This window comes from Lissotriton vulgaris, chromosome 1_1 (genome assembly GCF_964263255.1).
Source record: "Lissotriton vulgaris chromosome 1_1, aLisVul1.2, whole genome shotgun sequence".
In the NCBI taxonomy this organism is placed as follows: Eukaryota; Metazoa; Chordata; class Amphibia; order Caudata; family Salamandridae; genus Lissotriton; species Lissotriton vulgaris.
Genome location: NC_141685.1, coordinates 1814341108 through 1814629465, shown reverse-complemented (window position 1 = coordinate 1814629465; position 288358 = coordinate 1814341108). Strand labels below are relative to the sequence as shown.

Genomic DNA, 288358 nt, shown 5'->3' with positions numbered 1-288358 from the left:
CCAAGAAAAAAACAGTAAAACAGGTCTGATGAACCAGAAACACTTTTTAGGTTTCACCTGCACAGTGCTTGTGAAATCTATTGAATTAAATATATCTTAAAATTGACTTGCATCCTGCCCTCCCTTCTTACTGGTCCTTGTCACTTTTCTTTTCATCATTTCTATTTGTTGTAGGCATACTATTTCCTGTTCTTCCATGTGTGTTTCTCTTATCAGTTTCTCATCGGCAAAGTACTGTGTTCATCTGCTTTGGTGGAACTTCTTTTTAGTGTCTCAAGCCACGAACGAGAAAATAAAAACAAAAACTACACCCTTGCTTTAAAGTGACAGCACTGCCTGAGTGCAATGGGCTCGGCACACTGTGCTGAACTCGGTGGAGACCTAATGAATCTAGATCTGGCACGGCACTCGCCAGTCTCCCCGGGACAACGTGCCCCACCTGTCCCCCTAGGGCCAAAGCAGGCACTCACGCTAGTGCATCCTTTCGTTGCAGAGGCTGGTGCTTGTTGTTGCTTCTCCTTGCTTACGGCTTCGCTGCTTGTTCCTTCTTCGCTCGCACTCTCTCCCTCCCAGCATTGCTGCTGTCCTTCCTTTGCCGCTGCTTGTTTCCCCTATTGTTTTTAGGTTTCGCCTGGTGTCCACTGCGCAGCCGAAATCTTATGTTTACCAGTACGGGGCTTTGTCCCGCCTCTCTCTTCCATTGGCTACCTCCATAAATGGAGGCTAGCCATTGGAAGAGAGATCTGTCCGTAATTGTCGGAGCAGATTCGTGGGCATTCCGTAAATTTTTACTCATTCCGCCCCTTTTAGAACGTCATGTGGCGGTGGGTGGATGTTAATTTTTTTTTTTTATTTTTTTTTTTTTACAAGGTTTGTTTTGCTCATTTCTTTGAAGATGGCGTCCGGGCAGTAGATTACTTGAGAAGCTCCGTTGTGCCATCTTGTTTAAGTTTTTGTTGAAATTCACTGAGCTTGTTTTGTTTGTTTTCGTGACGCGCTTTTTTTCTGGGCTATCACTATTCCCGGCAGAGCTTGCACTGCTGTGTGTAGTAGGTGTCACTCGAAGGCAGCGGGAGGCGGGGGCACAGACAGACATCCACATTCATCGCCTGCTCGGGAGTTTAGCTGTGCAAGTATGGGCCAGCCCGCCTGATTAACCTTGCGCTGAATGGAAGGCATTCCTGCTCCCTGCCCCCCCGCCCCTCCCCCTTCCACACAGCTCGAGACTTACAAGACAGCAGAGTCCAGAGCCGCTGGAAGCCGTTCTGACGAGAAGTGCTGGCCTGGGAAGGGCCCAGCAGCTCAGGAGCCTCGCCCAGGACTGGGAGACGGCGAGAGCCGACCCGGGAGAGCTTAGCCGGCTCCAGGCAGGGATGAAGAGATAACTGCACCCAACAACGAGCTCACTGAAGTATGGACTCTGGGAGCTGTGCTGAGCATAGGCTGACTGTGACACCCGGGCTGGAGGAATGCCTGACGCCGGCCGTGAGGCTCCAGGGCCCAAGAAATGACTGGACTCTTCCCCGGGAGTCTCTTCCTCTGGGGACTGCGGACCGTACTCCTCCATCTGTCCTGACCGGGGAGGGTGGAAGTGATGCCCGGGCTCTGGGCTGGCACAGTCTAGGGCCCCCTGGCTCGGCTCACAAGTGGGTATTGAGGGTGCAGAGAGAGGCTTAGACCCCCGAGCAGGGGTCCTCGCTGACGCTCGTGCCGGCTGCCCCCCTCCAAGGAGAAACCATCAGGTGACAACTGGGATTACCTGGTGGCAGAGAACAGTCTGATTTGTGCAGCATGCCCCCTAGCCCTGCACCACGTCATTCTCCGACCCCCCCCCCCTTACTTAATCCTTGTCCGCCTCTCTTTGCTCAGCTGTACTTCCTCCTCCTTCCTTTACCCCTCCTGCTGCACCCTGCCTCCTCCTCCTCTGAACCCTGCATTCCTTATCTCGTGTTTGGAAGATGACTAAACAGGGGGGCGCGGGGTGGAGAATGCTATGATGTCTGCTTTGCTTAGAGTTCAGTAGGGAACACGCGTTGCTGCTGGGGTCCAGATGCGAGTGTGTGACTTTTGACGGCGAGTGACCGTGGCCTGTGTCTGCCACGCTCCGGCAGTGAGTGTAGTGCTCACCCCTGTGTGTAATGAGTAGTCCCACTCTGCTCAGTACTCAAGCACAAAGCTTGCACGTGCAACCAGCAGTAAAGGGATGATCGGGTCCCTCGGGGTTAAACCAGAGAAGATCACAAATGGTTAACTCCTTAGTTGCTGGGTTCTGGGGCAGAGTTATCAATTCCAGCAAGATATACCAGGGGGCGGGGCCTGCTCCGAGCCAAGGTGACTTCCTGGGGTGTTATGATCATGATGCTTTACACAGTGGAACCTATAGTGGAACATAATGCGTATTGAACAAATATCCCGTAGAGTTTGACGGACATGCTGTTGCTGTTCAGGTTGGTGTGCTTAAGTGTGTCTTGCACCGCTGCTGTCTGCGAGGAATGGGAGCTTGCACTGGTTGGTGCCCCCGTACACAGTAGGGTGCTTGTGCAGTGTGTATTTGCGCGTGGCATTGGGTGCACTTCTGTGCTTATGAGAAGTGAAGTTTGCTTTGGGTGGTACCTGTGCACGGCAGATGCTTACATCATTGCAGCCTTTGCCCAGCCGGTCCTGGTTTGAATGGACGTGTCTATTCTACCTGCATTGCCGGTGCCCGTTGAGTGTGTGTGTGGGAGTGAAAGAAAGAAGCTTGCACTGCTGTTCTTCTGCGTTGTACCTGTGACCTCTTGCCTGGCATTTTGTGCACTTTTCATCATCTGCGATGTGCGGAAGCTTGCAATAGGTGTCTCCGCTATGTAATAGAAGCTCGCACTGTTGCACAGTGCGCATTGATTGTGTGTCGCGCGCCCGCTAGAGTCCGCTCAGGTGCCGCGCCATGATGTACACGTGTGCGAGGCTTGCGCTGCTGCCGACTGCCTGTGCTGATGCTGAACTTCTTTTTGCGCGCAGGAAGCGGCCTCCTCTGCTGTCAGTGCCCTGTGGGTATTTTTGGAGCGAGACAAAGAGGGCGCAGCAGCAGGTGCTGTCTGCAGATTCGGTATGGGTGTGGTTGGTGAGGGGTGGCGTGGGGGTGGGGGTAGTCAGTGCATCGCCGCTCCCCATCCATATGCTGCATTGGCTGTCTCCCCACCAAGCTCCATTGTATGTGTTCATTTTGTTGCACCTCTTAGGATCACCTTCGGCTATGTAAATATGAGGCAAATAACATCGACTCTTCCTGCAACAAAATCTCTCTCTCACGCACGCACTCTCTTCTCTTCTCTCACGCACGCACTCACTACTCTCGCTCTCTCTCTCCTCTCTCTCGTGTTTTCAGATGTTGTCAACCTGCATGTGTCTTTCACGATGCTCTGATGTCCCTCGTCGTTAGTCACAGCCTGAGCCACCCCCATCATTTCTTTGACATATTTGTATCAAGATTTGTCTACTGACAGCTGTACTTGTTGTTCCCGGTGACAAGCAAGCCCAGCTAGCATCATCTGTTTGTGTTGGAAGCTTGCCCTGCCTGACCTTTGCTGCGCCTGCTCCCTAGCTGTGCTTGCTTCCCTGCCCCCTGGCTGTGCTAGCTTCCCTGCCCCCTAGCTGTGCTTGCTTCCCTGCCCCCTGGCTGTGCTTGCTTGCTTCCCTGCCCCCTCACTGTGCTTACTCTCCTAGGTGTGTGGGTGTGGCTCTCCTAGGTGTGTGGGTGTGTGGGGCTCTGGGTGTGTGGGTGTGTGTGGCTCTTGCTCTGGGTGTGGGTGTGTGGGGCTCTGGGCGTGTGGGTGTGTGTGGCTCTGGGTGTGTGTGGCTCTGGGTGTGTGTGGCTCTGGGTGTGTGTGGCTCTGGGTGTGTGTGGGTGTGTGTGGCTCTGGGTGTGTGGGTGTGTGTGTGTGTGGCTCTGGGTGTGTGGGTGTGTGTGTGTGGCTTTGGGTGTGTGTGTGTGTGTGTGTGTGGCTTTGGGTGTGTGCGTGTGTGTGGCTTTGGGTGTGTGTGTGTGTGGCTTTGGGTGTGTGTGTGTGTGTGTGGCTCTGGGTGTGTGTGGCTCTGGGTGTGTGAGTGTGTGGCTCTGGGTGTGTGTGTGGCTGGCTCTGGGTGTGTGTGTGTGTGGTAGTAATTGCGGTCTGCTGAGCTCGTCTAGTAGGGTACAATAGGTCTTACATTTGCGAGAGATTAAGCTGTTGGCAATGTAAATGACAATGCCATTTATTTATCTGTTTTCAAAACCAACACATAAATAAAAATGTTGTCATTTACAATGCCAATAGCTCTAACTTTTGCAAAGGCGAAACCGTTGCATTGTAAATGATTGATTTTAATCCCACTTAAAGCTTGGGATACAATCACCTATGGTACAGATTTATGAAACGCAAGCTCTGCCCAGTGGTATTGGAATGCTTTATGCGAGCATCACCTACTTTACACAGTCAGATATCTTTTTCATTAAGGTATGAGGAGATACCCGAAATCTCAGTAAATTGAGCTATGCCTGGACTGGAACCTGGTTCCCCCGATTCAAAGCTGGCAGCTCTGGACATAAAGCCACATCCTTTACCTATAACAGAGCTGTCTAATAAATAAACAAGTAGCACAATTGTATTGCACAAAACGTCACATTCTGCAAGTTAAACATGGCCATTCCTGTTAAAAGTAGAACCCACCAACATCGTCCTTTATAAATGAACGTAGAGCATTTCCGCTGATCACACGCTCTCGATTGCAAAAGTGCCTCCAGGTCTATAAGCGACTGGTGGTCTCTTTATGTAGACGAGCCTCACAGCTCCACTGAGGAAATAGAAATTTTATGTGGCCAATGTGTCCCCTGCGTGTACCCCACGTTTAGTGCATGTGCATGTCACCCATGTATTTTCCCCTCTCATGCCTGTAATAATAATGCCCCTGTATTTCCGTCCCACATTAGAATGTCAGTTACCAAGCCCTCCATGAAAGAAACGTTAATTATGCAATGAGGCCTATGTGGCCTATGTTGCCAATGTATTTGCATGGTGCACGTTTAATAAAAGTCGAGATGAACCCGTTTTGTGGCTCAGCCTGAGCCTCAGGTTTCTTGCCGCCAGACACTCTGAAAGCTGCAGCTCAGCTACGTATCCCTGACCTTTCGCATACTTCTGGCCCAGCCCGGCCTGCCAAGACAGTATTTTGCACACAGTTATCTACTTGCTCCACAGAATCACATTCCTGCTTAGTGAAGAAGGTAAACAGAACCCCGTCTGCAGAGATAGAGCCCAGCCTTTCTGTCTCCGTTTAAGTGATTTGCAGAGCTCGCATCCATAGAAAGCCCATGGCCCCCACTCAATGCACGAAGAAATATATGCACACACTGGCTCTTGGTGATGAGCAACCTTTGCTCGAGCGACCTTTACTTCAGATAATACATCCTCCTAACCCAAGATATCAGATAATACTAGACGTACAGGTCGTCCTGACACTGAAGGCTTCTCTACTAGATCGAAAGTCAGCTCCCCCCAGCTTCCCCCAGTTACACGTTAATTGCACGTCATGACCAAGTTACGCACACAAGTAGGGTAAAGGTTCCAACTGACCATGCAGACCCCCTCCATGAATCCACCCATCTATGACTCACCTATGACTCCTCAAGTGAACGCCCACGTGTACGCCTTCTTACACGCCTCTTGCACGCCCATATGCTCTTATCTCTCTCTTTCTCTGCCTGGAGCGGAGCGCTTCTCTATGCAATGTAATGTATGTTTAAATGTATAAATATTGTACTCTGTGAATAAAGTTTAGAAGACCCTTCCTGAGCCTTAGTGGTGATGGAACCCGATTCTCCCTTAACTCGAGTTACTGAAATAAAGCCCTTTTGAATCGGACATCACGGACTCTGCCTCTCATTATATGCATGACCCATTGTTTAAGTATAGAAATTCAGACAGGGTAATATTTTATTTACCACATAATCTGGCGCCCGAATAGGCACTAGTCCCCTTCCCCACACGCCGGTGATGTAGGTCCAGCCCTTGCCCCCTTTTTCAGCCGTGACGGACTTCAAAGTGTACACGCCAGCGGGTCTTCCTGCTTACTCCCTCAGGCCCACGAGGAGGACGGACTGCGACCAGGCATCCACACGAGGCGGTGAGGATTGCGGATCATCCCGACCAGAGCCCAAGCCGTGAGAGAGCAAGGTCCGAGGTTTCCAGAGGCCCACCTGTTCCGAGGCGCATGCGCAGCACCGCAGTATCGCAGTATCGAGTTCACGCAGTACCAAGTTTCCGAGGCCTTCAAGTTCTGCTTCCCGGTGAGTACCGTTATAGGGAACGCATAAAGTCCAAGACGGGTTCATTTATTTGAACTCGGTAAAGACTTGTCTGTTCACACAGGCACGGTAAAGACGTGTCCATCTCGGTGGGCACGGTAAAGACGTGTTTCTTTATGAGACCGGTATGACTGTACTGTATTTCAGTGCATAAAGTTAACTGTTTTCCAGTTCATGTTTTTCCCCATGCATCAGTCAAACTGTATCTGTTTTAGTGTTTTAGTGTTGTAGTGTGAATGGTTGTTTCAGTCAGTCTATTTTGGTGTATATTGTGTTTACCGTTAAGACAGTTCCAACATGCCACTGTTTTCGAAATTACGTCAGATAGGGACCAGGAAAGGGATACTCGAAGAGTCAGTTCCCGTCCCGCCTAGAGACACACCTGGACATTTCATGTACAACAAACATGGGCTAGATGCCATATTGTTTTTAGACTTATGGGTAGATTACACGAAGGATTTAGAGGAGAAGTACAGATGGCCTGCTTCAGGAACATGGGATTCTGAATGCATTATGAAAGTAGAGGAAGCGCTGTGGAAAAGGAAAGTAAGACCGTCTCAGAAAGATGCCATTGAGTTATGGTGTAAAGAGTCACATAGGAGGGCAGAGAAAGAATTCCACCAAGCAGAGAGAAGTAAACAAGCAGCGGAAAAAGCCAAGGAAAAAGAATTGCGGGAGGAGGGGGAACGGGTCAAGGCAGAACAGGCTGAAAGAGAAAGAAATGCCCTCGTTGCTGGTATTTATCCCGTCCTCTCAGAAGAACTAGCTAAAGCGACCCCCTCAGAAGTACCCAGTAAGTTGCCACCACCACCAGTACCCTTTAGAGTACGTAGAGCGAAGCCGACAGCAGCTGAGGCTTTTATTTCCTCCTATCTAGAGGAGCCCGCACCAGACTATGTGAACGCAGAGTTCCCTCCGCCCCCACCAGCGGCTCAGCTCCAACAGCTTCCGCTCCAGCAGATCGTGAAAGACGACGTAGGGCCCGGGGCTGTGGGAGGGGGGTCACCGCCAATGCCACGAACACCGATGGGGCCACCGCAAACGCCACGAACTCCGCCAGCGACACGAACACCGTTAGGGCTAGGGCCACCACGTACGCCACAACTGACATCAACACCATTTAAGTATGTAGGTGTAACGATCCCACGTTGTATATACGATCCAGTACCAGGAGAAGGTGCAATGCTCGTGTGTTCACTAAGATTAAGACACGCCACCGACTATTTGATCACATTACCAGGCATGAAGGAACACCTAGATAAAATATACCATTTCGTTAGAACGGGGGAGGGACCCGAGAGTATAGAAGAGGCCATGGAACAAAGAAAGGTGGAGGTTAAGAACTTCATTTTACGTTTTTTGATTAACTGTCTGATCAGGGAACAAGACCAACCAGACAAGGAGGTAAAGAAAGGACTGATGGAGTGGAGTGATAACATAGCTGCCGGTCGGCATGATAAACAGGGGCAGACAGAAAATATGTACAGGAAAATACGAAAGGCGATCGTAGAAATACACAAGGAAGAGTACGGGCAGTATGAGTCATCATCGGAAGATGTTGACCCAGAAAACGAGGAAAAGGACAAAATGAATTACGTAGGCAAAGCACGACAGTTTGACAGGCCCAAGTGTCTCGACTACCGTAAACAGGGACATGCTATAAAAGAAAGATTTTCCCTTGAAAATCTATTCCAAGCTACCGAAAAAGCTCTGAAACGACGGGTAGAGAGCGAGAGACCCCACACTGCACACGAACAGGAATTGGTCCTGTCAGCCGTCCAATGGGTGTCTAATTCTAACATGTATAGCAGTGATATAGTGGCCCAGACTTTTTTGAGCCTTCCGCCGAACGAACAGCGTTTGGCTGGTATTTACATGGTTCAACATTTGATCACGTTATACGAGAATCAATATTGTATAAATTACTGGACGATATATTTCTAGATAGATGGACAGGCCTAGGTACTGATTTAATTAATGTCATTCTGGATCAACGACATAAGTACTTGACCTCCCTGACCACATGTATGCTTCCTGCCCCACACCACGACAGAAAGAGCTTGTACATAGACAGACAGAATCCCCTACGAGAGGTGCATCCCATCAAAAATGAAGCGGTGAGCTTCAACGAGTGTATGTTTACACACCCTTGACGAAAATAGAAATACTGGAAATGAAAAAGATGTTGCTCTGCCATGATAAAGACCCGGGGGGGTTTCACCGAGAATTAAAAGACATTCTCCGCATCGGAGATTACACGTACGCTGATATTATAAAATTATTGAAAGTACTGTTGCCTGCTGGTATTTACGAAAAACTTAAGGAAAAAGACTGGGAGGTGGGGGAGAAAAAGATAAGTTGGGCAGCATTGGAAACAGAGGATAAAGGCCGGCACCCGGGTGTTGGTCTTGGGGAAAAAGATAAAGAACTACCTGAACTCCTGATACAGGTTTTGCCGAGACTATTGATTACTAAAAAGGAAGACTGGGATGCTATTTCAGCCTGTAAACAGAAACAAGACGAGGACACGAGTGATTTCTATTCTAGATTCGAGAAATGTTTTTCTATTAATAGTGGCCTTAAGCCCAGTAGCGAGTCATATCCTCATCTTTTCGTGAGCAAATTAGTAGAGAATTCCTTACCCCAGATCAAGAATAGAGTACAGAAGGTTGAGAGTACTTGGCAAGCAAATAGTCCTTCGCAAATGTTGCAAATGTTACAATATCACCAGAACAGAATTAGAGAGGAACAGGACCATGAAAAGAGACGCATGAAAGATACGAAAATGAAAGTGCTGGTTACCCAAACGGTACCAGCCATTGCGAACAAAAAGGGCACGACACTTGTTACTGGGAACTGTAATTATTGCAAACAGCCAGGTCACTTTGTAAAAGATTGTGCTGTCCTGAAACACAATATAGCTACAGGCAAGACAAAAGAACGACCACACGTTCCTAGGCAGAATAGCACCCCACAGAACACAAACCAGACAGTAGCGACCTTACCACCCCCACCGCCACCTGTTACTGCCCCGACACAAATGTATCAGTACACGCAGTCAGACTATCCAGAATACCAACAGTTCTCATGAAACAGCCTAGAGAGGGAAGTTGGCTTGCCCCTTATTGAGGTGCCTGTAGATCAAGAGGGTCCCTATGTACATAGTCGTGTATTGGGAAAGGACAGAAAATTTCTGATTGACACAGGGGCGAGCAGAACTACCATCAGTCATGACTAGGTTCCAGAGGCACCCCTTTCAGGCTCACAGAATGTTTCCCTGGGATTTTCAGGAAAGCCTATTGTTAATGAAGTGTCGAAACCAGTTTCCCTAGGAGTTGGTCCATTGTCACGTACCACAGACTTGCTACTTACTAAGTCATGTCCAGAAAACTTGCTTGGTATAAAGACATTGAAAGAACTAGGAGCAGTTATATGTTGTTCTCCGGAAGGAGTACGACTGTTCTTACGTGATTTTAAGGGACATTATGTGTTAAAGGATTTTGACCACAGACTCCAGAATGTACCACAGCATCTATGGGCACAAGGTCCGACTGACGTAGGTTACATGCACATTACACCACACCGTGTCACTCTCAAGACAGGAGTAGTACTACCACGTATCCGACAATACAAGTTACCACCTGATGCCGTAGTAGCCTTACGGAAAATTGTTGACGAGCTCATTGCACAAGGAGTGGTAGTGGAGACTGACTCGAATGTATGTAATTCACCTGTCATCCCTATTCTTAAACGAAAAGACCCTAATGCACCACCTCTTTACAGACTAGTTATTGACCTTCGAGAATTGAACAAATGTATAGTCCCTCAATACCCAGTGGTCCCAGACATATCTTCATTACTGACTGCTATTGAGTCTGAGGCAATGTTCTTTACTGTAATTGACTTGAAGAATGCCTTCTTTAGTGTTCCAATTCATCCAGATAGTCAGTACCTCTTCGGATTCAGTTTAAATGGACGCAGCTTTAAATTTACGAGAGCTCCTCAAGGGTTTACAGAAAGTCCTAGCATTTACAGCCAAGCATTAAAAAGACAACTAGACAGTATTCATATGCCTGTCAACACTGCACTGCTCCAGTATGTAGACGACATCCTAATCACAGCACGATCAGAACCAGACTACGAAAATGCATCACTGACAGTTTTATACTTTTTGGCAGACAAGGGGCACAAAGTGTCCCCTTCGAAGTTGCAATTCTGTGCACAGCAAGTGGTATACCTTGGACACTTGCTGTCCAAGAGGGGTAGACAGCTGACACAAGAACGCATTCAGTTAATTGCTAACCTTTCACAGCCCAAGACACAAAAGGAAGTACGGGCCTTCATTGGCCTCACTTCATACTGCAGACAATGGATTCCCCAGTATGCCTATCTAGCCAAACCACTCATTCAGTTGACAACACAGGAGGCAGCGTCTTCGACTGTCCTCCCTTGGACACAAGAACATACATTGGCATTTGAAGAATTAAAAAGAGCCTTATGTCAAGCACCAGTTCTAGCGACCCCTTGTTACAGCAAACCTTTTACGCTTTTTGTCACTGAACGAGATGGAACAGCATTATCTGTCCTTACACAAGATCAAGCAGGAAAACACAAGCCTTGCGCTTATTTTTCTAGTACACTAGACCCAGTGGCCCAGGCTCTGCCTGCGTGCCTGAAATCAGTTGCAGCAACAGCCCTAGCTATAAGACAGAGTGACTCCATAGTGTTAGGACACCCTCTGACAGTACAGGTACCACATGCAGTGGAAGTTCTCTTGAACAGGACACAGACACAGCACTTGACGGTAACGAGACTGACAGGATATGAACTGAAGTTATTTCAGCCACACATAGAGATCAGACGATGCAATATTCTCAACCCTGCTACACTCTTGCCCTCAAACACATTAGACACTGCACCACATGACTGTGTGGAAGTAATAAATACAGTGACGAAACCAAGACAAGACCTGACAGACATTGCACTGCCAGACCCTGACCTGACACTTTATGTTGATGGTTCATGCATGAGAACAAGCACAGGAGAGTTAGTGGCCGCATATGCCGTGACCACTGATACTGAAGTCATAGAGACACAGAGAATAGACACATTGTCAGCACAAGCAGCAGAGCTCATCGCTCTGACACAAGCCTGCAAAAGAGCCAAGAACTTAAAAGTGAACATTTATACAGATTCACAGTATGCATTCGGTGTTGTTCATGATTTCGGAGTGTTATGGAGGGAGAGAGGTTTCTTAACCTCTCATGGGGCTAAAATTCAGCACGGTCCACTCATTCAGGCTCTGTTAGAAGCAATACATCTGCCTACAGCCATAGCTGTCCTGAAATGCAAAGCACATACCAAAGTTACAGACACCATTTCCCAGGGTAATGACCTGGCAGACCGAACAGCTAAAATTACAGCCCAGACACCAACAGACACGACAAAGACAGAGGTGCCATTACTGACAAAACACATGACAGTCAGGGATCCTTCACAAGATGTACTCGACATACAGACACATGCCACTCCAGACGAAATAAAAAAATGGACTGAGCAAGGAGGGGTCCAGACTGACCAAATTTGGATGACTAAAACAAAGCTACATGGTTCCTCCCAGACTCTATGGTACAAGTGATCATAAACACAGCACATAGTCCAGCACACTTAGGAGAAAAGGCAATGCTAGACAGTTTACAGAATATCTGGTTTAACAAGCACCTACGTGCAGCAGCGAAACAGAAAGTACGTACCTGTATGATCTGTTGCCAGTTCAATCCAGGCAAAGGCATTCCGGTGGAACAAGGCGGATTTCATCCTCCTGACCATCCTTTTGAAGTCCTCCAGATGGACAGATGTAGAGGTTACAAGTATGTCCTGGTAGTTGTATGTGCACTATCTAGATGGACAGAAGCGTACCCAGTCCCAGATTATATTGCTGTGACCACCGCCAGGCAACTGGTGCGTGAGTTTTTTCCCCCAATATGGATTGCCTCGTGTCGTGTACTCAGATAATGGCCAGCCCTTTTCTTCTGAATTAATGAAACAAGTATCCCTTCTGTTAGGTTATCAATGGAAGTTTCATTGTGTACGACACCCTGAAGCAGCTGGACTTGTCGAGCGCCATAATCAGACACTTAAGACGAAATTAGCAAAAGTTTGTGCAGAAAAAGGCGTGGATTGGATGGTAGCCTTGCCGGTTGCCCTCTTTTGCATGCGTATGGTAGCTCATTCCAGAACAGGCCTATCTCCTTACGAAGTGGTTTTTGGTAGACCACCGAACATGTGGGGTACGCCTATGCCTAAGAAAATAACTGATGTTGACAGTAACATGCTGACAGATTACCTGGCTTCCTTGATGTCTGCACTACTCTCTTGTCGTTCACAGGTTGCCGCCGCCTTCCCTGACAACACTCAAGTCAAGGAGCACACCATCGTTCCTGGTGACCTCGTGTACGTTCGGAACTTTGATCATTCAAGCCCTCTTGAGCCGCGCTGGAAAACACCGAAATTAGTTCTGCTCACCACGAGGACTGCCGTCAAGGTCGAGGGACGCAAGGGATGGCTGCATGCCCAACACTGCAAGAAATTCTTTGGAGATTCTGGAACTTTGATAAAAAATAAAGACAGTCCCGATTTTACTGACTCTAAGCCCCCTTTGCTAGAAAAGACTCCGCAACAAGAATATAGGTCCAAGTTACGATCTAGTAAGTCAGACAGCGTTTAATTGTTTAAGTCCACTAGGTGGTGAATCGGTTAGACAGGTTCCTGACATGTATAAGATCGTAGACCCGAATAGTAAAAAGAGCAAGATGAGAGAGAAATACTGCAAGATATTACGCAGTAGATGTATAGTAACTCTGATTTTCATGTCACTTTTGTGCATCACTATTATATGTATCAGCTTGACGCTACATGTTTTCTTTCCTCCTCTTTCTTCACGTATACGCTTCCACATTAATAACACTGCAGAACATACATTCAGTGATCTGCCACCTCATGAATTGTCATATCGACTAGCCCTGCGCAACAATACTTTTATTCGAATGTTGCACCGTTCTCATCAGACCAGCAATGCGACAGATTGTTGGGTATGTGGCCAACTTCCACCTTTTCAAAAGACGAAAGGGGTACTGCCCTTCTTCCCTTTTTCCGTTCTCGCACAATGGTTCGTGCGGAGCATGGTTTGCCTTAATGACATCACTAGCAGAAAGTCCACAGTTTCAAAGGACGATTGGATATGGGGAGATTTGAATAAAGTAATGAATGAGGCATGTTTTCCAGACGAAGACTGACTTCCCCAAAGGAAGGGGACCGATTTAGAAACTGAAGAGTACGAGCAAGGAAATGCTTCCCTTAACTTTATGATTTTGAATGTTCAGCCCAAGCAAAATATAGGTCCACCGTTCATTAGAGTCCTACCAGTAAAAGGTGATTTGTGCGTCAGAAAGGAAGGATCTGTACATTTGGGACACAGTGAATGTAATACTGTAGTCGAGTTTAATGATCAAGGAAAGTCCTCCTTCAATACATCTCGCCATTCCTATTTCATTTGTGGTCAGACAGCCTATGTACATCTGCCCTTAGACTGGGGTGGCACATGCTATATATCGTTCCTTCTGCCCCCTGTCTTTCTAGCCCCATCCCATTATCATCGTGATTCACGACTAGTGCACGTTAGACACAGGAGGGAGACTAATTCCCCAGTGATTGATCAGACTGAGACAGCTTGGGAGCAATATACAGATTTCAATAGAGGATTCTTTTTCTTCATAGGTCCCGTCCAAAACAGTAAACTCATACGCAGGTTAACAAGAACTCTAGAAGCAGTAGTGAATGAGACTACAGCAGCCCTGGCGAACTTGACCCAGGAGCAGTCTGCCATGCGACTTGTTGTTCTTCAGAATCGCCTTGTTCTTGACGTCATCCTGGCAGATAGGGGCGGGGCTTGTAGAGTGATCGGCTCCAGTTGTTGCGTGTTTATTCCTAATAACGCGCCCTCTGTGTACGCAGCAATAACAAGACTCCACAAGATAGCTCACGAGATACATCAAGACCCAGGCCCATGGACTTGGTCCGGTTGGCTCTGGGGTGTAATATCAGCATGGGGATGGAAAGTGTTGTCGTTCCTAGGAATGATACTGCTTATGATATTCAGCTGCTGTCTGTCTGCAATGTGGCCCGGCGATTTGCGGCTTGTGTGCCACTGCCTGTATTCCCCATCCAAGTATACAAAAGAAAAAAGACGAACAAATGATGCTGTATGATCAGATATACGGTCTCATGAATATAGATGTGTCTTGAAGGGCACAGTAGGGGACAAGGAGGGAATGAGGAAATAGAAATTTTATGTGGCCAATGTGTCCCCTGCTTGTACCCCACGTTTAGTGCATGTGCATGTCACCCATGCATTTTCCCCTCTCATGCCTGTAATAATAATGCCCCTGTATTTCCGTCCCACATTAGAATGTCAGTTACCAAGCCCTCCATGAAAGAAACGTTAATTCTGCAATGAGGCCTATGTGGCCTATGTTGCCAATGTATTTGCATGGTGCACGTTTAATAAAAGTCGAGATGAACCCGTTTTGTGGCTCAGCCTGAGCCTCAGGTTTCTTGCCGCCAGACACTCTGAAAGCTGCAGCTCAGCTACGTATCCCTGACCTTTCGCATACTTCTGGCCCAGCCCGGCCTGCCAAGACAGTATTTTGCACACAGTTATCTACTTGCTCCACAGAATCACATTCCTGCTTAGTGAAGAAGGTAAACAGAACCCCGTCTGCAGAGATAGAGCCCAGCCTTTCTGTCTCTGTTTAAGTGATTTGCAGAGCTCGCATCCATAGAAAGCCCATGGCCCCCACGCAATGCACGAAGAAATATATGCACACACTGGCTCTTGGTGATGAGCAACCTTTGCTCGAGCGACCTTTACTTCAGATAATACATCCTCCTAACCCAAGATATCAGATAATACTAGACGTAAAGGTCGTCCTGACACTGAAGGCTTCTCTACTAGATCGAAAGTCAGCTCCCCCCAGCTTCCCCCAGTTACACGTTAATTGCACGTCATGACCAAGTTACGCACACAAGTAGGGTAAAGGTTCCAACTGACCATGCAGACCCCCTCCATGAATCCACCCACCTATGACTCACCTATGACTCCTCAAGTGAACGCCCACGTGTACGCCTTCTTACACGCCTCTTGCACGCCCATATGCTCTTATCTCTCTCTTTCTCTTGCTCTGCCTGGAGCGGAGCGCTTCTCTATGCAATGTAATGTATGTTTAAATGTATAAATATTGTACTCTGTGAATAAAGTTTAGAAGACCCTTCCTGAGCCTTAGTGGTGATGGAACCCGATTCTCCCTTAACTCGAGTTACTGAAATAAAGCCCTTTTGAATCGGACATCACGGACTCTGCCTCTCATTATATGCATGACCCATTGTTTAAGTATAGAAATTCCGACAGGGTAATATTTTATTTACCACACCACGGCAAGTGTACTTGTTCCCTGTCCTGCCTCCGAGAAATGTGCAGTCAGAGGTGCTCCCTTGACAGCTGTGGATGCATTCAGTCGACCCAACTGCCGGGATCGGCAACATTGCAAACTAGGGTGACCAACCGTCCGGAAATTTTACGGACCGTTCGTAATTTGGACCTCACATCCGTTGTCCATGAGGATCCCTTTTACGGACGCCTTTTGTCTGTAATTTTGGCCATCACAGGGAGCAGCACTGCTCCCCTGCGAGAAGTTTCAGCCCCCTGATGGAGCCGCCTCGCAGTCCTCCTCGAGCACAAGAGCAGCCCCACCTGCCCATTGTTATTCTGTATGCCAGCTAATTGCCATATACAGAATGACAATGGGCCAGTCTGTGCTGTTACAGCATGTGGCAGGGCCCCTTATGCCTCAGGGTACAGCAAGGCATTCTGTTAGATAAAAGGTAGAACGCCCATTCTGCAATGTTAGAAAACAGTTTACATAAAGAAGCCTGTAAAACAAGTTAAAAAGAACAGGTTATCATTGTTTCACTATCTGATCATTTTAGAACTGAAGTATTTTCAATATTATATTCAACAAAGCCATGGTTACTACTGCTTTTTTTATTTTAAGCAAATAACAACCATTGACAAAGCCAAGAGCCCTGGCTTTTTGTTGGTTTAATGATATGTGCTGTATTATATATCTGGATGCAATGACAGAAACAACATAATACCTCTCGTGTGCGAAACAACAGCTAAGCACAGATTTTTAGCCTAGGTGTTTTAAACCACGCCCTTAATTACATCAAACACCCCCTTTGAGAAGACCCCTCCATTTTTTCTGCCACTTAAAGCCCTGGAAACACCATGTCACAGTCACCTCACGGCATTGTGCATCATGAATGACTCATGACTTCTAGTTTTCAGATTGCCTATGTGCAGGGGCATAGTGAACTCTCCCCCACTGCTTGCTTTAGGAACTACAGCAAGGTGAAGTTCTTGATGGGCCTCTTCTGTCTGTAACTCTGCAGACAAAGGCTCAGTTCATAATGTGAAAAGGTGGGTGAGTAAATAAGTGAAGGAATGTGTGAATGGCTGGATGGATTAGTGAAAGGATGAATGGATGGGTGAATGGATAGATAAAGAAAGGATGGATGGATGGATGAGTGAATGAGTGGTAGAATGGATGAGAGAAAAGGTAAATATATCGATGAATGGGTGGAAGGGTAGATGGATGGTAAAAGGGTGGATAGGTGTGTTGAAAGGATGGATGAGTGAAAGGGAAGATGATGGGCAAGTGAATGGGTGAATGAATAAGTGAAAAGATGGATAAATTGATTAATTGATAAGTAAAAGGGTAGATGGGTGGATAGGCTAAAGGGTGGATGTAAGGCTTGAGTGAGTGAAAGGGTGTAGATGGACAAAAGGATGGATAGATGAGTGAAGAAGTGAAAGGGTGGATGGATGAGAGAACGGATGGATGAGTTATAGGGTCAATCATGAATGGATGAGTAGATGGGTGGGTGGAAAGATGGATGGATGGATAAGTGAAAGGGGGATGGAGAGAGAAAGGGAGGATGAATGACTAAAACGGTGAGTGGGTGGAAGAGTAAGTTACTGGGTGGATGGATGAGTGGATAAATGGCTAGATGGATGGGTAGAAGAGTGGATGGGTAACTGTATGGATGGATGGGGAGGCGCTAGGGGGCGCACAGCGGAATGGCTGGGTGAACCGCAGCTCCGCCGAACGACCGACATCGGACCTTATGTAACCCAGCGATAAGCGGCCGAATCTGCCAACAAATAGCGGAACCCAACGTCGGAATGTAAAGCGCAACTTCCTAGATCTCCAGCGGGGGATTGTGCTCCCAAGTCAAGAAGTAATCGCTGATTATATGTTCAGAAGCGGAGTGACGGACAAAATGGCGGCCACTGTGGGGCTTCGCGACCTTCTCTCCCACGTTTGCCAGTAAGTGTTCTTCAACAAACGCTGCGGACTCTACCGCGGACCCTGGAGGTCCTGTGGGCATTGCTGACGTCCCGAATGTCTAGGCGGCTCCAGGCGGTGCCCCTGTGTCGCCTTGGAGGCTGCCGTTTCACTGCACCATCCGCAACTCGGCTGAAGCAAGATGGCGGCGCCCAGTGTGTGGGGGATCGTCCAGCGTGCACGGAGCTCGCAGATGGAAGCTGGCTGGGACGCCAATGAACAGTGAGGATCGATAGTGGGGTCCACAGCCGAGATTCCGGGTCCTTGAGGCACGCCATAACAACGGCGAGAAGGTACACGTCAGAGAGGCTCTTTTTACGGCGATATGGTCACCTATCTGCCTGATCGGGTCTGACCAAGCGGAGGCGCGCATACTGTTGGAATCTCATGGCGCGGTCCCCGTTGGTGAGCCGGTAGGTCAGTACAGCGGGGCTCCTGGGCCGTGAGTGCTCCTGCGGACTGTGGATGGTGGCTGATGCCTCCTTCTCAATCGGTGTGACCTAGCCTGCAGGGTTTAACTCGGGCTGCGTGCTGGGGGGTGCACAACGTTTACAACGCGCGCGGTACAACGAAGTACCATTACCACACAGTTATAACAACGAAAGTTGTTACAACGAATTGCGCTGGGTGGCGCTCAAGGATAATAAATCCTTTAATTTACTATCCCAACACCTTCCCTACTATCCACGGGGACTGGTGTTGGAATAGTAAATTATATTTTTTAAATTTGCGCCCCCCCCAACGCAAGTCGTTGTAACGACTTGCGTTGTTACAACCGCGTTGTAATGGTACTTCGTTGTACCGCGCGCGTGGTAGTGACATACATCCGTGCTGGGGGCCAGACCAGGAGGGGCCACTGTGTGACTGTGCTTGCCTCACCACTACTGCGATACCCCCATCAAGAAACGGCCCAGGGCCCGGGGTTCGGGCCAACCGCGCAGTGTGTTCACAGTCTGATGCGTGGTGCTTCCGGGCCCCTGCCCGACACTGTTGCCCTGGCACCTCCGGCACCTCACAGCGCCTTGCATTGACGACAGGCAGTCGGAGTGGGGGAACAGACCACCCTTGTGAATACCACCTCAGTGATAACAGTGTGGCCTCGCGCCAATTTTAGCTGCTCACCATTCCGGCCACCACAACGGCGACGTCCACTAGGTCAACAAGGGCCACCCTGCAGACCGCGAAAACACGGCACGCTGCGCAAGGGATGATGGTGCGGCCCGACAAACAACAACCAAAAATAAACTTCGAAGCGAAGAAAACCCCTAAGAACTCGGACCAAATGGCGGAGGGTGGTGGATCACCCGAGGTGGCGCCCAACAACAACATGGAGAAAATACTCCTGGCCATTCAATCCAATCTACAGGACATCAACGGGAAGTTAGATCACCTAACGTGTATAATGCATGGCATGTCGGACAAGATTGAGAAGCATGGAGAGCGTCTAGATGCAGCAGAGACCAGAATCTCGGAAGTTGAAGACGAGTCACGAACCACCACTGCCAAGTGTGGCGGCATGGAGCGGGTTCTGGAAGTCATCCGTGCGAAGGAGGAAGAGTTGGAAGCACACTCGAGACGCAATAATTTGCGTATCACGGGCGTTCCAGAATCGACCAACACGGGACACATGGAGCCGTTTGTGGAACAACTGTGCACAGAACTGTTTGGCGCAGAGGCTCTCTCCCCCGTCTTCATAGTCGAGAGGGCGCATAGATCGCTGGCGCCACGTCCTCCACCGGGTGCTGCGCCACGACCCATCGTGGCGAGAATTTTAAATTATCGAGACAGAGACACCATCCTAGGCTTGCGCGGGAGAAGGGTCCCATCACCCATCAGGGCAACAAGCTGGAATTTTATCCGGACCACACAGTCGCTGTTCAGCAGCCCAGGAAGGAGTTTGCTTCAGCGAAAGCCAAGCACAGGGAGCTCCAACTGGAATACTCTATGCTATATCCGGCCCGACTTCGCGTGAGGTGGGAAGGTAAGACCGTTATCCTGCCTAGCCCGAAGGCTGCTCAGGAGTTTATAAAGAAGGTAACCAAACAAGCGAAGACTAAAGCACGAGAAGAGCAGCACGCAGACTCAGACTAAGAGTCGCAGGCGGATTCCAAACGCATGAGCAAAGTTGGTTGGTGGTAAGACTTACCTTTTGTATCGTTCTGTGGGGTCCATTCTTGTTTTTAGCCCCTGGCCTGACACGTGGGGGTGTGCGGCTGTTCCCTTCCCACAGTTCCGCTTTGCTGAGGGGCTTTAACGATCATCATGACACTCGGGGGTGAAGCACCACTGCTCCTATTGGGGATATGTCACCACCTCCACTGAGAGACACGAAGACTATAATGACTTGGTATGAACATGTATGGTCATAATATGACTCCATCCTCTCAAAGCGTACTGTTCTCATGACACTGTCTACAAGGGACATGGGAGTTGGGATGGATAATGTTACTGAGACGAACCCAAAATGTTATATGTCACTCACGTGTTTGGAAACAGGTGTGTTCAAGGTCCTTCAATGGTGCAGGCTGTTCACTTTTTTTTTGCTTTATGCTGGGCCCATGGGGCGCTGCCGGACACTACAGGTATACACTGCATGACCACAGGGGCTGTTACAATTACTTAATGATCTAGGTAGTGGCCTTGTTGATGGTGGAAGTGTGGATCGCGTTGCTGGTGGCGCGGCCTGGGCCAAGAGATTTTTGCAATGTGATGGGGAACCGGATGGGGTGTCCCGCCTGCCCTCATGTACCAACGGTTGCTGTGGGGGACTACGTGGGCTGGCAGGAGGGAGGAGTTGGCAGGACGACCCCCGAGGTCGCAGTTCAATTTCGTGAGAGCATGGTTCATAGGGTCGCTTCACTCTTGTACATCCATAACGGTCTTAGAGTCGTCCACATCCACCTGGATGGATGTTGAGTTGTGCCCCGAGCGGACCTCCTTCAGGGTGTTCCCCAAATCAGTTAGTTTCAATGGAAGGAGCCACGGTTCTTTCTGCGTTCATGGGGGATTGTTGCAAGGGTAAATGGCTTCGGCAGGGTTGGGTTGCTGGAGTGGGTGGGGGTGGGAAGGACGGGGGTTTTGTTACTGGTATGAGACCATCTTATTCGAAATGTACTATATGTGTGAATGCATGGCAACCATGGAGTGCTCATCTGGAAAACACTTGTATAGAACATGTCACTTCTGATTTGATGATGCGGCACACGAGAACGTGGATGCCTTTGAGCTACCGCATTGTGCTACACATAGCTGAGACACACATTAGCTCTGCGTCACATGCATTATCGCCTCTACCTTACCAATGACACAGAGAGTGCATGTTACGCGAAGTAATTCTATGAGTCTCCTCACGTGGAATGTCAGGGGCCTGGTGAACCCCAAAAAAATTAGACAGGTGTTCGCCTATCTCACAAGATGCAACATAGACATCGCCTTACTGCAGGAGACACACATCGCGCCCAACACACGTCTGTCTCTGGGTACACGCTGGGCTGAATCGGTGCACTCTGCTACATACTCCTCCTACTCTAGAGGGGTGGTGACGCTGATGCGTAAGGGTCTAAACTTTACTACACATAAGGTGATCCAGGAGGACTCCAATGGCAGATACGTTATAGTAACGGGTCTTCTACGCGGGCGTAAAATAACAATTCTTAATGTTTATGGCCCAAATGTGGACTCACCGGGGTTCTTTCAAGAACTATGGGGACATCTACAGCAGTTGACAGACACACACATCATATGCGGTGGGGACTGGAATGTGACATTGGCTGAGACATATAGATCGCTCCGACATGTCGTTAACGGATCTCTGGAGAAACAAACACCCTAATTCACCGGGTGCTACACATATATCCGCTATTCACAATAGTTGGTCACGCCTGGACTACTGGCTGGGCACGGATAACATCACACTATGGACGCAAGGCTTACAGGTCCTCCCAAGGACACTTTCGGACCATAACCCTGTGCTATGTAAACTCACTATACCAGACTACACTCCACCCCCTTTCCAATGGCGGTTCAATTCACGCGCCCTAACTGATATACTCTACGCCGACACCATCAACACGGCGATAAGGGACTACTTTCAGATAAACGAGCCAGTAGTCGAGGACCCATGTCTCCTGTGGGAAGCCTTCAAGGCGACGCTACGCGATGTATGTATGAGCATCACAGTGGGCATACTTCGGGATCTTCGGCAACAAATACGCACTTGTGAAAATCGCATGAGGGAAATGGAACAAGCTTTTGAGGTTACACACGATGTTACAATTCTGGGCAGGCTGAGGCAGGCACAAACGGAACATCAAGCACTAGTCGATGATGAGATAAAATATTTAGACAAGAAATATTCAGCTAGGGCATATGGTGAGGGGGGCCATCCGGGACGGGTGCTAGCTGCAAAAATATGCGAGGACAGGAGTCATACAGCTATTTTAAGGGTTAAGTCGGACGATGGAACGCTCCATACACAACCCACTGACATTCTGAAATGTTTTGTCGACACGTACGGGGCGCTATACAGATCCCACCCAATTGCGGCGACCGGAGAAATTGAAAGCTACTTTAGAGATGTGGCGATTGCTTGGCTTTCAGATGGTCAAAGAGAGTATTTAGCCGCACCCATAACGGTTGAGGAAGTCACGGAAGTGATTAAATCGTTACCGAATGGGAAAGCGCCGGGCCCGGATGGGTTCACGAATGAATTCTATAAGCATTACGTTGACACGCTGGCTCCATACCTGGCCGAGATGTACGGGCCGCTTTTGACCAGGCTGAACTACCTCCAACACTCAGGGAAGCTGTGGTGATCGCCCTTCTGAAGCCTTCTAAGGATCCGGATTACTGCGATTCCTACAGACCTCTGTCTGATCAATGTAGACTCCAAAATACTCACCAAGCTTTTGGCGGTGCGACTCACCCCCCTGATGGTTAATCTAGTACTACCCAACCAGGCGGGGTTTATACCTACTAGGTCCACATCCCACAACACCAGAACCTTATTTTCCTTGTCCCATTACCTTCAACCCCACACGAAAGCGATTGCGGTAATGCTGGATGCCGCCAAGGCGTTCGATTCTATCGAATGGAGCTACTTGATTGCTATCCTACACCGCATGGGATTTCCCAAAATATGTGTCCAATGGATAACTCTAATCTACACCAAACCATGTGCCAGGGTCCGGATCAATGGGTACCTGTCTGAGAGTTTTGTCATTGAGCGGGGCACTAGGCAGGGATGCCCTCTATCGCCCCTCCTGTTCGCCTTAGCCCTCGAACCTTTAGCCTGCTTGATCTGCCAAAATCACAAATCATCCGCCCTACAATTTCCTTCCAGACCACTACATATATCTCTGTACGCAGAAGATATCTTGCTCTATGTGCGCGACCCGGAGGTTCACTTAAACCAGCTTCTGAGGGAATATATCAAGTTTGGGGGTCACTCAGGCCTGGCCATCAACTGGTCCAAATCATATATTATCCCTCTCACGGACACGACATCTCCCATGCACGTCGAGTACCCATTAGAGTGGCAGTCCAAACCGATTAGGTATCTGGGGGTGATGTTCCACAGAGACCCGGAAGTGGTTATCCGTCCGAACTATGGCTGCATCATATCCAAATTAGAAGACAAAGTGAAGCGCTGGATTCAGCTACCGTTGTCCCTTGCAGATCGCATTGTGATAATAAAAATGAACATCTTACCCAAATTGCTATATCTATTTAATAATATTCCAATCACTCCCCCGGGTGAAGTGTTCCGCCGAATAAAAGCACTCCTCATACAACTCATTTGGGCGGGCAAGCAGGCGCGGATAGATCTCCAAACCTTGACATTGCCGTGCGCCCGAGGTGGATTGGGGGTACCGGACTTTAAATTATATTACTTATGCGCACAGGCTCAATATGCAGCCTACTGGTTTCACACTGTGCCATACCTCACGCACACGGCAATAGAGGAGGGGGATGCGAGCCCCGTCCCGTTGGTAGCTATTATGTCGCACAAGAGACAGCCTCTGCATGCTCAGGACATCAATACAATAGACACTACGGTGAAAGCATGGAGAGCACTTGGCCACCTAGCACACAAGACCCCTCTATGCGCTCCAGACATGCCCCTACTAGATCATCATGCGCTGTCGGTCACGGGAGAGAAGGTGGGAATGTCACTTTTGCAGCAGGTGGGATTGACACGTATGGGCGATCTGTTTAAGGATGGGAAGTTTATAGAACTCGCCGATCTGACATATATCCATAATAAATCACCACTATTCACCTTTTCACACTACAGGCTGAAACGGGCTCTGATGGAATTGTATCCTTGCTTTCCAGACGAACCGGAGAGTCTTCACACTTTACAGTTAATAATCACAACGCAGGACTTATCACACCTGGTGTCGCGACTATACACCGTTGCACAGGCAGAAACACATCACACCACAGATAAAGCCAAAGCCAGGTGGGACTCGGTACTACCGGAGCCTTAAAAAGAGCAAGAATGGCAGCAGGCCTGCGCATTGACACAAATTCTCACTCCCAATGGTAATCTCAGGCTGATTCATTACAAGTTCCTACATCAGGCATACTACACGCCCGCACGAATGCAGAAATATGGTTTACAAGACGATGACCGATGTAAACGTTGTGGGAGGGAGGGAGCGGATTTCACGCATTTAGCCTGGACCTGCTATAAAATCCATGACTACTGGATCAAGGTTACTGACACAATCTCGGCCATGATTGGAGTTGATCTGACATGTACGATTGCTGTATGTTTATTGGGAATTGTGCCGCAGCTCAAATCCACCGGACGTAAATTCTGTGCTGTGTCTTTATTGCTTGCCAAGAGACAAATTTCCCAATGCTGGCACAGAACTAAAATACCTACTATAACCAAATGGTAAGGATAAACTCCTGACATATGAGGAAGAGCTACCGATGAGATCCAGGCCGAAAGATTTCTGGATGCACTTCACTGAATATATGCGTACCCTAGAAGCGGCCACTGAAGATAAAAATGTGATGGTGTTCTGTATGGTTGCATGTGAGGTACGGTGACACGGGGTCCACTGGGTCTTTGCACGGAGGTATGCCGTGTAGCATTCGACACTCCTTTTTTAGCCTGGTAGTGCATGGTGGTCTCTTACTTTGGTTTGTTCTTTGTTAATTTATGTTCTGTTTTTGCACTTGATAAAAATTACAAAACAAGACCTAAGTTCCATGCGCAACGCCGCCGGGCCCTGTGTTGACGGCAATACGGCTGTGTACAATAATTTTTTTTTGTTTTTTCTTCTTCAATACATTGCTTGAATTTCCGCAGCCGGCCTCCTGGCTGTGTATTCATCCTATGCCATAATAAAGGTCTTACAAAAAAAAAAAAAAACTATATGGATGGATGGGGTGAAAGGGTGGGTGGATGAATAATAGATGGTTGAGTGAAAGGGTGGATTGAGGGATGGATGAGTGAAATGGTGGTTGGAAGGATACATGGTGGATAGGTTTGCAAATGGTTGAATATGTTTGGATATAGATGGGCACATAAATGGAAGGACAGAATGAATTGTGAAAGACTGAATGATATATAAAAGAATGATTACACCTTGTAGCACCCATTATCTTAAGTAACATTTCCTATACATTGACTTTCACGTTTATATGAGTCATTGTCTCAACATAATGTGTGTTTGATGTAACGCACTCTGACACCCTGCCCTACATACTTGGGATGGGTAACACTATAAAAGAAATTAAATGCACATGAGAGACGGTCTATGTGAAGATGAGGGGCACCATTGGAGGGTGGTAGAAAGGCCGGACTGGCCAATCGGGCATCAGGTGTTTCCCTAGGAGGCTGGAAAGGGGAGTGAGCAGTTTTGTTACTTGGGGCTGGCACTGCAAAGTTCCTTGTATATCCAGTAGTTTTCAATCAACAATAAAAGTGGCCACACTTATATTCAGGTGTGGTTCATTATTGTCTGGTGATTAATGTACCTGCTGGAGTGAGATGCGAGTTTTGAATTGTCTAAGGTAGTAAGCAGCGGCCATACTGAAAAACTGTGAAGTGCGTGATTGTCTCAACCTAATATAAACTTATTTTGACTTGTACTTGAGTGGTTGTCTATTTACTTACTTATATACTATTGTGCGACCTCCTCTGACCCGTATGTAAAACGTACCTTTTGTTCCTAAGGTTTGTCCTGAATTTTGACCTTTTGTCCTGAAGTTTTGTCCTGAATTTTGACCCTTTGTCCTGAATTTTTACACTCGCCGTCCTGAATTTGCACCTAGGCCAGTTGGTCAACCTAGTGCAAACCCATGAAACAAAGGTGCTTGCAAGGAGACCTGGTGTAATGCTGAGCGTGGGGACCTTGAGTGCTGCGAAACGCGACATTATTTTTTTACTTGACTTCTTTATTTGCACCTAAATAGCCCGTGTCACCAATTGCCTTTCATACTGTTTGACGTCTTTTGCTAGACCTGTGTTTTTAGCCATAAATAATTGCATTCTGGGGCGTGTAGTTTCACATTTTTGTTAAAAGTTTTGGACCTGTAGCCCAGGCATGCAATATGTTGTTGCCTGATGGAAGATGTTATCTATGCTGGCTACGGACTTTATGGCAGCTACTCCTCTATATGCCATAGATTGTGTAACGTACCTAACAAGTCGAGATAGCGGAATTAAACATTCTGTGGTGCATGGGGCACTGTAGGGAAAGTTTTGGGATGGAAAGCATTCTTAAAAAGATGAGTCCACATCTCTGTCGATTCTCTTATTTTAGGTTCTCTGATAGTAGCGGGTGGTTTCCTGGAGACAGACGTCACAGAAGGAGTGACCACCTTTTGAAATCCATGTTCTTCTGAAGTGTCACAGATTTACATGTTTATGCAATAAAAGCTTCGTTTTGTGTGACCCAGTGCCTGTCGGCGGGTAATTGGCCACTGCACGCAAGCACCCCCAGAATCCTTTAGATGCGCGCAGGTTCATTAACGTGAACAGCCCCCGATCTAGTGCGCTTTAAATCCCACTGTACAGCAGAGCTGCGGGCAGGGCATGGAGCTTTGTGGGTCCTCAAACCCACGGCCACGTGACCACGACGCACCTTTCGCCCACGTCCCTAAGGCTCAGAATGCCGTGCAGCGAGTGCGCCACCTAAGGTTAGTAAAGGCGGGGTGTGTGTTGTTGGGAGGACAGTTTTATGACTGGGGTAGAGGAGCCTCAATATAGTAGAGCGATAATTGCATTTATATAGGGCTTACTACCCCTGACTAGGCGTCAAAGCGCTTTTTCGGCGGGTAGCACGCTACTCCGGGACCCATAGAGGATTAGTGTTGAATTAGTATAGTGAAACATGCAAGTACATTTTAACCCCTTGAGTGCTTGTTACAGAACCGTTCCGTCACCAGCCTCAGGTGGGCTGTGCTGGTGACGGAACGCTGAGCGTTCTATTGGGCGGGCGGGGCCGTGACTGAACCATTCCGTCACAAGCACAGCCCACACGAGGCTCGTGACGGAGCGGTTCAGTCACAAGCACGGGAGCGCCACGCGGCCCCCCCTCCCCCTTAGCACTGCGGCGGAATAGCCGCCGCAGCTAAGGGGTTAAGTGGTGGATAGGTTAGTCAGTTATTTGGATTTGGAATGATAGCAGAAGGATAGAGGAGGACATAGGTTTGTATTTATTTATCGCTTGTTGACGCACGCTATTCAGGGAGCCTACAAAGGATTAGTGGTGAATAAATATGGTGAAATATGAGTTAATTTCAGTGGTGGATATTAGTCTATTACTTGGAGTGAGAAGGATAGCGGAGGGATAAAAGGGGAAGAAAGATTTGCATTCATATAGCACGTGTTACCCCTGATGGGTGTTGAAGCGCTTTTCTGGCGAGTAGCACGCCACTCCGGAACCCATAAAGGATTAGTGTTGAAAATTAGTATAGTATAAATATGAAGTAATTTGAGTAATAGATATGTTATTCCGTTATTTGGGCAGTATATTAGTATAGTTGAATATGTAATTTGAGAAGTGAACATGTTAGTCTGTTAATTTTGATTGAAAAGGATAGTGGAGGGGTAAACGAGTGAAGCATTGTCTTTTTGTTTGTTTAGGTCTTAGCAGTAGGAAGAGGCGTTTGGATGAGTAAAAAGGAGTTTTGGAGTGGAGGGGTCAGAGGGGAGAGTTTAGAAAGGTTTTTTTTAGGGGATCGGTGTAGTAAAAAGAGGTGTCAGATGATGCAAAGAGGGGTAGAGCAGGAGAAGTCTAGAAAGGGTTATTTTCCCAATCATAGTAGTGGTATGGGGTTTGAGATAAATGAGAGTGGATGCAAAGGATATATTGATAGATGTATAGGATGAGAGATAGGATAGTGTATTGGATAGAGTAGTAGAAAGAAGTTTGAGATCAGTCAGTAGGTTGGGATAGAAGATATATTGAGCGAAGTACAGGCTGAGAAATAAGGTAGTGCATTGGAAATGCTAAATTAGATGAAAGTGATAAATATATAGATCCATAAGTACATTGAAAGTATATAGATACATACAGGGAGTAAGTATATTTAGATTAAATATATTGATAGAGGCACAGGATGAGAAATAGGGTAGTGCATTGGATATGCTTTTTCAGGAGAAAAGTAACAGACACAGATCCAAGTACATGGAAAGATCATATATATATATATATACACACACACACACACACATATATATACACACACATATACATACATATATATATATACACACAAATACATACACATACATACACATATACGCACACACATATATATACATATACACACATACATATATAAATATACACACACATACATACACATATACATATATACACATATACATATATACACGTGTGTGTATATATATATATATATGTATATATTTTTTTTTTGTCCAAAGTGCCTGAGCTTTCGGGGAGGCACACGACATTTCTCCGCCCTGCGGGCTTCTCACTCAGCATACTCCCCCACTCCCCAATTCTGAAATCTGCCCGACGCGTTTCTGGGAACCTTTTCCCTTCATCAGGGGCTGCCATCAAGGAATGCTGTTCATGCATCAGTATTTGCCAGACATTTATTTATTAACCACACCCATGGTAGGCGTATGATTAGTGCATCGTCATACCAAGTTTTCTGGGATGTGTAGTCCGTTCGGTGCATGAGAGTCACATTAGGTATTCCTTGAAAATTAATGCATCTGTGAATGCCTGTGGTAGGCTGGGTTTGCGGTTCAGTATGCTGTAATTACACCTGGAGTCCTGTGCTCAAACCTCCAACTCGTTTGGAAGTGATTGCCTCGAGCTGCTGCACTGGATGTACGCTGCCACAGTCGATGGTGCTCTCCCCCCGACCAGGCGGCCGGTAAGAATTGTTTTTGTCCAAAGTGCCTGAGCTTTCGGGGAGGCACACGACATTTCTCCGCCCTGCGGGCTTCTCACTCAGCATACTTCCCCGCTCCCCAATTCTGAAATCTGCCCGACGCCTTTCTGGGAACCTTTTCCCTTCATCAGGGGCTGCCATCAAGGAATGCTGTTCACGCATCAGTATTCGCGAGACATTTATTTATTAACCACACCCATGGTAGGCGTATGATTAGTGCATCGTCATACCAAGTTTTCTGGGATGTGTAGTCCGTTCGGTGCATGAGAGTCACATTAGGTATTCCTTGAAAATTAATGCATCTGTGAATGCCTGTGGTAGGCTGGGTTTGCGGTTCAGTACGCTGTAATTACACCTGGAGTCCTGTGCTCAAACCTCCAGCTCATTTGGAAGTGATTGCCTCGAGCTGCTGCACTGGATGTACGCTGCCACAGTCGATGGTGCTCTCCCCCGACCAGGCGGCCGGTAAGATGAAGGGAAAAGGTTCCCAGAAACGCGTCGGGCAGATTTCAGAATTGGGGAGCGGGGAAGTATGCTGAGTGAGAAGCCCGCAGGGCGGAGAAATGTCGTGTGCCTCCCCGAAAGCTCAGAGACTTTGGACAAAAAAAAAAATATATATATATATATATATATATATATATATATATATATATATCTACATATATACACACATACACTGCCACAAGCTCCGGGCGGGGACAACCCGCCGCCCATGACTATTGAGGAGTATCACTGCAAGAGAACCAAGTATAATAAACATGAATTCACCTAGATAAGAGGCATGGCAAAAGAAGATACAACAAAATTGAAATGAGACTAGAACAGGCGATTAACTTTCTTCACCGGAGGCAGGGACAAATACAAAGCCCAGGTGCAAGGTATGAACTTTCTAGCAGTTTGAAGAAAAACATGAAACAACTTCCCCAGTACCATTGACAGAAAGTTCAGCATACAAAATAGCCCGAGACAGAGAACTAACTGCAGAGTCATCTGCAAGGTGGTGGAGAGGCGAAGTTGGGCATGGGGAAGAGAGAGAACAGGTTGGGGATGAAGGAAGAGATCAAAGTTTGGGGTCGGTGTTCTACTAATACTGAAAAAGAAAATTGATTTGGACAAAAGGTCGAAACTAGAACCCTTCTGCCTGTCTGAAAATGCCTTGGCATGGATATCACCTTGGGAACAAAAGCAAAGGCAAAGGTGTCAAATAGCCATTCTAACAGGACGAGTTCATTTCAGGAGATATTCTTGGCCCATCCATTGTAGAAACTGCTTACATTTTGTGTTCACCATAGTGTAAGGAAAAAGTAATTCACCTGTGATAATCTGTTAGTGTTTGTGTTATAAATCATGTTGCGCTCTACGGGATCTAGTGATTGTTTTAGGATATTAGAACTTATTTTCCTTCCAAGTCTTCTGTTTTGAGAATGCCCAGCAATGATGCTCCTGACACCCACAATGCATCAGTACACAAGCTGACCCATGTTATGTGATTTTCCCCCACCAGAGGAATATGTTTGCCTGTGCACCTGTATAAAGTAAAGAAGCTTAAGAAAGTAAGATAGCAACCCTAATACTTTTCAATAAGAAAGGAGGTGGGTGGCGGGATGTGAATCTAAAAGATAAGCAGTAAACTGATTGTAGATAAGTAATGTTTTGTTTGCAGAAGGTGTTTTTCAACTTGTTATGTCACCAACTCAAAAGCAGAGTCCATCCACGTAAGGCTGGTACTATTGCAAAGTATTAGTTGCTGTAGCAAATAAAGTTTTAACAATGCTTTTCTCTCCTAACGTAGAAGTCCACATAGTAGTGTTTAGCGAAAGCATGTAGAAATGACTTAGGGCCATATGTGTGTTAAATCTTTATTCAGCAAATTAATCACCATAAAAGAATACATATACATATACATTTCCAATTTACCAGTAAAAAAGATTATAAAATACAATAAAAAGCATGGGCACCTCATTCATTAGTTTGGTAACAGTGAATTCATCATCAGCCTGTAGGACCCCCCGGGTGCAGTTTCAGTAAGCGGGAGCGTGTCAACCACGCACTTCCCAAAAATTTAGCCACCCCACAAATCATAATGGCAGATGAAGAATCTGTAGAGAGGACGCGTAGTGCCTGGCTATGGCACCTCAACCCTAATTCCCTGCAGACGGGTTTCAACCAGAATTTCCGCGCCCCTTTGTAGGCTGGGCAGGCGAAAAACAAGTGAGCCACCGATTCCTTTGGTGCCGCACAGCCAGGGCATGCGCGCAAGAGGGCATCTGAATTCGACCACCTCACCCTAAAGTCATGCACCGGGAGCGTCCCATATCGCAGTTTTAGGTACAACGCTCGATCCAACGGTTTGGTTATCAAGTCGAGAAAGGGTTCCAATTTTCTCACACATTTAATTGACAAAAATTGATCAGTAAGTGAGCCCACATTCGTAACCCTCGTAGCGTTACTCTGTACCCAGTCCCAGTATAGTTTTTTAATCACATCTTTGGGTGGCGGTGATTGCGACTCCCATGCCTCTCTTAGACCCAAATTGAAAGCCAGTTCTTTCAGTTTGTTTAGCCATCCTATTTTTTTACCCGTGTCCAGTAAAAGTAGATCGTCCAACCCTTCTGCATACTTTGCGAGCTCCTCAGTTCTTCTTAAACGGGACCAGAAGAGCAACGGGCGTAGCCTCACCAAGTCCTTTAGTGTTCTTCTGCCCAGATCTAATCTTAGTGGGATCATTGGGGTGGAAGCGGGAAGAGCTACCACCTTCCTAAAGAAATTATTTTCCGCTGTCATCAGATCTGAAACCCCTTCGAACCCCCAAAGTTCGGAGCCATAAAGTGCCGCAGGAAGAATCTGTCCCTCATAGATGGCCATAGCTGGGGAGACCGGTTTACTACTTGATTCACGGAGCTCCTTCAGCGTCACCCCGGATACTCTTCGGTGACTGAGTAACATTTTGGAAAGATGGTCCTTCCAGGTCATGCGGCTGTTTATCCGGACACCAAGATAGTCAAAAGATTCGACCAGCTCGAGGGGAGCACTATTGAGCACAAAATTATTTTTAAATCTTTTTGAGGGGGCGAAAGCCATCAATTTGGTTTTCGATGTATTAATGGTTAAGCCTCGGCTAGTGCAGAAGGAGCTAAACCGATTCAAGAGTTTTTGTAAGCCCACCGGGGATTTGGAAATTAATAGGGTGTCATCAGCGAAGAGGAGTGTGGGGATTCTCTCCCCCGCCAGGGATGGGGCATCCGTCTCCACCCCCTTCAGATGGTCCACCACTCCATTTACGAATAGGGAGAAGAGGGTCGGAGCCATGACACAGCCCTGACGTACTCCTCTCCGCACTGGGATCCTATCTGTTAGTTGTCCCTGGGATCCCCATCTAACCCTCGCATAATTCCCCTCGTGCAGCTTTACGATTAGGTTCAGAAGTCCACTGGGAAAACCCATCTCTCCAAGTATTTCCCAAAGTTTTGTACGAGGGACCAGGTCGAACGCCGTCTTGAGATCTATGAAGGCCATATACAAACTGCCTTTCTTGATGTTAACCGCCTTCCAATAGATGGCAAAAAAACGAAAGACCTGGTCCATCGTGCCTACCTTCCTTCTGAAACCCGCTTGTAAGTGGGAGAGGATACTGGCCTCCTCTATCCAATCGCCTACTCTTGAGATGATGACCCTGCCGACCACTTTCTGGATTATGTCTATCAAACTGATAGGTCTGTAGTTCGCAGGGTCATCTCTTGCCCCCTTCTTAAACACAGTAACTACCTCGGCCCCTTTCCAGGAGTCTGGTACCTGGTGTCCCCTCGTGATCAGATTCATTATTATAGCAATTAGTTTGGCCCAGGCCTCTGGCTCCGCCATCAACAGATCTCCAGGAATCCCATCCTGCCCGGCTGCTTTCTTAGGGGTTAGATGTCTAATCGCCATCACTACTTCTGAGGACGAAAATAAAAGGGCATTATCCCCTAGGTGGTCCCCTTCACCCAGACTATTCACCCCAGGGCTAGTTGTTTCCTCCAAGTCTCCATATAGGGATGAAAAATGAGTAAACCATTGCTGGCTAGTTATATGAGCAGCCAATGGTTGCGATTTTCTCTGCCTTGTCCTATTAATCAAATCCCAAAAAAGGTTCGGGTTCCTACTGCTCACAGCCTTGGAGAGATCCTGCCAATGCTGTTCCTCCCACTCCCGTTTCGCCAATGATAATGTTTTCAGATAATCCTTCCTGGCCGCTCTAACCAGTAAAGGGTCCCCTGAAAGCAGAGCTTTTGTCAGATTTTTCCTTTTGCTCTTACAGTGATCTGTATACCATGGTTTACAAAGAGTAGAGGGTATAACGGGACCCCTGTTACTTTTCCCTTTCGAGATAAAAAATTGGCCAACTTGATCTATTGTGGCTTTATAGGCAGAGTCAAGGGAGGGGTGTTGGGGGCTGTTAATCCGATTTTCACCGACCCAGACCTCTAAATTAGAAGACAAACCCTCTACCAGGGATTTAATGATTCCTATATCATCCTCCTTAAGGTTAGCCTTATCCCATTTCAGTCTACGGTTATTGTTATATGGGATAACCTCTTTAGTTATTTTTAAGGTGTCATTCGCCCGCCTGTCATTAAAAACACCCCAGTTGAACTTACAACACAGGGGATTGTGGTCACTATCCTGACTTGGAAAGACCTCCATATCAATAAGATCTGCCCAGAATCCAACATCCATTAGGATGTAATCGATTCGGGACGGCCCTGAGAGTCTATTAAAGGTCAGTGCCCCTGTCTGATCGGATATAGTCCTGCCATTAAGGGCTCTTAGTTTGTGGTCCCTTGTCAGTGCATTAATTTGAATGGCCCTAGGTGACCATTTCCTAATAGGGGGCAGGGATAGAGTTGGGATAGACCATTTTGACTCCTCCTCTTCAATTCCTAAGGGGTCATCTCCGAGGAGGGGTTCAAACGTACAATTAAAATCACCCCCTACAAGGATTTTAGCTGAACGGGGGCAATTCGCTATGGCCGAGTCCAGAGCTGTTAAGGTCAAAGAGGAAGAGTCACCCGGTGTCCCTCTCGCATAGACATTAAAAAGGTCAAGCCTAACGACATCCTCCCGTCCTCTTGCCGAAAGGTGGAGTATATCATTACACTCCACATTATGGCATGTGACCACCCAGTCCAGTTCTATTTTTATCCAAACCGTGAGACCACCCGCTGGTCTACCCTTTCCCTTGCTTACAGCGGGCACAGAGTGGGTGGTGTACCCCGATTTATGTAGCGGTAATAGACTCCATGTTTCCTGAAACAGGCAAACATCAAACTGCTCAATGAGTGTATGCCACTCCAGGATTTCTAGCTTCCTCTTTAGCCCAGCTATATTCCAAGAAAGGAGGTTTATTACCCGCCGTCCTCTGGGCATAGAAGTATAACCCACCTCAGTCGCACTCTCGTTATCCACCCTGGTCATAGGGCTCCCCCCCTCCTGAACCAATGGAATGGTGGTTGCAAGGCAACCAGCCATACTAGTCAAAGGCCCAGCTAGCCTAGAATCCTCAATAATGTTGTTGGTGGTGGCCATATGGGCTGTAAGTAGACTAACTTCTCCTGTATCTATACTACCACAGAGTAGTCGAGGGTCCTCCTCCCCAGGGAGTTCATTTAACCCCCCCCCCCCCCGGCCCCAAACTTCAATCACAGTCTTCCAGCCCTCATTTAACCCCCCCCCCCCCGGGCCCCAAACTTCAATCACAGTCTTCCAGCCCTTAGGGCCATATGATCAAGGCCAAATGGGTTCGCAAATGCCGAAATTCGCAGAATTTCGGCGTTTGCAAACCCATTTTCGCAAAATGGTATGTATGAAAGAATTTGGGTGCAAAATAAGGAATCGCAAACTTTGCCATTTCTTATTTTGTGATTGCATTTAAGGAATCGCAAATTTTGCGAATCCTTAAATGCAATGTATGAAGCAAAAAAAAATCCGAAATGCCCTTACGGAATCGCAAATTACCACCAACTTGTAGTTGGTGGTAATCTGCGATTTCTTTTACAAATGCACTTTATGCAATTTGGAAATTTGCCATGTATGTGCGCCATATGCGCACACATGTCATTTTCAGGGGTGCAGCAGGGTGTTCTTGAGACACCCCTGCACCCTTGAAATTATTCTCAATTTGCGATTAGCAAATTGCGAACCGCAAATTGAGAATCATTTCATATTCATTCCTAAGGGCCTCCTGGCCCATAGAAATGAATGGGAAATTATTCCTTAATTGCGATTAGCAATTTTCTAATCGCAATTAAGGAATTTTAAGAAATCGCAAAAAAAAAGCGAATTTATACATACATACCATTTTGAGATTTCTAAATGGCGATTCCTTAAAAATTGCTATTTAGGAATCGCAAAGGGAATGTTGATACATCTGGCCCTTTGTGGCCAACTTGCAAATAATCAACTGAGGAATTCTATCAAGAAAGGCCACAGTAACCCCCTTGTTTGTGCGTCAAGAGGGCACGAGTCATGTAGGTGACTGCCAGCTTTACCCATTCATAAGAGACTGATGAATCTTACAATCCATCTAGCAATACTCTCCTTAGATATTGGCAGAGGCAAGTGTGTAAAATGGAAGAAAAACAACTTTTGCTTTCTGTATTATGTAGTATCAAGTGCAGGTTTAGCATTAAAGGGAATGCAACTGTTCTTGAAGAGTTTTAGGAAGAATGTTGGAAGCTTAACTGCCTAACTGAGATGAAAAGATGAGACCACCTTCAGAAGGAAGCATGAATTTGTGTAAAGTGAATTCTGCCCGTCCACTTGAATGTGCGGTTCTTCTATTGATACTATCAGAAGTTCTCTAATTTGGCGTAATGATGTAATGGATATAGAGAACACCACTTTTAAAGTCAACATCTGAAGTGAGAATGAATATAGTGATTCAATAGTAAAGGGTAGCCTGGTTTGGACAATTTTGAAAGTCCAGATAAGAGCATAGGGTGTTCTAAGAGGACTGGCAGCCAGGCAGACTTTTCACACGCACGGAGAAAGAAAAAGACACAATATAAACAAGCACAACTTCAACAGATACAAAATATTCCCACCCTTCCCCAAACCCCTGACCCACCCCCACCCCCCACAAAAAAATCTCTAAACTTAAAATATCGTGTGTAAAGGGGACATAATTTAACTGAAGGCTGATGGTAAATTGAATTAGGTCTCATATTATTGCTAACTTCTACATATGTACTGCAGAGAAGGGAAGTAAAAGGCCTATTGGCATTATGCACAAGAGCATGCAAATGTAAAAGCGCAATACTCCAAGGCTCGCCATTACCTGGGCAGCCTTACCGGATACTTTAGTAACAGGCTGTCACACCCTAACAATAGAAGAGCAAACGTTCTCAGTCAGATCCTATTCATGTGACCCCTGCCGAGTGAAACACTTGTACGCCTTCAAAGCAACTGTTTGTCAGAGTTCATTTCAATCTCTTTGCAAGTGTGCATTCACTGTAAAATCATTGCTCCTGAGGGGGCCATTTGTTAAAATGTGCTCTCGTTAGTAGGGCTGCTCACTGTGGCAAGTCTCTAGTCCGAGGATTCTTTGCCAATTATTACCACTCTATGCAATCTCCACCAGCTCCAAACACCAGTGACGCGCATCAATCACCATGCATTGCGGCACTTTCACCCTTAACTCAGACAGTAGTCAACCTTCACTCATGCACCCCTTACCCTGCACAGAGAGCACTCACACCATTCTCCCTGATCATACACTGCTCCCACACCTCTTATTATTAATCCAATAGCCAAAACCGAAAGCATTTACCAATGCTTGGTGTGTATGACTTCTGTGCATGGTTGATAAACCATTTACATGCTCAGACCATCAAATAAACAAACGGCTGACATGTTTCATTGCCAAAGCAGATTCTGGCAATTTCATAAGGGCAAGGGGATACAACTATTACTCAACAGTACACCGCACCTAGTGGGGAAGGGGAAAATAATTCATAAAGTGGCGAAAAAAATAAACTGCCATTAATGGGTGTACAAATTAATACTGCAATCTTTTATTTTTGATAAACTCCATATTTACCACCGCCACCAGGTGAAGGCCTAACAGTGGTTAATGCGCTGGTTCCGTTCGAACTTGAACCTCCTGAAAAAAATAAGCTGTCACATTCTATGGGAAGCTCAAAGATATAGCGAGTTTGCCTGTATCCCAAGAGCTTGCATGAAGGATCAGCCCTGGTTTAATGTTACTAACATAGACATGAAGAAGAACGAAGAGCAGAAAAGAGGCCTCGCGCATCAAGGAGCATTATATATCCTGTTTACAGGGCCTAATGTGAATAACGACTGACTTGCAAGCAGATTCCCATCACAAATAGTGACCTTCTGTCTATTGAACCCTGGTGCCAGCCTCTATTAATTCTCAATGTTCACCCAGCTGCCAGAATGGCCCAGTATGTGATGGATAAACAGAAAGGAACAAGGTCGGATGGCTGGGTGATAATTTGCGCTAGGTGGTAAAAAAGGAGTCCTTATGTGTACAATCAAGCAAGCTCTAAGGATAAGGAGATGGCCATCCACCATCAACCAAAAACCTGTATTGATGATTCAATACCGTTTATAAGACAAATTCACAACATATCCTGAGCTAAGGCACTAATATATACAATCAAGACAAAAATTTGGGAATTCTTCGTTTCTTCTTTTATTCACAAATGTGTAGTCTTCCCAAACACAGTCTAGCCGCCAACACGTGTTTCGTCTATTGTGGTTCTCGTCACAGACTTCTTCAGGGCTATAGCTAAGCTACCGTAATGTTATCTTCTTGAAGATAACAGTCCATTTCGCTATCGGTGTACAGAGCGTCAAATGAGATAGGCCTGTGCTCTGTACAGTGTTCTGCTTCCTGCAGGAGCAGAGGCCAAAGCCCAACTAAGTATGCTAGGGACCAGAAATGTACCCCCACCTCCATCTGCATAGATTTGCCATCTTTGCTATGTCCTACCCTCCCAGCATAAGGTGCTATCCTGTCTTGTCTGCAACGGATAGAGACCTGCAGACCTGATTGTGGACGTGAATATGAGAAGAGACATTCTCCCTCCAGAGACGTGCTTGAATAGGTTGCACTACAAGGAGTTCAGGTAAGTGTCTCTTTGTTACCAATGTAGAGGTACATGCATTGCCAGCACCAAGGAGTGCAGTGCACATAACCTCAGGAAAAAGCTTGTGCTCTTGAATCAGTGTTGTTTATCCCCTCCACCATGGTGTCAGGGTGTGGCTCATATGTGATATGTGCAAATTGAATGCCAGGTGGCACTATACAGGCCCCATTGTGTTTTTAACTCATGATGGGTAGCAAACCTTTTAAAATCCAATAGTTCATCAAATGACAGTGAGAGGACTGGCAGACTTGAAAATGACTGTCACTTGGCCACAGATACATAATAATCCAATTTCTGATGGATACTGCTAACCGCTAGTTCCTCATTTTGCGACTATTTACCAGGCATCAGACTGGACCCGGAAACTTTAAAGCAGTACTCCTGTATGGCGGTAGGTGGCATTGTGCTGTTCTGCACTGTTGTTCTGCTCCACAAGGGCCAAGCAGAGCTGCATATAAGTGCTGATGATGCACACTAACGTGAGTTCCTTTCCGCGCCTTCAGACATGGATCTGAAGCTACTCCAGGTCTTTTCTGAACTCTTTTTGCTAAAGTTCTCAAGTGTGCAAGGGAAAATGTCTCCCCTTTAAAGCAAACAGATGTCTGTGACAGACCTTCACATAGTATGTCTATGATGTCTGGGGTAGGAGCATGATTCCAGGGCCTCTGATGACTGTGCCCTGATCAATCCAAAGGCCGTATGGGACCACAAGGCAACATTGTATTTCGACAAATATAGTAAGACTCGCACTGTGAGCGGTCGAAGTTGAAAGAAAGGTCCTTAGTCATTCCCATGGCTAATTATCACTGCATTATTATTTGATGTGTGGATACAGAACTGGAAGGATACTTACCAAGGTATTTTGAAAGCGGGCATGATGATGCCCTGGGAATTCCTGGACCATCCAGCATACTAAGCTTGATTGAAAACATTGATTCTGTGCTGGAACACGATCTCAACGATACTTTATCTTAAGCCCTGATGAAGTTCCCACTGTTTGGGAACGAAACGCGTTGGCTGAGCTATATGTGCTATTGAAAAATAAGTATAAATAAAGGTTTTGTAACAACAAAAGTGACTGGACTTCATTAACTGGCGCACCTCCATTCCATTGTTCTGAAAAGGACCATCTCCCACCGGTTTCTAGGTCGTTCAGACGAGCACCCCAACCACGGTTGCTCGCATCTGATTCTAGGATAAAATCGGGTACATTTCCAAATATAGCTTTTCCATTCCAAGCTTGGAGGTTGTTTAACCACCAATGCAGGTCTTCTCGAGCATCTTCTGAAAGGGGAAGAAAATCTTCGTACCAGAGACCTTTCCTCAGGCCTTGAGCTTTTAATCTCTGCAAGCCCCTGTAATGAAGTGGGCCCGGAGAGATTGCTTGAATTGAAGATGAAAGGAGACCCAAAACCCTGGCTAGGTCTTGCAGACGGATAATATCTTTTGACAGGACGTAGGAGACGTGTTTCCTGATCTTGACAACCTTTTGGTGGGGAAGGATCAGGTTGGATAGAATAGTATTGACTTTGAAACCCAAGAATTCTATTTCTTGAGTTGGGGTTAAAATAGATTTTTCCAAATTTATGATAAAACCCAAGTCTCGAAGGAGGTTCATAGTGATATCTAAATGTTCCAGAATTTCTGTCTTGTCCTGAGACATGATGAGGATATCGTCTAAATAAATTATAAGACGAATCCCCCTTTCCTTTAGGTAACTGACCACCGGACGAAGAACCTTGGTGAAGCACCAAGGGGCTGAAGATAGACCGAAGGGGAGACATTGGAACTGATAGAGAGTTCCTTTCCAAGTAAATCGGAGATATCTGCGACAATCCTCGTGCATGGGAATGGTGAAATAGGCATCTTTCAGATCCAATTTCACTAGCCAGTCTTTGGTCTGAAGAATGTCCCTCAAAAGATGGATACCCTCCATCTTGAAATGTCTGTAGATTAGAAAATTGTTCAAATTTTTTAAATGTATAACAGGTCGCCAACCCTTGTCTTTCTTTTTGACTAGAAAGATAGAACTCAGAAAGCTTTTCGTTAATTCTGAAAGTGGAATTTTTATAATAGCCCTTTTCTCTAACATTTGGGAGATCTCTGTCTCTATTAATTTCGAATTTTCCTCGTCTAAAATGAGTTCTCTGGGAGCTCTGTCCTGAAAGGGTTCTACCCAAAATTCTATTTTGAATCCCACAACAGTTTCCAAAACCCATGGATCATGGGTAACTCGAAGCCAATTCTTTTCGAATTGTCTCAATCTTCCTGCCACCTTTAAGGGGATAGAAGGGGTTATCCTTACCGTAGTGTCCTTGATTGGATGATCGAGGTCTGCCACCACGGGATCTTGGGCCCCTTCCTCTTTGTGGATAGAAGTTTGAGTTTCCACGGAAACCTCTATAGGGATGATAGCCTCTGTTGTCTTGATAAAACTGGGACCGGGATGAGGTGCGGCTGACAGGTTGTCCCCTTCTGTCAGCCCTTCCAAAAAGTGATCGAGTGCCAAAGACTCTACGCATATTTGATTGTGCCCTACTAAAGGCGTTGAAGGTGGAGACATACTTCCCGAGTGTTTTAACAAAGTTGTCTCCAAATAAGAGCCCTTTGGTGTTGGACATATCTTCACTAGCTGAGAGATCAGCTAGTTTCGGGTTCATCCTCAAGAGAACAGCCTTTCTACGTTCGGTAATTAGATTTTCGTTAGCATTGCCGATAAGGCAAAGAGCGCGTTGTGACCATCCTCGAAGTACTTCGATGTCTATAGGTGAGCCATTAGCTTTAGCTTCTTCCGTCATATCCAGAATTTTAGAGAGTGGTCCCATTACATCAAGTAGCTTATCTTGAGCTTGTTTAAGACACCTTTCGATTCCTTTTCTGGGATCCCTTCCAGACTTGAACAGAAAGGTGATTAGGTCAGGATCAAGGTTAGGAGTATTACAAATCTTGTCCTCCGAAGAGGGACGAGGGCATTCGTTCCTTAAAAGATTACGGGTATTGATATCAAGGGGTTTTCTAACCCATTGTGATATATATTTACCAACATGATCCTTAGGCCACCATTCGGTGCTACGGGGGTGATGGATTGTAGTGGGATTAAACATTTCCCCACCAAATGGGTCTTTGACTGAGGTAGAAGTAGAAGGAGTTTCTAGATCTTCATCAATATCTTCAAATGAATCTTGAGGATCAAAGATAAATTTGACAAAATGATCATAGTCTGTTGGTTGACTTTCAAAATAATCATTAAAATCATTTGTCCCGTAGAGGGTACCGCCTTCTATTGTGCCGCTAGGGACACCTCTTCTCCCTGCCTCAAGTAATTGAGGTCTATCTATCGTGCTGCAAGGAGCATCAATAACGCTAGTGGCGCGAGGGCCACCAGTCTCGTATGCATTGTTGGATGTTTCAATAGAATAATTTCTCTTTTGGAGTACTTTTCCTTTTTTCTGCCCTTCAGATGTTGAAGGAGATTCCCCATCCGAGAGTGAGAAGTAATTCTCCTCCGTAGGTGAAACTCTCTTTCTCTTTGCAAGAGCAGTATCAATAGCCTCTCTAATAGAAGATCTTAATTCCTCTCTAAAGAGGTTTCTAATGTTGTCAGGCAAAGGTTCCTTAGGGGAAACATTTGCATAATTAGTGTTGTCTTCCATGACAAATAAGGTAAGTTATAATAAAAATTGTACTCCAGATAGATTTAAGTTTAAATAACTTTCTCAAGGGTTAATTATAAAGGAAGTATCCTTGGAATGATTTCAAGAAAAGACTTTCCTTGTAATAGCGAGTTCTTCACTTATCTTAAAAGAAGAAACTCCAGTGCCAATTCTGTTAGAAACCAGTAGGTGGCGATCTCCTTCCAGTATTAATTCGTGTAAATATTACTAATTTCGGTTAGTTTTCAGATTTAGGCTCTGTAAAGGTTCGTACTCCCCGTCTCCGTTACACTCTCGAGAAAGGTGTAACCATGGAGACTAGGAGAGTATTCTATCAAATCTCTGCGCATTGAAGCGCGAGGATGTTCTACGTTTCCGCGTCTCCCAGCTAGTTGCTAGGAGACGCGTGAGGCTTCAAGGGAGCATACTGCGCATGCGCAAGGCCAGTCGTCAAGCTGGCACGTACCCGCGTCTCTAGGTTGCTAAGAGACGCGGGAAATCAAATATATATGTCAGCGTTTCCGCTTTTTCTTTGATCTCCTTTTTTTTTTTTATTATTATAAACAAGAGAGGCGCTTCTAATCTCTTACGGGTCCTCACTCACTCGAGGCTTGGAAAGTTCAGAAAAAACAGACTGTACAAAAGTCAATGATTAGAAAATACTTGAATACTTACCACAAATTAATTTGCACCGATCTCATAAGGCAAGCAGAAATGAAAGGCTAATCCCGACCATAAATTGTACTGGGAAATGTTATCATCTAAAAAGACAATGTCGCTACCAGTCCAATTTATGGCCGGGATTAGCCTTTTTTATTCCAGTTAACTACGATTGTTAGAGATTAGTTCATCGTAAGTATTAGAATATTCTGTAACAATGTCGGAATATCTATAATATTTTTTCTGAACTCTGTATGCCTGAATGAGGACCCCTAAATAATTTTCAAGCATATCTTCTGTTTCAAAAAAAAAAAAGGGAGAAATCGAAAAGAAACGCAAACGCCGAAATATATTTTTAATCTCCTGTGTCTCTTAGCAACGTAGCGACATGGGTAAGTGGTAGCTTGACGTAGGGTCCTGCGCATGCCCATTATGCTTCTTTGAAAGCCTCACGCATCTCCTAGCACCTAGCTGGGAGACGCGGAGACGCAGTAACGCAGATCAGCCTCGCGCTTCTATGCGCGGCTGAGATGTGTTAAAATGCTCCTCCTGGTCTCCATGGTTACATCCTTCTAACGAGAGTGTAACAGAGACGGAGGACACAGAGCCATTACGAAGCATAAATCAAACGAAAATAATAATATTTAGACAAAAATTATTACTCAAAAAAAGATTTATTTCTGGCAAAGGATCGCCATCTACTGGCCTTTATCGGAATCGACGCAAGAGTCTCTCCCTTTAAGATAAGTGATTAACTCACGCAAAAATCACTGGGGGAAGGGATCACTTGTCCTGAGTAAACAGGGTTTTGTGTTCTATTCGTATCCGGTTCTGGGGTCTGAGAGTCAGAGACAGCACAAGTCGTGAAGAAACTGCACAGGAGCAGGCACAGCCTTCTCCGCACGCCCGAAGAGGTCTCTAACAAATACTCAAAGGTACTAAGAGGCCTTTCCAAATCGGAAAATTATTCCAAGAATCAACCTACAAATAAGGTCACCTTCAATTAGTTAACTAGAGGTACTTTGTCCCTGAGAAAGCCCACCTGACCCCCTAGGGGCAACTAAAGGCTGAAACATGTTGACTTTTTTATGGACCTTATACAGTGCAAAAGCCCCCTAAATCAAGCTTCCTACCCGCACCAAATCTTTTTAACCAGGATTTCTTTCCAGCACTAATTAAAATTTGCCCTAACTGGTCATAGAAGCCTTTTTTAATTGAACACCCCTTGTTATTATTTTTTTGATCACTAATCACTACTGCACTAACCAGTGGTCTACCTCCGGGTGGAGGAAGCATACAATCAAACCCCATGATGATGCTGTCACATTGCTAACAACAAGGCGGAGAATCAAGATACACCGCCATTTGAGCCCTGGTACGTGAATGAGGGTTTTTTTATCAGAACCGGAAACGAATAGAACACAAAACCCTGGTTACTCAGGATAAGTGATCCCTTCCTCCATTGATTTTTTTGACATTGAAGCTAAGAAAGTTGAAAGGATCACAGACTTTTCCTTCTCCCCCTTTTTGATATAAAGTAGTATCATTCAATATGGCCACACCTTAGAATTCCTTCAGAAAACTCAAAATCTACCCTGCAGGAGGTTACATCAACATCTTTGTCTGTTAAAGATGGAGATTATTTCGCTCCTCTAAAACTGTGTTATTGAATAGGTTCATTACACGTAATAAAATAAGGGATTCGATTATGATTTCTTCCTTATAAAGAAAAAATTGGTCCAATGGAGGCAAATATCAGATCTTCTGCAGTTAGACACATTTTTGAGAAAATCATTTAGAATGGTTGCACTCAGGACCACTGGAATTATGCATGTTTATGGTGACCATTGCTAGCTGGTTGGGGGCACATTTCCAAAACCTTGGAGTCCACGAAAAATGGTCCCGTCAGGAAACCAAAATGCATGTAAACATGTTGGAACTGAGGGCATTTGCCTTATTGCTTCAATCTTATTCTCCCTGGTGTACGGCGCTTCTCAGTGTTTGCTTATACAGACAATACAACTATCTACCTGAACAAGCAAGGCAGGAAAAAGTCACTACTGCTATCAACAGAAGGCCAGCCTATAAGGAAATAGATTTAGCATCACTAGGTCAATATAAAAGTAGGGCATGTACCTGTATTGAGCAACCAATGGGCAGACACTCTAAGCAGAACATCAGAGAGTGCTACGAGTGAAATTAGAACATCAACTAGAGGTAGTTTTTTCAAACCTAAGGTAGCCCATACCCGGACTTGTTTAGAACACATCTCAACCGAAAGTGTTCATTCTTTGCCTGAGATACCCTCAGAGAGAGTATTTCATATAGCCTGGACAGGAATCTTCACTTAAATATTTCCCCCTCTTCATCTAATTCCCAGATTAATCAAAGAAAAGATGAAAGGGGAACCATGTTGCATTTTTCTAATAGCCCCAGCATGACCAAGATAATTTTGGTACACAGAGCTACTTCTCCTGTCAGAACAACATCCTGTTCTGTTTAATCCAGCACCAAATCTGTTGACAATGAACAAGGGCCAACTAGTTCAACCAGTATCGGGATCTCTCAGCTTAACGGCCTGGCTCCCGAATTCAACCACTTAAACATTTCAGAGAATTGTACAGAGATTTTAACCAAAGCTGGGGCCGATATGACAAATGCAGCCTCTACATCCAAATGGACTGGTTTCTGCACATGGTGCTCTGGAAATGACATACACCCTTTTTTATCTTCACCTAAGCAGATCTTACTATAATTATTACATCTAACATGTTCAGTCCTTCGTAATTTTGTCACGGTCTACCTAATGGCAATTGAGTGCTTTAGAAGCTCTACCGGGCAATTGGCAATGTGGTTTAAAAGACTAGTTAAAGTATTCCTTAAAAGTCTCTTAGGAGCCTATTCCCCGATTTAAAAAAACATGTTTTTGGGATTTAAATAAAATCCTCTCACAGCTGCAGATGAGCCTATTTGAACCTATTCATAAAGTAGTTCTCAAACACCTATCTTAGAAGATGGCTTTATTGTGGGCATTAACTTTGGCTAGAAGCATTATTGAAATTCAAGTTTTCTCTAAAGAGGAACCATACATACAATTTAGAGATGAGCCATATTGAGGACTAACACTCTTTTCATCCCTTAAGTTCCATCAGACTTTCATGTGACCGAGCCAGTAGTCCTTTACCTTTTTTAGAATTCCTTATAATGAAGCAGAAAGAACGCTTCATACACTTGACATCAAGAGATGGCTCAAATTTCATGTGGACTGAACCAAAGCATTCAGAAAAATTGATCACTTGGTTGAAGAAATAGGTTGTACCCTTGTATAACTTCAAAAATTCCAAAACAGAAATTAGGCATTAACGTCCATCAATCATCCTGTTGGACACAATATTTTAATATAGCCTACAAAGTTGATGCACTGTATTACATATGATTTGCAGCCAACACATGTTCAGTCCCTTTTGGTGGGCACGCCCAAGGCTTTTTCAAGGCTGATATGAGATAATGCATAACATAAAAATCAGTACATATAATACACAACATTACATTCATATTCATTACTTTCAACATAGTTTGTATAAAGTCAACATTAAACTATTGACACATGGTTCGACAACATACAGAAGCAAACATACACAGACAAAAAGCGAAAAATATCAAAATAGTTCAAATTAGACATCTTTCAAGAAAAGAGAATCAGTCATATAATTCATATCAATTAGTGAACAGGTAATTGGCAAGATAAATTGTACATCCATAATAATATCCACCTTCAGTGTACGCATTCTATCAAACTTAATGCATCAAAGTCTGATGGAACAAATGACTGTAGGTGCTGTATAAAAACAGATTAAATTACAATAAGGAAGGTAATGCAGGGAATCTTTCTTCCCCTTTTTGATATCCTGTATTACTTTCCTCATTTTAATTTAATCTTCTTTTATACAGCACCTACAGAGTAATTTGTAATCCAGTCCTGATGATGACCTGAAAAACAGGTTGAAATGCCGTCGGCCACTCAGCACACTTTTTTGGCGTTTTCTGGTTCTTAACATTTTTTCTTTAATTGTATTTTCATTTCACATGCTTTGTAACCATTTTCTAGTCCTTATCTGTTGCGCTGCTTTCGCTGTTTCTTGCACCTTGTCACTTGTGCTGTTCACTTTCTGCACGAGCACCTTTGTGACTGTACACCAATGCTTGGATTACATCTATATATAGGATTACATCTATATATATTATAACGGTGCCGATGAATTATTTACAATTGATATTTGCATAATCTTAATACAGACCGCTTCTTCTTAAAATTAATTGTTGTAGTCTCCCTCTTTTCTGTTGCAATTGGTATTTGCATTTTATTTACTGGTCTACAAATATTACCTGTTGAGACTGTGTTGTTCGTTACCCATTGGGTATATTGGTGGAACCAGCAGTAAACGGGAACGGATGCCAACATTAGTCTTCTGGGCTTGTATGTCGTTATATGCATGTCTTTTATCACACATGATATGAATTTCGCTCTTGTTTACATGCATATATATAGCTATATATAATTTTTATTTTCTGGGTGGGGACCCCCTTTTTTATTTTTAAGATTCCTCCAACCTTGCACTACCCACCCCTAAACCCTGATATTACCCTTACCACCCTATACTATCCCTAAAACCTACAATTACCCTTACCATCCTTTACTACTACCCACCCCTAAACCCTGCATAATTATATTTACCTTAAATATACTTACAATGTGTGATGAACGCTCAAAAGCCTGCATGGTGAAAGCATCGTTCTAACGGCTGTTTCCCGTTTATGGCGAGGTAGCCCCTTGAGTTTCGTTTAGTTCAGGTGACCATATGTCCAGAAGGATAAAGATTGAATTGAGACAATGTTCATTTGAGATGCAAAGATGTTGTCTTAACCCGAAGAAAGATGAAGAGGAAATGTCTGGGGTTGACAAGAGAGCTTAAAATAAAATAAATGTTTAAATTAACTGTATGTAGTGTCTAAGGCTTACAGTAACTGGCAACGTTAGCCAAACTGCATTTATCTGCTGTCAATATTGAAGTATGCATGTGCCTGAGTGGTTTGCTTTGCCTCGAACATTTCTCTTTAGAATTCAAAACTATGCTGCTCATCTCGTCAGCCATGCCTTGGAGGTAAGTGAACTAACCTTCCATCAGGTCTTTGCTGAGAGCTGTTGTGGTCAGAGTCTATGTTTTAACTGTAGGCGCTATGTGGAATGCCCAGTTCCTTCATGGATTCACACGTCTCTGCAGTTGATCAGATGCTTTTAATCCACCTGATTTAAGATAGTTATTGAGTGTTTTGTTTAGTTCTTGCGTCTCTCTCTAGCCCTTAGTTTTCCATGTTGCTGCAGTCTTTCAAGTTTTCCCTGTCACAATAGGAACAACTCCCTTGTCCAGACAAGGGTCCTGTGTTTGAACTGCAGTTGGTGAGGGTACTGCCTTTGCTCTTACCACACTGTGGTATTCCATGCCCGTGACTCGTCTATGGTTCTTAGAACCTGTGGTGTCATGGTAGAATGTGGGGGTGGTGTTAGCGGTTGCTGAAGGGAGCGGATGGCTTTCTACACTGTTCCCTGCTGTGGATGTTAAGCTGTTCCTTGCCTCGAATAAAACCTACTTGAAACCTACTTCTGCGTGGACCCAATTACTACACAAATATTGGCGACGTTTGGGAGCACCTTTTATCAAGGAATTCTGGTTTCGGAGCTTTGTGGAACAGCGTTCACTTTTCCCTTCGTTTTAAACGAGTGGACTGGACTGGACTCAATGACATATTCGGAGTTTGCGCTGACCTTCATTCGTCAGTTTGGCTACGATTCAGCGTTTTGGTAACGTTTTGTTTATTTACTTTTCCTGAATTCAATATACTATTTATATTGCCGTTGGTGAGCGCGCTATTTAAACTCACCCAGTGTTCTGTCCCCGCGCCTCTCGTCTGCGTGTCTCCGTGTTCTCCGGAATGCGCTGACCATTGTGGAGCTCCGCAAGGGATTCTAGGACAGCGCGAGCGATTGTCTCATCGCAAAGCACTGTGGGAGTCACCCCTCACCTCTCATGACGCTGTGACGTCATTAACGTGCCTCCATCTTGTTTTTTTTTCTTCGTTTTTTTTCATCTTTCACCGTTTGGAGCCTTTCAACTTCAATTGCACTCCGGCACAACATTTCTTTTGGAAAAAGGTATTTACATTTTCAGTGTTTCCACTCACAACTTGAAATATTTAATAGTCTTCAGTTTTTCTATTCAAAATGTCAAACATTGCAGCTCCTCCTCATTTTCTACAATCTACTGGTGATCCTAATATTGAATGGGATTTATGGTTTCCTATGTTCATGGCATATGTTGATGTTCTTGAAAAGGATGGATGTTCAGCCAAACGCAAACTAGCTCTTTTAAGACATTGTTTAGGCGGTGCTGGCATCAAAGAATTTGACAATCTTCCTCCTATTGATGAAGCTGGAGATATTGATAGTTTTGAGAAAGCTACCAGACAGATGAAAATTCGTTTTGGTAGGAAAATAAACACAGTTATGGAGAGATTCAAGTTTTACTCTCGTGTACAGAAACAAGATGAATCCATTGAGGACTATGTTTCAGCTTTACGTTCATTGGCTTGTTCTTGTGCTTTTGAAACTATTTCTTATGAACAGGTTCTCAGAGACCAGATCATGATGCGGACTAAGAGCAAAAAGATCCAAGAAAGACTTTGGTTAGGCACTGAATCTTCTCTTAGCGCAGTAATTAATATTGCCAAGGGAATTGAGCAGTCCGAATTATTTGGACATCTACTTCAAAGCCACAGACGACTGAACCTGAAGTTTCTTTAGTTAAAAGCCAAGTACCTTCTAATCCTAAAGGGGTTTTCAAGAAAGACTATGATAAAAAATTTGTAGATAATTAGAACTTCTCTGATAACAAGATGTTTTTAAAAAGAAATATTGCATGTTATAGATGTGGTAGTCCTAACCATCTTGGTAATTACAGAGGATGTCCTGCTTGGGATAGAATTTGCGTAAAATGCAAAAGGAAGGGACATTTTGGTAATGTGTGTCGTTCTCTCCAAAAAGTTAATTACATTTCTCAGGAAGAAGAAGAGGTTATCAACAGTTTTAATTGCATACTTTCTGTTGATGAGGTTGAACGCAAATAATTCCCTTCTTGGCCCATTCTAATTGACAACATTTCTATTGATTTAATGATAGATTCATGCCCATGGTATACAATCATTGGTTTGAAGTTGTTCAATGACTTGTGGAAAGACAGGGAATTGTTAAAATCTGATATTCAACCTGGAGGTTACACTGGAACAAAAATAAGCCTAGAGGGTTTCTTCTGGGCTACTATTCAAGTCAAAGACAGAGTCACCAGAGGAAAGGTATATGTAGCTACTAAGGGTGTAGCCATCCTGGGGTGGCCACATCAACATGATTTAGGAATCAAACTTGATCCCAATTCCAAACCCCCTGTCTGTTTCACAGATTTGAATGTACTTTCTGTGTGTGAAACTGATTCTTGCAAGCCACCTGACAATGCTGTTTATGTAAACAATCTTAAGTCTAATTGTCCTGAAGTGTTTACTGATTCACCAGGAAATTTACAAATTTTATACACAAGATACTCCTCAATGATGACGCTGTCTCTGTTAGACATAGAGTTAGGAATGTTCCTTTAGCCTATAGAAGCAAACTAAGAGAAATTTTGGATGACCTCATTTCTAAAAGAATTATTGAATCTATTGAATCTTCCCCGTGGGTTTCTCCCATTGTTTTGTCACTTAAGAGTTCAGGAGATCCTCGCTTGTGTGTTGATCTCCGCAGCTTAAATCAAGAAATCTGGGTTGACAAACATCCTCTACCCAATATTCACAAATTACTTTCTTCTCTGTCTGGTGCCTCTGTGTTTTCTACTATTGATTTGGCCAGCGCATACCACCAGGTGGAATTGCATGAAGACTCTAAGAAATTGACTGCATTCGTTACCCCGGAAGGTATGTTTCAAAACTTGAGAATGCCTTTCGGGGTAGCTAGTGCAGCCTCTGTTTTCCAATGTTTAATGAAAGAGTTGCTAAAGAAGTGTAAAGGGGCAATAGCTTTTCAAGATGATATATTAATTTTCCGCCAGGATTCTCAAGAACATGATTGTAACCTGCATTCAATGTTAAGCAGTGTGCAAGAGAAGGGTCTCGCTTTAAAATTTTCAAAATGTAAATTTAGGCAATCTCATGTTGAATACTTGGGCCATGAAATTTCTTGTGATGGCATCAAGCCCAAAATCAACCATGTTAAAAGTATTACCTCAGCTCCTGTCCCCACTTCCAAGGAGCATTTATTATCCTTTCTGGGTCTCACTGAATTTTATGGAAAATTTGTACAGAATTATTCAACGATTGTTCATCCTTTACGATCCTTACTTAAAAAACAAGCTGAATTTGTTTGGGGCAACGACTAACAGGTTTCCTTTGATACTCTCAAAAGTAAAATCGTTGAAGCTCCTTTCCTAAAGCCTTTTTCTGTTGCCAAAGAATGTATTGTGTGCATGGATGCTAGTAATGTTGGCCTTGGTGCTGTTCTGATGCAAAAGGATAAATTTGGGGAGTACGTCGTCTCTTGTGCTTCTAGGACTTTACGAGGAGCTGAGTTTAATTACTCTACTATAGAGAAAGAATTACTTTCTTGCACTTGGGCAGTCCAACATTTCCGCCAATTTCTTTGGGGCACAAAGTTTTCTTTGAGGACAGATCATAAGCCTCTTGTCAGTATGTTGTCCGCAGGTGGGGGAAGGATTCTAACTGCTCGCTTAGCGAGACTTGCTGCCAAGTTGCAGGAGTATTGTTGTGAGGTTACTTATGTTCCTGGACTCTTGAATATTCATGCAGATTTCATGTCACGTTTTCCTGTCAGTGATAGTTCTAATTTTGTGCAGTCCGATGAATGCGATGTCGCTTTTTCTTTGTCTGATGTTAACATTATTTCGGGTAATGCTCATTCCAACTTGATTTCTGAAACTTTATGGGCACAAGCTATGCAACTGGATGATGTGTTGTTGAAAGTGAGAACCTTTTTAAGAGATGGTTGGCCTGAAGAGAGAAAATTGTGTGGTGATTTGGCCTCTTTCTTTTAAGTTAGGGATGAATTAATGGAGGATTTTGGTATGGTCTTTAGATCTGATAAAATTGTTCCTCCCAAGAATATCAGAGAGTCTATTTGTAATCTCGCTCACGAAGGACATATGGGGATGTCTACTACAAAAAGAAGGATTAGGGAATTTTACTGGTGGCCCAGTATGGATGCTATGATTGACCAGTGGGTCAGGAATTGTACACCTTGTTGTTTGAGTGATAAAACCATCAAGCCTGTTTCTGCTGGTGGTTTTACGCCCACTGAGTTTGTTCAGGGTCCTTGGCGTAAGTTAGGTGTTGACATTATTGGTCCTTTTAATTATCAATCCGGCAAAGATATGTTTGCTGTTGTTTTAGTCGACTACTTTTCTAAGTGGCCTGAATTGAAAATTGTAGAGAAGGTCAATTCTGATGTCATTATTGAATTTTTGAATGAAGTTTTCTGCCGAGAGGGTTTGCCTGAAGAAATTATCTCTGATAATGGCACTCAGTTTGTCAGTGCTGTCTTTACATCTTTTCTTTCCAGCTGTGGAATTACTCACAAGAGAGTTTCTAATTATTTTCCCCAAGCTAACGGTCAGGTTGAGCGTTTTAACAGGGTCATTAAGGAATCTTGTCAGTTAGCTTTACGTAGCGGTTTGAAATGGAAAGAAGCTTTGCAAGCTACTCTTTTTACTTATCGCATGTCCCCTAATTCTGTGACTGGTTTATCTCCTTTTGAGATGTTGCGTTGCAGGAAACCTGGCTCCAGGCTCATGCCCTGGTGGTTGAAGGCCAAGGACAAAGATTACTTAGAATTGGATCTTAAAGGTGTTAGAGATCGTGTTAGCAAATACCAAGCGAAAATTTCACAACATTTTCCCCAGAAAAGTAACTCTCCTAAGTTACGTGTTGGCGACCTTGTGCGTGTAAAATTTGGTGGTCTTGTTCGCAAAGGTGTTTCTAGATGGTCTAGTCCTGTTGTTGTCACTGAAGTTTTTAGTAAAGCTGTGAGAGTTGAGGGTGGGAAAATTTGGAATTTTCGATGTATTTCCTTGTGCAAGCCTAATTTTCCTCAATCTACTCTTCAACAACCCATTCTGGAGTCTTCTGAATACCCACTTGTTGTTGATAATAGTTCTTACTTTTCAGGTACTCATGAGGTTTTTGATCATCTTTCTCATCAAAATGAAGGATCCTGTCAGGTTAATTCAACCAATGTTAGCACTTTGGATAATACTGTTCAGGAGAATGTTTCCAATGACAATCTTTCAAGTTGTCCTCTTCATGACAGTGTTTCTTCTGGTGTTTCCGCTGATTATTTTCAGGATTCAAATGTCTCCCGTAGGAGCTCTCGTGTGAAGTTTATTCCTCAGAAATTCAGAGATTTTGTCCGGTTTTAGTTTTTTTTTTTCTTTCATTGTTTTTTTTGTTAAAGGGGGGAGGTGTGTGGTATTCCATGCCTGTGACTCGTCTATGGTTCTTAGAACCTGTGGTGTCATGGTAGAATGTGGGGGTGGTGTTAGCGGTTGCTGAAGGGAGCGGATGGCTTTCTACACTGTTCCCTGCTGTGGATGTTAAGCTGTTCCTTGCCTCGAATAAAACCTACTTGAAACCTACTTCTGCGAGGACCCAATTACTACACACACTTGTTGCCGCCAGCAACTTGGAATGAGAGCACATGATGCTGCAGCCGCTCCTTCCATTCTGATTGTACTGACTGCTACTGCTGTCATTGCGGTCTGGATTCGATCTCCGCCGTCAAAATACGATATACTGTGTCCTATTTACCCGTCCTTTGGGTTTGTTGTTGCCTCAATTTCAAGTGTATTTGGTGGTTGATGCATCAAAAGAGGGAGCACTCCAGAGATAATTCAAAGCAAAGTTCAGATGTTCATATCCACTGAAGTACTGTTGTTATCAATGTCCAAATGTCTGTTTCTTTTCCTCATTCAGTCCATTGGTTCCATGAGGCTGGTAAATCATATGTTGATCTTTATTCTTTTTATCGTCCAACATAGTTTCTCAGCCCAGCCAACGCGTTTCGTCCTAGACCACAGGATTTCATCACGGATGCAATAAGACATGCATATACACTATTTACAATTAAAAATAATCATATAAAAACCTTGTTTCATAAGGTATAGTCCCTATACATATATCAAGATATTGCTAGGAAACACATCTCCAGTGGACTGAACAATGTGATATATCACCCAATATTCACAAATCATTAATATCTCTTGCTCAAGTTAACATTTTCCAGATAGGTTATCAATAGCACAACCTCTATGAGTAAGGCAGACCCACAGCAAGAGTGCAATGATAGTTAAACATGTTGTGGATTTTATAATCAGAAAGAAAATGTAATGTGTAATTACAGGCCCTCTGCCACCAGATCCAGAGTATCATTGCCCCCCTGGACCCATCCAATAGGAGATCATTTAGTAGCAATACATGAGTAGTGTGTATCTCTAGGTAAGGTGATATTACTGTGTGTGGTGTTGCACGTACCTTGCGTCAAGACATTGAACTAGCCCCCCACCTTGGGTGCAGGTCAGGGGATCATGTCACAGTCCCAGGTTGATGAAGTAGGCCAATTGAATGACTCCTCATGCATCCTCCCAGTTGACCCCAACTTACATGATTTGTATGTGGCATTTGAGAGTGTCACCCAGGCAATTAGTGGAGAGGCTCTGTGGTAAAACACTGAAGCCATGCCTTCCCTTGTGTTCCGGCCTACCTCACCGGACCCTCAGTACTCGACATATAGGAAGTATTGTAGTACAGAGGCACTGGTCCTTGCTGAGTTAGCCTTCCTGAACACCTAGCCATTCCAGTACTGTTGAGAAGGTGCCCTAACAAGGGAGGAACACAGCATGAATAAGAACAGAAATCTCTATTCTCTTTTAAAAGGAGTGCAAATCCGAAAGCTATGTTAATTCATACAAGACCGACTGCGATAAGACCAGCGTTTTCATGTCCCCAAGGCATGCTTCCCCCTGTCACAGGACACACCAGATGTGGTTCTTACGAGGTGTGCTACCTGACCAGTAACACTAAGAGAGTGGAGGCGGGTCTGCAATTTCCTTGGGAACAAAGGGTACACCCTAACTGCAACTCTGACCATGTCATCTACTTCATTACCTGCCCTTGTGGGAAGCAATATGTAGGGATGACTACACAAAAGGTGAGAACACGCATAACAGAACACAGAAGCACCATTAGGTGCAAAAAAACAAACACGAAATTGACAACACACTTCTTGGAGAGTGCCCATACAGAAAATGATCTAACATGGACTGTGTTGGACAAATCTAGTCATTTCTCTTTCTCCTTCCTTCTCAACCAGTTGTTCACATTGGTAAAGCCAGTTACCTATAAAGCAATATTGTTCTTCTCAGTAAGATACTAACGTCTTGGGGCACACTCACTCTATCCATACTTTGCCTTCCTCATTTCCTCTGCCTTCTGTCCTGGGTACTTTTATCGTCTCCCTCTTTTCTCTCTCCTACTGCTTCTACTTTTTCAGATGACCCTAAGGGATGCTAAAACAGCTATACAAATATGCTTCATAACTTTCTATGGTGTACGCATGCTCTTTAATCTTCATATCAATGGCCCAAGGATGAATGTAATAACAGCACAGCAAGTATATGTAATTTTTTGGGCTAACTAGAAAATAGTGTGCAAAGGAGTTTTAAGGTCGTGTAAGTGTCCTTCAGCAGCAGCACGCTGACGCATGGATATACTTTATAAATTAACTATCCTGGAAAGATGCCTATGACTCAGCGCCCTTCACAGCTGCACTGGTACCCCCAAGAGCTGCTCACGAGTGGCGCTAATCCTGGGGAGTCTCTGCTTTCAGGTGTCTGGCGGCAGTCCTGCTCAATCACTAAAATGTTTCTCTCTGCTGAGCCGTGGTATTGATGACAGGAATGGCGCTCAAGAATATCGCCAGAGCACAGGAGGGGAAAATGGCCTGCTCTCGCAGGCAGTATTGGGCCCGGTGGTGCCCAATACTCCGACACCAAGATCTATTATAAAATTCTGGCAATTCAGCTAGGTAGGGTCATAGCCCATTTAATTTCACCTTGGCAGCATGGGTTTATACCCGGTAAAGGGACCACGGATCATATAAGGCAGGCGATAACCTTGTTTGACATTACAGCTGATACAGGGGGACAGATGACTATGGCCCTACTCGATGCCGAGAAGGCTTTTGATTGGGTGGATTGAAGGTTCTTATGGGACATTCTTGAACTAAAAGGTTTTGGCCCCCCAATGATCACCACTATTAAAGCTAAGTATTCCTCTCCGTATGCACAGCTTCAACTAATGGGGGACGACCCAGACATCATAAAAGTGTTGAGAGGGACCAGGCAGGAGTGCCCCTGCTCTCCCATATTGTTTGCTCTCTATATATATTTACTGATCGAGAAGATAATAAACGATCAGGGGATAAAGCCGATTATTAGCAAAGGGTTTGAGACTAAGGTGCTTGCATATAATAATAATAATAATAATAAAGGGATCTTATCGTGCGCAAACTTAGCCCAGTGGGCATCAAGGCGCCTAATTCCAAATCCAGCTCATAACAAAGAACTCTGCAGCTCAACCTGTATAGGCTCTAGAGAAGCACCATGTTTTTAGGGCCTTTTTAAACAGCACCAGAGAAGGTAGCGTCTTCATCTCCATCGGCAGGCTGTTCCAAAGCTGTGGGGCAACGACGGAGAAGGCCCTAGCTCCCCATCTGGTGAGCTTAAAGCGAGGGACGGCGAGTTGGAGTTGTCCCGAGGAGCGCAAACACCTTGGAGGGTGATAGCGAGTAAGCAGGGAGCTGATAGCGCCTTTAGGTCCGTCCTCGAGAGCTCTGTAGGTCAGACACAGAATTTTAAAATAAATTCTGTGCTGGATAGGCAGCCAGTGAAGGTCTCCTCGCAGCAGTGGCAGAGGAGGACCTGGGAAGATCCAGGACAAAACGTGCAGCAGCGTTCTGCACTACTTGCAGTCGATGTATGAGGCCCTTGTTGGTTTCCATGTAGAGAGAGTTGCAGTAGTCCAACCTGGAACCAACAAGGGCGACTGCAATCTGCTTGCGTGCTTGAGGGGACAGGTAGCTGCGGATTCTGTTGAGTGTCCTGATCACGCCCCAGCAGGTCGCGACAGTCCGACTCACCGGTAGAGACATCGAGAGTGATGTATCGAACACCACACCCAGATTTTTGGCGGATTGAGAGGGAGTGGGGCAAGTACCAAGAGAGGAAGGCCACCACTCACTCGACCAGATATCTTGGTCCTTCCCAAAGACCAAAACCTAAGTCTTGTCGCCATTTAGTTTCAGGGAGTTGGTAACCATCCAATCTGCAACATGTTGCATACAGGTCCTGAAGCTGGAGGCAGATGTTATGACAGAGGACTGGGTGAGTGAAATCATGATCTGGGTGTCATCGGCGTATGATACCACCTCCATCCCCAGCGATCTCACAAGTCTAGCAAGGGGGGCCACGTAGATGTTGAATAGGGTCGGACTTAATGCCGACCCCTGTGGCACCCCACATTGCAAAGACTTTGCTGGGGAGAGGTGGTTGCCGAGCATCACTCTCTGTTCCCTATCTAGGAGAAAGGAGTTGAGGAGACTCAGGGCCGGACCGGTGACACCTGCCTCCCTAAGCCGAGATGTTAAGATGGCAGGAGACAAGGTGTCGAATGCGGCCGTGAGGTCCAATAGCACCAGAACAGTTGTTTGCCCAACATCAACCTTGCGTCGGATGTTATCGACTACATAGGTGAGGGCAGATTCTGTGCTGTGATGTTTTCGGAATCCATGCTGGGTAATGTCCAGGTACTCTGAAGCTTCGAGGAAGGAAGATAGGTGGCGATTCAAGTGTGCTTCTAAGATTTTAGCAGGTGCAGGGAGCAAGGAAATGGGTCTAAAATTTTTCAGTAGACCGGGGTCAAGTGAAGGCTTCTTGAGAAGCGGCTTCACAATGGCCTTCTTCCAGACTAATGGAAAAGTGCCTTGGGCAATTGACTTATTCATCACCTCAAGTAAAGGGGGAAGGAGACTCTTCCTACACTCCTTTAGCTTTTTAAGAGGCAGTGGGTCAAGTGGGGAGGAGGATTTGGTCTTATCTAAGAGAAGATTCAACCCCTCCAGAGACAAAGGTGGAAAATCAGAAAGAAAACTGGAAGGGGCTGTATCCAGTGAATCCAAAAGGGTTATACCTGGGAGATTATTTTCAGTCAGGGAGAGACGTTGTACTTCTAGAGAAGTATGAATGTCAAAGATTTTTTTATGAAAAAAGTCTGCAATATCGTCACACAGACGTTGGGAGCTAACTACGGGGTCTGGAAGTTGGAGGGAGCATAGCGAGTCCGCAATTTTAAAAAGCTCCCTGGAGGAAGTGAGTGAACTAGTGAGGTTGGAAAAGTATCCCTGCTTCTCCAATATCACTTTTTGCTTATACTCCCGTAGAGCAGACTTATGAGCCTCCCTATCCGCAGGATCCCAGGATTTCCTCCACCTCCTTTCACTGCTTCTGCAGCCCTGTCTTAATAGTCTAAGATGGTCCGAGAACCATGGAGCTGATGGTTTCCTCCGGGCTACATATCGCAGGGATGCAGGGGCAAGTTTTTCCACAGCATTCATGATGGAGTCATGCAGAGCTTGTGCTGCCTCATCCGAGTCTTTTAGGGAGAGAGCCTCAGAAGTGGGGATGAAAGGAGCAAAAGCGTCATTGGTGAGATTTCTGAGATTTCTCCTAGGAGTAAAAGAGGTGGTCCCCTTCTTAGTGGGATTGGAAATGGAGAAGACTAAATAAAGAGGAACTGCAAAATGATCAGTCCACACCAGCGGTAGAGGGGTGCCTCAAGAAAGTCTTGGATCATTCGAGAATACCCCGTCAAGGATATGACCTGCTGAGTGAGTAGCTCTAGTGACAAGCTGACTAAGATCACAGGCTCCAAGAGAATCAACCAATGATTGAGTGTCCTTAGAGTGAAGCTCATCAAGATGGAAATTGAGGTCACCTAGAATGGTGATAGAAGGTTTTCCAAAATAGGGTTCAAGGATTCTCAAAATGTCCGAAGCGAAATTAGCTCTAGAACCAGGCGGCCTATAGATCAATATGCCCGTGAAAGAGACTGAGGGGGCACAAGTAATACAAAAGTATAAGGCTTCAAAGCGATCTTGGGGCGAGGAGAGAGGGTTAACCGAACATAAGAAGGAGGATTTAAAAAGAATGGCAATACCTCCTCCTCTCCGTTTAGGTCTGTCAAGCTTTTGCAGAGAGTATCCCTCGGGGATGGCTAGAAGAAGGTCATGACCGGAGGTCATATGCTGATGATATTGCCATTGTCACCACTTACCCCGAAGGAGCAATCCGGGAAATAGAAGCTATGGCCGGAGACTTTGGTAAAGCCTCCGCCTATTCCTTGAATAAAGGCAAAACATAAGTCATCTGCACAGATAATCTCACTTATCAAGACCCACGGCGCGTGGACACAGCTGTGTATCTTGGAGACGGCATTAGCTCCAAAGTAGCTATCATAGGCTGAATCAATTTTGATCCTCTGGTCAAAAAAATATCTATAGACTAAAACACATAAATTAGCTACATTTATCAACTATCGGAAGGTGTAATGTTTTTAAAATGACTATTTTGGCCAAGATTTTATACCTTTTTTGGTCACCACCTGTGGCTATGGATGAAAAAGTACTGATAACCTTGGACACCATATTCATGAATGTTATTTTGCAGTACGGGAAGATGAGGCGATCATTAAAGTATATGTATCTTCCACATTTATCATTGGGCATCTCTCCTACAGCAAATGCACATTTTATTTCCTTCGGAAAATGACGAAAGGACAGACCAGGAGAGAGACAGTGCACTTCAACAATTTATGAACTTGCTCTAGGAAGAAAATCTGGTGGACTGATGCTGCGGCAGCTAGAGCCAAGCTATTAGAAAAAAAAAGTTTCAAGGTAATATTCAATACCTGGAAAATATGGAGCAAGGTTCGTAAAGCTATGAAGATTCCAAAATATAGCAGATATACTCCATTATGGCATTCCTCACTTTCCTATCTCTCTTTCATGATATAATGGGTAGACAATGAGAGCGGCATGGCCTGATAGTAATTGGGGACCTGTAGCATTCTGACCAACTATGCCCTTTTATTCATCTACAGCAAGGGTTTGGTATTCCGGAAACCTAATATTTTAAATACATGCAATCAGGGAATTCCTCAGTAATTCCAGGGAGGTCATATTCCTTGATAAAATACCTATGTTGCAGGTAATCACACGGGCTGGCTGCAAAATAAGAAACATTTATAGCATAATGCTGGACAGTCTCCTGGATGACCTCGAGAAAACCGAGGCAAACTGGACTAGGAAGCTTGGTGAGCCTGATGCTGACATAGACAATGCAATAGCCATAGCCGCAAAGATTTTCTTGTCAGTGAATTTGAAAGCACAGCATTGTAAAATGGTATTTAACCTGTACTTTACACCTGCCAAGTTGTTTGAGTAGGGCAAGAGAGCAGATGATAAGTGTCCCAGGTGTGGGGAAGGCCCGGTCACACTGGTTCATATGTATTATGACTGCTCCAGGTTACTCCCTCTAAAATGCAGGCTGGAGCTCTTTTGGGAAGGACTGCTAGGGCGCAGGATTAAACTTCGCCCAACCTTGATGATCCTGGGGCGCAACAGTGGCTTGAATACTACCCAGACTTATTTTGGATTTGTATCAGTAGCGATTGCTAGGATATTAATTGCCGCCAGGTGGAAGGACCCGGATCCCCTCGTTCCAGATCTAGCTAGCTGGGTTGCTTGGTATATATAATCAAGAGATAGCCCGCTATGAATGCAGAGGCAGATAGGCCAGGAAGTGGGGGGAAAAATCTGGTCCCCTATTATGGATTGGAAGAACAATACTGATTGTGCTACCAAGCAACTTGCTGGTTGTTTATAGCTGTTGTAGTGGCGATCCAATAAGCTAGAATATCCAACAATCAGGACAGCTAATAGGTGAAGGCAGTGTCCTTCGGTCAAACAGGCTTTCGTTACCCTCCAGGTTTATCCTCGGGGTGGCACGACCCAGCTTTCTGCAAGACGCTGCTGTCATTTGATGTACTGTAAATAAGGATGAAATGCATTAACTAGGCTGTTCTTCTCGCTGTTATGTTCTTTTTTATATTGGTATAGAACTATATACATGATGCATGAATTTTGTATATGATCTTTCTCCATTTTGTTCAATCGATAATATTTCACTCTCTGGGTTAAGAAAAAAAAAAAGGAAATAGTGTGCAAAATGGAGGTTATTATTTTGGGTCCTAATGTACTTATCTCCATACTCTGCCCGCAAATGCCAACTATATTGGGAGCTCCCGTCAAATGTTAGGACAGTGTTAAAAACTTGAGTTCTGTTTGGAACTCGGACCTAGCCTCTTGAGTGCTTCGAACGTTCGGCGGCCGACGGCACCACTACCTCAGGAGCGCTGCCGTCGGCCGTTGAACGTTCGAACCTCATAGCTGCAATGGAACGTCCAGCACTGGAGCTGGACGTTCCATAGCCGTTATGAGGTTAAGTAATATTTATTTATTTATTTTTAAGTGTCAACACTAGAAGACACTTCACTTTCAAGTTGAGACCATGCATAAGGTACGGGGTGGAAATATGATAGAGGCTAGTATTGATTAGGGCAAGGCTCTTTAAAGAGGTCTCAAATATAAATGCTAGAGCCTGTGCAAAACCCTGTTGTATGATTGATTTTTATACTGAAGAAGGGGAAATTCCTAACTGATTAAAGCATAGGAAGTCCATCAGTAGACTAGATGGTACACAAAGTATTAATTACAGTCATAGTCCAAATGCAGCTGGGCTCAGAGTGAGCAAGAAGAGAAGCGAGAGAACATCCAAGTGATAGTTAATGGTAAGTACTCTACAACCAGCACAAGTTCCTTATGGGCAAAGAATGGAATTGGATGATAAAAGATGTAAATGATCAGAAAGTCATTGCAGTCCGAGATGTTTAAGGCATCCCAAGGGACAAACAACAATGAAATTCATGCAACCAGCAGCTTACAGCCACATACAACCACTCCAGCATGGTAAAGCCCATAAGGAGTCAGTAGGGTCCCAGGCATAAGACCAGAAGTATGTGGAACACACTGCAGCAGGAAGACATTACAATTGAGACAGTGCTACTATGTTGAAAGCAATCAGTGTTGCACAAGCACCCCACAAATATTGATATAGTCTGCAACAATGTTGACCCAGTTTCTCCAAATAGTCATGATGGAATTTGCTGATGCAAGTGGAAAAGCAGGTGCTGATGTCATCACAGTACCACCGTAATTTAAGATCCTTGGTCTTATTCCTAAATTGTGTGTTAGATTGACATTACGTAACATTACACCATCACCAAGCCCTGATTTGGAGCCAAACCATGCCTGCAGCAGGATCTCAAAAGACAAACAATTGATGGACGGAATGCAGAACATATCAAAACATTCACCCCCCGTCAAAAGATCTGGGTTAAATCCATCATTCTTTTGCTCACCTTGCCACCCACTGCAAATCAGTCTTGACTCTGTGCCTCATGGGAATAGTCCAGCCCGAACTCATAAGCCAGGCCCTCCCTGGACCGGAAACAAGCATCCTAGGACCGGTTTTGGGGTTTCACCCCTCTTCAGCTAGGATAGCTTGAATCCAGTGGCACAGTGAGCCCGAGTCTCATGTCTGGGCATACCTGGCGCACTTAGGGCGAGGAAGCAAAAGACACACAATTGATGGACCGATCTCAGCAACAACATGGTGGGATAGTCTTCAAAACAACACTTAATCACTGCAGGTTAAAAGGACTGAGGAGCAGTGTTGGTTTGGCCACTCGGGCTTTGAGATGGACCAGCTTGAAAGGGCGATTGTGTTGGCCATTATTTGGTCCTGTGGGCTGTGATGAGACCAAATGTTCGGCTCACACACTGGCTCTTTCTACCCAGCCCATCTTGCAGTGCCAAAGTGTCCAATAGGCCATGACAGTGCTGCAGAGGAACAGCCAGCCCAATCACTGCTATCAGCAGTCAGCAAACTCCTCCTTTTCCTGCCATCACTCTTCCATGCACAGCGACTTCTAATCCGCATAGCCAAATTGCAAATGTAAAATTGCCTCATCTGCTTCTGAAAATGTTACATGTATTTAAGACATCCATAATGTGAGTGTGTATTGAAAGAACAAACGTATTCATTGTCATTGTACAAAAGACACAAAGCATGCAGTACTCCAGAAAGTCATCACTATTGCAAGTTCTGTAAATTAGGCTAAAGACATACATCAATTTTAAAGACTGCAACTAAATGTATACAAAGGGAATGGACTATGAAATAAGCACATTCTTAGAAAAACACAATCGGGCTTTCCCACAAAAATAAATGTGGTCGTAAATATAGGGTTGTGATACAATTTGACTTACTTATGCCTCCCAAGATTTCTCAAAGGAATTCCTGTTAGCCATAGGCCCTTTTATGGGTGTGAAGAGTTCTGCCATGAGTGTGGAGGTCGCCGAACCTTTAAATCACTCACACAGGATTATATTTAGACTGTTCATGGGCATGCCAATGTTTGGCTAGCTTAGGGTGTTTGAGAATGGCCACAAACTATGTTTGTGAGCATTCACAAACTTTTGACATTCCAATATTCGTCATGGAAAGGTTTATTTTTACTCCATTCAAGGGTTGATGTGAATCCCTTTCCCAGGTGGGAAGGAAAATGTATCCCCTCTAAAGTTGATAACAGTGCAGGGAAAAGGTTTGCTCCACTGGGAAAAATATTTTTCGAGTCGAGAAAAAAATTTGTTTGCAGAAGAGATTCAATATTTCCACGTAGAGTTCTCCACAGCGGAGATCTCCATACATAGGGAATGGGATCCCAGTTTGGAAATAACATGATTTTCCAGGGCTTCTGCATGGAGCCCTCCAACAGGTGCAGATTTTAATGTGGATTCAGTTTGGAATTCATACATTGCAGAACTACGCTTTTTGACACAGATATAAATTTCTGTTTGTAGATTCACTACTTTCTTTGTAACTGTCCCAAATATTGCATGCACATGCACTTTTCTAGAGAAACATGAACTGGATATTTATACTGACTGGACAACACAGTGCTGTGCACTACATAAGTGTAATAAGTGCATTCAGTCACTGTCATTCAGGTAAGACAATGTTTTTAAGAGGCATCAAAAGGCGCTATGATTATAATCTACATCGCAAAAATATATTTTGCAAGCGCAGTTAAATGAAACAGTTGAATACATAACACAATTCTAAAAATAAAATGAATTCTGACTGGTTGCTTTTCCTCCACAACACGGTCATGTATTATTCTTGCACAGTGATGTGCTCTTTTTTTCTTCTTTAATAAAAGCGCATTAACTGATCTGGTTTGGCACTTTTGAGACTTCTTGAAGTGTTTTACTCTACAGCCATCAGAACTTTAACAACTACATAATTTAACATTTTTATGATCATAATACCGTTTTTAAACTACTAATGCAGATTATGCAGTGTTTTTAGCACTGTAAAGTGTTATCTTCAACTCAGTGACAGCCTTTCATGCCTCTGAGGCTGATCAAATAAACGAGATCACCCTCCTGAAATTCAAAATTGCTGCAAGATACACATAGATGTCTGCAAAGGGCTCAACTCCAAGAAATAGAACTATCCCACAAAACCTCATAAAGCTGCATATCTTGTACATTAAATGGAATAAATGGTAGAATATATTTTTTTTACCGTATGTTAAAATGCAATCTTATGTTTACGTCGAACCTACTAGACAGTGAATGTGCTGTCTGTCAGGTATATTGTGGGCTTACTATGAAAACACAATGGTTTAACTTTAAAGCCCATCCACTGGTTACAATTGGTAGGCTTTCCTGTCAATCGCATATGCTTGCTTCTTCTTATCTGGATTACCTTGTCCATCTTGTGTCAGTTCACCTAGGGTAACATTGCCAATTTGTGTCCATCGACTATTTCCTTTTAGGCGACCTACTTTTTTTTTCTTCTTAAGCACTCCATCATAGTCATTGTGCTTTCAAATTGTCTCCCGAGTGTGCTTCTCTTCCTCTCACCACACTCTGTGTTGATCTCTCTAACCCATGTACTTATCCCTGCCAGCTCCCTCTGTTGCTTCTCCCAACTGCATGCAGTCCTTCCCACCTCCCACTTCCCCTGGTGCTTGCTCACACACGTACATTTTCACAACCTGCTGCACATTGCCCTCTTGCCTTTTCTCCCCTCCCCTATCCCTCATGTTGCTTTCCCCATCCACGCCCTCCTTCTCTCATCCTGTTTCTCTTCCTCCATCCCTCCACCCTCTGTGTTGCTTTGGTCCCCCCTGCGTTGCCAAATTCCCCATCTCACTCACTGTTTTACTTCCTCCCCACTTCGGTCCTCTGTTTTTCTCCCCCTCCTCACAACAGCCCTTCTTGTTCACTGGTGCTTCAAAAAAAAAAAAAAACACTCGTCATTTTCTAAGTGTATGCATGTGTGGTGTGCATGCCTACAAACTGACAAAACCACTGTATTATAGCGCCTTAGTTTATTTCCTTTTGCCAGGACTATTAATTTTTCTTTTCTTCATCTTTTCCTTACTTTTACGATTTTCCATTGCCTTTTGAATCTTACTGTTTGTGCATTATTATGCAATTACTCATGGAAGGAAATTCAGGCACAACTCCTTCTACATCAACTATTACACAAGCTTCAAGCGTCAACATCACCCTTAACACCCCCAAAGAATTTCTTACCAATCATGGGGAACCCAGTGTCAAGTGGCTGGAAAGGAAGGAATATATTATAAATTATATAGCCACTCCAGAGGATAATGGCAGTGTTTTGTCCCCTGAAAGAAAAAAAATAATGTTGATGCATTGCTTAGGTCCTGAAGGCCTAAGAGTTTATAGTCAAATGCAAAAAATGAAAGAAGTGGGTTAAATGTGCCGTTAACGATCTTTTTTTTAAAGACATTTTTATTGAGGTACTTTGGAGTCAAAATAAATCAAGACATGTATAAAGTCAGTCAACTGAAAAGAGCAAAATGATCTCTCAAGAATATTAAATAATAATACTAATCGACAGATACAGAGATAGAAACATAATATGCTTTTTGGACACCAAACATACAAATGCACTCTAATCAAAAACAGAATTCCAAATTTTATCGAACTTTCTAGTCCCTTCAATTCGTTGTGCATATAACAATTCAGTATTCCTTACTCTTTTCATTTTATCTAACCATTCCTGAAACGAAGGGACCTGTGTTGACTGCCAGTTCTGGAGTATCAAGGATCTTGCTACAGCTGAGACTATATAAAGCAGTTTAACCAAATGATCTACCAGCCCAAGAGCAGAGTCGTAAACATATAGTATTAATTGAAGGGTGTGAGTGATCTTGATATTGTAATTAAAGCCAAGGAATTCAAAGATTTCATTCCAAAATGCCAGGATTTTTGGACACAGTGCGATGATATGAGACCAATTAGCAGGAGCAAAATGTTTACATCTAAAGCAAGTAGCGGACGTATTAGTATACATTTTAGAAATTAAAGCAGGGGTACGATATTGTAGCCATTTGTTGAAAAAGAGCATTCTGCGCCGGTTGGCCCCTCTCAATACACTAAAGTTTAATTTATTTAACGTTTTCCAAGTACTCAAAGATATATTATGGTCTCATGTTCCTGCCATTTTTTTATTGCTTTTATACTGAGGTCTTTCTCAATACTTTGTGGGAGACAACGTTTCCATTCCCCCGGCTTTCTAGATAATGAAGTTACAAAGAGGTGAGTTCATATCTGATTTGGGGTGCTAATATGTTCCAAATCTAATAGATTCAGCGTTTTATAAAAACATGATATAGAAGGCATTCAGCAGGAAATTCCCTTGGCATAATTGTGACATCTGTGCTGGAGTTAGCCACCTGCCATCTCTACAGAAGTCTGCTAATTTATGAAACCCCTCACAGTGCCAATTACCTACAATTTGTGAGGTAATTTTTATCTTGGTGTGTGCAAAAGCTTGTCTGAAAGGCGTCAGGAGGTTAATTTGTGGAAGAGAATATCTTTTAAACATACCTTCTCGTCTTTTGAGAACCCAATTCATTGTCTTGTATCTGACAAGTTTCGGGGATCTAGGCACTAATTGCGGAGAGGGAATTTGAACTTCAAGACTAATTAATTCCATAAATAAATTAATAAATAACTCTGGACCTTGTGTTTCGGGCTTAAATCTGTGTAGATATTGGGCCAAATAAGCATTGTAATAATCTATAACGTTAGGTAGCGCAAGTCCTCCTTGCTCTGTATCTGCATATAGTGCCCTTATTGCTATACGTGGTGATTTCTTACCCCATATAAAACCAGAAAACAGAGACTCTGTCTTTGAAAAAAAAGAACTTGGATGAAAACATGGTATTGTTGAAAATAAAAAATTAAAAAGTGGGAGGATAGACATTTTAATCAGGGCGACTCGGCCCAAAATGGACAACGGAAGCGGGTTCCATCTAATAAACATGGAGCAAACTCTCTAAATAAGCGGGTCGAAATTAAGCGCGTACAGATCTGATATAGAATTAGAGAATAGAACTCCTAAATATCTTTTAGGACTCTGATTAATACAGTTGAAAAAATGTATGTATTTCTGGATCTGCACCCCCGCAGACCAGAATCTCTGTTTTTTTTATTTATTCGATAGCCTCCCAGGGCTTCAAATTCTTCGAAAATCTGTAAGCCTGGGTCTGGGATTGCAAGTCAGGCTGGATTAATAACATGATGTCATCTGCATACAATTACATTTTGGACATCGAAGTAATCGGAGGCGTAATAGTTAAGGAATTCCTAATTGCAGTGGCCAATGGTTCAATCAAAAATGCAAAAAGGATAGGTGATAAGGAACACCCTTGTCGAGACCCACGTTGCACCCCGACTGATCCCACCATAACAGAATTGATAATAATATTGGCTTTGGCACCCGTGTACAAGTTTTTAATTAAGGTAATAATCTGTAAAGGAATTCTAAAGTGTATTAAGATAGCAAAAAGAGTGTCCCAGACAACCAAATCAAAAGCCTTTTCAGCATCTAAAAACAAAATCAGTGCAGGAATATTCCTTACCTGAAAAAAATCTAATGCTTCAATTAAAAAGTGTGTGTTAGTGATTAATTGACGACCTGCAATGAAACCGTTTTGGTCAGGGTGAATTAAGTCAGCAGCGATAGTGTTAAAACGGATAGATATTGTTATTATTATTATTATATTTCTTATATAGCGCCAGAATCGAACCCCGAAGGGGTATCTCCGCGCTTGCCTTGGGAACCCGTCCTGGTTTTTCCCTGTGAGATAGCCCCTACAGGGCATCCCCAAGGTGAAAGCCAGGCATCCCGCTGCGGGGGGGCCGTTGTGGAGATTAAGCAATCTTAATGCCCAGAGTTGCAGAGTGTGAACCCATGATTAGGTCAGGCACCGAAGCGAGAATTATCGAGTCTGTGGACATTTGAGCTCAACACCCTTCCGCGTCGGGAATCGAACCCTGGTCCCGGGTCTGACCTCTGCTTCAGGGTCTGCCTGCTCTAACCAGTGAGCCACACTTCTCCACATTAGTTTGGTGATGATTTTGTAATCGGAATTTAATAAAGTGATCGGTCTATAAGAGCTGGGATCTTTAGGATCTTTCCCCTTTTTCAAGAAGCTCACTACCGAACCTTCATGAAAAGAATCTGGGACTCGGCCTCCATTTAACATAGAATTTAATAGTTTTAGCATCAATTCAGAAAAGGAATTGAAAAAAACTTAAAAAAATTCTGAATTCAGCCCATCCGGGCCACAAGCCTTACAGAGCGGTAAGTCCTTAATTACCTATTCTAGTTCAATTTTAGTGAAAGGGCTAAGCATTTTCTCCTTCTCAATATTCGAAAGAAAGGAAATTGGATATCTACCAAGAAAGTTCGAAAGCTTTTGAGAATCAATGATTTGATGTTTGCTATAGATCTGTTGGTAGCGTGAAAGCATTAAGGAGCCAATTGCAATCGGATCTGATATCTCAATATTTTGTACGGGACATTTTAAACAGCGAATCTGGTTTGCGGCCGCTTGTTCTTTCGCTTGCCAGGCTAAAAGCCTGCCTGTGAAATTACTTTCCTCGTAAATTTTTTGATTCTGTCTAAGAAAAATTGCTTCGCTCTGCAGGAATGATTTAGAATAAAGTTCGCACTTGGCTTCATTCAGTTGGTTCTGAACCTGATCAGAAAAAGCAGCTTGTCGTTTTAGGGTTAAAATCTGTTTTTTTTCCTGTAGTAAGATTCTATCTTTCTTAATATTCAACCATTCCGCTGCATCCTTACTTATGACGATACCTCGAATAAATGCTTTCAAAGAGTCCCAGATTATATGTAAGGGGGCAGTATCAGAATTCCGGACTATAAAATCCAAAATTTCCGTTTTAAGAAAATTAACCCAATCATTATCTTGTAGATATAGTTTAATAAATATCCAACGCTTCAGGGTCCTAGAATGTTCTCCCAGATCAAACTGTGCAATCAACATTGCATGGTCAGAAAAACCATTATGGAGAACTCTTTGCTGAGAAAATGTTAATTGCCGAGAAGCCAGGAAAAAATCGATCCGTGAGGAAGATTTGAACCTGCCTGACCAGCAAGGGAGTTCTTTTTTCTGTGGGTTCTGTATTCACCAAGGATCACATAAGTTAAGAATGGACATGTTATTATTAATTGATCGGCACGATTTACGTTTGAGCTGTTTCTTAAGGGATGTGGTAGAATCTAACTTTGTGTCCATCAGAATATTAAAATCTCCTCCAATAACAATATCCCCTAGCCATTAACGATCTTGATGACCACTACTTACCAGCTGTGCGTGTTGCTGTATCTAGGAGCACATTCTATAAATGTAAACAAGATCCCAACGAATCTATTGATGATTTAATTTTCGCATTAAAACATCTAGCAATTAAATGCTAATTTGGCACGTTACTCGATGACATGATTAGAGATCAAGTGGTTATGTGTACCAAGAATAAAAACATCCAGGACAGGCTGTGGGTTGAGGGTGAAAATTGCAAAAAACACAGTTGATGGACAGAATGTAGAACAATGTCATACATTCACCCCAGTACAAGGATCTGGGCCTTAATCCATCGTTTTTTTGCACTCCACACCACCCTGGGTTAGACACTGGCTATATGCAAATCAGCTCTGACCCTGTGCCTCATGGGAACAGTCCATTCTGAACTACCAAGCCATGTCTTTCCCAGACCGGAATCAAGCATCCAAGGACCGGTTTCTGGCTATCAGCCTTCATTCAGCCTGGATAGCTTGACTCCAGTGGTGTGGGTTGAGGGTGAGGCACCTCTTAAAGACATTATTACTCTAGTCAAGAAAGCTGAACTGTCATAAAGATGTGCAAAAGCTGTAACTCCTTCCAGTGATGTAGTGTACGTCAACAAAGTTAGTGATGAAAAAAAAGGAAAGACTCCTACATTCAAACCACAAAGACCAGTTTCAACATCCAATTTCAGGAGAGAAGAGAACACTACCCATTCAGGCTTCGTTTGTTACAGATGCTGAAGCACCGCACACACTGCACATTTTAGCAAATGACCCGCTAAATCAGCCAAATGTTTAGAATGTGGTATCATAGGCCTTTTTTCACAAGTTTGTAGAAGGAAGCGTTTTAAGCAACTTAAAGTTACTTATATAACAGACAACAATTCGGATTTGTCAGGCAATGATTCTGATGAGTCTCCTGAGAATTCCGACATTGTGTCCACTAGTACCAAGAAGAATGTAGTTGTAAATATCACTGGAGATGACAATAGCAAACCATTGTGCGCAATTACTTATGGAGTTATAGATGTACAGGTCGCAGCGGATTCTGGATCACCTTTCATCATAATAGCTCGATCCATCTGGGAAGACATATTTTCTAATAACATTGGGCCTTTCTTACAACATACCGATGTCAATCCAGAGATTATTACTGGACAAAAAAATTACATGCTAAAGGTCTCTCATGTTTGAGTTTAAAGGCAGAAAAGCTTTGTGTAAATTATATGTAGCAACTGAGGGACCTTCTGTTTTAGGCTGGAAAGACCAACGTGCGTGCCCTTAATATCATTTTAGATCCCAATAGCCCTGAACAAGTATTGGTACTTTGTGATGCTGAAAACACAAAAAAGTGGATTTTAGAAAAATTCCCTAAAGTTTTTTGATGGGGCATTGGGAAACTGGATGGTTTTGCCCATAAGATCCTTGTCAAATCCAGTGCCGTCCCTAAAATACACAAAGTTCGTCACATCCCTCTGATTGTTCGAGATGAGGTCAAGAAAGACCTTAAAAAGTTACAAGGTGCCTACATAATTGAACTTGAACCTGTTGAAGCGTCCGAATGGGTTTCTCCCATTGTAATTGCCAGACGTGCTAATGGAAATATTCGCATGTGTGTTGATCTTAGATACTTGAATGATAACATTATTGTCGATAAATTTCCTCTCCCTAGGATTGATGAAATGCTTTCATTTCATTTCATAAATCTTTATTTCGGTAATATTATTACCATAAAAGATACAAGATACATTCATCATTTGATAAAAACAAATAAAACTTTAAACATCACAGTTCATTTTAGTCAAATATTAGAGTTAAAAAGTTCAGGCTCAGAGTACACTTAGTGACCAGCCTTAAGACTCTGTGTCCTCAGCGTCCACATTGCGCCTAAGTATTTGGCTACAGCAAAAACAATGTGGTCAGTCATATCTGTCTTTAACACTCTGAACGCCGCCAAACACTCTGCGAACCCCATGTTCCTACATATGGGGACAATCCATGTCTTTCTGGGAGCTTTATAAGCTGGACAAAAAAAGATCATGTGGAGCTCTGATTCAGTGGCCACTCTACAGGCCGGGCATATGCTGGTAGTTGGGTCTCTCCACTTGCTAGTTAGTGCTCTTAGTGGTAGGGTCCCATGCCTCCACTGCAAGTAGAGTTTTCTTAGTAAGACAGGGTAAATTTTTTCCAGGGCTGGTTCAAAAGTATAATGATCCTTAGTCTTTAAGAATTCATCAGTGAGTGACCCCAATGTTGGCTGGCGACAGAAAGCCGCTAATTTACTGTCACGGTAGACCTTTGCCAGCTTCTTCTTGGAAATTAATGGAGATACAGTCAAGGGATCAGACCAGAGTGTCGCTAGGCCTATGTCCTCCAGTTGAGTTTTAATGAATTTTAGCCATTTAATTTTTCCCGTGTTCGGGATGGCTAAGACCTCCTGTAGACCCTGCCTGTAGCTGGTCAGTTCCGGGACAGCCCACAACCTCCGCCAGTAAACTAGGGGGCGCAATGCCAGTTCTTCGCTTAGAGGGCGCAGCCCCAAATCTAGCCTTAATGGGACAAGGGGTGTACTTGGCGGTAGTCCCGCCAACCGCCTAATGAACTTATTCTCCTCTTTCACTAAATTTGGGGAGACTTCATGACCCCATAGCTCACAGCCATACATAGCAGCCCCCCTTGCCTGTGCCTTGTAAATCGGAAGAGGTGGGCCTACGGGTTTGATAGGTGACCTGTTATTCCGTATTAACTTCGGAACCCCTCCCGAGTACTGGGTTAGTTTAAGTAGTGCTTTCTGTTGGTGTGAGCACCAAGACATTTTTTCATTTATCATGACCCCAAGATACTCAAAGGTGTCTACCTTTTCAAGACTAGTCTGACCAATGGTAGGTGTAAAGCGTAGTTTTGGTGGGGGATTAAAGACCATAAATTTGGTCTTTACGGTGTTGATTTCTAGGCCATATTCCCCACAGAAATCTACAAAACCATTTAATACACGCTGTATCCCCCTTGGAGACTTGGAAAGCAGCAGGGTGTCATCGGCGAACATGATCGCTGGCACCCTGCTGCCCGCCAGCTTGGGAGCGTCTAGGTTGGAAGTTCCATTGAGGTGAGCGAATACCCCGTTGACGTAGAGGCAGAACAGGGTCGGTGCAAGCACACAACCCTGCCTTACCCCCCTGTCAACGGGGAATCGATTAGACAGCGCCCCATCCTTGCCACACCTCACCTGAGCAAAGTTGGCCGTATGGAGACGAATGATCATCTCGAACAGGGCCCTCGGGACCCCCAGTTTGGCCAGCACTTCCCAAAGTTTAGTGCGGGGGAACCAGGTCGAAGGCCGCCCTCAGATCCACGAATACTATGTAAAGGCTGCCACCCTCCAGCTGTACCGTTTTCCAGAAAATGAGGGCAAACCGGAAGACCTGATCTATGGTGGAAATCTTTCTTCTGAATCCTGCCTGGAGTGGACTCAGAATGGAATGGTCCATGATCCAATCTGACAGACGATCCAGAAGTAGCCTTGCAAAGAGTTTCTGAGAAACATCTATCAGGCTTATTGGCCTGTAGTTGGCTGGGAGCAGAGGCGAACCCTTCTTAAATATGGGGACAATCTCTGCCCCCAGCCAAGTAGTGGGGATCGTCATGCCGTCCAAAATTGCATTGAACAGCATCCGTAAATACGGTGCCCAGATCATTACTTCGTGCTTATAAAGATCTCCTGGGAGTTTGTCCAGGCCTGGCGCCTTTTCAGGCGCGAGACCCTGAATTGCCATTTTAAGTTCATCTAGGGTGAACTCGTCCATTTGGGCTAGGATTTCGGGGGTTCCGTCCATAGCAAGTTCAGCTGAATTACCCACTTGGCTCTGCTCGGGGGAACTATACAAAGATTTAAAATGGTCCTCCCAGACTGCGGCAGATATGTTTACATTTACTGCCGCTAGTGGTTCGGCTGATCCATGTTTAACGATCAACCAAAACTTACGGGCTGCTAGGGCAGCCGTCATTTCCGCCCAATTATCCTGGTCCCATTCTATTTTGGCTAGACGAATGATGGACTTGTAGGCCAATCGTTTATCCCTAATCTTACAAGGAGTTTCCCGTGTCTTAAGGGACTCCAAAAGGGCAGCCTTTGCTCTTCTGCAAGCAGCATTGAACCCAGAGGCTCTTTTCTCATTAGCCTTTTTCACCCTGACCTCCGGGTTTAATATTTTTGCCAAATTAGTACCGAGCTCGGAGTGGATGTCCTCCAGTGCACTATACTTATCGGTGTTGGAAAGCTGTAAAGGGAGATCCCTCACCTTTTCAAGTGCAGGCACCACTACCTCATATAGCCTTTGGATGTCTTGGGGGTTCTTCACTAATGTTGGCCATCTAATTCTGCGTCTGTTGCAAGCTGCAACTAGGCCGTCCGTGGGTGTTAAATTTGAATCTGTGTTTACTAATGGGACACCCTGAATAGCTAGTCTAAGTGACAATGCATTGTGGTCACTGTCGGTCCTGCTAAGTATTGTGAAATCCCTCACTTTAGCCTAATCCTTAATTGGGACCAAGATGTAATCTATCCGTGATTCGTATCCTGGTCTGTTGAAGGTATTCTGGGGTGGGATATCTCCCTTAAGCCGCCCGTTGCAAGCCCTCAACGAGTGGGATAGGGTAAAGGATATTATCTGTGTAACTAAGGGTGACCATGCTTTAATAGGTTGACCCGGCACGGTGGGTATCTCCGAGAGAACATCCTCATCATTAATTACCCCTTCCATGTGATCCTGGAGGGGCTCAAACTGAATGTTAAAGTCCCCCCCAATTACGAGTAATGGACAAAGGGTCGTGGAGTCAATAAATGCAGATAAGTCCTCGATCGATCCGGAAGTGGCCGTGATGGCAACTGATCTAGAGTAAACGTTTATTATTGCTACTCTTTCACCAGACGGCCACTCTAGGACAACGCACAGCAAGTCCGGTGAGTTAGTTTCGATATAACTTGCCCTGCAGCCAAGATGGGAACCCACCCAGGTTGCTAGGCCACCCGATGGTCTGCCCTTCCCACCCCATTTGGCCATAGACTCGAAGGTTGCATATCCTGTGCGGGGGTATTGTTCTCTTGCCCACGTTTCCTGGAACAGGCAGATATCATATTCCTCTATGAATTCTGCCCATTCCTCGGAATCCAACTTATTGGCCAACCCAGCCACATTCCAAGAAAGTATCGAGAGTGTACCAGGTACCTCCCGCTCCTCCCTAGGATTATGGGGGTATCTGCACCTACTTGGCCTGGGCTGGCTGGGTTTTGAGAAAGGCATAGCCTCTGGTGCCGGGCGAGGAGTCAGATTGCACTCTTCAGAGGAGGCTTTGTCCTTCTCAGTACAGCCAGCTAAGCATGCATTAATGGTAGTGACTTCATCTATCTTAAGTTCAGTGGATGTGCCCCCCTCCCGATGATCATTGGGCTGCCCCTTCCTATACTTATTTTCACCCTTGATTTGATTATGGTCTCCCAAAACAGACGATTTCTCACTAATCCTATATGTTGACGGTGATACAGGAACAAAACAGGGAGGGGGATCAGACAAAGAGCTATGTGTGTCTAGTGCTGGCAGGGTGACATTTGCTCTATATGGAAGTCAGTCCACATCCTCGAGGCATCCGAATCTATTGTAGGTAGGGACTCCATTCTACCCTCCAAAAGCACCTTGCCAAAAATTCGCCGCCCCCCACTGCGCACCATTTCGTGCCGGCAACGTGTCCCAATTCCAGTTTCCACCCATTTGGGCTTGAGGACGCGGGGGATAAAAGTAGGTTAGTGATCTGGTTGCAATGGGAGAATTCACTCCCTGGTTTCTCCATGAGAGTATGTAGTGTGCAGTTTTAGGATCTTCAAATGAGACCATGACACAATCACCAGTGATGGATTTGTGCGATGTGCCTATCCAAGGAACACGCCGCACCATGAGAATTTTACTTCTCAGGTGATTGGGAAGTGGTCTGTTCACATTAAGCCAGTAGATGACCTTGTTTTTTAGGGATCCAAAATCCTCCTGTTGGTGATACTGAATTTCAGGCACCCCTGTGAGCAATACTACATATGGTCTAACCTCTGGGGGAAGATCAACATGACCCCTTTGATGGTTTTTCGAGTATTTGTGTCTGTGGGCATGTGTATCATGATCTTTGTTCCGGGGGGCAGCCGGTGCTTCCGGAGCTGGTACAGGTGGAGGCGGCACCTCATTTGTCCTTCCTGCTGCCCTATTTCCATTGGTGGTTGCAGGGACCTTGTGGCGAGGCTTTGGAACAGGTTTGGTTACCGTCATTGCTGGCTGGGTGGCAGCCACTACTGGAAGAGTATTGATCGCTGATGGTTGGATAGATGGTTTGTTAGCAGGGATGGTCAGGGAGGCGAGGTTTAGGATGCTTTTTTCCGTCTCAAGGAGCTGAGTTTCTATACGGGAAAGTCTGACTTCTAGAGGGGTCAGCAGTTTTTTTAACGTTTCCCACACAATTGTCAGGAATTCAACATCCTTCCCTTCAATCATACAAAGTGGCACCCCACCATTTTCATTTTCAATTACAAGATTCTTATGTTCCTCCACCATCCCCACTAGACTAGGATCTTGGGCTGGGGAAAAGCCATTTACCTTGGGAGCGGATGTGTAGGAAGGCTGGGCTATTGCTTGAGAAGGCAACTGGGCCTTTGCAACCTTGGCCTTTTTCCTAGAATAGGCAGTGGTGGTATTCCGCTTCTGTTTTTGATTGGGGCCCTTTAGTGAAAGGGGGGTGGGGGGGTACTCGGGCACCTGCTCTTAAGATCTGTGTTTGATAGGGTACCCATGGATGGCCCATCTGGCCCTCCCACCCTAGGTAGTGATGTCGGGCCTCCTGTTGAGCTTCGGCCTCCAATAGGAGAACTGCGGGAGACGAAACTGGTTGATGGTGGATAAGTGCCTGTGTTAAATTAGGTGCTGGACCCACTGTACGATCCGGTGTTTTGGCAAAAGCAAAGTGACCCAGAGAGGATTTCTTGGCATTGGCCAACTCCTGGGAGAGCCTTCTGGCAGCATCTAGCTCAATGGAGACCCTATGCTGCATCTTGTTAATCGCTTTGTCTATAGCAATATTGGTTCTGGTGATGAAGTCATCAAGTGTTCCATTTTGCAGTTTCCCCTTAGCTGCCCGGGGTCTGTGCTCGCGTGTGGACATCGCACTTTAGGTGATGCGTGCACCGCTGGGTGAAGTGAGGCAGAAAAGATGGAAGTGGGGTCAAGGTTATAGCCCGGACCGGACTCTCCCGTACTCGAACGGCCTCAAACGGCCCGCTCTTTGCCCGGTCTTCGCCCCGAGCTCCGCCCCGCGCGCGTCCCGCGATGCGCGTCCCGCGATGCGCGTTAGCAAGCCCACTTTTGGTTGGTAAGAAGGCGTGGCACTGGGAGGGGGCGCGGCTCGGGCGGGAAGAGGAACCAGCTGCGGATGTTTCAGGAATGCTGGTCCTCGTAGTCCCGCTCGCCGCGCCTCGCACCTCCTCTGCGGCCACGTCCGAGTGTCAGAGCCTGCACCCAAGTCTAGATGGAGAAACGACTTCTTTGCTACTCCAGTAGCAGGAACCAAGGTATGGCAAGGAAAATCCTCTCACGAGCGGCTCCCGCGGAGCGGGGGCCGCGAGAGGTAAATAACTGGCTGGAAGGAGGCGTGGCACTGGAAGGGGGCGCGGCTCGGGCGGGAAGAAGAACCAGCTGCGGATGTTTCAGGAATGCTGGTCCTCGCAGTCCCGCTCGCCGCGCCTCGCACCTCCTCTGCGGCTACGTCCGAGTGTCAGAGCCTGCACCCAAGTCCAGATGGAGAAACGACTTCTTTGCTACTCCAGTAGCAGGAACCAAGGTATGGCAAGGAAAATCCTCTCACGAGCGGCTCCTGCGGAGCGGGGGCCGCGAGAGGTAAATAACTGGCTGGAAGGAGGCGTGGCACTGGGAGGGGGCGCGGCTCGGGCGGGAAGAGGAACCAGCTGCGGATGTTTCAGGAATGCTGGTTCTCGCAGTCCCGCTCGCCGCGCCTCGCACCTCCTCTGCGGCCACGTCCGAGTGTCAGAGCCTGCACCCAAGTCCAGATGGAGAAACGACTTCTTTGCTACTCCAGTAGCAGGAACCAAGGTATTGCAAGGAAAATCCTCTCAGGAGCAGCCCCCACGGAGCGGGGGCCGCGAGAGGTAAATAACTGGCTGGAAGGAGGCGTGGCACTGGGAGGGGGCGCGGCTCGGGCGGGAAGAGGAACCAGCTGCGGATGTTTCAGGAATGCTGGTCCTCGCAGTCCCGCTCGCCGCGCCTCGCACCTCCTCTGCGGCCACGTCCGAGTGTCAGAGCCTGCACCCAAGTCCAGATGGAGAAACGACTTCTTTGCTACTCCAGTAGCAGGAACCAAGGTATGGCAAGGAAAATCCTCCCACGAGCGGCTCCCGTGGAGCGGGGGCTGCGAGAGGTAAATAACTGGCTGGAAGGAGGCGTGGCACTGGGAGGGGGCGCGGCTCGGGCGGGAAGAGGAACCAGCTGCGGATGTTTCAGGAATGCTGGTCCTCGCAGTCCCGCTCGCCGCGCCTCGCACCTCCTCTGCGGCCACGTCCGAGTGTTAGAGCCTGCACCCAAGTCCAGATGGAGAAACGACTTCTTTGCTACTCCAGTAGCAGGAACCAAGGTATGGCAAGGAAAATCCTCTCACGAGCGGCACCATTTCATTAACAAAGGGTCCCAAATGGCTTTTTACCATTGATCTCTCCTGTGCATATCATCAGATCTCCTTACATCCCATGAGCAGACGTTTTACTGCTTTCTGTGCCCCTCTTGGCTGTTTCCAGTTTTGCCGAATGCCATTTGGCCTAGCCTCTGCTGCAGCCGTTTTCCAGAGGCTAATGCATGAGTTATTTGGTGATATGCAGGGAGTGGTGTTCTTTCAGGATGATATTCTCGTGATGGGAGCCAACAAGAGAATACATGATGAACGCCTAAGAACTGTTATGAGTGTGTTGCAAAACAAGGGAATCACTGCTGAAATCTCTAAGTGCCAATTTTCAGAGAAACAAGTCACTTACCTGGGCCACGAAAAAAGTTCCCTAGGAATCAGACCCAAAACTAGCTTAATGAAAGCTATTACTGAAGCACCCGCACCCAAGTCCAGGGAAGATCTTAGAGCATTCCTAAGGCTTGCACAGTTCTATTCGAAGTTTGTGGAAAAGTTCTCTGAGAAGACTCATGTCATGAGATCTCTTCTCAAGAACAAAGTGCAGTTTTCGTGGTTTTCAGCGTGCCAACAGCCCTTTAATGAAAAAAAAAACATTACTCAATCTCCCAAACTTCAAGGCTTTGATCCCTTTGCTGGTACCATCGTAACTGCTGTCATTGCCTTTGCTTCACGTTCGCTTACTCCTGCTGAGGAACGTTACTCAGTAAGTGAACGCGAAACACTAGCGTGTGTTTGGACTTTGGAGCACTTCAGGAAATTTCTGTGGGGTAGGAAATTTGTTTTACGGTGTGATCATACGCCCCTTACAAAACTACTAACTACAGAAGATTTGACCAATGCTACAGCCAGAATTGCCAGACTCTCCATGAGGCTGCAAGATGTTTTATATGATATACAGTACGGACCTAGTGTTAATAATTTCACGGCTGATTTCTTAAGTCGTTTGTCTCTACTTTTAATTGAACTGGACAGAAATTATTGGAATGACTTTCCAGTCGCTTCAATAACCTTTGACACATCCCAGAGCAGTTTCAGTAAAGAAGAATGGTCCAAAGCAGAGAGTGTGGATCAAGTTCTGCTTGAACTAAACAGACCCTCCACTTTATCGCGATTTCGCGATTCACGAAAAAACCGCGAAATCGGCAGATTATCGCAATGTCCGCGATAATAACCATATTGGCCGCGATATTTACAAAAAAGTGTCTCTACGGGGAGACAGCAAAATGAACAATGCCTTTAATTGGCTGTGCGCCATCTAGTGGGATGTGCTTCGTTTGCGGCCTCAAAATTTATTAATAGGCAGTCTTAATTGAAAATGTATAAATCAGTTTCGAAGGGCCTTTTCGAGTTTATGAGTTGCTCCTTTAGTTTCACATTGCCTTTGCTCCTTATCAGCCTGAATTCGGGAGTGCTTACAAACGAGCAAAAGGCTTTTAAAAGGGTACATATGTATTGCATAGAAAAAATGCCACAGGTGAGATGCACACAAATATAATACACTCTCGAAATACTGTTATAAATCTATGGTCTACAACTCTTGTGTGTTATAAAATATAAGTCTAGAAAGGAGGCTGGACAGGCAAATTGGCAGAATATATCGTTTACGCTAGGCACTCCAGGTGCACTGCTGGCATATTGTAACCATAAATGAGTTGACACTATCACTGGATTAGGTTAGCCAGGATGAACAGAAACATTCGGTAAATTATAACAGCAACATTTACAAACAAGCATTTGCAATGCAATAGGTCTCGCATTAGGAAAGTTTGAGTTATTGGTATTGTAAATGACAAATTTTTTATTTAGGTTTTGCTTTTGAAAATAGTAAAAGTAATAGCTTTGTCATTTACAATGCCAATAGTTTTAACTTTCACAAATGTTACACCTATAGCATTTGTAATGCAATATGTGTTGTATTTACGTGACTTAGATGTATTGATATTACAAATAACAATGGCTTTTAATTTTTTTAAATAATTAATACTTAAATAAAAGTTATTGTAATTTATAATGGCAATAGATTAAACTTTTGTAAATAACTTTTGTGAAGATTATGTTCATTGTATTTTATTGTGGCGAAAATCCAAGAACAGAAGTGAAATATTAACATCTTTTTGTGACATTTGTAATAAAGCTTGAAACATTGAGAGAATATATTTGAACCAGGTGTTGAATGGTTGCACAGATTGATGCTGTGGTGGCGCTGAGTGGTGTTGTGGTGGCGAACGAGTGATGCTGTTGCGTTCAGTGATGCTGTGGTAGCGCTTAGTGATGCTGTGGTGCCCCTGAGTGGTGCTGAGTGAGGCTCTGTGCTATGTTGTGTTTTGCTATCCTATGTTTAGATTTGTTATGCTATGCTGTGTTTTATTATGCTATGTTTTGTTATGCTATGCTATGTTTTGCTATGCTATGCTTTGTTATGCTATGCTATGCTTTGTTATGCTATGCTTTGTTATGTTTTGTTATGATATGCTAAGTTTTTTTGTGTTTTATTATGCAATGCTATGTTTTGTTATGCTATGCTGTGTTTGGTATGCTATGCTATTATATGTTTTGTTTCGCTATGCTATGTTTTGTTGGGTTTTGTTAAGCTATGCTATGTTTTGTTGTGTTTTGCTATGTTTTGTTATGCTATGTGCTGTTGTGTTTTGTTATGCTATGTTTTGTTTTGCTATCCTATGCTTTGATTTGTTATGCTATGCTATGCTATGTTTTGTTATGTTTTGTTATGCTATGCTATGTTTTGTTGTGTTTTGCTATGCTATGCTTTGTTATGCTATGCTATGTTTTGTTATGCTATGCTATGTTTTGTTATGCTATGCTATATTTTGGTGTGTTTTATTATGCTTTGTTTTGCTATGCTATGTTTTGTTATGCTATGTTTTGTTATGATATGATATGCTATGCTAAGCTTTGTTTCGTTTTGCTATGCTATGTTGTGTTGTGTTTTGTTATGCTATGCTATGCTGTTTTGCTATGCTTTGCTATGCTATGTTTTGTTATGTATGCTATGTTTTGTTATGCTATGCTATGTTTTGTTGTGTTTTGCTATGTTTTGTTATGCTATGTTTCGTTACGTTATGCTTTGTTTCGTTATGCTATGCTGTTTTGTTATGCTATGTTTTGTTTTGTTATGCTATGTTTTGTTATACTATGCTATGCTTTGTTATGTTATGCTATGCTTTGTTATGTTATGCTATGCTATGTTATGTTATGCTATGCTATGTTATGTTATGCTATGCTTTGTTATGTTATGCTATGCTATGCTTTGTTATGTTATGCTTTGTTATGTTATGCTATGCTTTGTTATGTTATGCTATGTTTTGTTCTGCTATGTTTTGTTGTGTTTTGTTATGCTATGCTATGTTTTGTTATACTATGCTGTTTTGTTTTGCTATGCTTTGTTATGTTATGCTATGCTATGTTTTGCTATCCTGTGAGGGTGAGTGAGGGTGAGTGAGTGAGGGTGAGTGAGGGTGAGTGAGGGTGAGTGAGGGTGAGTGAGGGTGAGTGAGGGCGAGTGAGGGCGAGTGAGGGTGTGTGAGGGTGAGAGTGTGTGAGGGTGAGGGGGGTGAGTGAGGGTGTGTGAGGGTGAGTGAGGGTGAGTGAGGGTGAGTGAGGGTGAGGGTGAGTGAGGGTGAGGGGGTGTGAGGGTGAGGGGGGTGAGGGTGAGGGTGAGGGGGGGTGAGGGTGAGGGAGGGTGAGGGGGTGTGAGGGTGAGGGTGTGTGAGGGTGAGAGGGTGTGAGGGTGAGGGGGTGTGAGGGTATGTGAGGGTATGTGAGGGTGAGGGTATGTGGGTGTGTGAGTGTGAGGGGGTGTGAGAGGGTGAGAGGGTGTGTGAGGGGGTGTGAGGGTGAGAGGGTGTGTGAGAGTGTGAGTGAGGGTGAGGGTGGGTGATGTTGAGAGATCCACAAAGTAGTAGTAGTGGTTGTGGGGCTGTGTGTGTGGTTGTGTGGTTGAGTGTGGTTGTGTGTGCTTGTGGTTGTTTGTGTGTGTGTGTGTGTGTGTGTAGTTGTGTATGTGTGTGGGGGGTTGTGTGAAATATTTATAATTCAAATGCGTGTTATCCGATAGCAAACATCACCTTAAATCAAAATGTAAAATACATGTTTAAATTATTGAGTTGTATTAACCAGTGACAATCGTAACTCTAAAATGTGATATTCTTATTTGCATTCAGATTTGACGTAGTACCATATTTGCATGCAGTGGCTCGAGAGAAGTTTTTAGTAAAAGACGCTCCGAGTAAAAAAAAAAAAAGCCTAACCTAGTAAATAAGCGCCGTCCTCCCGCATCCGTTTGGCTTAAAGAGCTGACAAAACCTTTCCAAACTCAAAGCACAATTAGTCATTAGGGTCTACTTTTTCAGCGCTGTTAAGCAATTTGTAAGCTATTCCTTTTAATAGGGTTAGGCATTACTTAACCGACACAGATGTCCTGGAAATTGAAACCTCTAGTTATGAAGCCGCCACCTTGTTCATTACCTACCTTGATAGTCAAATCATCTAGGAAAAACCTGTGTTTAATGGCCAGTCGATGAATAATCAATGGCTCACTTTTCATCTGAGAGTGAAGACGAGAATAATCTAATAATCCCTTGGGAGGCAGGCGCCGCCGCGCTGCCCGCGGCGACCCGGAAGCTCTTGGCCGGCCGGTCAATCCGCTCGCGGCCGACCGGAAGTCCCGCCTCCCGAGGTCCGCGAGCTGCCGGCGCATGGAGCGCCCTGCCGTCCGAGGTAGCCCGGGTCCCCAGGAGGGGGCCGGGGAGAAGGAGGAGTGTGGCGCCTGTTGCGGGGCTCCTCTGACCTGAGGGAGCCCCGATTTACATGAGGAGACGCGCCGCGAGGAGCCCCGCCGGAAGAGCGCAGTTGGTGAGTGGGGCCCAGGGCTGAAGCGAAGTCCGTGCGTGCTTGTGTGTATGCCTGTGGGGGAGGGGAGGGGAGGGGAGGGAAGAGTGGGGGAGTGTGTGCGCGCGTGTGTGCGTGTGTGCGCGAGGGAATGTGTGTGCGCATGCGTGACTGTGTGTGATTGAGAGAGAATGCGAGGTAGGGGATAGTGTGCCTGTATGTGTGCCTGTATGTGTGCCGTATGCCTGCGTGTGCATGCGCCCGCCTGTGTGTGTGTGTGTGCGTGCGTGCATGCAGAGGGGTGGGGGCTGCCTGTGTCTGTGTGTGAGCAAGGGCTTTGCACCGCGCACGCGCAGCTATCAGACGCTCGCTCCCGAGGTGAAATCTGACCTCGTCAAAGCGCGCGTCTTGTAGCTGTCCACATTCCTAAATACGGGCCACAATAGGTCTGAAGCAGACACCTTCAATGCTCACGCATTGAGGGTAGGTCTGCTCGACCTAAAAATTAGCGTAGGGGAGCGACGCAAGTCTTTTTGATTTGCTGCATTATGCCGCCAGCCCATGAAGACGTGTCAGGCTGGGCTGACACACACGACGGGGGAGGGGCTAAAGCCCCGTGCGCCCAATGGGTGTTGCGCGCCTGACCCTCCATCACGACGAGGCATAAGTAGGGCCGTGAGCCAAAGGGTGTGCATCACGGTGGCCACGGGTGAACTCTACATTTGACATTTCGCTTGGTCACGCCATTACCTACTCCAGGTCTGGTTCGACAACAAGCAGAGCACGCACTTCAAGAGACCAATGGTGCGGACTGTCCAATGGCGTCACGTCCCTGGAATACTTCACCACTTCATTTCCCCACGATCAGCACCAGGATTTGACACATGTTGAGAATTCCCAAACCATATCCGGAGATACACTCGAATATCTGTACATGCTTTTCGAGGGAAACAAAGTGTCTACATTGTAAATAAACCAAATATACATAGCTTCATGTTGTTGAATAACTAAAAAAACTAAGATATCTGTGTTTGTTGTAGGAAAAATGGCCAAATAAAATGCCGCAAAATTGCTGCTAAATTTCCATATTTGTGCCGCTAAATTTCCATTTTTGTGCAGCTAAATTTGCTAATCCATGCCTCTATATCCTGGGGGTCTGACTAAAGCAGTTAATTGTGAGTGGTTCGAGAGGAATGGATAAAAAGTCATTCACTGGGAAGTACGAGAGGAACTCAGTTTGTGTGATTCCTTAATCTTATGTTGTGACAAAATCATTCTCCCTGAGAGCTTCCGAATCGGAATTCTTGATCTTTTTCATGAAGGAGATTCTGCCATCAAACGTCCTATCCTCGTCGCCAAAATAGTGTAGTGTTTCCAAATAGGACACCAAGTAGTAAAATGATTATCAAGTAGATTCTTTTATTTCCAGCCCCTGCGCAGCATGCTCAACCAGTATGAACGGTCTTTTAGCAGGAATGACTAACAAACAGAATGCTAACCACATCATGCAATCCTGGGTTCTATTTAAGGATACACAGTTCTAATTATGACTTAATGCAATTCTAATAATGGAGCACAACTTACCATGTAAGCATTATACTACAGTTACCTTATTACACTTATTAAGTGATCACTTCAGTTTTGGAGCAGATAGAGAAGTACTTCTGCCACGTTTAGCAAGTTAGTAATTTTCCTACCTGAATCAAGTGTTTCCGCCAGGTTCTAGCGCCTCGTAACTGTCTAATGATCTTTTGTGGTGCGATGTGCATTCCTTCCAGACAGGGGACAAAGAGTTGTGGGTGTGAGGGTGGATATTTCTCTCCTGGACAGGATGGCCAGGGGGTTGTACTTAGTCCTTCTTGAGCTTCAAAGTTTAGCCTGGGGGTTGTGCGGACCCAGTTCCTGACTTCTGAAGATGCCTGCCCTGTCATTTGCAAATTCAGCTCACACTCTGGCCCATTGTTTCTCCAGGATTGGGGCAAAACACAGGGAAAATGGAAGAACTAACCAACAGCAGTTCGGATTGGACAAAGAAGGAGACCACCTTCCCCCCACAGAGACTCGCACTGTTCATACTTTCTTCTCTAAAGTTGTTTGGACAAAATATCGGATTGAAAATATCAGGAGGCAGAAATATCGGAAAATAAATATTGTACTACCGAAATCCAACACTTTCCCTACTGTGCACAGACTGGAGTGGGAATAGTACATTTCACCCCTTCGAAATCCATGCTTTCCCTACTGTTGCACAGACTCGAGTAGGAATAGTAAATTTCACCCCAACAAAATACAATGCTTTCACTACAGTTGCAGAGACTGGAGTGGAAATAGTAAATTTTACCCCTCCGAAATCCAACACTTTTCCTACTGTTGCACATACTGGAGTGGGAATAGTAAATTTCACCACCAGAAAACCAATGCTTTCCCTACCGTTGTATACCTAGAGTGGGAATAGTATATTAAATATTGTTAGAATCCAGGGGCCTCATTTATGAGGCCTTGCGTCAGTTTTGCGCTGCGGATGCGTCACTTTTTGTGACGCATCGGCAGCGTAAAACATGCGCCTTGTTGCGCCATATTTAAAAAGTGACGCATCTAGGTAGATGCGTCACTTTTTAAACCCCTGCGCCACATTATACCTGCATCAGGTATAATGTATGCAGAGGGGGCGTTCCCCCGCAAAAAGCCTCGTAATAGTGACGCAGTGAAATCTATGAGATTTCACTGCGTCACTTTTAGGATGCGGTTGCGTCAAAATCTTGCGCCTGCCTCACAGCAGGCGTAAGACTGACGCAAGCCCTTTCACATGGGGCTTTCCCCATGTGAAAGGACGCATTGCTGGAGTTGCGTCACTTTTGTGACACACTCCAGCAATGCGTCACTTTTGTGCTTAGAGATGCGTCAGAAATACTGACGCATCTGTAAGTCCTTGCGACATGATGCGCCATACATTAAATATGACGCATCATTGGTGTCGCAAGGAGTGCGCAGTGAAAAGTGACGCATCGCTGTTTTCACGCAGCGATGCGTCACTTTTCATAAATGAGGCCCCAGTAGTTTAAAAAATGTTGACTAAATAGAGAATGCGTTTTATAGATGTTTAAATGTTTAGTATTTCATTGGGTACATTAATCGATATATTTTATCTTATTTCATTTTTTATATTTTTTATGGTTTTATTGTGTATGTATGCTGCTGCATAAACTAGAGTGGGAATAGTATATTAAATATTCTTAGAATCCAGTAGTTTTAAAAATGTTGATTAAATAGAGTTTATAGCATTAATTGTTTTATTTATTTTATATTTAACATTATTTGGTTTTAATTTGAAAATTTATTTAAGTGTTTATAGAATTGTGTAAATCCATTTTATGCATGTTTACATTTCTAACATTTCATTGGGCACATTAATTGATATATTTTATTGTATTACATTTTTTATATTTTTTATGGTTTTATTGTTTTATTGCGTATGTATGTGTTTGTATGTTTTTTATATATATGCTAGCCTAATTAAGAAAAATATTTATTTGATATTATATTAAATGTAATAATTTAAATGTACTAATATGAATATATATCTGTATGTGTGTGTGTATATATATATACATATATATATATATATATATATATATATATATATATATATATAGATATATATATATATATTCATAATAATACATTAGACATATTATTATAATGTTAAATATTTTTGGGGGATGATCAAGTTTTATTGATTTTGTAAATTGCAGCGAAGGAAAACAATACCAGCTCTTAGTACAGTGATCATTGCATAACAGTGACAAAAAATTTATAATACCCCAGTGTGCACAATTCAACGTATGAATAGCAAGCAACATTGTCCGCACCCAAGTCCATAGGTGATCATCAGGAATGTTCAGTCTTCCACCACGCAACCCATTTGCCCCACACCCTTCTAAACTTTTTGGGACAGCCTCCAGCTGCATACATTGGTTGCTCCTGCGCTGCGCACCATTCATATTTATTTTTTATTAAGTTACACTATCTGTATATATATTTTTTGATTTACCTAAATATATGTAAACACATATGTGTTTATGTAAGTATATATTTATTGTATTCGATTTTTTGCGGAATATATTTAATTTACATTTCATTAAAACTATATATTAAAATATTTAATATTTACTATATTTTCTTTCCAATATTTTTGTACTTACTATTTTGAGTATTGGATCACGCTATTATCGTAAACAATATTTTTGACGTTATCTTCTTTTACGACAATATTGTTTACCCCTATATTGATCCTTTTCTAAATTGGTTTGTGATTTTTCTTGTGTTGTGTTTTCACTTTATTACTGTTGACGTGCTCCATAAATACTTTCCCTCAAGATTAAGCCTGACTACTTTTGTGTCAAGCTACCAGAGAGTTTAGCACAGCTTTATTTAGTGACTTCTATGGTCAATCTGACACCTCACTTAAAAGTCCAATTTCATACACACCTGCTCTGAGAAATCGGTTGGTCAAAAGCATTTCCAGAATGACTGTACAAATAAAAATTGGATAAATGCTTCTCACATGGGTTCAATAAGTGCCAAACCTGTGGGGCATGTAAAATTGCCACGAACACATAGGAAATAATGGATAAGAACAACTAAATGTCTTAATTACCAAAACGATCACCTGTAACTCGCAATTTGCTGGCTATGTTCCTGAATGTAGCTGTAGCAGCAATACAAACCCCCAACACCAAAAAAAACTGGAGCACATAACAGCTGTAAACAGTATGGATCCATTTTATCCCATAGTCAAGCATTAAATGAAACATCACAGCAATTATTGAAAACCAATAAAATATTATTGATGTATGCTTAGACTATCATGGATGATGCTGTGATGGTCAGGAGAGTCCTCAAAGAAATTATCAACATTTTCTAGCTCCAATAACCTGTTTTATGCAGATGGGACAATGAGAGTTTTAATGCTATCTTACCAGAAAATCTTGGATAAAGAGTTACTTAATGGTTTGTTCTCAAGAACATATGAGGCAACATGTCCCTAAGGAGATTAGACAGGCAGTAATTAAATCAGCATAGTAAATTCAATATACCTGAAGTCTGAAGAAGACTTGAGTCCAGTAAAAGTTAGTAACCAAGAAGATTTATCAAATAATTAAAGTGCAATACAGAAAGCAGGAAAACTGTAAAAAATGTATGTTGAATCAATTGTAGGGAATTAGCATGAGGCTCAATCAAATGCAGCAAAGAGAATGGCATGAAGTCAAGTCTGAGAGTAAAATGTTCTAAGTTCTAAGCAAGAGACAGACTTATGTGAGTTAGCTCTGTAAAGTCAAGGCCCACCAGACTTGGATCACCACCCAAATGGAATATTGTTTTTTAATAACAAAATTGACTAAAATGTGCAGTGTTAGCATAAGGTGATCGAATTGTTACACAAGTGAACAAATCAGAATACAGAATGTAATGCAGCAGTATCTTACACCATCCTAATACCATCAACTAAATGGATATTAATACAGCCATTTTGCCTTAATGTCAAATGACATGATAAATCTCAATGCACTCAAAACAATGACATACTAATTTTGTGAATAGTCTTATAGTGGCACAGGCAGGGAGAACATTGAATTGATACAAAGATAAAGAAAGATAAAAAAGAAAGATAAAAAAGTTTCTACCAGGAGTGCTTCGAGTACAGCATGTCAATAAAGAGCAATTTATAATGCATATTTTGCTAGGTGCAGTGAAAGGAAAACTGAAAACACAGACATCGTGGCTGTGTTGGGATTCAAAGGGAGCCAGTGCTTATTGGAGCCTAGCTTAGCCAAGTGCAGGAAAATACAGTTTTGTAAAGTGCTGTGTTTTAGTTTTAATGCAAAATGTTTATGACGTTAAGCAACCATTATTTATTAATCAGAAATATCATTCCCAAGAGAAAAGCTGGTGGAATGGGCTGTCCTCTTAAGAAAACTTCAGGAGAGGAAATGGGATTGTGAACAGGACCAGCTTAATGTTGGTGGTGCCCCGTGCGAGAATCTTTTTTGGTGCCCCTACCCCATGACCTCCTCCTTGAATTCCTCACTACCACTGAGAAAAGTGCCCCCATCTCTCCATAACATTCCTCTCACATACATTTCATGTGTTTTAAAGTGCTGGTAAAGGCCGGCTTTACTAATCCACTCAGCTATCCACATAAAATACAGACCTGTTTTTTGTAGCATGCATATTAACCCTCTGCACTACTTTATGGTGAATCAAAACTGTCACTAGACAAAACTCTGATCTCTCTCTCCAGCAGGAACGTTAATCACAAGAGTTATCTTGACATTTGTATTGCTGCCTGAAAGCTGGAAGCACAAGGAACTCTGCAGCAGGTGCTTCTAGATCTTAAGTTATTTGTAAACATAGCACCCCCACCTGAGGTCAGTGCCCACCACCTCCAGGTCAGCGCCCAGTGCTGCCCTAAAGCCGGACCTAATTGTGAACAATGTCACATATGCAGGTGCACTCTCTCTCTCGATACAAGAAGTTTGTGTTTCTTAAAGACTACAAAGGTAGCTTTACCATAATAAAGTGATATCCCTGGATTGGAATAGAGTGAGTACAATAACAGGTATCCATGGATGACAATAGAACAGAGTACATTAACTCATTTGGTGTTTTTGTCTAGAGACAACTTTTTAGAAGAAAGAGTCATACGTGTCGAGCATGGGTCAGATATACTTCCCTTAAGGCTAAGCATTGAAGCAGAACAGCGAAGGCACTGGCAGAACTAGAGTTTAACTACTAACAAGTGTACTGCAGCAATGCAAAAAAAACACTTTCATTCAAATCTAGCAGGTCTTCGTGACATAGAAGCCACATGCTACATCAGATGGGAATCGACAGGAGACCATTACAGTAAAATAGCAAAATATTTTTTTCCAGAATTCTCTGCGACCTTCTGGTGTGTTCCAATATAATCCTAGGGAAACAGAAGGAAGATGAGTTGCATGTCTTGCACAACAAGCAGTTGATTTAGTAATGATGGAGTTAAGTGTGCCTACATTTTTAATTTGTTCAGCCTGCAAAATCTTTTCAAAATATATGAATTGTAGTTGGTAAAAATCCCTGCAATTGACTCAGTTGTATTGAGGACATCTGTGAAAATGTAATATCTCAAGGCATGTCCCTATAGGCAAAGCTACTTAGCTGGAGTAGAGAGGGCAGAGGAATAAGCCAGCCTTGCGTCAATAGATTGAGTCCTGCATACCCCATTCTGCCATCCTTTTACTGCAGTTGAGCAATGACGTCTGGCTGGTGCCATCCTTTCATGAGTGCACTCAAGCACTGGCATCTGTCTTCGATGAAAGTCAGTGTGCGCATGCGTAGGTGTTCTAGATCTCATCTACTCTTGGGGCGAAGCAGTTTGAACTTCCCGGTGGGATCGGGTACGTACCACTTCTCCCAGAGTTCTGTGTGCACACTGGGGTAGTTCCAAGGTTTGTATTTTCCGTTCCAATGAAGTAAGTTGGCTTTTTCAAGAAGATCAGTTGAATATTTTTCTGATGGACTCCAACCTATAAGATAAAAAACACAATTGAAATATGCAGGGACAGAGAAAACATCATACACACCTTGAGACCTTCACTTAAATTGTTCAACCAGCAATCTGGTCAGTGTAGTTATGACCTGGTAAGGAAGACTTCTTTCATTAATGAAGAGCAGATGTACAAAATGTACCAAAAACTGAGAAAGCAAAAAGTTACTGCTGACTAGAAGGTAGGGTTTTTTAATAACACAATTGCCATTTAAATACTCGCAATGGCTCTATGTCAGTCGTAACGGCTACTTGTGTTAAGCAAAGGAGACCTGTTGTGTACTTGTGTAGTGGCAGCGTGTGAACCATTTTACTTGCAGGGCTGACACACCCTACCAACCTTGAATACCTGGATATGTATTTTACTGGTGTATCACATAGCTTCTGTGCTACAACGGTGTACTCTTCCTCAAAGGAAGCGAGGACACTTCCTAATGTTTACCCCTGCCGATAAACAACTAAGCCGTTTACCCCAGAGACTCCTTTAATGCATTGTCTGAGGATGCTTTTGTCACCACCCACCATGAGTGAAGGACTTGGCAGCGCACTCCAGTGACGCTATGAATGAGTCCCTTGGTAACACTGCGGTTACCTCCCACCATGCCTAGAATGCACAGTATTTGACTTTACCAGATCAATTGTGATCCCTCCAAATTTCTGTACAGCTTCTTACCATCACACCTCTCAGCAGAGTATTGCTTTTGTCATTCAGCTGAAGGGAAGGCAATCACAGAATTTTCGACCATGAGGGGTTTTGTTGTGGTAAAGATCCAGAATGAAGACAGGAGACGAGGTAAGGTAAATTAAGTAGTTTAGTCGGAGACACAACCTGGCATCCGACCACCTCGGGAAGACAGCTGCAACTGTCAAACCTCGAGTGTCGTCAGCCTAACATTCTACACTGGACATTCCAGGTAAGAATACATCATCATAAAAGGGTTTTTTCCAGCTGAAATTTCAAAACCAGACTTGGAACTCCCACTGCTGGCAGGAAAATGACAGCTCATTACCTGATTTTGGTACTATTCAGGTTGTTAAAACTGGACTCCCCTATCAATCGTCACAAGTGTAACAAAGTGGATCACACACTTTGAGCTGAAGTAGGGCACCCACCAACTCCAGTCATTTCCATCAAAAGAACCCTCAGCCACAATGAGGTCACAGGCTTCTGAAAGTGCTCCTTGGATTAGGAATTTCAAGAGAGCCAAACACTAGACAATGATAGAGTGGTTTTAGACAAACTAGTAGGTCACTAGCAAGCGTATGTGTCTTTAGTAGTTTGTTGGCTGCTGCAAGGCACTATGAAGGCAAGTCAGATGAGATAGCAGTAGGCATTCTCATATGGTAACTGTTCCAGTGGCGTCAACATCATATGGGGAACCCTCCTTACTTTAGAAAGAAAGGGGCAGAATTACAAGAAAGTGACTCTGCATTCCGCAAGCCATTTGGCTGCGCCACACTGAGTCACTTTCAAAGCACAGGAATGCAACATATCTACAATGATATGTCCTATTCCTGAGCACGCCCCTGCACTGGCGCAGAAACAGCTGACATGCGCCGGCGCAGGCACCCTTCCACCATTGTGCAAGGATGCTTGCGTCATGAGGAGATTGTTTTCTTGCAGGAAGGGGGACCTTCTTGCACGAAAACAATCACTACAGGCATTTTCCTCTTTCAATGTGTGCTGTAGAATGCAGCATGCATTGAAAGAGGAAAAAACTAGGAGAAATGAAAACATTTCCCCTCGTTGCACATCTCACACATTCACACGCATTTTCAGATTTACGATTCCTTGTAAATCTGGAAATGTGTCTGGTTTCATGGCTGTTACGTGGGAACACCCACGGAACACCCCTTTCATGCAAAGTGCTCTGTGTAAGGGGCCGTATTTACAAGGACAGGAAAAGCCACGCAGGGTGGCTTTTCCTGTCCTTGTAAATATGGAGCAGGAAAATACGCCACCAGTATGTTACAAAAAGTGACGTACTGGTGGTGCAGGAGGCTTGTAAATCTGCCCTACAAGGTTTAGCATTACTTTCTGCACAATCTTGTGCTCAAAATTCCTTAACAGTCCTAGATCGTTGCTAAACACCTTTGGAAATTCAGTACATATGCCTTCTGGAGATCCTTGGTCACCAATTACCATCACCTTGTCCTTGGCATAGGATTCAAGGATATTACTCTCTTTGGTGTATCCACCCTAAAAGGTTGTCACCTCTTCTGGCTACATACACCTTTCTTTTCTCCAGTTATAGTCTATGGAGTCCCACAATTTGACACTCCGGCATCTCTATAGGATCTGCATCAACTAACCCATCACTCCTCGCTCTCAACACAAATTTGCTTTCTTCAGCATTCACTTGGCTCACATCCTGTTTAGAATTTGTACTTCTGCACACACGTGCATAGTGACCTTTTTTGTCACACTTTTTGTAAGTTGCAAACCTAGCATAACAACCTGGACTATTAGACATATGCACTTCACTTCCACACCGAAAACATTTCACTCCAACACCCCTAGAATCCTCCTGGATTTGTTTTTTCCTCACTCCAGCTACTTATACTTGACATTCACCTTGACCTTTGCTCTCTCATTTCCCTTTATTTATTTCATTTACAGGTGTCTCTACAGCCGGAGAACCATCCTCGCCTTTCTCCTCCCTCATTTCATGTACTAGTATTGTCCATTGCTTCTACCACTAATATTGTGTCAGCCTAACAGGGATTGTTTGAAATGAATTTTTCCTGAGCCTAAGAATTATTAGAACACCTTTCACCAACGAGTTAGATAAGTGATCAAACTCAAATGTGTGAGCCAAGGTTTTCAAAGCCGCCACATAACTTAAAATCTTTTCTTGTTTCCCTTGCACTCTTGTGAAAAAGTTGTGCCTTTACAACACAACATTCACATGTGAGCCAAACTGTCTTCTCAACATCATAACTGACATATCACAAACATTATTAGGCTCCCCCTCACCAGCCACAATTTCTACCTTATCAAGACTCTCATAAACATTCCTGCCTTCAATACCTAAATTATGCAATAATATTGCTTGTTTCTGAACCACAGAAAATGTCTCACCCTCCATAGCAATGAGATATGAGTCAAAAATTAATTTCCAATGTTTCCACGGCAGAACAGGGTCTCCCTTATCAGAAAGGAAATGAGGAGGTTCAGATGTGCTGGACATGTTGAAGACAAGTCACTTGTAGCAGTTTTGATAACCAACACCTAAAATGTTTTACAATTGTCTGTATCGTTTGACGCCGACGGCATCACAATTCCACTGCTCCGGAAAAACGAACAAGTCAGACCCAAGATCTCGTGCAAAATTAAGTGTTCTTTATTTTAGTCAAATAACACCCAAGCTGTCCTGCATGACGCGTTTCGCCTCTAGCCAGAGGCTTGATCACATGATACATGATACGCTAGTAGAGCTCACAAGAGGGTATTTAAGGCATTTCTGAACCAATAACAGGCTGAGTAGTTTTATACATAAAAAACCGCCCACATTAACTCATTGTGGTCTTGGTTTTTATACTTATATACACAGCGGTATTTTGTTCAATGTTGACACATATAGATGGCGTAGTGCCATAATTATCTATGCATATTGAGTTCTCAATGGCACTTATGTACATTCTACTGGAACTTCTGTAGAAAAATATCAAATGTACACATATCTGAAATTACATTATTTAGGACAAATATATATATATACAAATTCATAAAATTCATTTGGCCCAAAAATAACTTGGACACGTCGAGAGTTCAATTCTGTCTATCATCGGTCTTTCTTTGGCTAGCCCTCGCCCAACTCAAATGTAATGAAAGTAAATCTGAAATCCTGCTGTATGGCTCCTTTCCAGATAACTTTAGCGACTCTCTCTGGCCCACCGATCTGCCATGCCCCAAATCCATCGGTGGACCTGTAAAAAACTTAGGAGTTTGGTTTAATAACAACCTCAGATTTGAGGATCATTTAAAAAAACTTACTGGGATTTGCTTTTCTACACTCAAAACATTACGCAGATTTCTTCCTTTGCTCCCGAGAGAGGCCAAGGAGACGGTCATTCGCGCTCTTATATTATCCAGATTGGATTATGCGAATGGCCTCTTCTGCGGACTTCCGGCCTATCTGATTCATCGTCTCCAAGTCATTCAAAATGCTGCGGTGCGGCTTTTGTTTAACATACCCAGAAGTTCTAGTGTTCGTCAACCTCTTCGAACCCTTCGCTGGCTTCCAGTTGCTCAGAGGATTTTATTTAAAATCCTTGTTCTGGCATACCGTGCAGTCCATCAAACTGGTCCAGTTTATCTAAGGAAAAGATTCTCCCTTTATGTTCCTAATCGCCCTCTCAGGTCAACTAATCTTCACCAAATGAATGTACCAAAGTTTAAATACAGCAGGCTCGGTGGCCAATCCATTTCTGTCAGAGCTGCGAGAGCTTGGAATACCCTTCCTCTCCACTTGAGAACAACTTCATCCATCATGGTGTTCAGGAAGGGCCTAAAAACCCATCTCTTTAACATCACTGTTTAATGGCTGTTTCTCTACTCTGGATTCACTCCGATCTGCCTCCCCTCTCTCTCGCGCCAGGATACTATTGGTTTAGTAACAGAGCGCGCTACAAAAGCCTCTATAATAATATAATAATAATAAATAATTAAAATTCATGATATATACATACTATTTACAATAAAAGACTTAGGGGCATATTATCAAGGGGGTTTATCTCCGCTTTTTTGGCTTTAAAAGCCAAGAAAGCGGAGATAAAATTATCTCCCTATTACCAAGCTGTCGCTAACACCAGTTAGTGACAGCTAATAGGAGATAGCGACCATCTTGGGCCCCGCTTTGCTTGTCAGTGATATTTATCACTAATGACATGCAAAGTGGGCGTGCCAAGATGTTAGCGACTGGAAACAGTCCCTAACATCGCTATCTCCTATTACCAACTTTTGGAGATATTCGCGCTAAGCGCGAATATCTCCAAAAGCTAACACCTGCCCTGAGCAGTTCTTAGCCATGTTATCCAATGGGAGGTGGATAACATGGCTAAGAGCATTTGCTCGATAATGCATGAATATCGCTGACTTTTCAGCGATATTCATGCATTGCGGCCGTTTTTTATCGCATTTGCGATAAACCTTGCTAATAGCAAGGTTTATCTGCGATAAAAATCGGCGATGTGCGGCGATAATTTTTGTCTCTAAACAAGTTAGAGACAAAAATTATCGCTAGTTGTTGGTAATATGCCCCTTAGTGTCTATAGTGCAAATCCTATATGTAATTCAATTTTATAAAATTGTCAAATTGTGCAAATTCAAGCAGGTAAAGTGCAACGTGCTGTGTATCTTTTTAACCTGTATTACCAGAGTGCCATTAGTATTTTAAGAACTTAATCATACGACTTAATTGTGCACATGAAAAAATCATAACCACTGTTGAGTTTAAAAAAGCGAACAAAGCAACCACATTTGTAATCTAGTTTCAACGAAACTTTTGGTTCTTATGTGCCACAGTATTGTAACCTATCTTGACCCCACGGATAATAAGACCCCAGTGCAAAAATTATACAACTGTGAAAAATAATAATGTGATTAATATTTTTTCCTTTTAGTGTTTTTTTATCCTTTTTATGTTTTCATTTGTGCAGAAAATTGACATATAATTCATTTTCACATTCATGGAGTGGGAGTTGAAAGAATTGTGTTTTTTACTTATATTGGATGTTATTTCTTTCTTATTTATGGCAGTCTGTGCGCACCACCTCCAAGATGTACATTTATCCGTAATCCCACAACTCAAGACCTATTCAGTAAGTTATCAGATTTAAGATCTCCCTATAGGAATGACATCTCTCTGAGATGTCACATTGTTTGTTTAGGGGCCTATAAGCTGCATTATTGATTGCTTATAAACAAGTGTACAAATCTTCACCTGCATTCAGGCCTCTAGGGGCCTTGCTGTCAAGTTCGATAATGTACCTTGTTTCAAGAAGGCGTAGTTTGGCATCCCTGTCTCCTCCTCTTTTTAAGGGCAGCACACAATCTATAGCATAATATAAAAGGCCCTTTGGATCACTGTTGTGGACCTTTTCAAAGTGGCGTGCCACAGGGTAGGTTTGGTCTTTACCCACTATTGCTCTGATGTGCTGCAATACCCGTCTGTGCACCGGCAAGCGAGTGCTGCCTATATATCGAAGCTCACACGGGCACTGCAGCACATATACGGCAAAGTCAGTTTTACAGGACAGCGTTTTTTTATTTGTACTGGTTTAGTCGAAAACGGTGATGTATCTTGAGTTTTGCTGCACCCGTTTTTACATGCTTTGCATACAGCACATCTTTTGAAACCGCCTCCCAATGCTCCCCAAGTGTCAGAGATAGGTTTTTCCAGGAAGTTCTTGACTAATCTGTCTGACATTGAAGCGGACTTTCTGAAGGTGATGTCAGGTTTTTTGACCATATGTTTACCAATAACGGGATCCTCCGTTATTAGATTCCAGTTTTTATAAAAGATTCGTCTGATCTCTTTATGTTGCCTACAAAAAGTGACAATAACTCTGGGTGCGATCAATTTGCTTTTGTCAGTAACCTCTTCATTTGATCTCTCTTTTCTAAGTAGTGCTTCATCTCTAGATATTGTCTGAGATCTGTTTATAGCACGTTGAACTGTTCTAACAGAGTATCCACGAGCCAAAAAGCGTTCTTTGCTTTCAAGTTGTAGTTTGTGGCACTCCGTTTCTGAACTGCAAATCCGCCTGATTCGCAGCATTTCCCCAAAGGGAATGCTGTCAATCAGGTGGCGGGGGTGCGCGTTTATTTGCGCGTTTGCCTCCAGCGCTCCGCTGTGCTCCCCCCTCCGCCTCCATTTTGTTTGTTGTTGTCGTCCTCGTGTGCCCGCCCCGCCTCCCAGCTGAGCCGCCCTCCCACTGACCAGAAATAGCGCTCCTCACCCTGCACACGCCGTGACTCGCTCCTCTCTCACGGGCTGAGTGGTCGCTCCCAGTGTCCCTTGCAGACACCTGGTATCGTAGCGCTGCATTGCATTGAAAGTTGCATTTCATTTCGCCTGCTGTGTGCTTGGTTACCGCTTAGATTCATTTGCGCTGTGGTTTATTTCATTGTGCTGTTTAAAACTTTATTTGCGCGTTTGCCTCCAGCGCTCCGCTGTGCTCCCCCCTCCGCCTCCATTTTGTTTGTTGTTGTCGTCCTCGTGTGCCCGCCCCGCCTCCCAGCTGAGCCGCCCTCGCCCCTCCCCCTCCACTATCCATATATGACAGTTGCTCCTGCGCGCAGCGTTCACGCGCAGCGACCGCGCCCAATTCGCGCCGAAGGTGCGCCAAAGGTAAGCCCGTCTACGCCCGTCTGCGCCTGGACCGCGCCCAGCGCCAGACCCCCTGCCCCTCGCGCTGCCCAGCCCACCCGCATTACCTACGATGCCACCACCCTCCTAGCCCTCAACCCCGGTCGCGCCCCCAACTGCGTCCAAGCCGCTCCTGGACACACCCATGGACCCTTCTCCTGCAATTCCTGCAAATTCATCGGTACCGTCACCAACTCCGCTACGCTCACACCTCAGATTCCCGACCCCAACCACCTACAAGGCATCCTGCTCAACACCCGATCGGTCCACAGGCATGCCATTGACCTATGGAACCTACTAGACACCATCTCTCCAGACGTCGCCTTCCTAACAGAAACATGGATGAACGCTTCCTCCGCCCCAGACATCACCATTGCCATCCCGGAAGACTATAAGATCATTCGCAAGGACCGCACCGGCCACACAGGAGGAGGAATCGCTATCGTCCATAAAAAATCTATCCACATCTCAACCAGCTATGATGTCAATCTCGCCAACTCTGAACACCTTCACTTCCAGATCCACATCGACCCCAAGACCACACTCAGAGGTACCCTCCTATACAGACCTCCAGGACCCCGCGCACAATTCAGTGAAGATATCATGGACTTCATCACTCCACACGCGCTCCCCTCCAAAGAATACATCCTTCTGGGAGACCTCAACTTTCACCTTGAAAAGATCACCGACCGCAACACCACCACCCTCTTGGACAACCTCGCCAACCTCGGACTTAAACAACTGGTCACTTCCCCCACCCACATCGCAGGTCATACTCTCGACCCTATTCTCACCTCCAGCAATCACGTCTCCTTCAGCCAGACTACGGCTCTCCTTTGGACTGACCACAGCTGCGTTCACTTTACCTACAACAAGCCTAAACCCATCAACCACCCCCAACCAACCCTGCAAAGAAACTGGAACAAAATCACCATCGACCAGATCTCCTCATCGCTACTTCTAAACACCCCAGCCCACTCTTCGAACCCAGACCAAGCCGCCGTCAACTTCACCCTATGGTTATCCAACAGCGCCGACATCCTAGCACCACTGAAAAAACTTCAAAACAAACCTGGCAGCAAGAAGGCCTCATGGTTCAACGATGATCTTAAGAAGTCCAAGAAACTCTGCCGCTCCCTTGAAAAGGCCTGGAAAAAAGACCCAACCACTAGCACCAAGGACGCCTTCAAAAACGCCACCCGCATACACCACCAACTAATCCGAAAGGCCAAGAAAACAGCATTCAAGGATCGACTAGACAACAACGCCCACAACAGCAAGGAACTTTTCAACATTGTCAAGGAATTTACCAATCCCTCGGCCAACTCCAACGACATCACCCCCTCTCAAGCTCTCTGCGACTCCCTGGCTTTATTCTTCCACAACAAAATTGCAGACATCCACAACAGCTTCGACAACCAACCCGGAGACCAACCCACCCAACCATATGCTGAACATTCGCCCCCCTTGAACACCCTTAACAACTGGAACCCAATCTCCACTGAGGACACCATCCGCCTGATGAACTCCATCCACTCAGGATCCCCCACAGATCCATGTCCTCACCACATCTTCAACAAAGCAGACTCCGTCATAGCACCGCACCTCTGAGACGTCATCAACTGCTCCTTCAACTCCGCCACCTTCCCGGAAACCTGGAAACACGCTGAACTCAGCGCCCTTCTGAAAAAACCCACAGCGGACCCCACCGAACTCAAAAATTACCGCCCCATCTCGCTCCTTCCTTTCCCGGCCAAAGTCATCAAGAAAGCTGTCAACAACCAGCTCGCCGCTTTCCTCGAAGCCAACAAATCCCTCGACTCCTCACAGTCTGGCTTCCGAGCAAAACACAGCACTGAGACTGCCCTCATCGCAGCAACAGACGACATTCGAACTCTACTGGACAATGGAGACACAGTCGCCCTCATCCTCCTCGACCTCTCTGCAGCCTTCGACACAGTCTGCCACAGCACCCTTTTACAACGCCTTAGAAACATCGGAATACAAGGAAAAGCACTTGAATGGATCACCTCGTTCCTCACCAGAAGAACCCAGAGAGTCCGCCTTCCACCATTCAAGTCCGAGGCCACGGAAGTCATCTGTGGCGTACCACAAGGATCCTCACTCAGTCCCACCCTCTTCAACGTATACATGAGCCCCCTCGCGGCCATCGCCCGCCAACACAACCTCAACATCATCTCCTACGCGGATGACACTCAACTGATCCTTTCACTCACCAATGACCCCAGCACCGCCAAAACTAACCTACACGAAGGAATGAAAGAAGTTGCCGAATGGATGAAACATAGCCGTCTGAAACTGAACTCAGATAAAACAGAAGTCCTCATCTTAGGTTCATCCCCCTCTGCATGGGACGACTCTTGGTGGCCGGAAGCCCTTGGAAAAGCACCCATCCCGACAGACCACGCACGGAACCTAGGAGTTATCCTGGATTCTTCACTTTCAATGAGCAGATAAGTCAGCGCCGTCTCCTCATCCTGCTTCAACATTCTTCGCATGCTCAAAAAAACATTTCGCTGGATCCCCACCGAAACCAGAAAAACAGTCACCCATGCTCTGGTCACGAGCCGACTGGACTACGGTAACACCCTCTACGCAGGTACTACCGCTAAACTCCAGAAAAAACTCCAACGAATCCAAAACGCCTCAGCCAGGATCATATTAGACATCCCGCGCAACAAACACATCTCTGGTCACCTGAAAAACCTCCACTGGCTACCCGTCAATAAGAGGATCACTTTCCGACTTCTAACCCACGCACACAAAGCACTCTACGAAATCGGGCCAGAATGCCTCAACTCACGACTGTCCTTCTACACCCCCTCCCGCCAACTACGATCTTCCAGCCAAGCCCTCGCCACTGTACCTCGCATCAACAAGACCACCATGGGAGGTAGATCCTTCTCTTACCTGGCAGCTAAAACCTGGAACTCACTTCCCACCCACCTTCGCCTTACCCAGAACCACCTAGCATTCAGAAAGCAACTTAAAACATGGATATTTGACAAGTAATCCTCCTCCCCTCCCTAAGCGCCTTGAGACCCTCTGGGTAGGTAGTGCGCTATATAAATTCTATGACTTGACTATGACTTGACTAGACGCATGTAAAATTGTGTTCCCTGCCGTGGGCTTTCTGTGCATTCTAGTTGCCAATCTATCACCTGACACATATACTTCCGTATCAAGAAAAACTACTGCTTTTTCATTTATGCAGGAGGTAAATTTCAGATTTAGGTCATTTTTGTTAAGTTCTGAAATAAACATCTGCGCTGCTGCCTTGGAATATATATATATATATTCCTTTTCATACGATCCCTCTCACGGATCAGATTTGAGGCGCACACCAGGGGATATATATTTTCTTAATTTTATTCTCCCACAAACAAAATCACACCCGACAGACGCGTTTCGCCTACATGCTTTTGTCAATGTTGGAGGAGTCCACAATTCATGTTCATTTTAAACAAAACAATAAAGTTCATCGACATAGAAAGGGGAGAGCAGTTCATTCATGTCATGAAAAGCAATGAGGGAAAACACATAGCCTCATCTTTGCGTTTTACATTGTATTGCGAATCATACATTCCTATTTCATTACTCTTTCTTGTATCTATTATTTACACATTGTACTATTTAATTCCTGTATCGATGTGCATATATTTACACTCTATATACAGTTATTGTATTTATAAATGTATACTATGTACATTTGTGAATTTCTATACAAGAGCTTTTAGGCCCTGAATGGGCTTTCCCTTTGGGTGCCTTCGACAGTCTAGCCCTGAATGGGCATATTTTTCTAATTAGATGTCCCCTATTCTCCTGACTTCTAAATTCTACCTGAAAACCTTCCAGTTAGTAATGATGGCTACCCTTGATTGTAAGTCGGATCCCCCTTGCCTTCTTCACCGATTGATCTTATTCTGAGTGCGCATTCGGACTTCCCCATGCAAATTGTAAAACATTTTATACTAAGTCTCAAGAAATATGTACCCAGAGTTCCTCCTCGTTGTTTAATCCTGAAGGACTCTTTGTCTGCATCTCATTATATACTTTGATTCAAGTTTTTGCAATTTCTTTACCCTGACCCACCCCTTTGGGATGTGGTCTAGGCATAAAAACTTCAAGAGATTAGGGTTCGATTTATGGTACTCTTGAAAGTGGCATGCCACCGGGTATGTTGCGTCTCGGTTTTTAATGGCATGCATGTGCTCAAGCACTCTTTTCTTTGTCTGGTGGATAGTACTCCCTACATAGTTGAGCTCACAGGGACATGATAAGCAGTAAACTGCGAACTCTGTATTGCAATTCATTAGTTTGTTGATTTTTCTCTTCACTTTCATGCCTGGAATGGAAAATTCTTTGACCTTTTTGCCATTTTTGCAGGCCTTACAGCTCATGCAAGCAAAATGTTGCTAATCTTTTCGTTTAGGATTCTTAGTGTAGTGACTTCTTACAAGGTGGTCTTTGAGGGCCGGGCCTCTCCTATATGTTATCAGGGTTGTCTTTGGGTATATGTTGTCCTATCACCTCATCTGACTTGAGTACCTTCCAATTTCTGTGGAAGATTTGGACAATCTCCGACGATTGTGCCGAGTAGTCTGTTATCATTCTCAGCTCAGTTTTGGGTTCCGTGTCTCGGTGTTCCCTCTCGCCCATTATCAGATTCTTTCTCTCCAAGTGTTCTCCTTTCTTTTCAGCCCCCTTCAAAATCCTTTGCTTGTACCCTCTCTCTCTTAGTCTACTGAATGACTCATACTTGGCCTTTTGAAATTCCCTATCCATTGTGCAGTTTCGTCTCAGCCTGACAAGTTCCCCATAAGGGACCCTTTTGATCACACTGTCCGGATGGAAATTGTCCGCATGAAGCGTGCTGTTCCCAGCCGTTGGTTTTCGGTAAAGTGAAGTCTGTATGTTTCCTTCCTCAATATATACCAATAAATCTAAGTATGGTACCTGAGTCTCGCTGATACATTCTGTAAATGTCAATTTACAATCATTGTTGTTGAGGGCCCCAACATAGATTTCTGCCTCCTCTCGTGACCCCTTCCAGATGATGAAGAGGTAATCTACGTAGCGTGCCCACAACACAATGTTGTCCATCCACTTTTAATTTTCTCCCGCCCAGGCCACGTGCTTCTCCCACCAGCCCACAAATAAATTCGCATAACTGGCGGCGAAGCATGTGCCCATTGCGGTCCCCTGTTCCTGTCGGTAAAGCTCTCCTGCGAAAAGGAAAATGTTATTCCTGAGACCGAATGAGGTGAGTTCCATTATCATCAGATTATGCTCATAGTATTTGGGATTACGTTTTTTCAAAAAGAACTCAATAGCTCTCAGTCCCTTTTCATGCTGTATGCTCGTATATAAGCTTGTAACATCAAGTGTCACAAGCAACATATCCAGTTCCCATTCAATTCCAGACACAATCCGCAGGAAGTCCTTGGTGTCCTTTATATAGGAGCTTAGGTCTGGGACCAGTGGGTTTAAAAAGCAGTCGATGTAAATGGATGTGTTCTCCAATAAACTGTTTAGTGAAGAGACAATGGGTCTACCGGGCAGGTTTTTATTACACTTGTGCACTTTTGGTAAGTGATAAAATGTGGGGATCTAAAAAAATATATATATATATTTGTTTTTAATGGCTCTGCAGCAAAGGATCACTCGACAGCAGGCAAGTTAAAAACTTCCATTTATTGCATCTTGAGGGTCAATTAGCTTCCGTTATTTCCTCTTGTCATCCTGACGCGTTTCAGTGCTGTCTGCACTTTCTTCTGGGGAATTATGGCAATGTGGCATTGTGAGGCAGTTTCGCTGTCTCTAGTAGTGCAGCCTCGTAAGTGCTTAGTAGCATGTGATCCCTCACAGTGAATTATGGGATTTATAGTCCTTACTGCCATTTGTTTTATCCCACAGTGGATTCCGCAAAGACATTGCAATTATCCAAGTTCGCAGTGGTAATGTGCCAATATATATATATATATATATATATTACCTACTGGCGGTCGCCAGTAGGTATATATAGTTAGGATTTTTTTCCTATGGGACTTTTGAAAATTCTATGTCTAATAACTTTGGCGTTTGTGAAAGGAATCGGCTGAAATTTTCAGGAAAATGGCACATTTTGTTTCTGAGCAGCCCCTGAAAATTTGGGGGGGTTTCGTCAAGGGGGGGCCGAGAAAAAAGGGGGGTCCCAAAATGCGTTTTTCCCATGTTAATTCCCATAGGGCGTTTGGCCTCACTTTTAGCTCGAACGGCTGAATGGATTTGCACGAAACTTGGCAAAATTGTAGGGACTGTTAGCCCGATGTGCCTTTGCTGGGTCTCAATATATGTGCTCCAGTGGATTTTGAGAAATTAACGTTTTAAAAAATTTATATATCTGTGACAGCGTCCTGGATAGCGCACCAGTTCGCGTACTTTTCGCGTAACGGAGCTTTGCGAAGCGAAGCTGATTGGCTCTCCGGTGTCTGTCAACATTCTAAACAGTCCGTAGCGGCCGCCATTTTGTCTCTCGGTAGGATCGAGAGACAAGAGGAGGCCAAAACGAAGGGGGAAATGAAGGAAAGGGGGCAAGGTAGACCCCTTCTAACCACCTAGGATTGATGAGGGGGATATTAAAGTGCCCCGCGGGTCCCAAAAAAAAAAAAAAAATTGTTTTTTTCGTGGGGTGCGCCCGGTTCGCGTACCGGAAAGCGGTCTGGGGAGCGTACTATAAGGAAACAAGAATGATTGACTTTTAACTTATTGTATGCTTATTGATTGTTCGCTTTGTTTATTTTTTGTTTTTTTCTATTTACGTAGCTACATGTAGGTACCAATGCAGAGTCTATAATTTAATAAACGCTGTCTCCTTTGTAGATATCTTGCCTGTTGTTAAAGAAGTTATTGTGGTATATGGAATTCATACCATAGTCTGTCTGGAAAGCCGAAACAACATGGTGGCAGGAGATGATAAAGAGATGTTAAATACACATTGGGGATTATATAGTGGGAGAAAGGAAGTAACTATGAACAAAGCTAGTATGTAACACAAAAAAGTTGCACAGTATATTTTAAGTCTGACTTCACGTTATAATACATTTGCTACTAGTTTTCAATATACATATAAAAATAAATAATGTGTCAAACAATTTTTGAATTAAGAAATAAAAATTTATTTTTCAGATTGTTTTTCAAAATTTAAAAGAAAATCTAAAAAATCGTGATAATTTTTTTCTTCATTTTTCAGTAGAAAATCTACTGCATCTACACATTGCACAAGTTCATTGTTTATTGTATTGTCGTAGAAATCCTTGTCAACTTCTGTCTCCATTTGTTTTTCTGTTTCAGTTTTCAAGTTGTTTTCTTGTCTTTCCATTTTGAATTCTGAAAAATGAATTTTTTAAAAATATATCAGTACAGATAGGGCACTGTTGGGTTTCAGTACAGATAGGCAGTTTGGTTAATTAAAAAGTGTTTTTTTCTTTGGGCAGTGTATGGTATCAAATTGGAAGTAGAAATATGAAGACAATTATCAAATAAACTCTTAGTCAATTCTGAATTATACTATAGAAGTCTAACTCTATCCTTAATTCAGGGCTGGCGCTAGGCATGGGCAGCGTGGGCTGCCGCTCATGGTCTCGCACTCAGCCCACCAGCATGGGGCCACGCACTGGTGATGTGTCCTTTTGTTTTCCTGGAGATCTATCATAAAGAAAGGTGTCGCCTGCAATTAAGGTCCATTGGAGGGGGCCCTCTCCTTGGGCCTCCCATGGATGGTGTCAGGAGGTATAGGGGAGGGAGAAGGAGACGCTCCCTCAATTGCAAGGAGAACATTCACAGACACTGAGGGGGCCCCATTGTTCAGCATTTTTGCGCACCCACAGTTTTAACTTTTAGACCACAATCAATTCTCACACCTATGAAGGTGTGAGAAATGCGTGTGGAGTAAAAGTTAAAACTGTGGGGGCATCAAAATGCTGGACAATGGGGCCCCCTCAGTGTCTGTGAATGTTCTCCTTGCAAGGGGCCACTTATGTAAATTGGAGGGGGCCTCGCGCACGTTCCTTTTTAGCCCAGGGCCTCGCAAATCCTAGGACTGGCCCTGCCATAACTAAAACAGAGAAGTCTATTTTTTTCTATAAGTATTACAGAGTGATAGAATATAACTGTCAGAAAATGTTTTTCTAATTAGCTTTCAGTACAGAACATACTTCAGTTTTATAAATAATATCTTACCTTTTAAATATAACTTGAAGTTATCAGTTGATTTTTTGTTGTTATGCACTTCACGAAGTAGTAGTCAAAATGGGTGTGTTTCTCTCTCTTTGTATATATATATTCAGGTACATAACCAATGAAATGTCATGATATAATAGTAGAAATTGAAAGTAATCTTTTAATTGGTTGTCATTTCCAACACTTCCGATATGTTTTGTGAAGTAATTTACCTCAGGGATTTTAGAGAGTTCTACATGCTAAATGGCTAAGTGGTATTCCAACAATATTTGTGAAAATGGTAGGGATTGGTGTGTAGTATGAGCTACTGTTTAATTGGTGAAAGTGTCTCCAGTTGTTTTTCTGTAAATTACTTTCCCACCTTTTTTGAGCGAGTGCTTGTCAGTGTGTTTCCCGGTACGCGAACTTGCAGCATTACGGGAGTCCTCCATTTTGTGTTTCGGTAGAATTGAGATAAAAGATGGAGGGTAAATAATGTTCAGAATGAGTAGATTGGGGTAGTTTAAACGTATCCTGTCTCCCTAAGTTTTCTGAGGGTGGCTCAGGAGGCTCATATATGTCGTTAAAAAAAATTGTTTTTTATCGCGTGGTTACCTGCCGGTACGCGAACTAGTTAGCGTACCGGGAAGAGAATATAGGTGAAAATAAGTGAAAAAAGGTACATTCAAAATTTCAAAAGAGTACACTAAGTTAAGGTAGCTCTGAAAAGAGCTTTTGGGTTTTGTGTATGTTCTAGAATTTATAAGTAGGAACCAATACACATTCTTAAATTTAGTATGAAAACTTTGTTCCCCTCATCTGAGAAATGCACGCCATCTCCTCTGTAGATATCTTGCATGTAGTAACGCAAGTTATTGTTGTAGATGCAGCCCATTCCATGGTCCCTCATGTAAGCTGAAACAGACTTATTTACATGCTTCCTCGATTTTTCTATTTGTGGACAAAATTGATTGGACCACCTCCATTTTTGTCTTTGGCATATATTGGAATATACCAAGGCAGTTTGAGGAAAAAGTGTCATCAAATGCTCAAAGGTGTCTTTTAGGAGCATTTCCACACCTACCCTAGTCAAAGTGCCTAAATCGTTTCCGCCACAGTGCACTATTATGAGGTCAGGTTTTGGCAAATGTAAAAAGGTTTTCACCAATGGTATCAATTGGTGACATTTCAATCCTCTTCGGCCAATCCATTTAATTTCCACATTTTGTAAATTGAGGTTGTGTAAATTTCTGTTATCAGCATACCTGTGAGCCCAGTGGATGTAGCTATGTCCAAGAATCCAGACTGAAAACATGGCTAGAGGAGTTTTTGCTGCAGTCAGATGAAGTGTGGGAATGAAATGGCAGTTGAAATAGTGAAGTTTGTAATGAAAAAAAACTGTGGAGTTTAAGTGCAAATGATTCATTAGCAGTGATTGGTGTATTTCCATTGCTGAAAACAGAAAGTTAGGGTGCATGGATGTGTTCTTTGAAAGATGTAATTTGAATGGTTAATAAAAAATGATGTTATGAAAGATTGGAGTGGATTAGCAGGTGTACTGAGAGTTCAGAGTTCATTTGAAACATTGTTGTGTGAACTTGTAAACCTGAGAGGTCTGGCAGGCGGTAGTTGCTATGGAAAAAGGTCAGAGGGGGCAGAGGGGGGAAGGGTGTTGATTTGAAAATAGTGAGGGAAGAGTTTTGATTGGCTGACATGAGAGATATGTGTGATGAATATCAGCGTTTCAGGGCCTTTGTTGGTTGCAGACGTTGGAGTGCATACCTTTAATTCTGTTAAAGAATAATTGGTGTGTTTCTGAGACTGTTTTGAAATTCAAAAATAATTTGTAAAGGTGAGTTATCGTTTCTATATTTTAGATAAAGACTAGTATGCTTTTTTGAGTAAATAAGAAAGTCAGCTGTGTATTTAAAATGATGTTTTGCGTCAAGTGTTTGCATTCTGCTTTCAAAGGCTATTTTGCATTCTTTTACCAATTGTAATTGTAGTTAATGTAAAGTATTAGTACTGATAAGGTGTGTATGTACATAGGAGCTGTGTTGTGTTTTTTAAAATTATGTTTTTAAGGAAAAGGCATGCTTAAAAAAATATGAGAATTTATTTACTTGTGATGTGATTCCTGCAATGCGTCGCTTTTGCAGAACAGATGCATGATGCATTTGTGTTGTTATTGCCCCATGCTGTTCTACAGTGTATATGTAAAAAATGATGCATAAGTGTTGCACGGGTATTGTAAATACTCTCCTATGTGTCCCTAGCCATTTCAAGTCACTCCCCCTGGTTCAAAGGCCTTGTAAATACGTCCCCATGTGTGTCTGGTCATTTGTAGTCACTTTCCCCGTGGTGCAAGGCCCTGGTAAATACGCCCCGATGTGTGCTTGAAAAATTTTGTTTTTGATTGTTTGAGTTACATAGCCATGTAAAAAGTTATGGAAAAAAAGGTGCAAGAACCTTAAAAAAACGTTTTCATGTGTATTAGGGCATTTTAAGTCCGTTCGCCATGAATGTAGGTGTATAATTGTTTTACTTAAAAAGTTTAAAAACTTTTTTTGAAATCAAATGCATGTACACTTTGGGCCCGATGTAGGTGGCCGTTTCAGGCCATTTACCGACCGGTTACGGCCCATTTCGGTAAATGGCTAATCGGTATGTAGGGGACTAAATCCAAGGCCACATGTAGGTAAATCTACATTTACAGAAAGCCCATAGGAATGAATTGGCATTACCGATTCGGTATTTACCGAATCGGTAATTAAAGAATTGTTAAGGATTCGGTAACAAATCCAGATGTTGAGACCTACATACCATTTACCGATTTTGAAATACCGAATCGGTACAATTCGGTATTTTAAAATCGGTAAATGTTTTTTACCTACATCTGGCCCTAGAATCGGTATTTTACCATCAAATTGGTTTTGATGGTAAAATACCGATTCATAAAGGCTCCTGGCACTCTGAAGAGTCCTACCTACATATGGGTGGCTTCAAATCGGTATATTTATCGATGTTTTATTTTACCGAATCGGTAAAATTACCGATTCGGTAATTTTACCGATTCGGTAATATATTGCCCCTTACATGACAAATTTTGTAATCTGGTCGGTAACGGCTGAAAATACCGTTTTTCGGTCGTTACCGACCGACCTACATCTGGCCCTTAAAGTCTTAGAGACAGATTTATGATGGTTGTGCGCCTCTTTTGTGCTGTTGGTGCGTCACTTTTGTAATGCAGGAGAGATTTACAAGAAGCACCATGTTGCAAAACAGCAGCCGCGGGTCGTGGAGGGAGTTACGGTGGGGCAGGCATGCGGGGAGGGGGAGGGGCAGGGTGGAGGGACGTAAACACTGGCATATGGATTATTGCAGGTAAGTACACAATTTAATGTGCGTAAAGTTTCATGTGGGCTTTTTGTTGCAGGGTGGGTAGTCATTTGCATGAAAGCCCTGTAATACTATCACTATCACAGTAAAATTAAAAAAAATGTATTGAATCATTTTTATAGCGTTGCTGAATCAAATTCTTACTGTTGATTTACTGTTTGGTATTAGTGGTTAATAGCATTTTTTATTTTATTTTACCACAGATTCAACTGCAGATTATTGAGAAATTAGACAATGCCGTCTAAAGATAGAATCCGAAAGTCTACGAAACGTCAAAGACAGCAGATTACTACATTTTTGCAGCAGTCCTCTACATTTAAATCACCTCAACGCACGAAGAAAGCTTCGGGTAAGCGAACGAAATCATTTCTTAGAAACATTTGTAGAAACAAAAGTATAACTACAGAACAAGTTTTAGTGCCGAAAAAAAAAGCCAATTTAAATGGAAAGGAAAGGCCCGTCAAAAAAGTTTCTGCTACAGCTGGAGATAACTCTGTGCATGGCAGTAGAAGGGAAAATGCATTCAGGGACATTCGTAGGCGAATGTTCCGCAACAGGGTAATTGTCAATTTGCTAAAACAATTCAAGAAAGGCCAACAGAAAGTGGCATTTTATAATAAAAAGAAAAATGTAGAGAAAATTATTGATCAGGCTTTCGAAATTAAGCGAAAGTTATTTATTTTGGTAATTAATAGAATTAGGAAACTAAACAAGGTAATCTATGTTTTAAAATCAAATAGTAGATGGAAGAGAGAAGTAAACCAAAGTAATTTTTGTGATGTTTTCTCAGGAGAATGGATGCATAGTTCAAATAGTGAGGCATTTTTTAATGAGGAGAGTTATTTTCAGGACAATGATTTGGTGCATGCAGTTGACACCAGTGGTCGAGCTTATGAGATGAAAGACGGTCAACCGGTTGAAAAAGAAATACTTGTGTCTGCAGATGCAGAAGAGGCGTTAAGTGATGAGGTTTTAGGGAGACGTCCTAAGGGACCAGTGTACACCTGGAAGTGTAGTTCTATTTGCAGTGTGCGATAGGATTCCATCAATTTGCTTTGTGATTTTATACGGACATTTCATAAGAAAAGTGTAAAGCAAAAAATAAAGATGTTGCAAGAATTAGATCCTTGCAGAGTGAGACAAGTGACAGGTTTGCATGGTCATTCACTGGCTTGTCTTTCCAGGAGAGTATGCCAGAGTGTATTTCATCATTTCAGGATGCTAGCAGTGCATCATAATAAAGTGAGGAAATTAGTGAGAATGTTGTATTATGCTAAGAGTCCAGCAATTATGCTTAAACAATTAAGCAGTGCTCTTTTGCATGGTTCTGAAGTAGATGTGAAGAATATTTGTCAAGAAATTGAGTTCTGTTACTTTGCTGGTAAAGAGAACAATGTTGATATTTAATCACTAGAAGAAGGTAATGTGGAAGACAGTGTACAGATTTTCAGTACAGATAGGTTTCATAAGGAAATTTCCACGTTTATGGTGAAATCAAGTGAGAGGCCTAATTTCACTTGTATGTGTTGTCGACGGACTTATTATAAGAATCAGACTAAGTTAGTGGATATATATGCAAAAAGTGATATGGAAAACAATAGTGAATGGAAGGATTTTGCCACATACTTGATGGTAGAAAATTGTTTTGATTTGGGAGCGGACCAACGTATGTGTACTTATTGTTTTAACAAATTAAACCAAAACCAGATGCCTGCTAGAGCGGTTCATAATAATCTGGAATTAGATGACATTCCTTCTGAATTGAAGGATTTAAATACTTATGAATCTATTTTGATTCAAAGTGTCCATCCCTTCCAGGCTATTGTACGGATGGAGCCAAAGACAGGGAAGTTGCCTCCATCAGATTTACAGAGAGGATTAAAGGGAAGGGTTGTTTATTTGCCTTTGGATTTGAAGAAAAACATTAATACAATAGGAGAAGAGAAAGTGGAAGAGGAACCTCTGGTTATCATAGTCAATGGTGTTCCGACAAAGAGTAAGAAAATCTGGCAAGATTTAGTGGATGTTAGGAAAGTCAAAAAGGCAACATTGTATTTGATAAAAAACAATAAGTACAACAAGAATGTATGTGTTGCAGAAGAGGAAGTAAGTGATGAAGAGGACAGCGATTTGTGTCCTGGACAAATTGAGAAAGTAGAATCCTCTAAAAAGGAAGAAATATATGAGCATTATAGTGTTCATCCTTTGCATTCCAAGGAAGTCATGGGGAATGCTATTGAGTTGTTTCAAATGAAACTAGCCAAAGGGAGTCCCATTAGTGTTTGGGAGGAAAGTTTGGAAGCTCGATGTTTTCCACAGTTATTTCCTACAGGTCGAGGAGGACGATATGATGAGCGACCTGTTCAAGTTCCTGCTTCAGAATACCGGACTTTACGATTGTATACAGAAGATCCTAGGTTTCGACAATGCATTCCTTATTTATTTCATTTACTGTTTGAAAGTGATCTCTCTGGATTGTCTTATGCAGTGAACCACATCTTGAAAAGTGGTGTACAACTGCGAAATATCTCGGCAAGGGACTTTATGGATAAAGTCAATGTGCAAGACAGTATTTTGGATTCTCACCTGATTAATCTCATGGCTTGTCAACGTGGTACTAATGAGTATTGGTACCGTCGTCATGGTGACTTAAAATGTATGCTGAGGAACTTAGGAACTCCCACATGGTTCCTCACTCTCAGCTGTGCTGAGTATGGCTGGGAAGACTTACTTGAATTTCTACGAGAGGTAAATGGAAACATTGAAAATATTGAATTCAAGACACCCGGAGAACTGTGCTCTTTGGATCCAGTGAATGTATGCAGGTACTTCAATCATAGATTTGAAGCTATAATGTCTTTCATCACGAACAAGAAAAATCCACCTCTTGGAGAGGTGTTGGATTTCTTCTGGAGGAAGGAGTATCAAGCAAGAGGTGCTCCTCATATACATATGCTGCTATGGATCAAAGATGCACCCAAATTTGGAACAGATCCGGATGACTTAGTGATGAGTTTCATAGAACAGTATGCTACATGTGCTGTTCCAAAGATAAACGAAGACAAAAGTCTAAGAGAACATGTTTTACGGTTTCAAAGCCATCGTTGTGGAAAGTACTGTCGTCGTAAATTCAGAAACAAGGACAAGTACTACACCAAATGTCGTTTTTCATTTCCACGGTCGGTGATATCCAAAGGAAGAGTGAACAATTTGATGTCTTCGCTGCGACATAATGTTACGAGGAAATCACCCAAAAACACATACAATTTGAAAAGAAACGAAGAGTCCAAGTACATCAATGACTACAACCCAGTGATTGTGTCCATGTGGAATGCTAACATGGATATACAGTTAGTGGAGGACAACTGTATGGCTGTGGCTCGGTATGTGACGTCTTACATCACTAAAAAAGAAAAGACAGAACTGAAGGATATGTGGGAGGACATTTCCCATGAAAAGAGCCTCAGTAAGAAGTTGTACAGTTTCAGTCTGAAGATGTTGTCGCATCGAGAAATCGGAGCTTACAAATGTTCTGACCGGTTATCTTCAGCAAGTCTCTATGCCAAATCTAGGAGTATCATTTGGGCGAGTCTTGGTCTTGCTGCAACGCGTAATCGAGTTCTGAAACCTGTACGGGAAATTGAATATTTGGCGGAGAAGGAGCCAAACAGTACAGATATTTTGAAGAGCAACATGTTGGATACATATTATCCAAATAGAAGCAGTCACCTGGAGAATGCTTGTCTGTATGATGTTCTTCAAAATTACGTTTTCAAGAGGAACATCAAAGAACATATCGATAAAGGAGTGTATGCTGTAATTGGAAGTGAAGGATGTCTGGTCAAGCAAAAAAAATGTCAATTGATAAATCATCGAAAATTGGATTGTGAATCTTCCGAAAGAAAAGAGTTTTTCTATTTAGCTCTTTTGCAACTTTTCAAGCCTTGGCGTGCAGAAGAGGAACTGCTTGGGGATTTTCTCTGTTACGAAGACTCCTTCAATGCAGCCAAGGAGTCCATAGAATGTCCTGTTTTTCCCAAATATCTACAAATGTTGAATGCAGAAATTGAGCAGGAAGCAACAATTGCAGCCGAGATTGCTAGAGACAGTTCTCAGGACAGTCAGAGTTCTGTTTCATTGAGTCAGGATCCACTAGGAGAACCAGTTATCGAAAATGAAGCTGCCACTGCCATGATTGAAGTGGAAAGAGCCATGGCACATGCTCAGAAGGATGCAGTTAACTTAGAAGAATTGGAAAGACAACTCAACGTTGAGCAGAGGAAAATATGTGACAAAGTTACCAACCAAATTGAGCATGGATTAAGTCATGAGAAGGAAGAGTGCTCATGTACGTCGTTGAAGCCTGTCCGACTGTACGTGAGTGGAGAAGCAGGAACTGGAAAAAGTTTCCTCATTAAAGCAATTTCATGTTATCTGCAGAAAAGGACTGAATCATCGCTGTCTTGTGTTGTGACCGCTCCAACTGGACTGGCAGCTCATAACATTAAAGGGATTACTTTGCATCGGTTACTGATGCTGCCAGTGGAGCATGATAACAAATTACAATACCACAAGTTATCTGGAGATGCTTGTTGTGAAGTATCTAGAGTCCTGAAGAAGATGAAACTTCTTATCATTGACGAAGTAAGCATGGTTTCCAATGTCATGCTTGCTTTTGTGCATTTGAGAATGCAGGAAGTTCTTAAAACAGAGTATGATGTGTTATTCGGTGGCAAACACATCATTGTTTTTGGTGATCTTCTGCAGCTGACACCAGTGAAAGGACAACCAGTGTTTAAACTGCTTACACATGAAGATACCAAGAAGTGCCTAGGGAGCATTGGCAACGTTAACATATGGTTAAACTTCAGTTATGCTGAGCTGCGTGAAAATATGCGTCAGGCGAAGGACGAAGATTACAAGAATATTCTGCAAGATGTTAGAATCGGGAAAGTGACTGAGCGTGGTAAAGAAGCTTTACATGCATGCTTACTGTCAAATTTATATCCAGAAAAAGACGTTTTGCCAGAGGATATTTTTCAGAAAATTACTGAGAAGAAATCTGGAATATGTTTGATGCCAACTCTTGCAGAATGTTCCATCTTCAACAACAAAATGTTGAATTTAGAAAAACAAGACATTGTAAAACTTGAAGCTATTGACAAAATAGAGCATATGGGAGCAACAATTATTTTGTCAGAGAATTTGAAATCTAAATTGGATTCATTAGAGAAGACTATATCTAAAACTGCGGGTTTTGAAAAGACTTTGAATGTATGCTTAAATTGCCGAATCATTTTGAGAAGGAATTTACATGTTGAAAGAGGTCTGGTAAATGGATCAATGGGTAATGTTGTTGATTTTGAGAAATACAGAAGTAGAGATGGAATTGAATTTTTAAAAATTAAATTTGATGGCATTGAGGAAGTACAGCTAATTGGTCGTTGCTCTGCTAGGTTTTTGCTTGTTAAAGACTTATATGTTCGCGTAAGCAGTTTCCTGTTTGCTTGGCATATGCGGTGACAATCCATAAATCGCAAGGTTTAAGTGTAGATTCTGCTTTAGTGAATATTGGCAGTTCTGTATTCAAAGAGGGTATGGCTTATGTAGCATTGTCACGAGTCAGAACTTTATCGGGATTGTACTTGATTGACTGTGATGTCACAAACATTTGTGCGGATCTAGATTGTGTTAAGGAATACAATAGGTTAAGAAGAGAGTATGCGCCACATTTGCCTCAATATCCTTTGTTTGAGAAACGTGTGGTAGGCCGGAAACGAAGAAATATCAGTAATAGTAGGGAGGTTGATGCAAAAAGACCAAAAGTCGATGAACCCAAAAGTGGAAGCAGGAATAAAATGAATTCTGTTGAAAATGTTGTTGGTTTTAAATTTGAAAATAGTTCTGGTGTCAACTGCTATGCTAATGTAGTTGTTAATGTTCTCTTTTCACTAGAGACTTTCAAAGAACAGATTGTGATCAATTCGGAACAAAGTTTATGCTGTTTGTTGAATTTTGTGTTAGAGAAATGTAGTGCTGATAAAACGAGAGTAGAAAGTGTGTCTGAAATTCGTTTTCTGTTAGACGAATGTTCAGGTCAAACAGAATTCTCTGAAAATATTCAGCAGGATTGTCAGGAGTTTTTAATGTATATGCTTGATGTATTGCAAGATGAAGGTGTAGATGTAGATTATCTATTTGGCCTTTCTTATCAATGGCAGCATGACTGCGAGAACTGTAGGCTATCAAGTACTAATAGTGTAGACTCAGAAAGATTTATATATTTAACTTTGCCTGACAGTAAATCAGTATCCTTCAATAAGCTAGTAAAGGCAGCCGATCAAAATATGGAGTGGAGCCAATGTAAGTCTGGAATGCTGTCAACGTTAATTTTACGAAGTTATGGCCAGTATGTCATTTTAATGTTCCAACGATGTAGGCCTGATGGAACTAAATTGACAACTTTAATTAATAATTTTGTGGCTTCGCAGTTGTCAATATCAGGAAGGACTTTTAAAACTACTGCAATTATATATCATAATGGTCCTTCAACTAATTCAGGATATTATACAGCTTATTTGAAATCTGGAAACGGTTGGTCATTCTGCAATGATTCTGTTTTAACTTTCCAAAAAAGATTGCCTTTCCACCTTCAAAATTCTTACCTGGTGTTCTTACAACCAAAATTTTAGGAAAAAAAGCTTGGGATTTGTTCAGAGGAATTTCAAGATGTTCTAATGCCTCCTACTCTATATGGCCTTGTGGATAATTGTAGTACAGAGCGAAAACTGTTTTTATAAGCAAAGTCAAGTAGCAGATCAAAATAAGGAGTAGAGGAAGTGTAAGTCTGCAATGCTGTCCACATTATTTATGGAAACTTATGGATGAAATGTCATTTTACAATTTCAACTACATAAACTGGAAGAAAATAAGTTGTCCAGTCTAATTAAAAATGTTTTGGCTACATAGTCATCGATTTCAGGAAGAACATTTGCAACTGCAGCTATTATATAATATACTGGTCCTTTGACAACATCTGGATATTACACAGCTTATTTAAAATTTATAAAATGGCTAGTCTTTCAGCAAACATTACTAATTGACTATGAAGCAATGTTGCCTTTTGACTTGTTTTTTGAAGTCAGAATTTAGGGTAGGTAATTGGACTATAATGATTCTAGGTGTTGCTGTAATTTAGTGTGCTGTTTCAAATTGCTTTGTATGTCTCAGTTTTCTTAAAACAATTGAGTTTATCTTTCAGAAAGTGGCGGGCAGAAAATAGTAACAACACAACAGAGTATAAGCTGTTCATAGGATATCATTTGACGTCATAGAAACTAAGTTACTTTGGAGAAGTTCCTATTTCTGCTTATTTATATTATTTGGGTTTTTTAAACACAATCATTTTGATTGTGTTTTTTTTTCCCCGCTGTTATATGATGAATACTAAGCATGGGCAAATTTTGCGAATCTCGCGTTCGCGAATTTAGCGGATTTGCGAACTCGCAATCCGCAAAATCCGCGAATTCTCGCGAATTTGCAGATTTTTTTTTTTGTGTTCGCAAGTGTTTCTGCCAGTTCGCGAGGATTTGGTACTAGTTCGCAATTGCGAACTTACTTGTCGGCTCGCAACGGTCGCGACTATGTTGTTTCTACGTCTGGTTCATCATCACAGCCTCCCAGCACCCTCTGTTTCACCACTGCCACCCTCTCTTTGACCCATGCCACCCTCTGTTACATCAATGCCACCCTCTGGTTCATCATCACTGTAGAAGATGGGGGGGAAAAGCAAGCCCACCTGCCCTGCTTGAACTGACATGAATTAATTTGGGGTTACTTTATTAACAACACCTGCCCTGCCCCAACTGACAATAATGAATTAGGGGCTAATTAATGTGTCACTGAATTTGAAGTTCCAGCCTGGCACCTGCTTGTCTGCTCCCTTAGCTGTAAATCAGGACCTTGTGGCATACAGTTAAGGTCAGAGCAGGGTCACACAATAGTTGCAAGCAGGCAACCGAATTCTGGAGGGCCCCCTCAGGAAGCACTACAGGGAATCGTTACAAATCATGAGGTTGACCTTTTGCACCTGCTCATTGCTTTTGCTTTTGCAAAAATCGTTTTTCGGTTTTTTCGCGCTATTCCCGGGGCGCGGCGTCGTGCGAAGCGGACCGCGGAAGCCGCCAATTCGCGCGAATGAGCTTTATATTTTTTTGCGGCTTGTTGTTTCGCGAGTTTTTTTGCAGTATTCGCGAGCCGCTTGCAGCGCAACACACGAATTTACCCCAAGGTCGAGTACGGGCGCGGCCATTTTGTTTGTGTGACGTATTTCCGTTTCCGCCCGCTATGTATAATCTCGCGCAGTAAGCGCATTGCGAGTACAAGTTCGCACGAGATCGCGAGGAAAATCTCGTGCAAACTTACTTTCGCGCTCGTGAACGGGCGCCAGCCATCTTGTTTTTCATTAATTTCCTGTGTCTGGGCATGGTGTTTAATCCTCTTGCTATCTTTGCCATCCTTTGCTTGTTTTCAGTTTTTTTTTAACGATTTTGCTTCTTATCTATCCCTCTCTTTTCCTAGCTGTATATTTTTGTCTTTTCTGCTATTTTTCTTTACTTTTAAACTACTTTTAAACTACTTTTTTAAACTCTTTTCTTTTCTTCTTCCCTATCCTACTCCTTCTTAATTTTCTACTTCCTACCTTACCTGCCCAGACCATGGTGAAGCCAGGCGCCGTGAAGCTGCCCAGGCACTTGAGGGCGGCAGCGGTGGCGGGGAGGAGGAGTCCTGGACCCCGTGCAGGACACCATGCGGTCGATTGAGGGGGGAGCAGGTGATGCGACGGGAGATCTTCAGCCCGGAGGAAGTGGGCGCGCTGGTCTACTTCGTCCAGCGCCGCCTGCCCAGGACCATCGCGGGAGGCGGCAGAATCGCGGCCGGCGGCTACAACATCCGGGAGCGCCGGAAGCGGTGGGAGAAGGTGTGCTGGGCCATATCCCACCTCTACGGGGTCCAGCGCACCTACAGCCAGGTCACCCATCGCTGGACGGACCTCCTGGACCGGGAGCGCGACCTGCTGGACCAGCTCGGCTTGGAGATCCCCGGGCTTGGTGAGTAGTAGTAGCCATTTCATCACTCACTACTATGATGTTTTCTCCTGCTCTGTGTTGTTGTATTGCAAATATTTGTTTTTTACATGGAGCAAGCCAATAATGCCGCTGATGACGATTACATTGTAGTTAAATTATATTTCAAAATCTTCTGTGCATTTCAGGTGCACTGCTCTCCTTCTCAGTGGCGTTGCTACTATGCTTATTTGTTTTCTATTTTGTGGTCTCATTGGCCTGAGTAACTATTATGTATGAGTGTACTTTACAGAACTGCGTAATGCTAGACACTAGGGGGCAGATTACATTTACAAGCCCCTTGCGCCACGTTTACGTTGCCTTGCATGACGCAACAGCGGAGTAAACGTGGCGCATCCCTGTGAGTCATTTACAGCATGACGCATCTAGGGAGATGCGTCACGTTATAAAGCCATGGGCTTGCACCACAATGGGTGCGTTCCTAGTACGCAGGGTGGGCGGTCCGGCGGCTGTGCGCCTCGCAAAATTGCCTGCGTGAAATCTACAAGATTTAACGCAGGCACTTCTGCGACGCTGCTACGTCAATTCAATTCCTTATGCCTGCTTGAAGCAGGCGTAAGGACTGACACAGCATGTTAAGTATTGGGTGGCCCTGAGCATTACTGGAGTTGCATTGCGTTGGCGACGTGACTCCAGCGATGCGCCGCTCTTACGTGACGAGATGCGTCACGCAAGTGCCTACCCTTGCGCCAGGGCGCGCAGCATTGTAAATGAGGCGCATCTGCCATGTCGCAAGGGTAGTTTTGCGTGACGCATTTGATCTGGCGCATCTCTGGAGATGCACCAGAACGCGTAAGTAAGTATGCCCCTAAGGGGCAGAATTGCAATTACCGTCGCATCCCTGCAAAGTAGCAGGGATGCGCCATTAATTGTGCGGCCCGCTACCACCACCAAACATGGTGCGCCGTATATGCAATGCGGCGCACCATGGGCCCAAACGTCACCGAAGCTTTACTGCTGGAGTTGCGTCGCAACGATGCGCAGCTCCAGCAATGCTCTGGGGTACCCTATCTCCCCAATGCTGGGTCAAGCCGTACGTCTGCTTCAAGCAGGTGCAGGGTTTGTGTGACGCATCATTGTCCTAAAGGTGACTGATTGAAATTTTGCCCTCCCTTGCGCCGGAACGCCCCCTGATGGCGCAGGGCTTTATAACGGGATGCATCTCCCAAATGCGTCACGTTGTTATAATATTATACGCCGCACCATGGCGCCCTTTTTTGTTTAGCTGCTGCGTCACAAAAGTCACGCAAGAACGGAGCAAAAGAGCCACAAGGGGCTTAACTCTGCCCCTTCCTTTGTACCCCTGACAATAAGAAAAATAGTGGCGGTGGATTGATAGTTTGACTATTTAAATGACTGATAATGTAGCAGGCAACTGTTAGTGTTGTCACTGATCTGACTGAAATCACAATGGAGTTTGTCTGTCCCTTTGCGTCTTGCCTGCGGACTGCTGCCTGCCAGTCCTAAGTGAACCTTTCAGTACTTTGTTTAGTGAGTTACGTGACTTTCGAAGTCACAGGTCCGCAAATAAATGAAAACTAACCCTAATCAATATAATTTCGCGGAAATATTTTGTTATTGTTCTTTTGAAATGTTTGATTTGGTTGACATTGACAAGCAACAATCATCCATGTTTTCTGTTCTTTCTTTCATGTTGTACGTCAGCTCCCCCCAGGGGCGAGGGGAGGACACAGGAGCAGCAGGCGGCGGATGCTGTTGAACAGGGCCAGGATCGGGCAGGCGAGGGCTCCTTTGCTGGCCCCAGTAAGTTTTCATTTTAGACTAGTACCTATTTTTCCTAGCGTTCCTCATTTGATTTTTTCAAAATCGTCTTTGATCTTCTTGTAGACTGTATCTAAATTCTTATCCTGCCTCTACTATGACTCCCTGTGGTATTACTAGGTTATTCTAATTAGTCTGTCTGTGTAGCTAACTAAGATTGCACGGTTGGCGAAACTCCCATTCTAGTCAGCAATAGCTCTATCAACTTAGTGCAGTCCTCTGGGATTGTCCATAATGTCTTTTGAAGTGTTCTATCTGCTTTGAAAATTCCCAACTATAAAATGTGAATGACCACCAAGAAAGAATAAGATACTACCTTTTGGTTTGGATAGGAGAACAATCCATACCACTACAGTGGCGCGGACAATTCTTCTGCAGAAACAGAACTATGGACAATAAATAGTGCATTGCTTATCAATTATAATAGGCGCTGTTAGAGTTTCCACATACCTCTGTGATAACAGACTTTGAACCCCCAATGTCCTTACTGACTGACTACATAGTGTGGCACAGTCATTTACCTCCCGAATTCATCGATCATTGGTCCCCAATGATGATTATTATCCAACGTAGCTGAAGAGTACGGAGTCAGAGTCAAGAAGTGTCAGAGGCACGGACTCATGCTTGCAAAAATTGCAAAACCTTTCGCTCAGTCACTCTAGTCACTCTGGACCAAAAAACACAGAGTCTCTCTAAGTTTAAAAGCTTTATTAAAAGTAAACACATTTATTAAAATGAAGTCATAATAAAAAAACGAAACGTTTAACTGAGAATGTAAAAGTGGTTAGTGCTGACGATTAATTGAAGACATTTCTTGTGGTCGAGCCGAGCTCTCACCTTGTTTCAACTTGATCTTATTGTTAGAAGTCCATCTTCTGTCTGTGTGGAAAAAAATGGTGCGTGTTAAAAAGCCAGCCTTCATCAGTTGTGCCAAAAAGTGCTGCATTACATTGTTTTCACATGTCTTCATTCCTAGACCAAATACTAGTGAGTGGTTTATTCTAACATTCTTAAATGTACTTTGTAGGTGGAACATCTGGTGGCGGGGCCAACGTGGAGGTGGTGGTGCTCGACACGGAGGCGGAGGGCAATTCCTCAGGGGAGGATGCGGCGGTTCCAGTGCCGGCTGTGAGAGTTCAGACGGTGGTGGTGGCGGGCAGAGATAAGCTCTTATATATTCCTTACTTATTGAGATTGAAGACGTGGCTGGGAAGGAAAGAATATGAGATGCATGGCTGGGTGAATGATGAAGCAATGATTGGTGGAAGGACAACAGCCTGGGTGGGTGACACAGTAACTGTATGTGTCCATATACCTGGATCATGCTACTATCTGACTCTTAGATAGCATATGTGTATCTAGAGCAGGGGTACTCATAGTACGGCCCGCGGGCCGGTGGCGGCCCGGCAAGCCTTCCTTGGCGGTGTGCAGACCTTGCAGACAATCACTGCCCCCACAGAGCAGAGTGGAGATGCAGGGCCACAAAGAGGTGAAATAGAACAAATCCTCTGCTCTGTGGGGCCGGGCAAGCAGTGATTGTCAGGGTGGAGATGCAGGGGCGCTACAACAAACAAAGCCTCAATAATATGTTAATGGTCTTTTAAAGACCTGTTAAGTACTTTGGTGTGGCTGTCTGTGTGTGCGCGTTGAGGAAGCTGTCTCAGCCCGGGCTGAAGGCTGACACAGACAGACACACACACAGTGAGATGACATAGGGGGAGGGAGAGGGAGGGCAGGAGGGAGAGAGAGATGGAGAGGGAGGGCAGGAGGGAGAGCATGAGTGAGAGAGATGTATGTAAATGCTGGGTCTGGTGGCTCAGTGGATGAAGGCATCTGCTGCAGGGACCTGTGTGCAACCTCATGGTCACAAGTTTTCGTTTTGCTTTAGCCCCGCCCCCTCTGACTCCGCCCCCACCAGTGCAGCCCTCGGCCACAAACTACACTGTAAATTTAGCCCCTGAGAGAAAGTTTGTGAGTACCCATGATCTAGAGAGAGTAGACGGTCAGTGGATGAACTAAGTGTAACTTTGAAGAGCATGTAACACTGCACCCGCACGTCCGTTCCAGTGTAGGAAAGGCAAGGAAAAGAAGTTTTAATTTTGTCCAAATACTACCATCAATAGTAGCAGTAGTTTGTATTGCAAGCACAGCATAGATCCGGTTATTACGGTGGCCACTCCCTACCTCTCTTAATAAGTTTAGTAGTACTCAGTCATTCATGTGTGGATGTATCACTGGTCACTCAATAAAAAGCAAAGCACCTAAAGTCATCCCATATATAAGCAAAAACATCCCATGTGAAGTGATAGATAATCAGATTATTTATCTTCTTCAATTTTCCATTTCTAGTACTCATTTGCACTGTAGGGTGAAAGTTAAATTAATTAAGCAGTAGCCCTTGAGTTGTAACAGAGTATTCTCAGTGCCACCCGTAATAGATAAGTAAGAGCTTCACCACCTGCATGTACTGGACGGGTACAGTAACGCAACGCAAGTCTAGGTCACTCATCATGGCGTGCGTCTCTTTTTCTCGGGTGCAAGTTTACTGCGCTGGCATTATGCCGGCTTGCAGAAGATACCGTACCAATTTTCCTAAACAAGAGACAAGAAGAAGAATAAGACTGGTGTACTTTCATAGTCGACTCCAATGGAAGTCCATAGTGCTCGTAGAATGTGTTCCTTAAACTCCCACTAATGTTAGAGCAAGGATGAAGAAGTGTGAGGTTAGATAGATACTGGCCTCAATAGTTATGTAATGCGCTTGCAAGTTGCTAGTTGTACTGCAACACAAATTTCTGCTGAATGATTGAGTTAATCTTAAAGAGCATTGGTTACAGACTATGTCTTTCTTTCTTCATATAGATGCTCCTTCCAAACGAACAAGGAGGAAGGAGCTGGCTAGAGCGGCCCGGCAACGGAGGATCGATGCCACTGTGGCCGAATATCGGCGGCTGGTGGCCCTGGAGGACGAAGAAAGTGTGCAGTCGACCACAACAACAACGTCGTCTGCATCGGCCTCCGTGCCCCCACGGGCTGCCACCCAGCACAGTGGTCCACCCAGACTGAGCCGGGCTGCCAAAGCCAAACGCCACCGCCGAGTAGCAAGGACAACAGCTTCCTCTCACAGCCGTTGCACCTGCAAGGCAGTGAAGGCACGCCTGCGCCGCAGTACCCTGATGGTGTCCCGCCTCCAGCAGGAGCTCCACCACTTTTCAAACGTGTTGGAGGGGCTCCGCGTAGAGCACGCCTTGCTCCGCCAGGAGCATGATGCCCTGGCCCAAAAAGTAGACAGCATCCACCCATAGTGTCCCTTGCCCCTTTTTTAGAGACTTTTGGGGGGTGGGAATTGGGAGTTGGGTTTTTGGGGACTTTTGAAGGACAATCGTTGGGGTTAGGGAGGGTCTTGCGGGAGATTATTTTGTTAGGGATATAAATATACTTTTTCAAACTTTATCTGAGCATACCCGTTTTTTACTGCTTGCCTGGTGGGTGGGGGTTTAACAGTGACTTTGTTTTCCTGAAAGTTTAGTTCCATTTTCTTCCTTTAAGTGTAAATGCCCAAATGTTTTCAACACTAAGTGCCTCTCACAGAGTAAGTGAAGTGAATCCAAGAGTCCTAGGACTTTAGTAGTACTACCGTCAGTCTCTCGTCTCTCCTCCTAATACTCCATTATACCCCCAAACCACCAAACGCTTATCTTACCTGTAATTTGTGTTTGAAAGTAGGGCTAGACCCAGGGCTGGCTCCACGGGAAACAGCGAATAAGGTTGGCAATCTTGGTCGGATAAAATTTCCTCATAGCGGTGGTACTAGTGGTGTGACACAGTGGCAGTTGCATGCCTATGAAAAAAAAGAAAATTAAATCTGGTTTGTCCTCCTGAGCAATTCAACGGTACAATAGAGAATATAGCAGGTGACAGAAGTACACTAGAACAGTGCCACATTGTAGCCTAACAAATGGTAAAGTATAACTACTAATTCGGTTGAAGTTCTTTGACATTAGCCATGGGTCTTTGTCAAGCAGAGTAAGAATATATCCTCGGATTTCTTCACCAGCCTGTTGCTATCACCTTATCCTCCCCAGCAAGTGTGTGGATTTATTGCTGTAATTTAGTCACACATCAATCAAAACCACACAGCCCGGGGGAAGAGGGTTAGGGTTTGAAAAATGGATGGGTACGGGGGCTTTTGGGAAAGGTTTTGGGAGACAAGAAAAAATAGCACAGCATGGACCAACAATTGTGAACATAAACAAATCTTTGGGTACAAACCTATCCATCAATCTTTGAAAGTGCATGCACTACTGCATGCATGTCAGTGAAAAGTAAGTAGTACTTTAGACAACTGTGGAAGAAAGAATGCAACAGTACAGGGCGTGTGTGGAATTATTGATAACTATATTCAACATAAGGTCTCTGTTGCCAGATACCTGAGAGCCTTGCTGGTCACTATAAATCCATTCACAACACTCAATGGGATTGGTCTGGAAGGTATAGTAGATAGAAAAGGAGAAATTGCTCTTTTTCTAGGTGTCCCCTCACTCACCAGGGTTGCCCCTTGGTGACATGCTTCATCATTGGGGCCATCCCAGTCCTCTACGGGCTGGGGCATGCTGCGACTTGTGAATTACGTAGGAGCACTTACAAATTACTATGTGTGGTGCAGATGTGATAGTGGAGTGGACTAAGTGATGTGTTAAGGGATCAATTTAGAAGCAGAGAGAGATCCAAGAAATGCAGTCACAGTCAGAGAAAAAGGCAAGGGATACTGTATCTGTATGTTGTTGTAGTTGTCCTGTTGAAAGTGGTAAGTAAGCTGCCTGCAGAAAAAAAATCCTCTTATTAGCGGCACTCCTCCATTGCAGCCGACGCTTCGTCCATCGATGTTGGTCACCAGAGACACCCTGTAAAAAAAGCACAGCATGGACAAACAATTGAACATAAACAAATCTTTGGGTACAAACCTATCCATCAATCTTTGAAAGTGCATGCACTACTGCATGCATGTCAGTGAAAAGTAAGTAGTACTTTCGACAACTGTGGAAGAAAGAATGCGACAGTACAGGGCGTGGGTGGAAATATTGATAACTATATTCAACATAAGGTCTCTGTAGCCAGATACCTGAGAGCCTTGCTGGTCACTATAAATCCATTCACAACACTCAATGGTGTTGGTCTGGAAGGTATAGTAGATAGAAAAGGAGAAATTGCTTTTTTTCTAGGTGTCCCCTCACTCACCAGGGTTGCCCCTTGGTGACATGCTTCATCATTGGGGCCATCCCAGTCCTCTACGGGCTGGGGCGTGCTGCGACTTGCGAATTACGTAGGAGCACTTACAAATGACTATGTGTGGTGCAGATGTGATAGTGGAGTGGACTAAGTGATGTGTTAAGGGATCAATTTAGAAGCAGAGAGAGATCCAAGAAATGCAGTCACAGTCAGAGAAAAACACTAAGGATACTGTATCTGTATGTTGTTGTAGTTGTCCTGTTGAATTTGGTAAGTAAGTTGCATTCAGAAAAAAAATCCTCTCATTAGCGGCACTCCTCCATTGCAGCTGACGCTTCGTCCATCAATGTTGGTGACCAGAAGACACCCTGTCCACTGCCTGCCTGATGCTGAATTGTGGCTCGCTAATGTGAAGCCTGACTCCATCCTTTTTTCCCCATTGCGAGACTGAAACCCGGCCTGTAATTATTCAACGAAAAACAGGAAGTGATATAATATTACAACACCACTGATAAATAAATATAAGGTATGTAGGCTGTGGAGTGCAAAAAGCCACACTTTGATTTTCCTAGTAGACAGTACAATATTTTTGAAAGTGCGTACTCTGTCTGAGTCACCTTTTGAAGGATAAATAAGTAGGGGCAAATTAATGTAGCGGATCTTTCCCCTCAAGCTAGGTGTCCTGTAAACTGTGTTTTAGAACAAAATTAAATCTTCCCAGCAGTGCTCCCACGGTCCCAGACCCTTACTAAAGCCAGCCGCAAAAATGTAGAAGACCCCCAATCAAATCTCAAAAAACGAGGCCTAGCTGAAAACTGGTGACAAAACGTACTTTGAAAGTAAAAGTAGGCCCAAGTACCCCCCTACCCCCGGTGGATTGCATTCAAACCACTTGCAAGCAACCAAGCAAAAGTATCCATAGCCAGCATCGCTCCAAGACTCGAAAACCCCCCCACCCAAACACATGCAATAGAAATACTGCTAACCCTAACGAACCCTAAGTTAAGAATAGTGGCAAAGGCTTTCTTTAACTATGCCAAATCCCCCCTTTCCCACCATGGATTTTCTTCAAATGACTTGCAACCAAAATTACACATTCTCACGAGTGCTCTAAGACCCCAGAACTCAGTTGCAAAAATCTAGAACACCCCGAAACACATGCAATCCTGCTGCTAGGGCTAACCCTAACGAACCCTAAGTTACAAAAAGTGCCAAAAGGCTTTTCCGCGAGGATTTTGTCCCAACCACTTCTACCCGGTATTAGACCTTCCCAGGAATACCCCAAGACCCGCCAACCCACCCGCCAAGAAGCATAACACCCCCAAACAGGCCAAAAGCAAAATCTCATACTTGCAATATTTCTCGGCCTTCGGTCTAAACGCGCTGCGTAGCTAGGCCATAAGTCGGGGTTGCCACCACGGATTTCCTGAAAAGCAAATGCAATCAAGATTAGAGTGTCCCAGCAGTGCTCCCAGACCCCGAAACTCACCCACAAACACCAGGAAGCCCCCCAGAGAGCACCTCAAAGGCAAGCAAGTCAGCAAAAACACTAAAAAATGTGCGCCTCGGATTTGGTCCAAAACACTTTTATCCGGTATTAGAGCTTCCCAACAATGGTCCCAGAGCCGTCAACTCACCTGCAAAGAGGTAGAACAACACCTCCACAAGTGCTGAGTCTTTCTTCATTGGGCGTAAACCAGCCCTCTGGTTTGATGGAAATAGGAGTCTGAAGGAGGAGGATAGAGGAGCATGTTCTTCTGAACTTGTGAACCTGAGGAATGCAGACTGCGGCAACTTCAAATCAATTAGCAAACCAGTGAAGACAGTTCTGCTGATGGGCTTGTTTTTGTGATTATCTGATTAAAGTTTGAAATATATTAACTGTGCACAACAAAGAAAGACAGACACACAGGAATAAAAGTGAATAAGGACGAAAAAGAAAGTTATTGATTCGTTGTCTCATTTTCAGGGCTCAGTATCACGGTCCAGGAATGAGAATAAGGCTTCGTCATCATACTCTGCGAATTCAGGCAGGGTGAGCTCAGTGTCACCTGACAGAGTAGAAATTCCCTCATCTATGTTGCTGGCCACCTCGTCTTCACCCGGCGCGATTTCTCGTACTCTGAAATCTGGTGGTATGAGGTGCTGATTCATCTTGATCATTGTTAACCTCTCCACATTTTTGGGCGAGAGGCGGCTCCGTTTGGGAGTTACAATGCCACCAGCAGCACTGAAAACATGTTCAGAAGACGCACTTGTGAGTGGGCAAGACAAGTAGTTTAAAGCCTGGTTGGTGAGCTGTGGCCACAATTCTTTTTTCCCATGCCAATACGCCAATGGGTCAGAATTAACATAGACCTCTGTTGAGTCATTCAGATAGTCCTTCACCATCGACTCAAGGTCCTCATCCAAGGTTCCTCCACTTTGCTTAGCTCCTGCTGTGCCTCTGACCTTTTGAGAACCAAACCCACGCAGAGCTAGCCAATCCTCTTCAGCCTCCAATGTTTCTGTTGTGTCTGGTGCAGATGATCCGGTTGCCGGTGTCTTTAACGGCTGAGAGGTCACTTGTGCCACAGCCACAGGTGCAGAAGTGGATTGTTTTGACTGGGGATGGCCTGCTGATGTACTGCCATTTCCTTCAATTTTCAGCCGTTCTCTTTCAAACCTCTTGGCTGACAAGGCTAGCCAATGTTTGTACTTTGGAACATGTTCATCATCAAAAGGAAAGAATGCTTGGCCTGCCAGCGCCTTTTTTGTAGCGTGGATCCAGAATAGTAGCACAAATGTAATGCTCTTCTGAGTGGATCGTTTTAAGACGTTCATCACCTTGTAGGAGCTCTAATAATTTCTCAGCCAGAAGAAAAGAGTCTTGGTTTTTTACATCTTTTTCACAGAACACACCTCCTTCAGTTGGTCCTCCAGCATGTACAACAATGGGATAGCTTTTCCCAAATTACAGTCCTCCTTGCTGACTGCACGCGTGAAGAACTCAAAAGGACGAAGCATGCGTGTCAGGCTTTGAACTATGTTCCATTGCGCCGCACCCATCCTCAGGTCCTCTGTACCCTCTGTCAAGAAATATTGATCGAGTACTGTATACTGCTCATACAGACGCTCAAGCATGTAGAAGGTTGAGTTCCAACGTGTTACCACCTCCTGGATGAGTGCTTTCACTGGCATTTGACGTTGATATAGCAGGCTCCTCAGCTGCTTCCGGCCCTTAAAAGAATGGCTGAAATGCTTGCACATTTTTCGGCAGGTGTCCAATACTCTGTACGCTGCACTGCCTTTATCTCCCAAGAATTTTTGGACAACCAGGTTTATACAGTGCGCCAAACACGGCACTCTGAAATAGTCACCCTTCCTCATGGCCTTAACTATATTGGCGCCATTGTCCGTGGAAACATAACCAACCTGGCGTTTTAGTGGGGACAGCCAGTTAAGGACCTTTGTGTTAAAGACATCCAAAATGTTTTCTGCTGTGTGACGTTTCTCCAAACCAAACATGGCTAGTGTTGCATGTTTCCGAGCAGCTTTAAAAACAATGTCTGTGTCAACACCTGTGTTTAGCTTTGCTTTAGCCCCTGAAAAAGAGACCCAGTGTGCAGTGATGCACATGTAATCAGCGCCTGCGCCACTGGTCCACATGTCTGTTGTCAGATGTATAGTGTGAACAGCACTCTTCTGCAAAGCTGCCCCAATCACCTTCAGAACATCTTCATGTAGTGCTGGAACCGCAACTCGGGCAAAATAGAACCGGCTAGGAACCTTCCATTTTGGGCAGAGCTCTGCCACTAATTCTAGAAAACCAACCCCTTCTACAAAAGAAAAAGGGAGAAGGTCCAGAGCTAGCATTTTAGCCAGCTTAGTGTTATACAGACGCGTCAGTGGGTGGTTGCGTTCATATTGCGCTTCTGTAAACAACATCTTTTTAATGTTGCCCTGGACCAAGGATTTACGGGATGATGATGATATCTTCGACCCAGTTACGCTCGCTGATGAACTTTTCCGCATTGATGTCTCACTCTCTCCCACACTCTTAGTGTGCCTCACATGGGGTGTGCTGCTGACAGGGGTACTGGGTGTAAGTGAAGTGTTTGAATCGTCTTCTTCCTCCTCGTCATCATCAGATGAAAAATCAACGTTTTCATTACGTGCAATTCCGGCTTGCTTGAACGCCTCTAGGTGCGGAAACCATTGGACAGGGTGCGCTCTCCTAAGATGACCTCTCTGGCCTCCGGTACCATAGTTGGTACCAAACTTACCACGACTAACTCGAAGCTTACAAATGCTACAAATGGCTACGTTTTCCATTTTTGGGCAAACACTAAAGAAGTCCCAAACTGGAGACTTGAAATGTCTTTGGGGGCCGGAGGAGGCGGCGATACTGGTGGTGGTGGTCCTGCTGCTAATGCCAGATGAAGTGGAGGATGTGGATTGCCGAACTTCAGTACGTTTTGCACTTTCACCACCACGAATTGAGGTCGAGGTGGGTCCCTTCTTGCGAGGAAGAAATATGGAAGCGGTAGGTGTTGGTGTACTAGTTAACTCCAAATGTAATGATTTTTGTGTTTCCATTTCCATTGCCTCCTCGTCGACATCATCATCACGCTCAGCAGCTTCTCGGGATAGGGTCAAAATGTCTCTTTGCTGCCTGCCCGCTGGGCCTGCAGTGACCTTTATGATGACTGGATCGTCGTCGTGAAGGGCTTCATCAGCAGCAGTATGCGTCACTTCTTGTTGAGCCTCATCACACTCCATAGGTATGAGTTTGTCGACGACCTTCCTTTTACGCTTAGGTACCTTTGTCAGATCATGGTGTGCCTCACTCTCAGACGGCAGTGGTGCTGGTTCCCAATTGGGATCCATTTCATCAGAAGGAGGTGGGCTTGAAGAAGATGTAGACACCAACCTTGATCTTTTCCTTGCTAGGGATGTGGAAGACAATGAATGATCATCAGGAGGAGTGGCTTCCAATGATACCTCGGCTTGATTGTCGATTTCCTGATGTGCCCCTACTTCGGGAGGAACAACTATTGTGGGCACTTGTGACCCTCCATGCACCTCTGCTTGCGCATCTCCTTGAGCTGCCTCTCCTTCCACATGTACTTGGGCTTGTACTTGCACATGGTGTTGTTGTTGCGGCTGTGGTTGTTCAACACTTGTCAGATGAGTTACAACAACCTGTGTTGATTCAGGGACATTGCTGCTACTTTCTTGCGATGAGCCAACATCACTGGTCGATGGTGATTGGAGAAGTACACTGACTGCCTCTGAAGCACTCAAGGGCTTTGACTTAAGTTGGCGTGGTGGTGGAGGCACTGAACCCAATGGAGCGGGGGTGCTGCTCCCAGCCTGGTCCCCAGCAGATCCTGCTGCTGCAGGCGTACTTTTTTTTTTGCTCCCAAAAAACGTGGCGGTTGGCACACCAGCCTCCTTGGTAACTTGCTTCTTCTGCTCCTTACTAGCAACTTTCTTGCTAGAGGAGCTACGGACACCTTTTTTTGGGGCCATCTTCTTCAGAGCAGGTCAGACAGCAGGCCGCAGTTGCACGAATTGTAGAGTTGTCTGAGGCCAGACGTGACGTCGCGTGACGTTATGCTGCACACACACACCGCTGCAGGACTTCTTCCTGGCACTGGTGGTTCTCTTGAGTCTTGTGCACCTAAAAACAATGGAAGACAGAGGAACATCAGTTCAGTTATACACCCCAAAAAAATCGAAAAAAACCCAGAAAAATCAGCACAATCCCATTCCATCCATGCCCTCCATGATGTTTAAGTTCAAGACAGCCCACAGAAAGACTAGGCCCATGCTAGACTCAAATACCCCTGGTGAAAAGGCCACAAGTACAGCCCCAAAAATCGAAAAACACTGCAAAATCAGCACAATCCCAATCCATCCATGCCCTCCATGATGTTTAAATTCAAGACAACCCACAGAAAGACTAGGCCCATGCAAGACTCACTACCCCTGGGCATAAAGGTTGAAAAGTAGGCAAAATGGTTGCAGGCCTAACAACAAAGCCTGCATTCAAAATGGCCACTTGCCTCCCAGCACCTGGCCAGTGCCTGTAGCAGCACTCAAAATGGCCACCAGCCACATGGCCTGTCCCTCCCCATGAACACCCCCAAAAATCGAAAAACACTGAAAAATCAGCACAATCCCAATCCATCCATGCCCTCCATGATGTTTAAATTCAAGACAACCCACAGAAAGACTAGGCCCATGCAAGACTCACTACCCCTGGGCATAAAGGTTGAAAAGTAGGCAAAATGGTTGCAGGCCTAACAACAAAGCTTGCATTCAAAATGGCCACTTGCCTCCCAGCACATGGCCAGGGCCTGTAGCAGCACTCAAAATGGCCACCAGCCACATGGCCTGTCCCTCCCCATGAACACCCCCAAAAATCGAAAAACACTGCAAAATCAGCACAATCCCATTCCATCCATGCCCTCCATGATGTTTAAGTTCAAGACAGCCCACAGAAAGACTAGGCCCATGCTAGACTCAAATACCCCTGGTGAAAAGGCCACAAGAACAGCCCCAAAAAACGAAAATCACTGAAAAACCAGCACAATCCCAATCCATCCATGCCCTCCATGATGTTGAAATTCAAGACAACCCACAGAAAGACTAGGCCCATGCAAGACTCACTACCCCTGGGCATAAAGGTTGAAAAGTAGGCAAAATGGTTGCAGGCCTAACAACAAAGCCTGCATTCAAAATGGCCACTTGCCTCCCAGCACATGGCCAGTGCCTGTAGCAGCACTCAAAATGGCCACCAGCCACATGGCCTGTCCCTCCCCATGAACACCCCCAAAAATCGAAAAACACTGCAAAATCAGCACAATCCCATTCCATCCATGCCCTCCATGATGTTTAAGTTCAAGACAGCCCACAGAAAGACTAGGCCCATGCTAGACTCAAATACCCCTGGTGAAAAGGCCACAAGTACAGCCCCAAAAAACGAAAATCACTGCAAAATCAGCACAATCCCATTCCATCCATGCCCTCCATGATGTTTAAGTTCAAGACAGCCCACAGAAAGACTAGGCCCATGCTAGACTCAAATACCCCTGGTGAAAAGGCCACAAGTACAGCCCCAAAAAACGAAAATCACTGAAAAATCAGCACAATCCCAATCCATCCATGCCCTCCATGATGTTTAAATTCAAGACAACCCACAGAAAGACTAGGCCCATGCAAGACTCACTACCCCTGGGCATAAAGGTTGAAAAGTAGGCAAAATGGTTGCAGGCCTAACAACAAAGCCTGCATTCAAAATGGCCACTTGCCTCCCAGCACATGGCCAGTGCCTGTAGCAGCACTCAAAATGGCCACCAGCCACATGGCCTGTCCCTCCCCATGAACACCCCCAAAAATCGAAAAACACTGCAAAATCAGCACAATCCCATTCCATCCATGCCCTCCATGATGTTTAAGTTCAAGACAGCCCACAGAAAGACTAGGCCCATGCTAGACTCAAATACCCCTGGTGAAAAGGCCACAAGTACAGCCCCAAAAAACGAAAATCACTGAAAAATCAGCACAATCCCATTCCATCCATGCCCTCCATGATGTTTAAGTTCAAGACAGCCCACAGAAAGACTAGGCCCATGCTAGACTCAAATACCCCTGGTGAAAAGGCCACAAGTACAGCCCCAAAAAACGAAAATCACTGAAAAATCAGCACAATCCCAATCCATCCATGCCCTCCATGATGTTTAAGTTCAAGACAACCCACAGAAAGACTCAGTCCACCCACCACTGAGTACCCCTGGGCAAAAGGCCCCAAAACAGCCCAAAAATCGAAAATTCCAAAATTTTAGTTGCAGCAACTGTAATGCCCCAAACAAACTTACTTGTAAAATTTCTAATCCAACAGTGATCCAAAGAAAGTCAAAAAGGCCTCAAATCCAAATATCCAGCAGCATCCACAAAAAGTAATCCTTCCAGCTCCAGATCCAAATGAAAAGTGACCAGGAGATGGACAAAGCACTGGGAGGAGCCTGCTGGACAGTAACAGGAAGTTGAAGACTGTGGGGCACTTCCTTCCTCCCACCCCCCTCCCCCCCTCCCCAAAATGGACTCCTCGCTAAAAAAGTGCAGGCAAATTTCAACCTAAGGAGTTATTCAGATAAAAATCATCATTTCAAGAAGGTTTATGCTGCTTGCTGGTGGATTTCTTGTGCAGAATTGCACATTTTATATTTTCGCTTGTGCGAGATTGTTGCTGCTCGCCGCATCTCAAATCTCGCAATTGCGAAGTACCGCGAGACGTGATCTCGCCGTACTCGCGTTGACAAACTCTCGCTGTGCAAGTTGGCAAGCCGCGATGACGTAATCGCGCTCGCCAAATTCCCGCGGGATCACACAGCAAGATCCAAAATGGCGCAGCACTCGCAAAATATCGAGAAAAACAACTCGGCAAACGATGATAAACGCCGCGCGCCGAAAAAATTGTATCACCAACGACGCGAGCCGCAAAAAAATCCGCTGCGTGCGAATTTGCGGATTTTGCGGGAAATTCGCAAATCTCGCGGATTGCGAATTTCCCAAAAATCCGCAAAATCCGCGAGCGTAACGGATTTTCCGCCCATGCTTAATGAATACCTTCAACTCACTGTTTTCAGTGAAATTTGATATTTTCTGATAACAGCAAAAATAAACCATTAAATATGTTTAATTCATTTTGTACTTTGAATTGTGATTTATAATATGTATATGGATTGGTGTGGCTCACTGGTTAGAGGTGGCAGACCCGGAAGCAGAGGTCAGCCCGGGACCAGGGTTCGATTCCTGACGTGGCAGGGTCTTGGGCCATGGTCAGCGGTCTCGATAATTCTCGCCTCGGTGCCTACTCCAACCATGGGTCCCACTCAGCAACTCTGGGCAATAGCTTGCTTAATCTCTACTAACGGCCCCATCAGCGCCGGGGATGCCTGGCTTCACCTTGGGGATGCCCAGGAGGGATCATCTCACAGGGAAAGCCAGGATGGGTTCCCCAGCGGTATACAGCGCTGGGACGCCTCTTTGCTGGGGCAGCTGTGCGCTTTACAAGTATACCACATTTAACATTTAACATTCATTTTGTCTCATGCTCACACTTTTTTTACCACCTTCTATTAATTTAAATTTTTTTGTTCTTTCTTACACAGATTAAAAGTATAAAAAAGATAATTTAGTACGGTAATGACAATTAAAAGGTAAGTGTTTAGTACTCTTTACGTTACATGTCTATCAGATTTAACTTTTATTAGTTCCACTGCTTCTTTTCTTTAACCCTTAGTTTCCTGTCTTTGCTACTTCCTTCATTTCTTTTTCTTTTACCTACTTATACTACTCTTTTCACTTCTTCTATCAGTCCCTCTTTCAACAGTAACTGTGTGTTACTCCCTCTATTTGTCTTTCTTTTCACATTACTCTCTGTTTATTTATTCGTCTTTTTTTAAAAAATATTTTTTTTAGTTCGCTCCCGGTTCGCGTACCCGAACGCTAACCGGGAAGCGAATCAAAAGAAATAGAGGATGCTAGAGTGCTAAACATTCTAGCAATTTTTTTAAAAAGGGAAGGTAGTTCTGAAAAGAACTTTTTTTTAATTCTTTTTGATGTTTTATATTTTTTTTGTGGTTTTTTTGAGGAAGGGGAGACAAAAATGATTCACTTCAAAGGGCTCAACAGGAGCAACAAAAAAAAAATTACTTTCTTGGACGTTTTGGACATTGATGATTTTCAAATGATGTATTTATTAAAGTAATACTCATCTCTCCGCATGAAATTAATTTTCCACATGCTAGACATGTAAATCTCATCTGCCCAAAGTTCTTTTGGAGATTTGGGACCGTTTCTCTTGCCTCTGACTCACTTATTGCTAAGTCATTGGTGGATATTTTAGCCGGTCGGGGGTTATCCATCAGATCTCGAAGTTGTGCTTTAGAATAATTAAGAGGGTGGCAACTCTCCATGTGCCGATGCATGGTATGATTACCATAGCTATATTTTTTTTCGGTCCCTCTCGAGAGTTCTTTTTTGCAGATGAGGCAGGTAACGTATCTGGCATTAACTTTCTTTTCATGAGAAGGATGAGAAAAAAATTGCCAGATAAAATTCACTTTGATATGGGACGTTCTTGGCATTTCTTTCAGAAAGCCACTTGTCCCTTGCTCCTGTTCCTCGTCTTCCTCTTCTTCTTCTTCCTGGTCTAAGATGACCTGGCTAGTCGATCCTCTCTTCTTTGGTGGTGGTGGAGGTGGTGGAGATCCACCAGCTGCAGCTAATACAAATGCCATGTCTTAGCAAACAAAAACAGGTCTTTCTCTCATAAAAATGAAAGTCGGAGTGAGGAAAAAAGGTGGGACTTTCATCATTAGAGAAAAGAAAATGTTCTAAACCAATGAAAAGTGTTTATTTTACGTCATATGATCATGCGTTCCATCATTAGGAAACTAAAAGTAAAATGAACCAATGAAAAGTTTTATGAAATAGTCACATGACCTGTTATGCTTACGTTCCGCGCTGCGCCTCGGATCGATTCCGGGCCTTTACGTTTCGCGCCTTGGTTCGCGTTCCAGAGCTTCCGGGTGCGCTAATGCAGAACGTCTTAAGGGACATTACGTAGTAACGCGATATGTTGCGTTTACGGGACGCATCGCGATGTGCCTTTCTAGCGCGGTATTTGCACTAACGGAACGTTTACCGTTTCGCGGATCGGCAGCGAAACAAGAAAAAATAATTTAAACTATAATATAAATTGAATTAAAAAAATATAATACAAATATATATAAAATATATTTGTGAATTAGAATAAGAACATATGTTACAGCTATAGATATTTGCTATTAAAAAACCATTGAAATTCACTGAAAAAACCATAGGTTATAGACCATATATAGTTAGGAATTAGCATTTACAAAACCTTGAAAATTCACTGAAAAAACCATAGGTTATAGACCATATATAGTTAGTGATTAGCATTTACAAAACCTTATTTTACTCGCATAAAACCATTGAAATTCGCATATATAGTTAGTTGCGCTAACTATATATCGCGCACCCGCAATCCACTGCTGATGATGTCACATATTACATCATTCATGACATGGTCAGTGACATCACTGATGACATCACTGATGACATCATCCAGTGGCTGTCTGTTTCTGTAAAGTTAAAATATATCTTACATATTGAAGAATGAGTGGATGTATAAGTGTCTGGATGAAGGATTTAGTAGGTGCATGACTGACTGTATGAGAGAGTGATTAAATGTGTCTCACTGAGTGCATGGGTTAGTGACTAAACTGTCTTAATGTGTGCATCATTATGTCTGTTGTTCTGTAAACTGCTGCATGTGTTGATCAGTAGCTATATGAGTAACTATATGGGTTATTGATTGGTTGCCCAAGAATTTGTATGGGAGACTGAGTGTGTGTGTGTGTGGGTGGCTGGGAGGTGTGTGACTCTGTGCATACATGTGTGAGCAGTTGATTCACTAGATCTATGGGTTCAAAAGTGCATGTGGAAACAGCTGTATGGGCGGTTGACTGTGTGCATGAGTGTATTGGTGAGTGAATGGATATCTCAGTGCTAAATGTCAAAGTAAGTACATATGTAAAACACAGTACATGTGAGAGTTGACATATATAAATTACTGTGCAGAAGAGCCAGTGAATGTCTGAGTGGCTGTATGGATCATTGTGAACTTGTATCAGGGATTGTATAAAAGAGTAAATATGTGTTAGTATATGTTCGAATAAGTAAGGTGTGTATAACTGTATAGTTGAGGAAATGGAGGTGTGATTGATTCTTTGCATGACTGACTAGGTGTGTGAGTAACTCCATGGATGAGTGACAGTCTGTGAGTGTCTGTTTACTCTGAGTGTATCTAAGGTTATATTAGAGTCTGAAGAGGTTAATCGTATTATCACATGATTGATGTCATCAGTGATGTTGTCTGTGATGTCATTTGAGTTGTCATCAGTGATGTCATCAGTGATGTCATTTGAGATGTCATCAGTGATGTCACTGACCATGTCATGAATGATGTAATATGTGACATCATCAGCAGTGGATTGCGGGTGCGCGATATATAGTTAGCGCAACTAACTATATATGCGAATTTCAATGGTTTTATGCGAGTAAAATAAGGTTTTGTAAATGCTAATCCCTAACTATATATGGTCTATAACCTATGGTTTTTCAGTGAATATATATATATATATATATATATATATATATATATATATATATATATATATATATATATATATATATATATATATATATATATATATAACAAGGTCAAACAAGACCGCTTCCACTATTAACCGGGTGTGCTAATCACTGTGTAAAATTACGACTCCAGGTGTGCCTATCCTTAAAGATAACACACAAATAAGTGCACAAAAAAGTGCCCCCTTCTCAGTCTACTTATAGTCTAATCTCAACTGGGACCAAATAAACAGATTCATTAAACCTGGTCCGGTATATTTATGTATACCTTTTAGTCATATGATTTCATACAAAAATTATTTATGATGGCAGAAAACCAATACACAATACGAAAAATTACGTACAGTCTTACTTGATAAACAATGAACATGAAACGTATTACAAAAAATATTCAAAGGAATAACATCAACAAAACATCCAACAAACAGTATACATTGCAGTTAATCAATTTTGCAATATATTAAACCATTTCTATGATCAAAATTACTTTCGTTAAAAGAGCTGATTCATAACAAGAGCATTAATACATGTGTCAATTTATCAAAAGAAACACTAGATGTTAAAGCTGGCTCTTGATGGATTTGCCAACGCGTTTCAAGTTCGGGCCATAAGTGCCCAAACCATCATCAGGGCTCTGCTATTGTTCTGTTAGGATGCAAAAAAACGAAGTCTTAATGACAACCTATTGGCCTCTTTTCTAAAAAACACCGTTTGGATAAGATATAAATGTACCTGTATACTCCTATGTGGAAAACCTGTGAAAACTTCTGTTAATGGACACAATCCTTTCTTCAGGTCTCAGATGGAGCAACTTTTGTTTGGGATATAAAGGAAATCTACAAATAAACAATAAATCGTTCACAATTGTAGGAATTACTCATGGGACATTGCAACAACGTATTAAATTATTTTAGGGAATTCTTAGCCTCAGCCTGTTTTATAACAAGGGAGGGATCTTCCTTAAGACTTTGTATTGCAAGTAACTGTCCCTTACTGATGTTTGGAGGCACGTATTTCTTGGTTCTTTCCATTTTATTAATAGAAGAGAGCATGATTTGCTCGAACGCTTGTATCTGTTTCGGAATGTTCTGAAAAGGAACAAATTTAGATTTGTTCCTTAATCCTGTTGCCTCTGTATTTTGGGAAACTGGTTGATTGAAAAAGAAGGCTTTAAGCCTCAATTTCCTGCAAAAATCTAAATTTTCTATTTTCAGTTTGGTAAAGTCTGTGCGTTTACAGAGAACAAATTTTAAGCCTAAATTTAATAAGGATTCTTCCTGTTTTGTTAATACCCGTTCAGATAGGTTCACCACCACATTAGGTTTCTCTATGATTCGTAGAACCGTTTCCGTGTTCGCATTTGCCAAGGGGCTTTGGACTTGGTTCTTCCTTGTTGGCCCCTCTTTAAAAAAGACACCTGTTTACGTGAATTATTGCCTCTTGAATCTGGATCTGATGAATCTGATGACGAAGTCTCAGAGAAGGTGGTAAAACGGTTTCGAGATCTGCCTTGATAGTCGTACAGCGCCCTGCGTGACTCGGCCTGGGTATAGTAATCCTCTTTTAGAAAAGGATACACTTGTTCAATTTTAAGGGATTTAATATCCTTCTCGTATTTCAGGCTTTTGTTATTAATCGTAATATCCTTGAAAACCTGTATGTCTTTTTGAATTTTGTCAAGAAGAGTCTTGGCGTCAGTGACTGCCGGGTTGTCGGCTATGGCTTTTGTCAACTCCTCTATTTCCTCCAATTCCTTTGTGCATAATCCCTCCCTTGTTATAAAACAGGCTGACAAGGGCGGAGCAGTTGTCATCTGGCCCGCGATAAATATATTGCTGAGGGACTTAAACAGGTTAACAACACCACATGGTACAGAGCTTTAAATGAGGATCCAACAAGGCAGATCCAGGGATTGATTACTGAAGTGTTGACACAGGGCAAGGAGGAAGGCTTTTTGGGGAGTAAGGAATTTGAATTTTTAAATAAAAAAATTCAGAGAATACCGGTCTTATACTTACTGCCCAAAATACATAAAAACCTAGCCGAACCACCAGGGCGCCCGATTGTATCGGGTTGTGACTCCTGTTTGGAGCCAATATCCAAATACGTGGATTTTTTCTTGAAGCCCTTTTTGACGGAGGTAAAATCGTATCTCAGAGATACTACAGATTTTTTAATGAAGGTGGAAGGAACTATTTTTGATCCATCCGAACATATAATGGCAACTATGGACATTACGTCCCTTTACACACAAATTCCTCAGGAAGAAGCCTTAGAGGTAATTGAGTTGTTTTTAGACAAAAGGGACAGGCCACACAGGGTGCCTACTGCATTTATTTTAAAACTTGCAGCAATAGCATCACAGAAGAACTATTTCACATTCAATGACCGGTTCTATATGCAAATCAAGGGCACTGCCATGGGGTGTCCTTATGCCCCAGAAATGGCAGTGCTCTACATGGCACAGTATGAGACCATGTTTGTAGAGAACAATAACCCATACAAGGAACATCTCATACAATGGTGGCGATACATAGACGACGTTTGGCTCCTGTGGCAGGGGAGCCAGACTGAGCTCTTCGCGTTCCATGAATGGATTAATAATAGACATAGGGACATTAAGTTTTCCATTGAGACAAGCACCACGAGAATGACATTCTTGGACGTTGAGGTTACCTGTGAGGATGGTAAATTGAAAACCTCCTTATATAGAAACCGACGGACAAGAACACCATTCTACACCACAAAAGTTATCATCCCAGAAGTCTGTAGGCTAATTTGCCTTATAGACAAATGCTGCGTATCCGGAGAAATTGTTCCGAGATAGGGGATTAGGACTATCACGCCCAGGGATTCTGTAATGAGATGATCCATAGAGGGTACCCAAGGAAGCTTTTGAAGAATTCCTACAAAAGGGCTCGTTTTACCCCCCGGGAAACCTTATTGCAAACTAAAGAGAAGAAGGAATTAGACCGACTAGTATGCGTTATCACCTTTGGGCCGGACACGCACAAGCTTAGACAAGCGGTACTTAAAAACTGGCATTTGTTGGAGGAGCTGGAATGCCCTTTCCCCCGCCCCATTTTCTCATACAAAAAGAATCCGAGCTTGGGACAACAAATTGTGAGAGCTGATCTCCCGAAGTACCAACCAAAAACATGATCTCCTTGCGTTATGGGACATGAAACCAATAGAAGGGCACCATAGGTGTGGTAATTGTGTTTCATGTGGCAGCACTATTGAAGGAACTGAGTTCCATCATCAAGAAGTGAAATGGAAACATCTCAGTTTCTCGAATTGTAAAACCAAAAACGTAATTTACGTGATCATTTGCCCTTGCCAGAAGATCTATATAGGCAAAATAAATCAGCAGGTGAGCCTTCAAATAGGCCAACACAGGTCAAGGATAAAAAAAGAAAATACTCACAGCCCCTATGGTTGAACATTTTGTTGAAATGTTCCACAATGAAAACGACTTCAGATGGTCTGTACTTCAGACAATGAGTAACATACAGCGCACTGCTGACATTGATAGGATGCTACTTGAGAAAGAAGCATACCTAATTTTGAAATTTAACTGCATAACAACTGGCTTAAACAATATGTCAGAACTGTCAAGATTATAAGACTTGGAGTCATACTGCCTGTTTGTAACTGCTTAGGCTGCAATGTGTTGAAAGCAATTATGTAATAATGGCTTTCTACTATTAGACTCAAGACTGTGCGTATTAATCCGTAATTGTTTAAAACATTATCCAATGCGATATGCCTGTTGCCCCCTTCTCAAACAATATTGGGGCAATCAAACATCCCCCTGCCATTCACGAAAACATCCACAATGCGCTTAAAAATCCAGAAATACTCCAATTCCCACAATGCATCTATTTCAATAGCGGTCCTTTTATACTTTGGTAAAATGGCCGCCGGCTTTACAAACGAGTAGGGAGTGACTGAGAGACACCGGCTTGACTCAGCAGAAGCAGTTTGCATCACGAGGTATTGTGACAAACGCGGCTGTACCGGCCGATTTTGTCCTTAACGTAAGCCCCAAAACTGCGAGCCATCTAATAATACGTTCCTCTTTTTTAGAGAACGACTATTTTGTGGCACAATCGGAACCCACAAGCTTAAAAGAAAAATGAGCCTGATATACGTGCAGCCCCGGACGGGGCGGCAGACGGGGGCGAGAGGCGGGACCCCGTTCTACATTAATACAGGCATGAGATTCCTTGAAACCTGGCAATAATGTTAGACGAACTGCTTTGTCAATATCCGTTTTTCCAAAAAACCGCGCCCTCACAAACGCATTGTCTAAACAGGTGAGCGCGGCCACCAGTGATGAAAATACGAAGTACCTGACCGCGACCACTACAGTGGAGTGCACGACAGGTATGACGGGCATACGATGTGTAAATAAAGCGCCTTAAGTTTGATTGAAATATACAAGGTTGCTAAAAGCACGTTATGTGTTATTTAAATAGGATTAAAGCACACAAGAAACAGATATTCCTCCGCCCCTTCTTGCATCACAAGATTGCTCTGATTAAGGTACGAATTCCCTAAAATAATTCAATAAGTTGTTGCAATGTCCCATGAGTAATTCCTACAATTGTGAACAATTTATTGTTCATTTGTAGATTTCCTTTATATCCCAAACAAAAGTTGCTCCATCTGAGACCTGAAGAAAGGATTGTGTCCATTAACAGAAGTTTTCACAGGTTTTCCACATAGGAGTATACAGGTACATCTATATCTTATCCAAACGGTGTTTTTTAGAAAAGAGGCCAATAGTTTGTCATTAAAACTTCGTTTTTTTGCATCCTAACAGAACAATAACAGAGCCCTGATGATGGTTTGGGCACTTATGGCCCGAACTTGAAACGCGTCAGCAAATCCATCAAGAGCCAGCTTTAACATCTAGGGTTTCTTTTGATAAATTGACACATGTATTAATGCTCTTGTTATGAATCAGCTCTTTTAACGAAAGTAATTTTGATCATAGAAATAGTTTAATATATTGCAAAATTGATTAACTGCAATGTATACTGTTTGTTGGATGTTTTGTTGATGTTATTCCTTTGAATATTTTTGTAATACGTTTGATGTTCATTGTTTATCAAGTAAGACTGTACGTAATTTTTCGTATTGTGTATTGGTTTTCTGCCATCATAAATAATTTTTGTATGAAATCATATGACTAAAAGGTATAAATAAATATACCGGACCAGGTTTAATGAATCTGTTTATTTTGTCCCAGTTGAGATTAGACTATAAGTAGACTGAGAAGGGGGCACTTTTTTGTGCACTTTTTTGTGTGTTAGTTATATAGGGTCCAGCCCTCCCTCAGCCCCGCCAAGGACCTATCTCCTTTTTTGCGTATCCTTAAAGATAGGCACAAATAAGGGTGTTCCTATCACTGTGCAGAAAATACCTCATGCTCTGTGTGTCCTGGGTGGTTATTAATTTCCACAGCTCTCTCTCGAACTAATACCAAAATCTTCCAAAATCTACCAAAATCTTCCAATAATCATTCTGCCGCCGGTCTGCACAACGCCAGGAGACCAGATTGCTAACTCCTCCTCTACACTAATTACTTGCATAAATTCAGAATTCTTTCACATTCACATTGTAGCCGAAATCCGAGGTAAGCGGACAAATATTTATATATATATGCGTGGATTTAAATTCTTCCCAACGATACAGGTTTGATGGCCAACTCATCGCCAGCAATTAATCCAATAAACATGTCCAGGAAGACAGGAGATTTATTGGTCATCTCGTCAAGATTGCTTAATCAAACCCTGCGAGCAACAGCACTATCACAACCATCGCCCTTCATTCAACAGCTCTCTCTTCCCCACTACCCACATTCTCCTGGTGACATTCCCAACCTTCTTATTCCATTCTTGATGACAAAGCCAGCCTTCTAACATAGGCTGTGTAGAAAAGTAGGTTATGACATAGAAGTAACAGTGGACTTTGACTGCAGTTCTTACCAATTGCTGTCCCGTCTATATATGAGCAGTAATCAATGTGATGTCTGTTTCAGTGCTTTTTATTGCAGGTATGGCTAAGTATCTGAGATGCAGATAGTATCACAGCAACATTCATACTGTGATGTTGGTGCTTACAATTTCTTTTCTGTCACAGACGATTGGATCTGACTAGATCTTCAGATGCTAGAGAAACCCTCCTGCACACTAGGATGATAAAGCTTGGAAGATGCTCTATTCTGGCTCGTCGATGAATGGACGATGAACCAAAATATGTGACTGAGTTTCAGATATGGTTTTTGAGATGGGTCCCAGAATCCTTCAGGCAGGTCTTTAGAATGTGAAAAGAATATTTGTTTGTGCACTGGGCCAAACACTACAAGGGGACTCTACTTGTTTTTTGTTGTGTCTGGTTTAGACTTAAATGCCACTCTAGGTTGCCACCTGCATTACGGACATGAGAAGGCGGGTGGAAGATTATCATTATTATGGGCATGGATAATGGACAATGGTTTCTGCCCTTAGTTTTGTGTGTGTATTCCATTCTGGAGACCTCTGCTCCTGAAGACAGCATAAAACAGCATAATGGAGTGAGGCTGCTCTCCTTTCACAGGAGAAAGGCTTAGAAACAGATATTCTATAACAATACACTAGGAAAGAACATAAGGAATAGACACCAGGTTACCACCAAAAAGAAGGTTATCTTGAAGTAGAAGCAAACTATGAAAAGAAGGGAATGGACGTGCTGTAACTTCAATTTCATACCAATATGAATTTCAACCAGTTGCACTCATTATATGCAGGGCCAGACTGGCCGTAGCAGGCACAGGGTGCTTCCCCAGTGGGCCCGTTTTGTCACTTGGGGACGGTTTTGCAGCAGTACTGCAATATTGCCCCCCTGTAACAAAATAAAATCGGTAGCACTGCTCGCAACTAGTGCTTCTCAGTGCCACTGGTCAAGTGGAATTGCCAGGGCTGGTCTCTCTTCCCAGTCCAGCTGTGATTATATGTTATGGTATGCTATGTTATTTGGAACGTGATATAGCCCATGACTCATCCCTGCAGGGACATCTCGGTGCGTAGGCGTCAGGTAGCTGAAGAAGAGGCAGTATTCAAAATAACCAGGTCTTAAGATGCTTTTTGAATTCAGCTAAGCTTCGGCACAAGCGAATATGCAGAGAAAGTTTGTTCAAATGGAGCGGGCCCGATACGAAAAGGTGCGTAAAACTCTTTAAACAAATTATTATAAGTTTTATTTACTGCTAATTATAATAACATTTTTTTAATGGTTTTACTTTTTACTATTATGCCAAAGTTTGATGTATTAAGGGTGGGCACACAAACTTTGACTATGTGAAACCAAGTGGGAGAAGACCGGAGCAGATGCATCTCTTCTGAATACAGGCGTGGTGTTAGCTGAACCAATTCCTAAGCAAGGCTAAAAAGAAAAAATCAAGCCACTTATTTGAAAGAGAATGGCTACAATCATATGGTGTGATGTTTATAAAACCGCTTATAAGAACTCTTTGCTCAACTATGAAAATATGCATTTCACTTCACGGAGTCAGGAGCGTGAGGCCGTTTCTCTAGGTCCTTTGGAAACCAATGGTCAATATGCAGTATCAGTGGCAGCTTCAACCTACACAGTGCCTTGGGCCTCCTTTTGAGTCTTTCTAAGAATCTCCCATGTAGGAGGTTCCTGTTGGGGCATCAGGGCTAAAGCCAGATTGCCTGTCACCATGCGCAACTGGAGGAGATATTCCTAAGAACGAATGTGCAGAAGGATCCTAACACACTTCTACCACAATCCTCCCCACCTTGGTTCTTATCTGCAAAGTAAACAAAAGTCAAGGGTTGCCTAAATGACGTCCTCCTTTTCAGTGTTGTTGGGCCTATGACCTCTCTGTGGCATTTCAGGGGGTCACAACTTGGTTATCATCTCTTGTACTTCGTGCTCTAGTAAATTCAGAATACAGTAAGCTGCTATCTTGAAATTGCCATGATCATTCTGATCACAATTCTGGCCTCCATGCTGGGGATACTTCTCCCCTCCCCCCATCTTCTGTTGACCCAGTTCCTTTCATCAGTCTTAGTTTGCTGCAGCCGCGGCCCGTGCAGGTAAGAGCAGTGGGGCGGTGGGGGGGATTTCGACAAACGACGACAAGAGAAAATTTATATTTATTTAATTTTCCCTCATTGTCGTCTGTCGAAATCCCCTTCAACCCCACCCGGCCCCACGCTCTTATCTGCTGGGGCCGCGACTGGTTTGCTGCCAACTTATGTACAGTTGTAGCTAAATGCTAGAGATCTGGAATCTGAAAGTCAGCCAAGTGCTGGCTCGACACCACAGCACATTCATCTAAGAGACATTTAATTGACAAACAGATGAAAAATGCCTTCTAAGGGACTGGTTTCTGCCGAAAAATATGTGACTTCCTCCTGTGCAGCCAATTCTACTGTGAGGCTCCTTGTTCCTTACTCATATTTTTGATGTTCTTCTGGTTCTGGACATTGATATATATTTTTTTTCATGTTTTTTAGAGCGCGAACTTGATCCGTGAGGGTATCAGAGCGCTTTACATTGTATACAAGGTCTACAAACCAACATAAAATGCAGAGAAATACTAACACATCTTACCCTTACTCTTACATGTAAATGATTGCAGTCATAGTTAGAAACAGTAAAAACAGTGGCCCCATATTCTTTGCTGGATAATTAGTGATCAGGGGAGGAGACAATAGTCTTGGCTTTTTTCGGGAGTGATAGGCTGAGATTCGTCAGGCAAAATGTGATGGGTGAGGGCAGGGATTAGACGATGAATTTACCCATGAGGAATGTTTTGGCCTCCTTCTTGAAGCGTACGAGAGAAGGGATTTTTCTGATGTCGGGTGGGAAAGAGTTCCAAATTCTTGGTGCGGCCCCAGTGAACGCCCTATTGTAGGTTCTTTTTTTCTGAATAAAGACAGGTTGGAGTAAGAGGTTTCTTTCTGGTGGACCGGGAATTTCTGCTTCCTCCAGATACCACTAGTTTCTGTGCCAGAAAGGCAGGGGAGTTTGTCTATAGTGCCTTGTGTGTTATGCATGCCAGTTTGAACTGGATTCTGGCTTCTAGCGGGAGCCAATTCAGCGCTTTCATGTGTGGAGAGATGTGGTCGAATTTTCTGGTGCCAGTGAGTAGTCTGGCGGCTGCGTTGAGGCAGGTTTTTAGAGGTTCTAAAGAGATCTTAGGTAGACCGGTAAGGGTGGAACACCCATATTCCAATCTAGAGATGACTAGAGCTTGAACTGCCATTTTTAAGTCAGGAGCATCGATGAAAGGTTTCAGCTTCCATAGGTAACTCAGGTGGAATGTGGCTGCTTTGGCCATCGAGTTGATGTGGTCTTGCATATAGAGGTTACAGTCAAGGATTATGCCCAGGGATTTGGCAGAGTCCACAATGGTTGGCGGGCAGTTTAGGGTGGTGATGGCCTTGATCCACTTCTGAATCTCTGGGTCGGCTTTTGAAGGGGAGATTAGGAGAAATTCAGTTTTCTTTGCATTGAGTTTAAGTTGGTTAGCAGCTAGCCATTGGCCAGTCAGTTTCAGGGTTTCATTCAGATAGAGGATCTCCTCGAGCAAAGAGATATTGATGTATATTTGGGTATCATCCGCGCACATATGGTAAGAGATGTTGGCGGTGCAAAGAACTTCGGTAAGTGGCTCTAAGTAAAGATTAAAGTGGGTGGGGGACAGGGTTGAGCCTTGGGGGACTCCAACCGTGACCGAGGCGGGAGCTGATCGGTTACCGTTGATGAGGAATCTCTGAGAACAGTTATGGAGGAAGGACCTGAACCATTCTAGGACCACACCATCCAGGCCCATTCAGAGTTTAAGACGTACGATTAGTTTGTCATGGTTGACTGTATCGAAGGCGGAGGCTAGATCTAAGAGTATTAGAAGGCAGGTTTTGCCTTGGTCTAGGGCTTGGAGGGCATCGTCAACAATGTGGAGCACAGTGGTTTCAGTGCTGTGTCCCGGTCTGAATCCAGATTGGAAGTCATTGAGTAGGTGGAATTTGCTGATGTGGCGGCTTAGTTGCTGTTGTACACATTTTTCCCATACTTTGGCTAATAGCGGGATATTGGAGATAGGTCTGAAATTGTCAGGAGAGGCTGGGTCCAGTGAAGGTTTTTTTAGGACTTGACCGGCTTTCAAGGGGTCCGGGATCGAACCCTGCTGGAGGGAGGCGTTGATTATTGCAGTCCAGTAAGGAACGATGGATTGGGAGGCAGCAGCGAGGCAGTTGGAAGGTAGCGGGTCATTGAAATAGTTGTTAGGGTTTAAAGAGGAGAGGATTTTGGAGATGGAGTCTTCGTCATAGTATTCAAAGTCAGTCCAGCGGGCTTGGTTTTTAGGAGAGGCCATGGGGAGTGGTGCGGAAGAGGGGGCAGATCCGGGAAGGGTTGTGAGTAAGATGCGGCATTTAGTTCAATTCCTAATGTTGTGATTTTTTCTGCGAAGAAAGAGGAGAATAATTCTGACGATATTAGGGATTTGGGGGATTCTTTCGGTGTTTTGGCCAGTTTATTAGATTGGTGTTTGACCAGGTCAAATAGCTTACAAGGTCTATTCTTGGCGTTCTCCAATTCTGATCGGAAATATTCTTTTTTTGAGTTGAGGATGTGTTTGTTGTAGGAGTTTCTAGCCTGGCGGAGTAGTTTTAGATGTGTAGCAGAAGGGTGTTGTCTCCAGTTTCTTTCGGATTACCGTAGGGATCGCCTTGTGTTGAGGGGACCAGTGAATCAGGGGTTTCGTTCTTTGATTTGAGTTCTTTTTAGTTTTAGAGGGGCAAGGTAGTCCAGGATGTTTGCTATAGATGACGAGTAATGATCATTGAGGTCGCTGACCGTGGTCATATGCGAGGGGGGGAGGAGGTCAGATTTGCAGCGAGCCTCCAGTTTTGTACGGTCGAGGTTCTTAGTATCTCTGGTCCAGCGTTTAGGAATCACCGGTTGCGGTGTCTTTGATTTGTGTGTCCCAGGTAAGATGAAAGATATGGAGTGGTGGTCGGACCAGTCGCAAGGGTCTATGGAGATGAGCTTGACTGAGGATTCCTTGGAGATGATCCAGTCAAGGATGGCCCCTTTTGAGTGGATAGGTAGAGAGCAGGCTTGAGTCAGGGTTTGGTCGGTTAAGAGGTCTTTAATGGCGTTGACGTAGGGATCTTTAGTGTCATTCCAGTGCAGGTTGAAATCACCTAGGAAGATCTCTTTGGCATTGGAGGAGATCTTAGTTGTGATGATTTCAAGGAGGTGATCGGTGAAAGAGTCATTAGAGCCTGGAGGGTGGTAAAAAATGTGCAAGTTACAGAGATGTACTGAGTTGCTACAAATGGAGAGTGCGAGGTATTCGCAGGAGTCATTGGTATCCGCCAAGAGTTCCGTGACAAGAAGAGAGGAACGGTAGATGCAGGCAATGCCTCCTCTTTTCCTGTTGGAGTGTCTGTCGAGTCTGGCGATATTGTAATTGGGAGGCACTAATAAATCCAGGCAAGAGGAGGAGTATTAATTGAGCCACAATTCTGTAAGAATAGCTAGGTCTGATTTTTTGTTCAGGATGAGGTCAGCAATATCAGCTGCATCCTTGACTGCTGAGCGGCAGTTGATTAAGAGACCAGATCGAGAGGGGTATGGGGGATTGTCGGGGGTCTGGACGGTCAGGACTACAGGTGCGAGGTTGCTTTTCATCACACTTCTGTGGTGGAGGGTAGGAGGCCTGTTGGGGTTGATGGTGACCGTACTGATGGGGTGTCCGGGATTCGTGTCTAGTGGGCACCGGATGGCTTGGGCAGGGTTGTAGTCTTGGAGGATGTCTAGGATTTCGTTTTCCGTGAGGTCTAGAGGGTTAGAGGAGGTGATAGTAGTGTTGTAGGAGAGTGCAAGTGCTCGGGATTCCTCCTCTGAGAGGTGGCAGGGTTGTTTGCACGGGCGAAGATGTCTCAGGGGTAGCGGGAGTGGCTGTTTGGGCGGTTCAAGGAATGGAGGGGGGGGAGTAAGAGGTGACTTGAGGTTGGCAAGAGAGAGGTGAAGGAGGTTCAAAAGGTTCCGAATAGATCTATGAATGCTCTGAGTGAGTTTAGCCGCTCTGGAGTGCAGAGTTTCTAGATCACTATAAGCAGCGGGTGGAAGAGGACAAGGAGTCAGAGGTTCGGGTAAAGGTTCGGAAGCAGTCCCACGGGCAAGTAAGGGCGGGGGGGGGTAGGTTGGATTGAGTAGACTCCAGGGTTTTTAGTGGCATACCTAGCTCGTGATTTTGGTGGCTGACTGGTAGGGGGGAGGTCAGAGGTATGGAAGCGGCTCTGTTAGATGAGCCGGTGGGCAAATTATAGCGGTGAGGGCGAATATTGATGGGAGCCATCTTCTCGAGACATCTTTCAAGCACAAATGATCAATCTGTTTCAATTCCAGAATCAGATAATTTCCACTAAGGGAAAACAACTCTGTATTGATGATCCTTCTCCCTGCCACTACTTTTGTACATGTTACAATCTAACTCAATGGTGGACAGACATGCTAACACATCCATCTTGATGGTGTCGCTCACCACCAACTCATTGGGTTACTTGTAGCTTCCATGACGGTGGGGTGATCTAACTTTTGGAATTTCAATTGATGTGCCCTTTCCTATTCCTTATCAGGCATCTCTCTTTTTGCTTCTCTTGCTGTTGCAGGACCCTTACTTTTCTCCCACGTAAACTCTGACCTTATCCCCTCACAGGCTTCTCTCTTAGTATCTCTTGTAACTATGATGTGGAGAGGGTAGGGAGACTAGGAGCAAGAGCCATGGGGTGACTGTTGAGGGGTGCTGTGGTGGGGAAACCTAGGCCTTGCACCAGCTGTATCTCTGCCTGGTTGCCTTGTCAGCAGGAGAAATATGAAACTTTAGTTTTGTATAAGGATATCCTCACGACCCACGCTCTAATATCTTTCTGCAAAGTTCATGCTAGTCAGAAACAGTACCCGATGTCCTTCTTAGTGTGCTGTAATGCTGGATACTTGAAGATGCATGTCCACACTGAGTTTGTTCTTGCTATAACAATCTTCTTTCCAAAAGAATTCATGGACTGGTATGGAGAGAGTACTCAAAGGGGAGACGGTCCAAAACTGCCCCCTGCGCAGTATCTTCACCAGTGTTAGAATTATAAATGACAGGAACCAGAAGTATATAAGTACGCTTTATTGGCCATCCACTCTCCTCACTCACAATAAGCCAACATTCCAAAGTGAGCTTCAAGTGGGGGAAACCAACAGAGAAGAAGTGGGGGGGGGGACAGAATGTACCATTACAGTAAAAAGGATGATGTAACGTTTACATAACTGCCTAAGCTCTTCTACTGAGGGAATTGTCCGTCCTGACCTCTCAACCAGTCAGGTGCCAGCCACCTTTCAAATGGAGTATTGTAAATGTATCAGACTGTGGTATCCAGAAGACTTCAAACAATAGCCACATCACTTGCCTAATAATGTGAGGCATTGTCTGCAGGTCCTAGGACAGTACTGTTCTTTATCCTTGGTGTCCCTTAAATATTATTACACTCAACCTGGATATTTAAGTTATTCCCTTTGTATAATTGACTTTCCAGGAGTAGAGAGTGGAGCAGTTAAGTCTCATTCAAGGAGAAGTGCATGGGTTTGAACACAGATACATTATGGCAGAAGTACTTGTATTGCGACTCACTCTCCAGTCTGACCAATAGTTGTTAAAGTGAAGGGGTCTAGTTAGATATAAGAAATGGTGGCAATTGAAACTAAGAACAATACTTCTGGAACACATATACAACCCCAAATACAATTATAGCCCATATTGTAAATAGCATAACGTCCTCTGTTTTCTTTGGGCATAATCAAGACTTTAATCAATTACAATGCTTGGTATATGCCATGTTCAAGGAGTGGGACAGAGGTGTTCAACATATTGTTACAATGTCTTAAGCTTGCTATGCTTGTTCCAAAATGTAGTAACACTATTTTAGCTAGTTGGCTGACAATTTACAAAATAGACAACATTACGCTACCTACCACCCAAATTAGGCAGCTGTTCGATCCAAGCCAGTAGTGTGCTAACAAAATACGATGGTCAATGGTCAGAGTTCAGGGGAGAAACTGTTGACTGGTCTTCAGTTTATATTTCAATGACAGTCGATGTAGATTTTGAGGGTCATCATCCTAGCATGCTATTCTAGATGAAACAGACGCAACTATCCCAGCAGCATGAGCAGCATACCGTGCCATACAAGGAGAAGCAGACGTCTATCCTTGAAGAAACAGATGCTGAATATCCCGGCAGCATCAGCAGCATACCTTGCTATCCAAAGAGAAGCAGACGTCTATCCGTGAAGAAACAGACGCCGAATATCCCGAATATCCCGGCAGCATCAGCAGCATACCTTGCCATTCAAGGAGAAGCAGACGTCTATCCTTGAAGAAACAGATGCCGAATATCCCAGCAGCATCAGCAGCATACCTTGCTATCCAAAGAGAAGCAGACGTCTATCCATGAAGAAACAGACGCTGAATATCTCTGCAGCATCAGCAGCATACCTTGCCATTCAAGGAGAAGCAGACGTCTATCCTTGAAGAAACAGATGCCAACTATCCCAGCAGCATCAGCAGCATACCTTGGTATCCAAGGAGAAACAGATGTGTATCCTAGAAGAAACAGATGCTGACTATCCCGGCAGCATCAGCAGCATGCCTTGCCATCCAAGGAGAAGCAGACGTCTATCCTTGAAGAAACAGATGCTGACTATCCCGGCAGCATGCCTTGCTATCCAAAGAGAAGAAGACGTCTATCCTTGAAGAAACAGATGCCAAATATACCGGCAGCTTCAGCAGCATACCTTGCCAACCAAGGAGAAGCAGACATCTATCCTAGAAGAAGCAGACCCTGACTATGCCGGTAGCATGAGCAGCAAACCTTGCTATCCAAGGAGAAGCAGACGTCTATCCTAGAAGAAACAGACGCCGACTGTCCCGGCAGCATCAGCAGCATGTATTGCCATCCAAGGAGAAACAGACGTCTGCTATGCCCAGGTAGAGCAGAGTTCTGATAACTCCAGCTAGAGAACTACCCGCCTATCTGGAGCTAGAGCAGAGACTGCCTGTCCATGGCAAGAATGGAAGTTCTATTACCCCAGCAGGAAAAGAGCCCTGTTTTGCTAATCCAGAGCAGAAGTCACTATCCCGAGCTAGAAGCCTAGGGCCTCATTTATGAAAAGTAACGCATCGCTGCGTGAAAACAGCGATGCATCACTTTTCACTGCTCACTCCTTGCGACATTCCTGATGCGTCATATTTAATGTATGATGCATCATGTCGCAAGGAGTTACAGATACGTCAGTATTTCTGACGTATCTGTAAGCGCAAAAGTGACGCATTGCTGGAGTGTGTCACAAAAGTGACGCAACTCCAGCAATGCGTCCTTTCACATGCGGAAAGCCCCATGCAAAAGGGCTTGCGTCAGTCTTACGCCTGCTGTGAGGCAGGCGCAAGATTTTGACGCAACAGCGTCCTAAAAGTGACGCAGTGAAATCTCATAGATTTCACTGCGTCACTATTACAAGGCTTTTTGGGGGGGAACGCCCCCTCAGCATACATTATACCTGACGCAGGTATAATGTGGCGCAGGGGTTTAAAAAGTGACGCATCTACCTAGATGCGCCACTTTTTAAATATGGCGCAACAAGGCGCATATTTTACGCCGCTGGTGAATAACAAAAAGTGACGCACCGGCGGCGCAAAACTGACGCAAGGCCTTCATAAATAAGGCCCCTAGTGGCTAGTGTTGAGGTATGTCATCTGCTGCAGGAACAGAGGGATGCCATTGCCAACATGGACAGACATGTACCATAAGTAGTGGGCATCCACCTTTGCACAGTACCTTATTCTTCCTGGCAGTACAAGAGTATGCAGGATACCTGGCTCTTGCACATGCATATGTGGCCACAGCAGTGCCAACCCCAGCACAATATGTATGACTTAGACCATTGAAGAATCTTATATTGGGGCCTGTCAGCTAGGCAGCCATGCCCAGGTTGGTACTGAGGAGAGTTTATTTATCTAATTATGGTACTTTATTGTGCAGGTCTGAAGCAAAATAGTCCACTCTGCGCTTACTTTCCTGTACACAGGTGAGTGCCATCCAGTGTCAAGAAAGTCACTCTACTTACCCATGTGCCTCACGTGCCACAAAGGAGGGATCACAGAATGCTTTCCATAGAACACGATGAGCATAGGTGGAGTGGCCACGCCCCCGCCCAGGGTGCTACTGTAAAGATTTTCCCTGTAGAAAATAGAGAAACAAGTGTTAGTGAATCAGCATTCCATAAGTGTTCCACTCTTGCATTGCCTGTTAAAAGTGTTTTAAAATATACTTCATATGTGAACTACAAGTGCAGACTGTCTGTACTACAGTACTTCTTTCTTTCAGTGGGTAGAGCTAATGTGCAGTCTACGCAGATTGTTTACTACAGAGCCCTAAAACCAACAGTAATAACAGGGGACCCACAAAAGAATACACACAGCCTATGTTTGCCATGCCAAGGTTCTCATCTATCCCTAATATCCTTGTGCTACTGCCGAGGTTTGAGAAATAACTTTTTATGTTCCATTTCAGAGCTATGTCCAATTAGGTTGTTTAAAAAACAGAAAAGAACCTTGTGGGTACAAGGTGAATAACCTGATCACTCCTATATGCTAAATGAAGCAATAATCTGGTACTTTGTAAGTATGATGATTAGTTTTATTCACTATGTATCATCTTTGAGTTCAAAACAATTTCAGAATAAATCAAAATCCCCGATGCATTTCGAGCATCCAGCTCTTCGTCAGGGGGTAAAGGTTAAAAGAGATGAATGTGAACTACGGCCTTATCCAGTCATCCGTATTTCCCCATGGCGGTCACTGGATAAGGCCGTAGTTCACATTCATCTCTTTTAACCCCCTGACGAAGAGCTGGATGCTCGAAATGCATCGGGGATTTTGATTACCCTTGTCATTTGGATTACAATTATTCATTCGGATTGTGATTTACGTTTGGATACTTTGGAACATTATTACTGAAAACATGATATCCAATCATATGGAGAACTTTTGAAATTTATTCTGAAATTGTTTTGAACTCAAAGATGATACATAGTGAATAAAACTAATCATCATACTTACAAAGTACCAGATTATTGCTTCATTTAGCATATAGGAGTGATCAGGTTATTCACCTTGTGCCCACAAGGTTCTTTTCTGTTTCTTTCACTTTGTCTCTCTTGGACAGCAGGGACAACATCCTGAGCACCCTAAACGAACCCTCGTTCTTTGAACTACTTCAGCGGAACCTAGTACACTTGGAGTGCGGCGGTCCCTTGTATGTTTTGCAATTAGGTTGTTTAACATTCACACTCATTAACAGGCAAATTCAGTCTTACATCGACGCTCGCCCATACTGCAGTTTGTGCTAAACGCCAACCAATATATCTGGATTCAAACAATACACAAGTTTGCCACCATAGGTTAAAGTATTTTTTCAGGGATTTTTACATCGAACAAGCAATGTTGGCAGTTGCGCATATTTGTTATTTGGTACAGATGGAACACATTGGCGACATCACCAAAAATAATTAAAGCAGTCAATTCTTTCTGGGGATTTCACAATATTCAATTATTCTGAAAGCAAGACTAGAGTTGGAGCTATTCCAGAACCTGTGTGTTAACAGAAGGCAGGAAAGAGAGAGGTAGGATGAGCTGTGTGGTCTATATCTGCCTCCAGGCACTAAGTTTCTAATTTAAGGGACACTTCAGGTAATGTGAGCATGTAAGAACGATTGGCATGCACATACATCCCAATACTGCAGTAACACCACTATCTAACCATAGCCCGAAACACAAGACTCTAGGACAAGATGAGCAGAGTTTGCCTTAATCTTTACTGATCAGAACCTGGTATCTGAGCGCCATGTTTTTTAAATTGCCAATACCATACCAGAAGGAGGAGACACATGTCGAGCAACAATAGGCGCAGAGTTAACAATCTTTCATAAAATGTACAATTGAAATATACCAGTAAAGTGCAGCCCAATGCAGCTAACAGTTACGTTAGCAACAATATTTGGTAAAATGCTATCAGCATGCATGAATACCTGGATGCATGATCATCACCTGCACTCCTGTCTCCATGTGGATTTCCATACAGATCAAGGAACAAAAGTGCAAGTTGTCAGAATGTAGGTAATCAGCTGCAACGTTATGTTTGGTGAAAAGGTACTCTGTGCTCCTTAAAAGATGCACAAGTGGTAGCGGACTTCGTGGACTGCGATCCATTGTGGGAGATAGCGATGCTGGAAATTTTACAGAGAGATCTTGGTGTTCTTTTTAACATTAAGATTTAGGATTCTCCATATTCACAACTAAGCAGAGGTTACATTTGTCACCAATGGTGACTGCCTTTGTATCTTTTCGATAAAATGAGATGCCTAATAAAGAATGCCCAGTTTCTCGCCGGTAATCTTTGTTAGTCCGTATCCTGGTCTTCCCATTCCATTCCTTGTGCATGAGCAGTTCGCCTGCTCCACAGAAACTATTACCTACTTGAGGACAAAATACTTCCTCCAATATGGCGCCACCTACCCAGCATGCATAAAGGGGGAAGCACATCATATGGATATGAGGGAGGAATGGGCTCAGGAATGGAATAAGAAGGCCAGGACTCGGAGTAATGAAGCTAACCAGTGAGTAACCGGGCATTACCTCCTCGTCCGTCTTCCCGTCCCATTGCTTACGCATGAGCCCATACCCAAGCGCATGGTGATTGATTTACACAGACACCAAGGATGATGCAACATACATGATAGGAAATGCAAAAAAAAAAAACCACAAAGCAAAATATGTGTGCCAAACTCTGTGGACGCAGCCATCCCAAGACGGTAGACTGCAGTGGGGTAAATAGGTGTGGGAAAAAGCCCACTGAGCAGCATTACTAACACCACATGGTGACACACCCCAAAACATTGCCAAGGACAAGGAAACACTCTGAAGGGACTGCCACTGAGCCAAAAAAGGAAAAAGGATGGCGAGCAACCATCTGAGACAAGACAACAGAGCACAACACCCCTCGGGGCAGACTGCAAAAAGAAGGCCCAAGACCCCTCCCAGCAAACCCCTAGGGGACACACAAGCGAGCCACCAGCCCGAATGCACTGGAATGGCCCAGGGAGATGCGAAGGGCCCACAGCATATTCAGAGAATAGGAGAACTCCCAACTCCACAGAAGATGTGTCAAGAGAAGACACAGAAAGGACAAAGACCCCCAAGGCCGAGGTAAACCAGGGGTGCAAAGGAGGACTAGACAAATGCCAGAAGCGCCAATGGAAGACCTTGGGTGGGGTCCGGAGAGCAGCAGACAGGACCCCGAAGCAAACAAAGTCCACAAAAGCGAGCCCCTGGTATAGAGAAAGAAGACATAACTGAGCCCCTGAAGGCCAAAATTGAGGCCCATTGGGCACAGAGAAAGGAGGAGTCAGAGATCGGTAGGCCCAACACAACACCATCCCCCCAAAAACCCCAACACCCTGACCAAAGGACAGGAAACAGGAGACAGACCCTTTCCCCTACACCAATAGTCAAAGACCCTCCATGGATGACCGCAAGACGTTGGGGCGAAGAGCCAACAGGGAAAACCTCACATGTGCCAAACTCCCAGCCAGAGGCACAGGAGAGAGGGCATGCAGAGAAGAGGAGCAAGCAGGGGGGATGAGCGTATGGGAACCCACCAATGCAGCAAAACTGCCAAGCCCTCAAGAAGGGTAAAAGACGGCATTGAGACCAATACTGAACAACCATAAGAAACCCCGTCTGCACCACTCGAATCCCCCTGAGAACCCAGGAAAGCAAGGGCAAAGGGAAGGAGAAAGCACATATCGCCTGGCCAAAACTCTAGGGAAGCAGTCCTCAAATTAAGGGAGAATGGCCAACACTGATGAGGCAAATAGACACAGGGAAGGCTGAACCTGGAAAGAAACAGCACATCCAGCACAAAGAAAACACATTCCCCTTCACCACCCCCGGAAGAGAGACTGCAGAGAGAGAGCGGAGACTCCCCAAGGCCAACAGGCCAATCCCCCAGGGTAAATGGAAAACAGAGGCCGGCGCATCTCCCCTTGCTGGTCAACAAAAGCATGAACGACAAGGCTGGTGATCCAAACACAGACAGCACAGTGCCAAAGGAGAGGAGTGAAGCAAAGACGGCGCCTGTCACACCACCATCAAGTCGCACCAGTACGAGGACTGGAGAGCCCAAAAATTAGAATCCTTCTCCCCAGGTGCAAGCATCAGTCCTCAAGACCACCAAGGGAAAAGGATCAAGACCATCACCAGAGAGACTCCCGACCTCCGGAGGGGAAGGAATGCCACCCAACAATGAGAAGCTGGAAACCAGTGAAGAAATGGAGACGGGAACAAGAGACCACAGGCAGTGCGGAGGCCATCTCACCCAGACTCCACAGGAAGTGACAGGCAGATACCTAAGGTTGGGAATGAAACCAGGATAGAAGGTGGAACAGATGGAACAGATGGAAGAAGGCAAAGATGAACAACAGAGACCGAGATGGGCATAGGGATGACAACCTGCGGGTGAAAAAAAACCAACAGAATCCAGAAGATGATAGACTATACACACCTTCTTCACTGCTTAGAGAAAGATAGAGACACTGAACCAGTCAGTAAGATATGGGTAGACTTGAATACCCTGAGCCAGAGGGGCCAAGAGGGTCAGAAAAACGCCCTGGTGCCAAAAAAGAAGCACCTGGAAACGGTAGCTGCGTGAGCCCACAGCAAAATGAAGAAACTGCTGACCAGCCAGATGGATGGGAACATGCAGGCAGACACCCATCAGGTCATGGGACACTCGGAAGCAGAACTCAGCAGCAGCAAGTGTGTGTTCCGTGGAGACTGAGGCGAACAGCAGGCCCATCACCCCCACCCCCCCTCTTGATGACACACATAAGACCTTGATACCAGGGTGTCTGACTGAATACACACCCCATAACCCCCAACTAATGGGAGGAAATCAAACAGAGCAGCTTGAACATATGCTAAGGCCCACCAGATGGAAAAAATGGAGAGACTTGCCCCAGAACCAAACCCCACGCAGGATGGGGCAGACCCAATTGAGGCCTACTGGTGAGAGCATCAGGGTACAACCACCACTGCATATCATACCAAACTTGGGAAGAGATTGGAACTCATGTTCAATAACATGAGCCACTGGACCCCAATGTTTGAGAACACCACAGACGGAAAAGCAGCTGCAAACATGGCTACAGGACATCGCCCTGAAAGAAAGAGAGGAAAACAGGAATCGTCCACTACCTTCCGTACATGCAACAGCACCCGTTTAACAGAACATGTCTATCTATAAGCAAAGCGCACATCCATCCAGAAAGACATCTCTGCACTGAACAACAGATGTTTATTGTTACCTCAGAAGGAAGAAAGATCGCCAGGAAAAGAACCTTTGACAATGAGCACAAACACAACTCCCCACAGTGGTCAAACCCTTGTCTTGGAGGAGCCTGTGCCACCAGAGGCAGAAAGCAGACCCAGCCCGAACAGCATGATGTAAGGGTACAGTCCCGGGATCAACTGGCTGAAATGAGGCCATCTGATTTGCTAGATGAAGGGAGACTATAGTTCACTAAGAGGCCTCAGTAGGTCTGCAAGACCAGAATCCTAGACATAATGACCCCTCTGGCACTCCCTATCAGGCAAAAACACATCCATCCTGGGGACAGTAAGTGGAGGTTGCCCGGGCCGCATAGTCCCCCTCCTCCATAGCCTAATCATGGCCAGAAATGAAGGCAATGAAGGGTGCACAGAAGGGCCTGGTACCACTTCCGATGGCCCCAATGTAGCACCATCCACAATACACCAACCAATCCAATCACCCAGTATGCCAAAAACATGAGGAAGCAAACGCTACCTCCTGCGACATACCACATAATGGCATTCAGAGAGCTGGGAAGTGTGGTGGGCAAACTAACTGGAACCCCCAAACACTGTGCTGGGGGGAAACAAAACAGGCCACTGCATACCCAACCCTTTTGCCGTAACAACAGCTTTGCAAGTCCTGGCAAGAGGAAAACAACCAATACGCCCACAAAAGCAAGGCGGATAGTATGTGGAGTCCCCCAAGCACCGCCCACTAACACCAAGAGCAATGGGCGAGGGACTCCAATATGCCAAACCTGGAGTTCCCTGGCCATGCTTTCTAATGCAGAGCAAACAGGCTGGGGCCACTAAAATCAGCCACAACAACACCACACTAAAATGCGCTGGATCCACCAGCCCCGCCCACTAAAGCAGGACGCCGTGGGTGGGAGCGACAGCCCTGAGAGTGAGAGCCTTCCACAAAGGACTCCTTCAAGTAAGCCTGGAACACCACAGCAGGGTGCAGGACATAGAACCCAATAATGCCAACAAAGGCAACCAGAAATGTATCCTGTTACTTCTACCTTGTTAATAAACCTGATCCTGTTCTATATTGCTACCGGCTACCAAGAGTCGATATATGTTTAAGAAAAACACTCACTGGACAATGATTTATTGGCTGTTGTTTATCGCATGCCTGCAGACTGGGGTACTAGCACACACCACCTCAGCTGAGTAGGTTCTGGAGTGCTCTGCTGCGCTATCCTGAGAGAGACAAGTCCTACAAAGGAGTGCTTGGTTACCAATAGACAAAAGGTTGCAGACTTATTATTTGTGAAGGGCTTGAATTTTCCTAACTAACAACCCACTTTCTTAATCACCCTCGCCCATTGCTTGTAAGCTTGCTGGCAGAACACTTATCTAGAAATGTGCCCTCTTCTGAGCCATGAATTGGTGTGCCACCCTAGTTAACATTCTCAGTGCCCAGCAGATAATATTTCATTCTAGTATTAAAGTGCCATTCCCATCCTTGGTGGATTAACTCTATCTTGTTATATGAACAAGAGCTCTGGGTGGTTTTCCTTTTCTCCCTCTTTCTATTTCTTTTATTCTGTTTCCAGATTTTTGACCTGCCTGTCCTTTCCTGGCCTGGCCTACTATGATCACAATTTGTAGCTATATTCATAGTTCCTACTTTATGCAGCATCTTTCTTCTTCGATGGTTAGTGCTTTGCATTTATAATTGTTTTAATAAATAAAGATACATAAAATCAATGCTTTCCTTGACAAAAGGCCCACACCGCCCTTGTCTTTTTGGTAGCAGATCTCTGCATCCCTCAGCTATACAAACCGCCCAGCAAAAGTCAGCACCAGATGGTGTACACGGGCACTCAAACCCTACAGGACTGAGTATGAACTGACGGTTTGCTCTGCCAACATTGTTGGGCGCCTGCAGTACTTTTGTCAAGACCACTCTGGCAGCAGTTTACATGAACAGATATTTCCACAAAAAGGGCCTTCTTAGACAAAAACCTTTAAAACATCGACATTGGAAAAAACGTCATGTGGTGTCTGGTTATTTCCTACGACGGTGCTTGCTCAGTATTAGAGCTCAGGGACAGAAAATGGCGAGTGCGTGGCGCCGTGTTAGGCGCAAGGGTTGCCGCTCTAGTGTTTAAGATCACGCGACTCGCAGCTGCATGAAGCGCGCGCTTCGATTTCAATCTGCGCACTTCAACTGTATCCTGACCGAGAGCAGCCGCGTTTTCCAGAGTTCAGTGTTTATTGAGTTTTCACAGCAAGAAAAGAATTGTAAAACTATCGCATGCGCAACGAGGGATTCAAGTAAGGAAATCTTTGTTAATTAAAGAAAGTGAACTTTTATCTTGGAACATTTCAACACGGAGTGTAAACAGAATTGGCACCTGTTTCTAGTCAACATTTTTGAACGTCAGAGACTGTCTTTTGAGTAATTAGTAGTTCTCAGTGCCACCTGCTGGAGAACGGTAATTTAAACCATCCCAACCTAAAGAGTGCTTCAGAACTCTTATTTCTTATTTTCTGGTTACTTTATACGGAACTTCTAAAAACTCCTTAGTGACAATACTTAACTAGGGCAGTACTCAGAAGCCTAACAGTTGAAGATATATATAAAAGCGTCTGAATCTGTGACAGGTAATTTAATTCCAAAAACTCATGTTAAAAAACCCAGGTATAAAAAGGTATAGGAATGTACTAATGTGTGATATTGTATAATTACAGTACTGCAGATTCAGAGAGTCAAATTCCCATCCAGAGAGAGCAGCAATAGCCTATGGTTCTGGGGTAAGACTTATTCATAAGTGATAGTAGAGTATTGTAAGTTAGTATACAGTGTAGTACATGTATTTCTTTCCCTGCAGGACGCAACTCAAGGGCCTGACAGAACCAGAAGAGGTGTCGCATCCATCACCATAGGTTGTCTCTCTCTCTCTCTCGTTTATTATTTTATCAACTTCTCCTTTCCCTTCTACTTTAGGGGTTGCTACAACATTTATTGTTGGGCGGCAACTGAGGTGGAGGGGCGTTGGGACCAGCATCGGCTCCTGTGGACTACTGGCATCTTGACAGATTGAAGTGCCGCTACGTCCACCTGGGTCGATATGGCTGAGGGGTTGGATTTAAAATCCTTAGCAGAAATATTAGAGGGATTGCAAAATCAGTTATCTCAATCAGCTGAAGAGAATAGAGCCCTTAGAGATGAAATAAAACATTCCCAACAAGAAACTCATCAGGTAAAATTACAAATGGCGGAAACTACCCCCCTGCCTAGATTAAGTCCTATAAACAGTTCTGCTGCTGAAGCAACTACACAAATTATACATTCAGTGGCCCCGGTAGTTCCATTAGCTAATCCGGAAAGGTTCAGTGGGGATCCTAATAAGGCCCAAATCTTCCTTACTCAGTGCTCACTGCATTTCTTGTGCAGGTCAGTGGTGTTTAAGGAGGATCATGTTAGGGTCACTTTCATGCTGTCGTATATGAGTGGTGATGCCGCCGCCTGGTCCATGCCCTTGATCACTCGCAACGATCCTGCTTTGTATGATTTTGAGCGTTTTAAGAAGGAGTTCCTGAGGATATTCGACAGAAGAACAGCAAATCAAGCTACAGATAATGAACTTTTGGATATCAAGCAAGGGAATCGCGATTTAATTGCTTACATAGCTCAGTTCAACAGATTGATTGTAGAAACTGACTGGCCAAATGAGAAGCGCTCCGCTATATTTTATCGTGGCCTCAAGGATGATTTAAAGGACGCTCTCGCACAAATTCCTAAGAGGCCCCAAGAGATTTCAGAGCTAATTGACTTGGTTCTTCAAATAGATCATCGACTGTATGAAAGACGTTCCGAGAAAAGAAAAGATTTGAAACCATTCATACCCCGATTAGATCGAATAAAAACTGAAGGTAACAAGACTGAGGCGAATACTGGTGAAGAACCTATGCAAATTGGGTTGATAAGAGGGCCACTGTCCAAAGAGGAGAAAGAAAAGCGGAGGAATAATCAACTATGTCTTTATTGTGGGGCTTCAGGGCACTTTGTGAAGGAATGCCCTAAAAAACCAAAATTCAACCAAGGGTTAAAAGACAGATCCCACCAGTAGAGGGAGTTGCCCTGGTGGGATGTAGCAGTGAGTCAACTCAAGAGCCTCAACAATTGATCAACACCTTGCAGTCGTCGGCCCCTCATCTTACCGTCTCTTTTACAGTGAAATTTGGTTCGCACGAGATTAGAGGAGTATCTGTGATGATTGATTCGGGAGCCACGGGAAACTTTTGCGATTTGAACTATGCCAAGGAAATGGGCATTAACTCTATTAAGAAGAAAAACCCAGAAGTTGTGAAAGCAGTTGATGATACCAACCTCACCTCGGGCCCTATTGTGGAAGAAACAGAGACATTGGAGTTGGTGGGATTGCAAGGCCATTGGGAATTTATAAGATTTAATCTTATTGATGCTCCCCAATTTCAATTAATTTTGGGATTGCCATGGTTGTCTGAGCACAACCCCACCATCGATTGGGAGCGTCGCACAGTGAAAATGAATTCTGAACATTGTCAGTTGAACTGTTCCTCTGGAATCAGACCTAAAACAGTGGAGTCCCCAGTTTCAACCCTTGCAGTGCTCAGTGCAAGCGCTTGTGTCGTAGAAACCCAGTCAATACCTAAAGAGTATCATGATCTAATTGATGTGTTCGACAAAAGAAATGCAGAGAAATTACCTCCTCATAGGGAGTACGACTGCAAAATTGAACTGGAACCGGGGGCTATATTACCTTGCAGTCGCATCTATGCGTTAACTGAAAACGAGAATCTTTACCTCAAAGAATACTTGGACGAATATTTAAAAATCGGATTCATCAGACCATCTCATTCACCGGTGTCTTCGCCTCTGTTTTTCCGGCCTAAGAAAGATGGGACTCTTCGAACGTGTATCGATTACAGGGCCTTGAATCAGGTCACGGTGAAGAACAGATATCCCCTGCCTCTAATTTCTCAACTTCTAGATCAAGTAAAAGGGGCTAAGATCTATACCAAGTTAGACCTTCGAGGAGCGTATCATCTGGTAAGAGTTGCAGAGGGAGATGAGTGGAAGACGGCGTTCAGGACTAAGTATGGGCTATACGAATACCAAGTGATGCCTTATGGGTTGAGTAATGCTCCCGCAGCTTTTCAGCACTTGGTCAACGATGTCCTACGAGAGTTCTTGGATCGAGTGGCAGTCGTATACATTGATGACATTTTGATTTTCTCCAATTGTATAGAGGAACATGTGGTACACGTACGAGCAGTGCTGAAAAGGTTGTTAGAAAATCAATTGTACGTAAAGCTGGAAAAGTGTTTGTTTCATGCAGAACGAGTGGAATTTCTGGGTTTTGTCCTGTCGGCGGATGGCGTGGAGATGGACGATTCCAAGGTTCAGGCCATTCAAGATTGGGCTTCGCCAAAAAGCGTGAAGGAGATACAAAGCTTCATTGGGTTCGCTAATTTCTATCGAAGATTTATTCCCAACTTCTCAGACAAGGTTTCACCTATAACTCAATTGCTGAAAAAAGGAAAGAAATTTGAATGGTCCAATGAAGCGGAAGTGGCTTTTCAAACCTTAAAAAAGGCTTTTGTGACCGCCCCGGTCTTAATGCACCCAGATCCTGATCAAGAATTTTATGTGGAAACGGATGCTTCAGATTTTGCTACGGGCGGAATTTTGTCACAAAGAGATAAATGCACTGGACAACTTCACCCTGTGGCATACCGCTCAAGGAAGTTATCTGAGCCAGAATGCAATTACTCAATTGCGGACAAAGAGTTGTTGGCAGTCAAAGAGGCATTTCAGGATTGGCGTCACTATTTGCTAGGAGCCAAACATTGTGTGACAGTGTTCACTGACCATAGAAACTTACAATTCCTCAAGTCTACAAAAACACTCACCCCTCGACAACTAAGATGGTCCTTATACTTTTCAGAGTTTGATTTCGTAATCACTTATAAACCAGGAGCTCAAAATGGGAAAGCCGATGCTCTATCTAGAATGAATATTGCGGTGGAAACTAAGCCTTCACTTCCAGAACCCATCATTCCTATGAACAAAATCATCGGGGCAATTCATTTACAAGAATTCACTGAGGATATCTTAAAAAACCACTCTGATGAACTTAAAAACTGGGCTGATTCAGATGTCAAGAAATCGGTAGAAGGTGGTCTACCATTTTATGAAAACAAATTGTACTTGCCTACTGAGGAAATGCAAGAGAAGGCCATGAGAAGTTGTCATGATGATCGTCTAGCTGGACATCGTGGAGTAAAGAAAACATTGGAGTTGGTCAAGAGGCATTTTTGGTGGCCAGGCATGGCGGCTCAGATAGGACAGTATGTATCGACTTGTGAATTATGCATTAAGGGTAAACCAAGTAGAAGAGCCCCACAGGGATTATTACAACCCTTGCCCAATGCACCATATCCCTGGCACACAGTGACATTAGATCTGATTGTAGATCTTCCAGCTAGTTTGGGCCATACTGTCATCTTAGTGCTGGTCGATTCATTTTCCAAAATGGGACATTTCATTCCTTTAAAGTCTGTGCCCACAGCCCCGCAGTTAGTGCAGATCTTTAACCAACACGTAGTTAGAGTTCATGGAATTCCAAAGATTATTATTTCTGACAGAGGGTCACAATTTATATCAAAGTTTTGGAAAAAATTCATGCACAATCTGGGGGTGGACACACAATATTCCACCAGTTTCCATCCTGAAACAGATGGCCAAACAGAGAGAGTAAATCAAGAACTAGAACAATATCTTAGACTCTATCTGTTGGAACAGGAGGGGAACTGGTCAGAGTTGCTGTGGACCGCAGAATTTGCTTACAATAATGCGGTACATGATTCCACTGGTTATTCACCCTTCTATCTTAATTCAGGCAGACATCCAAATCTGATAGTGGGCAAATTTGATGAGACTGTACCCGAAATCACTAAAGTTATGGCAGACTTAAAAGCATCTTACAATAGGGCTCAAAAGAATCTGAGTAAGGCAAAGGCGTCATATAAAAAACAAGCTGACAAAAAAAGGAGGGTTGGAACAAGTTTTGAGGTGGGTGATCAGGTGTGGTTATCCACTAAACATTTAAGACTAAAAGGGAATAGGAAGTTCCAGCCAAGGTTTATAGGTCCTTTTAAGGTGTCAAAAATCATAAACCCAGTGGTAGTGAAACTTATGCTTCCAAAAACCTTAAAAGTCCATTCAACTTTCCATGTTTCCCTTCTGAAAAAGAACCCAGAAAATGCCAGACTCAAAGAAACTCCTTCACCCATAAGGTTGGAGTCAGGTGAAGAATTTGAAGTTAGTAGGATTTTGGACTCCAAAATTGTAAAAAAGAGATTGTATTACTTGGTGGAATGGAAGGGCTTCGGACCAGAGGAAAGATCTTGGGAGCCATCCACGAATGTACATGCTCCAAGACTGGTAAAAAATTATCACCGGGCATACCCACAGAAACCCAATTTGGGGGAACCCACTTTGGAGGGAGGTACTGTCAAGACCACTCTGGCAGCAGTTTACATGAACAGATATTTCCACAAAAAGGGTCTTCTTAGACAAAAACCTTTAAAACATCGACATTGGAAAAAACGTCATGTGGTGTCTGGTTATTTCCTACGACGGTGCTTGCTCAGTATTAGAGCTCAGGGACAGAAAATGGCGAGTGCGTGGCGCCGTGTTAGGCGCAAGGGTTGCCGCTCTAGTGTTTAAGATCACGCGACTCGCAGCTGCATGAAGCGCGTGCTTCGATTTCAATCTGCGCACTTCAACTGTATCCTGACCGAGAGCAGCCGCGTTTTCCAGAGTTCAGTGTTTATTGAGTTTTCACAGCAAGAAAAGAATTGTAAAACTATCGCATGCGCAACGAGGGATTCAAGTAAGGAAATCTTTGTTAATTAAAGAAAGTGAACTTTTATCTTGGAACATTTCAACACGGAGTGTAAACAGAATTGGCACCTGTTTCTAGTCAACATTTTTGAACGTCAGAGACTGTCTTTTGAGTAATTAGTAGTTCTCAGTGCCACCTGCTGGAGAACGGCAATTTAAACCATCCCAACCTAAAGAGTGCTTCAGAACTCTTATTTCTTATTTTCTGGTTACTTTATACGGAACTTCTAAAAACTCCTTAGTGACAATACTTAACTAGGGCAGTACTCAGAAGCCTAACAGTTGAAGATATATATAAAAGCGTCTGAATCTGTGACAGGTAATTTAATTCCAAAAACTCATGTTAAAAAACCCAGGTATAAAAAGGTATAGGAATGTACTAATGTGTGATATTGTATAATTACAGTACTACAGATTCAGAGAGTCAAATTCCCATCCAGAGAGAGCAGCAATAGCCTATGGTTCTGGGGTAAGACTTATTCATAAGTGATAGTAGAGTATTGTAAGTTAGTATACAGTGTAGTACATGTATTTCTTTCCCTGCAGGACGCAACTCAAGGGCCTGACAGAACCAGAAGAGGTGTCGCATCCATCACCATAGGTTGTCTCTCTCTCTCTCTCGTTTATTATTTTATCCACTTCCCCTTTCCCTTCTACTTTAGGGGTTGCTACAACATTTATTGTTGGGCGGCAACTGAGGTGGAGGGGCGTTTGGACCAGCATCGGCTCCTGTGGACTACTGGCATCTTGACAACTTTCCCCTCTGTGATTATGCAGTAACGTATGCCCTCTTAGTGTATCTATGAGCAGTGACAGGCGTTTATTTGGAAAAAGGTGTCAGAGATATACTTATTGCAGAAAACAGTGTGATCATCGCTACAACAAGGAACTTTGGGTTATGTGTATGAAACTTTGGTTTTGCGATTCTCAAATAGCGATTTTTAGAGAATCGCTATTTGATAATCGCAAAACGCTATAGGCCATATGTATCATTCCAAATTGTGATCGCAAGAATTTCGGCGTTTGCAATCACAATTTGGCTCAGTGGTATGTGTGAAAGAAAAACTGCCTTGCAAAATAAGGAATCGCAACATTTGCGATTCCTTATTTTGCAATTGCATTTAAGGAATCACAAATTGCTGTTCCTTAAATGCAATTTGGCCTTAAGGAATCGCAAATTACCACCAACTTCAAGTTGGTGGTAATTTGCAATTATTTTGAAAAATGCACTTTTATGCATTTTCTAAGTGGCATGTGGCGCACAAACATGCCCTTAGGGCATGTATGTGTGCCAAATGGGCACACATGTGCATTTCAGGGGTGCAACATGGTGTCCTTTTGACACGCTGGATTCTAATTGAGAATCACAAATTGAGAGTGTCTTCCCATTCATTCCTATGGGTCTCTAGGCCCTTAGGAATGAATGGGGAGGTATTCCTTAATTGCGAATTGCAATTTGCGATTCGCAATTAAGGAATATGTAGGGTTCGCAAAATTATTTGCAAATCCTACATTCATAGCGGTTTGCGATTCTCAAATAGCGATTCTCTAAAAATCGATATTTGAGAATCGCAAAACCAAAGTTTCATACATATGGCCCTAGTATGTAGGATTTGCAAATAATTTTGCAAATCCTACATATTCCTTAATTGAGAATTGCAAATTACAATTCGCAATTAGGGAATACCTCCCCATTCATTTCTATGGGCCTAGATGCCTATAGGAATAAATGGGAAGACATTCTCAGTTTGCAATTCTCAATTAGAGAATCGCAAATTGAGAATGCAATTTCAAGAGTGTCAAAAGAACACCCTGTTACACCCCTGAAATGTACATGTGTGCACATGTGGCAGACATTTGGCACTTTGGAAATTGCCAAAAAGTGCATTTTTCAAAGAAATCTCAAATTACCACCAACTTAAATTTGGTGGTAATTTGCGATTCCTTAAGGCCAAATTGCACTTTTTTCTGTTCTTCTTACATTGCATTTAAGGAATAGCAATTTGGGATTCCTTAAATGCAATTGGAAAATAAGGAATCGCAAATTTTGTGATTCCTTATTTTGCGAGGCAGTTTTTCTTTCATACATACCACTGAGCCAAATTGCGATCGCAAACGCCGAAATTCTGCGAATCACTGCAATTTGGAATGATACATATGGCCCTTTGAATCTAATTCATGAGCATCATTCTATGAGTAGGTGTGACTTACTACCGAATTTCCAGGAATAAGTCACACCTTGACAAGAGAAAAATCTTTGGGACCATTCCCATGGAACTTCTCTGAGAAGGCTGTATGGCAGAAGGCTCACACCTGCACAGAAGTCTGTTTCTTTGCCCTTTTTCTGTACATCTCACCCTAGAGACTGGTCAAGATGTAGTAACGGAAAAAGATATTTAAAAATCTAAATGTATGTGACACTATCTATACTACTATTATAAAGGAAGAACTTTGAACCTTTGAGGCGGGTAAACTCGGGAACCACAGCGCCAATCCACACACCCGATACATCGTTGTAATTGTCAGGGTGTGCAGATGGACATAGGCTATATAAATTAAAAAAATATAAGTTATTTAAAAAATTTACGAGAAAAAAAAAATAGTCCCATGGAAGTAGCACCAGCCGCGACGTGCGTGCTGACATCAGGAGCGCGGGGAGGAGCGGCGTCCAGGAGCGTGAGGAGGAGCGGCGGACATGAGCGCGGGGAGGAGCGGCGGACGCGTGGGGAGGAGCGGTGAGGAGCGGCGGATAGGCAGGGAGGAGCGGTGAGGAGCGGCGAGGAGCGGCGGACCGGTGAACTCAGGAGCGTGGGGAGGTGCGGCAGATGAGGAAAGGCTCCGGGGGACCCACGGACAATGTCGGGGCGGGCGGGGGCCCTGAAGCCAAGGTCGGGACGGGCTGCTACTCCGGGGGACCCACGGACAATGTCGGGGCAGGCGGGGGGCGGGCGGGGGCCCTGAAGCCTGATTGCTCCTGGACAAGGTCGGGACGCGCTGCTAGTCTAAGATAAAATCAGAGGTCTTAAAATAGCATTGTTTGTTTATTACTTAACAATTACAACATCTTCTTATTTTTTGCAATACTTTTTCAAAGTCACAAATAAACCAAGAAAACACTTTGTACATACTCCACATTTTTCAGCATCCATTTTTCTAACTGCTTGGTGACACGAAGGCGTTTCCACTCTGTCATGTTAGCAACCATGACGCCGGGGTTAAAGGTGCAAGTGCTGGGGCTGATTCTAAGATTTCGAATTGTTTCTCGTCTGTAGTCTAGAAATCCCATGTATGTATTCTTGAAAAGAGAATGAGCAATATTAGTGTCTGACCAAACTGCAGTGATGAACATAGACAATTTTTTGTAACAGAGAAAATCTCATTGCGAGTGGTAGAACATATGAAATACACATAACAATATGTTAGTTCCATATCAGAATTTCTTATTTATCAGGCTATGTGACCGATAATCCATCAGGGACACTTTAAAATGTTCTTGATTAGATTGTAGACTGAGTAACATTTAGTTATACAAACCCAAAATGGGTAACCTGAACAGCCTACGCAACATCTACGTGAACCTGAAATTGAGTTGTTTAGGTCCATTTTATACACATATTGGACTCTAAGGCCAACCAAGGAAATCTTCAGCCAAACATCAACAAATTTCACAAATGTTAGGAGGACTTAGAAGCCTTTTAGCCACCAGAAAAAAATCCTGTGTGACAGAGATCAGCAGCATAGTATCCGTTGTCTTCCGTGGCGAGATACTATGGGGCATATTTACAACCCAGAACCACCTAGCATTCAGAAAGCAACTTAAAACGTGGATATTTGACAAGTAATCCTCCTCCCCTTCCTAAGCGCCTTGAGACCCTCTGGGTATGTAGTGCGCTATATAAATTCTCTGACTTGACTTGACTTGACAACGAAGTGAAGGAGTGCAGCCTTCCTGGCATAAGGCTCCATTTAGCTACTTCTTAAATACAGGGCTGCACCATATTTACACCAAAATGGTGCAGCCCTGCATTTCCCCCTGCACTGGTGCTAAACTTAGCACCTAAGCGCCTATGCAAGCACCCTTGCACCATAGTGCAAGAGTGTCTGTGTTGAGGGAAAGATTGTGCAGGAAGGTCTCCCTTCTTTAAATGGCATTTTGTAACTTTTATGTGTGCTGCTTAATGCAGCATACATAGAAGTTGCAAAACGTCATTTAAAAAAAAATGTTTATGTGCAGGAAGTGACACCTTCCTGCACATAAACAATCAATGGCAATTTGCTGTTTCAATGTGTGCTGCACAACGCAGCACACATGGAAAAAGCAAAAACGAGGAGAAATAAAGCATTTTGTCTCATTTCACCTTTTTAAGACTAGGTTTTCCCATTTCTTAATTGTGGCGCTGCTTCCTATTTACGCCACCCTTGTAAATAGGAGGTAGCGTCAAAATCAATGGGTGTTGCGGTGGAATGCCCACTGCAACACTCCTTGTCCTCCCCTTTCACTCTGAGTACAGTGTGAAAAGGGGCCTTTTTTACAAGGCAGCATTAAGCCACGTTAAGTGGCTTAAGCTGGCTTGTACATAAGGCGAAGCACCTATTGTGGTGGCGATAGGGGCTTGTAAATATGCCCCTGTGTTCCTTTATACAGTCGCATGGTCATTCCAGCAAGGGATGCAGCTAATATAAGTCATCTTCAAGAGAAAAAGTCTTTTGGGGGGTAATATCTATGAAAATTCTATCAGTCAAATAATGTAAAATGACTACCTAAGTCTGCCTATAACATAATTCATGTTCAGAGTGTATGCCCTAAAAATATTTCACAAGAAATTCCTGTTCAAAACTTTCCAGACTTTCTCTTGGGTCTGCATTCTTGAGGAAATCCATCAAGAGCAGCAGAGGATATTTTACGATTAACGTATTTGGACTTTTGATATTTTGTATTGCGGTTTAAACGCAATCCAATGGCACAAGTCAGGCAAAAGGGTCTATTTAGAAAGCGCCTATTTTTATATTTTCATATATCATACATACAGTGTACCATGTGAGCCCACAGAGCAGTGTGTTCAAATAAAAACTAGGGCACACTAATGCTGATGTTCGCTGGCCTCAAATGTATATAATGGTTAGATTCATTTAATGTCACTACCTTTTTCCACTCTCCCAATCTTCACCAATTGCACACTGCTTTCTTTACCCCTATTTTCTCCCCCACCACTTGGGGCACTTGTTTTGGATATGTAACTCCAGACTTAACTCTTTCCATGCTCATGACGGCTCCACGCCGTCATGAGCCACGGGCGGCGTGTGCTCATGACTGCGTGGAGCCGCCATCAACTCCCACTCCCCCTGCGTGGCACTAATTCCCCGCCTGTGCGGGCGAATTAGTGAGTGTACGGGGTCATGACGGCTCAACGCCATCATGAGCACACGCTGCCCGTGACTCATGACGGCATGGAGCTGTCATGAGTAAGGGAGCGCCACGCCGATCCCCTAGCCCCACCCGCGCCCGAATTTGCGCCAGGGCGAAGAGGTTAATACTGGATGTGTACATCAGTTCTGACAAACAATTTGATTAAATAATATTGTACTGAATATTCTGATTTGTTATCGAATAAATGCCAATTGTTTTTCCCCGAAATATACAACTGGGACCGATCCTATTTTGTACTGAGCTTTACCCAAGTCCCAGTGGCTTGTCTTGGTTTACCCTTTTTAGGTTTCGCCTGGCGTTCACTGCGCAGCAGAGTCGCGCAGGCGAAATTTTTTGTTTTGTTTTCCAGTACTGTGGCTTTAACCCGCCTCTCTCTTCCATTGGCTAGCTCCATAAATGGAGGCTAGCCATTGAAAGAGAGATGTGTCAATCATTGTGGGAACAGATTCATGGGCGTTTCTGTGTTTTTTTAAGCTCCTCCCCTTTTCTCCGTCATCCAGCGGTGGGCGTTTTTTTTTCCCCCAAGGTTTGTTTTTATCATTCCTCCGAAGATGACGCCCGGGCAGTAGCTTACTTGCGAAGCTCCACAATGCTGTCTTGTTTTTAACGTGATCGAATTGGCTTTAAACTTTAGAGATGTGTTCTCAAGTAAAATTAAACGGATCCACCCTGGAAGCCTTACTCCCAATTGAACTGCAAACATGTTACATTTTATCATGAAGTCTCCGGACAGCCGCTATTTACACCGAGCTCTCCAAACTGGATCGAACGCCACAAGAACTGGTTTTCCTACTTTGCCAAAATTCGGCAAACATTGCCTTTTGTTCCTGCCACTGAAAAGAGGGGGTTTGTGGGAGAACAGAAATTAACCAGCAGTCTTCAGAAAATGCAGCCTAGGCACCATGGCGGCCGCTCAGATGTCAGAATCGCACTTCTACTTTCCTTAAAATAAGAAGTAATATCAGCTCTGTTCTCAGGCGAGTCATTTTCTGCTTAGAAGAAACCAGTTTTATTTATTGTTTACATTTATTAAAATACCCTGACATATTTACAGTGGTACATTCAAGAGCTGGTCCCGGGCACAGATCTGAGCGGAAATGCGATTCATTTCAAGTCGAGTCGAGCACGTGCACCAGCCTGGCAGGTAGCTCGGTGGGTCTGTGCGGCTGCGACGGAGTCTGTGTGAAACCTGTGAATATTTTTGTGAAATGTTTGAATTGAATACAACTTTTAAATCTAACACATCTGTAACCCAACTGGTGCTCATTTAAAGCGCTCTGATATCTCCAGTCGAGTTTGCGCTATATAAAACTCTCCCCCACCCCCGCCCAAAAAAACAATCTATTACAAACACAATCATCTTTGTTAATTAAATGACTTCCTGATAATGGATGCCAACTAATCCTCCAATGGATCACATAAACACTGGCCTCCTTTTGAGTCCAGTCAGCCCTCTCGAAAAACCATAGCTTCTGCTTAATTTACTGACACTTCCTAAATTTGTCGTGACAAAACCTGGGCGCCTGGTGAATGTGTAAATAAGTAAATCATTCATGAATCGTGTCACTGGCACTCTCTTGCAATGTCTCAACAAGAGTTGCTGACTCATGTAAACGGTACTCTTTTACCGGCCTCGGAATGATGAATGGCGAAGTGGTTTTCGTTAAGACTTGAAACTGAAATCTGGAGGCAACATTCACGTTTCTACAAATAGCGTGTTTGGCATATTATGCTAAATACATAACATACCTAACATTAGTTTATTGCAGTCTTGATAGTACCTTTAAATAACAATGAAATTATATGTTATGTAACAAAAACAATAACATACCACTATATATCTAGCAATAGCTTCTAGAGGTTTTAATGTAATATATTTAGGCACAGTGAAAGGATGGGACAAGACATGTGTTTCTACTCAGACTTGAAGAATTTGGTTAAAAGGCAAATTTAAAGAGAGCTCCTGTCGAGATGATGGTTAACTACTGGAAGGTAACAGAGCTGCTGAACTTGTGAGACTCTTGTACCAGGCGTGGACAACAATCACACTCAGCATTCCCATTAACAGGATCCAGAAGCGATGGTTTAATACCAGTGTCAAATATCCAACCGTCAATCAGGCCACTTCTAGCAAGATCGTCATCGAGTGAACCTTCCTGTGTGGGGTCTGCTTGAGCTGCGGAAAAAGCGAGATGTGTTGGATCTGCTGGGTTCAGTTCGCAGGGCGGAAAATCAAGTTGACATCAAGGGAGAACAGTACAGTACAAATGCGTATTGTAAACTTTCCATATGTTTCTTTCGAGGTCCCTAGCAGAGAGGTCTGGCACAGTTCTGAAAGGAGGTGGCGGGGGTGGCGGGCCGCAAGCTGTGTCTGTGATTAAGTACTCCTCCCCCACACCTGACTTTATTAAAAGCTAGATTATTGAATTTCTATCCCGCAGCCGGGTCTCTCCAGCGGTGTGTGATTTGGGCGGCCCAGAGGAGTTGGACCCCCCACAAGCAGGGTTCCAGATTGAACAGACCAGCCCTGCATTCCTTTTCCGCCAAAGCGGGGAATTAAAACACGGGACACCCGCGTGCTGTACGGAAATGAAAAGGTCAGCCCCCGCCGCGTTCTCATTTCAACCCACCCACCCCGTCTTTAATAAATCCTGTAGCTTCTGCCAGGTTAATCGGTCTGGTGCACAAAATCTGATGTCAGGTGGTTACCAATAGGTAAAGCGTGATGTACATATATATCCTTGAGAAGCTTACTGTAGTAAGTAAGTAGATAGCACACAAAGGTAGCTTGAAGTCTTGGTTTAATCAGCTTAGGAGAAGCGCAGCGACAGAGGAGCAGGAACAGCTTTCAACTGCCAGAAGGCAACGTTCTCACACAAACCATAGAACTAACAGGTACAAAGGTTCTAAGTACAGGTGCCTGGAAGGCCCAGCACAGTAAATACTACATTATCCTCTTTTCTGTAAAACAAAAGAAGAAACAGTCGTAGGTGGAAAGGGAGAGAGAAAAGGGAAAGAAAGGAAAAGAAAAGAAGGAAAGGAAGAAAGACCAGAAAGTGAGACAGGTAGAGAAAAGGGAAAAGGAAAACACAACTGGAAGTGAAAAGGAAAGAACAGAAGCAAAAAGTTATCTGAACCTGGCAGGAATCCTACACACTCTATGACTCCTGCGAGGACCAGGTACAAAAGCAACATCAACACCATTACCATTTCCGTTATTAACAGCAGTACTAAAACGTTTGTCATTTAGAACAGAAGTGGGATTGGACTGAGGAACACAACGTAAGGCATCATTACCACTAACCTTCACAATTTTACAGATATTCCACCAATCCTTATTATTCACACGTACAGCATTGCCGCAGACCTTATCAACAACAAATGGTTGAGAGAATTTGCTTCTACCCTTGGTGACATGAACAGGATTTTTAATGCGAACGATATCACCCGCACAAATATCATGGGGAGCAGATCTCTTCCGTTCATCAAAATAGGCTTTTTGCTTCTTTTGTGCCTCAGAGACATTGTCTCTGACAAAATCATCAACACCATCCATAACATCCATCTTAACCCATTTTGACATCCAGCCCGGACAAATTTTAGTGGAAGGTTTTCTACCCCTCAGGAGTTCAAAGGGAGAAACCCCGGTAGAAGAATGGGCTGTTGTGCGGTAAAACCATAACATGGAACGCACAGCATTCTCAACCACACACTTACTGGCAATGGCCCACTGGACACAGTTGTTGAGAACACGGTTCATCCTCTCAACAAGGCCATTGGCCTGGGGATGGTAAAGGGAGCTTTTTTTATGAGCCACACCACCCTGTTTCAGAAAAGATTCAAATTTGCAACTGACAAATTGGACACCATTGTCAGTCATGACAACTGAAGGAAACCCTTCCCTCAAGAAGATGTCTTTCAGAAAAGAAATAACACAGGCAGAAGTGGGTTCACTGATAAAACGAATTTCCGGCCATTTGGAGTAATAATCAATGGCAACAATGGCAAAACGGGAACAAGGGGGTAAAAGATTAAAAGGACCCACTAGATCAACTCCAATCTTTTCCCACGCCCTTTCAGGAAATTGAACGGGTTCCAAAGGAGGAGACCTGACCTTATGACTTTTGTCTGAGGATTTGCAAATGACACAATTGTCAACTAAAGTATCAACACAAACGTCCATCTGTGGCCACCAAAACACATATCTCAACCTACGTTTGGTAAAGGTTTTCCCTAAATGTCCTTCATGTGCACCATCCACCAAACACTTCCGCAAGGTCTCAGGGGGAATAAGCCTACCACACCGCATGAGAATCCCATCTTCAACAGTGAGCTCATCTGCAACTTTGACAAAAGTTTGGAAAAGACCTGAAACATTTTTTTCCTTAGGCCACCCAGACTTGAGGTAATCCACAACCTGAAGGAGTACCACATCCTTCAATAACTCCCTCTTCCACTCAGCTTCACTGATAGCACACATGCCTTCAAGATCAGAAGCCGCAACAAAACAATCCTCAAGATCATCTTCCTTTTCAGCCTCTGAATCAATATCAGCTAATGGGAAACGAGAAAAATAGTCGGCTCTGACGTTCTTTGAACCAGGCAGATAAACAACCTCAAAATCATACTGAAGGAGCTTGGTGGACAACCTAGCAATCCTAGGGGTGTGCTCTTTAATCTTTTCTCCAGACAAGATAGAAACTAGAGGATTATGATCCGTGCGAATCGTGAAATGACTACCCCAGAGATAGGGATTAAACTTCCTGACCGCCCACCAGCAAGCCAAAAGCTCCTTCTCAATGACGGAGAAGTTCACCTCAGCCCCACGCAAGACCCTTGAAGCATATGCAATGGTGTTATCAATTTGGCCATTCCTCTGAGTGAGAACAGCCCCAAGTCCAAGCCCACTCGCATCCACTGTCACAACACATTCTTTGTTGGGATCGAAAGGTTTGAGGATGCTGTCCCCAACTAACTGTAACTTAATCCACTTGAAAATTTCTTGACAGTTTTTATCCCAGACAAAAGGTACATTTTTTTTCAACATGTTAGTCAAAGGTTGAACTTTTGACGCATAGTCTTAGATAAATCTTGAGTAAAATTCACTGAGACCAATGAAAGACTTTAAGCCAGATTTATCAACAGGAGGCGAAGCATCAACAATAGCTTTCACCAGACCTGGACGTGGTTCCACACCTTCATGTGAAACAACATGACCCAGGAACTCCATTTTTTCTTTTAAGAAAACACATTTCTCTCTCTTTAATACAATCCCTTTTTCTTGCATGATTTCCAGAACCTGATTCAAAGAAAGTCATGATCCACCTTGTTTTCGCCAAAAATTAAAACATCATCCTGGAAAACAATTACTCCAGGAGTGTCTCTAAACATCTGACTCATCAACCTTTGGAAAACTGCAGCCGCCGAAGCAAGGCCAAAAGGCATCCTGCAGTATTGGAAGCTGCCAAAAGGTGAGAAAAACGCAGTCATATGTCTAGAAGATTGACTCAACACCACCTGGTGGTAAGCGGAGGCCAAATCCAACTTTGTGAACCACCTAGCCCCTCTGGTAAGAGACAGCAAATCTGTGATTTTTGGTAAGGGGTGTGAATCAATCCAGATGTTTTTGTTGAGACTGCGCAAATCCACACAGACGCGCAAATCCCCATTCCTTTTCCTGGCGACAACAAGAGGAGACAACCACAAGGACGACTCAATAGGTTCTATGACTCCTTTCTTGCATAACCCCATCAACTCCTTTTCCAAATCATCCCTCACGCTGAAAGGAACACTCCTGACCTTGTGTTTTATAGGGATAGCACCATCTTTAACTCTAATCTCATGGTTGAATCCCTTAATGATGCCAAGGCTATTTCCGAAATGCACATTTATATGTATGTATATATATATATATATATTTTTTTTTTAATTTTTAAAACCTTTATTATATAAAAGCACACAGCTATTCAGCCTAACATCCCGGAGGCAAGGCAGCATAGTATCAGGAGGACGAAGGTGCAAAACAAATTACAGCAGGACATTGCAGGTTGTTTTTATTATTTTATAAAGATAACCAAACCAAGAAAGAAACGCCAAAGGGCGCATTAGAAATGCAATGGAGTAAAAGAGACGTGTATGAGTCAGTCGGAGGCATCGGAGGTCAGGTAGAAGTCCAGAAAAGAACGGATAGTAGGATGTAGGGTGGGGGGAAGGAAAGCAGGAGAATTACAGTAAGTATGAAACAGCTGGTGTCAATGGTCACGGTGACAGGTGTTCCTCGTGGGGAATAGGCTCCGGTGGTAAGCACAAATCGCCCCTGTAGGCATTCCAGGCCCCCCACACCTTGTTCCACGTTTGAGGTCTCCCCCTGGCAACGTACACCGTCTTTTCCCGTAGCATACACCAATCCATATTGGCTTTCCATTGCACCACCAGGGGGGCCGCGGTGGAACCCCATTTCTGCGCTATATCTCGCTTAGCGATCATGTTGCCTAGTGTAGCCCAGCGAGTCTGCGCCGTGTTATAATCATTCGGCTCCCAAATGTTGAGGAGGCACCTCCGCGCCTCTGCCGCCAACTCAACTCCAGTCACTTCCCTCATTACACGATGTATTCTCTCCCAGTAAGGGGCAATGACAGGGCACTCCCACAGAATATGCATGAAGGTAGCAAGGGCTCCACAGCCACGACGACAAAAGCCGTCTGGCGAGAAGCCCATGTGCACAAGCCGGGGGCCGGTGACATACACCCGGTGAAGGATCTTGAATTGCACTAGACGTAGACGCGAGGAAATGGCGACCTCCTTAGGGGAAGACACAGCACTCTGCCAGTCCTCGTCGTCCAGTTCCAGGCCGTCAGCTACCCATTGTTCTCGCAAGCGCAGGAGGAGGTCAATTCTAACATTGATCAATTTCTTGTAGGACAAAGAAATGGCACTATCAGGCATATGGCCGTCCAAAATCCTGTCCTCCAAGGGGGAGCTTTCAGGGATTTCGCCCTCCGCTGGCCTAGCGGCGTTTAGCGCGTGCCTCAGTTGGGCGTACCGGAAAAACTCCGATCCGCCCAAGTGATACTCGGCCTGTAGTTGGGAGAAGGTCTTGACCTCTCCTTTAGCAACCATGTCTTCCACCCTGGAGATACCTATAAGGTCCCATTTATCAAAACCCTTGGTGTGCCAGAGCTTGCCCAGGATATCAGAATCATACAAAGGGGTGAATCTCGTCAGTCTGCCCTGCCAGCCCTGTATCTTAGTAATCGTCCGCCACGTGTGAACCGCTGCCTTGGTCGGGCCCGTGAGGCGCCGATCAAAGGACCTGGAATACAGGGCGCGGTAGTAATTGCCTCCACGCAGAAGCCATCTGTCCATAGCGTAGCCCGGACTGTCCGTGGGGCCATAAAGGCCATGGTTGATGGCAGTGAGTTGAGAGGACCAGTAATACCGCCGCACGTCCGGCAAAGCGATGCCCCCGTCGTACCATGGTAATGTGAGCTTCTGGATGGCGACACGAGGACGACGCTCCCAGAGCAGGGCACGTTGCAAGCTCTCAACCTCTCTGAAGTAGCGAGCCGGGACCAAGTCCTGGGTATTCTGTAGGGCATACAGGAACCTAGGCAGGGACATCATTTTAAACAATGCCGCCCGGCCCAGTAGAGAAAGCGGAAGTTTGCGCCAACTATCCACATCTCTCCGCAGTCGTTGGAGAGGAGGAAGGAGGTTGTGGTCATATCGCGCCTTCGGACTACCCGATATGTAGATTCCCAGGTACTTAAAACCTTGCCCGGCCAGTTGTATATTGCAACCCCTAGGGAGGCGCGGCGTGTCCCCCTTCAGGATGTAAAGGGAGGACTTGGCCCAGTTAATGACCAGGCCCGAATAGCGCCCAAACAGCCGGAGCACGTCACATGCTACAATAAGTGACTTACAGGGAGAGGTAAGATAAAGCAGGATGTCGTCTGCCTATAAGGAGACCCTGTCTTCAAAACCCGGGGCCCAGGTGATACCATGCAGGTCAGGGTGCGAGCGTAGCATGGCCGCAAGTGGCTCCAGGGCCAATGCAAACAGGAGAGGTGACAGGGGGCAGCCCTGTCTAGTACCTCGATGAAGCGCGAAGGACGCTGACATGCGGCCGTTGACTGCGACAGCAGCCATCGGGCACGAATAAAGAAGTTGCACCCAGCCCAGGAAGCCCGGTCCAAACCCAAGCTTTGCCAACACCGCCCAAAGGTAGCTCCACTCCAGGGAGTCAAAGGCCATCGTGGCATCAAGAGAAGCAAGTACCGCCGGTTCCTCCAGGGTATGAGCTCTGGCCATGACGCCATGCAGCCGTCGCAGATTAAGGGCAGTGTTACGGCGGGGAATAAAGCCCGATTGATCCGGGTGCACCAAGTCACTAATTACTCCGATCAACCGATTTGCAAGCAATTTAGCTAGGATCTTGGGCTCCGCGTTGAGGAGAGAGATAGGACGGTAGGATCTACAAACGTCTCTCGGTTTTCCTTCCTTGTGAATAACCACAATAGTGGCCAGTCGTTGATCCAAGGGGAGGATACCCTCCTCTCGAGCCCTCAGGAACATAGTTCTCAGATGAGGAGAAACCACGTCCGGTCGAATCTTGTAAAACTCGATCGGTATACCATTGGGGCCGTTCGCTTTACCCGACCGCAAGGCACGGATCGCCAAGGCAATCTCGTCCGCGGTTATATCCCGATCCATGTCGGCACGTTCCTCGTCAGAAAGACAGGGGAGGTCAATCGTCGAGAGGAACCCGGCCGAGTCAGCCTCGGAGCGGTCTGAGCTAGAAGTATAGACACCCCGGAAGTAGTCAGCAAAAGACTCGCCAATGGCACTTGGGTCCGTGACCGTCACTCCGTCCTCGCCCAAGATCTCCGGCACCACCCGACTAGCCATCTCACGCCTGTCCAACCAGGCCAGCAACTTTCCGGCCTTGTCCCCAACGTCATAAATGCGGCCCTGCTGTTCCTTAGCCAGAACTAGGGCAGCATTCGTGGCGAGATCATGGTACTCCGATTGTTTAAGGGAGAGGTCGTGTAAAAGAGAAGGGTCGGGCTCAGGCCCCAAACGGGACTCGAGGTCCAGGACCTCTTCTTCAATATGCGCAAGGTCGGCATCACGAACTCGCCTAGCCTCCGCAATGAGAGCTAGGGCCTCACCCCGCAACACAGTCTTGAACGCCTCCCACAATGTGACCGCCGAGCCAACCGAGCCAACATTTTTGGAGAAATACAGGCGGATGGCCTTGGCTAGGAGTGCGCGCGTCTTGTGATTGCGAAAATACCAAGGGTTCACCGGCACCGGACGGCTAGACAGGACGATGCCAAAGTCAAACGAGACCCACAACGGGGAGTGGTCAGAAATACCCAGTGCCAGAAAACGGGCCTCAGACACGGCAGGTGAATGTGCCGCCAGGGTAAGAACGTAATCTATACGGGACAGACTCCCGTGGGCACTCGAGAGGAAGGAAAATTGGCGGAGCGCGGGATGTAGTAATCGCCAGCTGTCCACCAACCCCATGGAGTCGAGGAAGGCCGGCAGCCACATTTGGGAACCACGGAGGTCCCTCGGCGGTTGGCGGTCCAGGGAGCCAGAGCAGACTGAATTGAGATTACCCCCCAGGATCAAGAGGCCCGAAGGCAGGGACAAGATGGCGCCACCAAGGTCCTGAAAGGTGCTGGATTGGAGGCCCAGGGGAACATAAACCGAAAGTAGCGCTAAGGAACGCCCCTCCCATCTTCCCGCCACAGCGGCTTAGCGTCCCCTTTCATCAAGCACTGTGACGTCTATTTCAAGGGGAAGGGACGCACGCACCAGGATGCCCGCCCCCCGGGAACCTGAGGAGAACCCAGAGTGGGCAACCATTTTGTAGTCTTTACGGTTGAGGGCCTTGCAGGAATTCCCTACCAAATGCGTCTCTTGCAGAAGCACAATATCGGGCATATGTCTCTTTATCAGTTGGATCACCAACCCTCTCTTAACTCGGTCACCCAACCCATTAACATTCCAACTGATCACTTTTAAATTCCTACCCCCCATCATCCAGCAACCCGCCCCTCCCGACCCCAGCCAACTCAGACATCAAGTAAACAGTAAAACACACAATCCATTGCCTCAAGAAAAAGGAAGAAAAAGAACGAACAAACAAATAAACTTGCATAGTTGCACCCTGCACCCCTGCATATGACTAAAAAGCCCCCCCAACCAGCAGTGTGCCTGTCGCCCCATAACTACTCTACAAGAAGAGACCCAGAGGAGTAAGGAATCTCCGCGAACACCCCCCTCCACCCTCCATGTACTGACAGGAAAGTCAACAGGGTCAAGTAAAACAATACCCGAAGGTCACATGAGGCAGAAATACCAAGCGGTGGTTCTCCCACTATAGAGCCAAGTCTCATAGGTCCGGGCCACCAGCAGCTCCTCCATCATGTTCATCCTGAGCGTCTCGGCGCGGCGACAAAGTGTCCAGCCAGTCACTCACATTCTCGGCAAAGTCAAAGAAGAGGGCACGGCCCTTGTGTTCGATCCGGAGCTTGGCAGGGAACATCATGGAGTATTTGTATCCCAAGTCCCGTAGTCTCTGTTTCACCCCGGCGTAGCTCTGGCGCTGTCGTTGTACTGTCCTGGTAAAGTCCGGATAGAAATGGATGTCGGCGTTCAGATATTTAAGCGGTCCATGCCGTCTGGAAGCCTGCAGGACCGCGTCTCTGTCTCGGAAATTGAGCAGACGAGCCACGATGGGTCTAGGCGCCACGCCCGACTTCGGCGGGCCACCCGGCACTCGGTGAGCTCGCTCCACCGAGAAAAAGTTGCTAAGGCCAGGCGGTGCCAGATGGGTCTTTATCAGTTCTTCAACGAGGAGGTCCGTCGCCGCCTCCTCCGATCCCTCTGGGACACCGACAATGCGGACGTTCTGCCGCCTGGCACGACTCTCAAAGTCCTCCAGCCGCCTTGAGAATTGTTCCGCGGTCCTCTGCAGGTTCCGGACCTCTGTTTGTAGGTCCGAGACATCGGCCGTCAGGCTGGAGGTCTTAATGTCCAGATTTTTGACTCGATCATTAGTCTTGCCCAAATCGGCTCTAATGAGAGTCAGGTCAACGGCCATAGTGTCCACTTTATGTGTGAGGACCTCATGTTGTTGCTGCATGTCCGCCCGGAAACTAGTAATGGCTCCCATGATGTCGCCCAGGGTAGGCTCAGAGCCGTCCGGCGAGCCCGAGGGCGGGAGGTTCTTGGCAGAGGGTCCGGTAACAGGTGGCGTCTTCGGCTGGGTATAGCGCTCAATCCTGTTCTGTTGTGACTGTGCTTTGCCGCGGACGCCTTTGCTCGATGTCTTGTCGGGGTCCCCTCTGCCCGCCATGTCAGGTCCGATGAGAACAAAGGGTTATGCCAGGCAAACCCGAGCCTAGTGAGCAGGAGATCTTGTCCGGGCCGGACAGTAAGAGGCCGTCTCAGGAACGCACTGTGGCCACTAGTATCCCACCGGTGGAGACGACAAGCAGGCACTCCGCAGGTCGGCCGTGCGTAGCGACGGAGTCCGGAGAGACAATGGCACTGAGCTGGCACGGAGTCCCACTCGACGTAGCTCAGCGTAGGAAGCACCGATTCGTGATCTGAAAACGGTTCTCGCCTCAGTAGACCATCAGCAACAAAAATCCACCCGCGTGGATCAGGATTTCAGACAGGATATCTGCGGAGGATCGGAAGGTCCGCGGAGCTCCGAGCTTACGCGGCCATCTTGGTTGCCCGCGAAGCTCCTCCCCTGTATATATATATATTAACTGAAAAAACCATAGGTTATAGACCACGTTATGATGTAATATGTGACATCATCAGCAGCGGATTGCGGGTGCGCGATATATAGTTAGTGCAACTAACTATATATGCGAATTTCAATGGTTTTGTGTGAGTAAAATAAGGTTTTGTAAATGCTAATCCCTAACTATATATGGTCTATGACCTATGGTTTTTTCAGTGAATTTTCAAGGTTTTGTAAATGCTAATTCCTAACTATATATGGTCTATAACCTATGGTTTTTTCAGTGAATTTCAATGGTTTTTTAATAGCAAATATCAAAAGCTGTAAAATGTATTCTTCTTTTAAAGGAAAAATATATTTTATATGTTTTTAATATAATTTTTTTATGCATCTGCCAAACCCTGACCTCTTAATAGTGCACTGTGGTGGAAATGATTTGGGCACTATGACTGGGGTTGGTCTGGAAATGCTTTTAAAGGATACCTTTCATCAATTGATGACACTTTTTCCCCAAACTGCCTTGGTATATTCCAATATATGCCAAAGACAGAAATGGAACTGGTCCAACCAATTTGTCCACAATTTGAGAAAGCACGGAAACATGTGAGTAAATCTGTTTCTGCTTACATGAGAGACTTTAGAATGGGTTCAATATACAACAATAACTTGCGTTACAACATGCAAGACATCTACAGAGGAGAAGGTGTGCACTTCTCAGATGAAGGGAATAGAATATTCCTCCTGAATTTAAGACTGTGCATTTGAACCTACTTGTAGGTACCTAAATGAGCCACAGAACCCAATAGCTCTTTTCAGAGCTACCCTACCTCTGATCATTCAAAACGTTTATCTTTTTCTAACTTTTTTCAGTATTTTTCACCAAAGTACGCTCCCCGGTAAGCTTACCGGTGCGCGTACCAGGCGCTCCCCCCGCAAATTTTTTATTTTTTATTTTTTTATTTTTTGCCGATATGAGCGTCCTAAGCCCCCCTCAGAAAACCTAGAGGGTCAGGAAGTGTCTACCATGCCCCCTTCTACCCATTCCGAACATTGTTTGCCCTCCATCTTGTGTCTCAATTCTACCGTAACTCAAAATGGAGGACTCCCGTAACGCTGCCGGTACGCGTACCGGGGCGCGCACCGGTAAGCGCTCGCTAAAAAAAGGTGGGAAAGTAATTTACAGAAAAACCACTAGAGACACTTTCATCAAATATAGAATAAGCCCTACTACATAGCAGTCCCTACCATTTACCCAAATTTTATAGAATTCCATTGAGACATTTATGCTGTATGCCTGACTATATATCCTGAGGTAAATTACATGACAAAAACACATATGAAGTGTTAGAATTGACAACCAATTAAAATGTTACTTTCATTTTCTACTATTATTTCATGACATTTGATTGGTTATGTACCTGAATATATATAAAGAAAGAGAGAGAAACACAGCCATTTTGACTACTACTTCCTGAAGTACATTTCAAGAGCATTTTCACTGACAACTTAAATTTCTTTTTGAAAGGTAAGATGTTACTTTAAAAATTTGAAAGGAGAACTATGTTATGCACTTTAAATTAATTTAGGAAAACGTTTTGAGATAGTTATATACTGTCCCTCTATAAGAGTTAGTCATTGAGAAAGGCTTAATTTTTTTAATTATTGATTGAGTTAGGCTTCTGTGGTATAATTATGAATTTACTTAGGCTTCACCACAGGCCCTTTTTAATAGTTCTACTTCCTGCCTGAAACCATACAGTGCCCAAAGATAACTTCACTGTTAAAAACTCACAAGTACCTGTCTGAACTTAAACCCAACAGTGCCCTATCTCTACTGATATATTTATTTTGTATGCAATTTACAGCAAGAAAATGGAAGCACAACAAAAAGAAAATAATATTTCATTTGAAATTAAGATTGAAAACATTCCTAAGGAAGAAAATGAAGAAATAGACTTTTTAGATGACACTGTAGACCAAGAATTAATTAAATGTGTTGAAGAATGTGAATCATGGAATGAAAAGGAGGACATACCAGATGAATTAATGTTACAAATTCCTTTAGATTTTGAAAAATCAGAACAATAAATTTAAATTGTAAAAGTTAAAATTGTTTGAGACATTATTCTTTTTTATATGAAAATTATGAAATAATACCCAAAAAGATATAATATAAAGTGAGACTTAAAATATACTGTGCAACTTTTTTGTGTTACATAGTAAGTTTGCTCATAGTTACTTCCTTTCTCCTACTATATTATCTCCAATGTGTATTTAACATCTCTTTATCATCTCCTGCCTCCATATTGTTTCTGCTTTCCTGACAGACTATGGTATGAATTCCATATACCACAATAACTTCTGAAACAACATACAAGATATCTACAAAGAAGACGGTGTATATTAATTTTAAGACTCTGCATTGGTACCTACATGTTGCTACTTAAATAAAAAAACACTAAAAAAATCCAACAAAAAGAACAATCAATAAACATACAATATTTGAAAAGTCTATCTTTCTTTTTTCCCCATAGTACGCTCCCCGGTCCGCTTCCCGGTGCGCGTACCGGGCTCTCCCCCCGAAAAAAAAACGTTTTTTTGTTTTTTTTTGCCCCGCAGGACCCTTTTAAAGCCCCCACATCAAACCTAGGGGGTCAGGGAGGATCTACTCTGCCCCCTTAGGGTCATTTCCCCCTTTGTTTTGGCCACCTCTTATGTCTCGATCCTACCGGGACACAAGATGGCGGCCGCTCCGGACTGTTTCGAATGTTTACAGACACCCGAGAGCCAATCAGCTTTCCGTGCGCAAGTCGCGTGGCGCGCCCGGTGCGCTCCCCGCTGCGCGTACCGGGTCGCGCTTACAGATATATATATTTTTTTGAACCTAAATTACTCAAAATCCACTAGAGCACATATCTTGAGACCTAGCAAAGGCACATCGAACTACCAGTCCCTACAATTTTGCCAAATTTCATAGAAATCCATTCTGCCGTTGGAGCTAAAAGTGAGTCCAACCGCCCTATGGAAAACTCAATGTTAAAAACACGTTTTGGGACCCCCCTTTTTTCTCGGCCCCCACTTCAAGAAACCCCCCCCAAACTTTCAGTGTACCCTCCGAAACAAAATGTGCCATTTTCCTGAAAATTTCAACCAATTCCGTCCATCAACGCCAAAGTTATTCAACATAGAATTTTCAGAAATCCCTATTCAAAAAAATCCAAACTATATATACCTACTGGCGACCGCCAGTAGGTAATATATATTTATTTATTTATTTATTTATTTATTTAGTGTATTTATAGCGCGCAAACCTGTCACCCAGAGGGCATCCTGGCGCTTTGATCAAGAACCATAGACTTTAACAGCTCAGGCCATTTATGGAAACAGGTAAGTTTTTAACGGTTTTCTAAAAGGAAGGTAGTCCTTATGGCTTCTCAAAGAGAGTGGCAGGGAGTTCCAAAGTTTGGCCGCTGCAACACTAAAGGAGCGGCCACCCATCCTCACTCTGTGAAACCTCGGAACTACAAGAAGATGAGCCGAAGAAGAGCGGAGGGGCCGCGAAGCAGAATACCATGCAAACATCTTTTGCAAAGGAATGGGGCCCTGTTGGTGAACAGCTTTAAACACAAGACACGCAGCTTTGTATTGTACCCGCAGATGAACCGGGAGCCAGTGTAGGTCTCTTAGTGCAAGAGTGGACCTAGGGCGGGAGAGAGCCAGCTTGGCGGCCATGTTTTGCACCCGCTGTAGCTTACCGGTCAGATTTTTTGGGGCCTCCAAAAGAAGCCCATTGCAGTAGTCGAGGCGACTTAATATGGTCCCACGAACTACTTCCGGCCTAGCTTGAGCGGGAAGAAGGGGCAAAACCTTGCGCAGCATGCGCAGCAGCATCATACACGTAGAAGTGGTTTTATTGACGTGTATGTCAAGCTGTAGGTTAGGGCCAAAAATCACCCCCAAATTACGGGCTGATTCCGCCGCCAGTACTGGCTCAAGGAAGGTACTAGGCCAAAAGTTCTCTGGGAGTGCCCACGGAATCCGGTTGATGGAACAATGGAGTACCTCCGTCTTGGAGCTATTAAATTGTAGGGAATTAGCTCGTAACCAGTCCGCTGTGGCTGCCATGCAGCGATGGAAAGTATCCAGCGAGACCGCATTATTCCCTTCCAGAGAAAAGACCAGCTGGATGTCATCGGCATAATTAAATGCCGAGACACTGAAAGATTTTATTAGCTGGACTAAGGGACGGAGGTACAAGTTAAAAAGTATAGGTCTGATGGCCGAGCCGTGTGGGACCCCCTGTCCTACACTCCTTGGCTCAGAGCTAAATGGTGGAAGTGAAACCAACTGTTGCCTGCCACCAAGATAGGATGTCAGCCAGTCTCTTGCCCCCTCAGTGACCCCGCACTCCTCCAGTCTCCTGACAAGGGTCCGATGGCAGACCGTGTCGAACGCGGCCGACATGTCGAGCAGCACTAAAAAGGCTGCCCGACCACTGTCGACACCCGAACGAAGATTGTCCAACGCGGTCACCAGCGCGGACTCCGTCCCGTGCCCGGGGCGGAAGCCAAACTGGTCCTCATTGAACCAGCCAATGTTCTCCAGGAAACCTGAGAGTGAACGAGTCACCCATTTTTCCAGAAACTTAATCGGAAAAGGGAGCAAGGAAATAGGCCTGTAGTTGGAAAGACAGGCCGGGTCCAAAGTAGGCTTTTTAAGCAGAGGTGACACTACTGCTAATTTCCAGCATTCTGGCACCGATGCCGACTCCAAAGATTGGAGACAGATCGAGAACAAAGGCAAGAAAAAATCTGCGTGGAAAGCCTTCCAGAATTTGGGGGGCAGTGGGTCGAGCGGGGATCCCGAGGACACCGTATGTGCCACCTTACAGAATTCCTCGAAGGAAGGGGAAGGAAAAAACCTTAGTTGGGGTCGACTGGAGGGGGTAACCGGAGCTCCCAAACAAAGGTCACGGGCATTGAGCTGGGGTCGACTGGATAGGCTGCCCGGAGCTCCCAGACCCAGGTCATCACCACCTGTCTGGGGTCGACTGGGCAGACCCACCGGAGCTCACGCGGCCAGGGCTCCCAATGTGCAAACAGAGCCAGTCGGCTGGGGTCGACTGGGTGAGCTGCCCGGAGCTCCCAGACTCGGGCCAAAGGCGTCAGTCCGGGGTTGACTGGGCAGATCAACCGGAGTTCCCATGCCCGACACTCTTGGAGGAAGGACAGGTGACCGGGGTCGACTGGGTGGCGCGGTCGGAGCTCCCAAGCCAGTGCTGGAAGCAATTGGCTGGGGTCGACTGAGCGAGCCAACCAGAGCTCCCGAGCTGGAGGCAGTAGGTAAAGGGTGCGTTAGGCCCTCTAGAATCTTAGCAGTCTTCTCCTCAAAAGCAATGGCCAGCGAGTCACAACGAGCTTGCGACGCACGGACCGTATTAGCCGCACAGATAGGGTGGGACAGGTTCCTGACAATTTTAAACAGGGCTTGGGATTTATTAGACGCCTGAGTCAAGGAAGCTTCTAAGAAGGCCGCCTTGGCCCTCTTAATCTGAACCTTATAATCACGCATTGCGAGCCTGTACGAGATTTTTGCCGGGGCGGAGTACTGCTTCCTCCACACTCTCTCACCACGTTTACAACTCAGCTTCAATTGTCTTAGCTCTTCCGTGTACCAGGGAAAAGCCCTGTTCACTCTCCCTCTAGATTTGCGGAGGGGCACAACCTTGTCAAGCGTATCAGTAATCGACCGGCACAACAAGGAGTAGCTTTCCTCCACCGAGTTACTCAAGCGGAAATTAGCAGGTATTAGGGAGGGCCTAGGAGATGAGCTGAGCAGTGGGGCCAAGGTCTGCCCCATTTCGAAAGTCCTACCCCGGCGCCTTCAGAGGAATAATCCCCTAAACATAGAGAAAATGCCACAAGCGCATGATCAGTCCAGCACTGGGCTAGGATGTCGTTAATCACTGCCGAATCACCGTCAGCGAAAATCAAGTCCAAGACATGACCACCCCTATGTGTCGCCGAGCGGACCAATTGCTGCAGTTGGATGTCAGCAAGAGCCTGGCAAAGAGACGTGAACGCTCCGTCTGCTGGACCCCCCTGCCAAAGGTTGAAGTCACCCAGGACTAACAGCTTCGAGTGAGTGTTGGATAAGTCATACACTAGGTCGAGGAACTCTGGTAGAGAGGAAGCCGATCCCGGTGGCCGATAACACAGCACACCCGAAATCAATGCATTCTCCGAATCTTTAATGGAGAACCCCATCAATTCAAAGCCCGATACCTCGCTAATTTTAAGCTGGGAAAGACCCAGCCATTCACGATAGATAATGCCAATCCCACCACCCCGGTTCTTTGGTCGAGGGGTGTGGATGATTTTAAAGCCTGGGAGGCAAGCCAGACCCAGTTCAACTAAACCGTCCTCCCGAGTCCAGGTTTCGGTTAGGAACAACACGTCCAGCCCAGAAGAGTCGATCAAAAAGGCGATCTCAGTGTGGTGCTTACAAAGCGACCGAACATTGAGCAGCCCACAAGACAGGGATTGAGATGGAGAAGGAACGGAAGCCCTCTGTGTCACGGGAGCCTGAGACGGTCTTAGTTCCAACAGATCCGTCCGAGAGTAGATCAGGCGAGGGGAGTGTGGATGGCCAGAGGTAGCGGCCCTATGCGCGCCCGATGCGCGAATGGGCGCAAACGGGCTTACCTCTGGCGCACCTCCGGTGCGCCTACGTCGCGCCCGCTGCGCGTGACCGCTGCGCGCCTGGTCTACCATCTTTATGAGATATTCAACCGAGCGGAAGTCCGCCTCCAGCGTCCCTTGCCTTCAGCAAGATGGCGCCCGGAGTGCTCCTCGCCTTCGCCCCAACCCAAGATGGCGGTCGGACCCGCTAAACTAACTGTATCCCGCCAACTGCGGGTGCAAATACCATTTAAATGTGAGTAAGCCTGAGCTGAATTCCCTGGCCTACGAATCCGGCCCTAAGCGGTAAGAGATAGCAGCGTAATCAATTGAGCTCTTAATACCTCTGTAGCATAATGCACGCGGCGCAAATAAAATTTAAAAAGCAACACAGTTAAAAAGCCACAGCAGTTTCAAGCGCGCTGGTGCAAGATCTAACCTGTGCAGCAGTCTGGCAGCTCTTATAAGCTTACCAAAATGCGAAAGTCCGCCTCCAGCGTCCCTTGCCTTCAGCAAGATGGCGCCCGGAGTGCTCCTCGCCTTCGCCCCAACCCAAGATGGCGGTCGGACCCGCTAAACTAACTGTATCCCACCAAGTGCAGGTGCAAATACCATTTAAATGCGAGTAAGCCTGAGCTGAATTCCCCGGCCTACGAATCCGGCCCTAAGCGGTAAGAGATAGCAGCGCAATCAATTGAGCCCTTAATACCTCTGTAGCATAATGCACGCGGCGCAAATAAAATTTAAAAAGCAACACAGTTAAAAAGCCACAGCAGTTTCAAGCGCGCTGGTGCAACACACCTATGCATTTATATATATATGTATGTGCCACCTTTTATTTATGTTTTGCTTTTTTAAACAAAAATAAAACGCATTGTTATTTTCAATGTCAACAGCTCAAACTTGCGTAAATACGCGACCTATTGCATTGCAAATGCAATAGGTCTTGCATTTGCGAGAGATTAAGCTATTGGCATTGTAAATGACAATGCCATTTATTTATCGGTTTTTCAAGAAGGGGCAGGAAACAGGTGTGTGACGGGGAGCGTGGAAAACATGGCGGCCGCTGGCTAGGGCGGACCGCGCGTCTTGGCAGACTTGTCCCTGGCCGTAGCCTGTGACTTTACGATTCTCACCGAAGCCGGCCGATTTTGGTGTTGGGAGACCCCCGGAGTAAGCTGAGTGGAATGTCATGGTGAGATTGTCCCCCGCTTGCCGTTCTGTCCCCCGCTTTGCCGTTCTGTGCAGGAGCGGCGAGGAGAGAGGCTTTCAGCTTTCTGATGCCGGGAGTTGCTTCGGCGTAGCTGATGTGCGTGAGTCTGGCCCCAGCCCCCGCCTCTCTCCTACGGTGGTCAGTGGCAGCCGTGGAGCTTCGACGGAGCTGCAGAGCGGCGGATCGCGGACTCCTGGGGGGCAGAGAGCAGCGGAGAAGCGAAGACTGAGAAAAGGCTACCTCTTGGGAGCTCGCTTTCAGAAGTGCCTGCAACTGTGCCCGATTTAACAACGGCTGACGCTGCCTCCAGCATTGTTTCCAGGAGCCCTGTGGAAGAGGGAGGAAAGATCTTGAAGGGTGGTGAGCACGCTACTGATAGCACTGTGAACGGTAACATCCTGGGAAAACAAGGTTCTGTGAAAGGTAGGAGGCGGGGGAAGGGCCTAAGAGTAGTGTGCCACAGCGGGATTCCCAGCGGGTGTAAGGGAGGGGGAGGACTACCCGGGGCAGAGGCAGAGGCACTGGAAGAGGGGCAAACCGGTTTGGTTATTTCGCAGTCTCTCCCAGGGGGGGCAGCAGGGGAGGGTGTTGTGAGTAAAAAAACAAGCACTACCCCAAAAAAACCGGCAGCAGTGAAAAGCAAGTCTAAGGAGCTACGTAGGACTGCTCCCCGAATCACGCCATCACTCAGATCTTACTTTAAGGTCTTACCCCAAGTGTTAGACATCGTACTCAATTTGAGGGGGGAGAAAGGCTCCCATTCTAACAGTGTGAGTACTAGCCTTAATAGTGCCGCTACCTTCCAGGGGCCCACGCCCTCTGGTCCCACGGGCGCAAAGGTCTTGGACATATTTGAGCCAGTCAGAAACACAGAGGGCCCTGAAAAGATGTCAGAGGAGGCCGAATTCGAGAGTGGAGAGGCGAGGGAGAACGGTGAGGCAATGCCCGGGAGCAGCAAGGGGGTGGAACCCTTGAGGCAATGCTATCAGCAAGGAGGAGTGAGATCAAATGTGGTTTTGCGGAGTCTAAACAAAACCAAGCTGAGATCAGGGCCGTATGTGAGACTCTCGGTAAGAAGGTAGACGGTCTCTATGAACGGACGGAGAGCCTGGAGGGAGTAGTGGGGGAACTTAAAGCGAAGCTGGAGCATGCAGAAGACAGGATCCAGTCTCTGCGGAGAGAAGGGGATGCTGTGAAATACAGGGTTGAGTCCCTAGAGAATTACTCTAGGAGAAATAACCTTAGACTCTTAAAGATCCCTGAAGGAAAGGAAGGGGGTGACATCAAGCAGTATGTAGTTTCCCTACTAAAGAACGCCCTCAATCTGGAGGAGACCACTGCAGAGCTAGAAAATGACATTCAGAGGATACACCTGGACCCCTTCCATCTGAATCCGGGAAGGGTGAAGCCCAGGAAAATCTTGGTGAACTTTCTGACATACTCTATTAAAGAGAAGATCTTGAACCTTGCCCTCAAGGCCAACTCATTAAAGGCCCCGGATTTTTCTTTTGAAGTCCGGTCAGACCTGTCTAAAACTACACTAGACAGGCAGTGGGAGCTGGGCCAGAAAATGGACAAATTCAGGGCCCTGGGAGCAACCGTGCAGATGAGGTTCCCTGCTTTTCTAAGGGTTATGTTCAATAATAAGATGCATAACATCCTCTCACCCTTCGATGCTGACGAGCTGCTAGCCACTATCAGTTACAATACACAGGGGGGCATTTAGACCACTCTCTATGCTAGCCATATCTTCCCTCCTTTGTTTTCAGATACTCCACAATGCAAGGGTATGAATATTCGGAAAACACCATAGTCTAATGGAGGACTCAGGCTTCAGAGGAACATATAGAGGAGGGAGACGATATAGAGGGAACAGCAAAGAATAGATAAAGAAAAAAAATGGAGAAAGTTAAAAGATGGAAAGTAAACTTTAGAAAAAAAAAATCACAGTCACGGGGAAAAAATAGAATGGAAAAAAAAAAAGGATGAAATGGGGGACGAAGATGGGAGAAAAAGGTAGACCTTTTTGGAAGATACACCCCACCTAGAAAAGCACTTTTCTTTTTTCCTTTTTTTGGGGAAAACTTGGGGGGGGGGCCTCCGTCACCCACATGATTTCAAGGATGTAACATATACTAATAGGCCGGCCAAAACCGTCTAATTAAAGAAGACGAGGCCAGGGCAGGGTCGCGAGGAAGACGCAATCTGGCAACACATCTGGCCAGGTCAAGTATGGGGGGCTTTTCCAGGGTCGGGGGAAGAAGGGGTGGAAAAGCACTAAAAAGTTCTCATTTGTCGGGCCCATTTTGCTATGTAGTCGCTCGTATGCACCACAATTGCCGTAAATCTAATAATATCCAGAACAGGAGTAGCTATGATGAGTCCCTAAGAGTTTTGAGGGGAAGGCGGGGAGGGTGGGGTCAGGATAGTGAATGACGGCTCTACAGTTCCTATGTCAATGGCCTGCGTGTGAGGGGAAGGAGACATAAAATCTTGCAATATCTTAGAGACTCCCCCGCGCAGGTCATTGTCATCCAGGAGACACATCTCTTAAAACAGGAGGTCAAGGATATGGTGAAACATTTTAAATGGGTAGAAACATTTCTCTGTACAGATCACAATGCTAACATCCAGGGGATTCTGATTCTCTTTAAGAAACAGGGTAAAGCTCAGGTAATAGACTACAAGGAGGATCCCAGCGGTAGATGGCTATTGGTTAATGTTCAGTTGGTCGGGAGGGCTTTCACCTTAGTGGGTTATTATGGGCTCAACCACGATGACCCGTCTTACCTAGACATAATTCAAGGCCACCTGATTACTTCACAAAACCCCGTGATATGGATGGGAGATTTCAACATAGTACTAAATCCTAAGTTGGATAAATCGCCCAAATGCAGAGCACTTACACATGCCAAATCTAGGTCAACCCTTATAACATCTATGGCAACTCTGGGGTTAGTGAATGTATGGAGGGAGAGAGCCGGCACTAAGATGGGGGTGTCCTTTCACAATCTAAAGTATAAGCATACATCTCGCATCGATTATGCTTTTTTTAGTTATACACTAAGAGATGCTCTGAAGAGTGTGGTATACCTCCCCCCCCATATGTCTGATCACTCTGCAATTTCCTTATCTCTAACACTGGGTCAACAAACCAAACGAACCTCTTGGTCCTTTGATCGGACTATATTGCTAGAGGAAGCAGAGACGGACTTCCTAGTAGGAGAGTCTACCTTGTTTTTTGATTGTAATGTAAACTCGGCTTCACTGACAACTGTGTGGGAGACGTTTAAGGCCTATTTAAGGGTGTGTATCACCAACCGAGCTACATACAGAAAGAAACAATATGACGAGGCAATATTAAGTATAGAGCGGGAGTTGACATTCCTAGACTCGAAACCAGGCTCTGACAATATGCGCCTAATAGATCAAGAGAGGCGGAAGGAACTTAAGGGGAAACTTGATAGTATTCTGCAGGATAGGGTGGCTAAGAGGTGGGAGGCCAGCAAGCTTTCACAATTTGAATATGGTGAGGCTGCAGGGAAGGTGCTAGCCTGGAAAATTAAATTGGACCTGGCAAAAAACTACATCAGGGAAGTGAGAGTTGAGGGAGAAGCTTGCCCTAAGAGTTCTAACTCAGACATAGGGAAAGCCTTTCAAGAGTTCTTTCAGGGAATCTATACAGAGGAAACCCTCAAGGATCCAGAGGCCAGGGATGCGTGGCTAGGAAAGGTCAGACTTCCTGCGCTTACTCTGGAGCAGAGCGACCGGTTGGATAAAGAAATAACAGAACTGGAGGTCAGTAATGCCATTAAAAAATCAAAGAAGGGGAAGGCCGCCGGGCCTGACGGCATCCCCGGTGAGTTATATCGCGCTTTCGGGTCAGTCATTGTTCCAGTCTTGACTCACCTATTCAATGACATTCTATTGAATGGAGCGTCACCACCCGATACGTGGGGTGATGCAAATATCGCCCTGATTTTAAATCCTGGTAAAAACTCGGCCGATTGTGGATCTTACCGGCTGATCTCGCTCCTAAACAATGATTACAAGATCTTTGTCGCTATCTTGTCAGCGCGGCTTGGGAGGGAGATCGGCACGATCATACATCAAGATCAAAAGGGCTTTATACAGGGGTGTCAGCTGGCAGACCTAACCCACGATCTGGTAGGGGCTATCGATATCGCCACAACATTTGCCCTTCCTCTGGCCGTTATGACCCTGGATGCCACTAAGGCATTTGATAGGGTCAACTGGCCCTACCTGGATGCCACAATGAAGAAGTTTCAATTGGGGCCTAAGTTCTGCCGAGCAATTAATCTTCTGTATAGTGCTCCCAGGGCCAGCCTTTTGGTGAACGGCACCAGTACCGATCCTTTCCGAATTATGAGGGGCACCAGACAGGGCTGTCGGCTCTCTCCACTTCTATTTAATATTTATGTGGAACCCTTTGTTCAAATCCTGAGAGACGAAGGCAGTATCCCGCCATTTACATTCTGCGGTCGGGAGAAGAAGGTCGGACTCTATGCTGATGATATTCTCATATACACCATAGACCCGGCCCGGGCCTTCCCGGTAGTTGTAAAGAGGGCGGAGGAATTTGGACGGGTCTCTGGGTATGAAATTAATGCAGGGAAAACAGAGCTTATGAACTGGAATATAGACAACTCACTTCTAATAGTCACCCCCTCAATCCGGTATTTAGGAGTTAGAATTACCCATGATATCGGCATTCTAGCTCAGACCAATCTGGATCGGGTATGTCGTGAGGCAAAGGCGTTAATGAGAGCATGGTCCTTTCTCCCTTTAACGATCTATGGGAGAAATAACCTAGTAAAAATGTCGATCCTCCCGAGATTTACTTTCATATTTAACTCAATCCCAATTGCATTCGAATCCAAACAGCTCCATAAATGCCAGCAGCAAATTAACTCTTTTATCTGGAGCTATAAATCTGTAAGACTGGCTTGGAAGAAATTAAGGAGGAGGAGGGAGAAGGGGGGGGTTGTATTGCCGGACCTGGAGTTTTATGCTTGGGCATTCCAGTTGTCTTACTCCAGAATGTTGCTGAAGACCCCTGTAGATAACTCAAATGGGACGATGTTTAGGGCCATGTTAAATGGATCTAATCTTCCAATGGAGGGCTTCTTGTTCAAGTTTGGTCATCAAAGATTTTTCAAGAAGGTGAGATTAAAGACCCTGCAATCACTATTAAGAGAATGGGTTCAGATAAAGTCTAGAGTTGGGTTGGCATATTTTTCCAATATTGCCCCATTATGGGATTCCCCGGGGATCCCCCATGCCTAAAAGACAGTCTTGCCACCCCCCTAAGAGAAGCCGGGATTGTAAGATGTGGAGATTTGATGGCAGGAGGTTCTTTGGTGGAATGGGAAGTGCTATTTAAGAAGGTCGGCCCAGCATTATCTAGATTTAAATACTTACAATTGACCAGCTGGTCCCAAGAGCAGCTAAAAAGGAATGATCAGGTCGGGAGCCATAGCCCTTTAGAGAAACATCTGGTAGAAAGACAAATGGGACGTAAGGAGGTGGCCTTTTGGTACTGGTCTATCATGGAAGAGACAGATGGTGAATTCCAGCTCCCGGCAGAATTTTGGGGGGATGAATTCGGGCAACAGGTAGAGAATGTATGGCTTAACTCTTTTAGTCTCCTATATAAAGTTGTTAAACCTGCATGGTTAAGACGCAACCACCTGTTTACACTACATCGGACCTATCTCTCCCCCCAAAGGCTTTCTAAAAATCCAGTCAGGAAAATGTTGCAATAAGTGCCTCCTCCCTGCAGCTCCCGACACTCATATGTTCTGGGATTGTCCTAGTATTAGTGGTTATTGGGAAGAAGTAAGGGCCACTGTGGAGTCAATCCTCAAAACTCCGATCTCCATCAGCCTAGCATTAATTATATTTGGTCTTGAGGAAAATACTAAGGGGAAAGAGAAGACCTTTTTGTTTTATGCAATCCTCCTTGCAAGATGACAAATATGCAAACATTGGGTCGATTCCAACCCTCCGACCCACGCAGAATGGCTGGCATCCCTTTACGAAACATCGAAGGTTGATACAGCCAGGTCTGGCAGCGTCTGAAGTCTTGCATTTTGGAATCCTTTAGTCAATTGGAGACGCTAAGCTATTCGGACTACCGGGGTTTTTTTTTTTTTTCCCCCGGTGCGATGATTATGCCCTTTTACTCCATGGTCCAGAAGGGGTCTGCCGGATTACAACTATGCCAGGGCCAACAGGCTGTGACAGACCTTGATGGAGTACGATCTTCCAGAAAGTACCTCCCGCCAATTCTATATGTTTGTCCGAAAGAGGTCATGTTCTTGGCTCTCTCCTGGAAGGACAATAAGGTGGCTGAATACTTCTTGGAACGAGGAAACGGCAAATGAAGACACAAAATAAATAAATAAATTATTTATCGGTTTTCAAAACCAACACATAAATAAAAAATGTGTCATTTACAATGCCAATAGCTCAAACTTTTGCAAAGGCGAGACGTTGCATTGTAAATGCTTGTTTGTAACTATGTGAGCCCACAGAGCAGTGTGTTCATATAAAAATGAGGGCACACTAATGCTGGTGTTAGTGTGGCTGCTCCGAGAAATAAAAGCACAAAACTATTTCACTTTTCTATACTTTTCCCTGAACAGGACAAAATGGGAATAAAAGTTTTATTTGCTATGCTATGCGAATTTCTAAAGCGCTTGACTACCCGTAGGCTTCTCAGTGCTGGCTAAGACGTAATGTTGCTTCAGTAGAAGTGAACAAACACATGGTGGGCTAATAATGCATATATAGCTATGTTTTTTGCCTCTCGCCGAACTGTGATACATTGTTTAAGCATCTTATTTCTATGGGGAGTCAGTTCCAAAGTTTGGGGATGAGCTCTGAAAAGGACCTACCGCCCCACCTGGCTATGTGAATTCTTGGTACCTTCAAGAATCAATGCGTAGGGGATCTTAAAACCCTACTGGGGGAGCAGGCGCTCAAGGGTGCCTTTATCACAGTGGGTCCTTTGGTGTTAAGCCCTCTATGTGCCAGAAAAAGTGTTTTACATTTTATCCTTGTCTCAATGGGGAGCCAGTGCAGAGAAGCTAGAGCACTGTTGGCTGAGGCAAGTTTTGGGACCTTGGACGGAATCCTTGCTGCCGCATTTTGGACAACCTAGAGCCTTTTGATGACATATTTGAGGGAGCCTATGTTTAGTTTAGTTTAGTTTAGTTTAAAGGAGTTTGTAGAGCGCATGGTAACACCTCCCGGCGTGTCCCCGCGCTATGTGCAGCGAGTACCCGAAGTCCAACCATGAGAGAACAAGGGATTGGACCACAATACTTCTGTAAACACTCAGGATAATATCTAGGATGTTCTGAGGGTGCCATAAAAATTTAATGCAAGTTTTTTTGGCCTGTATATCCATGGAAAGGGATTTTTGCAGCTACATCCTAAGGCTTTTGATAGGAGTCGGGGATAGGTGGATTGCCCTAACATTCTGCCCAGTCTATATGTTGTTGGGGGTTAGGTCTGTTCCCCAGAATCATCAGCTCTGTTTTTCTCCCGTTCAGCTTTAAGCAGCAGTTCGCCATCCACTTGGATAGTTTTTCCAAGCAGTTTTTCCAATCAGCTGATGGGACTACAGGACTTTTCTAGGGACAAGGGAGATGACTGATTGTATCTCGTTGGCATATGATTCTATTGAAAACCCAAACTCCTGAACAATATCTGCCAATGGGCGCATATACAGGTTAAAAAGTGTGGGGCTTAAGGCCACACCTGCGGGACCCCACACTTCATGGGAAGGATGTCAGAGTAGCATGAATTCTCACATATTTAGAAAGATGTGTCCTTCAAAAAGGTAGTGAGCCAATAAAGAGGGATTTCTTTATTCTGGCTTCACCCATTCTGTACTTAAGTGTCTCATGGTCAACCGTGTTGAACTCTGCATTTAGGTCCAGGGGGATGACAGCAGCTGTTCCTCCCTGGTCCAGCAGAATTTTCAATTCCTCAGTTACTGCGAGGAGGGCAGTTTCAATACTGTGTTGTGTACAGAATTCCATCTAGGGCGTGTGCAGGAGATGATTTTCTTCAAGGAATGTAGACAGGTGTTTGGTTGACTTGTTTTTCTAGTACCTTGCCTATGAATGGGCGCTGGGCCTATAGTTCCCTGGACATGTTGGGACGAGATTGTTTTTTCTCAGCAAGCGTTTGACCACAGCATGTTTCCACTTAAATGGTAGTATTCCAGTGGAAAGGGACAAATTAAGGTGTTCCATTATAATGGAGAAGGTGTCTGGAGTTCTTTGCGACAGTGTGTGGGTGCGGGGTCCTGTGGGACCCTGATTCGACCTTGCTGAGAAGAGCTGAACGTTCTTCCTACTGGGGTGATGGGAGAGGCAGGCCAATGTGGGATGTGTTGGGCATTTGTTTTTCTGATGTGAGGGCATTTAAAATTCACTTATTTCGTAGAAACTGATAAATATCAGCTATTTTCTTCTAAAAGAACGCTGCCAATTCATTGCAGCGCGCTATTGAGGGGTTTGGGAGATTTTTTCCGGTTTCTGGAGGGGTCAGGTATTACACAATTTTAAAAAGTTCCCCAGAGACGAACAATGTCTGGCTTATTTTGGTTTAGTAGGACGTTTGGGCATTTTTAATTTCTAAAAGATAGTTCCTAATTGCAGTTCAATGGGCCATTTTAAGGTGATCTTCATAGGTTTTCCTCCATTTACTTTCAAGTTTTTTACAATCTTTTTTCAAGGAAAGTAGATGGGAGGTACACCAGGGTGTAGAACATTTGTCTTATGTTTGTTTGGGGAAATCGAGGTGAAATACTTCAAAGTTATTTCTTAGCTCGTTTTCAAAATTGACTTATTGATTAAACCAGATTTTTTATAATTAAGTGAAAGGGCAACTTTATAAAAATGTACTTTGTGCTAATCGAGCCAAAAGTGGCCTGATACCACTTTTGCCTCTCAGTCCCTCCGGTGTTGGAGTACACATCTTTAGCTCGGAGAGTTAATAACCCTGACTCAGAGTCCAGTAGCTTGCCTCTGAGCCCAGGGAGAGTAGATGAGTGTTAATTGATGACCACTTAGCAGAATTGCCTATCTGGCAGCAGAAGGAACAGCTGGCAGAACAAAGAGCAGCTTTAGCACAACCTCTTTTGACTTGGAGATGCCATGTAGGGGTTCTCTTATTAATTCCCAGGACCATTCTAAACAGCCAAACTCTAATCAAAGTGGGGGAGAGAGAGCAAGTTTTATTGCTGTCAGGTTAAAGGATTTCTCATTTAAATTGTGAGCAGCTGAGGAGCTGAAGACAGGCCTGCTAGTGGGCAGATGGATTTTCCATATGGAAACGAGCTCCTGAGTAACAAATTTATAATAAGGCAAAGAAGAAATGCTGCAAAAGGAGGTGCAAGGGCTGCAAGAAAATAATTAAGATTGGTGGCAGAATTTCTCCAATTTCTAGCTAGTGAACAATATTAATCTGGCACCTCAATCACCACCTCTTGAAAACATTCATAGACCTGGTAAGATGGACCTGAAGAAGAAAGCCATGCTGGAAGATGAATCATGGCTGCTGCTGGAAGAAGAGGATCTACTGAACTAGTCAAGAACTCCTGGCTCCTGTTGGCACACAATGATTAGAACTGGTCTCCAAGGGTCAAGCGGTTGGCCTCCTGTTTGCCTGCTTAATAGACACAAAAAGCAGAAGGGCTCCTGACTCCAGGAGAACCCAGCTGACCACAAAGGACTGTGCCCTGCAGTAGATGTAGCCGAGGAAAGACCTGGCCCTAGAAGCTCCGTCCATCACCACCTTTTGTACCGCTTTTGGCCACCATAAGTGTGTCAGGGTATGCTCAGACGTGAGTCCCTTGCTCACTTTGCCATTGGATTCAAGCAAGCCGTGCTGAAGACGGCTGGAATGTCAGAAACCGGTCCTCGGAAGCTTGTTTCCGGTCCAGGGAAGACATGGCTTGGCAGATCGGGCTGGACTGGGGTGGCAGAGTGGGCTAAAGAACAGTGATGGATTAAACCCAGATCTTTTGACTGGGTGTGAGTGTTTGCTTGATTCAGATGCTCCGTCCATCACCACCCCCTTTTGTACCGCTTTTCGGCCGCCATAAGTGTGGCAGGATATGCTCAGACGTGAGTCCCTTGCTCACTTTGCCACTGGATTCAAGCAAGCCGGGCTGAAGACGGCTGGAATGCCGGAAACCGGTCCTCGGAATCTTGTTTCCGGTCCAGGGAAGACATGGCTTGGCAGTTCGGGCTGGACTGTTCCCATGAGGCACAGGGTCAGACTGATTTGCATATAGCCATGTCTGAACTGGGGTGGCAGAGTGGGCTAAAGAACGGTGATGGATTAAGCCCAGATCTTTTGACTGGGTGTGAGTGTTTGATTGATTCAGATGCTCCGTCCATCACCACCCGCTTTTGTACTGCTTTTGGCCGCCATAAGTGTGGCAGGGTATGCTCAGACGTGAGTCCCTTGCTCACTTTGCCACTGGATTCAAGCAAGCTGGGCTGAAGATGGCTGGAATGCCAGAAACCGGTCCTCGGAAGCTTGTTTCTGGTCCAGGGAAGACATGGCTCGGCAGTTCGGGCTGGACTGTTCCCATGAGGCACAGGGTCAGACTGATTTGCATATAGCCATGTCTGAACTGGGGTGGCAAAGTGGGCTAAAGAACGGTGATGGATTTAACCCAGATCTTTTAACTGGGTATGAGTGTTTGATTGATTCAGATGCTCCGTCCATCGCCACCCCCTTTCGTACCGCTTTTGGCCGCCATAAGTGTGGCAGGGTATGCTCAGACGTGAGTCCCTTGCTCACTTTGCCACTGGATTCAAGCAAGCCGGGCTGAAGACGGCTGGAATGCTAGAAACTGGTCCTCGGAAGCTTGTTTCCGGTCCAGGGAAGACATGGCTTGGCAGTTGGGGCTGGACTGTTCCCATGAGGCACAGGGTCAGACTGATTTGCATATAGCCATGTCTGAACTGGGGTGGCAGAGTGGGCTAAAGAACAAGGATGGATTAAACCCAGATCTTTTGACTGGATGTTGAGTGTTTGATTGATTCAGATGCTCCGTCCATCACTACCCCCTTTTGTACCGCTTTAGGCTGCCATAAGTGTGGCAGGGTATGCTCAGACGTGAGTCCCTTGCTCACTTTGCCACTGGATTCAAGCAAGCCGGGCTGAAGACGGCTGGAATTCCAGAAACCGGTCCTCGGAAGCTTGTTTCCGGTCCAGGGAAGACATGGCTTGGCAGGGCAGGCTGGACTGTTCCCATGAGGCACAGGGTCAGACTGATTTGCATATAGCCATGTCTCAACTGGGGTGGCAGAGTGGGCTAAAGAACGATGATGGATTAAACCCAGATCTTTTGACTAGGTATGAGTATTTGATTGATTCAGATGCTCCGTCCATCACCACCCCCTTTTGTACCGCTTTTGGCCGCCATAAGTGTGGCAGGGTATGCTCAGACGTGAGTACCTTGCTCACTTTGCCACTGGATTCAAGCAAGCCGGGCTGAAGACGGCTGGAATGCCAGAAACCGGTCCTCGGAAGCTTGTTTCCGGTCCAGGGAAGACATGGCTTGGCAGTTCGGGCTGGACTGTTCCCATGAGGCACAGGATCAGACTGATTTGCATATAGCCATGTCTGAACTGGGGTTTCAGAGTGGGCTAAAGAACGGTGATGGATTAAACCCAAATCTTTTGACTGGGTGTGAATGTTTCATTGATTCAGATGCTCCGTCCATCACCACCTCCTGTTGTACCGGAAGATGAATCATGGCTGCTGCTGGAAGAAGAGGATCCACTGAACTAGTCAAGAACTCCTGGCTCCTGCAGGCACACAATGATTAGAACTGGTCTCCAAGGGTCAAGCGGTTGGCCTCCTGTTTGCCTGCTTAATGGACACAAAAACCAGAAGGGCTCCTGACTCCAGGAGAACCCAGCTGACCACAAAGGACTGTGCCCTGCAGGAGATGTAGCCGAGGAAAGGCCTGGCCCTAGAAGCCTGCATTGAGGAGCTACAGACTGCAGAATTTACCAGAATTCCGAGCAGTTAGAGAAGAGTGGAGTTTAGTCATTTTTTACTCCTCTGCAGTGACTTTCTATATTTGCATTGCACTTTTTTCCCTAAAACTTTAAAAAGCATACCTCCAGTTCCCTATTTAATTTATGTAAAAGATTGCTGCTCCTTAAAGTTTGCTCTACTTTTCTAAATGGATTTGGAAATGTAATTGTATTGTGTACTTTACTTTAAATTTGTCGATACGTTTTTAACTTAACCCGTTTTCCTCGGCCGTTATTTCGGCGCAGTGCGGGCGTTCTAAGTAGTGTGCGGACCGTGTCGGCCGTTGGACGTTCGCAGCACCAGACAGGTAGTGCTCGCGATGGCCGACGGGAGCACGGAAGGGGTTAATAGGGATGTCTCTGGCCATTGCCTACTGTTTGTACCATAGCTACCAGTGGTTGAGCTGAGATTCTGAAATGTGCATTCACTTAGATGTAACTGAGTTGGAAAGCTACTGAAGGTTGAAGAATTTGTCGATATTTTGCTAAGTAAAAAATATAGAAACATTTTAACATGAGGGGTCATATTTAAAATGTGGTCTGTATTTTTATAAACAAATTGCATGCCCTCTTTTTTAGTAAAACGTTACATTATAGCATGTGTAAATAAGTCTACAGCACAATCATTTATTAACTTTGCAATACTACGAAGACAGTAACACAAGTCAACAATCGATATAAGTGCTTAGTCAGTGAAAATGCCATAGAGTCATATTTAAACTTTCTATGTGTATCTTCTCACTGCTATCTTCTTTTGATAGAATTTAGGAAAAAATATCTTAGCTAAGATTGAAGGACAAATCACAAAAAGAATCCATTCCATTCCCACATACCTGCATCCCTGCACTTTTGATCATCTCATTGGTTGATTGCAAATCACAGTCATCTGAAAATGCAGCGATACAATTTGGTGATATTCTCGTTTGGTACAGTTCGTTGATGTCACCTGAGGTGTCATGCAATGAAGAAAACAAAGTAAAAATTGAAAAACATTTCCAGTTAATGGATGAGGCAAACTGCAATTGCATTCTGTGGGCACTGTGCTAAAGTATAAAAAGAGAGGTGGATGGAATGCTTATATTAATCTAAACCCCATTTAATTTCTCGGGCCATATCCTAATCTATCGTTATTCTGCACACCATGCCACCTCAGTTTGGAGCCAGTTATATGAAAATCAGTCATGGATATGTCTTCCCCGAATGGGAACACAAGCAACCCAGGAACGGTTTCACCCTAGTTGGGACTCATCGGCTAGGTATAGCTTGGTTCCAGTGATACAGTGCACAGTAAAGGTCCACCAATACAGTTACATGGAGCTCTTGTAAAGCTTTTAGCCAAGACTTGCTTACATAAGTATTTCCTTATTTGTGATCTGTGATGAAGTTTAATCATCTCAAGAGTCCAAAGTTTTTGGAGGTTATTTGGGAACCTGGATAGTGATGCGTGTTGGCTGCCTGTGCAACAGGAACCTGTTAAACATGAAGGTTTTACTTTTTTTCAGAAAAAAAATTGTTGATTATTCTAATCGTGCAGAGAAGAGAATTGAGAAATTACCAGAGGTCCTGTAACAGAAGGAACTATCAGGTAGATTCATCAAAGACCCGTTTTGCGCGTCTGTAATAGCGATTCATAAGGAATCGCTATTACAGACTCGCAAAACGGGATTCATGTAGGAATCGCAAAATAAAATGCGATTTCTACACATTCCTTATTTGCGATTAGCAAATTGCTAATCGCAAATAAGGAATAACTCCCCATTCATTCCAATGGGCCAAAAGGCCCATAGGAATGAATGGGGAGTATTCCTTATTTGCGATTAGCAATTTGCTAATCTCAAATAAGATAGCGATTTAAAGGGTGCCAGGGGTGTCTAAAGGACACCCTGTAGCACCCCTTAAATGCAAATTCAAACAGGTGTTGCGCACACACATGTCCAAAGGACATGTGTGTGTGTAACATGCAAAAGAAAAAAATGCACTAAAGTACTTTTTACTCGTTTCTCGCAATTTACCACAAAGTCAGATTTCGTGGTAAATTGCGACCAAATATTGCGAATTCGCAATTTCAAATAGGGTGATGAATTGCATTTAAGGAATCTCTATTAGAGATTCCTTAAATCCAATTCCTCGCAAATATGCGATTTCGCAAATAGCGATTTTTGCATTTGGGATCATGAATCCCAAATACAAAAATCGCACTCGCAAAGGGCCAGATTCTCAGAATCTGGCCCTTTGCGAGCGCAATTTCGTTTCATGAATCGGGCTGTTGATTCTCAGAATCTGGCCCTTTGCGAGCGCAATTTCGTTTCATGAATCGGGCTGATTGTGTATAATTAGATGCCACCCTTGGCATGCTACTGAGCACTCACGCCACTTGAACCTTCCTTGTGTGTCTGTGCTTGCGACTACCCTGAAGGGGTGTTCTTGACCTAGCCAGAGTATCCAGCGTAGACAGCAGCAACAGATTTACAGAATGCAACACTAGTCAAGAGATATCAAACTCAGGCACTAAATGGTGACTACCATGATTTCCAGATAGGCAGAGTAGGCAAACCATATAACAAGCCCTCTTCGAAGAGGGTGGGTTGCTTCTGATTGAGTGTGTGTGGCCACGGGATGGACCTTCTTCAAGGATGCTAGGAAATGTCTTCTGGGAATGGTCCCGGTTAAAAAGAAGAAACATATTCGCAGAAAATGTTTAATGCTGTGGCTGTTGCTAGCCAAGAATATAGTGGTTGTCTGTGGAATTTCTGTTAGCCCTCCGCGTGTGGACGAATATCTGAGGGACATGACAGAATGGGTGGTTGCAATGGAAAGTCATATGCGAAAGACTCAAAGGCACAACAATTTGGCAGATGATTTGCAGATGTGGGCAGCTATGTTAACTGAGCTACGTGAGCCACCAAATGCTCGACCACCATGAAAACTGTCCTGGGCTGTTTGAGAGTGATACATAAAAGATAGAGATATAAGTATTTGGCGAAGGTATTGGGCAGAATGGGATAGGATTGGCCAGATGGTGGAAGTGTGTGGTGTCCCTGCCACAGGGCGCAAGTGTTCAGGCGTTGCTCATTTTGCGCATTTCCCTAGATGGAATCTGTTATTAATCTGCGCCCTGAAAACTGAATAGTAAGGTAAAGCTACACCGGGGTGGGAGGAGGGTAATGGGGGAGGGGTAGCATGATCAGCATATTGAAGCACATTGTTGTATTTATTGTCTGTTTACACCAAATGTCAAGGTTGCCCATAGAATGTTAATGGAGGCTGCCAATGCAAGATAGGACAAACTTCTTTCCTGTGATGTCAGGTCCTGTTCGTACCAATAAAATGAGTGCTGGATGCACTGCAAGTCATTTATTACATTATTTTTCATTGTGTTCATCGTCCCTTGCTACTAATTTTGTGCCTGATTTTTGCTTCTGGCCAGTCTGACCTTCAGCTGAATTACTGTGTCTAGATTTTACTTGGCTTTTTTTCTCCTTCCTAATATCAGAAGTAGTTTGGTGTCTAGGCGATTTCTCCAATACTAATCACCATATTCAATCAAGAGCTACAAGATTGACAAGGAGACTTTTGTCCTTTGTAGGGTTTTCCACCTAGGTGGGATTCTCTTATGCATCACTTGACAGCTTTTACATATGTTATTCTGTGCAGGGTGACGCCCATGCATACTCGGAGCAGTCGTCCTCTCCTCAGTTAATCAATAAGGTGACTCCTCAGATATTTCAGCATCAAGCCATTCACAGGCATTAAGCAAGTGTTAGGCAGGATAAAATTCCATTGATAGGATGCCAAGGCAAAAACAATATTAGGATCTGGATTTTTCTCTGTTAGCAGGTGTGGTTTATAGCACAGCATTGGAGCTGTTACAAGACGCATGGGCTTGGGCAATAGAGACACAGCAATTGCCAAACATACTGTTTTCCTCCTTATCATCCTAATCTCCCATGTGCCCCCTCATTCTCTTCCACCTATTCCTTCTGAAAATATTGTCCAGGAATGTAGCATGAAAGGCAATAAGGGAAATCAGGGGCTAGTGTGAGATTCTGTTAGCTAAATAACAGGGATTTATGAATCCACTCTTTTTGGTCCTGATCTTTAAGTATTCGGGCCTGATTACAAGTTCGGGGGTTCATCGGACCACCAAATCTGTGGTAGAAGTGCAGTGGCGGTCAGAGACCGCCGCATCAGTGGTCCGACCGCCGTATTGCAAGTACAGTGGTTGGACTGCTTTTGACTGCCACAACTGCCAGGCAGCTGCGTTCCCTGGTGGTGGCAGCAATATGGTTGGCGGTGCTGCTGCGGCACCATCAAGCATATTCTGAGTTTTCCTACAGCAAGCTTTTTCATGACAGAGAGTCCGCCATGAAAAGGCTTGCGGTGAGGAAACAAAGGGAGTCTTACAGGGCCCCCCTCTTTCCCCTGTACACTGTCATGCATTCAAGGGGGCACATGGTGTGCCCCCCTGTGTGTTGGCATGCCCAGTTCCTGCACGGCATGGAATAAACAGTCCATGCTGTGCAGGAACTTTCTTTGGCGGTTTCATTGTGGTGCCTTTTTCAAAGGCACCGCCATTGGAATACCAAAAGACTGCACGCCAGATGAGGAGAAAACTCCTAATCTGGCCGGCGGTGGCCGACTTTGGCGAGGTGGTGGCATGCCGCCCTGCTCCCATGCCACCAAAGTCGTAATGAGCCCCTCAGAGTTCATTTAGGTGACAAAGTGTAGGAGCAGGGCCTGTTGGGGGTACTGAATTATGGATTTTGATTTTGTAAAGCATGAGATTACCACAGGGAGAGGCTGTCGTGACACTGGAGGAAACAAATTTACGATATTTGGGAAAGCATTTTTTGAGATGGAGCTTCAAAAGTAGACCATACCATGCTTTAACAGTAAACACCGAAAAAAGTACAGCCTCCCGTATGGGCTTTCCTGAATTTAGGGATATTTATGGGGTATCCTTAAGGGCAGCTCTAGGATAAAGGGGTATCCATGTAGTTCCTGGATGGAAAACTGTAAAGGGATTTGACCCAAAAATATAAATCTGTTGGAAGCCACTGTAGATGAAGACGAATGGAAGAGATACTTTTCTTTCTACTCAAACCAAGAATTAAGGGAATTGTTGCATTCTCAATCAGTTGTAGTCTATAACCGGTCAGTTGTACAAACTGCTAGGATCTATCCTGAACTTGATAAGAACTTGAACCAGGGGTTTCCTGGAAGAACTGGTCAATAGAGGAAAGATTTTCCTGACAATGTTCAACATGAGGAAACAGGTAGAGGTGAGCTTGTCATTGTGTTATTCTAAAGGCAGTTTTTTTGTTGAAGAAGATGCCTAGGTTATGTGACCCAGGCCTGGGAGTAGGAGGAGATCCCAGAGAATTGGGCCACCAAATTGAGGTCCAAGTAGAACGATTTACAAAGACAATGCCCACCATTTGTCTATGTTCAGTCTAAGGCAGTGGTTTCCAATCTTTTTGGAAACACAACCCACGTTTTAGAATGACAAACTTTCACATGGGTGATTTTTTAATGTAACTAAAGCATTATGTGGTAAAACAGTGCCATTTACAGAAAGCACATTTTCCATTGAAACGGCCACTAACTTTTCACAAACATACAGTTTTACTAAATAAACTGCACAGCATACATCACTTAAATGATAATATGTGGAAATTGAGTTTCTGTAAACATTTATGATTTCTGCATCACCAATTAAAGTGACTTTGTTTGTTTTGATTCTAATAAAATCTTTGTTTCCAGCATACTTCAGAATTACAAGAAAATGTCCTTCATTTGTGTACTCCTAACTATTGAATGTCTACAGTTAATTTACTGGTATTTACATTTTCTGTGTTGCATAAATACGAAACCGTAAGATTGTCACATAATCCACTTTAAAAACTCCTCTTACTATGCAGTCAGAGAAAGAAAAGTAAACGCCATTCCCATGTTAAAAGAATGAGCAGCAACGTGTCAGAAGACATAGCCTGTGACATTTAAGCTCTTCCATTAAAACATTGCAAATACCCCCCCACCACCACCACCCCCCCCCCCTCCCCCCCCGAGAGACTTGTGGCCCACAGTTTGGGAAACACTTGTCTAAGAGTGTTGAAATTCATGGAACTGGCCACTGAGCACAGGCACCTTTTGAAAACTTAATGATGTGGAGAGAAGAAGCAGGGGTTCCAGATCCTCATATTTAGTATTAGGCATATACCTCATTGTAAATTCAGATGTTGATCTGATATCAGGTGCAACACTGTGTTTGCAGTCGCAGATTTGTTTTCCCACACAAATTTGAAATTCGAAAGAGAGAAAGTCTGCAGAAATCAGGTACATGAGCTCCAGCATACACTGGCATGAGTTGGACAAAGGGAGCTCAGGCCTCTGACTACCAACCCCTACTATCTTTGTGACATGAGCTCCAAAGACACCTCAAAGCTTTTTCTGTTCTCTAGACCTTAGTACTTATGTATTTGTTATCGCTGGAGCCCCTCTATGCTATTTTTGTTTTCTTCAGCGAACCTCTAGAAAGACAACCGGAAATCTGCATGTGCATCTGTGAGACAGAAGACATTTTTGCAGAGAAAAGCAGCAATATTTCTTGTTCCATTTTTAGCCACTGAATAACAGTGGACAGCTGTGCCTACCCAGGTCAGTATCTCAAAAATTGAGCAATTGTTGTTTATCGAGCCACCAGCCTCACAAAGGTCCCTATGACCTGGCACAAGTATTTGAATTTTCCCCAAACTGCTCTTTGTGAAACGTTTAGTAAAATTATCACATATCTTTTTAACAGTTATTTGTTTTCTACCACTAGCTTACCATACCATGCCAAGACATGCATACAGAGTATGAACCTGGGGGATCCAAGTACTTGCACATTATTTGTCCTTAAACAGTTGGGTTGAAGTAGTTCTGTTGGTTAGCCTTGAACAAGGTCAATTCTTCAATTAGCCAAATTTCAGAAGAATTTTGATTCCATAGTTTTGATCCAACAGCTACGTTTTCCACCCAGAAGCTCTTTAAGATTTGCTATTGATGAACATAAAAGTTTAGTTGGAGTGGCCCAATGTGCTGACCTCGTCTGATGAAAGGTGAAGCAAAGACATCATCATTTGTTTGTGCTTAGTAATATTTTAACTTGAAACATGCTTAGCCATTACTTATTTATGTGCGCACATTATTTTAAACTTAGAGTAAGAGAAGGAAGTGATTTATACATTTTCGATTTAGCTATAGTTGGGCTATATGCATCCTAACATTGACAGGCAAGGGCCCAAGTGCCCGACTCTATTTTAAAGTTAACTTTAGATTTTTGCTTGCTGTGCTTACCTTTCCTTTTGTTTCAGGCACCGGAGTCACTGCATTCTCATTAAAAATCTTTCTTTTTTAGCTTGTTGTGTGAATGTCATGTTTGTTACAGTTAATTGGTTGGACGATAATTCTTAGAGCCTCAAGGAATAGGAGGCGGCAGAGGTGGATACTCCCATGTGACATATGAGAGCCGAAGTGATGGAATAATCTGGCATTGTATTCGTTAGAAGGATGCTGACAGCAAGTACAGCATATACACTGATTTTTAGGTCTCGCCTACGCAGGTCGCATGCGCTGCATAGGAGGAGACCTTTTGAAATTGATTCAGTTTTTGCCCTAAAAACATGTAGGTGTTGCATTGCTTTCATTGGCAACGCGTGCACATTTGGCGATTCCCTTGTGGGAGTGAGCTTTGTCACCATATGTTTGTAATAAACTTGCAAATATATGATGACCCTGCTCACTCCCGCAAGGGAAATGCTGTGTGTGCTGATGGCCGCACTCCCCCCACTGCATGCACGAGTACTGTTTCACTTTCGTGTCCGCGGGGCCGCACTGGTGTTTCAGCGCTTGTTTTACTACCGCGCCAAGTTTTGCTTCCTCTGCTTATCTTGTACCCCTGTGCACAGCTGTGCCACTTGCTGCTCCTTTAACTCCCTTAAATATACAGGACGCAGCATTCTGTGTTGGCACTTTGCAACTCTGACATGCAGTGTGTTTAGCGATGAGTTTATCACTTTTTAGTTGTTAGTTAAAGCAAGGGTTGATTTTGTGTAAAGTGAAGGCTTTTCTGTACATCAGAGGCACATGATGAAGGGACGAAAGTATATGATGGTTTATGGCGAAGGTATGTGGTGAAGCACTGTATCATTAATTAACATATTAAGGTTATCAACACCGATTTGCTTTGACATGCTTAAAACAATTTTGATTTATCGAGATTGATTTTTAGATGCAAAATATATATTGTATTTAACTAGTTTCGTTTTAGCATAATTCTGGATTGTATTAATCCTGTATGAAAGTAAATAAACATGAACTACTCATTTGTGCCATCCTTGAAATATTCACAGACTGGTTTCTGTAATTCCTTTCCAGGGAGGGAGTCGGAATGGAACATCCCCGAAACTGGTGCACTAGAAACACAGTTATTTCCATTTGGTACAATATTTTGTCTCATAGAGAAAAGTCAGAAGAATAAAATGATGTGCAGTTGCACACCTGCATAGGTATTTCCCACTGCACACTGCTACGTTGTTAGAGGTGCCGATCTATTTAGTTTTGTATAGCGCTGTGCATTGCTTATCACTAACTTCGGAGCGCTATTAGACCGAGATGCAGCTTGCTTTTGGAAGGGACGGGTCTCGTGCAACAGGGCATGAGAGTAACATGTCAGATGTTGTCCAATATTACCCATTTCCATGCTGATCTCCGCTGAAAGAAATCCGTTTCAAGGGGTTCCTGTAAGTGCTGAAACAAACGTCCCCCCCCGAAACTATACGCACAATACACATGAGGAAATGCCTCAGCTTGGTCGTATGTCACAATTCACAAACATTGTGAACTGAACTATACCTGGCAAAGCATTGTGCCTGCACACTGCAAATCACCTTTTTGATGAATTGGTCTGTTAGATTTCATATTGCACTGCTTGGAGGGGAACCCATGAACAAAATACATACAGTTCTCTGCAGTACGGACATTAACCCAAAAGGCTATACTGTCAAGATTTAAACCAGTGACCTTTACTCCTCTTCTGCAGTCGCCTTACTGCAACAACGTGTGAGCTTGGGACTCAAGCGTGTGATCGACACCTGGGGTACAGATCTCTGCAACAGCCACATTAACCACCGAGCTTTCTTGCTGGGATGTGAACTTCTGCCCTACAAATGAGACACAGATAGCCACAGCTGCCTTGTGACCCACTGACCCAGGTCACTGGGATGGGAAGTTTAGCTCTACAACTTTCACGAAGTTATCGGCAGTAGGCACATTAACCTGCTGAGCTATCACCCTGTGCCCCATTTACACATGTTGAGCTGTGCCCATTTATTGTTTTTATATAAAATCTCATCTCAGTGAACAATTCGGGAGACAGTAGGCCTGCTCGAAGCACACAGACACTAAACTAATCAACCATAATAAATCTTGCAGCATATTAATCTTACATCTCCCTTTCTGCGGTGAGTATCTACCCCAGTTGTGCACTGGCTTGCTCTGAAGGACACTTCTCGTGACATAAAAGGCTCCATCCATTCTTTTCAAAGGTAAAACTGTATGGCACAATCAGTAGGTTTTCAGAACAAAATGTGTTTATTGCAGGATTCGTCCCCTTAAACTAAATACCATAAATACATACAGTCCAATAAAAAAGATAGTTTCTATTTTTTGTAAATTCTAGTGGATTTTTTCAGTGTTTTCAATACCTTAAAAAACAGTGGTTATCAGTGGGAACACATTTTTGAGCCATTAAAAGCAACAGAAACAGTGAAAAAAATACATATTACAGAGTTTAATACAATTAATACAGATTTAAAATGAACAGAGCAACCACTTTGAGTTATAAAAACTTCCAGTTCCTCTCGGTTTCAGCCACAAAACATTTCCTCAGCCTCCATGCTCGGGACAAAAAAGCTACAAACCGGATACAGTGGGGTTGTTGGTAGCCAAACCGGCTACAGTAGAGTCATTGGTATCCAAACCGGATACAGTAGGCTCCTTCGCAACCGATCCGAAAACTCTTAATGTGTCTTTGTAAAAACTAAGACCCATACTTTGCTTAAGGGAGCAATTCATTTTCTCCACAAATTTGGAATAGAATGCGCAATAAAAGTATACGGCAATCAGGGTCACTGGAATTATGCAGTAGGGGAGGGACAAATTATGTGGCAGGGTTGAGTGAAGTATGCAGTAATAAAAGACATATTATGCGGGATGATGCAATACATTTTGTGGAATTATTGCTTCATTATTTTGTCACTTTTCACTTGTTAACACTGTCTGGGCATCGGTTTCACCTCATAAGTGCCAGTGTAACACCAAAATATAGAAATTGGCAACAGAAAGGTAACACATCGACCTTTGCAAAGAGCCTTCTACAATGCAACTAGACGTGTTGTTGCATTTTCAGTAACTTTTGAAACTTTTGAGTTAGAAACAGAACTTTTTTGTTAAAATCAGCAGATTATGCATCAGATGATGGATTATGTGGCAAAGGCGGTACATCTACAATTGTTTAAAAAACGTTGTGGCCGCAGAGTCACATAATTCCAGTGGCCCTGGCTATCATATTCGGTTGCAGATGCACAAACCGGGCATTTGTTGTTTCTTAATAGGTCGTGTGACCACTTGGACCTAAAACCCCTAATGGGCAATATCCCTAGTCTGAATTTAAGGGGGCAGTCCTTGCCCTAGAGGGCTCCTTTTTTTGGGACTTCAATCAGAACACTTGAAAGACAAACATTCCCATCAACCCCCTCATCTTACCTTCTGCAAAGCAACCATTCATCACATGCAACTGTTTACTGTTTAACACACCTTTACATTTACATAATGCAGAGCCAGTGTAATCACAAAGCTCGTTTAGCTGCAATCAGAGGTTTTCTGTTACCACCCCAACTTTTAATTATCTTTCACATTGTAATTTATTACTTATAAACTCTTTCCCAATTTTATTTCTCGTTTTCGACCATTTCCTCTACATTTTCTCTCATAGGATGGCAGTCAAATCACAATTTCATCTTTTTGTTGGCTAACTATAGTCGTTGTGGGGCCTTCCATACAGCCGGAAAGAGAGCTGTGCGAGTTGAATACTCACAGCTGATATCTGCTGTGATTTGCAGGTCAAGATTTAGAATCTAAGGGGCCTTTTTACAAAGGTAAATCAGGCTTTAACCCTGCATTTACAAGCAAAATATACCGCAGTTAACCTTGACAGGAATTCACAAAGGAGTTCCTGGCCACATAAGGCCTTTTAGGGGTGGGGAGAACTCCGCCCTGAATGCGTAGATCTCCGCATCTGTAGGGCGTCCCTGGGTGCTCCAAGGTGCGGTTCAGCGCTTAATATGTAAAAAATAAAGTGCCAGGGCACAAAGTATTTCTTTGCAAGTCCAAAGCACATGGAGCCATCTCAGCTCCAACCACTGCTGCCAAAGGCTAGTGACAGACATACATACCTGCTAGTTTTTAAAAAGTATATTACATCACCATTGACGAATTGTGCCAAAAAGTAAAATAGGCACACAGCACCACCATGTGGTGGATAAATAATTCGCCAGTTTTTAGAAAAAAGTGCTGGTGCCAAGCATTGGCAAACACTGCCATAAATTAAGCACAGGTGTGGCTAAACTTGGAAGTGTCTGAACACCTTCAAAGAAGTATGACTGTGTCATTCATAACAGCTCACATTCCCATTTACAGCAGGGGGCAAGGAACAAAACAACGTGCTGGCGTGAACACCATATCCGAGTGTAGGCTTCCTACTTTTTGTGTGAGCAGGTTCCTTGGCAAGGCTTGGGATTCTTCTGACATTGGTTAAATTACAGAGCCTAGTGACAACTTTTGGGTATTCAATTTCCTTCATTTGGTTACCATACATAACCATAAAAGTAAACATATGTACAAACAAGCATTGGTATAGCCAATAGGTCTCGCCTTTGGGACCTTATAAGTATTTAGCTATGGAGCACAATATCCTTGGTGCAACAACATCAACTGTTGCATGGCTAAACACTTATAAGGTCCCAAAGGTGACACCTATTGGCTATGCCAATGCTTGTTAGTTGGTTGTTACTTGGTGAGAAACTATGGAAGTATTTCTTAGACAACATTTCATTTTATAGCTATGTGAAATTAATCATAGTCTGATTTGCCCCTGTTCACGTTTGGAGGCGGATGCCCCCTTTCTCCCTCTTGAGACCCAATGATCCTCATATTTCTGTTCCTAGAACTAAATTATAGCTCTGAATGACCTTATACGGTGCTGCACTGCTGGTGAGATCACCTACTAGTATTATGAGGAAGGAATAAAGAAAAATATTATTGTGAATCAGGAAGAAGGCTGTCCCCTATGGGAGACTGCCACTGCTAAGGAATTAATTCTAGTTTTGTAACATTGGGCAGCACATTCAAGATTAAAACAAAGAGCACCACGGGGCGTGGCTTGGACGGCAGTGGTAATGGCCGCCCAACCGTGAGCTCCGTGGTTCAGGAGAGTGACTACATTGTCTATCCCTGTGATCCCCCACATGAACACGATCTAAAACCAAGGATTCCAACGCATAAAGTTATGAGGAGCCCTCCGGTAACGTGAGAATCGACCGCAGCTGCCTTTTTGCGCTCGTTCTCCGACTTTGCTGGACGATCGCGCTCCGACCTAGGAAGCGGGCAAAATGGCGGCACCCAGTCGCAAAACCCGTGCCTGACACCGAGCGCCGGAAAAAGATCTCCACAGCCAGCATTCACTCACCACATGTTCGGCCGGAGGAGCGGACCTCCTGAATCAGCGCATAGGACCACTATATTGTGAGAAGTGTCCATGTACCCGAGGCTGCAGCTCGTCATCGGCCCGACATGCCTGACCCCAAAATGGCGGCGGTTCCACTGAAACTACATGGTATAAGCACAATATGAGCTCCTGCCACCTGCAAAGTGCCCAACTTCAACATCTTATGGGGAACTCTCTTCACCAGGGCGCTACCACCTTGATCTGCCAAGCATAAGAGTAGCTGCCTTACGCTCAGCGCTGCCAGGCACTCGTGCCTCAAGATCCGCCCACATCTTCGAGCTTCTCCTCATGGTCAGAGTCACCGCCCGCCAAAAAACGCGCCGCTGGACCCACTCTACGGTGAGAGAGACCACAGGTACTGTGTTTGCGTAGGCGTCCGCGTTTCCACGCGACTTGGAGCTACTGTTCTAGCTACACCTCGTGCCTGCTGCCATAGTATCTGTGCCTCTGCTCTCCACGAAGCCCCCAAGTGCAGAAGACAGCCATCTGTCCCGAATTCTACGTGAGAAGAGCGCTGCCCAAAACTTCACCGGCTCCAGCCACAAAAAATTATCCCTTACTGGATATCACTCACTAGCCCCTGGATACGGCCAAATCAGTAACACTCTCCTACAGTGTCCTCCTGCCGGATCTCTACAAGGCCGTCCTGCTTCCCACAGCGAACAACTTCGCTCCAACGCCAAACTGTGTACCGATACAAGAGTGGGGTCTCGATCAGCAACTACAACCATCTTCAAGTCCACTTGGGTAAAATCGACACGTCTCTTCAACACGTCGCGATGTCGAACAGAGAAGACAGAAACACTACCAAGAAGGTGAAGCCAGAACCACTGATCTCGGACTCCCTCATTAAGAGCACATCAGACATGGCGGCCACGATGGAAATGATCCTTAGAAAACTAGCAGACCTCCACAACCTTTCAAAATCTACCAAAGCCAACACTGACTCCATGCAACTAGAGCTCACAGCGATCAGAGCCGACATGAACGCAATAAACACAGGTTTGGGGGCAGCCGAGCAACGTATTAGCTTTGTGGAAGACCTAGCTCGGCAATCAGCGACAAAGATCCAACGCCTAGAGAGCACCACGGACGAACTCAAACACCACAATGCTGAATTAGAAGATCGGAACAGAAGGGGGAACATCAGAATCTTTGGCGTACCAGAGAACTCCGAAAAGGACGCAGATTCATGTGTGGCCTTCCTGGAAACATGGATACCCATGATCACCAAAATAGAATTTCCGCACAGCCTTGAACTGGATAGGGCACACAGGATCCCCACCTTCGCTACTAAAAACACTAAAGGCCCCAGACCGATGATATGCAAACCGCTCAGATTTCAACACGTCGAGATGATCCTCCAATTCGCAAGGAAAAACCACTCCATCACGTGGGAAGGCCATAGAATCATCTTAACGCAGGACTTTTCAAAAGACACAGTAGCGGTCCATAAGGGTTTCCTGGACCTCCGAGACAACCTCAGATCCAAAAACATTGCCTTCTCCTTCGCAGGTCCTGCAAAATTCAGAATCATAATAAATGGCCGGCCAAGATTCTTCACGGACCCCAGAGCCCTTGCGGACCTACTCGAAGATCGTCACGAACAGGAAATGGATCAATCGACCGGCCTCTCTAACAAAAGGAAAACATGAACTCCAACTACACATGCGACAACATATCGACTGCCTGTACTCCACGCTAACCAGCCTTTGACTGTTCCCAACGGGCTTGAAATAAGTCCAGCGTCATGATCGCCAGTCTGACGTCGTCCGTTCAACCTCGAAGCCCATCATCTCACCTGAACACTCTCCTGTATCGTGAGTTTATACTCTTAAGGTGTGTCGTGTGCTTATCATAAGTTTATAACACTATAATCTAAAAAGACTATGCCACTCCTGAATTTCTAGGACTCATGTTTCACTACAGAGACACACTAATGTTCAACTTATAATAACTTAGCTTCAAATGTTGTGACATCATTCCACTACCGTCCGCTACTGCTATTTAATGACATATGCTTATATCCATACATATGTCAGATTCTTATAGTGGGACTTACTTATCCCCATATGTTTCTTTATTGGGACTGTTACTTGTTAGATTACTGTCAGACTCCTATAGTGGGACTTATTCATCCCCAAAATGTTTTCTATATTGGGACTGTTACATATTACTTGCTACCATCCTGTTTTGTATGTTGGGACTGTTACTTGCTAGTATCCTATTACTCCTGTTCTACCTAGCACGGTACTGTCATCGTACTCCCTATGTATGATTTTGGGGGGAGGGGAGGGAGGGGGGGACTTTGGGTGGAATTGGAAGGGGGGGGGGAAACAGGAGTTAAAAGAGTTCAGAGACTAAGAGATTTTTCCTATGTTTTGTACTGCCTTTTGCTTATGTTTAATTCTTACAGGTACGGCATCCACCTCTCACTGCACCCTCAAATCTTATTTAACTGCTGTACCCTACATCCTGTACTTAGAGTTGCATCTACTCACACTGATCCATGCAGACTAAACACAAAGATCCAGATCCTACACCAACCGCCCAGCCGGCGCGGATGATCCATGACACCATGCATCATTAGCGTCCTCTCGCCAGTACACTATTCAGCGACAATGACCCGCTCCAATGTCTAACACCAAATCACTAGCCGACAACCTTACCATAATCTCCCTTAATGTCAAGGGCCTCAACCATCCGGTAAAAAGGCGGAAAGTTTTTGACTACCTCGCCAAATCAAAGGGGGACATTATCTTACTCCAGGAAACCAAACTGTCTGAAGAAGATTTACATTTTCTAAACATACACTGGTCGTCACATATATTTAACTCGCCAGCGACACACAAAAAAGGAGGTGTAATCACCTTACTAGCGAAAAAATCCAATCTGACACTAGTCTCACACTCTCACGACAAGGAGGGAAGGTTGTCCGTAACTCACCTACTAAGGGAAGATGATCCCATACATGTAATAAATATCTACGGCCCCAACGCTGATGATCCGGAATTCTGGGACTCGGTCTCTCGGTCAATAGAACCCATTCAACAAGACGATTTACTGATAGTGGGGGGCGACTTCAACCTCCCCCTGGACCCGATATTAGACAGACAATCCAAATGCGCATTCCACCCCTCCCGCTTGCATGAAGCCCTCCTTCGCCTTTGTGACCGATACTGTATAAAAGACTCCTGGTGCCTCCAGAATCCAGATGGAAGGGACTACACTTTCTATTCCGCCCCACACAAATCATACTCACGCATTGACTTTATCCTGATCTCGAGCCCCTTCACACACCTGATAGAGGAAACTGAAATAGCCCCTAAATTAGTTTCTGATCACGCCTGTATTTGCACCAAGCTTGCTGGATCAAAGTCGGTCCTTCCCCCCAGAAGGTGGCGCTTCAATGATGAAACCTTATCCGATCCCGCAAACAAATTGCTAATAGCAAACGCCATTGACGAATACCTAGTCTTAAACGACACCCAAGATATTGCGACCACACCCTACGGGACGCACTGAAAGCCACAATCCGGGGGGTCGTTATCACTATCAGAGCCAAAGCAAACAAAGCCTTAAATAAAGAACTAGAGTCATTAGAACAACAGATTGGAACCTTAGAATCCCAACACAAATCCAACCGACTCGACGCAAAATCGCTAGACTTACTAACCAAAAAGAAATACGAATACAATACCATTACCAGTAAAAGAGCGGGGTGTGGATTAACCGATTCAAGGCCCTAAAACTTTGTGAGGGTAATAAAGCAGGTAAACTCCTTGCTTCCTACCTTAAGCACAAACAGAAGTTATCTACCATATCCTCCATAAAAGACTCCGGAAACAACACCCACACCAAACAATCTAATATCCTTGACACATTAAAAACCTTTTACGAAGACCTCTATAAAAATGACAAGCCATTAGACGTGACAGCCTGTACTGATTACCTTGAATCACTACAACTCCCCAAACTATCAGAAATAGATAAGACTCAATTAGGTTCCCCCATCACAAGCGCAGAGATCACGGCAGCCATCAAAACACTGAAGAACAATAAGGCCCCCGGACCGGACGGCTTCTCGGCGACATTCTATGAGGCCTTCACAGACCAACTCAACCCACCGCTCCTAACCCTTTTCAACTCCACAGCGACCAGTGGAAGCATTTCCCCGTCGATGAGCGAAGCTACGATCATAGTTATCCCCAAAGAAGGGAAAGACCCTCTCCACACTAAAAATTACCGACCCATTTCTTTGATAAACCTTGACTGCAAGATCTACGCTAAAATCTTAGCGAACAGACTAAATTCCGTCCTCCCGAAAATAATTAGCCCCGCACAGGTTGGTTTCCTGAAACTATGGATGTCAAACGACAATACAAGACTACTGTGCCACCTTCTGGAGAAAGCAAAGGTCTTTTCCTTTCCAATGGTAGCGATAACCTTGGACGCGGAAAAAGCCTTCGATAAGGTCTCGTGGTCTTTTCTCTGGCAATACATGCACGCCTTCAACCTCAGCGACTCCTTTGCCAAAATGGCGATGGCCCTATACTCCGCCCCATCTGCCAGAATAGCTATAAATGGTGCCCTCTCCAAACCGTTCCGACTCTACCAGGGAACCAGACAAGTTTGTCCACTTTCCCCAGCCCTTTTCCTCCTGGCCCTTGAACCCCTCCTAACGAACATCAAAAACAACAAAGACATAGCGGGTGTTTCCTTCGGGGACACACAAGTAAATTTGGCAGCGTACGCTGATGACATCTTAATCACAACAGAAGACCCTACAAATTCCATTGCTGGGCCCATGTCCTCAATTGACAAATACTCCTCCCTGTCTGGCTATAAGTTGAATAGGGATAAATCCGAGGTCAAACCCCTAAACATCCATACCACTAGGGAAGTTTTAGGTGACTCGGGTCTAACTTGGCAAACTGATGTAATTAAATATTTGGGGATAAAATTTACTGACGACCTCCTGAGCACCCTCAGACACAACGAGACCACGACCCTTGCCAAAATCAAACGACTGCTTGACGGTTGGTCCCCCCGTTTCATCACATGGTGGGGTCGAATAGAAACCATAAAAATTATGATATCTCCTTTAGTTAACTACCTCAGCACAATGCTTCCCCTTATCCTTTCCAAAGAGTTCCATAGTAAATTAGACAAATTGATTTCGTCCTTCCTTTGGCAGGGCAAGAAAGCCAGAATTAGTATGAAAAAACTACTGTTAGATAAAAGCCTCGGGGGAGTCAATTTGGCGGATTTCAAGCTATATCAAACCGCCTTCTTGGCAAAACAAGGCTCATACTGGATAACGCCGCAGACGGACTACACCCCGGTGTGGCTATCCATGGAAAGATCCATCCTCCATGGCCTCGACCCCTCCGCCCTGCTCACCATCAAACTTCGACCCAACTTAGGCTCGGGCCCCATCTTTAAGAACACCAAAACGGCTCTACTTCAAGTGAGCAAACATTTACCACACCAATTCCAGAAATCAAACTGGGAGTCGCTCTGGCACAACAACACATTAACATATAAAGGGAAACCCCTACATTACATCCCTTGGATAGCAAAAGGTACACATTTCCCCCACCAACTCTCTGAAGGGTCGTCGCCACTCTCCTTCAGTGAAATACAGGACAGTTTCCACCTCCATCACATAGAATTCTATAATTTTTTGCATGTCAAAGTAGCACTTGCAAAAGCGGACCAGAAGGACGTCACCCCCTCCCTCCCTGGATTCCTCACTTCACTAAACAAACTTGGCCATCAAGTCTCGAGAATTTACAAACAATTCGACCACAATCATCCACCCTAACCAAACCCCTCCAACTCTATTGGGATTCTTTCTCATCCACACCAACTTCAGAAACAGAGTGGGCCAGAACCTGGGAATCCACCACACGCCACAAAATAAGCCCCACACTCTCACAAACCAAATTCTGGCTACTCCACAAAGCCTTCTGGACACCTAAGAGACTATTCTTACACAATATCAGGGACAACGACACCTGCTGGAACTGCAAAGAAGAGGGTGGAGACCTCGAACACTTAATATTCAAATGCCCATGCGTCACCTCCTATTGAGACAGAATCTTTGATCTCATTGCCAAAGCCTTGCACATCTCGCTCCCGAGAGAATTCTCAACGCTCGTTCTGGGATTTTCCAAATCCGTCACACTCAATAACAACGATAAAGCCCTACTTGACCTACTGCTGACGGCGGCGGTTAAAATCATACTGAATAATTGGAAAGACACGAGCAAGGCATCTTTCCCCCATTGGCTTAACTGGATCACCAACCTCAGAGGAGCCGATAATATAGCCCTCGCCTCTACCCCTTGGCGTCCCCCACACAGAAAACTCTGGTCCTCACTAGATGACTACTTCGACTTACACAAACCACCATGATTACACGATGGAATTGCGCGCCTCCTGTACACCCACCCACCCAACCCCACTTCAAGGCTATCCTTGGTACGATAAAGCTAGTTAACATGTTGCTGTGTTAATAGTGTTAAGATACGATTCCGCTCACTTGCCTTCATGTCAGTGACTTGATGCAACTCTCCTGCATATACTTCATATGTATATCCCATATGTCAATCTCTTTTACGTATATTTATTTGCTTATGTATACCCCTTATGTGTATATTTTCTCATGTTTTACTTTCAACTGCTCCTTTACCTTTATGCCGCCTTTTCATTTATCTGTAAAAAATGTGTATACAGCTGTTCATCTCTTAAACTCCTAACAAAAAAACTTTCAAACTAAAAAAAAAAAAAAAATGGCACCACACACATGTAGCGAGAGTCCCCTCTGCAGGTTGCAATGACAGGCGATTGATTTCCTGGAGTGCACCTTGTAAGTCGCACACAGCAGCGTTTGGTGGTGTCCCTTAAAAGTTTAAGTTTTCATGCAGTAAGCCTTAATGCTGTGCAGTGTTAGAAATAAATACAGGTTGGTAGCTGTGATTGAAGCCATGCACATTTATGACTGTAGTCCTCATTTCAAAAACTTACCTTGCACAATGATGTCATCATCCAAATAAATCACTTTCTCGTGATCACTGATTAGTAGTGGAAGATAAAATCGAACAAAGTTCAGCTGTTAAAACAAAAATATTCGAGGTTGAAATGTAATAAAATAATATGTTTATATTTGAATTCTGCGTTTGTTCACTCGCTTCTTCTGTTTTCATCTCTAGGACAGCATTCATTCCACACATGAACATGAGTCGTACACGTCAGAACACCGCTATAACCACCTTAACACAGAAGAATTGTGTAAATGTTTTTCAATAGTGGTGAAGTAGGTCAGACTACTTCATTTTTTAAGAACCTACTCATGTAAAACAACTGGGCATGGATCGAGGTTGTTTGTGAGTTTGTGCCTAGGTGCAGTGTTCAGTGAGCAAAGGTGCTCTGCTGTGAAGGTCAGAACCCTGCGGTGGTATAGTTGTGATGGTTTAGGAGGTGCAGTGGCACCTGATTATTGCTTTATTAGGTCTCGCCTAAGAGGGTGCATGCTTTGCTTGCTGCGAGAAGTATTATATGCAGTAAAGGGCTTGGAGCATGCCCCTACTTACCATTGGTTCGCTCCATCTTCACTCTTCAATGCAGCCTTTTAATTGGGCATCGAAGGCCATTGCATTAGTTCTATTCCTTCAGTGGAGCATCGATGAAGTACAAACTAATGAAACTTAATTAGTGGGGTTCCGCTGCTTGCGTTAGGATTAAGGCACTATTTATTTTTACCCCCTCACACTTTCCCTTGTGCCTTTTGCTTCTTTCACCTAGCACGAATTTGACCTGAAGTTTTTGGAGCGCTTAACATAAGCTCCAGTTACGTTACCTTCATGTTTTTAAAAAAAAAAATATTTAGGCATGAAGATACATTAAACAATGTGACATTCTATTTTATTTTTATTGTTACTAAGCATGAGTCAAGTAGGTGTTTGCTCAGAATCAGGGGATGTTGAACCAATGTCGAGACTTGATTCTCGCTGTCCATGCAATTTTACACCATTTATGCTTGGAACTGAATTGAGACCCTGGCCTCACTCTGTCATGGAATACGTCACTGCTTACCCTGTATTTGCTTCCTCGTCGTTGATGCTTGCAGTCTCCTCTATTCATTACTGTTTGCATTGTCTCGTGAACACCTTTGGTCAAGAAGATTCAATGGCGTAGCTAGCCGTACTGCCATCAGGGTTGGCCCCTAAGTTGCTACCTGGGTGTAGGTAAGAGTCGACTTGTTCTGGGGGGGAGGGGGTCGACGGACGACTTGTTCCGAGAGGGTGTAGACAGGGGTGTGTCCAAGCTCTTGATGACCACCCAACAAGAAAAGTAGACTGGTTTTAGGCCACTCTCCTTGGCAGGCGTTGGAGAAAATGGTTCAGATAGCATTACCTTGTATTCCCAGCTGAGTCAGACTATTACAAAATAAGCTCTTTATCAATAAATGGGCAGGGATCACATACTGGCGATGTGTTATTTATGTAGACTAAGGGGATGGCTAGCTGGACATAGGTAGCCCCTAGAAGAATGTGAGCGTGTATCTTACACCAGTGAGTTCACAAGCAGAAAACCATCCATAACACAAGCATATTCCCCCTTACTACCTATACCGACGACAATGTTAGCACACTACAGCATGGCCCCTTTATGCATGATAAATCCACAATCCTAAGGGTGCAGTCAAAGGCTGTACTGACATTATTTATGAGGCACCTTATATTTTGCTATTCACATTACTCCCTGAGGACAAAAGAAAAATCTATTTTCTCTATTTTGCTATGCATTTGGCACCTGGGAACCCTCTTTAACAAGCACTGGCTAAGCCAATAGGACTCGTTAACGTGAGATCTATTGGCTTTGCCAGTGTTTCTTAGCCATGTTGCAGCATTCACCGTGTCATAGCGCTTTATTTTGAACTTCCAGCCATGCTGCACTGAAGCCAGCGCTGCTGTAAAATATAGCTATTCCTTGCTTGTACCCGGGCCCATGGCACCCCCACTATGCCTCTAGACACAACTATCAGAGACATGCAAAGTTCTTTTGTAAATATATTGCCAGAAAAGAGCTCAGAGGAGGGCTTTCGTGAAGGCCACAGAGTGCTGCTGGTAGGCTTTTACCAAACTTGGAAAGAGTGTCATTGTCAAAGATAAACACTTAAGGGTAGATTTACGAAACATTCCTGCACTGCAATGCAGCAAAGCAAGTAGGTGCGTTGCATTGCGTTAACTGAAGAGAGATAAACAGCCCCATATTTACAAAAATATGGCACTATTCAACTCGCTTCCTGCATGGGCGCACTTTTGGTTGCCTAGCGGCAATATAGGCACCTTAATTTTATATCACATGGGTGTCTGGGTAGTGATCAGCATTTTTTTTTTGCAGAATGTAAACGAAAAACAACCAAGTACTGGTCCCCAGTTATCTGGTTATCCTTATTGGTTAGGACAACGAGGCCAATGGAGTGGAAGGGGAGAAAAATAGACTCCAACAATGGAATTTCCAATCAGGGGAGAGGCAAGCCTGCAGAAAATTCTATCAATGAGGCCCTCCCAATTAGTGAGTGCAGCAAATAGGGATGCTAACTCTTAAATTCCTATATTTCATTTGTCAGATCATGTGCTCTCCTCGGCAGAAACAACACTACTTAATAAGGTTCTCAGTTATGTGCCCACAGAAGTAACAACGTTCTTTAACATCCAAATGGAGCTATTACAATTTTTTCGTAAATTGCACTTTAGAACTTTTTTCCATGCAAACCATTCTCCGGCGACTTTTAATCCCGCAAGGTTAAGACCCCCATCCTCCTTCAATCCTCCCAATAGTAGAATGCCAGATGAATTGCTGGCATTCGAAACTATGGTGATGAATGTTGTGATCAAACTATGTATCATCAAACTATTTTGCATTTCCTAAATAGCTAATTTTAAGGAATCGCTATTTAGGAAATGCAAAATGGTATGTATGAACAAAATCTCATTTAATTTGCGATTCCTTAAGCTTCCTTATTTGCGAATTCGCATTTTGCGAATTCGCAATTAAGGAATAATTTCCAATGCATTCCTATGGGCCAGAAGGCCCATAGGAATGAATGCAAAATAATTCTCAAACTGCGAATTCGCAATTAGCTAATCGCAATTTGAGAATTATTGCAAGGGTGCAGGGGTGTCTCAAAGACACCCAGCTGCACCCCTGAAAAGAACATGTGTGTGCATATGGCGCACATACATGCCCTATGGGCATGTGTGTGCATCATAAGCCACCTTTAAAAATGCCAATTTGTGCATTTCTGGAAGAATTCGCAAGTTACCATCAACTGAAAGTTGGTGGTAATTTGCGAATTCCTAAACAAAATTCGCAAGCTAAAATTGCTACATACATAGCATTTAAGGAATCGCAAATTTGCGATTCCCTAAATGCTATAGAAAAATAAGGAATCGCACAAGTTTGCAGTTCCTTATTTTGGGAATGTTTCATACATTCCAAAACGTGCAAAACGGCCGTTTGCGAGTCGCAAAGGCCGAAATTCGCAGAATTTCAGCCTTTGTGATTCTAAAACGGCTTGATACATATGGCCCAACGTCCAGTACATTCCGTATAACATTACCCTCGATGTGTGACAAGCTCTTACAACACTGATAAAAAATAAGGATTTGACCATTAAACCTGCTGATAAAGGAGGCATTGTGGTTCAATGAACATCATCTTATAAAGCTGAAGTACACTGACAACTGTCTAATAATGACCACTATACTCTACTAAGATCCAATCCACTGACTGAAATCCAAAAGTTGGCAAAGAATCTTGGCTTCTTAAGTACACTTGAATTTGGATTTTTAAACAATAATACTCCAAGGACTCCTGTCCTTTATACTTTGCCAAAAATGCCTGAGTCTACCATGCGCTCCAGGAAAACCTATTGTATCTGGATGCAGCTCTGTTCTCGAGCCCTTATGTAAACACATTGATGTTTCCATAAGGGACTTTGCAAAAAATGCCTGCAGCTACATACGTGACAGCAGTGACATGATTGTGCAAATTGAGAACATTGATTTGACCCCAATGTTAATGTTCTGGCATATAGAATCCTTGTACATCAAAATTCCCCAGTTGAAAGGAATAAAGGTAATAAAGGATGTCTTAGATACCAGATTGGGTCATGTGATTGTTTCAACAGAATTCATAACTAAACTCCTTACGATCTCATTCACCGAAACGTAATTTGAATTTGACAGACACTACTACCTACAAATAAAGGGGACATCTATTGGGGCTTCTTATCCCCCCAATGTTGCAATATTGTTTGTAGATGACTGTGATAAGAAATACATCTACAATAACTCTGTAGACCCTTTCTTCGACAATGTGCGCCATTGGCGGAGCTACATTGATGATTTCTTCTTTATTTGGAAAGTCAATGAAACGTCTCTATCTAGCTTTATTGTATGGTTAAATTCCTGCTCAGTGGACCTAAAACTCACCTCTAGTTTTGACAATGAAACACTTGATTTCCTGGACCTCACAATCATGTCTCATGATGGCAAATAGGCAATCAAATTGTATACTAAACCCATGGCTCAAAACACTCTTCAGTACTAAAGCCACCATCCCAAGGGTTTAAAAGACAATTGCCGCGAATTAGAAGAAACTGTAAATTCAGAAATGAATATTTTTGTGAAGCCAATAATTTTAGCAAAAGAATTGGTGGATCGAGGCTATCCTTTGCGCCTAATCAAGAGATCCTTAAAGAAAGTGTGGTGTAACCACAAATAATTTCTGTTGACTCCACACCCCAAAAAACCCATGGAGAGGGCATTCTGAGTAACTACTTTATGCACCCAGAGTAATGCCATTAGTAAAATTGTGAAAAAAGAATTGCCTCTGTTTAGATCAACAAGTATTTCTGATGACCTGCCTTTGTTTTCCTTCAGAAGGGGGTGGAATATACAGGAACATTTGGTGCGTGCATGTGTACCTAAAACTAGTTTCCCTGATTTTGCATCTATATAGGGATAAAATTAAATAGTCGGACACTTAAAATGCGGTAACTGCATTACATGGGAATCTACCACTAAAACTAAACTATTTTCACATGCAAGTATTGGTTATCATTTGAGAAATCACACTAATTGTAACTCACAAAACATGGTGTATGCCATTAGTTGCCACTGTGGCCATATTTATGTAGGCCGGACAACTCAGAAAATTAAAACACGTCTGTCACAGCATAAAAGTCACATTCGGTATTGTACCATGAATGCTCCCTTGGTATCCCACTTCTTAGAACATGACTACCATATGAATGAAATCAGATGGCAAGTTATTGAACAAATACACAAACCCGCTAGAGGCGGTGACATCCAAATGCTGTTAAACCGAGATGAATGCCAGTGGATCTTGAAATGTGGCAGCACCAATAGAGGTTTAAATAAGCTGGAAGAATGTAATTCTGTTGTTCTGTATTGACATCCTGCTGCTAGGCCTAATTTTCCATTGTCTCATTTAACTACTGCTATTTTTTGTATATGAGGGTATATAGACATCGTATGTAATCGTCTTGTCTTCCATCACTGGCCCTCCATTGTGTTTTACATTGGGATTGCTTTGACAATTGTCATTCTACAATATGTCTTTGTTTAATATGGAATGATTCGGATACTGTGTGTATGTTTTTAGGTCTACATCAGTATACATTGTGAAAACATTTATTATGTTAATATTTACTTTTTACATTGCCCATTTGCAGTTAGTATATGATACCAATGTGTGTAGTTTTTATACATATATAAGTACAAGCTGTGCGTGACTATGTTTCTTTTTTGGTGACATACAAAATGGAATTGACTCAATTATTTTAAAATATATTGAGATTTCCTTGTTCTTCCTGCATGATTTTTCCTGCATATTTTTGCTTTTACAAAGCGGAATTGGTGGCAAGTTGAGTCTCCTGGCCTTGACTATAGAGCTTTTGTTTTTTGCCTCACAAAGTTTCTTATTCTCCTTTTTTTGCTTTAAAATTGCTCGGAGCTTTCTCTGTAAATGATCAGCTAGCCTATCAGGTATACGCTTTTTGGCAGCAAGCGCTGAATACTGGTCTAACTCATGTGCATGCGCTGTAGATGCGAGTTTTTTGTAATTTTAGTGTATTGTGATTGAGTAGGACATGGTGCTGTATTATCCAATATTTGTTTAAAACTACTTTTGATTAAATAGCTCTTGTAAACACGTAAGCTGAGCTAGCCTATTATTCGTTTGTCGACAATTTGACTGGTGTGGTCTTTTCTCGATCTCCATTAGGGAGCAGTGCTATTTCAGATGCGAATTGGTTTACGTTCCCATGAACTTTCCTTGGATAGGGTGACTAAAGAAGCAGGCATGACTTTTACGTATTTGTAAGTTTGTTGCTAAGGCATAGTTGTACTATTTTGCCTTGCTTAGTTATGATTCATTCTCTATTATTAATTTGTTCTACTTCCTTGTTTTGTTTTTGATAGTATCGAAAGGGATTTTTGTTGGGAAGTCACTTTGATATAATCTTCATTTGGACCTTCTCATGCTACGTTATGTCGGATTGATTTCTTGTCAATTGTAAGTGGCTTAATTATGGAATTTTTTTAAAGCAAGGAGTAATCACAATTTAGGGGCCGATTAGGATGGCGGACGGATCACGATCCGTCCGCCATCCTTGCCCATCCGCCACCTATTTCCCCCGCCATATTACAATAGCGGGGGGGACCGTGGCAGACCGGAAAGGTCTAATATGTTGGCGGTGTCTATTAGACACCTCCAGCCATATTAGGATGGGCTGAGGGCGCCACGAAAAGGCTTACGGTCCTTGCTTTTGGGGCCCGTTACGGGTCCCCAGGGTGAAGGAGGGTTGGGGGTGCACCTGGAGGGTACCTATGGTACCCCCTGCGTTTCACAGTACAACATGGCAGGCACTGCGCGATGCCTATCATGTTGTGCTGTGAAACGCATAACATGCATTTTTGACATTGCGGTGGACGGTGCTTTCAGCACCGTCAGCCGCAATCTAAAAATGTGGAATGCACCCGCCACTGTGGCGGGTGCATCCTAATTCGGGGCACGGTACCTCCGCCCTTGTGGCGGACGGTCCCTGCCCCAGACAGGATGGCGGACGGACTTTGTCCGTCCGCCATCCTAATCGACCCCTTAGTTCGTACATATATGCATTTTTGTTTTAGGCAACTGAATTGCAGCTTATTTGTGAGACCCTCAGTAATTAGTTTCCTCAGAGATGATAAGTCTCGGTAAATATAATTGCTTTATAGGGTGATTTGGCTGACTTTCCATGCAGTTTCTTTTTTCATTTTTAAATAGTGGTCTATGTTATTGTTTAGGTTAAACAAGGTATACACGACTTTGGTGGCTGAATGCTTGTTCTATTATCTCTAGTTTCACTATTTAAATTTCGTGTGTATAAAACAAACTCACAATGGGTGATGGTTTCTCTTCAACCATTTTTTAACTATGGCATGCATGACACTGAGTCGAGTGGTTTTTGTGTCATGACTCTGTTTATTGGCTATAACCCAAAAATCTTTTCCCTTTGGTACCCCTGTTTTTAACAAATTGTCCCTACTTACAGATTGAACATTGATTTGTGTTCTTTACGTTTGATTTTGTCCTGATGATAGCATGATAAGCAATAAGGTTGAAACGCCGTCAACGCCTTCCTTTGGCAAAGTCAAGAGGAAGCATATATTGTGTTTTATTTTTGTCATTTGACAGACTTTTTTCCATTATCCTTCTCTTTTGCCATTGTTCTTTTGTTTACACCTAAGTTTGCATTTTCTTAATTGTTTTCTTATGTTTGTCTAAGATTGTGAGGACCAGTTTATTCTTGTTTAATATTTTTTGTCTTCATTTATTAACAAACTTCTCTTTGGATAAATGATTGTGGGTACTGTATAATTTTTTCTTTTGGAAAATTGTCAATTCCTTTATTTGGCTGTTATGGGTTATAACTGTTTTTCTTTGTTTTAATTATTCCCTGAACCACTGTTGCCTACATACTGACATACATAGGCTAGGCACCAAACTCAACCTGAAATGAGGGGAGAGAAAAGAGCCACGCTAGAGCATTCAACAGAAGATCCAAATGACTGCAAGGTACAAAAATCAAGGACAAAACTAGTAGTGTGCCACATTTATATAATATTGAAACAGGACCGGCAATCAGAGGAAAAGAGTCAACTCAGCTAGGAATGGGAAGCTCAGATAGTACTCCATAGATAGACCACCATCTTGGATTTGATACTTTATAAGGCTTAGCCAAGCCTTTTTCCTGCGCACATGGCATCAATAAGACACGCTTAGAAACTAAGTTTGACATCTTTGTTCAATGCTTACCACCACTGTCCTACTGCTACTCGTCCTGTCATATTCTCCTTGCAGGTTGAGGACACCCCTCCAGGTTCCCATGACCCTAAAAATGGCAGCGCACTCTAGGCCATCAATGCACCCAGTTATATGCCAAGCACTGAGTCCTGCAACACGCATAATCTCATGGGACAAGTGCAAAGACTTTGCCTACATGCTTGTTGCCTCAACTAAGTTTGTTGCATAGATGTAACAAATGGGGAGGATAAACTGTTTTTTCAGCTTATGTTGTATTCAGTAACGTTTCAACCACAGTCCCAGGGCAGCATAATAAAAACACATGCTTTGAATACAGATGTAGTTGACAATGTTCAGTTTTCAGGGCGGGAAATATATATTATGCACTTTCCCCAACACCTTAGACTTATCCATAACCCCTTCCCCCACCACCCTTTGCAAAGCGTAATGACATATAGAAGTGTGATATAAAAGTATGACTGCTGACCTATAAGCAAATCATAAATAAATAAGGTTTTCTGACAAGTCAGTGTCTCTTAGAGGCCAATAAGGCAGAGTCAGTCACATGTGCTTGACTGGTAATGGACTTGATGCTGCCCACCCAGCATGTGTGGGACAGTGCCTACCTCATACTAAGCACATATGGAGATACAATGATAACGACTGTGGGCAATAGATCCTACGTAACCTGGTTACGCTAAAAACATGGGCACACACAGAATTTACACAAGTTAATGGACTAGCATCTTGTTATAACTAAACATATGATAGTACGACACTGATACCACCAGCTTGCCAGAACTGGCAATAACAAGTGGGGTAAGATTGCATGCAAAATAGGTCAAATACTATTTCACTCAATAGTTCTCATTAATAACCCCCACTGCTAAATTGGGTAGGTATTTTGGGCCCAATAATGCTGATTGCGTCTAAATGACCCTGCGACCGTGCACCTCATACGAAGGAACACAAACGTCAAATCTGGTGGGATTGCTTATCCTTTGAATCTATATGTATTATGCATTGCATGGCAACCTTTTCTTCACAAGTCACATATTTCTATCAGATTTGTAACCATTGTTGGTAGACAGCCATGTACCCACGTGCAATCCATGGGAGCAATCAGAAACAGTGCGCTTATGTTTTAAAATGGTGTTAAGTCGCCCACCACGTATGAGACAAACTATATGGTTCATACTCACAGGCATGAGTAGCTCGGGGTTTGCAGCATCGGGGTGTATTTTCCCCTTGAGTACCATTGGATTAAATTCCACAATTTTGAACCGGATGTTTTTCAGGGTGCTGTTTTCAATCCATTTTCTAAAAGAAAGAGATCCAATAATAGTTGAAGTATTCCTCTACATTCTTAGTGAAAATATAGTAGCTGTTATACTATTGCCAAGACTTAAACTTCGAACAATTTCTCTGCTTCACTTTGGTAATACATTCTGTGCTTCCCACACTGATCTCCCCATGCAATCTTTACCCTCCATGTACATTACGGACTACACCGTTCCCTACATGGGATCCTTGCTGGCCTCCTGCATGAATGCAATGCCTGTAGTCTCCCTATTGGCATTAATCTTCAAGCTATTATTATAGGTAGTCTACGGATACAGAAAGTTCCTGTTGTCCTACCATAGCTCTGATATCACACCTCCATGATAGAACGGCATACTGTCTTCATAGAATATTATGCCATGCCACAAGCCTCTTTTTATTAACTTTTTTTGGCCACTGCCCTTCTGATCATGCTCACCACCCATTCAAAGGCTATCACTATATACACTTAATGATCATAAAATTCAAAACTACCCTTCCAGTGATGTCTAGTGCTAGCAGAGATAGCACCAGTCAAAGCATTGCTCAAGGCCATTAATGCCAACCTATAACTCATATAGGTATATTTACCTTACTGTGGAATCGGACTGATAGAAGAATTGACTTATAGTGTTGTTCAATATATCTCTAGGTGAAATTATTGTATTTTTTTCATTTTCAAGCTAATCCATTTAAGATCATTCTATTCCTCCACTGGCTGCACTTAATAGCAGTAAAGAAATATCTCAGCATGGCTTTTATAAGGTTTGCAGTGATACACATTTCTGCGGGCACGTCCTGGGTTCATACTGTTGGCATTTGTTCACTTATGGAACTTGTTTGTCCTTACCACAGACATGCCATCCTTTATGCCTTATCATGGCTGCCCAAGAAGTTTCAAAATGTCCACCAGAGCTCTCTCAATGGCTCAGGTCAACGTGTATTAATCCGAAATATTACTGGGATCAGAGGGGCAGACAATGTTCGACCATTAATATTTGTGGTACCTAGTAGTCTGTTTCGGTCTCCGAGGTTCTCATCTCCTGTAGTCCTCAGCCCTACTCTGTTGCAGCAGCAACTATTTTTTTTATTTGTGTTGTCTTCTATAGGTTAATAGTGACTTTTACGTAGGGGCAGGTGCAAGTACAGAAAGAGACTCTCATCAAAGATCAAATAGGAAACCCTGATAGGTCAATACATTTTATGGGGTAGGGTTGAACTGTTTTTTATAGACACCAGAGGGAAGCTAGGTTGGGAGTTTTGTACTTTGAATGTGTTCAGTCAATGAATGATAATTCTGCACCCCATTGACCAGTTCATAGACCCACTCCCTGCCACGCCTGCCACAGAACATTTAAGTGCCCCGAATTCAGAGGGTAGGACCTCTAGATTAAATCAAGCGCCAAAAGGAATAAAAGAGTGCAACTAAATTTACTAGGGAGACCACATCCAAAAAACACAACCCCCTCAAGCAGTGACAGCCTTTCCATTACCTGATATGTGGCATTGTGTTCTTGAGTCCAACTAAGTAGAACACCACTCGGGCCTTTGTGTTACTGTAGATACTATTGATGGCTGCCACCGCTCCACCCAATCTGCCTGCAGCGACACAGATAACCACAGGAATTTCATCCGATGCATCAACTGGTTCTAAGGGAAAACAGAGGAAGACGCACATTATGACATGATGGAACCTGACCATCCTCATATAATGACACACACATCTGAAAATAGCAGAATCACTCTGCTGATTATTCCAGTAAAATGATTTACATTCATCCAGCCGAACAAGCTTTTTTGGTTAGACCGTACCTGTGGTTTAGAACCATCTGCCAGTATTCCACAGCTAAGAACAGATCAAAACTAGAAGTAGCTGGCCCCTTTCCACCTTAGAAAATATTTCTTAACCAGTAATTTCAAAGACATTCCCAACTCACCAAAACCCAGAACTAATGTACTCGTACAGAAGGTGGCACCTTGGGTTCCAGTGATCAACGTTCTCTATGGCTAAATAATGCTTTAATAATATTGAACAGAGATGGGCAAGAAGTAAATATTTTTATTACATTCCATGTATATTTTCGGTCAGTTTATTTTTTTTCCATGATTGTACTAAATAACTAGAACATGGTGCTAAAGCAAATATGTTTTTCCTTCCTGCAAAATTTATTGTCAATGCTTCTCTTAAAGATGCTACTAAACCCAAGATCACTAGCAGCCTCCCTTGAGTTGTCCAAAGCTGCACACATAGTCCAACCAGGCAGGATGGCTCGGTGAGTTGAACACTCCCCACTGATAAAAAGGACAGTACTACCGAACATCGACCCCCGAATATCGTGATAGAAGAATATCACGCACAAAATATGTAGGGACAAAATATCGAAAGGTAAGTACATATAGTGAAGTATAGATTTATTGTTCCTAACTCCACATCTACATACCTTGAAGGTATATGCACTGCATAGAACATATATATGGAGTTAGGTAAAGAAAATTTAGACTTACTTACTTTTCGATATTTATTCCGATACTTTTTCCCTGATATTGTGTCCCATCGAAATTATGGGGTCAATATTCAGGGTGCACACCTGGTAAAAGCAGTTTTCTGAAAGTCATGAGTTTGAATTCTGGCAAAGCAGACCTGGTATTCCATCCTTTTAAGGTTTCTAAATTGAGTACTATAAATTGGATAATAGTAACATCTGTCATTTACAGTGCCTAGAAACGGCATATCAGTTTGAGGTTATGTTATGTTATGTTAGTATGAATTTATAGAGCGCACGTTCACCCTGGGGTTTCTTGGCGCTGTGTACCGCTGGGGAACCCGTCCTGGCTTTCCCTGTGAGATGGTCCCTATTGGGCATCCCCAAGGTGAAGCCAGGCAACCCCGGCAGTGAGGGGGCCATTGTGGAGATTAAGCAAGCTATTGCCCAGAGTTGCAGTGTGGGACCCATGGTTAGAGAGGCACCGAGGCGAGATTTAATGAGCCCGCTGACATTGGTTCCATACCCTGCCGCGTCGGGAATTGTACCCTGGTCCCGGGCTGACATCTGCTTCTGGGTCTGCCGCCTCTAACCGGTGAGCCACACTTCTCCTACTGCTACATAAACAAGGTATTATTAGACATTCTTCTTTAGATATTTATGTAACCTGTATCCAGGGGACCTTCTAGCTTGGAAAGAGTTATTTTCCCATGTTCTTAACAAGCAACGGGTCCTCCTGGCTCTTCTGAATAGAAAGTAGTGACCTCGTCTAGCATGGAAATTAAAGTGGGCGAATGACCATGGCAATGGCTCGCTGTATTAGGCTACATTTCCCAGAATAAACAGGACTACATAGTATCAAATACAGAGTGGTGGCCAACACCAAACCTAACATAAAAGAGAGAAATGGTTCATAGGCCCTGCAGGTGAAAGAAAATAAGTGGGTGTCTGTTCTCCTCCCTGATAGAATGCATCTACATTTAGAGAGCGCTTCCCTTCGGCAAGTATAGTGACGCCAAGCAAAAACATGCAACTGCCCCCCTCTAAACAGCTTAAAGAACAGCGCAGGAGTTTAGATTACAAGACTACACCTCCCAGAATCAGTGGGGCTCATCTGTGAAGAACCCGAAATGTGAGTAGAGTGGGACAGGACACAAATTGTATGGCTAAGGGAGGACAGCTTCTGAGTATGACAGCATCCTCTCTACTGTGCTAAATACTAAAATACCAGGGGCATCCATGGGATGTGTGCAGAGCCATAGAGAAGGGCCAGAGATCCTCTCATGGGGCATGTGGTATGGAGTTTTGGTTCGGCCAATACCAGACATATTACGAGCTTTGATGTTCCTTGCGCTTAGTCCCATATTAACCTACTCACAGACAGGGCTTCTCTGAAATGGACCCTCACCTGGGAATAAGAGTTTCATTCAGTCCTAAAATACCAATATGGCTCCCTTTTATTTTTCCTTAAATCCTTATTAATTATCACCAACAACAGAGGAGGATCTAGTGTGGTGAAGTGCTTTTGCCTGGATGTGTGAGAAGAAGGGGTGATCTCTGTTGGGCAGTGGATCCAGTGAGTCAAGGGAATTTCTCTTCATTCTTTGAATTTACTGGCAGGGACTATGTAGATATAACTGCATGAGATTTTTAGCAAATGGTACTATTTTAGAAATTATCATTTCTGTGGAAGTTCATGTGTATTACAATCATAGCTGGATCACTTCACCATTACATACGACCCTGGTGGCTAATACAGTGCTTCTCGCCTGTTTAAAACACATGCAAACTCAAGGTTTAATTAGAAAGTTGAGTCGTATCTTTACAATATCACAATCTGGTTTTGTGGCTTTCATAGGCTTGGTGTTAGTAGCACGCTTTCCTTCAGCATCTATATCTAGTCTCAACTTTTTCTAAAGAGCGTTCTGGGGCATCAGTCTCTGTGTACTCCTCAGTTTTACAATGAAGTAGGGACGTTGTCCGCGTCTCCTCTATAAAGGGGGAGATTATCGTGTCCCATGCCTAGGCAAAACCAGGTGTTCTGAAACCATTTTTGTCTTCCATGGGCAGTAACACACTCTTGCTTTCAGCTCATTTCAGCACCTAGGCCTGCAAACATGTTAGTGACTGGAGTGTGGAAAGAGTTCCGGGAAGTAGGCTTCTGATGCTCGGATCAACACTGTTAAAAGGGAGCCCCATTGCTTTGAAATATGTCACTAGGTTCAGGGAGCACCAGACTGTGTGGTGGAAATCTGCATCTGTTTCACTGCGCCTTGGGCTTTGTGCGGATTTCCTCCGGCAGAACTTGTTGATTTGCCACTGTGTGATGTAGATTCTGTGTAAAATATAAACTGTATCATATTGAATGGAGAGGTCCTTGAAACACCAGGGGTGGTGCACATGTTTTCCCCCTCTTCTATGGAGTTGTCAATATATGCTGCTTCTTTCTCTCTTAGCCCATATGGTATGCATTTAGAATCTTGGGAGAGGGCTTGATGCAGCAGGGCCATAGCCTTAGCCCCCCTGCCTGGTGGGCAAATTGCTCGCACTCTCCTGTGTATGGGAGGGTTTAGCATCTCTCGTCTTCCACACCTGTTGTATCACGACTATTAATGATCCATGCAGTAGGAACAGTCATTCAGGTATCTCATAGTCTCCTCTTAGGCTCTGATAGTTTCAAATGTTCCCACCCCATTCAGGTCTCCCACCAGTGCAGACCCTCTCCCACTAAGTCTGTCATCTCCCTTCCCCTCCTTGTGGTGGTCTGGTAGCCTTATTAGCAGTATTTATGTTATGTATGGCTTTACAATAACATATGCGTTTTTGTCTGCAATGCTCCCAGCACTGCCTACGGACCCCCAGCAATAATGGTAAATATCTAGATTTCCTTCCAGAGTTAAGAAGTATGCCTTCTGCTCCCCCACCAAACAGCAGTGCCTCCTCTTGTGTAGTTCCTGTGAGGTCGTCCAGCCACCTTATCCCTTTGCCTTCAGCTAAATAGCCATCAAATCCAATTCACAGCCTGGGACAGCAAGCCCCCCCCCTAAGTCATGGGCAGGCTTAGTTTGGGCAATGCCACTTTCTGCCTTCCTGACCTCCACAACAGACGCAACACTATGGTATCCAGCTCACAGAAACCTCCCTCGGGATCACACTGATAAGGCAGCAAAATCATATCATAATCATGGTAGGGCCACCATCATATACAGGGCTATCCTCAACCCCACAAACAGTGGGAGGAGCCGCCAAAATGTCACCCAACCCCTCAGAGCGGCCAAGGCCGGCTTTATGTTCCAGTGAAGGGGATTCAACTCAGAGTAGTACATTTGTACCCACAGCCAGCAAATGCTAAGAGACTCCCATTTCAATCCATGGCACATCTTCTCTTGTATGGCATTCTGGTTACAGGTGAGATTCGTACATGCGTCTTGTAGGGATGTGTGCATATTACCATTGACATACCCTGCAAGCATTGATATTGTGCTTTTTCCTTGATGTGTACGTACCTGTATAAATGTAAACTATAATCAGAATCATGATTTACAGATCTTTTAGGATTTGTAAAAAATTAGCTGCATGTAAATGTGTACACGGCCTGGCACAGACACAATGACAGACAGTCACACTTACACGCAGACACACACATGTATCCCTGCCAAATGTTTAAAAAAACACAAGGCTTGTCAAGGTTTGTTTGCAATAAGGACCTTCTAAGATACACTAAGAGAGGAGTGAAGATCCCAAAATTCTCTGAAGCTGCCACGTCAGATTTTAAATAGAGTGGGAATTGGGAGTCTTGTTTGGCACAGTGCCCCCGCTCTGTAGGCTTGTAGACATCCCAGTCTTAGCAAGTAAACAATGGCATCACATCAGTTGCTCTTAGAAGGCTGGAGACAGCTGGAGGGCTAAATGAGCCTTTTGTTCTGACACTAACATGTCTTTATAAATGTGCAAGCAGAAAGCAATTCCTGATGTTGTTTTTTTAATATATAATTTGTACTAGAGACGTTGCCTGCTTTAACTAACAGTAGTTTAAGATGTTACTTTGCATGCTACTGCAACATAAAAGCACAGTCGTCTTAGCATGTGTTAGAAACGGGATCTCTGGCTGGCCAAGGCTTGCGCCAACGTCAGTCAGAGACCACCACTTCCACGTCAGGGCAAGGGAGTCACACACCAAGATAACCCCTGCTCACCATCTAGGTAACGTGGCGCGAGCAGTAAGGCTAAACTTGGAGGCTATGTAGGTTAAGTGTTTGCGCGCGTACCCAGCAACAACACCCAAGGCCCACCACAAAGGAAACTCCACACAAGGTTATATAAAAATAGCCTCTGTATTATATCAAAACACATTAGATAAGAACACACATTTTACAATGTGCCAACAGGCACGGGCAGAATTTACAGGGGGGATATTTACAAGACAGGGCCACCTGGACCACTGTCAGGAATCATCACTTTTTAGGAATAGTAATTAGCACATAGAATACTTTTAGAACTAAATAGAACATGTAGCACAAATTAACACACAACCAGTAATTACTGGTAAACGGTAAGTACCTCCTACACAAACCTAACCACCTTAGGAAAATATTGCGCAGGGAACAAAAGACCTCACTAGCAACACCTGTACTAGGAGAAAAACAACCACCTAGGAATCACCAACATCTAGGGGTATAAGCATAGGAACATTACACATGATGCATTAACATTCAGCGGTGTAGGGAAAGAAAACACATGATGTATCAAAACACATTCAGAGGTGTATGCACAGAAAACACATGATGCAGAACCTACATTCAGCGGTGTATGCAAGGAAAAACACATGATGTATCAAAACACATTCAGAGGTGTAAGGAAGGAAACACATGATGCAGGACCTACATTCAGCGGTGTAAACACAAGGAAAAACACATGATGCATAAGAACGCATTCAGAGGTGCAAGCACAAGCAATTGCGCAAAACTCACATGAGCCACAACCTGTGGCAGTCCCTAGGCCCTCTGGCCTTGTTGGGGCTAGGACGCCCTGTGTCCCAGTGTCAGGCCTAAACGGAGCAGTTGCCCACAAAGTGCTGGGCAACTGGGGCAATTGATGGGGCCAGCGTTGGAGCCTCCTAGGCTCTGGACAAAGGAAATGTCCCCTAGAGCCTCTCAGGGCTCAGAACAAATGACTGGCCCTTTGGCCTCGCTGGGCCCTTGAAACAACAATGCGGGCACTCAGGAGCCCCTCTGGGCTCGTAGGAAAGAAATGCCCTGGAGCCTCGTGGCTCTAAACAACTAATTGCCGCCGGTGAGCCTCTCAGGCTCCGAAAACAAATATGGGTCTCGGGCTCCACACACCAAGAATGCGGCACACGTTGGAGCGGCCCGCTGCCTCTCGGGGCCGCTCGGTCACGCTACTGGAATGCCCCCGGGATCGGTGGAGCCTCTCAGGCTCTCTGCACCGCTGGAGCGGCCCGCTGTCAACCGGGCTGCTCTTGGTACGAAGGGAAACTGGTGGAGCCTCACAGGGGCTCAAGGCAGCGACACCCTGCCCCACGGAGCCTCCCCTAGCCCTCCTCACTTACGGGGCTACTCTGGCGGGGGCTCCCTGCGGGTTTCTAGCTGCTCCTCTCTGCTCTGGGGCTTCCCCTCTGACTCGGGAGCCTCGGCGAGACGCGGCAGGCTGCTTCCTGCTTCTCAGCTCCTCCCAGCCAATCCGAGCGCGGCGCTGGCGCTGGGGCCAATCCCAGCGCGGCGCTGCTCGTGACGCTGCAGGCAGGCTTTCCCGAGGCTGGGGAGACCCGGGCTTGCGGCGGTGATACACAGGGCAATGCCGGGTGGGCTCCGGCTTCCAATAATTAAACTAACACGGGCAATGCCGGGTGGGCACCGGCTCTTAAATAAAATATAAAGCGAGGTTGGCACTCGCTCGGCCGGGCAAAGCGCTCCCAAGTGCTTCAGGACAAAGAGAAGCGCGCTCAGCGCTATACAGGCAGGGGAGAGCGCTCACAGCGCTAAAAGGCAAAAACAAGGCGCTCCCAGCGCTGGGGACAAGGGAGGGTGCTCCCCAAGCACAAAGTCCAGGCAAAGTCCAGGCAAAGTCCTTCTGCAAGGTTCTTAGGTAGGCAGGGGGCAAGGCTGGGCCAGGGGCCAGCTCACTGGCCCTCCAGGCAGGGAGGCAGCCCAAGTGGCGGTTCCTCCTGGCCCCAGCAGCAGCAGCAGCCCCCTCAAGATCCTGGAATAGAACAGTTTCAGTGGGGACACAGCCCCATTTTTATACACTGAAATCCTTTGTCTAAGGGTGCAGGGTGGGGGAGAAACCAGTCGCAGCTGGTTCTTGAGTACTCTGTTTACCTCAACCACCCTCTCTATTCACTGGCAGGGCTTGGGTCATCAGTCGCACCACAGGGGGCGGAGCCAGCATTGTGTGGGGAAAGTCCAGGCCCATCAGGGACCAGGTGCAGCCCTCCCCAGGCCATCAACATGCTAATCTCACAATCACCACCGGGCAGACCCATCCAGCCTTCCTGGAGCCAGGCTCACTAGCCAGCTCCAGCCAATCACACGGCAGGCATATTTCACATTAATATGCCAAGTCCTAGAAATGGCATTTCTACACATGACACACACATGCCACATATATCGTTGCGAAGCATTCATTCCCACGAGCTCGCACATACCAAATTCGAGTCTGCACTCCCCACGCATCAGGAACTACCAGGGACACAGGCATTCCCCATGCATTCCTATGGGAGGGCAGGCCAGCCTAACTACATGCACGCACTTTACTCTGGGACCCAGGGAAAAAGTGCGCAGAGACCAAAAACCATGAATGTCAAGTCGCCATCAAAAGCAAAAAGTTCAGGGGTGAACCAGCCATAAAGGCCCGGGTCCAACACAACCCCCTTCCAGCCAAAACGCAGGGTAGACCGATCACCACCGTGATGGGCTTCCCTGCTTTGGGCGAAAGAACACGGACACGGGCCTGCCACTGCCGGGACACCTGGTATTCCTTCTAAAACCACCATCTGGAACAACTGGGCTACCCCACGGGTACTCCCTAGCTGTCCGCGGCCAGGACCAGGCCCTAGGCCACCCAGGTGCCACTGGTTCCTGCCTACTCACCAAGTGGGGGGTAGTAACCCCTGGCACATAGTAGCCACTCTCCACTCTTCCTGTCTGCAAGACAGGGCCAGACTGCCACTGGTTCTCCAGCCTAGGGTCTACAACCTCAGGCGGACCAGGAGTCTCAGGGAAGGCTCTCCTCCCCCTACCTCTTCATCTAGGGTTCCTCCGCCTCCTGCGAGGGGTACACCTAGAACGCCATTCCAACCCAGGATTTAACCCCTCAGGTTGTGCCGGGGTCAGAGGCGGGCTCTCCCACCCTCTGCACCCCCTTCCAGAGTTCTGCACCCTCCCAACTGGAGAGGTACCCCTGGAAGAAGCACTGGTTAGGACTCTGGTTACAGGCGTCCCACCCTTCAGGTCAGGCCGATCCTGAACCTGGCCTCCCAACCTTCGGTCTAAACCCCTAGGTGGGATAATTGCCTGGCACTCCAGGACTTCTGGGGACTCACTCACCGTCCCCCTGAGGCTAACACAAGACTCATGTGCTGTGTGACTGTCTGTCTGGCGCAGATCTCCCGTCCCCTGTCCACCTGACAGTGCGGGAAGATCCCCCAGAACAGAAGTGGTGTCACCATGGTCACTAACCGGGAACTTCGCCCAACTGGGTAGTCCCTGACCCACTGGTTCTCCCACTGGGGAACACATCCCCCATTCACTCCTCACTTCGGACTTCTGTGCCCCCCCAACTGGAGTGGCACTGCCGGACACTAGAACCACTGGAACACTATTTAAAGATACTCCAGGTTCTCTAGACACTAGGAGATCCCCCTCAAGGGGTCTAACAGGACAGCCTAGGTCCCTAACCTGGTGTTCCCTCAAGAAACCATCCAGGTTCTGAGACTGGGTTTCGGGCACCTGGGAACACTCAGTCCCCCACTCACTCTTACTCCCCTGAGACAAGACGTGAGCCCCTACACCCCTCTCGCTACACTGGGACCTAGCTGGGCTACTCTGAGCCTCTTCCACCACACTGGTCTGGAAGATACCTGACCCTCTACTCTCGGGTTCACTCACCCATGACGTGTCAGAACCACTGGCACCTTCCCAGCGGTCTGCTTCCTTTGCAATGTCCCAAGGACACACGTAGTCACCTCTTGACAGGTGTTTGCGCAACTCTGGCACAAAACAATTGAGCAACTGCTCTCTGATAACCAGGTTGAGTAGTCCATCAAAATCAGGTTCCCCATGAACCTCTAACCAATCAAGCAGTGCATCATGGCAATCATCCACATAATCCTCCCAATCCTGGTGAGGCAGTCTCCTACTGCCCCTGAACTTCACCCTGTATGTGTCCTCTCGGGAACAAGGTACCACTCTTTGGAAACGGGGCATGGCACTCCCCGCACCAAACTCTCTCTTGCTGCCACCACTGGATCCAACCCTCCCTGGGGAATCCAGAAAACTATGACTGCGGTCAGGGGATAACCTACCCTCCAGGGCTATCTTCTCCCTGGCCAAGGCCCTCTCAGCCTCTGCAGTCCGCTCATTCACACCCAGCTGCGCCATCTCTCTGGCATGCTCTAACCTGAGCTTCTCCATGGCCAGCTGGTGCTCCCTCTCTTCTCTCCTATCCACCCACTCCTCTGGGGACAGGGAAAGGGATGGGGTGCTACATCTGACACTGGACCCAGCAAGGGACTCCCTATCTAGGGGGTCCTCACCATCTGCTGATGCCCATTCACTGTCATCCTCATCCTCCTCTTCAGACTCTTCAGGGCTCCCCTCAGATCCACCACCCTCATGGCGTGCGGCCCGGGCCCTATCTCTCTCACTGTGCTCACGTTCCCAGTCATTCTTCTGCCATAGGATCAGGTTATCCCTAAGCTTGGACTGGGTGTCTGACTCATTCACTGGGATGCCTCTATCCTCACAAAAATGCACCAACTCATGCATACTGTACTTAAACAGACCACAGAGGTTAAAAGGAGATTCCATCTTGACAGGATGCTCACAGACACGTGCAACACAGGGGACTTAACTGTCAGAGCTGAAGCAAGAGCACACGGTTCAAAGTATTTCAGCAAGCTCCCTACTAAAGAGAACTCACACTAATCTGTCCTGGCAACACCCCATTCATCCACGCACACCCCCCCCCTCGGACCGGTAAGGCAGTTTTTACCACCCCTGATTTCTCAACCTGACCACAAGTGACACAGGTACCAAACTTTGGGAGCAGGGCAGGGGACAAATGTACTGGACACTTTGCAAAAAAAGAAATACTAGAACTTCAAAGGACAATAATCCCCAACATGTAATTATCTAAAATGCAGAGCTTTGTAGTGTGGCCTGTTGCCACTGCAGTACAACGCAAACACAAATCCGGATCCTCACCGCCTGCCACCAATGTTAGAAACGGGATCTCTGGCTGGCCAAGGCTTGCGCCAACGTCAGTCAGAGACTACCACTTCCACGTCAGGGCAAGGGAGTCACACACCAAGATAAACCCTGCTCACCCTCTAGGTAACGTGGCGCGAGCAGTAAGGCTAAACGTGGAGGCTATGTAGGTTAAGTGTTTGCGCGCGCACCCAGCAACAACACCCAAGGCCCACCACAAAGGAAATTCCACACAAGGTTATATAAAAATAGCCTCTGTATTATATCAAAACACATTAGATAAGAACACACATTTTACAATGTGCCAACAGGCACGGGCAGAATTTACAGGGGGGATATTTACAAGACAGGGCCACCTGGACCACTGTCAGGAATCATCACTTTTTAGGAATAGTAATTAGCACATAGAATACTTTTAGAACAAAATAGAACATGTAGCACAAATTAGCACACAACCAGTAATTACTGGTAAAGGGTAAGTACCTCCTACACAAACCTAACCACCTTAGGAAAATATTGCGCAGGGAACAAAAGACGTCACTAGCAACACCTGTACTAGGAGAAAAACAACCACCTAGGAATCACCAACATCTAGGGGTATAAGCATAGGAACATTACACATGATGCATTAACATTCAGCGGTGTAGGGAAAGAAAACACATGATGTATCAAAACACATTCAGAGGTGTATGCACAGAAAACACATGATGCCGGACCTACATTCAGCGGTGTATGCAAGGAAAAACACATGATGTATCAAAACACATTCAGAGGTGTAAGGAAGGAAACACATGATGCAGGACCTACATTCAGCGGTGTAAACACAAGGAAAAACACATGATGCATAAGAACGCATTCAGAGGTGCAAGCACAAGCAATTGCGCAAAACTCACATGAGCCACAACCTGTGGCAGTCCCTAGGCCCTCTGGCCTTGTTGGGGCTAGGACGCCCTGTGTCCCAGTGTCAGGCCTAAACGGAGCAGTTGCCCACAAAGTGCTGGGCAACTGGGGCAATTGATGGGGCCAGCGTTGGAGCCTCCTAGGCTCTGGACAAAGGAAATGTCCCCTAGAGCCTCTCAGGGCTCAGAACAAATGACTGGCCCCTTTGACCTCGCTGGGCCCTTGAAACAACAATGCGGGCACTCAGGAGCCCCTCTGGGCTCGTAGGAAAGAAATGCCCTAGAGCCTCGTGGCTCTAAACAACTAATTGCCGCTGGTGAGCCTCTCAGGCTCCGAAAACAAATATGGGCGTGGAGCCTCGTGGGCTCGTAAATCTTAATTTGCCCCCAGGAGCCTCGGGCTCCACACACCAAGAATGCGGCACACGTTGGAGCGGCCCGCTGCCTCTCGGGCCGCTCGGTCACGCTACTGGAATTTCCCCGGGATCGGTGGAGCCTCTCAGGCTCTCTGCACCGCTGGAGCGGCCCGCTGTCAACCGGGGCCGCTCTTGGTACGAAGGGAAACTGGTGGAGCCTCTCAGGGGCTCAAGGCAGCGACACCCTGCCCCACGGAGCCTCCCCTAGCCCTCCTCACTTACCGGGCTACTCTGGCGGGGGCTCCCTGCGGGTTTCTCGCTGCTCCTCTCTGCTCCGGGGCTTCCCCTCTGACTCGGGAGCCTCGGCGAGACGCGGCCGGCTGCTTCCTGCTTCTCGGCTCCTCCCAGCCAATCCGAGCGCGGTGCTGGCGCTGGGGCCAATCCCAGCGCGGCGCTGCTCGTGACGCTGGAGGCAGGCTTTCCCGAGGCTGGGGAGAACCGGGCTTGCAGCGGTGATACACAGGGCAATGCCGGGTGGGCTCCGGCTTCCAATAATTAAACTAACACGGGCAATGCCGGGTGGGCACCGGCTCTTAAATAAAATATAAAGCGAGGTGGGCACTCGCTCGGCCGGGCAAAGCGCTCCCAAGCGCTTCAGGACAAAGAGAAATACAAAAGGGGGTGGTGATGAACAGAGTGTCTGAATTGAGCAGACCACTCTTACCCAGTCCAAAGATCAGGGCTTGATCCATCACCGTTATTTATCTCACTGCCCCATCCCAGCTCAGAACCTGGCTATATGCAAATCAGTCTGTCCCTGGCCCAGTGCATCATGGGAACAGGGCAGACTAAACTACCAAGCCAATTCTTTACCAGAAAGGAGACAAGCTACCGGGGACCGGTTTCTGGCATTTCAGCCTCTTCGGCCCGGCTTGCTTGAATCCTGATGGAGCAGTGAGAAAGGGACTCATGTCTGAGTATACCCTGCCACACCTATAGTGGCCAAAATCGATTTACAAAAGGGGGTGGTGATGAACAGAGTGTCTGAATTGAGCAGACCACTCTTACCCAGTCCAAAGATCAGAGCTTGATCCATCACCGTTATTTATCTCACTGCCCCATCCCAGCTCAGAACCTGGCTATATGCAAATCAGTCTGTCCCTGGCCCAGTGCATCATGGGAACAGGGCAGACTAAACTACCAAGCCAATTCTTTACCAGAAAGGAGACAAGCTACCGGGGACCGGTTTCTGGCATTTCAGCCTCTTCGGCCCGGCTTGCTTGAATCCTGATGGAGCAGTGAGAAAGGGACTCATGTCTGAGTATACCCTGCCACACCTATAGTGGCCAAAATCGATTTACAAAAGGGGGTGGTGATGAACAGAGTGTCTGAATTGAGCAGACCACTCTTACCCAGTCCAAAGATCAGGGCTTGATCCATCACCGTTATTTATCTCACTGCCCCATCCCAGCTCAGAACCTGGCTATATGCAAATCAGTCTGTCCCTGGCCCAGTGCATCATGGGAACAGGGCAGACTAAACTACCAAGCCAATTCTTTACCAGAAAGGAGACAAGCTACCGGGGACCGGTTTCTGGCATTTCAGCCTCTTCGGCCCGGCTTGCTTGAATCCTGATGGAGCAGTGAGAAAGGGACTCATGTCTGAGTATACCCTGCCACACCTATAGTGGCCAAAATCGATTTACAAAAGGGGGTGGTGATGAACAGAGTGTCTGAATTGAGCAGACCACTCTTACCCAGTCCAAAGATCAGGGCTTGATCCATCACCGTTATTTATCTCACTGCCCCATCCCAGCTCAGAACCTGGCTATATGCAAATCAGTCTGTCCCTGGCCCAGTGCATCATGGGAACAGGGCAGACTAAACTACCAAGCCAATTCTTTACCAGAAAGGAGACAAGCTACCGGGGACCGGTTTCTGGCATTTCAGCCTCTTCGGCCCGGCTTGCTTGAATCCTGATGGAGCAGTGAGAAAGGGACTCATGTCTGAGTATACCCTGCCACACCTATAGTGGCCAAAATCGATTTACAAAAGGGGGTGGTGATGAACAGAGTGTCTGAATTGAGCAGACCACTCTTACCCAGTCCAAAGATCAGGGCTTGATCCATCACCGTTATTTATCTCACTGCCCCATCCCAGCTCAGAACCTGGCTATATGCAAATCAGTCTGTCCCTGGCCCAGTGCATCATGGGAACAGGGCAGACTAAACTACCAAGCCAATTCTTTACCAGAAAGGAGACAAGCTACCGGGGACCGGTTTCTGGCATTTCAGCCTCTTCGGCCCGGCTTGCTTGAATCCTGATGGAGCAGTGAGAAAGGGACTCATGTCTGAGTATACCCTGCCACACCTATAGTGGCCAAAATCGATTTACAAAAGGGGGTGGTGATGAACAGAGTGTCTGAATTGAGCAGACCACTCTTACCCAGTCCAAAGATCAGGGCTTGATCCATCACCGTTATTTATCTCACTGCCCCATCCCAGCTCAGAACCTGGCTATATGCAAATCAGTCTGTCCCTGGCCCAGTGCATCATGGGAACAGGGCAGACTAAACTACCAAGCCAATTCTTTACCAGAAAGGAGACAAGCTACCGGGGACCGGTTTCTGGCATTTCAGCCTCTTCGGCCCGGCTTGCTTGAATCCTGATGGAGCAGTGAGAAAGGGACTCATGTCTGAGTATACCCTGCCACACCTATAGTGGCCAAAATCGATTTACAAAAGGGGGTGGTGATGAACAGAGTGTCTGAATTGAGCAGACCACTCTTACCCAGTCCAAAGATCAGGGCTTGATCCATCACCGTTATTTATCTCACTGCCCCATCCCAGCTCAGAACCTGGCTATATGCAAATCAGTCTGTCCCTGGCCCAGTGCATCATGGGAACAGGGCAGACTAAACTACCAAGCCAATTCTTTACCAGAAAGGAGACAAGCTACCGGGGACCGGTTTCTGGCATTTCAGCCTCTTCGGCCCGGCTTGCTTGAATCCTGATGGAGCAGTGAGAAAGGGACTCATGTCTGAGTATACCCTGCCACACCTATAGTGGCCAAAATCGATTTACAAAAGGGGGTGGTGATGAACAGAGTGTCTGAATTGAGCAGACCACTCTTACCAAGTCCAAAGATCAGGGCTTGATCCATCACCGTTATTTATCTCACTGCCCCATCCCAGCTCAGAACCTGGCTATATGCAAATCAGTCTGTCCCTGGCCCAGTGCATCATGGGAACAGGGCAGACTAAACTACCAAGCCAATTCTTTACCAGAAAGGAGACAAGCTACCGGGGACCGGTTTCTGGCATTTCAGCCTCTTCGGCCCGGCTTGCTTGAATCCTGATGGAGCAGTGAGAAAGGGACTCATGTCTGAGTATACCCTGCCACACCTATAGTGGCCAAAATCGATTTACAAAAGGGGGTGGTGATGAACAGAGTGTCTGAATTGAGCAGACCACTCTTACCCAGTCCAAAGATCAGGGCTTGATCCATCACCGTTATTTATCTCACTGCCCCATCCCAGCTCAGAACCTGGCTATATGCAAATCAGTCTGTCCCTGGCCCAGTGCATCATGGGAACAGGGCAGACTAAACTACCAAGCCAATTCTTTACCAGAAAGGAGACAAGCTACCGGGGACCGGTTTCTGGCATTTCAGCCTCTTCGGCCCGGCTTGCTTGAATCCTGATGGAGCAGTGAGAAAGGGACTCATGTCTGAGTATACCCTGCCACACCTATAGTGGCCAAAATCGATTTACAAAAGGGGGTGGTGATGAACAGAGTGTCTGAATTGAGCAGACCACTCTTACCCAGTCCAAAGATCAGGGCTTGATCCATCACCGTTATTTATCTCACTGCCCCATCCCAGCTCAGAACCTGGCTATATGCAAATCAGTCTGTCCCTGGCCCAGTGCATCATGGGAACAGGGCAGACTAAACTACCAAGCCAATTCTTTACCAGAAAGGAGACAAGCTACCGGGGACCGGTTTCTGGCATTTCAGCCTCTTCGGCCCGGCTTGCTTGAATCCTGATGGAGCAGTGAGAAAGGGACTCATGTCTGAGTATACCCTGCCACACCTATAGTGGCCAAAATCGATTTACAAAAGGGGGTGGTGATGAACAGAGTGTCTGAATTGAGCAGACCACTCTTACCCAGTCCAAAGATCAGGGCTTGATCCATCACCGTTATTTATCTCACTGCCCCATCCCAGCTCAGAACCTGGCTATATGCAAATCAGTCTGTCCCTGGCCCAGTGCATCATGGGAACAGGGCAGACTAAACTACCAAGCCAATTCTTTACCAGAAAGGAGACAAGCTACCGGGGACCGGTTTCTGGCATTTCAGCCTCTTCGGCCCGGCTTGTGAGTCCCTTGCTCATTGCACCATCAGGATTCAAGCAAGCCGGGCCGAAGAGGCTGAAATGCCAGAAACCGGTCCCCGGTAGCTTGTTTCCTTCCCAGTGTAAGAATTGGCTTTTGTAGTTTGGTTTGCCCTGTTCCCATCATGCACTGGGACAGGAACAGACTAATTTGCATACAGCCAGGTTCTGAAACTGGGATGGTGCAGTGAGCTAAAAAACGGTGTTGGATCTAGCCCTGATCTCTTGACTGGGTGAGAGTATTCTGTTTAATTCAGAGACTCTGTCCCTCACCACCCCTTGTTGTAAATATTTTTGTCCACCCTAAGCGTGGAAGGGTATACTCAGATGTGAGTCCCTTGCTCATTGCACCATCAGGATTCAAGCAAGCCGGGCCGAAGAGGCTGAAATGCCAGAAACCTGTCCCCGGTAGCTTGTTTCCTTCCCAGTGTAAGAATTGGCTTTTGTAGTTTGGTTTGCCCTGTTCCCATCATGCACTGGGACAGGAACAGACTAATTTGCATACAGCCAGGTTCTGAAACTGGGATGGTGCAGTGAGCTAAAAAACGGTGTTGGATCTAGCCCTGATCTCTTGACTGGGTGAGAGTATTCTGTTTAATTCAGAGACTCTGTCCCTCACCACCCCTTGTTGTAAATATTTTTGTCCACCCTAAGCGTGGAAGGGTATACTCAGATGTGAGTCCCTTGCTCATTGCACCATCAGGATTCAAGCAAGCCGGGCCGAAGAGGCTGAAATGCCAGAAACCGGTCCCCGGTAGCTTGTTTCCTTCCCAGTGTAAGAATTGGCAATTGTAGTTTGGTTTGCCCTGTTCCCATCATGCACTGGGACATGAACAGACTAATTTGCATACAGCCAGGTTCTGAAACTGGGATGGTGCAGTGAGCTAAAAAACGGTGTTGGATCTAGCCCTGATCTCTTGACTGGGTGAGAGTATTCTGTTTAATTCAGAGACTCTGTCCCTCACCACCCCTTGTTGTAAATATTTTTGTCCACCCTAAGCGTGGAAGGGTATACTCAGATGTGAGTCCCTTGCTCATTGCACCATCAGGATTCAAGCAAGCCGGGCCGAAGAGGCTGAAATGCCAGAAACCGGTCCCCGGTAGCTTGTTTCCTTCCCAGTGTAAGAATTGGCTTTTGTAGTTTGGTTTGCCCTGTTCCCATCATGCACTGGGACAGGAACAGACTAATTTGCATACAGCCAGGTTCTGAAACTGGGATGGTGCAGTGAGCTAAAAAACGGTGTTGGATCTAGCCCTGATCTCTTGACTGGGTGAGAGTATTCTGTTTAATTCAGAGACTCTGTCCCTCACCACCCCTTGTTGTAAATATTTTTGTCCACCCTAAGCGTGGAAGGGTATACTCAGATGTGAGTCCCTTGCTCATTGCACCATCAGGATTCAAGCAAGCCGGGCCGAAGAGGCTGAAATGCCAGAAACCGGTCCCCGGTAGCTTGTTTCCTTCCCAGTGTAAGAATTGGCTTTTGTAGTTTGGTTTGCCCTGTTCCCATCATGCACTGGGACAGGAACAGACTAATTTGCATACAGCCAGGTTCTGAAACTGGGATGGTGCAGTGAGCTAAAAAACGGTGTTGGATCTAGCCCTGATCTCTTGACTGGGTGAGAGTATTCTGTTTAATTCAGAGACTCTGTCCCTCACCACCCCTTGTTGTAAATATTTTTGTCCACCCTAAGCGTGGAAGGGTATACTCAGATGTGAGTCCCTTGCTCATTGCACCATCAGGATTCAAGCAAGCCGGGCCGAAGAGGCTGAAATGCCAGAAACCGGTCCCCGGTAGCTTGTTTCCTTCCCAGTGTAAGAATTGGCTTTTGTAGTTTGGTTTGCCCTGTTCCCATCATGCACTGGGACAGGAACAGACTAATTTGCATACAGCCAGGTTCTGAAACTGGGATGGTGCAGTGAGCTAAAAAACGGTGTTGGATCTAGCCCTGATCTCTTGACTGGGTGAGAGTATTCTGTTTAATTCAGAGACTCTGTCCCTCACCACCCCTTGTTGTAAATATTTTTGTCCACCCTAAGCGTGGAAGGGTATACTCAGATGTGAGTCCCTTGCTCATTGCACCATCAGGATTCAAGCAAGCCGGGCCGAAGAGGCTGAAATGCCAGAAACCGGTCCCCGGTAGCTTGTTTCCTTCCCAGTGTAAGAATTGGCTTTTGTAGTTTGGTTTGCCCTGTTCCCATCATGCACTGGGACAGGAACAGACTAATTTGCATACAGCCAGGTTCTGAAACTGGGATGGTGCAGTGAGCTAAAAAACGGTGTTGGATCTAGCCCTGATCTCTTGACTGGGTGAGAGTATTCTGTTTAATTCAGAGACTCTGTCCCTCACCACCCCTTGTTGTAAATATTTTTGTCCACCCTAAGCGTGGAAGGGTATACTCAGATGTGAGTCCCTTGCTCATTGCACCATCAGGATTCAAGCAAGCCGGGCCGAAGAGGCTGAAATGCCAGAAACCGGTCCCCGGTAGCTTGTTTCCTTCCCAGTGTAAGAATTGGCTTTTGTAGTTTGGTTTGCCCTGTTCCCATCATGCACTGGGACAGGAACAGACTAATTTGCATACAGCCAGGTTCTGAAACTGGGATGGTGCAGTGAGCTAAAAAACGGTGTTGGATCTAGCCCTGATCTCTTGACTGCGTGAGAGTATTCTGTTTAATTCAGAGACTCTGTCCCTCACCACCCCTTGTTGTAAATATTTTTGTCCACCCTAAGCGTGGAAGGGTATACTCAGATGTGAGTCCCTTGCTCATTGCACCATCAGGATTCAAGCAAGCCGGGCCGAAGAGGCTGAAATGCCAGAAACCGGTCCCCGGTAGCTTGTTTCCTTCCCAGTGTAAGAATTGGCTTTTGTAGTTTGGTTTGCCCTGTTCCCATCATGCACTGGGACAGGAACAGACTAATTTGCATACAGCCAGGTTCTGAAACTGGGATGGTGCAGTGAGATAAAAAACGGTGTTGGATCTAGCCCTGATCTCTTGACTGGGTGAGAGTATTCTGTTTAATTCAGAGACTCTGTCCCTCACCACCCCTTGTTGTAAATATTTTTGTCCACCCTAAGCGTGGAAGGGTATACTCAGATGTGAGTCCCTTGCTCATTGCACCATCAGGATTCAAGCAAGCCGGGCCGAAGAGGCTGAAATGCCAGAAACCGGTCCCCGGTAGCTTGTTTCCTTCCCAGTGTAAGAATTGGCTTTTGTAGTTTGGTTTGCCCTGTTCCCATCATGCACTGGGACAGGAACAGACTAATTTGCATACAGCCAGGTTCTGAAACTGGGATGGTGCAGTGAGCTAAAAAACGGTGTTGGATCTAGCCCTGATCTCTTGACTGGGTGAGAGTATTCTGTTTAATTCAGAGACTCTGTCCCTCACCACCCCTTGTTGTAAATATTTTTGTCCACCCTAAGCGTGGAAGGGTATACTCAGATGTGAGTCCCTTGCTCATTGCACCATCAGGATTCAAGCAAGCCGGGCCGAAGAGGCTGAAATGCCAGAAACCGGTCCCCGGTAGCTTGTTTCCTTCCCAGTGTAAGAATTGGCTTTTGTAGTTTGGTTTGCCCTGTTCCCATCATGCACTGGGACAGGAACAGACTAATTTGCATACAGCCAGGTTCTGAAACTGGGATGGTGCAGTGAGCTAAAAAACGGTGTTGGATCTAGCCCTGATCTCTTGATTGGGTGAGAGTATTCTGTTTAATTCAGAGACTCTGTCCCTCACCACCCCTTGTTGTAAATATTTTTGTCCACCCTAAGCGTGGAAGGGTATACTCAGATGTGAGTCCCTTGCTCATTGCACCATCAGGATTCAAGCAAGCCGGGCCGAAGAGGCTGAAATGCCAGAAACCGGTCCCCGGTAGCTTGTTTCCTTCCCAGTGTAAGAATTGGCTTTTGTAGTTTGGTTTGCCCTGTTCCCATCATGCACTGGGACAGGAACAGACTAATTTGCATACAGCCAGGTTCTGAAACTGGGATGGTGCAGTGAGCTAAAAAACGGTGTTGGATCTAGCCCTGATCTCTTGACTGGGTGAGAGTATTCTGTTTAATTCAGAGACTCTGTCCCTCACCACCCCTTGTTGTAAATATTTTTGTCCACCCTAAGCGTGGAAGGGTATACTCAGATGTGAGTCCCTTGCTCATTGCACCATCAGGATTCAAGCAAGCCGGGCCGAAGAGGCTGAAATGCCAGAAACCGGTCCCCGGTAGCTTGTTTCCTTCCCAGTGTAAGAATTGGCTTTTGTAGTTTGGTTTGCCCTGTTCCCATCATGCACTGGGACAGGAACAGACTAATTTGCATACAGCCAGGTTCTGAAACTGGGATGGTGCAGTGAGCTAAAAAACGGTGTTGGATCTAGCCTTGATCTCTTGACTGGGTGAGAGTATTCTGTTTAATTCAGAGACTCTGTCCCTCACCACCCCTTGTTGTAAATATTTTTGTCCACCCTAAGCGTGGAAGGGTATACTCAGATGTGAGTCCCTTGCTCATTGCACCATCAGGATTCAAGCAAGCCGGGCCGAAGAGGCTGAAATGCCAGAAACCGGTCCCCGGTAGCTTGTTTCCTTCCCAGTGTAAGAATTGGCTTTTGTAGTTTGGTTTGCCCTGTTCCCATCATGCACTGGGACAGGAACAGACTAATTTGCATACAGCCAGGTTCTGAAACTGGGATGGTGCAGTGAGCTAAAAAACGGTGTTGGATCTAGCCCTGATCTCTTGACTGGGTGAGAGTATTCTGTTTAATTCAGAGACTCTGTCCCTCACCACCCCTTGTTGTAAATATTTTTGTCCACCCTAAGCGTGGAAGGGTATACTCAGATGTGAGTCCCTTGCTCATTGCACCATCAGGATTCAAGCAAGCCGGGCCGAAGAGGCTGAAATGCCAGAAACCGGTCCCCGGTAGCTTGTTTCCTTCCCAGTGTAAGAATTGGCTTTTGTAGTTTGGTTTGCCCTGTTCCCATCATGCACTGGGACAGGAACAGACTAATTTGCATACAGCCAGGTTCTGAAACTGGGATGGTGCAGTGAGCTAAAAAACGGTGTTGGATCTAGCCCTGATCTCTTGACTGGGTGAGAGTATTCTGTTTAATTCAGAGACTCTGTCCCTCACCACCCCTTGTTGTAAATATTTTTGTCCACCCTAAGCGTGGAAGGGTATACTCAGATGTGAGTCCCTTGCTCATTGCACCATCAGGATTCAAGCAAGCCGGGCCGAAGAGGCTGAAATGCCAGAAACCGGTCCCCGGTAGCTTGTTTCCTTCCCAGTGTAAGAATTGGCTTTTGTAGTTTGGTTTGCCCTGTTCCCATCATGCACTGGGACAGGAACAGACTAATTTGCATACAGCCAGGTTCTGAAACTGGGATGGTGCAGTGAGCTAAAAAACGGTGTTGGATCTAGCCCTGATCTCTTGACTGGGTGAGAGTATTCTGTTTAATTCAGAGACTCTGTCCCTCACCACCCCTTGTTGTAAATATTTTTGTCCACCCTAAGCGTGGAAGGGTATACTCAGATGTGAGTCCCTTGCTCATTGCACCATCAGGATTCAAGCAAGCCGGGCCGAAGAGGCTGAAATGCCAGAAACCGGTCCCCGGTAGCTTGTTTCCTTCCCAGTGTAAGAATTGGCTTTTGTAGTTTGGTTTGCCCTGTTCCCATCATGCACTGGGACAGGAACAGACTAATTTGCATACAGCCAGGTTCTGAAACTGGGATGGTGCAGTGAGCTAAAAAACGGTGTTGGATCTAGCCCTGATCTCTTGACTGGGTGAAAGTATTCTGTTTAATTCAGAGACTCTGTCCCTCACCACCCCTTGTTGTAAATATTTTTGTCCACCCTAAGCGTGGAAGGGTATACTCAGATGTGAGTCCCTTGCTCATTGCACCATCAGGATTCAAGCAAGCCGGGCCGAAGAGGCTGAAATGCCAGAAACCGGTCCCCGGTAGCTTGTTTCCTTCCCAGTGTAAGAATTGGCTTTTGTAGTTTGGTTTGCCCTGTTCCCATCATGCACTGGGACAGGAACAGACTAATTTGCATACAGCCAGGTTCTGGAACTGGGATGGTGCAGTGAGCTAAAAAACGGTGTTGGATCTAGCCCTGATCTCTTGACTGGGTGAGAGTATTCTGTTTAATTCAGAGACTCTGTCCCTCACCACCCCTTGTTGTAAATATTTTTGTCCACCCTAAGCGTGGAAGGGTATACTCAGATGTGAGTCCCTTGCTCATTGCACCATCAGGATTCAAGCAAGCCGGGCCGAAGAGGCTGAAATGCCAGAAACCGGTCCCCGGTAGCTTGTTTCCTTCCCAGTGTAAGAATTGGCTTTTGTAGTTTGGTTTGCCCTGTTCCCATCATGCACTGGGACAGGAACAGACTAATTTGCATACAGCCAGGTTCTGAAACTGGGATGGTGCAGTGAGCTAAAAAACGGTGTTGGATCTAGCCCTGATCTCTTGACTGGGTGAGAGTATTCTGTTTAATTCAGAGACTCTGTCCCTCACCACCCCTTGTTGTAAATATTTTTGTCCACCCTAAGCGTGGAAGGGTATACTCAGATGTGAGTCCCTTGCTCATTGCACCATCAGGATTCAAGCAAGCCGGGCCGAAGAGGCTGAAATGCCAGAAACCGGTCCCCGGTAGCTTGTTTCCTTCCCAGTGTAAGAATTGGCTTTTGTAGTTTGGTTTGCCCTGTTCCCATCATGCACTGGGACAGGAACAGACTAATTTGCATACAGCCAGGTTCTGAAACTGGGATGGTGCAGTGAGCTAAAAAACGGTGTTGGATCTAGCCCTGATCTCTTGACTGGGTGAGAGTATTCTGTTTAATTCAGAGACTCTGTCCCTCACCACCCCTTGTTGTAAATATCAGGACAAAGAGAAGCGCGCTCAGCGCTGTATAAGCAGGGGAGAGCGCTCACAGCGCTAAAAGGCAAAAACAAGGCGCTCCCAGCGCTGGGGACAAGGGAGGGCGCTCCCCAAGCACAAAGTCCAGGCAAAGTCCTTCAGCAAGGGTCTTAGGTAGGCAGGGGGCAAGGCTGGGCCAGGGGGCAGCTCACTGGCCCTCCAGGCAGGGAGGCAGCCCAAGTGGCAGTTCCTCCTGGCCCCAGCAGCAGCAGCAGCCCCCTCAAGATCCTGGAAGAGAACAGTTTCAGTGGGGACACAGCCCCATTTTTATACACTGAAATCCTTTGTCTAAGGGTGCAGGATGGGGGAGAAACCAGTCGCAGCTGGTTCTTGAGTACTCTGTTTACCTCAACCACCCTCTCTATTCACTGGCAGGGCTTGGGTCATCAGTCGCACCACAGGGGGCGGAGCCAGCATTGTGTGGGGAAAGTCCAGGCCCATCAGGGACCAGGTGCAGCCCTCCCCAGGCCATCAACATGCTAATCTCACACTCACCACCGGGCAGACCCATCCAGCCTTCCTGGAGCCAGGCTCACTAGCCAGCTCCAGCCAATCACACGGCAGGCATATTTCACATTAATATGCCAAGTCCTAGATATGGCATTTCTACACATGACACACACATGCCACATACATCGTTGCGAAGCATTCATTTTCACGAGCTCGCACATACCAAATTCGAGTCTGCACTCCCCACGCATCAGGAACTACCAGGGACACAGACATTCCCCATGCATTCCCATGGGAGGGCAGGCCAGCCTAATTACATGCACGCACTTTACTCTGGGACCCAGGGAAAAAGTGCGCAGAGACCAAAAATCATGAATATCAAGTCGCCATCAAAAGCAAAAAGTTCAGGGGTGAACCAGCCATAAAGGCCCGGGTCCAACAGCATGCATATGCAAATTAAGATGATTTCCCATTTGAACTCTTTTACTTGTGTGTTTTTTAACTTATAAGGTTTAAAGTGAGGTTTCTGTATCAAGAACATCAGCCTGAGACATTTTTGAAGTGATCTAAAGCACATGACTACTATGGACATGTATATTTTTACATATTTTGTGTATTTGTGGAGCAAGAAGAGAGAATCAGAGAGAGGAGCTAGCAGGAACTTTTTTCAACAAATCCCCAAGATTCAAGATTCAAATGCAAAGGGACTGAAGGGACTATTTATGAAATTAGAACGATTGATAGTCAAGGAAACTTCTCAGTGGTGGGAAATAAAAGCATTCGAGCAATACCTCGGCTTGACGGTGATAGCAGGAAGATTGCGAATAGGCCAAGTGTTCTCTAAAGGTAAGAAGTGTCAATAAAAGACTGTTCTTTGAGCATGAAGGATGCCCCTCACTTATTATCATAATTCATTACTACAGGACTGCAGACTCAAAGTAATAGACTCTAAACAATTAATTTGGCAGCAACATTTTGGGAGTGATTGAAACTTGGAATATGACAACCTGCTGCACAGAGAGCATGGCCTGGTGCAAGCTTGAGCATGCTAGTGATTTAAGTGAAGTTGCATGGTAGGGGCTTGAAGATACGATATCTTCTGGATGCAAATGTCTTTGGTGTTAGATGGAGGGAAAGTAACAATGTATGAACAAGCATTAATGCTCATTCGCACAAACTGATGTGGAAGTGACAAAGCTCTCCTCGACAGTGAGGACGCTCGCGAACCAATGAATCCTGGTGAACTGCTGAGCTTTCATCACACAGACCCTTCCATTCTTTGGTCACTTCTTTGGACCTGGTTGGTGTGTCTCGAGACTACCATAAAACAATAATGATTACAATATGTTCTCACAAACAGCACAGTTGTTCATTATACAGACTCCCCAAAGGTGGCATCGATGATCGCTATGTGGGCTCTTGAGAATGGCAAAGCTGGAGCGCGTACAAACATCTCTAAAATGGCCATGGCAATGAGTGAGGTGGGAATTCCACCCAAAACAATATGTTCAAAGAATGGTGTGGACTCTAGGGAACATATATCCTGACAATGTTGTGTATTATGAGTCATGTTAGCTTGCTCTACTAAATTAAGATGACTGTGCCCACACCTCTGGTGCCAGAATAAAATATATCATTGTGCTCAGCTCCCAAACAGCCAAAGAGCAAGGAAAAGAACACAGTTGTTGACATGAAAGCAGAAAACATATTTGTGTAAGCAAGAGCACAGCAAAGGGATGACAGAGAAGGCCACTTTATGTTTTAAAATACAAAGAAATAATCACTGACTTACTTGTTTTAGATTGTGGTTCTGGTTCAGTGTAGCTCGCTTTGGAATTGTACCAGAACATGCCAAACATCAAAACAATAAGAAACAGCAAAATCTGATTGACTGAAAGAAAGAAGGAGAAGGAATGAAACTCAAGTATGATACATAGACATGTTGATTTAAGTCTGGTTATTTGAGTAATCATTTTTATTAGTTAGCTAATAAATGCCCTATAAAATCCTATGTCCAACGTACATTCACTTCTAACTTTTGAGCTTGAGAGCTTTATTATTTTTTTATACTTCTTTATATTTTCAAATATATAATACAAATAAATCAAAGACGTATCTGGGACATCACATTCAGTTACAATAATAAGCAAACATTTTCAGATATCAGGATTTCTGTAAAAAACAATGGGCGGGGTCATTGAAACATCGACGCGTAGATCGTTCAATAATGGTTGACTGCACACAATTAAGCTACATTTGATGCGCTACGGTACTCAGTCCCCGCCACCCAACAAAACAGGATAAAGAAAGGCGTAGTGCCCTCAGATACGAAAAAACGAAATCAGGATAAATGACAAAAATATTCATGTCACAGCCTAAACTAACTACACTAACACCCATACCCCCACCCTGCACCCCTGCATATGGCTTTCGCCGAAACCCAACTAGCAGTGTGCCTGTCGCCCCATCTAACTAAATACTAAAAATAGAAAATGGAGGAGGGCACCTTCGTACGTGCCTCGGGTCCCCCCTCCCTTCGGCCAGAACCAAGAATCCCCCAGAGTAAATCCACAAATCTATTAAGAAGCTAATGCAGTACGCAACAGGGGAAACTGTAAACACCGCCCAACCTCCCGCAAGCATCATGGTAGCAAATCCCACATCCATCAAGACCACGATGTCAAACCCAGTCAATCAGTCTCATCCTTGACCCTTCCGATCGGACGTGCGAACCCCTTCCGGACGAACTGCCGCCTCCACAGGATAGTCAAAATACGAGAAAAGTGCAGCAAAGTTCAAAATGAGATCAAGCAAAGATGTCAAGTCACTGAGAACTCCATCAGGTCCAAAGACTCTCCTCACTGTCATGAACTGCCAACGTTGTTTCCTCCGCCATCGTAATGGAACTGGCGGATAGGGGACGGACGCGGGTTCAAGCCTCAAAAGTCTCCGGAAAGGGAGCACTGATTAGTCCTTCCACGGTCAGCGTTGATAGTAGGCTTGACGATCCATTCGAAGCACCGTTCTCGCTCCTATCGGCAATCACACCGACCGGAGGCTCCGACACCTCTCGTTGCACGGGGTCCGCTTCTTCTATCAAAATGGCCATTGTGGGTATCTCGAGCTGCTTCATTTCTTGTAGTGGAGCAGGGTCTGGTCCAATCCACCCAATTTCAAACGAACGCGCTATCATTTTATGAATAAGGGCTTCCACGTTAGTATGAAGAGCCCCAATGGCCGCCAGCACAGTTCGCAACGACGGTTCATTCTCAGTCCACTCCACCGCTCCTCGCTCGATATCGACTATTTTCATGTCCCACATAGAGCCCGGTCTGCCCGGGGGAAGTCAAAAGTGGAACGGACAACAGCAGAGGGGGACTCAATGTTCCCAGCGGCATCAATCTACGCTTCGCCACAGCAAGCGAAGATCCCAACCCAGAGAAACGCCGGCGGGTGGCTAACCGAGCCACCGGGTCAGGAACCTCCGCCCACAGCCTCAGTCGTGCATCGTCACCCCTCCTTCAATGTTTACCAACTCAGCAGACCGCCATCAAAATCAGGCCAAGAAAACCTCCACAGCAATAGACCGGACCCTGCCACACGCTCATGGCCGATGTTGTTCAACTGGAACCCGGCTGGGCCAGTACTTGAGACCCCGGCTTCCAAGCTGGGTTAGGCCGCAAACTTTAACACAATATAACTCTGTCTACCAAACCGGTAGAAATCTCGGGATCGCACCATCGAGCTGTAGTCCGGTTCATACACACGGAGGCAGGGCATAAAGACAGGATAAATGACAGGATCATCTGGCAGGAGACGGAGGTCGGCGGAGCAGGAAGCCTAAGCAGCCATCTTGTTCGCTAGCGTAGCTCCTCCCGAGGTTGGCAGATTTTATGTGAAATTTTTGTTTTTGCCAACGGGCGATTAAATGACAAGCTCACAAACCTCTGCATTGTGCAGTCACTATGGCATGGTTGATCCACCTCACCACCATTTCCTGTACACATAAAATGATGTCTTAGCCTATCAGCATCACCTTCCTCAATAACCATTATATGGTGTCTGCCAGTGGTGAACTAAACCCACTACACTCATTGATTGGACTAATGGGAAACTCCCAGCATAGACATCTTACTCACTAGGTGCTTAAAGGCTGGCATTTTGGCGGTTGCCATGCCACACTCTAACACTTCTCCAATGATACAGAAGGACTCATCATTGTGCACCAGTTATGCCAGGGACAATCACATAAAGGTAGGTAATCATTTCTTGCAGGAGTTTGCCAATTCGATTTCTCAATTTTGTGCAATGATCAGCTTAATAAAATCTCTTTTAATAAACCTTAAAGTAAAGCCCCTAGATGAACATGAAAGGCGTGGACTCAAGCTATTTCGATCAGCGTCTCAAAAATATAGACATGTCTGTCAGTGGCTACTTAAGATGCTTCTATCTTACAAAGACTTATCGAACATCTAAAAGGTGCAGTCGGAAGGGCTTACTTACCACGATTCCTGGAAATATAGCCCCAGAGGGTCATCCAAAGTGACATAAGTGGATACATGATGTACATGGCGCATCGCATATCTGTGGGGGAAGTAGACGTCAAAACATCATCAGCTCAAATAGTGGCCCTGCATTTTAAAAGGGGAAAGATTGACAAATACAAATGAGGCTAATCATCTAGTACATTTACAAAACAAGTTTTCATTAGAAGTAAAGTTTTACAAGTGCTGCTAACAACAAGGAAAGCATTTGAAAGTCTGACAAGGTCTTATGAAGTAGTGATATTAAGGTACCAACCTGCCTCTGTGATGTAGCCACCAGACCACATAGACACACTCCAGAAATAAAGTCATACCCGAATATTACAGCAATCCAAGCAATGTCATGCATAACCCTCAGAGCGTTCAGGTTACAATATAAAACGTCAGAATGCTGAACTTTACGTCGCTGCACATCATGGATACCTCCAAAGGTGATTAGCCGCGCTCTACAAATTCACATAACATAACAATGGGGCCGCATCAAAAGTGCTGTTTGAGCTGGTCAGAAATAATAGTGAGACAAGAGGGTGGCAGCTAGTGTCTACTGGCTATAGGGAGGGCTCCATCCCTTCTCAAGATATGCTAGATTGTGCACCATCATAAGATGCACAGTCACAGCACCACCTGCCCTTATAGGCCGCTCTCCTGCAGTGGAACAGTACAGGAAGTACCCAACCCAATATGTAATGATAATAAGGGGAGGAGGTTACCAAGTGGGTTGCCTCCTGCATTTAAAATATATTGTGGCTCATCGCTGCGAACATGGAACTTTTAACTTGAGGTGGATGGAAAAGGTGTGTGCAAATGCCTACAATATGGAATCATGATATCATAAAACAAAATAATCCACAGTTGTTTGTTCATCTTTGTCCTGGCTGGAATGAGAGCAGAAAGACGAGAGGCAAGCGTTCAGCTATGCAGGGTGGGCAGCTGATGCCAAGTGGTAGTCGTGCTCAGGCGTACATTTTTGCACTCTGTCTACCGAGCACCTCTCTTGCTGTACACAACTCACCTGCAGCTACATATTGCTGCAAAAATTGAATACATAACAAGAGGCCCTAGACATACAGCAAGGACTGTATTTCTTTTTTGAGCCTCCTTTGAATGAGCTGGAGGTGGACCGATATCCTCGTTGTCAGAAAAGCGTGTGTAATAGTTAATGAAGAGAGGCTGCCCTGCTGGTCTTCTCTAACAGTCAGCATTTCAAGCTGGATCTATGACTTAGCTTACCAACATTTTAGGAGGCATAGTAGTATGTATGGCTCCATGGTGCCACCCACTCACCACAGGACCAGAGCTGCTTCAGTCGAGTATACTGCAGCAAGACATTTGGAGCATAAGAAAACTGTTGTAAAAGAAAAGCCAAACCACTACCGCCAAATAAAATTCTGACAGACAAACTGCTGAGCTCCTATAGAATGAGTAAGACTCTCAGATTTCAGATGCCAATGTTTCTTGTGGTCTAATAGTTCTGACTATGACTTTGTGTTTTGAAACACAATCTTGTTTGAAGATGTCTAAGTAAGTAATAGACTGAATACTCAAAAATATAATAAAAGATCTATCTATCTATCTGTCTATCTATCTATCTATCTATATATCTATCTATCTATCTATGTATCTATCTGTCTCAATACTTTAAAGTGCAGGAAGGTCTCTTGGTGCTATTCGAGGAGGAACTTAAAGAAGAAGCACTGACACTATCAGCATGGAATCTAATAGGCAATTTCTTTATCTAATAGCCATGCTTTTAACTCCCCCCCCCAATAATAAGCAGAAGATTTTTGAATCCTAAACAAGGAAAGAGCAACATCCCCATCTAGCTTGACAAGAGGCAGGGACAGTGAAAAACAAGTTGCTATTTAAGCAGAGATTTAGCCTTGAAAATGAAAGGCATCTGTAACCCTAATTCTAAGGGGCATACACAGGAAAGAAAGGAAAATGCTTCTTACCAGTATGCATCTGTTCTTGGCATGTAGAGCTGCAGATTCTCAAACTTAGCATTAGATCGCCATCTGGTGTTGGGCTCGGATGATTGCATGTTGTTGTCGTCTTGGAAGAAGTCTTTGAAGTCACAAGATAGGTGACTTCTCCCTTGGACGATAGTGCGCATGGGCATCAACTCCATCCTTAGAAAGTTTTTCGCCACAATGGGAAATGATGGAGTTAGTAGAGATAGAAAAAAGATGTCCATGTGTGTATATTTAATTAAGATAGAACTGGAACAGATACAGGTCCCGGGGAGGCGGGTGGGCGTGTGAGAATCTGCAGCTCTGTATGCCAAGAACAGATGCATACTGGTAAGTAAAATTTTCCGTTCGAGGCATATGAGTTGCAGATCTCGCACTTAGCATAGACTATACAGCAGTGTCTCTCCTAGCGGTGGTCCCCTGTGTCTGTTGCAGTAGTTTTAAAGAGAGGTTTGAAGACAGCTTGGCCTACAGCAGCTTGCTGCTTGGCTTGTACATCAACACAATAGTGTTTAGTGAAGGTGTGTGGTGTAGACCATGTTGCTGCCTTACAGATGTCTTCTAGGGAAATGTTCCCTAAGAAAGCCATAGATGCTCCTAGTTTGCGTGTGGAATGCGCTGTAGGAGGAATTGATAATGTGCGTTTTGCTTTCTGACAGCATATTTGGATACATTTTACAATCCAGCTTGCAATACCATATTTAGAGATGGGATTGCCTTTATGTGGTTGAGAGAAAGCTACAAACGATTGTCAATGTAATAAAGAAGGGCTCTTTTCACGTCTAGGGTGTGTAGAGCTCTTTCTGCTACAGAGTCTGGGTTTTGAAAAAACACTGGTAACTCCACTGATTGATTAAGATGAAAAGGGGTAATTACCTTAGGAAGGAATCTTGGATTTGTTCTGAGGACCACTTTGTTACGATGTAATTGTAAAAATGGTTCTTGTAAAGTGAAAGCTTGAATCTCACTTACTTTTCTAAGAGAGGTAATGGCCTCTAGGAAATCTGTTTTCCATGTGAGGAATTGTAGTTCACATTTGTGTAAAGGTTCAAATGGGGGTCCCATGAGTCTGGTAAGAATATTATTGAGGTTCCACACTGGAGAGGGTGGTAACCTAGGAGGAATGATCCTCTTTAGTCCTTCCATGAATGCTTTAATTGCAGGGACTCTAAATAGTGACAAGTGTTGTCTGTTTTGTAGGTACGCAGAGAGTGCTGTAAGATGTAAACGTATAGATGAGTATGCTAGATTACATCTTTTATAAATGCAGTAGATAGCAAATGATATTCTGGATGGAAGCATCTAGTGGGTTAATATGATTATTAGTGTAGTAAATGACAAACCTTTTCCATTTTGCAGCATATCAAGCTCTAGTAGTGGAACATCTGGCTTCTTTAATGATGTTCATACATATTGGTGGCAGGTTAAGGTAACCAAACTCTAAGAGTTCAGGAGCAAGATTGCAAGATTTAGTTGACTTGGATCTGGATGTCTGATGTCTCCATGGTTCTGCATTAACAGGGATAAGAACAGGCACAGTCTTTGGTGTGGAACTAGTGAGAGTTCTAGCAGCGTTGTGAACCACGGTTGGCGTGCCCATGTGGGAGCTACTAAGATTAGTTTGAGAGACTGTTGTCGGAGCTTGCTTGCCACTAGTGGGATTAGTGGGAGTGGCGGGAAAGCGTACGCAAATCTGCCTGACCAGTTCATTCATATCGCATTGCCCTTGGACAAAGGGTGTGGAAATCTGGTGGCGAAGGTTGGGCATTTTGCGTTTCGTGCGTGGGGAACAGATCTATTTCTGGTTGGCCCCACTTGTGGAAAAATGGTAGAAGAACTTGTGGATGTAGTTCCCATTCGTGAATCTGTTGTGTCTGTCGACTTAACAGATCTGCAATCTGATTGTAAACTCCTGGAAGGTGTTCGGTTAGTAGATATATTTTTTTGTGGAATGGCCCATCTCCAAATGTTTTGTGCAAGCTGGGACAGGTACAGAGAATGTGTGCCTCCTTGTTTTCGTATGTACATGTCTGTCATATTGTCCGTCGTATCAAGACAGCTTTGTTCTGTACATGTACTTGGAAAGATTTTAGTGCAAGGAATATCGCTACCAACTCTAGGTGATGGATGTGGAGCACTTTTTGTTGAGTGGTCCATCTTCCCTGAGTTGTATGGTCTAGGAGATGGGCTCCCCATCCTGTGAGAGATGCGTCTGTTGTAAGTACTATTTGTGGAACAGGTTTGAGAAACGGCCGCCCTCTGGACAAGTTTTTGGTGTTCCACCACTGCAGAGAGAGGTGTGTGCGGCTGTTCACTAACACCAGATCCGTACGTTGTTCTTGAGCCTGATTCCACTGATGTGCTAGACATTCTTGTAATGGAAGCATTTGAAGTCTTGCATATGGTACAATAAGAATGCAAGATGCCATCTTACCTATGAGTTGCATGAACACTCTGGCTGGGAGAGAGTGTTGGTCTTGAAATTTTGTGACTAAGGCTTGAGTGCTCGTTGTCCTGGCTGGACAGGGATAAGCTAGAGCTGTAGAGGTGTTTATTGTAGCCCCCAGATATTGGTGTATATGAGAGGGCTGGAGATGCGACTTGGTGTTGTTGATTGTGAACTCCAAGTTGTGTAATGTTTGAATTGTTTGATGAGTGTGTTGAACACACTGAATGAATGACCTGGCTTTTATGAGACAGTCATCTAGATATGGGAAGACATGGATTTATTGTCTTCTGAGATGTGCTGCTACTACTGCAAGGCACTTTGTGAACGCTCTCGGTGCAGTTGTCACCCCGAATGGAAGGACTTTGAACTGCTAGTGTTGTCCGTCTAGTACAAACCATAGATACTTTCTGTGAGAAGGATGTATGGGAATGTGGAAGTAGGCATCCTTGAGATCTAGTGTGGCAAGGAAATCGCCTTGTTGTAACAATGGGAGCACTTGTTGTAAAGTGATCATGTGAAAATGATCTAAGTCTATATATGTAGGTTGAGGTGCCTGAGACGGGTAATTGGTCTTAGTGTTCCGTCCTTCTTGGGTATTAGGAAGTACAGCGAGTAAACCCCTGTTCCCTGATGTTGTAAGGGAACTATCTCTATTGCGTCTTTTTGAAGCAATGAGAGAACTTCTTGTTTTAGCAGCGTAAGATGTTCTGTGGACATGGGACGCTCTCTGGGTGGTATATGTAGAGGGGTAGCTGTAAGTTCTAGGCAGTAACTATACTAGATAATTTGTCTCACCGACTTGTCTGTTGTGATGAAATTCCAGACAGGTAGGAACTGTGCTAATCTCCCCCAGACAGGAGTGGAATGTTGTGGGGAGCGGAAGGAGGTCACTGTTTTGTGGTGGGAGAGGTACAATTGGTGTTGTTACCACAACCTCTTCCTTTATTGCTGTTTCCTCTGTATCCGCCTCTAAAATATCCTCTGTTGGGGGATGTTTGTGTATTGGCTTTAAAGGAAGATGAGTTGTCTGCTCCCATTTGTTTAGAGGCTCCTCTTTAAAAGGAGCGACAAAAGGAGCCTCGTGTTTGTGGGGACTGTAAAACTCCCATAGATTTGGCAGTCTCCGTGTCTTTCTTCGTCTTTTCTAGTGCTGTGTCTACAGCCGGCCCAAAAAGCTGTTGTTGGTTAAATGGCTGGTTAAGGATAGTAGTCTGGACCTCCTGTTTTAAACCAGAGATGCATAGCCATGCATGGCGTCTGAGGACACTGGTATTTATTGCTCAAGAGGCAGTGTCTGCTGCATCAAGTGCACATTTGATTGATGCATTTGAGATTAGCTTACCCTCTTGGATTAGATCATTTGCTTGTGTCTTATATTGGTCTGGCAAATGCTGTAGTAGTGTTTCTAACTGGTCGTAATGGGCTCTGTCATATCTTGCGAGCAGTGCTTGTGTGTTAGCTATGCGCCAGGTATTGCCTGCTTGGGCAGCTATTCTTTTACTTGAAGCGTCTAGCATTTTAGATTCTTTATCAGGAGGTGGCGCTTCTCCTGAGGTTTGGGAGTTAGCAGGCTTTATAGGGTTGAAAACGACTAGAGAATCTAAGGGTAGCTGTCGCTTAATGTAGGAAGGAACTCCAGGGGCAGGTCTACACTTCTTTACTATTCTTGGGTTTAGAATCCTAGCATGTACAGGATCTTTAAACAATTTGGGGGCATGCTTAATGACCCCTTTAATCATGGGTAATATTTGTAATGACTTTTGGGATTGTTCAAAAGTATCTACTAAAAAGTCCTCTTCAGCCTCAACTGAGTGCATTGTGACACTATGATAGACAGCAACTCTATTAATTTAAGTGTCCAAAACCAATATTATCTTCTGGAGGAGATAGTTTTGAGGGGTATGGATGTGGATCTGGGATGTCCAGTATGTCTTGTGGGTCCAGGTACTCCGTATCAGGGGGATCATTTGGGTAAAGGGTCATCTGGGTCACCCCCTACCCCCATGTCATCGTCATCATTATGAGGAGGTGTATGAGGTGGAGAAAAATGAGGGGGAGAATTTTGAGGTGTAATAGGTTTAGGAAGAGGAGCTGGGTTAGAAGGAAGTATAGGAGAAGAAGGGTGAATAGGCGATGTGGCAGAGTCCTTCTTCTTCACAGGCACTTGAAGAACAGGTGCTGTGTCTAACTTCCTCTTTCTATATGGTGCAGTGGTAACATCTCCTGTTTCTGGATCAATATAGATCTTTTTTTGCTTAGGATCAGGATGAAAAAGCTCCTCTTCTGGAGGAACCGGTTTCGGTGCCGATTTTTTCGATTCCGAGCGGTGTTGTTGTTTGTCCTTGTCCTTAGTCTTGGGAGGCATGATCGAGTCCTTTGGCGTAGGTTTTGGCTCCGAAGATCTTGGTTTCGGAGACAAAGCTGGTTTCTTCGGTATGGAAGCGTCCGAAGCCGGCTTGTGTACGGGCTTGAGAGTTTTCAGGCCCGGTTTATCTTTCGAAGTCAACGGTGTCGGAACCGGTTTTGGAGCCGGGACTTCTTTCGATTTTGGTTCAGACGGCGCTGGTGAGATGGGCACATGCGGTCTGCTCGGTCCCGAGCTACTGGCAGGCTTTTCGATTTTCTTTGGAGTCGGGCTCGAGGGCGGGGCTCCTGAAGTAAGTTTTCGGTCGCAACTGGACTCAGCAGGCGGAGTGTTGACCATTACCTTTGATTTTGGGAGGAGGGGGGTTGGGGTAAGGGCAGAAGTACACACGCATTGACCCGGAGTAATGGAGACATCTACTTCAGATACCATTTGGAGATCTTTGGAAACTTCTTCTGGCGCATCTGGGCCTTCGTCGAAGATGTCCACTGGTTCCGGAGCTGATCTCTGCATAATGTGTCGACTGGCTCTTTGATCTCAAATGGTCTTCTCGATCGGAAGAATGCGCAGGCTGGACAGCTGGACTCGTCGTGTTCAGGTGATAAGCACAGGTTACAGACCATGTAATGGTCACTGTGCAGAAATTTTGCTCCACACTGGGGCATTTCTTGAATGGCGTCCTTTCCTTGAGCTGTAGGCCTCACGGTGTGGATAAGCCCAACGGCCCACGTGGACGACCGGAATCGAGCTGATGAAGTCGAGTCGAGGGTTGAGATGTTTAAAAGTTATTCGGAAGAATTTAAGTAAGTTTTTTCACGTCAAACTACTTAGAAAGTAGATTTTGAACTGGAGCGGTAAGGTTACATCCGAACCCAGTGGCAGAAAAAACAATCTAAGGATGGAGTCGATACCCATGCGCACTATCGTCCAAGGGAGGAGTCAACTATCTCGTGACTACAAAGACTTCTTCCAAGACAACAACAACATGCAATCATCCAAGCCCAACACCAGATGGCGATCTAATGCTAAGTGTGAGATCTGCAACTCATATACCTCGAACAAAATACTTCTTAAGTTTCTAAGTTGGAAAAAGGAAGATTTAACAATGGCTGAGGTTTGGAATTCCAGGGAGATAATTAAGCCAAGCATTACTTCTAAATGTATCCCTCCCAACAGAGAAGGCCAAATTCGAGCTATAATTGTGTGAGGTTCAACCCAGATATCCCTGGGTTGAACCTTACACAATTTTCATGTATCTAACATTTGGTACATTTTAGGGCCACATAGGGTTCAGAGAAGCCTAGCTGACTTGTCACTAACCAGTCAATGACTTTATAGCAACTCACTCATTCCAACACTTGAACTCTGTGCCACATTATCAGATCACCAAGTTATCACCTTCCACTGTGCACTGCATGATCCATAGCTCAGTTACCTGTCTGAAAGTGAGTTCTACACTGAAATTGTCCGCATCAGTGTTTAGCTTGACACTCCAGTCCTTATATGAACCTAAGGTAAAAAAAGTAGCAATATTTGAAATCCTGCAAGCAGAAGGTTCTGCCATGATAAATCCCATTCAAAACATATCACCAGAAGATATGGACAACAATAACACAAAATGAACAGAGGTTGCAGGTAACACTTCAAAAAAAGGCAATCTCCAAAATATCTAAAGCTTAAATCCTGCATCAGTCAAACAAAACCACTTACCTGAAGTCTAAAGTTGACCAAGATATAATTTGTGCTAAGAAAGGGGCCTATTAGGATGGCGGACGGACCTGCGTCTGTCCGCCACCCCCGAGGTGGAGGGACCGTCCGCAGGGGCAGCGGCGGTCCCTCCGGTGCAATTAGGATGTGACCGCCACACTGGCGGTCACATCCTGTATCTTTAACCTTGCGGCGGGTGCTGCTTGAAACAGCACCCGCCACAAAGTTAAAAATGCATGTTTTACATTTACGTGGTGCCTGCCGCTTTGTGCATGTAAATGCTGGTACCCCCCATGTGCAACCCCCTTCCCCCGACACCCTGGGGGCCCGCAACGGGCCCCCAAACACCAAAGACCACATGCGTTTCCACGGCGGAAAAGCCGCCATGAAAAAGCATGTTGCAATGCACATCGTAATTTGGCTGACGGTGTCTTGCAGACACCACCACCAAATAGCCCTCCACACCCTGCGGATCAGCGGCGGACGGACCTGCCATCCGCCGCTGGTCCCACCGCAATCCACCCGCCATCCTAATCTGGCGGTGGGTGTTTTCTGTGGCCGCGGCGGTGAATCCGCATCCTCCAGGCCAGCGGTGGCTTCCGCCGGCCCGGAGGATGGGGATTCACCGCCATCCTTATCGGCCCCAAAGTACTAAATATAGGCCATGATAAATCTTCATCACACTATCCCCTACTGAAATGGGAAATGCAATCAAACATAATAATGACAGAAATTCATTCAATGTGTCTAATATACACCTGCAAGAACGTCTTCTGTTGTACTGTCAATGACTGCAACATGTACTAGATGCTTGCACGCTAATGCAGATTTTAAGCCCCTGACTGAGGTGTCCTGGAGAGGCAGCCTATTGGAGGGAAATATTAACTGAAATACATAGGATGACAATGCATGGACTTGACATCTCCCTTCTGGTGGAACTACAAGGATACATAAGGGAAATATCACTCCTGGTAAGATGCTTCACAACCCTTAGCTCTCTTTGATGGCCATGCACAGGGTAGTGATGTGCTGGAGTGGAGGTCCCCTCCTTGCATTGGTAGACTTGGTCAGAGACGTGTGAGTTTCTGTAATGATTCATTTGACACATACACAACTGAACATCACTACATATTGTATTGTAACTTTTATAACGCTTCATATCCCATTGTGGAGTGCCAAAGCACGTTATCAGATAGGTAGCACGCTATACAGTTGGGAAATGTGTGGCTGACAGAGTGTTGTATCTGTTCTGCGCTAATGTCGGAAGCGTTTTGGTGTTGTCTGTGTGATTAGAGGCACTGCTGTATTGTCTTTGATCATAGCACTCAGTGGTGTGATGGAGTAGGATGTGTGAGAGATAGCTTCGCAAATTGTGATTATCTTTGGTTACCATTCATAATTCACTCTGCAGTCACGTATTATGATTTTTGGTTTTCTTTTCAATCCATGTCCTATGCTATTTGCAGAATGCAGATCGGTCGCCCCTGTGTAGGGTTTAAGAGCTGGAGCAGAAGGGACAGGCAGTTAGAGGAGGAAATCAATCAATCAATCAATCAAATCATTTGTAGAGCGCACTACATACCCGTGAGGGTCTCAAGGCGCTGGGGGTGGTGGGTGCTGCTACTGCTTGAAGAGCCAGATCTTGAGGAGTCTTCTGAAGGTTAGTAGGTCTTGGGCCTGCCGTAGGTGGGTGGGGAGGGTGTTCCAGGTCTTGGCGGCGAGGTGGGAGAAGGATCTGCCACCAGAGGTCGCTCTTTGGATGCGGGGGACTGTGGCGAGGGTGAGGTCGGTGGAGCGGAGTTGGCGGGTGGGGGTGTAGAAGCTGAGTCGTCTGTTGAGGTACACTGGTCCGGTGTTGTGGAGTGCTTTGTGTGCGTGGGTGAGGAGCTTGAAGGTTATCCTCTTGTTGACGGGGAGCTAGTGCAGGTCTCTCAGGTGGGGTGTGATGTAGCTGCGGCGGGGGATGTCGAGGATCAGTTGTGCAGAGGCGTTCTGAATGCGTTGCAGCCGTCTCAGGTTTTTTGGCCGAGGCTCCTGCGTAGAGTGTGTTTCCATTGTCCAACCTGCTGCTGACGAGGGCCTGGGTGACCGCTCTTCTCGTTTCGATGGGGATCCACTTATAGATCCTGCGGAGCATGCGGAGGGTGTTGAAGCAGGAGGAGGAGACTGCGTTGATCTACTTAGTCATGGAGAGGGTGGAGTCAAGGATGACCCCTAGGTTGCGTGCGTGGTCGGTGGGTGTTGGAGCTGTTCCCAGTGCGTTCGGCCACCAGGAGTCGTCCCAGGCCAAGGGGGTGGATCCGAGGATGAGGACCTCTGTCTTGTCCGAGTTCAGCATCCGTCGGCTGTTCCTCATCCATTCGGTGACAGCCTTCATTCCTTCGTAGACGTTGGTTTTGGCGTTGTGGGGGTCTTTGGTGAGGGAGAGGATCATCTGGGTGTCTTCGGCGTAGGAGATGATGTTGAGGTCGTGCTGTCAGGCGATGAGGGCGAGAGGTGCCATGTAGATGTTGAACAGCGTTGGGCTGAGGGAATAGCCCTGGGGTACGCTGCAGATGATCTCAGTGGCTTCGGAGCAGATTGAAGAGAGGCGGAGGTTCTGGGTTCTGCCAGAGAGGAAGGAGGTAATCCAGTCTAGGGCCTTCTCTTGGATCCCGGCGCCATGGAGGCGTGTTCGTAGTGTGCAGTGGCAGACCATGTCGAAGGCGGCTGACATGTCCAGGAGGATGAGGGCTGCTGTTTCTCTGTTGTCCAACAAGGTCCTGATGTCATCGGTGGTGGCGATGAGGGCGGTTTCAGTGCTGGGGTTGCTGGGGAACCTGGACAGGGACGGGTGCAGGATGCTGTTCTCCTCAAGGTAGTGGGTCAGTTGTTTGTTTACGGTTTTCTCAATGACCTTCGCCGGGAACGGGAGCAGGGAGATGGGCCGGAAGTTCTTGAGGAAAGGGAGCGAGACGGAGATAAGTCTGGATCGTGTGCACTACAGTCATTCTCTCTGAGATAAAAACCGAGGTTTCTAATATTTACACCACAACAAAATAACTGCCAGGACCTGAGGTGCTAGTCTAAATGATAGTCCTCTACGGTGCCAGGTATAGGTGGTAGATGTCTTCAGCTGCTAGCTGCCTGTCCATTTAGTTCCTGAATGACTAGTTAAGGTGGGGCAATATTGGTGTTCTTATGATATAACGTGACCTGCAGCAATGGTGGCCTGTTAATGGTATACCAGGATTCAGAGCCGTCTTTAGCACAGGTGGCGCCTGGTGTGACAATCACTTTTGGCACACCCCAGGCCTCATGACCGCCTCCTCGGGTTCTCTCACTACCACAGGGGCAAAAGTGCCCCTAATCCCTCCAACCATAAGATATTGCTAAACACAGCACCCCCCTGAGTTCAGTGCCCCCTCCACAGGTCAGCGCCCAGTACGGTCACACCAGTCGGACTACCCTAAAGCCGGTCATGCCAGGATTGCTGGAGTGCATATTTACTAAGCAGCCTGCACTAATTATGTCTGCACTGGAAGCACCTAGGTTATTAAGGGTCCCTAATCATGCCCAAAGAGGTGTATAATTGTTATGCCACTGGCACTAATCACAGCCAGCAGTGATAGCACTCAATGGTGGAGATATCTAAAGGGCTTATTACTATGGCGGACCGACTTCGGTCCATCCACTATCGTCTCGGAGAGTGGGTCTGCCCGCCTACAAGGCGGCTGTCCCACAGGGAGTATTAGGATGCGACCGCCACGGTGGCAGTCGCACTCATCATACTTAGCTTGAAAAAATGTGATGGCAGTGGTAACTTAGTCCTGCCAGCACCTCTGTAAAGTCCAGGATTAGTGTAATATGTATTAACGAGTACAGTGTGCTCACATGGATTCACACTATGCCACCCAAATAGTGTAAATAAAATATGAATACAAGAGCTTGCATATATAAATATATATATATATATATATATATATATATATATATATATATATATATATATATATATATATATATATATATATATATATATATATATATATATATATATATATAAATGATTAAGCAATCCAGAGCACCTCAAAGGTAAAAATGATCTGGTCATGTCCCAGATCAAATTGTAATATTTTTCAAACATTTGTATCTAACACTTGTTGTTACTTGAGTCACTGCGCCAAAGTCTGTTGATATATATAGATCAACGAGCCACAATCTGTTGACACTAGGTCAGAAGACGATATGCCCGGCCGACCCGCGTTGGACTGCCCCAAAACAATGCAACATTGACCATTAGTTGGGAAATGATCATGTTATGGTATGTTATGTTAGGTTTATTTATAAGGCGCACAGATGCTCCAGCAAAGGAGCGTCCTGGCGCCCGACAAGGTAGCAACACAACATAACTGATTAAAACAGAGGAGGGGAGGTTCAGGGAAACAGAAAAGTTTTTAAAGCACGACGGAAGGAAAGCAGATCCCTAAGGGCACGAATCGCAGGGGGCAAAGAATTCCACAGCGTTGCGGCACGAACTTGAAATGAACGGCCACCTGCCCTGCAGCGCTGGAAGCGGGGGACAACCGCAAGTTCTAAGTCCGACGATCTTAAAGCCCGGGTCGGAACATAGCTGGACAGAAGATTGGCTAGGATCATTGCAGGGGATCCCTTGAGGATTTTATAGGCTAAACAAAGGACCTTAAACTGGATCCTTTGTGCAATCAGAAGCCAATGCAGCATACGCAAGGTATTAGCAGTAGGGCAAAATTTAGGAAGCCCCACCACGGCTCTCGCTGCAGCGTTCTGAACACGCTGTAAGCGGGTGATCTCCGATTGATTAAGGCCCGCTAACAAGGAACTGGCATAGTCAAGCCTTGAGATCACAGTTGCTTGAACCACCAGTTGCCTGGTGGTGGCGTCAAAAAATTTGAGTATGGGCCGCAGTCCGCGTAGAATACCAAAACAGCAGGCCGCCGTGCGTTTGGTGTGACAGACAAAAGAAAGCGTTGGATCGAGCCAGACCCCAAGATTTTTTAGCTCGACGAACAAGGTTGGCGTAGGGCCCAGGTCTGCCGGCCACCACCTGTCTCCCCAGAGTTCCGTTTTTTTGCCGAAAACCATCACCTCCGTTTTGCTGGCATTCAGCTGGAGGCAGCTGGACGTCATCCAGCTGGCGACCACCCGTAGTCCTTTCTGGAATCTGGGGGCATCCACATCCGCATCCCCGCTGATCCTGACCGCTAGCTGGGTGTCATCGGCATATGACATCATGGTCATACCCCATTGCCTGACCACCTCAGCCAGCGGCCTCACGTACAGATTAAAAAGCGTGGGACTCAGCGAGGAGCCCTGTGGGACCCCCAGATCCAGAGGATGGAATTTGGACTGGTGGGGCGGTACGGCCACGCAGAAGGAGTGGTTGGCAAGAAAGGAGCGGAACCACTGGAGAGCAATTCCTGTGACACCGGCTTCCTCCAGAAGGATGGGGTGGGATACGGTGTCAAAGGCAGCGCTCAGATCTAATAGCACAAGCGCCGCCGTTTGACCCGCATCCAGCACGGAGCGTAAGTGCTCCACCATATACAGTAGAGCAGTTTCCGTGCTGTGTCCAGCCCTAAACCCATTCTGCGTTCTGTCCAAGATGTTTGCTTGGAGAAGATGGTCCGAGAGGACGGCGTTGACATGCATCTCCGGCACTTTGGCAGGCCACGGGAGAAGTGAGATTGGACGATAATTCTCAGGCTTGCCGGCGTCCAACGATGGTTTTTTAAGAATGGGCATGACCATTGCCTGTTTCCACTTCAGCGGGACCACGCCGGATGCTAATGAGATGTTGATCAAAGAGCAAACCGGTGAGGGGCCATGGGATGCTAGATCTTTAAACAAAACTGGCCGTAAAGGATCAGCCGGAGACCCTGACTTGACCTGCTGGGCCATTTTACTAAAGGTTTCCGAAGTGAGAATAGGAAAGGATTGTAAAACCTCCAGAGTAAGAGGCTCAAGAGGTCTACCTTGAGGAGGTGCCGCCGAGGGGAAGGCTCTGTAAATAGCATGAACCTTTTCCAAGAAAAAAGCCGCCAAGGTTTCACAATGGGTGGTGGAGCTCTGATGGGTAGAATTCACCTTTTTGGCAATAAGGTCTTTTAGGGCTTTAAAAATAGTTTTGGAGGGGTTAGTGCTGGTACGGAATTGCAGGGCGTAATAAGCCGCGGGGGTTCTGCAAACTGCCCGGTGGTAATGTTTAACAGTGGCCAAATACAAAACTTTTTTGTCGCTGTTATAGGTTTTGCGCCATTCCCGCTCGGCGCGTCTGCAGGTGTTTTTAAGCACCCGTAAAAAATCGTCGTGCCACGGACTCGGATCCCTTGACCCACATTTACATGAGACAATCGGGATAAGGGAGTCAAGGGCCCGGGTGACCCACTCACAAAAACAATCATAGCCCCCTTCCACGGTTTCAAATGGACCCAGCGGATCGGTTGACAAAAGATGGAAAAAGTCATCCAGTTTCAGTTTATTCCATCGCCGTCTGGGGATCGAGCGCACCATGGGTTTGAGTTGACGCTCCTGCAAGGGGCACTGGATGCATACCAAATAATGATCGGTCCAAGCCAGCGGAGATGGTATAGAAATGCTGACTTTCTCTAGATTAGTAAAAAACGGATCTAGAATGTGACCCCCTACATGGGTAGGCTGCAATACCAGCTGGACCAGCTGGAGAGCTTCAAGGTCAGCGAGTGAGCTGACCTTGGCATGGATAAGTTGTCGTAATGAAAATTTAAATCACCGATGATGGAGAAATTAGAGCAGCCTGTTGCCAAGGTGCTAATAGCATCAGGGAGGGCCTTCCTAAAGGCCACGTCGCTACCCGGGGGCGATAGATCAAAAGACCCGAGAGAGCAAAATTGGGCGTGATGGTGATCTTAAATGACGCGCTTTCACAGCCCGAGATTTTATGCCCTTGCCACACACACGGGAAGCACGACTTAACTGCGAGAGCTATTCCCCCGCCTCTAGAGGCTCGGTTAAGGGTATACACCGAGTACTCAGGCGGGAAGGCCAAGTTGATAATGGCCGTGTCAGAGTCTTGGAGTCAAGTCTCCGTCAGGAAAAAAGCATCCGGCGTCTCCTTGCCTATGAGGTCGGAAATGTCTTGATGATGTTTGACCATCGACCTGACATTAAGGTTCCACATGATGAAATGAGAGCTTACGCAGTCAGTTTTTGTGGCAGAGACATTACTCACAAGTGTAGATGGAGCGGGAAGTTCCAATATCCCGCAAACACATGAGTGAGGTCCACACAGCGGATTGACCCGTGGAACGGCACAGGTTCGATAACGGTGGCCAATGGCCAGCAACGTATCCCTGGAATAGCACAACATTATGTACTTTGCAGCATCCACTGGTGAAAAAACCAGGCCCCAGCCCTGTCCTGCGCGTCCTGGCGCAGACGGGCGCAGACGGGCAGGACTCTGGCACGACTCCGGCCACGCAAGGACACGCCCGCTGCACGATCCCGCTGCGCTGGGGGAGGAGCTTTAAATAGGTGTTCCCTCGCTGGCTCATGCGCACTAAAGCGCTGGCAGATAGAAGCGCCTCAATCCACTCCAAGATGGCGACCAGAACAGGGCACCCACCCCAGGACCAGACCCGCCCAAACGGCGGTGCAGGGGCCGATTAGCGTGCAAGTAAGAGGAGATTAAAAACAGGGGTTAACAACAGAAATTAACGCAAATATTAAACAGGGTTTTTTTTAAAGTGCAAGTTACAGCAAAGCGGGCGAAGCGCTACAGCAGCGATCAGCTACCTTGTCAGTAGCTGATCGCTGCTGTAGTGGTGAGTATCATCTCACCACAGTATGTAGCACAATGCCAAACATGCTTTATAGCCATTAAAAGTGTAAAAGTATCAAAAGGTACAAATGCAGGAATGTAAAGGTGGCACGGGTGTTTTCCCAATAACTAAGCAAAAAGAACCCATTGTAAAAAAACTACATTTACAAAAAGATTGATTGAACCTGGAAATAAAAACAGTGATTGCCCTATCAGTCCTGGCACAGAAAATGACGTGCATATGTGCATAAGCAAAATGCGGTCACATACAACCAGAGCACAAGTCGGAAAGAAAGAAGTGGGGGAGACGCTGTCACCGGAAGTGACGTCCCGAAAGGTGCCGAGCTCCTTGTCCCAGAGAGGCCAAAGAGTGAAGTCCAGCTGTTTGGCAGGGAGGACGCGTCCACCGGTAAAATAAGTGGGGGGACGCCGTCCACCCGCGTGGTACCCGACTCGATCCCTGCATACAACTATGCATGTACTGTTATGATTTTTTAAAACAAATCCAGCAGTATCTATTCTTGCAGGACTGGGTTGTATATACCTATAAGGAGCTGCCTGTAACGCCTTCACAGGATATATTCTCAAATTTTGAAGGTCTTGGGAAGGAAGCACTGTGCTGAGTCTCTTGATAAACGGGCGCTGCTAGCTGCCAACATGGGGCTTCTAGCTGCCAGCTGACGACCCCTGCCGCCTTCTTCGGGTCTCACTGTAAGTACAGAAGGTTTCGAAAGTCCTAAAGTAATTGAAGGGGGATATTATTTGGGGTAGGAAAACATTTTCCCAAAAATATAATAAGTTAGCGTCGCCATTTAACAATAATGCTTTAAGAACTCTACAATTGCTTTTTTTATCATAATGGAAATTTGAAACCTGTTTTTTCCTCTCTCCCTTTCTGGAAAAACTGGAAAAAATGAACTCTGAACGCTGCATATGAAACATGGACTTGAGACCAAGGAGCGCATGCATGTGGAACACATTGCCAGCAGCGCTGAGAATAAAGGGAAGCAAAGGGCCACCAGGGGAGACTCTCTCGTGTGAAAACATCTCCATCTGGAAGAACTATTCACCCAATGAACCTATAGAAAGGCTTTCATAGAGAGGTCGAGTCAGGAGAGACATCTGGAATCCATGCAGTTTATGGGCTGCCAAACGTAGAGCAAGCCACATGAATCAGAGATATGTACAGACTAGACAACCAAGTCATAAAAATGTACACTTTACTAAAAAGAACACTTGGAAAGGCTCCCATCTGATGGTGTGCACATATTGATCCTACCAGTAAGAGATTCAATCCTCTTGCAAAATATGGGGATAGCAAAGATAATAGGAAATGTGACAAATTCCACAAGACATAAAATATTGCTCAATTCACAATCACAAAGAAGGCAATCTGGAATGGAAACTAAAGATTCGACTTACTTGCAGGAGACCAGGGAGAAGTCTGCCAACATGCTTATCCTTTCACATCTACACTTCATGTTTATCAAATATATATAGATTTTAGTTGACACCTCCATTTACAGCATGTTCAAATAATCCAGGTGCTAGTAACATTATATTCTAAAGAGAAGCGAGGGCTCTCAGTCCGTGTGTTACATGTATCCTAGGCTTCTCTTTCTAGACTTTTGTCATGCCTCCAAGTGCACTCTGTCCCCCCAGTGCTCCCACAATCCTCCCACCTGAATGAAACACACGCCCCCAAACATTTCAGATTTTTTTTCTGGGCACGCCTTCTCCTCGTCTATCGCCTTCCCTACCGCCATGCACCAGTTCATGGCACGCCTCCAACTCCGAATTGTAAGAGGTTCTAAGCTTTCGCATTTTTCGGTATTTCCCTCTTGGACACTATTAGGCAGCTGGTTACAAACAGGTTTTGAAATCGACTAACATATAGATTCATCATCGGCATGTTTTGCGAGTCTGTAATAGCGATTTTTAAGGAATAGCTATTACAGACTTGCAAAACGGGATTCATGTAGAAATCGCAATAATTATTGCGATTCCTACAGCTTCCTTATTTGCGATTAGCTAATTGCTAATCGCAAATAAGGAATAACTCTCCATTCATTCCTATGGGCCTAATAGCCCATAGAAATGAATGGGAAGACATATCAATGTGCGAATCGCTATTAGCGATTCGCATGTTGAGTTTGCGATTTCAAGGGTGCAGGGGTGTCCAAAGGCCACCCTGTTGCACCCCTGAAATGATATTGAATGCTGGTGTTACGCACACACATGTCCCAAGGACATGTGTGTGTGTAACATACAACTTAGAAAAATGCACTTAAGTGCATTTTTCTAAGTTTCCGCTATTTACCACGAGGTTTGACTTTGCGGTAAATAGCGGCCCAAAATTGCAAAATCGCAATTTTTTAATGTTTCATGAATTGCATTTAAGGAATCTCAAATAGAGATTCCTTAAATGCAATTCCTCGCAAATTTGCGAATTCTATTATTGCGATTTTTGCATTTGGGATGATGAATCCCAAATGCAAAAATTGCGCTCGCAAAGGGCCAGATTCTCAGAATCTGGCCCTTTGCGAGCCAATTTCACTTTGATGAATCTAGCTGTATGTCTTTTATTCTGTATACTCCAGTAACACAGTAGGTGCTGCTGGTGCCACTCTTATGCCCGATACCCTGCCCAATTCATCCAAGATTTCCTTCCAGTATTCTGCAGGGTACGGGCCCCTCCATCCATCGGGCAAAACAAAAAGCTTCTCTGCCGGCCACAACCACTCAGGCACCCTTATGTTATGTTATTTTAATTGAATTTAATATGGCGCACGTCTCACCCCCCTAAAGGCATCTTGGTACTGCCAACAGACACTAGCAGAGGCGAATTCAGTTAAAATAAGCATGTTTTCAGCAATTTCCTAAATTTGTAATAATCAGTACAGAGACAAACAAGAAAAGGTACCTTGTTCCAGTAAACCTGAGCCAAAGACGGATATGGGGTACACTCAACAGTGCTTTGTCCATACATTTTAGACTTTCTGGTGGGTAGATAACGCTTAAGTTTCTGCCGAAGATATCTGGGGCCATTACCCCTTAAAGAGTTGAAGGTGATGCAACAGATTTTAAAAGTGCTTCCCTTTGTGAATCCCCCCTACTGAAGGTTCTTTTGTGCATCTCCCTACTGAAGGTTCCCTTCACTTTAATGCTGAGAAAATTAAAACTTCAGTTAGTACTGGTTTTAGTTAGACTATTCTACATATTAAACTTATTGAACTGATCTAGTATGCAGCTTGTCTAACGTGCCACAGCCTATTAAACAAATTTCGACCCTTATCCTTAAAATTGATTTTTTTTAATGACATTAGAAATGTTATAATAAAGAGCCTAAATGCACACTTCTTACTGTGTATAGAATCGACATGGATGTGATTTAGTAAAGATAAATTGTAGGAAATGTATTTTTTTGCAAGACCACTCCCAATTTTTGGGACTGATGCTACTGGTTTTTTGACTGTGCACTGGAATTCTGCTAATCAGGCACCAACGGATATCCTCTCATCCCTCAAGCATGAATTCATCAATACTCCTAACTGGCATATTTAAGGTGAAACCTTGACCTCTGGGCCAAGGCCAGCACTCTCCCCAGCAGCTCCGCCTCACTGCCGACCGCACCAAGCTCTGAGCCATCCTCCTGAGCAGGGTTCGAGCCAGCTGCCCGTTCCTGCGCATCAGGTTCGCTTCAGGCGCTTTCCGGTTTTCCCTCTGTGTTCCGCTTACTCTTTGGTATCTATCGTCATTTTTATTGCTGACTGCTCTATTGTTGTGTTTGCCCCCGCTGTATTGTACTGTTCATAGTTAGTTCTTTGTGTCACCCTCGTTTATCGAAATCTGGGACCTGATATATACCCTCTCGCCCGATGTCGCCTTCTTCACAGAAAATCCTGGACCAACACCACCTCCGGCCCCGACATCTCTACCGCCATCCCGGACGGCTACAAGATCCAGAGAAAGGACCGCCCGCACCGCCCAAGAGGGGGCTTGCCATCGCACAAAAGACCTCCTCCGACTCTCCACATCCAGCACGAGCGACCCCCATTCCAACATGGAAAACCTCCACTTCCAAATCCAGACCAGCCCCAGGACCATGCTACGCGGCACCCTCATCTACAGACCACCAGGTCCTCGCACCCAGCCCGCAACCACCATCGCTGAGATTGCCGCACCACACGCCATCACCTCCATGGACTACATTCTACTCGGGGACCTGAACTTTCACCTCAACAACAGCAATGACCCTGACTCCACCACTCTCCATTGACAACCTCGCCAACCGAAGACTAAAACAGCTCGTCAACACGCCCACCCACAGAGCGGGTCACACCCTCGACCCCATCTTCGTGGGAGGATCAAACATCCGTTTCAGCCACAGCACCCAGCCCGCCTGGAAGGACCACCACTGCGTCCATTTCACCTTCAACTCCACCACTGCACCCGCGCCCGCCCCGTGCCCACCACGATGGAACTGGAGCAAGGCCACAGAGGAACAGCTTAACTCCACCCTCCTCCAAGACCCCCTCCCCCGTCACCATGACAGACACCAATGCCACTGCCAGGGAATTTCATTGCTGGATTCCTGCTGCGCCGACAAGCTGGCACCCCTTTGCCACGCCACCAAACATCGCCCCCTGAAGGCCGCCTGGTTCACCAGGGACCTACTAGAATCAAGACGCTCCTGCACACGACTAGAGAAAACCTGGCGAAACCAGAAAACCACAGAAGCACGGAACAACTACAAGAGCGCCCTGAGTGAATACCACCAGTGCATAAGGGACACCAAACAGACTTTCATAAGAGACATAGTCAAGACCAACGCAGCCAACGCCAAGGAACTGTTCGTCATTTAGCATTTCACAAAGCCCACCTGCGAGGCCACGGACATCACACACTCCCAGGAACTCTGCGACAAGCTGAGCTCCTACTTCCATCTGAAGATCAAGGCCCTCTACGACAACTTCAGCGAACAAGCACCGGACAACGCCTCCCACCTACCGCCGCAGATAAGCCAACCACCACGTCCTGGGACCCCGCTACCATCGAGCACATCACCACAACAATGAAGAAAACTCACTCAGGAAGCCCTACGGACCCCTGCCCACCCCACATCTTCCACAGGGATGCCTCATACCATCGCACCCGAACTAGGATGGACGATCAACACCTTCCTCAGATCCCGCACCTGCCGTGATGACTGGAAATGGGTGGAGGTGAAACCCCTCCTCAAGAAACCGACGGCTGACCCAATGGACCTGAAAACTACTGACCCATCTCTCTCCTCCCCTTTGCAGCCAAAGTCGCTGAGAGACTCGTGAAAGCCCAGCTGGCCACCTTCATCGAAGAGAACTCCATCCTAGACACCTTCCAGCAGGGCTTCCCCAGCAACCATAGCACCAAGGCCACCCTCCCTGCCGCCACAGACATCCGAATGCTACTAGACCAGGGACACACTGAGGCCCTCACCCTTCTAGACCTCTCCGCAGCCTTCGACACCATCTCACACTGCACGCTCGCAGCCAGACTCCACAACGCAGGGATACAAAGAGCCGCCCTAGACTGGATCCAATCCTTCCTCTCCGGCAGAACCCAGAGGATCAGACTCCCTCCCGTCCTGTCCGAGCCCACCGACATCAACTGCGGAGTACCCCAAGGATCATCGCTCAGCCCGACGCTCTTCAACATCTACATGGCCCCCCTCGCCGCCATCGTCAGACAGCATGGGCTCAGCATCATATCCTAGGCCGACAACACCCAGCTCATCCTCTCACTCACTAAGAATCCCGAAGACACCAGACTCTGCTTCCATGAAGGAATGAAGAACGTGGCAGCCTGGATGAAGGACAGCTTCCTGAAGTTCAACTCAGAGAAGACGGAGGTCCTCATCCTTGGACCCTGCACCTCCGCCTGAGATCAACACCTGGTGGCCCTCCGCCCTCAGGAACCCACCAACCCCGACAGACCACGCTCAGAACCTCGGAATCATCTTTGAATCCTCCCTCTCTATGAACCGCCAGATCAACGCCGTTGCATCCACCAGTTTCAATTGCCTCCGCATCCTCCGTAAGACCTTCAAATGGATCCCCTCCGAATGCAGAAAGACTGTCACCCACGCACTCATAACCAGAAGACTGGACTACGGCAACGCCCTCTACGCCAGACTCAACAGAACTCTTCTACACGAACTCCAAACCATCCAGAATGATGCAGCCAGACTCGTCCTCGGGACACCACGTCACAAGCACATGACCCAACACCTAGGCGACCTCCACTGGCTACCCGTCGAAAAGAGGATCACATTCAAACTACTCACCCACACGTACAAGTCCCTCAACAACATCAGACCCAAATACCTCAACGACAGAGTATATTTCCACGTACCCAAGAGGAACCTCCGCTCCACCGACCTCACCCTGGCAGAGGTCCCCCGCATCCGCAGACACAGAACCGGCGGGAGAGCCTTCCCTTACATCGCAGCCAAGACCTGGAACGAGCTCCCTGTGAACATCAGATGCTCCCCGACCCTATACACGTTCAGGAAGGACCTCAAGACCTGGCTCTTTGACTGATCTGGAGCCGCTCCCCCCCACCCCCCAGGGCCTTGAGACCCCCATGGGTGAGTAGCACATTTTACAAACCCCTGATTGATTGAACTACCTATTAGTCCCTAGTATATGGTAAGAAGTAGACCAAGGGCCTGTAAGTTAAATGTCACTAGTAGACTGCAATATTCATTGTGTCATCACTAGAGAGGCAGTGCAAAACATGACTGCTGCCCTACCACTGTTGCCTATCTGTGCAGTTTTAAAACTACAAATTCGACCTGTCAAAATAACCCCTTACGACATACCTAAAACCTTCTTTAATTTATTTATAAGTCATCCATAAGTAAGCCCAGCTAACCTGGCTGATTAGGGGTGCTACCTCGAAACCAGTCCTGGGATGCTTGTTTCCTGTCCAGGGAGGACCTGGCTTGGCAGTTTGGTCTGGACTGTTCCAATGAGGTGCAGGCTCAAGACTGATTTGCATATGGCCAGGTCTAAACTGGGGTGGCATAGTGAGCAGAAGAACAATGGATTTAACCCAGATCTCTTGACTGGGGGTGAATGTTTGATTTGCTCTGCATTTCATCCATCATCTGTGTGTATTTTGTTTTCTCACCCTAGGTACGCCGAGTATGCCCAGACGCGGGCCCCGGGCCCAATGTGCCTCTGGATTCAAACTAGCCTGGCTGATGAAAGGTGACGCCCCGAAACCGGTCCCAAGATGCTTGTTTCCGGTCCAGGGAGGACCTGGCTTGGCAGTTCAGCCTGGGCTGTTCCCATGAGGCACAGGGTCAGACTGATTTGCATATGGCTTGGTCTAAACTGGGGTGGAATGGTGAGCAAAACAACAATGCATTTAACCCAGATCTCTTGACTGGGGGTAATGTTTGATTTGCTTAGCATTCTGTCCATCATCTGTGTATATTTTGCTTAAATGCCCATAAGGCATGTTGCTTGATATTTGAAAGTAGTGCATGTATACTTTAATGATAAATATGTTCTTACAGTGAAAAGTAATCAAAAGCTATTTTCACTGTAGTAGAGTTAGCTGTGACATATGAAAGCATTGGGAGCTAATATTACAATTAAATAATGTTATCTCCGCTTAAGGGACAGCTACATACTTCATTCTTGGACTTTTAAAATATTTATTACCAGCTCAATTTATTGGCAACTAAGAATTTGGGTTGTTGGTTTACTGGGATGTGAGTCCTGGTAAAGCAGCAACCGCAATCTTTGTCATGGTGAGGCACATGACCACTCTAAATTAACCTGTGCTCAACCCTCTGGTAGCTTGTCACAGAGCAGTCAGGCGTTACTTAGAGGCAATGTGTAAAGTATTTGTGCAACACTTCATACAGTAATAAAGCTAAAATACCACACAAAAAGGACCCTACAGCAAGTCAAAAGAATGGTACTCCCATTAATAAATAAAACAAGGCCAAGACTACTAAAATCTAATCAGTCAAACCAGAGATATGCAATTTGAATTTTTTTATTGAAAATTGTGGCAAAAAGCACAAAGCACAAGCTGTGGATATCTGGTCGAGCCGGATCGAGACAAAGTCACAAGTTCAGGCAGACTGCGATGGAGCGCCAAAGAAATGTTGCGCTGTAGAAGCGATGCGTCGGTTCCGAGATGCAACGAGGCTACGATGCGTGGGC

General features: G+C 45.0%; 1 protein-coding gene across 4 annotated transcripts; it reads right to left on the bottom strand.

Moving 5' to 3' along the window:
- Positions 1-88015: 88015 nt before the first annotated feature.
- GLT8D2 (glycosyltransferase 8 domain containing 2) lies at positions 88016-280848 on the bottom strand. 4 transcript variants are annotated; one of them, XM_086919163.1, is made up of 11 exons: positions 280681-280848; positions 272049-272122; positions 263789-263916; positions 261078-261176; positions 235850-236006; positions 234239-234356; positions 224682-224766; positions 205657-205769; positions 170763-170929; positions 154424-154536; positions 88016-90821 (listed from the first exon to the last, which is right to left on the bottom strand). In XM_086919163.1, the coding sequence occupies exons 3-11, from the start codon at positions 263865-263867 to the stop codon at positions 90646-90648; spliced, it is 1107 nt and encodes a 368-aa protein (XP_086775289.1). In that variant the 5' UTR covers positions 263868-263916; positions 272049-272122; positions 280681-280848; the 3' UTR covers positions 88016-90645. The 4 variants fall into 4 exon arrangements, with proteins under 4 accessions (XP_086775289.1, XP_086775291.1, XP_086775290.1 ...); XM_086919165.1 differs by having other exon boundaries at positions 263789-263869; XM_086919164.1 differs by lacking the exon at positions 272049-272122.
- Between the last annotated feature and the right edge of the window lie 7510 nt (positions 280849-288358).

Bases quoted from the DNA above. Each gene is read 5' to 3' on its own strand.
- GLT8D2 (XM_086919163.1), bottom strand. From the start codon at position 263,867: ATGCGATGCGCCATGTACATCATGTATCCACTTATGTCACTTTGGATG. The intron at 236,007-261,077 runs GTAAGTCAGTGA...GTTTTCCCTTAG, and splicing joins AGAACCACAATCTAAAACAA to AACCAGTTGATGCATCGGAT. The intron at 224,767-234,238 runs GTGAGTATGAAC...TTGTTTTAACAG, and splicing joins ACCCCGAGCTACTCATGCCT to CTGAACTTTGTTCGATTTTA.